Source organism: Nothobranchius furzeri, chromosome 2 (assembly GCF_043380555.1).
Source record: "Nothobranchius furzeri strain GRZ-AD chromosome 2, NfurGRZ-RIMD1, whole genome shotgun sequence".
NCBI classification, from domain to species: domain Eukaryota; kingdom Metazoa; phylum Chordata; class Actinopteri; order Cyprinodontiformes; family Nothobranchiidae; genus Nothobranchius; species Nothobranchius furzeri.
The window spans coordinates 26,292,860-26,581,217 of NC_091742.1; the positions used below are offsets into that span (position 1 = coordinate 26,292,860).

Here is a 288,358-nt window from a genome sequence, read left to right on the forward strand (position 1 = left end):
CTTTTTTAGCATGATGAGATTCTCCTTTGTGGTATATCCTGTTCCTTTGGTGTGAGAGCATCACCTGGTCCCACTGATCCAGCCAGTGACAAAATATTGGGAAGGATCTGAGTATGTAGATTAATAAATCAGCTCCAGGGTAAAGTGAAATGCTTTTTGTCCCACAAAACGGTGCAGAGTGACTTCTGGCAAAGTCTGCAACTTGATCAAATCAGTGAATAGAGCAGAAGTTAAAAGCTAAAGGTTGGTTTCCAAGCTAGCTAACTTTTGTAAATGCCTTTCTATGAGCTCCATTTGCACATGTTACTTCTTCCAACAAGGGAACTGAGGTTGAACTAGTAAAACATTTCCATTGCCACATTTGCCCTTCAATCATTATTCCCGTAACTCGCAGTTGACATCCCCCGTGGCGAAAACGTGATCAGGTGATGTGAGTGCAAAGGGTTGGGAGATAACTGAAGTAACAAACTACTTGGAAACTCTGTGCTGCTCCTCCAGCATATGACAATTAGCAAAGCTCTTTGGCTGTATGCATGCCTCTCTGCACACAATCACCCAGCCATGCTCACCTGTGCTCACAACAACACACACAACAATCAAAGGCCCCCTACAGCCACAGCTCATTCAAAAGCTTCACGTAGACCACAGTCAAGGCACTTGAATTCTCCTGAACCTGACAAGAACAACAAATTCAGGATCCAGGAATTTCAGGACAATGTCTGGAGGAAAAGTCCTAAAAACTGGCAACACAGCACTCTTACTAGATGGAATTCCTTCCATCCATCCACTCACACATCTAGACATCTATCTGTTGTTCAGTGTAGAGTACACATCACTCAGGATGTTTGCCTCCAACATTAAGAACTGACATGTTTTGATTCTGTAGCTTTTGTCAGTCTGACTTTTCTGTAGCTGTATTCAGTTAGCAAACTGCAAAACCTTTTTAACATAATTCTACACACACACACACACACACACACACACACACACACACACACACACACACACACACACACACACACGCATGCATGCAGAAACGCTGTGCATTTCTCTATGCAACTAACTCCAGGAGGCGTACTGATTAGCTAAACAGCAGCTGACGTGTGTTTTTGATGCAGAGGCACGGAGCCTGTGCACAAGATTTACAGCTGACTGTTGATGACGAGAAGCCTTGCTAAGAATTTGCCAAACCAACTTATTGATCAGCGTTGGGTAAAAGAGCTACAATCCTCCAACAATGGAAGGATAGAGTGGAGTCAACAAGTTCTCCACAGTGTGAGACCAAAGTTTGGAGCATTCGTCTATTCTCCACTCAGACACAGACAACCGAGCCCACCTGTTATTGTGTGAGCTAATCTTCATACACTCATGAACACCAACTGTTGCAGCCTCCTTCACGCTGGAGGAACGAGCAGAATTAGAACAACGTGCGGGCTGACTACTCTCTGGCATTTAAGGGTGAATGAAAGTCATCAACAGCTTGGTTAAAGCTGTGACTCGTTGAATGATTGACACAGAATGTAAACTAACTTCTGTTCACTTGAAAACCTTCTCTATGTCAACCTCCGAAGTTCCTCTTAGAACATTTGCTGCAACCACCACGATATGCAACTAGCCATCACAGCCCACATCACAGTCATGGCCCCCGCTCTCCAGCATCATCCCTTTTTCAGGGTAAAGCCTGATTTATACTTCTCCATGAGCTCCGCAATGGAGAAATGCACACGGAGAGTCTGAAAGGTTTTTACATTCAAACTTTTGTTCAGGCGGAGTGTTGCTAAGCAATTCCCCACCAGGAAAACAGAGGGCGTAGTGCTGTTCTGTGGTATCCTGCCCCCATAAACCTCATGCATCCCGTCTACGATAGTGTATTTACTAATGTGTTTACATATTTTGGAGACTTTGTAACACGGACACATTTGTCCTTCATTTTCATCCACCTCTTCACGCGGTCGCCACCTCTAAACCCACATTTCCCATCATCTGTCCATGTTTGCTCCGTACATTGTATTCCTTCACTTACGGGTGAATTTTTTTTTATTATTTTCAGACTTTTTCCGTGATGCATTTTTTCAATCTGTCTGCTGCTAAATATTAGTTTACTTTTGAACGGAGCTACAGCTGTCACGGTCTGAGGTATTTCCCTGCTGTCACTCCCTGTCTTTTGAGTTTCCCTCTGCAGGTGGGCGTGTCTGGAGGTGACCAAGCTGCAGCAGATCTGCTCATCAGCTGGCCAGGGGTATTTAAGCAGCTGGGAGACTCCTACACTTCGCTGGATGATTACTCTACCTGGGTACCTTCTAACAGCCGCTAGTTTATCTTGTTCAAGCTCTTTAAGCCTTTTGAGAATTAGATTGTGTTTTTGGATTTTTAAGAATTTAATGAGTTTTGGATTTTTGCCCTTTGACCTCCTGCTCTTGTTCCCAGACAAACCTACACACTCTCATCTTGGACTGGCAGAACTCTGGAGTCCACACCACCTGGATCTCCAACCCCGCACGTCTCTCAGCCTCTCCCCTGGCCAGAACCACCTCCAGCTGCCCACCTAAACTTCCTGGACCTCCATAAACTCAGCTCCCTCCACGTCTCACTTCTGGATCTCAGTCCCTGCAAGCCACTCAACTTAGACCGGACCACTCCTCCCTCAAACCAGTTCCCTCCTCTCCAGACCGTAAGTCCTCCGCACAAGTCTGACTTCCCGTTCCTTCCGCAAACTGGTTCTAACTCCGATCTGTCCACAGTTTTCCTGCACCAGCCTCCCTGTGCAAGAACTCAGCTTCGTTTACGCTGCTCCCTTGGTTTCCCTTCAATAAATCCTTATTTAAACCTTTTAAACCGTCTCCGATCTGATTCTGTATGTCGTGGGTTAGATCACTTCACCACAACATGACAGAATCATCCAGCCATTCCTCTAACCTCAGTACAGAATCAGTTCCCTCTGTCGTTTCCGCCACCCTAGCTCAGCAGTGATTCACTCCAAGCTCTGTCTGATCAACTCTCCCACACTAACCACACCTTGTTTGAAGTAGGAACGATGGTAAAGGAATTAAGCCACAGACTCACTTCCCCGGAGCAAGCTTCATCCCCCGCTCAGAGTCTGCCCGGACCCGTTCTTCCTGCACCATCCAGTCTGCCCAGCTTCCGGGTCGCTACCTCTCCTCCACCGGAGACGTTTGACGGCAACCGGGAGGTTTGTCGAGGTTTTCTCCTCCAATGCCAGCTGGCTTTCCAGCGATCTCCGGAGTCTTTTTACACCGATGAAATTAAGATCTCCTACATCATCGGTCTTCTGCGAGGTAAGGCACTCCGGTGGGCGGAGGCAAAAAGCCAGAACCCGCACTTCCTTAAGAGTCCGTTGGATGAGTTTCTGGCGGATTTTAAAATGACTTTTGACAAACCTGAGTCAGCGGCTGAAGTGGCCAGACAGATTTGGAGCTTACGTCAAGGGAAGCTCTCAATCGCGGATTTTGCCATAGAGTTTCGGACCCTAGCCGCCACTTCCACTCTCGATGAAGCCTCACTTAAGGGGGCGTTCACCCAGGCTCTTAACGAGCAGCTTCAGGATCAACTCGCTTTCTGCCAGGAACCACCTGATCTCGAGAGCCTCATCGCACTTTGCAGTAGGATGGAGAAAAGACATAAGGCACGCCAAAGAGGTAACAACTTCCCCTTACCTTCTCGTCTTAACTGCCCGCAAAATATGTATCCAGCAGCTCCAGCTCCGCCCCCCAGTGAGCCCATGCAGATTGGTCGAGCTAAATTAACCCAAGAGGAGAGAAACAAGCGCATGAGTTCAGGGGCGTGTTTGTATTGTGGCATGTCTGGGCATTTTGTGGCCAACTGCCCCAAGCAGTTAAACTCCAGGTCCCATCAGTAGCCCCGAGAGTACTGGTGGGAGGTTATCGGTCAGATTCAAACTCTCGGTGTTTGCTGGAATGTTCTCTGTCACATAATCACATTACTCTTCCCTCTCTCGCATTAGTTGACTCTGGCTGTGAATTAAATCTTCTTGACCAACAGCTAGTGGAGCAACTCCTGGTTACCACTTTCCCTCTACAAACACCGTACAGTGTATCCTCTCTGGACGGAGGCTCCCTCACCTCTATCACTCACAAGACTGCACCCATTCGCCTTATGACGTCAGGTAACCACAGTGAAGAACTCACCTTTTTTGTATTTCCTTCCCCTCAGTCTCCTGTGGTCCTGGGTCTTCCCTGGCTTAAGAACCATAACCCCCGTATTAACTGGGTCACAAACCAAGTGGAGATGTGGAGCAATAACTGTCATTTAACCTGTTTGGGACCAGCCCGTTCTAGTTCCGAGCCTCGAGCCCTGAAGACCACACCACCCGACCTCACCGGGGTTCCGCCTGAATATCACGACCTCCAGCAGGTATTTTCTAAACACAAAGCATCCTCATTACCACCTCACCGCCCTTACGATTGTGCTATAGATCTTCTCCCTGCAGCACCTCTTCCCTCTAGCCGTCTCTACAGCATCTCCAAGCCTGAACGTGAAAGTATGGAAAAGTACATCTCCGAGTCCCTGGCATCCGGCATAATTCGGCCTTCCACCTCTCCTCTGGGTGCTGGCTTCTTCTTTGTCTCCAAGAAGGACGGCACCCTGAGGCCTTGCATCGACTACCGTGGTTTAAACCAGATCACAGTGAGAAATAAGTATCCATTACCCTTACTGTCATCCACTTTTGAACCCATACAAGATGCGACCATATTCACTAAGCTGGATCTTAGAAATGCTTACCATCTGGTTCGCATCAGAGAGGGAGATGAGTGGAAGACAGCTTTCAAAACACCAATAGGACATTTTGAGTATTTAGTCATGCCTTTTGGCCTCACGAACGCACCAGCCGTTTTTCAGAACCTGGTTAACACTGTTTTGAGTGACTACCTGAACAAGTTTGTCACAGTATATCTGGACGACATTTTGATTTTTTCGAGGACCCCCGAGGAACACACTGGTCATGTCCGAGCCGTTCTCCAAAGCCTACTCGAATCGGCTCTACGTTAAGGCGGAGAAATGCGAGCTTCATGCCCCATCTGTTAAGTTTCTGGGTTTCGTACTGGAGAGTTGAAGGCTGGGACCTGACCCCGAAAAGGTGCAGGCAGTTAAGGACTGGCCCACTCCTTCCACACGCAAACAGCTACAGAGATTTTTGGGTTTCGCAAATTTCTATCGTCGGTTTATTAAAGGGTACAGCCAGATAGCCGCCACTTTAACACAACTAACCTCAGTAAAGAGGCCTTTCATTTGGGATGCTGAAGCCTCCAGGAGTTTCTGTGACTTAAAGGAGAGGTTCATTCAGGCCCCTATTCTCACCCGTCCAGACCCTGCAAAACGGTTTACACTTGAGGTCGACGCCTCGGACACTGGAGTCGGGGCTGTGCTTTCTCAAACCTCCCCCACAGATCACCGCCTCCATCCCTGCGCCTTCTTCTCACGGCGCCTCTCTCCTGCCGAGAGAAATTACGATGTGGGAGATCGTGAGCTCCTAGCTGTGAAACTCGCCTTGGAGGAGTGGAGGCACTGGCTGGAGGGAGCTGAGCACCCCATTGTGATATGGACGGATCATAAAAATCTCTCCTACCTCAAAGAAGCAAAGAGACTCAACCCACGTCAATCCAGGTGGGCCCTGTTCTTCTCACGTTTTCACTTTATCATTTCCTACAGACCAGGCAACAAGAACATCAAGCCCGACGCTCTCTCACGACAGTTCTCGGTGAATTCGGATCCCGAGCCCACTACCATCATACCACCGGATTGTGTCCTGGGAGCCGTTACCTGGGAGATACGGGATCAGGTGCTCGAGGCTCAAAAGAACTACCCCTGTCCCAATCAGGTACCCAACCGCACCCTGTTTGTTCCTCCTTCCGTCAGGCATAAGGTGATTAACTGGGCCCACACCGCCAAGTTTTCTGTCCACCCTGGTATCAGTCGTACCGTAGCCTTAATCCGGAGGTCTTTCTGGTAGCCAACAATGTTTAAAGACGTCAAGGAGTACGTTTCCGCCTGCCAAACCTGTGCCTGCAACAAGGGGAGTAACCAACCCCCTTTTGGACTATTACATCCGCTACCCATTCCCTCCAGGCCCTGGTCCCATATTGCACTAGACTTTGTCACCGGTCTTCCCCCTTCTCGAGGCTTTACGGTTATTTTGACCATTATCGACCGTTTCTCCAAGGCTTGTCACCTAGTGCCGCTAAAGGCTCTACCTTCTGCCGCTGACACTGCCACTCTGCTTGTTAAGCATGCTTTTAGGCTCCATGGCATCCCTGCGGAGATACTTTCAGACCGCGGTCCTCAGTTTATCTCAAGGGTGTGGAGGGACTTCGCCACCTGCTTAGGAGCTAAGGTGGCGCTAACATCTGGTTTTCATCCGCAGTCAAATGGCCAATGCGAGAGACTAAATCAGGAGGTAGAAGCCATGCTCCGTTGTCTGTGTTCTTCTAGCCCTTCCAGTTGGAGTTCCCACCTTCCTTGGATCGAGTACGCCCATAACGCCCATGTCTCCTCCGCCACTGGACTATCCCCCTTCGAGGCCTCGACAGGTATTCAACCCAGTTTGATCCCTTCTGAATTTCCCACCACAGTTTCCTCCGTTCCTCAGTTCCTGAAGGGGGCCCGACGGGTTTGGGCGGCCACGCAACAGGCCCTACAGAGGACTGCAGAACGCAACCGGCGTCTGGCCGACCGGCTCCAGCTTCCTGCCCCAGACTATGCGCCTGGACAGCGCGTCTGGCTCTCCACCAGGGACATCAGATTAAAGGACCACTGCAAAAAACTTTCCCCCACATTCATCGGTCCCTACACGATTTCTGCTGTCGTCAACCCGTCCTCCGTCCGCTTGGATCTGCCGTCCCACATGAAGATCCACCCCGTTTTTCATGTCTCCCTCCTTAAGCCTGTCATCTCCAGTTCCCTGTGCCCTCCTGTCGACCCTCCGCCTCCTGTGCGTCTCGCTGACGGGGGCCTCGGTTACCGTGTCCAGCGCCTTCTGGATGTGCGACCTTGTGGCGGAGGTTTCCAGTACCTGGTCGAGTGGGAGGGTTATGGCCCGGAACATCGGCAGTGGGTCCCGAGGTCATGGATCGATGACCCCTCTCTCATCCGGGATTTCGAGTTGGCCCGCTCCTCCTCCTCCTCCTCCTCTGCTCGGCCGCCGGGTGGCGTCCCTTGAGGGGGGGGGGGGTACTGTCACGGTCTGAGGTATTTCCCTGCTGTCACTCCCTGTCTTTTGAGTTTCCCTCTGCAGGTGGGCGTGTCTGGAGGTGACCAAGCTGCAGCAGATCTGCTCATCAGCTGGCCAGGGGTATTTAAGCAGCTGGGAGACTCCTACACTTCGCTGGATGATTACTCTACCTGGGTACCTTCTAACAGCCGCTAGTTTATCTTGTTCAAGCTCTTTAAGCCTTTTGAGAATTAGATTGTGTTTTTGGATTTTTAAGAATTTAATGAGTTTTGGATTTTTGCCCTTTGACCTCCTGCTCTTGTTCCCAGACAAACCTACACACTCTCATCTTGGACTGGCAGAACTCTGGAGTCCACACCACCTGGATCTCCAACCCCGCACGTCTCTCAGCCTCTCCCCTGGCCAGAACCACCTCCAGCTGCCCACCTAAACTTCCTGGACCTCCATAAACTCGGCTCCCTCCACGTCTCACTTCTGGATCTCAGTCCCTGCAAGCCACTCAACTTAGACCGGACCACTCCTCCCTCAAACCAGTTCCTTCCTCTCCAGACCGTAAGTCCTCCGCACAAGTCTGACTTCCCGTTCCTTCCGCAAACTGGTTCTAACTCCGATCTGTCCACAGTTTTCCTGCACCAGCCTCCCTGTGCAAGAACTCAGCTTCGTTTACGCTGCTCCTTTGGTTTCCCTTCAATAAATCCTTATTTAAACCTTTTAAACCGTCTCCGATCTGATTCCGTATGTCGTGGGTTAGATCACTTCACCACAACATGACAACAGCGGTGCTGGTGATGAATACACAGGAAATGGCGTCCTGACCAATCACAAGCTTGCATTCTACGTAACTTTTGATGGATGTTTAAAATTTTGGGTGCGTCTCCTTCACCCTCTGTGAGCCCATTGGAGAGCCCTTGCGCCGACGCATAATGGCGTTGCGTGTCTTTGCCCCGACGCAGATGGGGAAGTATAAATCAGACTTAAAGAGCAAGTCACCCCATACCAGAGTCTTAATCCACTCCCACTTCCTGTTTGGAAAATGCTAAAATTGCTGTTGCCTGGCAGACTGAGAGGGCAAGCTAAGACATACACACACAGGGTCAAAACAGCATTGTGACATCATATGGCACCAAGTGACATCATATGGTACCTCTTAGCCAATAGCGATAGCAGATTTAAATTCAAATGCAGTGCTGAGTTTTTGCCTGAAGAGGGTGCAAACGCTGACCGTTTTAGACAGAAAATGTAAATTTTAACTAAGATGCACTAAAGTGCCAAATTATTGGCTACACTTGTCTTCAGCACGATTAGACACTCATTTATATAGTTTATCAGGAAAAACAAGTTGATTTGGGTTGACTTGCTCTTTAAACTGAGCAGGTGAGACACCATCATACTGTCTAAATCAACCACCACTTTTTCTGGGTTCTGATCAGTGTCGACCGAGGTGAGCTGCAGACGTTTGGGATCTATTCGGTGGTTTAACCCCCTCAATCAAACCCTTTAATGCTGAGTGTCAAGCGGGGAGGCCTTGGGTCCAGTTTTGGTCTTTGATACGAGCTGACTGTGGATTTGAACCCACAATCTCCCAGCCTCAGGCCACTGAACAGGTCAATCAACATATTTACATGGATGCTCATTGCTGACTTGTTGATTAATGTGCAGTGTCCTATTTCTAATTAAAATCAATCAATCATCCGATCGATCAACCAATCCAAAAAATTGAACAATCAATTCAACTAGTAATAAAGCGATGCTCAAAACCTCAGAGCTTTACCTTGATATGAAGTCGTTTTGCTTCTTTCTCCATCAACAAATCAAATACTAACTACCCCTGCTACAAATGATCATCGTCTTGGCACAAGAGCCTGCTATAATAAACACAGAGGAGTGTAAACACAGCCAAATTATTTCCATCAGACAAAATGATGTTGGCTGTAAACACATTATGCTCTACTTATGCTCACAAACAATGAAAGCAGTGGTTATCATTTTAAATTTTTTTTTTTAGAAATTTTTGTTTTACATGTACTTCACAAAGTACCCTAATGGCGCAAAGCAGAAAAAAGAAAATAAAAGTGAGAGAGGAGAGGGTGTGATTGATCATTTTAACATCAAAGTAAATATTTGAAAGGTTTTTGTTGCCAATACAGAGCTCGGTCCCTTTTGGATACTGAGACATGTCTCAAAAGGCTGAAGAAGCTTTAAAGGAAGTGTTGCAAACCAGCCACTTTGAACTCCTCGGCCTTTAGAAGTTGTTTTAGAAATTTATAAGCCAAGAAAGTCCATCGTTCTTAAAAGACTATGAAGAACATAAGGCTGCATTTTGGGTCTGAAAAGAGGCGTGTTTTATTTATTTATTGGGGTATTTTTTCAGTGTTTTAATTGTCATTTGTTCCAAAGCACATGTTTGCAGTGGGCGTGAGGTGTTTAAGACAAATCTGTGCCCTCCACAGCTGCAGACAGATTTTTGATATGTCAACGATGGTCAGTCTTGCCTTAGAAGCTCCACAGCAGAGGCCTCCAGTCCTGGGGTTTCATTTATCAAGCTTGCTTACGCATAAAACTGGGTCGGAAAGCTGCGTAAGCAACTTTCCACACAAACTTTGGGTACCAACCCTGGATTCTAGCCTCAGTTCCTGTCTGCCTGAAGTGTGCCATACTTCCAACGTCGCTCGGTTCCTCTGGCCTCCCGCTCTCCACCGCTCGCCTGTCCTGGATCGTACACTTCTACCTGCTACCCCTCTCCACCAGACAATCTACAGCTCAGACCTGACTTGCCTCCCTCTCCTGCTCAAACCCCCGCTCCGTACCGTAAGACTCCTCCACCATTATCCTGCTGTGTTTTCCTGGTTCTCGGTTTACTGTATTCATCTCGTTATCTTTTGTTTTAGAATCGGAGTTAACCCCCCGGCCCAGTTTGGATCAGCGCCCTTCGTTCTCGTTAATTTTCTTTATAATAAAACATTTGTATTTTTACTTACCTCTCTCTCCGTGTGTGATTCTTTCATGTGGGTAAAGAGACTTCAACCCAGCATGACAATTTGAGGCTAGATCCTTTTAGTTGCCTAGGTTGTTTGTGCTGTTAGTAGCGGACTAGAATTTCTATTCCATAACTACCACATATCTAAGGATGAAAAGAATTTCAGGACTATTTATCAGTGGTGTCCACTGGGTCAAGAGTTTTTCTGCCAGTTAATCACCAAACGCTCTCCCCTTCAGGTTAGTCCTGCAGGTTAGAGTTAGGGTTAGGACTCTCAAGGCCAGAGCTGGGGAGCCCTGGATGGCTTTTCATTTTGGAGATGTTCTGCTTGTATATTTTTTCCAAAGCAACCAGCACGCACAGCTGCAGAACCCCATGAGAAAACACCTGTGCAATATGTTAGCCGAAGAAGAAAACCAGGCATGTTCCAATGTTCATGTTCTGCCAAGGCGCCTGTTCTCCGTTTGTTAGCCATTTAGCTAGCTGAGCAAGGAGGTGTCTTGTAGCCTAGCCTTGGTCAAAAATTTCCTAGAATACTACGCAGTATTTTCAAAAGGATGGCGGATCAGAGGCCAGCAGCTACTTTGGGGGGCAAATTTCAAGTTTAAAAGTAAGTTGTAGCTATCAGGTTGATATCTGAAGTGTTTTTTTTTAGATCCAAAGCAGTTGGTTAGTTAGTAGTTGCAGCTTCGGTGGCTAGTAGGTAGTAACTCGCTTACATATTTAATTTAACAAATGTGTACACAATTTTAAAGTAAAATGCTCGTTATATATTTATTTTGAAACTCATACATATAAAATATAACGTTATCTCCCGTGTCACGTAATGCAAGTCTGTTCCATTTAACCGTTTTTCTTTGACCAAGGAAGGACAGTGTCCTCGTAAACAAGGCGCTTGCCTTGCAAGACATCACCTTGCAAGGCAGGCGCCTTGACATTGAGAAACGCCCGGTATCTATTTACCTGAGATTAGGCGGTAAAAATAGACAAATTTCTATTGTTTTAACTTTCTTTTCTGTTTTTGCCAGTAACATATCTGATAAAGCTCATTACTGGTTTAGTTAACCACACCTTGCTAATCTTTAGTTTACTCACCAACAGACCTGGTTAAGCTACTAAACATCACACCTGCTTCTTTTTAAATAGCTACCACATCTGCTTTAACTCATCTCCCTTGTTCGTCTGCCTGTGCGAAAGTGGAGTCCTGCTTTTGATTGGACCTTTGTCAGATCCTTGCATCAGTTTTTCTGACCTCCCTTGGCTCAACATAAGGGACTGTGTGCCCTTGTTGCTTCTGTAAACAAAAGTTACTTTTTTCTTACATCACCTTACCCCTCTTCAGGGGCTTTTCTGCATTACCCAAAACTTCACACGACAGAAACGTCGGCTGAATCAACACCGGTGTTTTTTGTTAGTTTTTTTGTTACTGAAACAGGAAAAAACAACAACACAACAGGCGTTTCTTATTCATCTGGTGAGCAGCTTCAGCAGGAGTTTGATTTACTGCACCCCGCAGTTCAAAATTAACAAAATCTTAATTATTTAAGAAAGGGCTTAATTTTTTACCAGATAACTGTTTTTGTTTTTAAAATGAGTTCCATTTGAACAGACAAGGCTTTTACCATATCATGCAGCCATAAAAATGTAATACCTACTGTTATTTCTGCCCACACCCATCCATCTACTGAATATCATATTTTTAAAAGAAAAATAATGAGCGTTTTCCTCATACTGTATACTTCAAAGAACCCCAAAATGTTCAGATTGTATGTATTACTTGGACTGCAGCACTAATGGTCCTGCAGCTAATAAAATAAGCTCTATACCATGACTGGCACCCAGCCAGAAATAGATATATTTAAATGACAATGATAGAAACTAACTACTCGTATACAGGCCCTCGGGTTTCAGGGTTTGCATGATCACAGCAAAGTTCTGCCAGAAAGAAATGGATTTTCTTAAAAGTACCTTAGACTTTGAATTTCCTGGATCTTCACTGATAGCTTTTGGTCCTTTAATGGTCCTGGAAATGCCGTGTTACCATAGAAACACGTCCGCAGCTCCTTTGTAAAACCTGTTTTGGCCCCGCTTGATTGTGAAAAGGCAGCGCTTGAGTCTGACAAGCAACAGTTGGATCAGTGGCTCTAAAAATACACAAGAATCGTCCCTACAGGAGAAAATAAGAAATCAAATCCAGTTTCAATCCAGTTTCAGTTTCAGTTCACCACCTCTAAACAAAACGCACTAACTAAAGCCAAGAAATTAGGTTTTCTGAGATTTAAGTGTTTAAAAAGCTAGAAAGAGACAAAGAGGGAGAACCAATGGAAGGAGATCCCCCTAGCCCCCCCCCCCCCCCCCCCCCCCCCCCCCCCAACCCCCCGGCTCCCTCTGATGGTCCAAAATAGAGATGAAGAGGGAGGTTGAAAGAGGAGCGGAAAGGGGGGAGAGGACTTGTTTTAAAGAAGCCAACAAGCAAAATACAAGCAAGACAAAGAGAATAAAGTTGAAAATAAAGTTCTACAAGTCTCTTGTGCAGTGTGTCTCAAACATACAGACCTCATTAATCATCATCTAATGATGGCAGCAGCTGGGAGCAGAATAATTAATCAGTGTTTATCCCTGTGAGAGGCACATTTCTGATCTCACCTAATGTAGAGTGCATTAAGACCTTACAGCAAGAACACTTTCATTGATTTAAGTCTTGCTGAGTTTTTAAATGATTTGGCTGATAAAAAAACAAGACATTTATATTTAGTTCCATATCTCATTTCCATAATTTAGGACATCCCTTCTTTTCCTTTAAAATTAACAGCTTTAACTCTTTAAATATCCAACATTGTCCTATAATTTATCATGCAGAAGCTTGTTATACTTTAAGGAACCAGGTTGGTCGGCTAGGGGCCAATCGGAAGAGTAAATAAGTGAATAAATATAGCAAAGCCCTTGTGAGAAGCTTAAATGTTGGTGTTTGTGTGTCTATACGTGAGAGCTGTGGGAAGGAGAAACCTGACCCCCGGTCTTGCCCTGGGAGCCTGCACTGCAGAGGCTATAATTGGAGATACAGACAGCAGCTGGTGTCAACGCTGGACCGGACTGCTTTAGATGTAGGGCGCACTGAGGGGGCTGAAGGACCAAACACACAAACGTAGGCTCTCTGAAACCACACACCTAGACGAAAGAGATTAAGGTGGAATGGAATGGTTTGGGGGTGACGATCGGATTAACTTTGAGCTCTAGATCTTAAATAACTTTATCCCCCGTCCTGCACAACAAATGAGTTCCCTAGAACATCCCATTGAAATTGGTACCAAATTCTTCATCATGAACAGTAAGGACTAACAGGTTAAGACAGCTTATCCTCACCTAAAAGCAGTGTCCACAAAATAAGTCCAAAGCTCCCTGTTGTGTTGATTTGGGCGGATATTTGTTGACTCTGAAGACTGCAGCGGACAATATGACAAATCATTTTATTACTCATCAACCTATCCTGTGGCCACGCTTGTACGGCTTGTACTCACAGATGAGTCATCATGGAAGAGATCATTCCCATCAGGATATAAATGTTTCAATACTGGGAGTCAGTGTTAGATTTGATCTTCACTGGTGCTTCCCTTCATGAATTTCATCACAGGAAAGGGATGCAACATTAACTTTACATTTTAGAAGAACATGGATCACTTTTCCGCAAAGAACAATTTGATGGCATCTCTGGTAACATCTTGAGAAATAATTATGGATAATCTATCCTGTTGTTCATACCCCTGAAAGGCACCTTCACCTGCAGGAAAGCATCCTATTTGTTTCAGTCGCATCTTGCTCATCCTTGTTTTATCCTGGGGCTGAAATTGGAAACACTATTTGAATTACACCTCTAGCCTAGCCTGGGAATGCCTTGGGATCCCATTGGGGGAGCAAGCAGGAGTAGCTAGGGAGTGGATAGTCTGGACTTCCACGCGAACGCATCTGACCCCACATCCCAGACCTGGAAACGCAGAAGATAACAACAAAAACAACATAACATATCATCTAGTGTGGTGTTATATTTTATTGTATAATATCATCACATCGTATCTTATTGTATCACATTGTGCCGTCTTATTGTTTCGTATTACACCGCAATTAGTGCAAAGTGGTACTTGTTGGAGATGCAATAAAAATAATTAGCAAGTTTGTAATGTCACCTTATAAATGTTAATCATACGTAAAATAGTCCAAATTCGTTGGTGTGCTCTCTCTTAAAGGGATACTATGCAACTTTCATATATTTAAATAATTTTCTTGAGCCAGTATGTACTAAAATGACCCTTTCCAGCAGTGAAGCTCAACTGGCGGCCCCCGGGCAACATCCCGCCCACCAGACCTTTCCACCTGGCCCTCCGACCCTTTGGACTCTAACGTCGGCAGTAGCTCAACAGGTTGAGCGGGTTGTCCAGTAATCGGAAGGTTGCAGGTTCGATCCCGGCTCCGTGGGCAAGACACTTAGTCTACCTTGCCTGCTGGTGGTGGTCGGAGGGACCGGTGGCGCCTGTGCTCGGCAGCCTCGCCTCTGTAAGTGCGCCCCAGGGCAGCTGTGGCTACATCGTAGCTGATCACCATCAGTGTGTGAATGTGTGTGTGTGAATGGATGAATGATACACTGTAGTGTAAAGTAGGGGTTGTATCAACTATTCGACTTCACTGCTCTGTAGTGACTTTTTATGCCTTTCATAGTCTAGTTGCGGTCACGTGATAATGACCGACAAGATGCAGTCCTTGGAAAAGACAGCAGGTGACGAGCATCTGCGCGTTGGGAGGCGACGCGCTATGCCAGAGCGTCGGTATCTGACGCCCGCCGTAAAAAGGACATTTGACCGAATTGTTACCCTCTTGCAATTTAACCTTCCCTTCACCCCCATCCTACCCTTAACCAGCTTGCGCATGCAAGGTTCTGATCATTGACGTGCTCCAGACATCTGCGTCCTGAGCACGAACACAGTAACATTATCAAATCAGGTGTCGCCACCTAAAAAACAAAGTTAACGCACGATCGTTCATGCCGGCTCATTTCCTTTTATGTTTTCTGTCTTTTATTTGTGCCTGATGCGTTTCGCTGCTGTGGAGCGGGGCGCATCACCTGTTTTGTCCTCCGGTGACGCACCTCACCGGTGCAACCGGCGCGCACTCCACTGTTTTTGCGGTCGGTAGATCTTTTAGAACTGCGTTCAAAGGTAACTCATAAGGTGGATATATATGAACCCAGGTAGCAGTTTCTCTTTAGGATTGAGAGGAGATGCAGGAAGATAATAAACAGGCAGGACAGAAAAATAGTCAAATAAAAACAAGTTAGTTTTTGTACCTGGTGGTTGCAACAAACAGACACCATTGAAGATAAGAAGTGAACAACAGAAAATGAAATAATTATTTTAATGTTTAGAGCAGCAGGAACTCTGAGAGGCTGCAGGCGCATCAGTGAGTTTGCGGCCGCTGCGCAGGGGGAGGGGGGAGAGGGCTGAAGTAGAAACTACCGTTGTTAAAAGCGACGTGTTTAACTTAGAAAATGTGGGCGCAATTTTAATTGTCAAAAACTCCAGCGAACCAACCAAATCTTCCCCAAGCTGTAAAAAGCAGCAGATGCCGGTGCGTTATACTTGGAAGTCAAATGTGCCCCATAATCATAAAAATAAAAGTAAAATATTAATTTGAAATTAAAAAAGAGATTTACATATGTATATTAGGGCAGCAAAATATATCAGAAATATATCGTTATCGCGATATCAGCATGTGCAATATGCATTTCGCAAAGAACAGATAAATATCAGAATGAATGGTCAGCTCAAATGTTTGATAAACAAACTGCATTCTGTCAATCAATCAGAAGCATGAAGATTTTTTAAAACAAATCAAATAGAGCTCTTCAGCCATTTGGCCAACTGGATGGGCTCCCACAGGTTAGATGCCCACCCCAGAGGTGGACGGCATTTAGTTTCGATGGTTAGCAAACACCTGAGTTGGCTTTGTTCTGCTCTTTCTGCTGATTTTGCTTTTCCCGGGACCCACTGGTTGCCTTTTCATGTTCATTTTCTTTTTCCCTTTCCACACATCTATTGCTTTTCTCGTTTTTATGATTATTTTTTGTCATTTTGTCATTTCTTTGTTTTTGATTATTTTTGTTCCTGAGTTAAGTTTTTATTTATTGCAAGTAATATCGTCATCGCAATATTAGCATAGCATAGCATAGCATAGCATAGCATAGTTTATTTATATAGCACATTTAAAATGCAGCATGGGAGCTGCCCAAAGTGCTGCACAGGCTAAAACAAAACACACCCATTACAAGGAGCTAAAACTAAGGATAAAATCTCAATTAAAAGCAGAGAAAACATGAATAATAAGAACACATTAAAACAATGACACAATAAAACACTAAAACGAGTCACTGTCTAAAAGCCAAAGTGTAAAAGTGGGTCTTTAAACGAGATTTAAAAACCGCCAGAGATGGAGCCTGCCGAACTCCAATGGGCAATGAGTTCCATAGCTTTGGGGCAGCATATTGATCAGTGTTATCGCATATCGCAGGTATTCCTAATATTGTGCAGCCCTAATGTGTACAGGGAGTGCAGAATTATTAGGCAAGTTGTATTTTTGAGGAATAATTTTATTATTGAACAACAACCATGTTCTCAATGAACCCAAAAAAGTCATTAATAGCAAAGCTGAATGTTTTTGGAAGTAGTTTTTAGTTTGTTTTTAGTTTTAGCTATTTTAGAGGGATATCTGTGTGTGCATAAATAAAGCTGCTGTGCCTACTGGCGTACAAACATTTGTACAAAAAAGTACATTTTAACAATGTTGTATGACTGTTTTAGAATATTTGAATTAATTGCATGTGTTCATCTTTATATGTTTGTATATAATTATACAGTTTCCAATGATAGCTTTTTACTGTTGTAGGTCTAATTTCAAAGTTTGTCAGCCCTCTGGGGCACCCTTGTTGTCCCCTTGTGGCCTGGGGACCCCAAGAAGTTGCCTGCCTTGCCTGTCGGCACACAGCGCCTCTGGTTGTTGCTTAAGAGTAAAAATCTTCTACCTAAAACATATTTTGTAAATATATTTAAAAGTTACCAACAGCCAAGTGAGAAAGTGGCTTCGGTGTGTCATGACCCACTTGTGGGATCCTGAGCCCACCTTTGAGAACCACACTGCTCTACAACAAGGATGAAACCTGTGGTGCCGGATGAGGACCTGCAGACAGCTTAAGGGCTCTAACCACACAGACGACAAGGACACTGCGGGTGTTCGTACCACAAGTCATAGGCCTACATCAACCATCTGTCGCTCCATAACCCTACTCTCGGTTACCGTCTGACGTTTTCACCTCCACACTTTTTCTCTCCGTTTGCCACCCTTCTATCCACCTCTAACTGTACATCATCCCGTCACCCTTTGGTCCTTTCAGCCCACTCCTTCCTTTAACTTCCTAGTTTGTCCTTATTTCTGTTCAAACAACTTTTTCTCCTTTGCTTTCCCTCCAACTCATTTATTCCTTTCACAAACTTTCCCTGTCACTTTCTTCTTTCTAACTTTGCCGTACCCCTCTTCCCACACACACACACACACACACACACACACACACACACACACACACACACACACACACACACACACACACACACACACACACACACACACACACACACACACACACACGCACGCACGTACGCACACACACACACACACACCTCTTCTTATTAAATTAGTAATGTCACTGTGCTTCCTCCCAGGAGTCTAGTGTTATTGACTTCATTATGCAAATGTAAACCAGCCCAAAGCCATACTACTGATGGGATCACACACACACACACACACATACACACAGGCACACACACGTGTGCACACAACCATGCACACAGAGACGTTAACGCAAAGGCTCTGGCCAGAAGAGATCCTTGCTGTTTCAGAAAATTATGTCGTCCAGTGGAGTTGATGTGTGTATTAGCAGGGACTCTGCAGAAGCCCCCCCCAAAAGAGCCTGAGGCTTGTGAGATCAGTGAAATAGAATAAAATAGAATAGAATAGATTAGAATAGAGACTGCGCTGCAGCTTCTCTTCGTGTCTGAGATCTAAATTAGACCATTTTTGCACAAAGACGTCTTCAGTTGTTGCTCATTTTATCAAAGATTTATTTTTCATCCAAGCCAGTTTTAACAATTTTATCTGATTGTATTAAATTTCATGTAGAAACCAAACAAGCTAAGCCAACAAACCCTTGTGATTGGCTCATCTGCTCCTAAAACAGTTAATATTTTTTGTCTAAGCTTGGCTGGGACATGCTGTCATCTTCACTGTGATCAGGCGCTTCTCTCTGCAGCCAGGCCTAGTCCACACGTAGCCGGGTTTTTTTTTTAAAACGAATATCCGCCCCTCCAAAAACTTGGATCCACACCACCTCGTTTAAAAAAAAAAACTCTGTCCACGCATACCCAGATAAATACGTTGTTAAGGACATGCCAGACCTGTAGGCGGCAGTACTTCCCCCGTTCTTAACCTCGTCCTTCGTCTGTGGTCTTCCGCAAGGAGCAGTAATTCCGCTTGCAAAAACAAACAAGCAAAGAGCGCTTGGACAATTGATAAAGCGAGCGCAGCTCTGAGGGCATCCATGCTGTCGGCTAGTGTAAACACAGGTCGCACACGTGATGTCAGCATTTTTTTGTCGCGGAAAGTGACGTTGCGGACCTTAAAACTCCGGTTTTGTCCGTCCACACGCAGACACCCAAAACGGAGAAAACGCAGATCTTCACTTTGGCCGGAGTTTTTAAAAAGATCCGTTTTCGTGTGAAAAAACTCCGTTTTCGTGTGGATGACAGGCCAAAACGTAGAAAAATATCTACGTTTTGGCAGATCCCCGGCTACGAGTGGACAGGGCCTAAGTCTGTTTGCAATTTACTCTCATTCTATTCACCAACCTGTTGTCAACAATTTGTCCCACATTTCCCACACTTACTGATTCACACATTAACTCTGCAGCTTACACTAGAAAACTGAGCTTGGCTAAAGAACAGCGGTCTAGTGAGAAGCCTGCTATGCCCTTTTGTGAAATAAGTGTCATTAATTGTTATTTTTAATACTAACCCTTTGATGCATAACGGTCACTACAGTGGACAGGTACTCAAAATAGTTATTTATTTATTTTTGCTATTAAGCACAGCTGCTGAAGACTTTATTGCATCTGAGCCCCTCCATTTGGACTTCAGTAAGTCAAGCCAACATATTTCATGTTCAGAACGCACGATGCCCACTGAGATGGACATGTAATAAATTATTTGTAAATTATCAAAATGTTGCAAAAAATCTTTGTTGAAATTTGTTTCATTCACACCTAAAGATGAATGAAAAATAAATGTTTAAAAAATCATAGTTGAAGATTTCATAATTCATGCATCAAAGGGCTAAACGAAACTCTGTCTAGTGCAACAAGAATATGTTTTAGCTCTCACTATGTGGTCAGAGGACATTATAAATCAGCAAAAACCTCATTCATTTTCAGCTTATCCATAAATTCCTTTCTACTCCTCACCATCTCTTAATTTATCTGCCTTTTTGCTGCATTATCCTCTTTTCTTCTCAAAAATTTTCTAGTTTTGTGTCCTTTCTCTCTTTCTGTCTCTATTAGAGAACTCTCTGAGTTTATTCAGTCTTTTTATTACAACACACACCAGCACACACTGAAAAGTCCTCTGTCTGGACAGTGACCCAAGGGCCAGTACACTGCCTGCCTGTTTTAATTCAACACATAAAGGTGACACAAATGAATTATTGATCTGTGCACCTGAATGTGTTGTTTATTCATTTGGCTCATTTGAAGAAATGATGAAAAATCGCATGCTGAACTCTCTCTGGGAAATTATAGAAAGAAAGCTGGGTGACTTAAACTTATTGGGGACACTGTCTCCTGAAGCTTGAGGTCATCCAATAAGAAAGGACAACCACCGCCCAGGAGGTGGACTGGGACCAAAATTTGGCCCTGGCATTTTTATGAATCGTCGGCCCTCAGTCGGCCCTCCCCATTGGGAGAGCGGTGGGGGTGGGGGTTGTTGCTGCCCGCGGACTTGTCTCTAGGCTGAATGTGAGATCTAATATGGACTGGGACTGTTAAATTACAAGCAGGGCCAGACTGCTGCGACCGGAAGCCCTGGCCTTCCAGATCAGCTCATTCTCTACGGGCGGAGATCAGCGGGATATTGGCTACATGCTAACGCGGTAAAACAACTCCTCGCTCTACCGCGTTTTTCTTGCTAAAAATGCCTGGAAAAACTCTGTTAGCTTCAGGTTACCATGTAGCTAATGTTCTGCAGATCACCAACTGTGGAGTAGAGTCGGCCCAAGCTGGGCAAGCAGCCCACTTGGCTAAAGCTTGGTTTATGCTTGACGCATTCACTTTCCGCGCGGTGATGCGGCTCGCGGATGGAACGCGCTTCACAACCCGCAGCGTTTATGGTTCATGCGGCTCGTCTCTGCGGTGAGCCAATATTCTCCCAAACTGTAGGGGGCAGCATGGAGCTATACGGCATGCATCCAACACTACACCATAGTAGACGTAGAAATTACTGTTTACAACACGGCATTTCAGCATTTTTAACAGAGTTCTCGTCTTTTCCGACAGTGCGAGCTATTTCTCTCCAAGAATTATTAACAACATGTTGATCACGGTGATCTCTGAGAGATGAATCATACAAATGTCTGTAGTTATCAACCTCTGCCATACTAGTTCTTGTCGGTCCGCCATGTTTTTCCGCGTCTGTCCGTCCGCGTGGTTAGAAATTTTCCGAGGTGTGCGTTGCGGAAATTCTGGGCCGTGCGGAGGCGCGGTTGTTAAAATGACGCAACTTTTCCGCGCGGAGTTGTGCGGACCTCGCAGACGCGTCAAGCATAAACCAACCTTAAGCGGCCCGCCGGGATGGTGCCAGAATGCCTGATAGGCCAGTCCATCCCTGCCACCGCCAATGCTGTGGCTCAAGAAGGGACTACCAAACCTCCTTCCTTTCAGGAGGCCAGGCGACCCGGCGGCCATAGCATTGGCATGAGCAAACATAACTCTCCTAGACCTGTCCCCGGACTGGAATATGCAGCGTGACCTTGATCAAAGATTTTTCTTTTCAGGAGAGGTAACAGTAACACATCTCAGGCATGACCTTGTGTTTTGGTCAACGTCTCACGAACTCCACTCCATCCTGGAGTTAATGGCTCCATAGGAAACTGTTGTTGAAGAGGCACACAAGCTTTTTTTTTTTAAATTTATTTATTTCCGGAACTGAGTGCGCTGCTCTGGGTGGCTGCATGTTGGAGTAGCTCTGTTGACTATATGTAAGTTTTGCCTTTTCTTGGACATTTTTTCCTTCTAGTTTCTCAAGAAAAACTGTATTCTTTGGACACTTTACTTTTCTGTTTCTGATGCTGTGAAGCTTGGAGGATTTTTGCTGCTATTTTTTTTAGCTTTTGTCACTTTTTGAGCATTTGTTATGATGCGTAACCATGGCAACAAGCTTTTTATTTTTTTATTTTATTTTTTACCGTGTCCTGTCTGGCTCTGAAGCAAGCAAAATTGATGTCTGAATGCTGGTGACAAGCCTTACAGATTTACTCTCAGGTGGAGCATCAAAGCGTCTGCTTTTAATGTCACGGCTTATACTTAAAACTTTATTGTTATTGTTGTTGAATGCTTTGTAATTCCGACCAGACACGGAGACAGAGGTGAAAGAGAAAGGAAAAGAAAAGGTGTGGGAAGAGGGGGGGGGGGGGGGGGGGGGGGGGGGGGTCCACAAAAATAAACAATGAACAAGAGTCTGCTTCTAGACCTGCAGAACAAAACAAAAAAAAGCAAAAGGACAAAAAAAGGGACACAACAACAATACAACAAGATCTAGCTATCACTGCGTCAACTTGATGAAAAAATATATAATCAACATTGTTTAACTGAAGAATCACAATAATAAATCACTAAGTGCCCACCATAGTCTTAAGACCTGTGTTTAATGTGCCCAAGCCCATACTTTTGAGAGCACCATGTGAGCACCTGTGTGTGTACACGCGCTTGTTTATGTAAGGTTTTTCTATAGGAGCACCCAACAGAGAGTGTGAGGGACCACAGATCCGCCCCCCAAAGATGCGCAGGAGACGGGGGGAGCTCCAAGTCCCAGAGATCCAGGCGCTGCCCCAGAACACAGTAACCCCAAGGAGACTGCAACCAGAAAGGCCCCCGCCCCCCTCGAGAGGCACAGAGGATCGCCCCGGGGGGCCACAACCAGCAGCAACAAGCTGGTTTACAATCGGGAGTGGCTGATTAACATTGGAAAGGCTGAAATAATACCTCAACTGAAGCCACAAATCCTAAATGAGCTAAAACGCAAGAAGCGTGGGTGCAGAGCGGGAGCAAAACGGAGACAGAGAAAGAGGAAATTCAAACCATCTCTTCCATCGATCATAATGGGCAATGTGAGATCACTGGCCAACAAGATGGAGGAACTCCAAGCCCTTTCAAGGACTCAGCCAGAGTTTCGGCAGGTTCGGAACCACTGGAGGAGATAATGCAAAGAAGGATTCTCCAGAGAATCAAGAAAATGATGGACAACCCTGAGCATTCTCTTCACAAGACTGTCCGACAACGGAAGAGTATTCTGAGCTACTACAGCAATCAATTTCCCTCTGGGATTAATAAAGTATTTTTGAATAGAATTTTGAATTTGAGTAAATGAGACCGAAATGTGCTCCAGTAGCAGCACAGGCAGAATCGCACAACTGGTGTACCAAAGTGTTCCCTGGAGAAGTTGGTTGCAGAGGGCTTGTTGCTTTAACCACAACAAGTTGCCTGAACAAAATGGGGATCATAGGACAGGCCTTCCGCCAGGCAGTGGGATCACCGAAAGAGTCAGAAACTGACTGTGGCTAAAAAAGAAAGATGGAACGCAAGACTCCAAGTGTTTCAATCAAGCCTTCCAGAGATGTTGTGAGTCTAAATCAAGGCCCACCTCATGACCCCAAAGAAGTGTGTACCCCTCTCCTACTCAAGAAACCACAGAATCACTTGTGCTGATTTTCAAGGGTTGTAACATCAAGTCCTACAAGCTCTACTAATATAATACAGTACAATATATTAGACTAATAATATCACAATAAATGCACCTACTGCAAATATCTGAGATCTCTATTCTGACAGTAGAGGCGCTCTTGCATAGAGCAGAATCAATGCACACACACACACACACACACACACACACACACACACACGCACACACACACACACACACACACACACACACACACAGCCTACTTTTGTGTTGATGTACACAAACCTGTACAGGCTTTCCACAAACCAAAATTTTTAAGAGGATTAAAATAGATTTCTGATTACTCTTACAGTTGTTGTGTTTAGTAAAGTCACGTTGTCTTTGTAGGAGGTGAATAGAAAGTCAGAGCCATTATCCTAAAAGTACTTTTTTGTTTTTGCCAGTCAAAAAAAATCTCCTTACAGGACTCCTGTGAGAGAATAATGACTGCTCACCTCTCGGTCTTTGTCAAAACAACTTGTGAAAGCACAGCTGGTTGTTGGAAAGCTAACGGGAAACCTGCAGTGCTGTAATTAATTACCTGACTAATGGCTGCAGGAATAGAGAGAGACCTTGTCCCTGGCTGTTGGAAAATGCTTGGAAGCAAATACAATCATTCTTGATGTAAAAATTTCTAGGCTTGATTACTGCAGCTCTCTCTATGCAGGGTTGTGTCAGTCTTCACTGCGCCTCCTACAGGTTGTGCAGAACAGCGTAGCCAGGTTCCTGACTGGGACCAGGAAACGGGACCACATCAGTCCGGTTCTGCCCTCCCTGCACTGGCTTCCGGTTTGCTATCGTTCACACTTCAGACTCCTCGTCTTTGTTTTTAATTTCTTCCAGGGTGGTGCTCCCCCCTATCTGGCCACACTCCTGAACAAACATTCCCCATCACGCGCTCTGCGCTCCTCTGACCAAGTTCTGCTCGTTGTCCCTCGTTCTAGGTGTCGTACTCGCGGGGACCGGGCTTTCTCAGTCCTAGCACCGTTACTCTGGAACCAGTTGCCACCCTCAGTTAGGCTGTCCCCATCTCTGCCAGTCTTTAAGAGTCACCTAAAAACCCACCTCCTCCGCTTGGTGTTCCCTGAACATGTTTGAATTTGTCCCTCTTTTATGTTGATTTTATTTCCCTGTTTTCAGTGGTTCACTTTTTCCCTTGTTTTACACATTTGTCTTCTACTAGAATGTTTCACCTTTTTCGTAATTTGTAATTTGAATTGCTTTTATTTTCTGATTTATTCACTTTATTTAACTTTGTACTGTACCATGTTCAGCGCCTTGGGCTTCCTGACAGGGTTGCGGAAGGCGCTTTATAAATAAAGCTTTGATTGATTGATTGATTGATTGATTGATTGATTGATTGATTGACTGATTAAAATGAATGACAAAACATCTTGATGCAAGCCTGCAGGCCGTGCTGGTTTAACTCATCTAGTTGTTAGACAGATTAAGTGATTTTCAGTTATTCCTAAAAAATAAAGGGTATATCTGGTGACACTGCTGTGGGTTTTATATAACTTATGAACATGTCAGCAAGTCTAACAACCAACTGCGTTTGTTCTTTACTAAATAATTTCACCTGAAAACTCTTGAAGTCATTGACACCATCCCAACAGAAAAGGTCAAACGTCTCTCTGGTAAACAAAAAGGTCCATGGAGGTTCTCTAAAACTGAGAATGCAGGAAAGCTGAGCGTAAATGAAGGAAAAGAAGCCAACCAGATCACTATGAGATCTTCAAAATGCAGCTGCACATTTACAACTCTGAATGAAATAAGGTGAGACAAGCCTTTTTCTACAAATTCAATCATATTAACAATTCCTGTGCTCTGTTTGCTACTGTCGAGAGGCTAACTAATCTCCCAGCACAGCTAGCCCCTGATTTCTTATCCCAAACTGGGTGTAATGAGTTTGCATTCTTTTTCAGTGAGAAAATCCTAAACATCAGATTAGACATTCATCCCTCCTTGTCGACCAACACAACCTGACCGCAGCAAAGGCCACACAGGAACAATCTAGCTAGAACGCCAGCTTTCTGTGTGATTATTGGTAAAACACTAGACGACATAGTAAGACCTTGCGTTCATCATTCTGCTGTCTAGACACCCTGCCAAATAACGCCCTAAGCAGGTTTTAGTTTTCTGAAAGCTGATGTACTAAAAAGTGTTAATTGCTCCTTAATGTTAGGTTTTCTTCCCAAACCCTTAAACTTCTGCTGTGAAGCCTCTTCTAAAGAAAAGCAAACTTGATCCCTTAGTGATGACCAGGGGCGGATTTAGGACTGAAGAAGATCCGGGGCTTAACACACACGCTCGCGTGCGTTAGCGCGTGCGCACACACGTGACACGCACTAGTCAACATCATATATGTCTTGTACCACATAGTTTTTAATCTGAAGCTACATATTAAGCATTTTCAGGGCAGAGTATTGTTCCTGTTAGTGTTTAGTGTGAGATGATAGTAAATATTCCCATTCTTTCTCCATCAACTTTACCAGATAGTAAGCTAACTTTAGGCAAACCAGCAGCACAACAAATATTTTCAAATAAGACTCACAAACCTGAGTCAACACCAGTCTCATCAAAGCTGGGGTTCTGTCGCGGTACTTTTAGTCTAAAAAACGTCCTTATGTCCATCTTCACTCATGCGTTTCAGGCAGAGACTGTAAAAGAAGCCGGCTGCTGAAGGGCTTCTTCTTCAGTGGTGGAGGCTCAGGCAGGCTGTATACAAACTACTGCCAGCTGCTCCCTCTCTGTTAGACTTTGGTACTGCATGTTACTTCCGCGATTTAGATCCGGGGCTTTTCATGAAACATCCGGGGCTCCAGCACAAGTAGCCGGGCCTAACGCCGCCCCTGGTGATGACTAACTACAATCTCTAATCTCCCTTTCACTGAGAAAATGATAAAAAGAAAATAAAACAGTTCAGATGCAGCTGAACAACTTTTTGGAGACAAAAAATCCTCCTGGATGATTTTCAGTCAGGCTTTAAACAACACCACAGCACTGAAACTGCACTGATTACAGTATTAAATTATATGTGTATAAATACAGATTCAGGCAAAACATCTATCCTCAGTGCAGTGTAGCATCCAGAAATGGTCAGTATTTCATCTACAGTTTCACCTCTTCAGTATCCGGTCATAAGGAGACATGAGTCTACATCTGGTGCCTTTAATGTGCTGGACTCTGCTATTCTATCTGCTGAAGTCCAGGCCTCTGCAGCTTTGCACAGGATAACATATTGTCAACAAAACTGTTCCCGTTTCAAGGCCTCAAGCTTCCCCTTATCGCTTCTACAGGATTCCTCCTGCCTCTGAATAAAAGTGAACATTTTCAGCACATATGAGCTAATTAGTCATGAAATGAAATGAGCAATATGGTTAAATGAAATGTTTTGATCACTCTGTGTTTAAATTCATAAGGTTGATTAATCTGTGCATAGATTAATAAGGATGAAATGAAATATCCATCCATCCATCCATCCATTTTCATCCGCTTATACGGAGTCGGGTTGCGGGGCAGTATCCTAAGGTGAGAGGCCCAGACTTCCCTCTCTCCATTCACTTGGGCCAGCTCCTCCGGGGGAATCCCAAGGCGTTCCCTGGCTAGGTTAGAGACACGGTCCCTCCAGCGTGTCCTGGGTCTACCTTTAGGTCTCCTCCCGGTTGGACGTGCCCGGAAAACCTCACCAGGGAGGCGTCCAGGAGGCATCCTGACCAGATGCCCGAGCCTCCTCAACTGGCTCCAATCGATGTGGAGGAGCAGCGGGTCTACTCCGAGTCCCTCCCGAATGACCGAGATTCTCACCCTATCTCTAAGGGAGAGCCCAGCCACTCTTCCGAGAAAACTCATTTCGGCCTCTTGTATCCGCGATCTTGTTCTTTCGGTCACTACCCAAAGCTCATGACCATAGGTGAGGGTAGGAACGTAGATTGACCGGTAAACCGAGAGCTTCGCCTTCTGACTCAGGTCTCTCTTCACCATGACAGACCGGTACAACGCCCACATCACTGCAGATGCAGCACCAGTCCGCCTATCGATCTCACGCTCCAGTTTTCGCTCACTTGTGAACAAGACCCCGAGATACTTAAACTCCTCCACTTGGGGCAGGACCTCATCCCTGACCCGGAGAAGGCATTCTACCTTTTTCCAAATCAAGACCATGGTCTCAGATTTAGAGGAGTTGATTCTCATCACAGCTGCTTCACACTCGGCTGCGAACCACTCCAGAAAAAGCTGAAGATCACATTCTGATGAAGCCAACAGGACCACATCATCTGCAAAAAGCAGAGACCTGATCCTCAGGCCACCAAACTGGATGCCCTCCACACCTTGGCTGTGCCTAGAAATCCTGTCCATAAAGGTTATGAACAGAATCGGTGACAAAGAGCAGCCTTGGCGGAGTCCAACTCTCACTGGGAACGAGCCCGACTTACTGCCGGCAATGCGGACCAAGCTCTGACACCGGTCATACAGGGGCCTAACAGCCCATTCCATTTATTTGATAAAGCACATTTGAAAACAGCATGTGAGCTGACCAAAGTGCTGTACATGGATAACAACATATAAGGTCAAAAGAATAATATAAAAGAATAAAACTGCTAGAGCATAGCACAAAGAACCAAACAAGAGAAGTCAGTAAAATCGGTAAAAGAACAGTGTAAATAAACTTAGATTAAATAGCTAGGCAGTAAAAGCAAGGGAATAAAAGTAAGTCTTTAAGCGACTTAAAAACCCCAATGGAGGGGCTGAGTCTGATATCCAACGGGAGATCATTCCAGAGTTTAGGAGCGCAGACAGAGAAAGCTCGTTCACCACGGGTTTTGCAGCGTAGACGGGGAATCTGGAGTAGGTGTAGGTCACCTGAACGGAGAGTACTGCCCGGCACATAAGGAGTGAGTAACTCGGATATGTAAGGTGGTGCTAAGCCATTCAAGGCCTTAAAAACAAACAATAAAATTAATGCCCGTATCAGAGGGCCTGGTACCCCATACTCCCAGAGAACCCCCCACAGGGTCCCTCGAGGGACGTGGTCAAACACCTTCTCCAAATCCACAAAACACATGTAGACTGGTTGGGCAAATTCCCATGCACTCTCCAGGATCCCCCTAAGGGTATAGAGCTGGTCCAGTGTTCCACGGCCACGACAAAAACCACATTGCTCCTCCTAAATCTGAGGTTCAACAATCCGACGGACCCTCCTCTCCAGAACCCCTGAATAGACCTTACCAGGAAGGCTCAGGAGTGTGATCCCCCTGTAGTTGGAACACACCCTGCAGTCCCCCTTTTTAAATAAGGGGACCATCACCCCGGTCTGCCATTCCAGTGGGACTGCCCCCGATGTCCACGAGGTATTGCAGAGCCGCGTCAGCCAACACAGCCCCACAACATCCAGAGCCTTAAGGAATTCCGGGCGGATCTCACTCACCCCTGGAGCCTTGCCACAGAGGAGCTTTTTAACCACCTCAGTGACCTCAGCACCAGAGATCTGAGAGGCCAAACCAAAGTCCCCGGACACTGCTACCTCACTGAAAGACGTGCCGGTTGGATTGAGGAGGTCTTCGAAGTATTCTGCCCACCAATCCACAACATCCTGAGTAGAGGTCAGCAGCACACCGTCCCCACTAAAGAAAGTGTTGGTAGCGCACTGCAGCTTTTGATATTATGGATCATAACATCCTTCTCGACAGGCTCATAACCTGGATGGGACTTTCTGTCACAGTCCATAGTTGGTGCCAATATTATCTTGAAGGCAGGGGTTACGTATGTTGTCTCTATTGGTGATCACAAATCAAAGCTGATCACCATGACATGTGGGGTCCCCCAAGGATTAATTCTTGGACCACTGCTCTTCAATCTCTACATGCTCCCCCTGGGTCAGGTCATAAACAATAATATTACATATCATGCAGATGACACCCAGATCTACCTAGCTCTATCACCTAGTGATTGTGGTCCTCTAGACTCACTGTTGGTGTTTAGAGCAAATGAATGACTGGATGCAGTCAAACTTCCTCCAGTTAAACAAAGACAAGACTGAAGTTATCGTCTTTAGATCAAGGAAAGATAGGATGGAGGTTATTGCTCAGCTTGGATCCAGAGGATTAAAGACAAAGACTCAGGTTAGATATCTTGTTGTCATTATTGATTCTGGCCTGAGATTCACTGCTGGTCACATTAGGGCTATGACTAGATCAGCGTTTTATCTGCGTGAAATAGCACGACTCAGAAGTCACATCTACAGACAAGACCTAGAGAAACCAATTCATGCATTCGTCTCCATTCATCTCTTCTCAAAAAAGTTGGGAAGAAACTACAGTTTATTCAGAATGCTGTTGCTAGAGTCTTAACAGGAACCAAGAGAAGCGAGCACATCACTCCCGGTCTTAAAGCTCTAGACTGGTTACCAGTAAACTACAGAATCGTGTTCAAAGATCTACTGCTACATTATAAATTACTCAATGGCATGTGGCAAAAAATTTTGTTGGGTCTCTTTGCAGTATATACACCCAGCAGGGCTCTGAGATCCATAGGAAGTAGTCAACTGATAGAACCTCGAGTCAGAACCGAACAGGGAGAAGCTGCTTTCCGCTACTATGCTGCACAAAGATGGAATCAGCTTCCTCGTGACCTCAAATGTACCCCAACTCTAGAAACTTTAAAATCATAATTGAACACTTTCATATATTAATCCGTCTTTGAATAAATGTGTTTTATGCTGCACCTTCTGCACTGTAACGGTTCTCCCTTTAACATTGCCTTTTAATTTTATTTCTTACATCTAATTTTAGATGTGTGTGGCTAGGTGGAGAAACAGGGGCCCAGGTGGGATTTGATCCCCGGACGCCCGGGTGAGAGTCACGCATGCTAACCAGTAAGCCAAAGGGACATCCCCTTGGCCAAGTAGCCAGGGCGCATGATCAATCAGGTCCCTGTGACAGTACGTTCACGCTGTCACACGTGTAATAAAATTTCATCGAATTTTATTTGTGTATTTTAAACTTGATTCTTAAATCTACTGTTTTATGTTGTGATTTCATGATTTTAATGTTTTTCTGTTCTTGATGTTCTTGTACTCGAACAGCACACTGAATGGACTCTGTGTATGAAATGTGCTACTTAAATCGTATTTTATTTATAAAATTATTTATTTTCTCCTGTTTGTATTACTTTGCATCAAATTTGTCTTAAGTAAAAACTTATCTAGCTGCTAACAACGGGTGTTTACATATTAAGTCCTCTTTTTTTGTCTTTTGATTTGCCATCAGCATCAACTCTGTCACCACCTGCTGGTGAGGCACTAAGTTTTGCATCCTAAAACTGTATGCTTTGTGCCTAAATCAAGTTATCAGCCTAATTAATCATGAAACTTCCATCACTGAATAAAAAAATGTCATCCCCAAACATTTCTGGAGAGCTTATGTTATTTAAACGTGCTTGAGATGTTTGTGGCCTTTTGAAAGTACTCCTTTTTGTTTCAATAAAATTATGTGTTGGCTCTATGTGCAAGGAAATTAACTGTACCCTGTTAGAAATAGCAAATATATTGTTTTTAATGATGCGGGAACTCTAATGCCACACTCTTAGCACAGGTTTAGACTCTGATTTCATTTTCTTCAGTCATGAAGAGCACAGTAAAAGTGTGTGGAGGTTTGCAAAAGCTTTTGTGTTGATAAAGACAACAGAATCTAAACAGACAGACAATATAAAATGTTATACATGACGAGTCTTCACCATTTACTTTCTTATTTTTAATTTTAAACGTAAACCAGAAATTACACTTATTTTAAACTAAAATTGGTTTTTGCTGCATTGCCACGACTCAGTCAAGAAAATTAACTCCGTGCTGAAATCCACGAGTCTTTATGATCTAAGATAGTGGTGCTGAGCCAGCTGAAAGCTGTTTTCCTGCTATGTAAGCACATCAAGAGATCAGGAGACATCTTTTAACATGTTGCTGAGTCTGGACCTCAGTCTTTTTATCTCTACCGCTTAATCCGTGGGTCCAAACTGAAGAATTAAATTATAGCAATTTGAAGCTGAAACCACCAGCAGAACAACCAACTCCTCTCAATGTGTGCTTGGTGTACAAAACAAGCCACTCATGCTGGAAATATCTTTGTTTGGAGAACATTTTTGGAGCTAGAAGTTTAGATTCTGTTGTCTTTATCAACACAAAAGCTTTTGCAAACCTTCTGTCATGGTTCACGAGCCGCGGTGAGTGCTCCTCTTCTACTAACTATATATCTTGGAGTTATTTCCCACAGGTGAGGAGCAGAGGGGTCACCAGCTGCGCCGGATTTCCAATCAGGAGTACTGGTAAAAAGGGAGGATGGAGACACCACTCGACACCGGATGATTGCTCCAGTTTAGGTAGCCCCAGCCTCTTGTGTTTGTTTGATCACTAGAACTGGTGATTTGGATTATTAGGATTTATGACCACGGACTGTTCTTTGGATTCGCCTCTGAACCCTGTCTGCTTTGCCCTGTTCAGGAACCATGGACGTAATTTTTTTTTGGGGGGGGGGGGGGGGGGGGACAGGGGGGACATGTCCCCCCCACATTTTCCAAAGTCAAGTTTTGACCCCTGCACTTTTTACCATCCAAAACAATATTACGCTATATTAAATTAACACTGGATGAGCTCTAGGACCAAGCGGAAAACAACCGTTTGTGTTGAAGTCTGTTTCCCATTAGAGCATGCCGTAAAGATACCCCCCCCCCCCGTGTCCCCCCCACTTCTAAAGTGAAAATTACGTCCATGTCAGGAACACTCAACTACTTCCATTACCTTCGCCGCTTGAACCCCGAATCACCAGAACCACGTCCCATTCTCCTCCACCGTACCTGCCTTGGTCCTCTCCGCTTTCTCACCCACCTCGGCCAACGGGTCCTCCACCTGTGCTCACCTCGGCTCACCACCTTCCTCGTCATTCATGGCTTACTGTCTGGACTAACGCCTTACGGCACATCATCCACTGGACTTCCCAGTGCTGCTTTAGTTCCCAGTATAAAATAAAGAACTTTACGTCAACTTACCCAGTGGTGTCGAGTTGATTCTGCATGTCTTGGGTTAAACACCTTCCGCGAGTCATGACACCTCCACCCACTTTTACTGTGCTCTTCATGACTGAAGAACAAGAAATCAGAGTCTAAACCTGTGCAAAGACTGTGGCATTAGAGTTCCTGGATCTATACAAAAACATTTATTACTAAAAATCTCCATTTACTCATTTTTCTGTTTGTCAAAAACTGCAAGTCTCCCAAAAAGATCAATAGAACGTGTGAGATTTAAAAGCTGAGGGTTTTGTACTTTCAGAGATTCGTTAAAAACAGCAGTTGCCGTGTCATCTGTAGCCTGTTATGCCGTACAACTTCGCTGAGCGTCGTGTAGTATACAGGAGAGGCGATTGACACCACATGACTAGCTGCCAATCAGCAATCGTAAACTTGCATGAATTTCTGGCATGTTTGATATTTTGCTCACACTGCAAGCAGCTGTGACCCAAAAAGTGCCAGAACTGCTCACGGCGCATGTGCAAGCATGCGTCAACATGGCTCACCAGCTATTTCCCCTATTATCACACGTCGGTCATTTTTATTTATACACTTTGTTTTCGCACACAATGACAGGGATTGTCAAGAAAGTGTGTTTATGTCAAATAAAAGTGATAAAACATTGATTTACTTTCATTTTTTCGTCGTCCGCATCCAGCAGCCACAAATCCCTGCGTGACCTCGTACAGCACTACCAAGGGACAACAGAGACATCAATAACCAACACGTTCTCACACCCTAAGCGTCGGAAACAAACGCTTGGTCAGCCACCCTCCACGTCAGACCCCAGACGCCAAAAGTGCCCTTTTTCGTTACTTATATGCGAAAAGGGGGTTTTCCCTTTTGTAACTGCAGATCCCAATGCAGCGTAAAACTGACGTGATTAGATATCCGCTGATGCGGCACCGAACCCGCTCGTTTAACCGCACCTAAACCTTAACGTATCACTATTTATAACCTTCCCCTCTCCCTCATCCCAACCTTAACCCTCTTGCTACCTAAAACGTTACTCTCACTGTGATCAAGCATTTGTTTCCCACGCATTCTGACTCTGACAGTCAAGAGTCTGACTGTGAATTTTCGTATTTGCCGCCCAAGGGGAACGTTAGAACATACCATCTGGCAAGGGGGAGGTTACACATACCCTCTACTTTTAACCTCCACCGTGGTAGTTGAAACCTCCGCCTCGCGTTGGCTCGGTCCAAACTCGACCAATCACGAGGCGGCTCCCGCCGTTCACTTCATAGAGCCGGCTTTTAGAGAGATCGAATGTGTGTGTGTGTTCTGAGAGAGTCTGACAGCGCTGACACCTGGCTCAGACAGATAAAATAATAAACACCTACTACTATCTCACTATCTGTAAAGAGGTGTTGCCCGTCCCTGTCTTCTTCTGCTTCTTCCTCCTCTTCTCTCTCTCTCTCTCTCTCTCTCTCTCTCTCTCTCTCTCTCTCTCTCTCTCTCTCTCTCTCTCTCTCTCTCTCTCTCTCTCTCTCTCTCTCTCTCTCTCTCTCTCTCTCTCTCTCTCTCTCTCTCTCTCTCTCTCTCTCTCTCTCTCTCTCTCTCTCTCTCTCTCTCTCTCTCTCTCTCTCTCTCTCTCTCTCTCTCTCTCTCTCTCTCTCTCTCTCTCTCTCTCTCTCTCTCTCTCTCTCAATTGTGGCTTTTTAGAATGTTGCATTTTGTGACTAATCGGAATATTCAATGTATATTTCCTATTTTGGGATGTTTCTGTTATACTATCCAGGTGGTTCAGAACGCCTGTGCTCGGCTTCTGACCAAGTCCTCCAAACACACCCACATCACCCCGCTTCTCCTCCAGCTTCACTGGCTGCCAGTCAACTTCAGGGTTCATTTCAAGATCCTGGTTCTGGTCCATAGGGCCTTACATGGACATGCACCATCTTACATTGGTGATCTTCTTAGTCCCTACACCCCCAGCAGGTCCCTGAGGTCCAGTGATCAAAGCCTACTGGTTGTGCAGCACCAGGCTAAAGGTCAAAGGTGACAGATCCTCTGCTGCTGTGGCCCCCAGACTCTGGACCTCTCTCCCCCTGAGCCTGAGATCAGTGGACTCAGTGGTCTCCTTTAAAAAGCAGCTGAAGACTCACTTGTTCAAGCTGGCTTTTGTATGACCTTCTTCACCTCTCTCTCTTTATTCTGCTCTCCCACCTATTCCACCTTCCTCAGGATCCACTGATTTCCCTCTTTCCTGTTCACTCTCTCTCTTTCTTAACATTTTTTTAATCTCAATTACCGATTTTTGCTCATTTTAAAAATATTTTTAAACATTTTCTAAATGCTTTTTTATATTTTTACATTTTTTGTTTTTGTGAAGCGCCTCGTGATTTTTATCTTGAGAGGCGCTATAGAAATGATATTTTCTTCTTCTTCTTCTTCTATCCAGTGGACGCAGACACAGGGGAGGGCGAATCAGAACACATTTAGGGATTCTTGTAAAACTCACCAAGATGGGACCAGAGAAGGAGAAAAGTAGCAGTAAATCACAATAAAGGAGATGAGAGGAAGGTTGATGGCAATGAGTTGAGTGGAAAAAAACGTCTTAAACATGCTGATGGATGGATGGACGGATGGATGACTAAGTAAGATGATAAATAGAAGAAGGGACTGAAGGATGAATGGGTGGATGCCTTGACGCATGGCCCCCGGGAATCAGCCATTATACATGCAACTGTCACTCAAGATTAGAGGCATAATTAAACTTGTGTGTGTGTGTGTGTGTGTGTGTGTGTGTGTGTGTGTGTGTGTGTGTGTGTGTGTGTGTGTGTGTGGGAGGAACAGACTGACAGAGATTGATGGTGAGGGGAAAGCAGGCCATTATGTTGTGTAGCTAAAGCAGTGATAGCCTCTCCACCTCACTGTCTGTTTAAGCTCCTGGCCATTTTAGAGGTGTGGCACAACCGACCACAGAGCGCACACACACACACACACACACACCCACACATATTGACTCTCCTACTTTTAAATGCTGAATTTGGCTGAACCTTGGACTATTTAAAGGCACTAATACCATCTCTAATTAAGGGCAACGGGGCATGTTGATGAGCCAAACAACTTTTTCTACAATGCTTTTATGTCCAACATCACAGTGAAATAAAACTGGAAAACTCTTTGACATCTTGAAGAGGATCCCCCAAGAAAAAAAAAAACGACACACTTTCACTTCGTCGGGTTTTGAATGTGGTTGAAGGTCGTACCCGTGAGCAGCTGCAAGTCGACCAAAGCTGCATCTTTCTCTGTGAGAGTGAAAGAAGCCCTTGCTCCCCGCAGAGCTGAGCAGCAGCCTCAACAAGTCAGCCAGCAGCAGCCTCAGCAGGGACAAGGTCAGGAGGCATGCCTTCAAAATAAAAGCGATTTTAAAAAACATTCACAAAGGGATGTGCAAGTTCTGGGTCCGCTAACAATAATGGATTCAAATAAAACAGGAAAAAATAACTATGTTCTACAGTGAGTGTCTTGATTCTTCCGTATCCTGCTGGTGCTCACGAGTCACTGTTCTGCATGTTTTGGTTGTTTCTCTGCTCCAACAAATCTGTTTCAACGGTTTAATCACAACAGAGGGCCAGCAAGCTCTGCAGAAACCCTCTAATCATCAACTGATTTAAACCAGGTTTGATAGAGGCAGACAAACCTTTAAATTTTGAAGACACCTGCACACATTTTCACACTAAAGGCTCATTTAAAAGCTGCATCTAACCAACCACTTTTGGGCCCACGTGGGGTGGAACAATAGAAGCAATGGAAACTTCTTAAATTCAAAGGTTTCTCTGCTCTGACACACCAGATTTTAACTGGTGGGTGATTCGCAGGCTCGTGCAGAGCTTGATCACCTGCTGAAGAGGTGATTAAACAGTTGAATCAGGTGTGTTGAAGCAGGGAAACAACTAACACACACTGGACATTGGCTCTTGTGGACCAGGTTTGGAGATCCCTGCAAAAAGACTGACACTTTCTCTCTAGCAATGCATCAGTTCAACTCATCACAAAGCAAAAAGTAAAATAAATATAAATGCAACTGATTCTTTTATTCTCTTAGAATAAAACTTAATAAACATTATTAGAAGTGAAGAGACTTTATGGATCCCACAGGGGGGGAATTCACTTGTTACAGCAACAACACCACTTAAAGAGCGAGTCTTACTCCACCCCCACTTCCTGCAACAAATGCTTTTGCCTGGCAGACCGAGAGGGCGGAGCGGCTAACAAGTACACACACACACACACACACAGGCCTACAATGGCACTGTGACATTATATGGTTCCAGCTGACATCATAGGGTGCCTTTTAGCCAAAAGAGCTCCAGACATCACGTGACTCTCAGAGAGTAGACGCCATGTTGGCAGGCAACAAAGGTAAACAAAAGGAACGGGGTCGGCTTGGATTTTACTCCGTCGGAGTTTACTTCACACTTTAAAAAGGAAGAAATCGTTTTATATAGTCAGAAATTAAATAGACTAAACATCTCCGACCCTTACCGTGCCCCTGGGATACTTTTTTAAAAACGCCAGAAGCTGTCGTAGCGGACCTCTTACCGGATATGAGATGCCCTGACATTTATAATTTATAAAACGAATTAAACAAAAACACAAATAACATATTTACACGTAAGTAGTTTAAATAGAGTGCTGTGCTGTTTGAATGTATAAACTGAACTCCAAGAGAAATCACTAGTTTGATTTTTTTCCGTGAATAATATAAATATGTCAGGCAGGAGCGTCTCAGGATCTGTCTGAGATCCGTCTCGGTGAGACAGATAATAGCAATCCAAAGTGCTTTTTATGTGTGATCTGACAATTGATCAACCATTGCTTAAAAATTAAATACAGCTTAGCCGGTTAATTGCTGTCATCATAAAACACGTAAACGGCAGCACGCAGAACTCACGAGGCAACGTTTTACGTGACGTTTACTTGTTGCTATGAGTAATAAGACAGAAAAAGCCACGCCAAAATAAGTTAAGGAAGCCCACTAAGAATCGTAATAAAAGCATTTAAAATAAATACCATACACAGATGAGGAAACGTGGGTTTAACTACCTGATATGAAGCGGTCGCTGCATAAGCGAAAACCTTTACTCTCGGGATCCCACAGTTTTATTTTAGCCCGGTCACTAGTGCGTTTTATTACAATGATCCAACGTTTGCGGCGTTCCGGATCTTGGGGAATCCTGTAGATGGCTCATTCCTTATGTCGTCCGCGTCTGTTCTGCATCCTGGGGCACAACAGGAATCTACCATATTTCCCGTCTGATTGAGTTTTCTGACAATAACAAATAGTCCAGCTGCGGGCTTCTGCCTGCCAATATGGCGCCGTTTCGATTTGAACTGTTGCATGCCGGGAGAAGTGAGGTCAGCTCCCGGAGCTCTATAGTGATAGCGATTAAATTCAAATGCAGGGCTGAGTTTTACCGGAAAAGGGCGTAACACTGACAGTTTAGGCAGAAAATTTAAATTTTTACTATGATACTCTAAAGTGCCAAATTATTGTCTACACATGTCTACAGCACGATTAGACACTCATTTATATAGTTACCAGCACAAAAGTTGATTTGGGGGTGACTTGCTCTTTAAGAAAACAATAACAGGTACAAGTATAAATACATAGGCATAGCTATATTGTAACCTTCGACCACTAAAAGCCACAAATAAAAAAAGGAAGAACTTGGGTTCTGGAACTATGCAGCATACTGTAAGGAACAGTCATACTATGTAAATCTGGTATTGCAGTTATTGAACACATACTGAGTATTGCATGGATGTTATTGTGTACCAGGATAATGCCGGTAAAGCTTAAAATGAGGAGTTATACTCTTTCTGCAGAGGGGACGAAAGATTTATGGTAGCATTCTGTTTTACATCTGGGATGTCTCGGTCTGCTTCTGAAGGAGCTGTCCATGGCCTCCATAGTGGAACGCAGTAGGTGGGAGGGGACTTTTGAGATGTTTAAACTTCTGTAATCCAGGCCATTCCCCTCAGACATGTGGCCGACAATGGCCAAGTCATCAGAGAGCTTCTGGAGCTGTCAGCTGCTGGTGTTGTAGGTGAAGTCCCGGGAGTAGAAGGTGAAGAGAAAGGGTGAGAGCACCGTACCCTGCGGAGCTCCAGTACTGCACACAACCACCTCAGACATACATTGTGCAGCCTCACATAATGTGGCCTGTTGGTGAGGAAGTTGGTGGCCCATGCGGGCAGACGTTCATCCACTCCTGCACCCCTCATGGTGTTGAAGGCACTTGAGAAGTGGAAGAACACGATTCTGCATTAAATGTAAACATCATGAACAACAGTTTGTTATTTTCTTCGTTCGTTCTTCGTCTTCCTCCGCTTATCCGGGTCCGGGTCGCGGGGGCAGCATCCCAACTAGGGAGCTCCAGGCCGTCCTCTCCCCGGCCTTGTCCACCAGCTCCTCCGGCAGGACCCCAAGGCGTTCCCGGACCAGATTGGAGATGTAACCTCTCCAACGTGTCCTGGGTCGACCCGGGGGCCTTCTGCCGGCAGGACATGCCCGAAACACCTCCCCGGGGAGGCGTCCAGGAGGCATCCTGACCAGATGCCCAAACCACCTCAACTGGCTCCTTTCGATCCGGAGGAGCAGCGGTTCTACTCCGAGTCCCTCCCGAATGTCCGAGCTCCTCACCCTATCTCTAAGGCTGAGCCCGGCCACCCTACGGAGGAAACTCATTTCGGCCGCTTGTATCCGCGATCTCGTTCTTTCGGTCATTACCCAAAGCTCATGACCATAGGTGAGGATTGGGACGTAGATCGACCGGTAAATCGAGAGCCTGGCTTTCTGGCTCAGCTCCCTCTTCCCCACGACAGATCGGCTCAGCGTCCGCATCACTGCAGACGCCGAACCAATCCGCCTGTCGATCTCCCGATCCCTCCTACCCTCACTCGTGAACAAGACCCCGAGATACTTAAACTCCTCCACTTGAGGTAGGACCTCTCCCCCGACCCGGAGGTGGCAAGCCACCCTTTTCCGGTCGAGAACCATGGTCTCAGATTTGGAGGTGCTGATCCTCATCCCAACCGCTTCACATTCGGCCGCGAACCTACCCAGCAAGAGCTGAAGGTCAGAGCTGGATGAAGCTAGGAGGACCACATCATCCGCAAAAAGCAGAGACGAGATTCTCCTGCCACCAAACTCGACACACTCCACACCACGGCTGCGTCTAGAAATTCTGCCCATAAAAGTGATGAACAGAACCGGTGACAAAGGGCAGCCCTGGCGGAGTCCAACCCTCACTGGGAACAGGTCCGACTTAGTACCGGCTATGCGGACCAAACTCACGCTCCTCTGGTAAAGGGACTGAATGGCCCTTAACAGAAAGCCACCCACCCCATACTCCTGGAGCGTCCCCCACAGGGTGCCCCTGGGGACACGGTCATAAGCCTTCTCCAAATCCACAAAACACATGTGGACTGGTTGGGCAAACAGTTTGTTATTTCCTAAATTAAAAGCACTCGCCACACAACTTGACACATTTCAAACACGAACGTGCCTGCTTGACTTAAAAGCACACGCTCAAGTCTTGTTATAACAACAGTAGCCAACTAATGCTAAAAGTGCGGTTCAAAAAAGACAGAACACAACAGCAGTTTCCTGTGTTGAGCACTTTTATTTTGAAATCCGTCACCGGAACAGCGCTGTAGCGGTGTGGTGTTTGACTTGACAGATGGCAGGCGGGAGACGCTCTTCTCAGCTGTCTCCCTCGGTCCGTTGGTCCGTCCCGGTTCCCATTGTCTCCCCTTTTTCCCACTTCTTCAAATCAAGACCGAGACGACCAACTGAAGCAGCCCTGGTGCGGCTCTCTCCGCCTTTTGCGCTTTTGGACACTTCCAAACGACACTCAGCGTTCCCTTCGGGACACGCTCATCATTGTTATTATATTTATTTATTTGTTTATTTAAAAATATCGGTACTGTAGAGATGTTTTGTGTATATTGTGACAGAGGAGGCTGCGAGTGACGCGACCGGTGCGCTGACGGATCTTCTAATGAGCGGCGTTGCGGAGATGAACCGGAGGAAGGGGACTCATTAGCCACACAAGCCGCTGAAAGCATCTTCCAGAGGGCTGTTGACGTCTCCCAGAGCCCTAGCAGCAAATCTAGTCGGCGTCGTCTCCGGATAAGTCACAAGACTCAGTGTTTGAAACTCAAAAGAGGGCGTTTGGCCGGAGGATGCTGCCGCTCCGTGCGCGCTTCTTCCCCTGAGAGTAGGGAGTGCGTCTCGTCTGGGAGACGAGGCAGGGACCACCTTCACCTGTCTTCTTCACCTGACATCAGGCTCCTGTGATCAGATGAACGCACGAGGCGCTTAATCGGATTATTAGGCAAGAAATCTGAACAGATAATATCACCTTCTGTCTGATTTCTTTCCCAGTGTCTACGCGGCTGCTCTGGAGGATTGTGTCCGTTTCAACGCGGTTGAGGATGCGACTAAACGTGGTGATCCCGATTATTAGTCCATTAGGTGATGTCCGGACAAGTGGACCCTGAGTGGACGCGGTTGTGACCTTTTGTCTTTACTAGGAGTGTTTTTCACACCTCAGATCCGATTCGTGCAATCTGAGAGGAGACCTATTTACAGAATATGTCTGGGGATTAATCAAGCTGCAGATAATAACTGCTGGACCCGAACTGACCCCAGATCCCACTTCCCATCTTTGATCCGTGACCTCCATCTATCCAGGGGACCACTTTAGGCTGTTACCATCGGAATGAAGTAGTCACCTCTGATTGCCCTGAGCACCAGAGAGCACTTGCTGTTGGCGAGACAACCCCTCCCTGGGCTGTTTTAGGATTGTGAAAGACAATATTTGGGAGTTATCTGGACTTTTTTGCCCCAGGTGGACCACATAGCAGAGAGAGGAGGAAGGACATCATGGGGTGCTGCAGCGGCAGGTGCACCTTGGCCTTTGTCTGCGGCATGCAGCTGGTAAGTGCTGAGATTACTATTGATTCTGTGAAGATAATGATCGGTCAGGAGAGAGAAAAAGGTTCTTTAAAACTCTTGTAGCTCAGCACACAAACAAGTTGCTGTGGTGAACGATTTCCACATTGATGTGTAGCACAAAAGTTCAGGAGATAATATGTTTCGAAAGGGTCATAATACCAGGTATTATGTTGCTTTAGATGAATAAAATCCACTTTTGAAGGGAGCTGTGGGACTGTACTAGAGATCTGCCGTGACCTTTGATGGATTGAGAAGAGACAGATGAGACACAAACGTATTTTGGCCAGATCAGCGTGAGGTGCAGGGGGCATATGGAGAACAATGCCAGGAAAGGAGGAGACCGACGTAAAGCATCAACAGTTGTAGATCTGTCACTCAGCTTGCTGCTCTTTCTTTCTCCTGTCACCATCTGTGGTGTTGGGAGCTGATACCAGGCTAGACAAAAGGCAGAAAAAGATGCAAAGCCTACAAGTGAGGATTTTTTTTTTCAAAAATCACAAAAAACAGAGGAGAGTCTGTCCCAGAACCCTTAGATAAACCTGAAGCAGTGGTCACGTTTTAGGGGTTTTAGGACAGGATGCTATTTAGACTCTTTAGAGCCGGTGTCAGCTGTAGCACTGCTCCTTGTCCTCTCTGCCACTCAAACTGCAGGCTGCCGTGGAGTCGCCTGACCGTCAAATCAGAAATATTTGGAGGCACATTGTGACCTCTGTGGTCCTCCCTTTACAGCAGAGTGGCTCTTTGACACTGAATTACTAACTGACGCATGCACTTCTTTAAAAATTATGAAAATCAGTCGTTTTGTTTTGAAACTCGACCAGCTTATGGTTGGGGGGGCGTGTGTGGGGGGGGGGGGGCACAGTACGTTTCATGGAAATTTTTTTGTAGCTCAACAGCAACGGTGGCACAGGAGTTAAGTGCTCGCCCCGTAATCAGAGGGTTGCAGGTTCGAGCCCTGCTCAGTCTGTCGCTGTCGTTGTGTCCTTGGGCAAGACACTTAACCCACGTTGCCTGCTGGTGGTGGTCGGAGGGACCGGTGGCGCCAGTGCTCGGCAGCCTCGCCTCTGTCAGTGCGCCCCAGGGCAGCTGTGGCTACATCGTAGCTCATCCCCACCAGTGTGTGAATGTGTGTGTGAATGGGTGAATGACTGATTGTGTTGTAAAGCGCCTTGGGGGGTTCCAGGACTCTAGAAGGCGCTATATCAAATACAGACCATTTACCATTTACACCCGGCGGTTATAAAAGCAACAGCAGAGGAGACTCGTTTAAGGTGCTAAACCACAGAAGAAGAGATGTTTAGACGTTACGGTGGAGCCGTCACATGAGAATGACTTTTGCTGAGGTGAAAGATCCGAGAACATGCCTTCATGGTTCACATTCATTCTAATGTTCTGTCGTTAGTTCAAATTGCTGCTGGAGCGATGTTGAAGCAGGAGCAAGCCAAATATGGCACAGAAGTGCTACGAGCAGGAAGTGCCCCAATTTTGGATTATAAATAGTATTATCAATTATTATTGGGTGGCGGGGTTCAGATGAACGTGTCTATGATCAGATCAAATACTCTTATTTCACATGAAAGAAAATGTAATAAAACAGACAGGAAAACGTTGCTGCTGTTTAGTGAATAATATTTACTCAAATGACTGAAAAACTGCTTTCAAATGTGTGTTCTTTTAGATGCTTTTCAACTTTTTCATATTTTTAAATCTTTTTCCTAAGCCACTATGTGCTAAAATGACCCTTTATCTGGTTAATGAAAGGTTGCTCAGACCCAACTGCCCATGTGGCCAGAATACCACACTTGCAACTTCAGAGTTGGTGGCTGCTACCTGCTGTTGGAGGGAGTAGTGGGGTGGAGTGGAGCTGACATGGTGGAGCTGGAGTCTGTATCTAGCATGTTTACTGCATGTTTTAGATCGTGAACGCAGCTGATTTGTTGGATTTAGTAATTAATTGCTCCTTTAGAAACTAATGAAAACTGGGGAGACATTAAAGTGTTAAAAAACAAACTCACAGCAAGGGGATGAGTTTCATTTTCAGTTTAACTACAGTGAATGCATGACGGACACTAGGGGGTGCTAAAAGCAAGCAAACTACCAAGTATCCCTTTAAAATGTGTCTGTTTTGTTCACAGATAAAGGGATAGTTCCAAAAATTAAAAATAGGCTTTTGTTGGGTGGTTTTGTACAACTAACATCTTATCTGTAGACAGCTCTTTCACTAACCTCAGTTTGGAGAAACAGAGATTAGTTCTGTTCTGTTTTATACATCTTTACACTATTGTCACTTTTGCATCACCTAGATAACTGCCAGAGGTTCCTCTGAGGTTCTTCTGGTCCATATTGACATGGCAGCATCACATAGTTATATCCGCAAAGTTAATATCCTGTTCCACCACATCTCTACATTTCTAGACTGAGATCTGTTGACTGTTGTGGTGTTAAAAGTAGCCAGTTAGAGATCGCCTGAGGTTTGTGACATGGTGGAAGCTGAAAAACGCTACAAAACCATGGACTGATGGTGACCTGGCTTTGTTGCTACTGGACTTGTAAGTAATACTATTGTTTGTCCACTAGTGTGGATCTTTTTGATTCGTGGCTTATTTAGTAAGGCTTGGCTCATGTTAGTGTGTTAGCATTAGCCACAGCAGGCTGCAGCAGGGTTGTTCACAGTAGTTGTAATTCCACTTTCAACCAGTAGGACAGAAGAGCCCTGCTCTGTGCTGCTTTAATAATTGCTCCTTTGGTGCATATGTCAGGCTGAATACTCTGAAGGCTAACGCAGGAAATGAAAGAAACCAAACTAGACAGCTCTCTGAAATGTTTCCATGACGAAAGGACTCTTACACACATTTCTCCATGTGTGTCCAGAAAGTGAGCACACACCTTGACACACTTAGTAATGGAACACTGATGCACAAACCCAAAGAGGAAAGCCGCCGCTGTGGCATTCTGGGCATGGGAAAATAATGTGCTGTATGCGACCTATTGAGACGATGAATTGGACTCTTTTACAGCCCCCACAAATCATTGTGTGTTCAACACAAAAGGGAAAATATTGGAAAATCACCCATAAGTTATTTTGTGCCTGACCTATATGAGAGTCTACGCTTCTAAAAAGCCCCATAGAGCTGTGAAATAGGACATCTCTGAGCACATTTTCATTTGAATAAGAGATGCAGTCGTACTAGTGAACATGTCTACATCTGAATAATGTTGCCACACGCGGTCTGCACGGATGAAACACACCACTGTGCTGTAAATGGCGATGCTGCGTGTTCCGATGGGTGTTATAATGGGAGTGTGTGTGTGTGTGAATGAGATTCTGTCACAGAGATAGTCATTGCGTCTAATGCAGTGGAACTAATGCTACGCCGTAGCAAACAACACGTTTTGCTCTGTTAACTGTTGCAACAGCTAAGCCAGCTGATGCCGCCGCTAGCTGAGCTAGAGGTTGAACACTACTGTACACTACAGCTCGGTTATGCACAGTTAGCCATGTTGCCATTCAGACAGAAGCCTCCACGGCATTTCTTTTCTCTTAAAGGACGCTCACTCCAAGATGTGAAGGTGTTTCCTCCTCTGCTGAAAGCAAAGTTTGTTTATCACAAATTGCGTTTAATTGGTTTGGCTAATAGGCGACTTTGCAGAGAACAGAAAAGAATAATTTCTTCTGCTGTGTCTTAAGTAGTAGAGATGACAGCTTGTGAAACTTAACAGCAAATTTCACCCCGCTTCATTAGTTAGGTTAATTGCAAAGAGCTTTTGCAACCACAGCTGAGCAGAGATCAATGATCCAGGCTTGGAGATAAATCTTCTTCCCAGCTGACACCTCCGTGTGTCAGACACACTCAGTTCAGTCATGGCTGATGCAAAATAAAAGGAATTCATTCATTTGTTCGTGACGTTAGGAGTTACGTATGGCTTCAGTCACTGGCTGGTTTTACGCGGTCCCAGATGGAGTTGGTGTTGTCATCATCACAAGAAAACATTTGCTTTGTTTTGATTTAATTTTGACTGAAAGTCAACCTAAAACGTTAAAATTTATATGCTATTGGAAAAAGGAAATCAATGCTCATTACGGGTGAGTTACCATCACAAAATTAAAGGAAAACAGTTGTTGCTGCTGAAAGCTACGCAGCAGGACTTAAAATAAGAGGCAAAAACAACAGAAGCTGTTGCGTCCTGAGCCTCTTCATCATCAGTGAGTCAAACAGAACATAAATGAGATATTAAACAAAAGCTCAACTCTGTTATGTGGTGAGAAATATGAAATCTAGTGTAAATTTAGGGATGTGAATCTTAGAGCAACTCACGATTTGTAGTGATGTGTCGGTCGCGAACGAACCGGCTCTAAGAGCCGGCTCTTTGAAGTGAACGACGGGAGCCGGCTCGTCATTGGGAGCCGTCCCCTCCCCTCCCCCCTCCCCCCTGCCTTGGTGAAAGCTACAGGTCAACATGTGTAACTGCGTGTCCAGACCGTCCACACAGAGCAGTAGGGGCGGGGAAGAGGAAGGATCAGACTCAGACACACAGCAGAGCACATGCGAGTGGAAGGAGACAAGAGGGAATGAGGAGGAGAAAATAGGCGAGCAAGAGGGAGGGGAGTGCGACAAAGACGGTGAGAAAATGAGCGCCAGCAGTCGGAAAGTGGAGATTTCTTAAAGTGTTCAGTTATTAAATTAATAGAAATGATAAATGTTTGATATATTGCTATTTTTTTACATTAGTAAATTATTTTACATATAGTTTAGCATTATTTTGGTTATAAATGTACTCTACGCAACAGAAAATCTGAGGAGCCACTTAGGAGCCGAAAGAGACGGCTCTTTTTGTGAGCTGAGCCAAAAAAACCGGCTCTCTAATAAGAGCCGGAATTCCCATCACTAACGATTTGATTCGATTCAGAATCGATTCTTGATTTAAATCGATTCATAATCAGTATTAACAAAGAGTGTCAGTTCAAGGATTAACTCCTTTGTTGTACAAGTTAGTTAAAGCTGTGGGAAATTTTTTATTTGACTTTAAGCTGGTCATGATAAAAAAATGCAAATTTACAAGGTAATATAAAGTGATTCTAAAACTGTAAACAGAAACAATCTTTTGACCAAAAGGCAACATTTATTTTTGCTTACCTTGTAAAATATAACAAATCTTTAGTTACCTAACTGTAGCTTTGAAAGTAATACAGTCAAATACTTTTTAAGTATCTGTGGAAACAAGTTTAACATTTGAGTCCTCAACCTGTTTAAAAAAGTGCCTCAGATTTCTTACAAAGGAAAATGTGTTCTCTCATTTATCAATAACTTCAAATAAACACATGAGTAATCCAGAGTACTCACTTATCAACTTAGAAAATTAATATGAGAATATCTCAAATTTCTGAGTATGGAAATAAAATTACATTCAGTCCCCACTTATCAGCAGATTCAAAAATAAATCACCCCAATTTATGGGACCACAAAAGTAAATGGAGGACTAACTCTCCTAACAAAGACCAAAAAAAAAAAAAAAAAAAAAACATACAAAAGTGCATCTCAAACCTGTAACATGCCAAACATTTGAGTTCCTGGAATCGATACTGAACCTTTATAAATAAGAATCCCGATTCAGACTTGAATCGATTTTTTTCAGCACCTCTGTGTAAAATATGGTTAAAGTGTGACACTTTGTCCTTATTCATAATAAAACACTTTGTAGGTGACAAAATGTGGTCTAATGTGTTTCCCAGCTTGAAGAATAGTCATGTTAAATAATAGTGATTTCAATTGTCACCAAAATTATCATAATTATGATTTTTCTTCAAATTCATGCAGCTGTAAATTCCCCAATTATGCAAATTTTGCCCCAAGGCAAAGTTGTATGAAGTAAGAGTGACATCATGTGGTCAAAATTTGTTACTGCAGTCCATGTATCAAAACAAACGAGTCCGCTCTGAGCAACTGTTACCAGTTACGTGTCAGCGCCGGAAGATTCTAGATGAATGAAGACAAGTTGTACACAGTAAGTCGATAAGTAGATAAATACATTTCACTGTAATATCGAGTTGTTGGTAACTGAAAAAAGTAGCTTGAGATGTTTGTAGAGCAGACAGTTTTCGTTCTAATTTACCGTTAGCATTCTTAGCTCAACGATAGCCGCTACCGTTCTTTACCCGATACAAGAATAAAACCCAAAAATGCCCTGCTTTTCACGGGTATTAGAAATAACTTCTGGGCAGCTCCTGTTATTTGCTGCTGCTTTTGCCCAGCTGGTGTTGCATTACAAATGCCGGCACAGAATTGGCAAACCTGCGGGCTCAAATATGATTGACTGTGGAACCAGTAAGTAGAAGAAGAAGAAGTATCATTTCTATAGCGCCTCTCAAGATAAAAATCATGAGGCGCTTGAGTAGCCGGAGGCGGGACACACTGTAAGTGAAGACCATATCTGTCTTTAGCCATTTTTAAATGAGAAAAACTGACAATCCGCCAGCCGGCTGAGAAGGAAATCTATTTCAATGTAACCTTCCTTCCAACATGATTGATACACTAAACTGTTTTGTATTATTTCACTTTAAAATTCTTACTTATTGTACCTTTATCCTAGCCTTGTGTTACAACCCTCACACTTGTGTGTTGAGTAGAAGTAGGATTCTGGCTTGGGGTGTGAGAGGTTCTGGGTTCAAATCCCGGACGAGCCCCCATATGTTACAACCCAGGTGTCTAGGGGGCCTGGGGTAACATGGAGGACGAATGACACAAAGGAAAATTAACAAAGGTTTTATTTACTTTTCTCTTTCTTTTTTGTCTTGCTCTAGAAAAGAAACCACCATGGAACAAAACCCATTTAACCAAAACAGGCTACTCTAAAGAGAGCACAAAATCTCAAAAAGGTAACAGATTACCCCTAAAACTTATTTCTTCTCACTATTCAATATTCAGTATCAAAGCCCTAAGTGGGAGACACTAGACCAGAGGAAAGGCAGCTCTGCACTATTGTCTCCATTGGTGAGGAGCTCCAGCAGGTCCTTTAAGCAATCTGTGGCTGATGAAAACCCGGCTCAGCTGGTGCAGGGAGGAGCAAGGGTGAGCAAACAGGCCACAGTCTGCAGGCATGCTCCTCAGATGCAGCATTAATGAGAACACAAAAATACACAGAAAAAAGCTAGAAACAAGACAAAGAGGATCTAGCCGTTACACTTGCAAGCCATCCTGTATATTTGAATATGTAGTCTGGCCATGACCGATAGGGAGAGCTCAGTCGTAGAACGGAGTTTATGGTTGTCTTTTGAACTATCTCAGCATACTACTGGACAGTGAACAACGTGACGAGACGCTACAGATGTCAGTCAACGGGGCAGTCAGCCATACGTTGTTGAAAAAGACACAAATACATAATTTTTCTAAATAAAGGACTCAAGTTCCTCTCTCTGCTCATGAATTAAAGAGAAGCCCAAGTCTAAATAACCCAAAGTTGATACTAGGGCTGGGCAATCAAATGAAAATGTATCGTTATTGAAATGTATGACTCTTATCGAGATAATTTCTCCCATGTCAATAAATGTGATAGTAAAAAAATGGAAAGATGTGTGTAGGTTGGCAACGTTCGTGTCCCTTTAAGAAGCTGTACCACCTTGAGTTACGTAAAAATGTGACTCAACGTAAAACGTGTGAAATCCCCATGTAGTGGGCACCTTTTGTTTCTGCGCATACCTGTAGTCCATTTATCGTTATCAGGTGAAATCCTCAATATATCGTGATATTGATTTTAGCCTAGCTGATACCATATATAGAAATAGAAATGATATATAAAAATGAGCTATAGAAATGATATTTTCTTTTCTTCTTCTACCAAAGTAATTTCAAGCGAGCCACGTAGTAGTAGAGCCTTCGTAGTTGTTCGGCATCGTCGCATTGTCCTGCCCATCAAACCAATAGAGAGCTGTGATTAGCAAGGCACAAGGCTGTTCGGGCCTGCTGAGGTTCCAGTGCAGCATGGCTAGACCGACATGCAGAACAAAATTATTATTTATTTATTTTAGCTAATGTCTAGATTTCCAGACTACCTTTATCCTGAACTAACTAAGGTCTACAGAACTTTAGCTGTTATCCTGCGCTCGTTGGAACAAAACAGCATGTGTTGCTTTTTGAGATCTTTTAGCCAACAGTGACTACGTTTGCATGCAGCCAATATCCGGGTTATGATCGGGTTAAGGTCGGGATTCGGGTTTCTGAGTTGATCAGAATAACCCGTTTACAAGCATAAATAGAAAGAGTTACCCCTAACTTGCATAACCCGATGTAAATGCGGACGTTGGGGTAGCGTCAGGACGTATGGACTACGTCCAGACTCAATATGCATCATTTCCGGTTCTTCTCGTTCCGGTATCCGTGAAAACAACAACATGTTTCCCAGTTCGGAAGAGATAGCGACCGCGTTTGTTTCCGCTTTAGTTTCCTCGTCACTCCAAAAGTGTGGTGCTGTGCCGCGACTCGCCATGTTGCTCCCAACTTGTTGTTTACTTCCGGTGTTCTGGCGCATACAAGACGTCTCGCTACTCAAAAGACCAAGATTCCTTGCGAACAGAGCATGCGCAGAACACACGCTTTGATGGGGATATCCCGGTATGCGTTTACACGACCAAACATTCGGGTTAGAAAAGGGTTACCCCAGGTGTAGTAACCGGGTTTTTAAAAGCCCGGTTATGAGCATATCCGGGTTTCTGGCGGTGTTTACATGGACCTGCGGAACCGGGTTATTGCGAATATTCGGGTTTTAAAAGTGTTACTGGCTGCATGTAAACGCACTGAGTGTCAAACGTTTTATTCTTTTTCTACAACCTTTGGTTTGTTTGTTTTGCATCAGAATAAGGAACAATATAAATAAACTTTACTTTCCAACTCCAACACCTTCACACTGATGCCTACTCACACACACACACACATGCATGCACACATATAAAAATAAGTGTCACTGGTGACTCATTCTTTGAGGCAGAGGTTGAGGCCGTCTTTGCTATATCAACCCCAACAGCTGCTGTCACAAACACGATGACTCAATCATCCAATAGCGTGACAGATAACAGAACCAACCCCCCGTTGGTGGGTTCATTCAGGCTTGTTCATACGGCTCGTGGGCGTTTAATGTTGATGGCGCTTTAATTACTTTGCCGACATGTACTTTAATTGAACTGGGTAAATAGAGTAAAATTACAGGCTTGTAATTCGGTGTAGTGAGCATCTACGGTGAGATAATTCATAATCTGGCAACAAAAGTAACAGATTATTCATCTTTACAATGTCAGAGCATGTAACCTACTTTGCACCCCGTCACATGGCTGTTTGAAACAGACATGCTCAATTTTACACTGAATGTGTCTCATAAAACATCTACCTAACACACACCATGATTATTCTACACAGGAAACACACACCCAGACACACAAAGTGGCCATGGGCTATCTGGGACATTGTGTTTGTCTGTCTGTGGCGCCACATTCCTGTGACATTTCCACCACTGAGGAGACATAATGAATAATTTACATCTCAGAAGCTGTGACATGAATGCAGAAGCAGCGTCTCTGCGTGTGTGCCGTGTTTTGCACCTGATTGCAAAACGATGATTGTGCAGTCGTCGTAACTCCAAAGTTATGTGTGATGCATTTAGAGAAGGCTTAGCAGAGGTAAACAGAGGATGGGTCTTTCAGGAATAGTTAAGGACGATTTGGGATTACGAGCAGACCTCAATTTCCATCACTGAGAAAATAAATGTTTCCTGTTGATTCTGGTTTATTTACTGAGAATTTGTTTGCAGAAAAGGGATAAGTTGTCAGTTTCACGTTGTTTTTGTACTTTCTGCAGAAGGGTCCTCCCACTCAGCTGGATTCCAGCTCATCTCTTACATCTTTCCTTTAAACACTCAGCCCCAGTTATTTCCCAATCTGCATTCATCTCACACCATTAGGATTTTAAAGCACATCCACTTAAAGTATGGCGTGAGTCTCCAGCTTGGTGGAAACAAGCGTAATCTTTAGACCTCATTCCTCAATGCAGCGAGATAAAAAGGGTTTCCTATCTTTTATGTACGACACTGCTTTCTGCAAAGGCCACACACAATGTGAGCTCTGAGTCTATAGATTTTCTGTCGCATTTTCTTTTTCACTGCTCTAATTTGTCAGCCTCTTTCGCCTCGAGTCTCAATCTTTTTCCACATGCCCACCTTTTTGTGTCTGTGTCTTTCTGGCCATTTTCACGTCTTTATCTCTCTCTCCACCTTGTCTTTCTCTCATGCTTCTTTGGTATGCTCTTACTGTGTTTTTGTTTCTAATTCCATTTTTGGTTCTTTTTAAAACACAGGAAAGGTTTCTCTTTATCTTGCTAACGTTTCGTTCGCCAACAGCAAAACATCCTCAGAGCTGACGCTGATGGTGGCGTCACTTCCTACTCCGTTTATCCGCGGGCAGCAGAGGACGCTGTCGCCCTCCGCTGCCCGCTCTCCCCTCTCCGATGATGCAGTCCCATGTGTTGGATAAAAACTGATATTACTGTTAATAATGTCTTTAATGGTTTGACATATGGAGGTTTTAAACGAAGGTTCATCTATTTCTATTTCTCTGGGAACAGACAGGCTTTTGTAAGCTCTAACAGGGAGGGTTGACCTTGCCCTTGGTACCAGACTTGGTGCTGGTGCTGGTCCCCCTTATCAGTAGGACTCCCTTGAGAAGTCCAGACAGCTCTATTGTTTTAGAAATTGCACCTGGAGTGTCTTCCTGCCTGAGAGTCTGTGAGAACCTCGAATGTTTGTGTGTAAATGTGTGTGCGTTTATCATTTTGTGTGTCTGCTTAGTAAATACTCTTGGAGGATGTCGTCTGACGAGAGTGAACTGTCAGACCTCTGGTGTGGTGTGTATTTCATTCTCCACTTTGCAAAGTCTAAATTGATTTGTTGGTTAATTATCGGTATTGAATTTGATCAGCTGATTAGTATAACCCCTGCGTGTTGAACTTTCCCTAAGGTAATCCTGGATGTAGGGCTGTCGCGGTAACCGCAAAAATGAAATATCGCAATATGAAGAAGCCCACCGCACTGCATCATGGGCCACCGCGATTACTGAACTTGGTTCAACTCAGTGATGCATGTTGAGAAGGATGGCTGCACTGGTATCAAAACGAAACGTTGCTTCGCTCCTGTGGGAGCACTTTGGTTTTCAGTACGTCAGCTGCTGCGCAGCCAGAGTCCTTGGCCGCGACAGAGCTGCCACCAGCGGCAAAATAATAATAATAAACGCTCGGAGACCTGCTGAAGTCCCGGACAAGCACTGCTTCTGCAACCGTCCCGAAGAGAGTTTGAGCCGAGCTGGAGCTCACTCGCTACCTGCAGGAGGAATGCATCCACCCTAAAGAAACCCCCCTGACATGGTGGAGCAACAACCGGGAGAGACTCCCTTTGCTCGCAAGAGTCGCACGTAAGTACGTGTGCGTTAGTGCAACGAGCGCACCATCCGAGAGGGTTTTCAGTGTTGCTGGAAATGTTGCCCCCTCTCTCAGATCCTCTCTCAAACCGTATATGGTTAACATGCTGGTTTTCCTTGTGGGTAACAAGGACGTGACCGAGCTATAAATCACCGTCATTCGTGTGTGTGAAAGTGAAATGATAGTGCGCCCGGTACATGTAATTTTTTATGCTTGATTTTAAACAACTAAACAAAATGGGGACTTGTTTCTTATTTGTTAGATGCTGCAGCCAAATTTGCATTTAAAAGTTTAACCTTCTCCTGAATTTTGTTGTTTTTAAGTTCAGTCGGACTCCGACTGTCGGAGAAACAAACGTTACTGCGATCTGTGTTGTTACTGCCCTTTGATCTGCATTCAGTAAAGTGTTATTAAAGAAGGCACGGCAATTTTTAACCTTTTTTAAATGTGTAAACATTATGTTTAGATAGTACTGCAATTAAAAAAAGGAATGCAATAATATCGCACACTGCAATATTAAGCCACCCTGAATCACCGCAGGGGGAATTCCTCAAACGTGACAGCCCTACCTGGATGGGAGATAAAATTACCTAACACCATGCGCGGTCCAACGTGTAAACTCCATCGTCCCCGTTCATGGTCCCACATCCACGCCTCCTTATCTCGATTGCTTCTTTTATCCATCTTTTGTATTTCTGCTGTTCGGTGTTTATGATCCTTGTGTTGTCCCAGTCCATTACATGGTTTTCTCTTGTGCAGTGATCTGTTACGGCTGACTTCTTTATTGTTCTTTCTGCTTCTTCTTTTGCTGCTCTTGTGTGTTTTCGACTTGTTTCTTTCTCGTGCTCCTTTCTATGTTCTATTGTTCGTGTGTTAAGTTGGCGTCTGGTTTCTCCTACGTATGTTTTATTGCAGAGTTTGCATGGGATTTCGTAAATGACTCCACATTTAAGTCCAGCTGGTATCTTGTCTTTTGGGTGTACTAGTCTGTTTCTAACTGTTGTGTATGGTTTTGTTGGTGTGTTTATGTTGTGTTTTTTCATTGTTGCTCTTATTTTTTCTGTTATACCTTTGATGTATGGTCGGGATATCACTGGTTTTGGTTCTTGTCTTTTTGGGTTTCTGGTTCTTTGCTTTGGTTGTTCTTTTCTTTCTGTTGTTGTTTGTTGTTTTCCTTTGTTGATTGCCCATGTCGGGTATCCGCGGGTCTTTAAAGCGTGTTGTATGTGTTTGTCCTCTTGTTTACGGTCTCGTTCTTCTGTTATCATGTTTGCTCGGTGATATAATGTTCTGATTACTGACATTTTGTGTATGGTGGGGTGTTCTGATGTCCATTATAGATATTGGTCTGTGTGTGTTGGTTTGTTGACTGAGGTCATTCAGATAGCGTTCTGAAGCAGGGAAGTCGTTGTTTTTAACGTTTCCATAAAAACTTTCCTTAAACTAAAGTATCTGTCAGAATGTAATTTTTCATGTCAGACAGAAAAAAACATGAATGATGTTTGGCCTTTTGTCACAAGTTAGCAAAGCCACAAGGGTCGGTCCTCGGGCCAAAACTGTTCATTTTGTTTATTAACGACTTGGTAAACGTATCTAAGACACTCGGTACCATTCTATTTGCAGATGATACAACACTGTTTTACTCAGGATCAAATATTGAGGAGGTGGCTAAAGTGATAAATGATGAACTGATTAAAATTAAAAACTGTTTTGATATAAATAGATTGACACTGAATCTTAACAAAACAAATTTTATACTGTTCAATGATAAAAAGAACAGTGATGTGTCATTGGAAATAGATAGGATTGAAATTCAAAGAGTAAAAGAAACTAAATTTCTTGGAGTTCTTATTGATAAAGACTTGTCATGGAAATCCCGTATTAGTTACATAAAAGGTAAAATTGCCAAATCCTTAGGAGTATTGCATAGAGTCAAGTTTTTACTGACTAATTCTGGTTTGTTGGCATTGTACAATTCACTGATTGTTCCATACGTGACTTATTGTGTAGAAATCTGGGGAGCAACAAACAAAAACTATACACAACCCGTATTTATCTTACAGAAAAGAGCTCTGAGAATCATCAATTATAGTGGCTGTAGAGATGCTTCAAACCCGTTGTTTATTAAATATAATTTACTGAAATTTCATGATTTAAAAGACTGGAAAATCATACAAACCATGTGTAAAGCCAATTTAGGTACTCTGCCAACAAACATTCAGGGGATATTTGAAAAGAGAACTAGTAATTACACGCTGAAGGAAACTGATGTGTTTACAAAACCTAGATTTAGAACAAAAATTAAGGAGTGGAATATATCTGTAAATGGTGTTAAATTATGGAATAACCTTAAAAGGGAAATAAAAAAACTGTGATTTAATATATAAAAAAAAATGTACCAAATTGAGTGTACTAAAGAATTATGAAAATGTAAATTAAATCAATGATCATGATCGCTCTGGAATTTAGAACAGGGAAAAGTTTAAAATGAATCTGTGTGTGTCTGACTAATGGAAACTGTATATAAATAGATTATTTCGTCTGAAAAAGGGGGCAGAAATTATAAGATGTTTTTCTTCATTCTGCTCCTTTTCGTTCAAATTTGATTTTTGTTATGTATTTCTTATTGTTTATATGTTTTATTTGTTTTTATTTTGAATGAAATAAATGAAGAATAAAGGGGAAAAAAAGCTTCCAACAGCAGCTAATACTAAAAACAAAGATGTGCCACATCTCACTAAAGCACCTTTTAAGCCCTTAGAAGCAGAGCCCTTCTCCTCTCGCTGTTTTCTCTGAACACAACTAGGATTTGGTAATCGGCGACATTCATTTGTAAGTCTTCTGTTTATATTGTGCGGTGACATTTGGCTATCAGCATGAGACATCTTGTAAAATGTGTTCGCTCACAGCTGATTGTAAGGTACAAATTCAACTAGCTCGCAACGAGAAACAGTTGTTAAATGTAAAAATGCATATTATGAAGCAAAAGCTTAGAAGCACTAATTATATCTGCTAAATTAAACCCGCAGCGGCAGCTTTCCTACCGGATAATTACGCGTCAATCCACAGTCAGCTTTGCCGAAAGATTCCAGAGCACTGTGCTGTGATACAAATTATTGTAGGTCAGACAACCGATCACCTTTATTCACGCCAACAGATACTTTTAATTATTCATTTGGAACATCTGCTTCCTTTACTTAGAGATGCTCACAGCAAATGAAACTATTTCTCCATTTCCTAGTTCCCAGCATTGATTTTTCCCTTTTGTGGCTTCCTGCACCCACAAACACTTAATTATTTTGCAGTTGCATACTTCTCACACCAAACCAATGCCTAAAGTAACAGTGTCAAATAGCAGGGACGTTGGTGCTAAGAGCTGTACAAACTGCACATCAACAGTGCAGTCGGCTCCATGGACGTAATTTTCACTTTAGAAGTGTGTGTGGGTGGGGGGGGGGGGGGGGGGGGGCACGTGTGTGTGTGTGTGTGTGTGTGTGTGTGTGGGGGGGGGGTCTTTACAGTATGTTCTAATGGGAAACAGGCTTCAACACAAATGGTTGTTTTCTGCTTGGTCCTAGAGCTCAGCCAGTGCCAATTTAATATAAAGTATTGGTAAAAAGTGCAGGGGTGAAAACTTGACTTTGGAGAAAGTGAAGGGGACATGTCCCCCCTGTCCCCCCCCCCCCCCCCCCCCCCCCCCCAAAAAAAATTACGTCCATGGTCGGCTCTATTCTAATTGCAATTTAACTGAAATTGTCAAAAGATTTAACACATTTCACGCATGTAGTCTCTGGAGTAGGGAACAAAGGAACACGAGTTTAGTTAATGGGACAAAATTTAGCAGTTTTTGTGGTGCTGGTGGAAGAAGAAGTCAGCTAGAGATGTCCATCACTAATAGGGATGTGTATTGGTGAAATTCTGGCAATACGATATGCATCACAATACGGGGGAGACGATACGATATACCACGATATATTGCGATACATTCAGCCAGACAATAGTAGCGATTTTTTTAGACTGAATCTATTGTAGGAAATTTCAATAAACTGCCCAAACTGATACTTAACATGTTTATCGTGATGTATCTGAACCATAATAAAGAGATGTACATTTCAATAGTGGAAACAAAACCCTGCACACTGCTGCCAACTAGAAGTCGGCGTTTGAATTGCACCAAAGGAAATGAAAATACACAAATGTTTGCATGTGAATTCTTCCCAAAATTCGATACACAGCTTTTGAATATCGATATAATATTGCAGGAAACAATATCACGATATATTGCCATATCGATATTTTCTTACATCCCTAATCACTAAGCAGCTTCTGTTTCAAGGTGAAGTCTTTAAATCCAGTCAGTGCCTTTAGGTTTGGATAGAGGCCAGCTCTTGAAATAGAAAGTGTTGTAAGGTGTATTTTATGGTTTGACGGCTGCCGTTTGATGACAAAGTGAATTTCAGAGCAGCAGGGGATGAAGCGTTTCTCCCATCATCCTCCCCCAGCGGATGTCTCATGACTCAGATGGTGTAAGTAGACACTTATATCTGTGTTGTCATCTGGGTATTTGAGACATATCCTCTTTTAGGATCATTTATCACTTTGACAACAGAGGAGTGTCCCACTGCCGGCTTATTTTCCAGCTGCATCTAATAATTTTTTATACCCACCTCCTTTATGAACGGTGCAAAGCATCTGCTTATTTCTATTTTATGGAAGAAAAGTTAGAAACGCTGAAAGAAAATTAAATTATAATCAAGCAGAATCCTGAACCAGTTGAGTCGGACTGAAATCAACTTTGAGCGGAGGTCGGATTTTCAGCTGCTATTTAAAGCACACAAGAGCTCGCTTTCTTCACACCCAGAGGAGGGCTGCTCCCCGGTCTGGGACCAGGACAGCCTTCCCGCAATCCTCCTGTGGTTTCAGTTAAGAGCAAAAAATAAATGAAAAAATGCTACAAGTCTGGTCAGAAGAAGAATGAAAAGGAAACGTTTTACAGATTTAAGCTTGGTAACTGAGTGTTCAAGCAGAGATGAAGAGTTTTAAACTTCTGTAATTAAAAAAATCTGATATCAGTCCGGAATGATCTCTGATGGACGTTTTTTTTACTCTATGTAAGTGAATGATAGAGATATAGTCTACAATAGGGGTTGTACGAACTAGTCGACTAGTCGACTTCACGGTTCTGTAGTGACTTTTTATGCCTGTCATCAACTAGTCGCTGTCACGTGATAATGACTGACAAGATGCAGTCCTCGGAAAAGACAGCAGGTGATGAGCCCCTGCGCGTCTGGATCGAGGCGGAAGTGACGCGCTGTGCGGTACTGACACCGGCGGTAAAACGGACATTTAACCAAACTGTGACCTTTTCCCTCTTGCAGTTTAACCTTCCCCTTACCCCCATCCTAATCTTAACCAGTTTGCGCATGCAAAGCTCTGATCGTTGACGCGCTCCAGACATCTGCGTCCTGATCACCGCCAAATCAGGTGTCACCACCTCAAAAACAAATTAAACACGCGATCGTTCATGTCGGCTCATTTCCTTTCATGTTTTCTGTCTGTTATTTGTGCCTGATGCGCTTCGCTGCTGCGGAGCGATGCGCATCACCTGTTGTCCTCCGGTGACGCACCCCCAAGATTCCACTATCTCCGGTCCGCTCCGGCATGAACTTCGCAGTAAAAACGGTCCCGTTGTAGTCGGCCGGCGAGCAGCGGCACTCCGCTGTTTTTGCGGTCGGTAGATCTTTTAGAACTGCAGTTCAAAGGTAACTCATGAGGTGAATATTAATGAACCCAGGTAGCAGTTTTTCTTTAGGATTGAGAGGAGATGCAGGAAGATAATAAACAGACAGGACAGAAAAATAGTCAAATAAAAACAAGTTAGTTTTTGTACCTGCTGTTGCAACAAACAGACACCATTGAAGGTCATCAGAAGTGAGGAACATAAAATGAAATAATTATTTTAATGTTTAGAGCAGCAGGAACTCTGAGAGGCTGCAGGCGCATCAGTGAGTTTGCGGCTGCTGCGCAGGGGGAGGGGGGAGAGGGCTGAAGCAGAAACTACCGTTGTTAAAAGAAATGTGTTAACTTAGAAAATGTGGGCGCAATTTTAATTGTCAAAAACTCCAGCGAACCTACCGACCGACCCCCCGACACCCCCCCCCCCCCCCGCTTCCGGCGTATGACGTCATCAACGACTAGTCGAAGTCGACTCGACTTTTATTACTTGACTGTCGACTTTAAAAAAAAAAGTCGTGCAGGCCCTAGTCTACAAGGGAATGAAGAAACCAATCAGTTCCCAGTTATTATTGAAGCTGTAGGCTTAGTTAAGCCTAACGCAACAGCACACTTAAAGGGATATTTCAGCTTTAAAAAAGATCAGATATAAAGAAGGAAATGCAGCATTTAAACCTTCAACTTTTTTAGATTAACTTTGAAATGTTTAAATGAACACAATCTGTGAAGCAAACAACCACAGATTTCTGTGTGAGCAACCCTATAAAGTGTACCGTAATTTCTGGACTATAGAGTGCACCTCAATATAAGCCGCACCAACAAAAAAAAAAGGTTTTCCACACACACACACGCCGCACTCGAATACAAGCCGCGGCGCAGCAGCCACATGCAGGTCTCCGGCGCCCAGCGCATGTACGGCCATAACGTAAGATAATCAGACAGAAAGACGCTACACGGAGGTTTTTCGTTGTTTTAATTCAACAAAACGAATTTTAAACACGGGTGAACGTGCCTGCAAGTAAAAAAAAAAAAAGCGCTGATAGCGTTCATATTTCTGGATGTTATAAAATAAAAACAGCACTGACACGTTATTACCGTCATTTGCATGTTTAGAAGAAAAGAACAGCGCTGACACAGCATTAATAAGCCCTGGATGATTAGAAAATAAAAACTGCACACAAAACATGCCTGGTTAGTAAATAAAACACACTTGTCTACCAGAAGAAGTCATTCGCTCTCATCTTCCTCTTGCGCACTAAAGCCATTAAAGTCCTCTTCTTCAGTGTCGGAGTTGAACAGCCTCAGAAGAGCTTCGTCACATACCTTTTCTGTGGCGATGTCGGTGTCGCTGTCCGTGTTGCTGTCATCATCCCCGGGTGAAGCTGGCTTGAATGAGTTCTTCCCGCTGCCGTCTCCAGCGCCGAACCATGGATTCATTCATGCCAAGCTTACATGCGGCAGCGCTGTTTCCCTCCTTTACTGCCAGATCCATGGCCTTCAGCTTAAATGCGGCATCATATGAACTCATATGTGTAGTTTCCATGATGAGGGGGTATGGATTTGAAACAAATTCTTCGTCGTGCCGGCTGCTTGCATGTGCTAAATTAAAATGAGCACTTTCTTCCATTTCCACGTTTGACTTCCACCTGTTTCACTTTCTGCTAAAGCGCCCCCTGGTGGCAGGTGAAGGAAAACCTTCAGTAAAGCCGCTCCTCATTATAAGCCACATGGTTCAAAGCGCGGGAAAAAAGTAGCGGCTTATAGTCCAGAAAATACAGTATTGTAAACATATCACAATTTACCACTCAAGTCTAAAATATTATGTTTTGCAGCAATTTTTTTCTTTATGTGATGAAAACACGGCAGCAGAGATGTCTTCCAGAATTTTAGGAACTACAAAGCTACCGAGTTAATAAAATGGAGCTCTGGGAAAGAGTGGTGGAAGCTAGAGTTAGGTCGGAAGCGAGCATTTCTAAACAGCAGAACGGTTTGATGCCAATAGTGTACTACAAATGCAACCTTTGCTTTAAGTTTGCAGAGGGAGAAGAACCGAGAAGGTCAGAAGGATGTGCATATTTGTAGATTTAGGGAACGCGTATGACAGTGCTGAGAGAGTAGCTGCAGTGCATGAGGAAGTCTGGAGTGGCAGAGAAGAGCGTTAAGAGTATCGCAGAACATGTATGAGAGCTGAGCTGCAGCGAGGTGTGCTGCAGGAGTGACAAAGGTGTTCAAGGTGGAGGTGGGACAGCGTCAAGGAGCTGCTCAAAGCCCCTTCTGGTTTGGTTTTGTGATGGACAGACTGACAGATGATGTTAGACGGGAGTCTCTAAGGACTATGATGTTTGCAGATGATATCGTAATCTGCAGTGAACGCAGGGTGGAGGCAGAGGAAAAGCCAGAGAGGTGGAGATATGTACTGAACAACAGAGGAATGAAGATTAGTTGTAGCAAGACAGAATATAAGTGTGAAAATGAGGACACAAGTGGAATGGTGATATTACAGGAAGAAGAAGAAGAAGAAGTAGAGAAGGAATAGGTCCTTAAGTACTAATACAAAACAATGGAGAAGAGGTGAAGACGTGTGTGAAGCAGGTTGGAATGGGAGAGTGTGATGTGGGATTAAAAGGGTTCAGCAAGAATGAAAGCAAAGCTGCAGAAGACCTTGTCTGGTTTAGAGACGGTGTCCATGAGAAGGTTGTAGTGAAGGTTGTAGAGCTGTTGACATTCTCGTTGGGAGTGACACGGCTGGAAAACTCAGGATCGAGTCCACCAGAGGGACATCTAACGTTAGATGTTCTGGAGATAAAGAATGAGAGGCCGGACTGAAATGGTTTGGACATGTCCAGAGGACCGACAATGATGACATGGGTAGAAGGATGCTGAGGCTGGAGCCACCAGGCAGGAGGCTGAGAGGAAGACCAAAAAGGAGATTTATGGATGTGGTGAAAGAGGACATGAAGATATTTGGTGTGAAGTTAGAAGATGCAGAAGACAGGACTAAATGGAGATCGATGATTGGCTATGGTAACACCTTAAGAGACAAACCTAAAGAGAAAATCTTATTTTTTTTATCTCAGTTGGACTGATATAGAATTGAAAATTATATAGTCACAAAAGCCTTAAAATATCTTAATTATACATGAAGATGAGTTAAATCAAATCTATTCTAGCTCAGAGATCAGTATAGTGCGCATGACAAAAGCCCTTCATACTGCTCAGTTGTCGTGAAGTAGCTCTCCGTGTCGCAGGTTGCAGGTGAGTGAAGCGGAGGTGAGGACGCAGGGGAAGTAGCAGGCAGGAAGGTCTTTAAAGGTTTTAATGAGGAGCACACTGGACATGGAAACAATGAATCGACAAGACACACAGAACTGAGAGGGTTTAAATACATGAGGGCTGGGAGCTTGGGTGATTGGACAACGAGAGGCAGGTGGGAGTAATCAGGAGACAAAAGACAGAACAGAGTAGGGAGACAGGACGTGACACTCCACTTCACAAAGGTTGGTGACTCCTGATATAAAGCGATGTAGTGGTTTAAAGTAATGTTTATGTGAATGATGTTTTTTAGATCAGGGTTATTCAAGGATAGCAGTAGTTTGGTCTTGTTCCCTGTTTAGACTAGCCATTAGCTTATCAATCTAATCAGAGAACTAATCTCTAATACTCAAAACTGAGGTACTATCAATCAATCAATCAATCAATCAAAGCTTTATTTATAAAGCGCCTTCCGCAACCCTGTCAGGAAGCCCAAAGCGCTGAACATGGTACAGTTGTAAGTAATTATACTGAATAAATCAACAATAAAAGAAATTCAAATTACAAAATACAAATGACAAAATACAAAATGGAAATAACAAGATAGATGAAACATTCCGGTAAAATACAAATTTGTGAAACACAATTGGATTGAGTGGATGGATCGAGTGAACCAATGAAAACTGTGGAATGGATTCAACATAAAAGAGGGCCAAAATCAAACATGTTCTGGAAACGCCAAGCGGAGGAGGTGTGTTTTTAGGTGACTCTTAAAGACTGGCAGAGAAGGGGACAGCCTAACTGAGGGTGGCAACTGGTTCCAGAGTGACGGTGCTAGGACTGAGAAAGCCCGGTCCCCACGGGTACGACACCTAGACCGAGGGACAGCGAGCAGGCCTTGGTCAGAGGAGCGCAGAGCGCGTGATGGGGAATGTCTGTTCAGGAGAGTGGCCAGATAGGGGGGAGCACCACCCTGGAAGAAATGATAAACAAAGACGAGTATATTGAATTGTGAGCGATAGGAAATCGGAAGCCAGTGCAGGGAGGCCAGAACTGGACTGATGTGGTCCCGTTTCCTGGTCCCAGTCAGGAACCTGGCAGCGCTGTTCTGCACAACCTGTAGGCGACGCAGTGTTGACTGACACAACCCTGCGTAGAGAGAGCTGCAGTAGTCAAGCCGAGAAATAACAAAGGCATGCAGTACCCGCTCCAGGTGGGCTCTCGACAACATAAGCTTGATTTTAGCAAGGCGTCTCAGGTGAAAGAAACTGGACCGGATCACAGAATTGATGTGAGCATCAAATTTAAGTCCTACATCAAGTTTCACCCCCAAACTGGTAACAACTGGTTTTGAGTAGGGAGAAAGAGGGCCAAGATCAGCATAACGATCCACATTCCTGCTGTTGGGGTGAAAAACAATGAGCTCTGTCTTTCCCTCATTCAGATGTAGATAGTTGGAGCTCTTAGCTCTTAGCTCTTACTAAGGTAAGAGCTAACTCTACAGGTAAAGCGTTCCATGTAAAATCAATTTAAAGGTGCAGTGTGTAAGAATATAGTGAGAATTTTACAGAGAAAAAATCACAAAAAAGTCTAATGTTTCAGTCATTTTGGGAGGAAGGTTATACTGAAGCATGTTTCATATCCAGCTGGCTGTGGGGGTTGTCAGTTTTTCTCCTTTCAAAACAAAGGAAGGAGGGGCGTAGCTTCTGTTTACCATCAGTGAGGGCTTCCTGCAAGCTAACACCGCAGCGTCGACAATTGTAATTTGACGACGGCTGGCAAAAAGCTCCAGAGTTGTTTAAAGCGGTTGCAGTAACCAAATTTTACCACAGAATTTCACTGTTACTTCATTTGTACGCAATGCACCTTTAAAAGATCTTAAGCTGCAATTTAACTTCTCATTCCACAGCTGTGTGCCTGAACAAGCAAGATCAGAGAGGTGAACTCACCGATCGTGTTTCTGACAGGCCAAGTCTGGTCTGGAGCCAGCGTCGTTGTTTCTCCACTGCTTCATCCTTCTTGCACAAAGAGCTCTTATGATGGCGCTTCACACATTTGAGTTAATGCTGTTTCCAGCATCATCAGCATCAGCTGCACTGCAGCACCATTGTGCCACTTTCCTTTTTAAGGCCCTTTTTTTTAAAACAAACCACAATTTTCTCTCTTCCAGTTGAAATGACTGTAAAAGCATTTAATGTTTCCCAGAGACCGCGCTGAATTGTGATACCAAATTAACACACGCTGCCAACCTAAAGCAGTCTGTAAAACTCACTGTAAACCCAAAAGTTCAAATAAGCAAATATATTGAGTAGATTAAACTCATAATTTAAAAAATGTTTTTAGAACTCAAATGTGTTGAGCTTGTTCAACCGTTTCCTTGTTTTAAGTACATAGAACTCAAACGTTTTAATTAATCTGAACTATTTATTTTCTTAAGTAAACATAACTTAAATTCTGGCTCCTTCAAAGGCAGTTCGAAATGTGGGTGTTGTGATTGATGAACACCTGGCCTTTAAAGATCATGTTGCCTCTGTTGCTCGTTCATGCCGCTTTGCGCTGTATAACATACGTAAGATCAGACCATACCTAACACAACATGCCACCCAGCTCCTGGTGCAATCTACTGTCATCTCCCGCCTCCATTACTGCAATGCCCTTCTAACTGGTCTTCCAGGCTGTACTGTGAGACCTCTTCAAATGGTCCAGAACGCAGCGGCGCGTCTGGTCTTCAATCAGCCTAAAAGAGCACACGTCACCCCTCTGTTCATTGAGCTCCACTGGCTACCGCTAGCAGCACGCATCAAATACAAATTGCTAACACTAGCATACAAAGTCCGAGATGGTACGGCTCCCATCTACCTGAATCCTCTTGCAAAGGCTTACGTCTCGGCCCGGCCGCTCCGGTCATCACAGGATTGTCGGCTAGCAGTGCCTACACCACGCTCAGGACAATCCAGACTTTTTTCATGCATCGTTCCACAAATGTGGAATGACCTTCCTAACACTGCCAGAACTGCGGCTTCCTTTTCAATTTTCAAGAAACTCCTGAAGACCCTGCTCTTCAGAGAGCATCTTCTTAACTAGCACCCTCCCTGCACCTGTCCCCCCTCTCTACTGTCCACTCCTTGTTCCCTCCTCTCCATGACTGATGTCAAGTTGTTGTTGTTATTGTTGTTGTTAGCCTCAAGGGCAACATGCTGATTATCACTTGTAAGTCACTTTGGACAAAAGCGTCTGCTAAATACATAAACATAAACATAAACATAAGTTAATCAATAAAAGACAACTTAACTTTAATGAGTACTGTTAACCAAAAAACGATTGATTTATTAATTTATGTTTCTATATTATTCCATTCATCTTTACGTCAACCCTAAAGTGTGTCTGATAAACAGACTTGTATATTAGTTAAAATATTTTTGGATTTACAAGAAAAAACACAAACTAGCAAATTTGGTGGATTTCAGGAACAATAAACAACTAGTGGGGGAGGTGCATTATGGGTAGTCATGTTTTCAGTTATTTTGCTCTATTTTGGGGTGTTTATGCATGTTTATTGTGGAGGATTGTTGTTCTCAGTTATTATTTCATTCAGTGTTGCAGATGTGGTGTTACTTTTTGTATCATGTTGGCACCGTAAGTGAGGAGGTTGGTCAAAGTAATGCTGTACGGCTGTGCTGCATTTATGGGTGTGTGAGTCGTGATCTGGTGCTAGTTACTGCCTTCAACTTATTTCGATTAGGGTTTATTAGGTCCATTTAGAGTTCATATAAGTTATATTATTTAAGTTAGTAAAAGCATGTAATAAAGTTCAAATAAAATAAAATATGCAAGTTTAGTTAAATTAAACTTTGTAAGTTGCTTACGTACCAAGTTATAGGTTGGAGTAGTTAAATGCTTTGATTTTATTCAGGTCATATTTTTTAAGTTACGGTAAACTTATAGGTTTTAGATAAGTTAACTTAAAAATGATTAGGTAGTCAGTTTCCTCATAAATTTTGAGTTCAGTGAACTTATTCGGGGTTACAGTGATGTGGCAAAGTGGAATCAGTAAAAAGGGAAATCTTTTTTGTGCCAGTTAGAAAAGCCGACTCAATCTATATTCCTCCGCAGCTCAGTGGAGGCTTTAAATTGATCCCTTACACAGTTGGATTATTTGTTATGTAGTCTGAGTGATCCTGACAAGCATATTGTGCAATCACTTTTACTGTATAGACCTTTGTGTGGTGCGTGGAACAGCACTGACGGCTTTTCTGTTAATGTAAATATTTTTATTACTCAGAACAGATCTGCTGAGTTAAAACAGTCTCCGGTTAGAAAGCAACACAGTTCAAAAACTAATATTTACTGTTGGTTCAAAAGTCAAGAGAGAATATTAAAGAGAGGTTAGTTCTTTAATTTTTATTCTACAAATTAAAATCGTCTTTCGGTAATTGCTTACGTAGGAGTAAAAATCTTAATTATGTTTTGTTTTGTTTTAAATTCAAACTAATCAGATGGATGAAGAATTTCAATGCAATAATTGATAGAAACGTGCAGGTGAGCTACTGATAATAACCCACAGAGAAGGAGCACATTGGGATGCAGAACCTGGTTGGATAGCCGGTCATTTTAAACATATGTCCACCAGAAGACTGGCAAAAACTGCAGAAACAGAGACCTGGAACAGAACCAGGAAGAAGGAACGAGAGCTGGAAGAGCATAACGGATCTGCAGCCAGCTCCATACTGAGGGGGGAGATGATGAATAACAAGGCGAGCTCTCAGCAAACCAAGGATATGAGTCGAACTCACTGAAATACCAGACTCAACAAAATGAAACGAAGTGCAGTGGATATATAAGCTGAATATGGAAACTGCGCAGATATGCAGGATCTTCGTTTAGTTGATATTTTTACATTTATCTTACATTTCCTTTGGCAATAAAAACACATTTTCCCGGGAAAATATGTTTTTGGACTACAACCACAAATTTGTGCAGACCAATCAAAATCTTCTGTGTCAACGTGCTAACTTTACTTTTACGGTTGTGGTACCATAGCTTCCGTAAGTCCTGTGTCCAGCCAGTCATCAGACATCGGCATGTGCAGGACCCAGAGCCGATCTGGCAGCCCGAGCAGATCCGGAACCGTAACAGTTTGACTTCACTTTTGCTTTGATGACAAGCCAAACCCGGCCAGTACCCAGCAACTTCTACAGGGTTAAATATTTTGGCATTAATGTGTTTTTATCAAATTCCCAAATGCTACAAATGCAATGCTGATATATTTGATGTATTTGCATTTGATTATGATATAATAAAAAGTAATTTTGGTCTCATAAAAATTTTTTTAGACCACCAAACACCCTCTTGCACCTTCTGATAACAACTGGTGCCCGCAGCCTCCCAATAATGTGAACCCATCTTAGATTGTGATTCAGCGTGGTAAATAATCACAAGAGACATCCGTGGTTAAGATTTAAGCGTTTGATCATTGTGTGTGTTCATGTTGGATGGAGTGTATTTCCATCTTAGAGTCTGAATTTGCTCTTTAATAAATAAGCTGTAAATGTTATTACTTCACAAAATCAAGACTTTTTAATCTTAGAAACCAGATCTTTTCTAGTTGGTATGCACTGCTATTTATGCACCCACTATTTTGTTTCTTGGAATCTTTTAAAAGAGCGAGCGAGATCTTCTCTAATGCACTTTGAGCTGTTCTTTTATGTTGACTGCACAGAAAGCTTCATGCATATCCAAGCTAAAGAAAGGAATGCTCCATCTCTGAGCTACTTTTGATGGTCTGTGTTGGAAACAAATTGGATGTTTCAGACAAACTACTGTAACTGCAAGTTATTAGAGGCCACTCCTTCTCTGTGCACGCCTTTAAATTGTTAGATGCTTTCCTCTTGAGCTGCAGAGGTTTTTTCTCTTGCTAAAATGCTGGATTCAAGCAACACATGAGCAAATTATGCAAAACATTGCGCGCTTAATGGTAAATCTCAATTCTAGCTGGTAACATTGATCCAGTTTCTCTAGCAAACACTTTGACTTATGCTCTGAAGGAAAAATAAACAGAGAAAGCAAATGGCACTTAACAAAAGTCCCAAGGCTTAAAAGCTTTTCTTTAAGGACAAAACAATTGTGCTTTTGGTCTAGCTAAGGTTGTAATTGAAATGGAGCAGTAGGAAAGTGATGCAACAACGTGAAGGAGAGGACTGGAGTGTGTGATCGCAATAGGGTGTTGACCTGCTGAGATGCATATCGATGGTGCTGGAAGCTGACCTTGTATGACTACTGCAGATAGATTAGCTGCTACTTGGTTTGGTCAAATTCAGCCTCAGTACACACCAAGAGTGTACCAATACAGGTCTATCTTTATCGATCAATCAGTATCGATCTACATTGATACATCGGTCATATTGTGATCGATTCAAACATAAAAATCAATAAAATAAAAATCAATTTTATGTTGAAAATAGCTTTATTTTGAAGTTTTGCTGACATGACACTTTCCACCTGTTGCTGCACATCACCAAATATGAATTTGAGACACAATGGATTGCAATTCGATATTTATCATTACAATACTGTATAGTGATCAATTTAGTGATATACATCGACAAATCATCGTCAACTGTTGCAAATAATGAGTGTAGAGGTTTTGAAGGACTTATTTCCAGGTTTGTGGTAGGCAAACTGCAATACAGAACTAAGCTGAAACAAAGTGGTCAAGCATGGAATGGTCAAAGAAAAGTGGTAAATTGGTGGACGTGGAGAAAATGTGAGAATCTGAAAAAGACAGAAAAATTCAAGTAGTATGGGAGGGTTTTGGGCTTGTTTCACAGTTGTCAAAACATGAGAAATACCACAGTGTGGCTTTGAAAATCATTGTTTTGAAAGGTTTTGGTCCTAAAGTGTGTGGTGTGCAACAATAACAACACACTACAAACAAACCGATTTCACTTAGAATCATGCCCAGGGTTAACGGGAAATCTAACAAAACCTCTTAACATCAACTGTGATTTTGAAGTAAACAAACATGCCAGAAGAGAAGGAAGCATTGATGAGTAATTTGTGGACTACTTTTGATTGACTACACATAACATCCCAAAGGCTGAATGCATCATTCGTCCTCGGAGCTACACAGCTAAGACACTCCTCAAATTATGATCACACCACACATGGCAAGAATATCCAATAAGATTATCTTTAGAGCCATTACGGATTGACGGAAGGAGAGAATCAGGTAAAAAAGTGACATAATTATCTTGATGTTAGAACCAGGCCTTTGTTAGAGGAGCTAGAGGTAAGACTACTTTCTGATACCCTATAGTCGCTCTTAACGCTTCTGATCAATTGAGAATCCTCAGCAGTCCCATCAATGGGTTGTGGGTTTTCCAGTGAAAACACACCTTTGAACTGTATTAGGGTACAGCATTATGCTGATGGCACGATGGCATTATCACCAAAGGATGAGGTTACCATGACCATTCCAGAGCCACATTCATTCCAAAAACTATCCAGAAACATTCCAGATAGCATCACAAAAACATTAAACTCAACATCTGGCACATTCATGGCTTATTTGGTACAATGGAGCTGTCATAATTAGCCCCAAGCAGTATCCTCAAGTTGAACAATAGAGTGAAACAAAAAAGTGCTGAAAGTGTTTATTTCTAATGCATGCATACATTGGTTGGTATTTTTATAGAAGTGAATAAGTAAATTCATTGCTCTGCAAGATATCCTATTGTGCAGTTTTGCAGATGACACTGCTGTTTGGCCATCAACACATAACAGCTCATAATAGCTTCTCTGCTGAGCGCCATCTAACAGAAATGGCGGCGTCCAACACAGCAGCTACGCGTACCAAAACATCAAAAGTTTGGGAGCATTCTAGCCTGGATTCGGCAAATAAAAAGATGACCTGCATTATTTGCAAAGCAGTCCTCGCGTATCACGGCAGCACCTCGGTGATGCATGAACACTTAACGAGAAAGCATGTCGGACGGTTGAATGAAACAGAGTCGACTCGCCTCGGTAAGATTTAAACAACACGAAAGCCAACACGTTTTGTTTTGGATGTACATTTTTTTAACGTGTTTTCGCTTAAAAAAAGAGATTTAATGTTATGCCCGACTGTGCCTGACAAAAGTATTTTAATTTTATTTATGCATTTATGACTGCACTGACTGAGCACTGTGCCTAATTGGTTTTAGACGGCATTTTTATTTACTGTTAGTATGAATTGGCCTATCAGCAGCGAAGTTCAATGTAACATACATTTTCCTTAGAAGTACCCATCTTTCTTGTGTTTACTATCATTTTTCACATAATGAAAGCAATCTCATGCTAAATTTAAGAAAAATTTTATACTTATCCGATTAGTCGACTAATCGTTTCAATAGTCGGTGAATAGTCGACTATTAAAATAGTCGTTAGTTGCAGCCCTAGTGTTCAATGACCAGAAGAAACATTGTTTTTTTTTTTTTTTGGTGTTCTTTAGGAAACCACAAAACAGTGTAACTTTTGCTGTTACAACAGAGGCGCCCCCAGAAAGGTTTTATAGGGGTGGCCATGGGACCAAAGAAAAATCTGAAGTGGCGCACCAGATTGATCCTCGTGGTAACTCTGGGAAAGTTTAGCCTGTAGCGATGCAATAAATGCTCCTTCATTTATTTTCATTAAAACAAACAACATTAATATGACTTATTAAAGAACACTGGCCTTCCCTGGGTGTGGACAGTTTTCTGGACGGAGATTTTGTAGTTTGTAGCGGTGGCCATGGCCACCCCTGGCCACCGCCACTGAACTAAGGAATTTTGCCCAAATCTTTTAGCTTTGAGAGTTTCCGAAGCGACAATTTTAAAGCAGCACCAATGCTGTTCGTTTTTTCTTTCATTCTTCTCTGCCAGTAACACTTCCAGTTTGACAAAACCCAGTTGTTTGTTACATCCAATCAGCATGAGTTAACCACAAGTCTCACCCAGCAACTCTGCTGGGCCTCACTGAGTACACCCCAGGTCAGAAACTCAGTTAGTCCCTGAAAGGGCTCAGAAAGCGGTCCTTTTGGGCTGGGTCGGTGGAATGGAGAAACATCCATACCGTGAAGGTCCGGTAAAATTACCCAGACATTCAGATTATGAAAACAGGCCTTCTCTGGAGTCTTGGATGACTTTGAAGCAGGAGCAGTAAACATCAGGGAAGTTTGGATCATCTGATAGGGCCTTCTGTGATAAGTGACATAATTGATTTATTTAACACAGTCAAACGATCATGAGACATTTAATCACACTCTGACTGATAAATCATCTCTTCAGTTCTGTCCATAATTAAACTGACTCTTTAAACATGAGGCTCGGATAAAATTCCAGCTCCTTCTTTTATTTATAATACTCCTTTGATCCGTCGGATATAGATCTTTCAGTCTCTATTTAAAAAAATAAGCAAACACTAAGTGCATTACCTCAGATTCCTGACATCGGTTAGCTTCTTCATTTTTTTTTTAAGCATGAAAAGCTTCCTTATCTCCAGCGGGTCACATTTTCACTGCTGCCTGCCAAGCTCTTCTGTCACTACTCCAAAAAGCAGCCATTATTTTTGATCTATAAATATATTGCTGGGGCTTTTTGTTCTCTGACACACACACACACACACACACACACACACACACACAAATGAGCAAACACTGTCATGCAAGACACCAACCCATACCCATGTAAACATGCAGATTCGGTCCTGGTGTTGAACTTCTGCTTCCTCACGCTTGGCCCCTGAAGGCAGCAATAAAGACAAGTTTTGTTTCTGTTTTGAGTCCCTTTAAGGACTCAGAAAGAATAAAGTGAAGTATGAGAGCAGAAAGAGCTTGGCGTTACACTTTCATCCTTACCTGTAATAAGTTTTCCCTCTGCTGCTTATCCCTCCTCTCCAGCTCATTTTGCCTCTCTATATGAATTGATGAGGTCATTTTGCCTTAAAGGGACTTTACGGACTTTTGAATTTGTATGCTCGCGATCGCCCCCTCAGGCCAAAAGCGTAACGGCAGCTTCAATAGTAGGCTCGTGCATGAGGCGTGCATGCTGTACGTGCACACTCCTTAACGATAATAACAGCTGAGACAGTCCCGTGTGTGTGTATTTTGTTGCTAATTAGCAGGAAATATCTAGAAGAAAGTTCTACAGAAAGTAGCTAAGGGTCCTCAGAAATGTAGCTAGCTTTGTCACTAGGCGTTAGGAACAGCGACAAAGTGGCACTGCCTCTCTCTCTGCTGCTAAAGCTACGGATAGCAAATGCTACGGGCGATGCCTGAGCGTGAACGCGCATGAAGCAGCCTGCTCGACCCGAGCATGTCTCTTTTTCTGTGATTTTACAGAAAAACAGGCAATCACAGTAAAAATGCCAGGGCTCATTCTACAGGACCAGGGCATTGCAGGAGAATGTATGAAGAAGACATTTATTATTTCTATACATGTTTTGGCTGTCACACTTCCATAATGCCCCTTTAAATAAAGGTTAAATAAAAGAGACAGTGGGTAGTTTTAAAGATAATCTCTGGAAATGTCCATCACAATGTTGTTGAAAATGAATTAAATGATGCTGATGATGATGATTAAATCATGCGTCTTTCTACAGGAGCCTGTGAGGACAAAAATGCATTTACTGATTTGTAACAAACCATTACAAAACTTTCACCATTCATAAACGTTGTTACACATTTGTTTTACTACATTAATTTCTTTTCGTCTATTCTTTATAAAAGGTGGTTGCTGATCATTAGGGAGTCACCGTTGCCACCCCTCATTCTCATCGTGCAGAAAGTCCACCAGTGTGTAACTGCACAGCTCACACCTCTGCACGCTGAGGCAGCAGATTCACCAAAAAACACAAAAACTGGTGAACTGAACGCGCATTAGCACAAAAATAAATATGTCCTCCTAATGCAGCATAATCACTCACCAAGTCTGATGAAAGCAGACCAATATCATTTGGCAATCTGTGGGCCTTTTGCAGGCCTTCGGCGTGATTGATTGAAATAAAGGGAGACGATGCGTAATGCCGACACCGTCAGCTGTCCAATCCCCAGAAAGGATTTTATGATGGATGGCAGGCAGTAGCATTGAGAGCTCTCACACCTCTGTACTGCTCTCTCAGCACTCACGGTGATTACATCTGAGCGTGTGTGTGTGTGTGTGTGCAGAAACGTGAGCGATGAAGCCCAGATGTTTGTGTGCAGGTTTGCACACGTGGAGCTGATTACAGATGTAAACCTCTGCTTGCTCGTATGTATCTCTGTGTGTGGTAAGGTAAAGGTAATGGTGCAGTCTGCATGTGTGTGATTTTGTGATCGTGTGTGCTGCTGTGGAAACCCAAGTGCTAGTAGTAATAATGCAGTAATGAAGAGGGAAAGACGGCATTGGAGCGCAAGATAGGATGTAGCAAAGCCAGACGGATGGAGGGCGAGAGGGATTGGGGAGATGGAAATGTTTTCTTAAGACCAACTTTTGGGAAATGAATGGAAACGGGTGGAGATGCTTGGATAAAAAGATGCAGAGAGGAAGAATAGGAACGGCAGAAGGAAATGCAGAAGAAGATCATCCTGAATTCTGCATTTTTTATTATTTTAACACTTTTACTACCTGCAAAGTTTTGTTCATTTTATTGTGGATTATTTCCATTTCACCTAAAAGTGTTTTAGTCCAACACATCTGTCATGGAAGATCAGATCTGAGCAAACTGTTCTCCACGCGCCGATTTACTTCTGTAGAAAACGTAAACCAGGTCGGGTTTTTGTGTTTGTGACATTTAGGTTCTTTTGCTACAGTAGGACACAGAATAATTTACAGTATATTTTTACAACTGCCCTGCATGATGTATTTGATGTGGCTGCAGGTTGTGCATGTGCAGAATAACGTGAGACGCCATGTTTGAAGCAATGAAACAACCTAATAAACACTTAACGGGTTTCTAAAGTGTCTCTGAGCTGCAACTCTCTGCTGCTTACACACATCATTTAGTTTTCATCGTCGTCGTCGTCTTCCTCCGCTTATCCGGGTCCGGGTCGCGGGGGCAGCATCCCAACTAGGGAGCTCCAGACCATCATCTCCCCGGCCACCTCCACCAGCTCCTCCGGCAGGACCCCAAGGCATTCCCGGACCAGATTGGAGATGTAACCTCTCCAACGTGTCCTGGGTCGACCCGGGGGCCTCCTGCCGGCAGGACATACCCGAAACACCTCCCCAGGGAGGCGTCCAGGAGGCATCCTGACCAGATGCCCAAACCACCTCAACTGACTCCTTTCGATCCGGAGGAGCAGCGGTTCTACTTCGAGTCCCTCCCGAATGTCCGAGCTCCTCATCCTATCTATGTTTATGTTTATTCATTTGGCAGACGCTTTTATCCAAAGCGACTTACAATTTATAACCTATAGGGCATGTTGTGATCTATGGGGGAAACCGGAGTACCCGGAGGAAACCCACGCATGCATGGGGAGAACACGCAACTCCATGCAGAAAGGCAGCAGCCGAGCCGAGTTTCGAACCTGCAACCATCGTGCTGCGAGGCAACTGTGCTAACCCCTGCGCCACCATGCAGCTATCTCTAAGGCTGAGCCCAGCCACCCTACGGAGGAAACTCATTTCGGTCGCTTGTATCCGCGATCTCGTTCTTTCGGTCATTGCCCAAAGCTCATGACCATAGGTGAGGATTGGGACGTAGATCGACCGGTAAATCGAGAGCCTGGCTTTCTGGCTCAGCTCCCTCTTCACCACGACAGATCGGCTCAGCGTCCGCATCACTGCAGACGCCAAACCAATCCGCCTGTCCCGATCCCTCCTACCCTCACTGGTGAACAAGACCCCGAGATACTTAAACTCCTCCACTTGAGGTAGGACCTCTCTCCCGACCCGGAGTTGGCATTCCAGAAATAATTCTTCTTAAAGCTTAAATTATTTGCTCAAACAAGCAGAAACTGAAACTGACTCTAAACAAAGGGCTGCTGCGTTTAGCAGAACAAGATCAAACCCAGACAAAGAATGAGTTATGATTTTTGCCCATGTCGTGACACTTTTGTGCTAAAATATCAAACATGCTCAAGTCATCATCAAGTCAACAGATGCAAGTCGATTCAAGTCGCAAGTCAATGGCGTTCAAGTCCGAGTCAAGTCGTAAGTCTTTATAGATTTTATCAAGTCAAGTCAGAAGTCATTAAAATAATGACTCGAGTCCAAGTCATGTGACTCGAGTCCACACCTCTGGTAAAATGTAAGTTTTATATGGCTGGTAGACAACATCAGCAAGCCGCATCGGGAGCAAATGATGAACTAAACCAGTGGTCCCCAACCTTTTTTGCAATATTTTCACGGACCGGTCTTTAACATGTAGCAGATAAATACAAATTAATATCATATGACCAGCTTAAACACTGTGGTATTTTTTAAATGTAACAATAAATGTGAATCCAATGTGCACTTGTAACCTCATCAGCATGAACACACACTACCATCTACTTAACGGTTATGTTGGTTAAGTTTTAACCAGTTAAGTTACGTTAAGTCTTAACCAACGTTGCATTTCCACTCTCCCTAATGGCCTTGGTTTACGTGGCAATTTAAAAACATGCTTTCAAGGTAAGATTCACCAAAAACATTTATAAAGTGAATGAAAAATACAACTCACCAAGGCTGCATCAATGCTAGCCTTGAGCTTGTTTCTGTGTGACGAGACGGTCCCATCTAGGAGTAATGGGAGATAATGAAACCCGAAGTGTGTTGCTTATGTCCAGTTTATTCCGTAATTTGGTGTTAGTTGCTGTCATTGCAGAAAACCCTGTTTCACCCAGGTAGGATGCTGGAAATAGTAACAGGGTTTTCAATGCTGCTGTGGCGATTTCGGGGTATTCCGCCATGACTTTAATCCAAAAAACTGGCAGAGCCGTCGTCTCAAACATTCTTTTCAGTCCGCCATCATTTGGGATCTCTAGCAGTTGATCTTCTTGCACAGAGAGGCTTGATTCATCTGGTTTGTTGACAAATGGGTTACGAAGCCATTCCTTGGTCATGCGTGGGTCTTTTGTGGTTGGAAAGTAGCGATCAAACTCTTTTAAAATCACAGACAGGTGATCCTGCATCAGCTGGGAGCATGACGGCTCAGGCTCAGTCTCTTCCAACAGTCCTGATAATGTTGGAAACATGTAAAATATCCCCCTATTCATGCGCCGTCCCCACAGATCCGGTTTTGCTTTAAACACAGCTACTTTATCTGCCAACTTGAAGACAGTTGTCATTTTCCCTTGAAGTGACAGATTTAGTTCGTTGAGAGCGCTGAATATGTCGCATAAGTAAGCAAGTTTTGCAACCCATTGCTCATGACTGAAATGCGCTGCCAGCGGTGACTTTTTTTCTGAGAGAAATCTCTGCAGCGGCTCTCGTAATTCAAACACTCTGGTCAGCGATCTCCCTCGGGATAACCATCTTATTTCTGTGTCTGTGCTCTGCGTCTGGGACGTAATTTTGGGGGGGGGGACGGGTGGGACATGTCCCCCCCCACTTTTTCAAAAGGCAGTTTTGGTCCCCTGCACTTTTTTCCGTCCAAAAACAATGTTACGCTCCATTAAATGGATTTGGTTGAGCACTAGGACCGAAACGGAAACCGGTTTACTATTAGACCCACCCAAAAGCTAATCTATTGGCTCTGCTGATACTTGCTAACGTATTATTGGCTGTTGCTGCTGTCACTCAAGTTGTAAACAGTCAGAACGTGCTCACGTTGTTTTGCTAGTTTGGAGCCGCTAGGGAACACCGGTACTGAGTCGCATCGTCAACTAGACGCTGTGTAATATCAGAGCTCAGCTCAGCTTCCATTACATAACATTTGAATAAGTGTTCATTTGTGAGTCTTTGGTAGTTAGGCACAGCCAGGCGGCAGCATGTCAAGAAAACGAAAAGTGGATATAAGAGACTTCTTTCAAAGTCAAAACGTAAGTTGGAACATGTGATACCCCTGCATTAAGCTCAGACTCACCTCCTCCTTCACAAACATACTCAAAACTAACTTTTACAAACTCATCTCCTCCACATAACTGACTCCTCAGACACAATTTATTCATATTATTATAATTATTATTTTTTTATTATTACTATTATCATCATAATTATTATTACTAGTAGTAGTAGTAGTAGAAGTGTAACTTCAAAACTTTTATCATTTAACTTTATTGTAAACTTATCTATTGCAATGTATATGTTCACATTAAAAAGCTCTGAAAAATGAACAGTATCATCATCGTCAACAGATTTTTTAAGCTTAATGTCAAAGATGTACACTTTTCATTAGATTTATCTTATTTTTTCCATTTATTTTTTGTGTGTTGAAATGCAACAACTGTTTAAACACTTTTAAGGGAAAAAACATATTTAATATGTTTTTATACACTCAAATGTTAGGGTGATGATCATGTGTAAAACATTAGTTCAGCATGTCCTCTAACACAGCAAATGAACAAACGGCCAGATCTCATGAGGGACCGTTTATGTATAAATAATTTTTATACTTTTGACTAGGCCTGGGAATGTAACAAATTTTGCTGGACGATATTTTGTCCAACAAATTGTTGATGATAAACGATATTGTCAACATTATCTAGACCAAAATAACCACTAATATAATGTTAATATATCATAATAATGCAAGTACACCCTTTAAAATGCAACAAAGAAACCTTCATTTAACATTGAAATGTCCAGAACCAGAACTTCTAAATGAATAAAAATAACAAACAAAAATTAAATAAAAAAGGAATCTCACTCCCTGTTAGAAAATGTTGCACCAAAAACAATAAAAAAAGACCCAAAACAATAAATACAATAGCCTGTCCATTGTCAACAGACAAAAACTGCACTTCAATAATGATAATAAATAAAAATAATAATAGAGTTGTACATTTTTTTAACTTTGATATATATATATACATATATATATATATATATATATACATATATATATATATATATATATATATATATATATAGAGAGAGAGAGAGAGAGAGAGAGAGAGAGAGAGAGAGAGAGAGAGAGAGAGAGAGAGAGAGAGAGAGAGAGAGGATGGAAAAATTATTGAGATGGGCACATGACGTGTCAAGGGGTCTTTACATAACACCTCCCACCCCAAATCCGCACAAGCCTGCTGTGTCCCCCCCACTTCTGAAATCAAAATTTCGTCCCTGCTCTGCGTCCATCTCCTCACAAAGCTGCTCGAACAGGCGCGAGTTAAGGGCATGTGCTTTGATGTGGTTAATAACTTTAACAACATCATTCAATACACAGCTAAGTTCTGGTGGCATTTTTCGGCTAGCCAACGTTTCCTTGTGAATGACGCAATGTGTAAACTCGCATTCAGGGGCAACTTCTTTAATCCGAGCAGTTGAACCAGACAGCCGTCCGGTCATGGCGGCAGCGCCGTCTGTGCAAATGCCGACACAATAGGACCATTTCAGTTTTCCCGATACATAATCATCCAGTGACTTGAACAGTTCTTCGCCTGTGGTTTTTGTCGGCAACGATAGTGCACATAACATATCCTCATGCAGGTCCTCCTGATACAGATATCGAACATAAAAAAGTAGAATTGCTTTGTTTTCAATATCTGTAGATTCATCTACCTGGAGTGCATACCACGGTGATGCATTAATCCTCTCCAACAGTTGTGAATTAATGTCATCTGCTATTTCCTCAATGCGTCGAGTGACGGTGCTGGCTGAAAGAGGCACCTGTGCTATTTTTTTTACGGAAGCTTTTCCGGGAAGTTCACGACAAATGTCTTTAGTGGCAGGGAGGGTCAAATCTTCACCAATAGTGAAAGGCTTTTTAGCCTTAGCAATTCGGTTAGCCACCAAGTATGATGCTTTTAATGCACTTACGTTTGTTGATGTGGTGGCTCTAAGTAATTTCCCTTGTCCTTCTTGCTCATGTTTTTTTCTCTCAAAATACTCCAAAGGCTTGCCTTTTAATGCTGGGTGTTTGGTCTCCAAGTGGCGAAGCAGTTTTGAAGGCTTCATTGCCTCATTAGAGAGCTGTTTGCCACATATAACACAGAGCGGGCTTGGAGCCTGGCAATCACCTACCGCGATGAATCCATATTTCAAGTAGGACTCCTGGTATTGTCTGTTAAATACAGCTTTCTTCTTTTTGGGAGTCATAGTCTCCTCTTCTTTTGTCTCTTCACTGGGCCTTTTCCCCTTCACAAAGAAACTCTCAAGAGATGCTTGTTTTTTACTCATTTTACTAGTGTCAGTGACTTTACAGCAGTCCTCATACTAAGCAAGCATAAAGCGACAGTGGAGAGGAAAACTCCCTTTTAACAGGAAGAAACCTCCAGAGGATCCTGGCTCAGTATAAGCAGCCATCCTCCACGACTCACTGGGGATGGAGAAGACAGAGCAGACACACACACACACACACACACACACACACACACACACACACACACGCGCGCGCACACACACACCTACACAAAGACAAGTAATGTGTCTATGGTTACATTGTGATTTCTTAGTAAATATTCTATTTGGTGAGAGATAAACTTTATAGTATTTATCCTAGTGGATCTATAATTAAACGGATAAACTAGTAGTAGCACATCCAACGTCAAAGAGAGTAAAAAGTTATTATCAGGAGAGGGAGAATGTTTAAGTGGTTAGCAGCAGTGTGCTAGACGATGGCCCCCTCCATGAGGCCACCACAGCTCAGCAGAACATCGTTGTAGCTTCTTCTGGGGAGAAAAACACTTAGAGAGAAAATAAAGTTAACAGCTGAAATAGCAGGAAATAATACAGTTAAAGAGCAAATTGTAGAAGAAAGTAGTAGAGTGTGAAAAGTGGTCAGTGTGTCCTCCAGCAGTCTAAGCCTATAGCAGCATAACTACAGAGTGGACTGATGGCAGATGTAAAACAGGCGTGTGAAGAGCAGAGGAACACCTGGAGCTGAGGAAATCACAGAAAGAGAAAACAGAAAAACAAATCAAATTTCAAGAGATTTAAAAAAGATGCTTTTCCTTAATGAAATCCCCAAAACATCTAATGTTTAAATGGGCCGAGATTCTACTCAGCCCACGACTTTATTAACTAATTATGCCAAATCATGACTAAAATGATGATCATCTATTACAATAAATAAATCTGTTTTTGTTTCTCCATCTAAAATCCTAATGAAAGTGTTATTTACGGTAACTTTTTAAACAGATTTGTGTGGGGACAGGATTGACCCCCAGCAGCATGTCCTCCACAGATGGAGAGCCTATGGATCCCGTTTTAGCATAAGTGGCTTAAGTTCAACCTGCTCGTGGGTGTTTCTGTGAAAGTAAACACAAACAAGCGTTCTTGTCTGCATTCGTGCTTCTGGCTGCTCTCCGCTGACAGTGAACGGGCAGAATGAGCAGCTTGGCCTTGGTGACAGCAGTAAAATAAAATGCAACCACATTTTCTGCTTCGTAACGATGAGCTGGAGGAAATAAAGCGCCAGGTGTGGCGTGGCTCAAGCACAATGAAGCTGATTTAAATACGGCGACAGCAGCGGCCGGTGGCTCGTTGTTGGCCGGGACACTGCAGGTTCTATTCATGTCTCTTATACAAGCGTGGACACAAAGTTAATTTAGTTTTGGACCTGACCCAGACACACTAAAACACACTCGACTCATTGTCTTCTCACTGTTTTTAAAACTTCTCTGGAGACAGTTTACGTGCTCAGGAGACACATTTTATCTCACAATCTGCTCGTGTGAGGACAGACGTCCACGACCGGCAGCGATGTGGTCGGTCTCGCCCGCCTGCTGTGTGATGATACAGAGATGGAGAGGCCAGTATCTCCTCACCAATCTGTGTGTGCACTTTTAATGCTTCCCAGCCCGCTGGGTGTCCATCTGTGGGTTTATCTGGTGTCATTTCCACATCTCCCCCTCACACACTTGCAATACAAAACACACTCGCTGTGTGTGCCAATGCTTTTGCTTCAGCATGAGCTAAAAAAAACATTAAACATCAGGGATGTGTATTGTTGAAATTCTGGCGATACGATACATATCACGATACAGGGGAGACTATACGATATATCACGATATATTGCGATACATTCAGTCAGACCCATGCTTTCGTTCTTTTTTAAACACAGAAACAGTTTTGTTTACCTGTTTGTAGCTACGGTTTCGCCGACAGCTGCCGGCTTCTTCAGGCTGACGCTGATGGTGGCGCGTCACTTCCTTCTCCGTTTATCTGCGGGCAGCAGAGGACGTTGTCGCCCTCTACTGCCCGCTCTCCCCTCTCCGACGATGCAGTCCCATGCGTGGTCCAGCGTGTAAACTCCGTCGTCCCTGTTCATGGTCCCACATCCACGTCTCCTTATCTCTATTGCTTCCTTGATCCATCTTTTGTATTTTTGTTGTTCAGTGGTTATGATCCGTGTGCTGTCCCAGTCCATTTTAGGGGAGAGCGGGCAGTAGAGGGCGACAACGTCCTCTGCTGCCCGCAGATAAACGGAGAAGGAAGTGACGCGCCACCATCAGCGTCAGCCTGAAGAAGCCGGCATCTGTCGGCGAAACCGTAGCTACAAACAGGTAAACAAAACTGTTTCTGTGTTTAAAAAAGAACGAAAGCATGGATTTACAAAGACACAGCAAGAACACACCTAAGATATTCAGTCAGACGTTACAAGCAATTTTTTTAACCAAATTTATTGTAAGAATGTTCAATAAACAGTCCAAACTGATACGTGACATGTTTAACATGAGGTATCTGAACCATGATGGAGGGATTTACATTTCAATGGTGGAAACAAAACCCGTTGCACACTGCTGCCAACTAGCGGGTGGCGATTGAATTGCACAAAACGAAAAGAAAATACACAAATGTTTGTATGTAAATTCTTTCAAGAATTAGACACAGGGCTTTTGAATATTGATGTAATAATCTCAGGAAAAAAATATCACGATATATTGCCATATCGATATTTCCGATACACGGCTTTTGAATATTGATCACTTATATAGATCCGTTACATAAATGTGTGAGGGGAGGGGGGGGGGGGATTAAAGGAACAAAATATTAACCCAGTATGTGCTTGTATGTGTATATATGTATGTATATAGATCTGTAACTTAATGCTTCTTTCTGTGTAAATTGTTTTCTTTTTCTATTTTTTTCTCAAATTCATGGGTTGAGATTTTGTCGGCCAACAGGTCCAGGAACTATATTGTTCAATTTCCTTAAGAATCATATGATTATTTCATTTGTATTAATGCTATTTTAGTTAAAAGGGGCAGACAACATAAGTTTTTCTTCTTTCTGTCCCCTTTTTCATTTTGGCTTGCAGCAATTTAGTTCTGATTGTATTTTTATTTTAATGTCAATAAATGAAAATAAAAGATTTAAAAAAAAGAGTCATTTTGGCACACACTGGCTCAGGAAAATTATTTTTATTTATTTTTTTTTAAAATAATATTGCTGTAAAAAATATCACGATATATTGCCATATCGATATTTCCGATACACGGCTTTTGAATATCGATATAATATTGCTGGAAAAAATATCATGATATATTGCCATATCGATATTTTCTTACATCCCTATTAAACATGCAGACATGAACACACACACACGTGCTCTTAACACGCCAGAGCCCCAGAGCATGATGGTGCTACTTCTTCATTTTGTCATGCAGCCAGTTGAACTGCAAACACACACACGCACACACACACACACACGTTTTAGTCTCATGAAAGCACTGCCTGCATAGATGGGCCATTAAGATATAATAGTGTATGAATGGAAAAACCATTGGTGGGTTTATAATTTGTTTACAGGTTGACTGAAGGGGAGAGATGCTGCTTCCATGTGGGTGTCTTGAATTGAGACACGAACACCGATTACGAGAAGGATGGAAAGGTGGGGAGAGGAGGAGGAGATAGTAGGAAAGAGGGGAAGGAGATAGTCGAGAAGGAGGAGGAGATGAAAGTGAAAGGTGGAAGGGAAGAATGGAGAAGAGGTGATGGAGGATGGAAAGAAAATGGTGAGCTGCAGGAATGGCAAAGAAGGATGGAGACGGGAATCAGCACAGGAAGCAATAAAAGAAGGAGAAACAAGAATTTGTTGAAATTCTTCAAATGGCTTTACGTAACTACAGGGATGCTGTTGCCTGTAAATCTGTGTCAAGTCACAAAATCTATTAGAAACATTTGAATGATACTTCAAAAATGATGCAATTTGGGAAATTTGACTCTTTGATTTATCTCCTGACTCTGATCTGTATCCTCCAGGCTCTGCTTTGTTTTCCATAAAATTTGTCAAAACTCATCCAGTTTAGATCAAAGCAAACGGAGCAGAAGTTGCTTCAAATCCAAGCTTTTCATTTGGCGTTTCTGTGATAACGACAGCGTGTCTCTAGTCCTGTCCGATCAGAGCTAAAGGTGTCCTGATGGGAGGACAGAAAGGAATGCGGCGAGTCAAACGCCTGGGCGAGGGCTTTGATCAGCTACGGTAAACGCCATAATTTTATCCAGTTGAAGGGTCAGATCATGAAGAAGGGGTGGGGACAAGGAAGGATGGTAAATGGCTATCGAGAGCGTCTGCTGCAACCTTCATCACTAACGACACATTCAGCTCACTGTCAGCACACACACTCAGGGACGCACGCATGTCCGTGTTCCAGGCAGGATAATCACATCTGATTGATGGTCCGACAGGGACATGCCCTCCAGCTGTGTCTGTCTGCATCCATGTTGTCTGGCTTTTGTTTAGTAACATGTTCTTAACTTGGTGCATTCAGATTTTGGTGGTTGTTTTAACATTCAGATGTCAACGCTATAAAAAAAAACCTCAAAGCTTCTGTACTTTGGGACGAGGACACGCTTTCCTCTCCAGGTTCTGCTCCAGGTCACATTTTCTATAAGCCACTAAAGCTTTTCCATCATAAGCTACACATCATTTGTGTTTGATGTGGATCAGGACTTCGCTATGCTTATGGAAACCCACGTGGTCTATTAGAATATGCAGCACATTTGGTGATCCTCCTCCAAGGCGACCATGATGCTGCTATGCTTCCCAAATGGGTTCTACTGCATCCTCACCTTGGTTTACCCACCAGCAGTGAATTCCCACCACAGTTATGTTCATGTTTGTGTCGTGGCATGACTCTTTCAGACAGGATGAAGTCACAAACTACAAGATCACAACACACTAGAACAACGCTGATGGTGTGTTGAGGTCATAGCCTTGGCAAGAGGCTGCATTCACTCAAATTCTTGATGAGAAAGCTAAACCGTCTGCACAAATCAGGAAGCCTGTACATGCTAGCATGAAAACAGACAACATTTAATATTTTATTTCATGCATTCACAAAAGCATCATAAACTTGCACAGTTGTGTGTTAGTGGGGTCCTCCTGGTGAGAAATCAGAGAGCAGCTGCAAAGGTACTTTTCTAAATGTCTTGAAACATTTGTAGGACTTGTACATTTCTGAGCTCTTGGGATGCAAGTCTCTCAGAGTTTTCAGGGTTGTTGCAGGAATCTCGACACTGTCTCAAACTCTTGTTTATTTGTTTCAGACGTTGTAAAAAAGCCTTTATTATCATCGCACAGTTGAAAATGCAACAAAACGTCAGGTCGGATTGGCTGAGCTGAAGCGTAGCGGAGGTTGCTTGTAGCGTGGCTGTGTGACCCAGACGCGGAGTGGCTAGCGTTAGGTTGAACAGAGCACCAAGCTTTGATCTAGGAATGGCGACGCAGCGCTCAGATAGGGCCGAGGCTGAGCGGCGGTTCCGAATAATTAGGGAAGTTGTCTTACCGGTGGTAGGCAGCGAGGAAAGATCTCTTCCCTGGTTTGATGGTGGATGATACTGAGAACTATGGCGATTTTTAGCCGTTTTTGCCGTTTTTAGGGTCCGTTTCTGATTGGATTGCTCGATCATTTTTCGCACGATCGTCTCAAAAATTGTGTAAAATTGCTCAGAAGAGATGGGCGAACAAAATGAGACAAGGATTCTGAGTTTTCGTATATGATGAATGGGCGGGGCCAGGCCTCAAAGTTTGACTACTCCCCAAAAAAATTTAAATTGCTATAACTTCATATCTGAATGGAATAGAGTTACCAAACGACGTATGTCTAATACGATGACTGAGTGACAACTCAGCGGTGGCACTTCCCTAAATAGAGTTGACGTGATGACATTGCCGAGCCGCGCCGGCGATGGGAATGCTGGGATGTGTAGTGCTCCGCCCGCGAGGAGGAGGAGTTCGTGACACAAAATCGTAGTTCCTCAAAGAGCAACGAGCCGCTAAAGAATTAATATAAAGCTTTTTTACAGTGAGAAAGAATCTAACCTTCTAGAATATAAACATAAAAAATAAACCAGCTAAGACAGGGTGGCTAAATTGTGTCGTGCAGATTTGCATGAAATTTTCACAACAGTTTCGAAGCTGTTGCAATTTGTCTCAAACTAGTTGCAACAATTTCAGCCCAGTTGCTTTTTCTGGCAAAATGTATGCATCAAAATGTGTTTTATCGAGTGCAAAGGGAACAAAACAACAATGTCACTGTTGGCAAGTTTCAGTAAGACCTTTATCATAAAAGAGAGCAACGTCCAGCTGAGAAAGACAAAAGAGCATTGGCAAAAATAAATAAAGACAGAGGGGTGGACAGAGAGGGAACAACTCTGGAAATACCAAACTGATTAGCTGCTGTTTCTGACATTTAAATGTCACGTTTACAAAAAGAAATGTTTCCAAGGAATATTAATCATTTTTGCTTAATTTGCAAGGACATATTAGCTACATGGGGCCCTTCCTTTGAGTAGCTAAATGTGCATTAATAGATATGAAAGAAAAAGAAACTAAAAGGACACATAAGCACGGCTATTTTTGCAAGGTTGTTTCAGTGGAGAATGGAAACACTGTCAGTGTTGTCTCTTAACTCTCTGGAGGCAGGCGTTGCAGATTTGCAACGTTAAAACTAGGTCTGAAACGATTCCTCGAGTACCTCGAATAATTTGAGTACGAAAAAGCCTCGAGTCAAATTCTCTGCCTCGATGATTCGTTTATTTCATGTTTAATTAACTCATGGCTTTGCAAACGCCCGGGGTCATGTTTCACCCGGACCGAAATAAGTGACGCACATACGCACTGCACTGAACGCAAACGCGAGTAGCGAATGTAACTTAACTTTCTCTTAAGCCATGGCGGACAACGTGGACCCCGGTGGAGTGTGAAAAAGACAGGAAATGTCAAAGGTGTGGGACCATTTTTCACGTCGTAAGGCGGAAAACGTAGTCCAGTGTAAAAACTGTAAAATGGATGTAGCCTACCACACCACCACATCCTCGGTGCTGCAGCATCTGACCAGGAAGCATCCACATGTAAATGTCACTTCTGCAAGCAGACTCGGAGGTCCGCTATATATTCTGCGGACACTGTGCGACTTTTTCGTTTGTAGCGCTCAGTTTCAGCTCACACCGTGCATCTGGCAGCAACACGTCGGACCTAAAAATGTGCTAAAAATAGCAGTTTTTAATCAACACGTCAGACTTATTATGTGTTGTTATTGACGTCAGTTGGCCCTCGTGATTGCTGCAGGAGGACATGGGTATTTATGAGTGGCGGAGGAAAACAAAAGAAAGTAAATAAATGTTGTGTGATCAGTATAATTTGACATGACCAGGGCAAACATGCTTTCTCGGCAATCCTTCTTAGTGTGAGAAAAAAAAGTGTAGAAATTAAAACGGACGTGTGTTAATAGGGAAATAGCTGGCGAGCCATGTTTGCGCATGCGCCGTGAGCGGTTCTGGTGCTGTTTGGGCCGCAGCCGCTCGCTGTGCTACTTCAACAGTTATCCGACTAGTTTTTGTCAGGCTAGTAGATTCTCACACGAGGGGAAAATCGGCTCAGGTTGTTTACTTACTGTGAAGTGAAGTTGAAGTGCTGAAGTTTTGAAAACTAATTTTGAATAAAACTTGAATAACTGGCAACAGCGTGCTCATTTTAAGAGGTCTTTCATATTTTATAACATGCTATTTGATATACTGGTTTACAAACACAAAAGGGTCATTTATTAGAGTACTCGATTCATCGATAAAAGATTCGATAGAGTACTCGATTACAAAAATATTTGATAGCTGCAGCCCTAGTTAAAACCTACCTACCTGGTTACCCCACATATGCATTTCATGAGCATTTTTTAAACTCAGAAGTACCCCTGAAGGACTTAGTTGTTCGTCCTTTCATCAAAACTTATTTTGAGCCTGAGAGGGTTAAATTAATGGTGCGAAAGTGGTGCAGCCCATTGAGTTAATGGGTGAAATCACGCTGAAACATCTGCACCTTACTGCTGGGCTGAGGCAGCTTCTCAACATGTGGCACGGTGGTGTCTTTTATTCATCTGAGGTGAACAAGAACATTTATGTACCTGAAACACTGTGTCGCTTCAAGAGTAAAAGTGACCCCAAAAAGGAAGGAATTCCCTCCGTGGTAGCGGTGATTATGTTACGGAGACAAGATTTGCACTTGAACGTTCCTGGGTTGTTTCAGGAACTGCAGCTTATTATAGCAAATTAGGTGAGGAAATGGATTTTGCCTTGGGGCCAGTCAGTTCCTTATCATGTCTCTCAGTGGACTGTTAAAGCTGGAGTATGAAGATGAGTGACCATAATGACAGCCTGCGAGTGCTTCTCCTCGGCACGTCTTCATTAACACGCTGCTGTCTTTATTCATCTTGGTGGTTCCTCGTGACACACCGGGGTACTTACGGGATGTTGCTAACTGGCTAACACTGCCTCCAACCTCTCTGTCCATCTGTTGACTGCCTCGGCAGCCAGAAAAGTAAAAAAACCAACATTATGGCAGGCGAACATACGTGCGAAACTAATAAACTAAATTTATCTGTGAAGTAGTGTGCCTTTTAAAGTAAACGATGGTCTTCCTTTACAAGTAAAAGGAGGAACTTCTGTTTTCTTTTAATTTATTCTTTATTGAAATGTGCTCACAACCAAACAGAAGGGGTCAAAATTAGAGCGGCTTTAAAGGGCAAGTCAGAGTAAATGTCTTATGCCGGGGTTTTATTGGCTCTCCAGGGCTGGAGCTGTTTCATAACCCATTAAGGCTAAAGAGAAATTTTAAATGCTTCACATTTAGGCAATTAGCATTTCCTAAAAACATGACACAAAACAATTCTTAGCAAGGAATAATCAGTCATCCAATAACCTTTGTTTCATTTGGCTCTAGGCAATACAAATGTCATAATTTAGGTTCTATATGAAAACTCCTGGAGAATCCTGGATTATTTAGAGAATACGCCACAATCAAGTTACATCATCATGAAATAAAGTTATTCTTTGAAAACATGGGTACAAACATGTTAAAATATTGGTTTTTATTGTGGTGTCGGTACAGGATCTGCTCGGGGTCCTTCGACTGCCGATGACATCAAAGTACGGCAAACCCACTCGGACAAAATACACTACACATCTTTATACTGTTGGAAAGAATTTAGCAGTTTCGTTATTAAAATAATGTTTCTTACGACGTAAGTTTGTGTTTATAATGGTATTTGTAAAATAAAACACTGTATTGTATTCATAATGTTGAACTCCTCTTTGAGCACATCCCTTGAAGGATCATAGGTATTAGCAGCACCTGTGAAATTGTATTTGCAGGAAAGAAGTGTGTCCCGTTTATTGAAGTATTTTGTGTTTAGAGTTTTTGACGTCTTGTCCATGCGTAGTTCAGTTACGCTCACAGCTGCTAGCCAAAACTCTGGAGTTAAACGTTTTCTGGCTTTACTAAAATACCTGTCTGTACCTATTTGATTGATGGTAGTTTTACTTTCTATTAGACTCCAAATGTAATCAATTGGCACGTTTCTAATTCATAATATGTAAGAATGTAATCGGTGATATTAGCATTAGCATTCCTATGGGTTTTTCCATGTATATTAGCATTGCGCTAACCACTCGTTGCCAAATTGCAGCCTTTGCGATTAGAAAATCTCCTTTTGTCACATCGCAATTTAATTGCATATGCAGTTAATCGTTCAGCCCTAATATACATGCGGCTCTATGCTAAAAGTGTATTTTCATAGAGGTAATGATGGATTTCTTTGTAAAAGTTGTCCATCTTTCTAACTGAAAAATTTGCCTGGACTAACGTAACGTGATAACAACTTAACTTGATTACGTAACTTCCGTAAGGTTCATGTTCAGCCAATCAACTACTTTGACGTCATCGGCAGTCGAAGGACCCCGAGCCGATCTTGTACCCGTGCAGATCCTGTACCGACACCGGCATTATTTAAAACGTTGTGTATTTGTGCTAGAAGGTGAAACACACCAACTTCTTTTTAACTGGCCGGTCTACTGGTTTTAGTTGTATTAAAACATGCACTGATTGAAGTGGGAAATAAAAAATAGCTACTAAAAAAATAAATATTACAATACTGAGGCATTTTTACATAATTACTAGGGGTCCACCGATTGCAGTTTTTGGACGATCACCGATCAAAACCTGACTTGCCGATAATGATTTTGTCTTAACTTAAAGCAGATTATATCATTGTTTCAACTTCCTTTTATAGAGAAAACCAATATGAATACTCATGAAATAATACCAGTCTCATCTGGACATGAGGTAAAGTTCTCAAATATAAACATATTTAGCATTGCTGTTTGAACTACAAAATCATATTTGTTCCTTTAGACTTTCATTTTTTTAATTTAGAAAACAAAACTTTTAGACCTGTTTTGTCACAATTGTCCAAACAACGATTGTCTAGCAATGATTTGCTTTAACATTAACTATGGGTGCACCGATTGCAGTTTTTGGCTGATCACCGATCTTGAAGAAAAAAAAACGAGATCGGGGCCGATAGATCGGTGCAGCCCTAATAATTACCACATATTAATAAGATTTTTAAGTAAAATGTTGTAAAAAGAAAGTATTAAAAAACACTTGTGCCCCAATTTAAAAACGTTCAAAATATAACAATTTTATTGTACTTTGTTACTGGTATTGAATTTAAAAGTTATGATGGTGGCTGAATAACAAGTTATTTTAGTTTGCACACAGGCCCAACTCTACCCAAGTTGTGAGTTGAAGCCAAAACTAAAAGATTGCCCTCTAGTGTTTGGCTGCAGTGTAGGCAAATGGAACATTTTCCTGTCTGAAAAAGAAAAAAATGCACCTCAGATATTTTTATGTAACCCTTCCCTTGCTGCTGTATTTTCAAATACACATAATAATAACAATAATGCATTGAACTTATATAGTGCTTTTCTAGACCCCCAAAGATGCTTTCACACACTCTCACATTCACACACTGCTAGTGATGGTAAGCTACTTGTAGCCACAGCTGCCCTGGGGAGGTCTGACAGAGGCGAGGCTGCCATTTGGCGCCGTCGGCCCCTCTGACCACTAACATGGCTAATGAGCTTAGTTTGGTCCTCTGTAATTTATCCACCAGATCTGATCTATGGGTCTTTTTTGTGGTAATCAACTCGAGGCTTGTAGTGTTATTATATTACCAAGAAGTTTAAGAAATAAAATCAGCTGTATTTACATGCTGCAGGATGGTAAAGCTTACCAAAGAGAAGGGGCAAACTCTCCCTGCCGAAGTGAAGCAAACGCGGAAGTGACAAAAGATGCCGTTCCCCCCTCATCCAATAGGGGCTGGCTCCAGAAAGGAGCAGGTTCCTGTCAATACTTTTACAGCCCGGTACAACTTTTATGTTCAAACGGTCAAGTTCATCATCATGGCTTCTGCGACTGGGTGAATATTTTTGTAACTTATTTAGATGTAATTAAAGCTTGAAATTATGAATAATTTCCTAGTGTTTGACAGGTGTCCAATGAGCCATTAGCGCTAGTGCTAGCGCAAGCAGCTTGTCGTCCTGCTTTCTCCAGGGAAGGTTTCAATCTTCAGCCTCACATTAAAAGTCTTACAGCCTATCGGGGTAGCTCTGGCGTGGTTTTCTGGCTAAAAGCGCAGCAACCTCTGTTAGCTTCGGTTAGCTCGTAGCTACATTGGCTGAGAGTTTGATGGGTCTTCATCATCAGCCTCCACCCCCTCAGCTCCATTTTTCTTTTTTCCAGTAGTGACGAGATGAATGATGCAGCCAAGATGGTGATGGTGGGAACCGCCCATTGGGCTTCCATTCAGCTCTTCAGAAACCCATGGGTAACGGCGCGGAGGGTCATTAGTTAAAATGCACAAAAGAGTCAAACGCCAGAATATTATTAATAATAAACAATTCTAAAAACAATCTTCAGAATAAAAAAAACTTTCTGAGTATTTGCGTCTTTGTTTAAACAGATTTTTTTCTTACGCCTTAAGTTATACGAGCAGAAAATCCAAGTCTAAAGTTAATTCAAGTGGGAATTTCAGAGGGAGTTTTGTGCAGACTATCTAAGTCTGTAAAGGACTGAGGAAATTATGGCTATTACAGATATGACTGAACAGTTCTGATGACAGTGAGCGGGCCTGGATGGGGAAATTGGATATTTAATGGAGAGATTTTCACCTGTGATCTTCATTGTGTCTTTCCATCAGCATTCTTCTTTTGTCTCGCTCTCCACTCCTCCACCGACGTTTGCTCTGGACTTCTCCCTTCTGTTCCCCTCTTCATTTCGCCCCTTTTATCTGGCTGTCCCACCTTCCCCAGCTGCGTTGCTGTTTCTCCCAGAGTAGCCTAAGTAGCCTCAAATGATCCCTAATAGCCTCCAATGGAGATGAATTGATCCCTGTGCAGAACAGATCAATAGGGGATTGCTTTTGCTGTACACAGTGGTATAATGTGCAGGCAGGCGGGCTTTAATTAAGTTAACAGTAAACTACCAGCGGTGGAGTTTCATTAGGGGGGTAAAAGTTTGTGAGAACAGGAAGCAGGAAAATTTGTTTTGGTGTGAAAGAAGATGGAAAAAGGGACTTTCTGTTTATTTGTTGAGACTCATTAGTATAAACTTCTTCTGTCTGCTTTTCTGTGATCCTTGTGCTACTTTCTCCAACCATCTACTGGACCATTCCCATCTGTACCGGGTCGGCCCGGGCCGGGTAGCGTAGGTTGTTTACATATCTGGGTGGCCTGGTATTTTTCCGGGCCAACCAAGGCTCATTCTCAGCCCTCTTCTCGAGGGGGTCTGCTTCAGGCCGACCAGGGCCAACACACCCACTGCTGACAGCAAATTCACACCTTCCATTAGAGCAAGCCTCTGATTGGTGGGTAGAATCAGCCCACATGGGCTATAAGCCTGGTTTATGTTACTCTGTCAGCTCCGCAAGGGACAGACACGCACGGATTGACGGAAGCGTTTTGCTCTCATACTTCTCCGTCTCCTGGGGAGTGTTACAAAGCTATTCCCCGGCAGGACAGCAGAGGTCGTAGCGCTGTTCTATGGTATCCTGTCATGTATCGGTCCAAGATCGTGTGTTTATATTGTGTTTTTTGTGTATATAAGAGACTTTTAACACGGACATATTTGTCTCTCATTCTCCCACCGCTTCATGCGCTCCCCACCTCTAAACCCACGTTTCCTGTCATTTCCGTCCACAAATAAAACGCTTGCTGCACATCTTTTCACTCCTCCAGTCACGGGAGAACTAAACGTTCATATTTTTAGAGTTTTTTCGCGAGGTATTCTTCAAGCTTCTCCGTGTCTGCCGCTAGTTAAACTCGGCTCTACGTACGGAGTCGATCCCACTTTTTTAAACATCCGTCGAACGAGACGGATTACGCAAGCTTGTGATTGGTCAGGATGCCACTGTTGTTTACAGCGCCGCCATTCTCTCTCTCTCTCTCTCTCTCTCTCTCTCTCTCTCTCTCTCTCTCTTTTCCCTCCCTCCGCCGTCTTATTATAATGGCTGGAAGGAGGGGAATTTGATCAGCAGTTTTCAAAGGTCACGCCGGCAGGCTTAAGCCAAAGAGCCAAGGGAGTGGACGAGGGCAAGATGAGACCGAAGGAGGAGAGGAAAAAGGGTGGAAAGCAGGGAGAGGTGAGAATGCGTGGAAGAAGGGAAGAGAATACAGATTGGAGACCGAGACAATGGAAGTGATGGGAAGGATGGGGAATCGGTGTGGTAATGGAGGGAAGAAGGGAGGAGGCAGATGAGGTAATTTGCTGTTTTATGACACAAGCGATCTGGTAGCAGATGAGCGCAAATTAAATATGTAAGAGAGGAAATGAAGGAGCGCGGGAGGGGCGAGGGAGGGAGAGGAAATGACGAGAGTGAAGGAAGAGTGGTCAGGTAAGGAATGGGGAGACATTGAAGCACATTCAATTCTTTCTCTTCCTGGTTTGGCCTCATCCTCATCAGTAACAGACGGACCTTAATCACCTCTTGATCCCATCATGCCCTCTCATCAGCGCTCCCCTCTGGATCCTTTCTCTGTTTTATTTTTGCCTCTTTTTCAGTTTGAAATAAAAGACACTTTCATCCTTCTGCCGGGTCTCGCAACGGTCTCTGTCTGCAGCGATAGCGTCTCTTTGATATCGTCCTATCATTCATAATCAAATGGAGTTAAACCTTCCCCACAATCTCCTCCTGCTGCCCCTTTCATCAGCCGATTATCTACTCCCGAGGTCTGTGGGTAAAGGCAGAAAGCGTTCGCCTCAAATGAAACACAAACCCACATGATGGTGTTTTATTCCATGTGTTTATTTTTAGATCTGCTCTGGGTTAGCTCTGTTAGCTCACAGCAGATGGGTTTGAGCTGGTGGGGGATTTCTAGGTGAACAACTGACCAGTAATGAACAGATTTGATCTCGATCACTGTCTGACGATGTGCCAGTGATAAAACTGCACTAACTAGAAGCAGCCACGCTAACATTTTAGCCATGCAAAGACCTTCACTGTAAAACCAGAGGACAGAGCTCACTGTTAGTTCTGGGGATTTGGTTCAGTAGTGAGAGGTACGTTGAGGATCGTCTCATTTGTATGGTTTCATGTTTTACGACGAGCGCTCTTCTTCCTCGATGCTAACAGAAGGTTTCCTTGGTGCTGCTGGCTCAAACTGAAGAAGAGAGATGCGCATTTAGCAAAAAAATTCAATGTGCAGCATTTGAATTTGAGGCTTGAAGGACACGAAAAACAGAACACACACACAGGCACGAACATGCACACACACACATGCATGCACACATGCGTGCATGCACATACGCACTCAAGCGAGCTTGCACACACACACACACACACACGTCAGTTGTTTGCTAGTGCTATAAACTACTCTTATCTTTCTTCAAGTAGAACATTTTTGAAGGACCTTACCATCCATCTATCTATCTATCCATCTATCTATCTATCTATCTATCTATCTATCTATCTATCTATCTATCTATCTATCTATCTATCTATCTATCTATCATCCATCCATCCATCCATCCATCCATCCATCCATCCATCCATCCATCCATCCATCCATCCATCCATCCATCCATCCATCCATCCATCCATCCATCCATCCATCCATCCATCCATCCATCCATCCATCCATCCATCCATCCATCCATCCATCCATCCATCCATCCATCCATCCATCCAGTAAATGGCCTGTATTTGAAATAGCGCCTTCTAGAGTCCTGGAACTAGCTGATTCTTCATATTAAATAAAGCACCCAAAATTACTTAAAGTATGTTTTTCTATTTTTCTTAAACCAGTCACCTCATGCAAAAGTAAAAAAGTCAGAAAAAAAATGCAGATTTACAAATACATGCCATTGTAATATGTGTGGGGGTGAGTATTGGTGGCTTTTCACACTCAGTGGATTCATAAATAAATTAGTTATTATTTACATTTACAGTGGCAAGGAGGCTCCAACCAACCCTCACCTATGGTCACGAGAGCAGAACCATGACTGAAAAAGCATGATGACTGTAAGGTGGCGCATGGTGGTGGCGCATGGTGGCGCAGTGGTTAGCACTGTTGCCTCGCAGCACGAAGGTTGCAGATTCGAAACTCGGCTGCGGCCTTTCTGCGTGGAGTTGCGTGTTCACCCCGTGGGTTTCCTCCGGGTTCTCCGGTTTCCCCCGCAGATCACAACATGCCCTATAGGTTATAAATTGTAAGTCGCTTTAGATAAAAGTGTCTGCTAAATGAATAAACATAAAGATAAATGTAAGGGGCGTCATCTGTAGCACCAACGGTCAGGACCTCTGGAGAAGAACCACCGGCCCCATGCAGTGAAAGATGCCAGCAGTGGAGAACATTTCACCAGAATGGATAATTCTGTTCTTAAAAAATAATCCTACAATTGCACGTAATTTAAAACAGCCTTGGGTTTTAAATCCAATACAAGCACCTCCTACAAAAACCCAAGACTCCAAATTAATTCACTTCAATGAAAACCTCTATTTAAGCCACAGCAATTAAAACCTCCCTCTGTTTCAGTTTAAAAGCAGTTTTCTGCTCTTTAAAGTTAAGCTCTGACTACATTTTTCTTTAGACATCTAATCAGAAGTTGGCTTACATCTCCTGTAGCTCTCAGAGACTTCATCTGCACAGCTGACGGTGTCATTATCGTCTTCTGCCTACTCAGACCTTTACTTAGCAACAGCTGCTCAAACGCGCAGATGATGGTCGTCGCTGTAGTTCGCTGAGAACTTGTCAATTAATCAGTTTCCCTCCTGTTTTTGCTCAGTAAAAACACACTTCATTAAATAAATTGCAGCTCTGGCCATTAAAACGTTCCAGACGTAAGTTGTGCAACTAGCAAATTAGCTCTCTTTCTAAAACTTTTGGCAGCCATATCTGTTTATTTTTCAGAAAATGCAAGTTATTTACACCATACAAAACATCACTTTATTGCACGTCGGTGCTTTAGTCAGTTTAAGTGGTGAGTTTGACAAGAGTCAGTCTGCGCCAACAGAACAGTAGGTGGAACAAACACTCGTGATCCCTTAAGGGGTTTTGAGTTGGCATCTCAGCTTCTGCAGATTGAACTCTACTCGTCATAAATATCCACTAAACTCTTACAACTTCCCAGCATCATCCTTTGTTGGGTTTTTGCAAACAGGGGGGGTAATTTGAACCTCAACACCAGTGCCGTCTCTCTTTCTGCAGCTTCAAAGCTTGTCACATCAGATCCCACAGGACGTGGCTAGGCAGCTTGAAGCTCCACCAGAACTCTGCAGAATCTTTCATCAGCTGCATATACATCACAAAAGTGCCTCATCTGCAAACATATTTGCTGCTTGACACTATCACCTCCGTGCATATCTTATAGTCAAAGTTACTAAAAAAAAAAACGGGGAGATTTCACACTTCCCACAGCTTGGTCTGCTGCTTGATTGGTGTAAAAGGTGCTAGCAGAGACGAGGTGTTGATGCATGTTTGGTCTTTTGTCTGTCAGGAGAACTGGGGGACTCGTTTACAAAGACAGCTGATGTTGGTTATTCTGCAGCTGAGCCTTGTAATGAGAACTTTATGTGAAAAGACGAGTGTGGCCCACAGGAACAGATGGTCTCGGTTTGAATGGCGCTGTTATGGGGTTCTGCGTGAGCCTGGTTTTGAGCAGCGTGCAGCAGCAAAACCCTGATCAGTTTCCTCTCTTTATCCCCGCCCATCAAACCCTCCACTGCACTTGTGTTTGTGTGGTTTACAAATGTTTTGGGGGGCTGGGGAGAGAGCTTAAACGTGCATCCCCAGCTGATGCAAAGACTGTTTATACTATCGGTGATGAAAGAAGGGGGCCCCCAGGCACCTCTGTAATGGGCGGAGAGGCCTCGGAGTTTTTGTAATGGCCTCTGTATGGATGAGTGTGCACACTTGTGAAAGGGAGCGCACAATTGCAGCACTAAATAATTGCCAATAGAAGGACACACTTCCACATAATACAATGACGTCAGTGCACAAAGAAACGGGGAGGCACATAAAGAAGAACAATGTCTTCCACTCCTCTCTCTCTCTCTCTCTCTCTCTCACACACACACACACACACACACACTGGTGCCAGCTGGACCCAGCGTGTCCAAAACAGCAGGTGCTGTCAAGTGCAAGCACAACAGACCTCCCTTGACATGAAAACACACACACACACACACGGTTAGATGCTCATGTGTCGCTATAACACACAATCATTCACACGCCTTTGTTGACTCTTTACATTCACTGAATTAAAACGAGCATCTGATTGTTGCGTGTTATGTCTCCGTATTTAGATTAAAGTGTTTTGGTGTAGATTTAACACATGGCCTCACCTCAGGACACTCCATTCTCAGCCAGCGGGGTTTACGTGCACACACGTGACGAGAGCTGAGGAAACGGAATGAAGACGGCAATTTCTGTTGTTTTTTGGATCAAAGTTCTAATGAGTTCAAAAATATTTTGGGAATTTTTTTATGTCTTTTATTTTGTTTGAATGCACATTTTCCGTCTCTCGTCTTCCTTTATCCTGTCTCACTCTCCGTCTCGCTCTCTCTGTCTGTGTGTGTTAATAAATTTAGCAACACCACATCATTCGCTGCACTGACTTCATTAACTCTCACAGCATGAGGCTCCAGTGACGGAAGGATAAAAAGCCCAAACACGCACACACACACACACACACACACACACACACACACACACACACACACACACACACACACACACACACACGCGCACACACACACACACACACACGGCAACGCATGTATAACTGATTACAGTTTACTTCATCACACTAGCGTATCTGTGATTCACTATATATTCTGATTAGACTTCTCTCCAGCTCTTTAGAGTTCAGCGTGGTGGCATTGATTCGTTTTGATCCTAAGAAACTCGATGAGCAATATTGCTAATGGGGTGGTCGGTAATGTTTGCAGCAGAACAAGCGTTAGAGAAACTTCCATGGAACAAAAAGAAGGAAGTGAATGTTCAGTCTAGTTGCCTTGGGGAGTGGATGCTCCTGCTTGATGCTGAGAAGGTCTCAGAGTAGGCCAGGTGTGAGTCTCCATTTCACTGGGCCATTTCAGGGACCAACCAAGTACATGCATGGGGATTTTTACTTAAAAAAGGCCCCTTTTAGTGACTGGGTGGGGCTTTTGTTAAGCTCATGCTGATTGGTTGTCAATCCGTTGGAAAGGAAGTTGCAGACGTCACTAAAAATCCAATATTTGTAAAACTGAAGTTGCTGGTGAAGCAAAATGGAACAAAAAGAAGATAAGCGGAGTTCTTACAGCTTTAAAATAGCAGTTTCTGAACCCCCAATGCAGAAAAAAGCGTTAGAAATTCCCCCATAAAGCCGTAATGTATGCTGCTTTGTGGTCACTTCTGGTCTTTAAACACCGCTTTTTGCATCACACAAATGCTCTCCCGTTCCTATCAATAGATTAAGTTAGAGCGTACTTTGACTAAAAAAAACTTTTAAAAATTATGAATGTCAGTGGGCACCTTTTGGAGCTGATCAGTGACATCACTCACTGCCAAAACAGCCACAATACGCCGATGTATTAGCAAGTCCTAAAAGGGCCGATGTCGTATGGAGACACAACAGCTGAGAGGATCGAGCCGTCGTATTTCCCCCATCACCTTAACTCCTCCCAGAAATTTCTCGGAATTCCTGGAAACGCAGCAATCGTCGAAGAATCAGAAATGGCAGGAGGGCTCAGTGATGTTAACTAACGATTACAGATCAGAAAAGAGAGTTCACAAACACAGACTATTGTTTAACCAGGGATGTGTATTTTTGAAATTCTGGCGAAACGATACGATCACGATACAGGGGAGACGATACGATATATCACGATATATTGCGATACATTCAGTCAGACGTTACAAGCTATTTTTTTTTACAGAATTTATTGTAAGAATGTTCAATAAACAGTCCAAACTGATACGTAACATGTTTAACATGAGGTATCTGAACCATGATGGAGGGATTTACATTTCAATGGTGGAAACAAAACCTGTTGCACACTGCTGCCAACTAGCGGGTGGCGATTGAAGTGAACAAAACGAAAAGAAAATACACACACATTTGCATGTAAATTCTTTCAAGAATTAGATACACAGCTTTTGAAAATCGATGTAATTATCGCAGGAAAAAATATCACGATATATTGCCATATCGATATTTCCGATACATGGCTTTTGAATATCGTTATAATATTGCTGGGAAAATATCACGATATATTGCCATATCGATATTTTCTTACATCCCTATGTTTAACACTGCATCTATAGGCTCATGCATGCCCTCCTGCTCAGGACACCTTTGTAAAAGAGATCCTTGTTAAATAAATAAAAACAGTAATATTAATAAAAACTTATCAAATTTGTTTGTGGAGATTATGAGACAAACTGTGATCCATCACAGATTTGCCCCCCCCCCCCCCCCCCCCAAAAAAAAATAATTATCTTCACCTTCCGGGGGGGGGGGGGGGGGGGGGGGGCTTAGATGGATGCTTTGAAAGCTTCCATAAGGGTTAAAACTCCTATAGCAGCAGTGAAAATAATAATATGTACATACGTTTTTATTTGAATTATGCGTCTATACACATCTTTCAGCCCCATTAAATGAAAACAGAAATGGTGGGATCATGTGAAAACAAGAAGTGTGTAAGTGTGTGTTTCAGCTGCATGAAACTCTCCTTGATGGTGTGTTTAGATGTGATTTAATGAACAGTAAATGCGTGAGAAGAGGACCACAGATTTTTCATTTTTAGAGCAGTCAGAAACTTTAATGGTTGATCTGATTATCTGAGTGTGTTGTTATTCCTCTGGCTTGTGTCACATGACTTGGGCTGGAGCCAGACTCGATAAAATTAAACTCGATTGTTGACTTGGGTCTGTTGACTTGAAAGACTTGAGTTTTTTGACAGAGTGATCACAACATCAACTAGGAAGTGCACTGTCATCATTCACACTCATTAGTTTTGCTTTTGGTTCTACTAAATGGACACTAGGGGGTGCTAAAAGCAAGCCAAAACTGCCTAGCTTCCCTTTGAGTCAACTTGCGTTTGTTGTTTTTCTGTCCAATAAATGCACAGATTTAAAAATAACTTTTAGTTTTCTAACTTATAAAAATTGAATTGCAAAGCTGGTCAGATGACTTGTTCGTGATTGACTTAAACCTCTGCTGTGGTGCTTTTTTATGACCCAACACAAAGGAAACAGTGTAAACAGATTTTTAGAGTGGTTTTCTTTTAAGAAAAGGTTATATATAGTTATTATATTTCCTGTTGCAAAAAGCTCTTTGAACAACCTCAGTTTGGAGAAAAATAGATTCTAACAGTTTAAAGAGCTAGCAGCTAAGAGGTAGCCTGGCCTGCCAGACTCCTCCTCTTTCTTCTAAAGATGTTTGTGCTGTCACCAGACTCCATTTTTACTACAGCTAAAAAAAACTACTGCGTCACGGACGTCACACACAGCGATGCTCAGTTTCTCATAAACAACGAAGACAGCGGTGGAGTTCACTGCGACTCTTTCCTCTGTTCTAAATGACCCAAATGTCTTTACAACCACAAGTAGAAGCGCTAAAAGCATTCCTTAAAAAAATAAAAGATGTTTGCGCCGTTGCCAGACACTATTTTTTTTACTACAACTAGAAAACTACAGCGTCGTGCGGTACAGTCAGGATTTCCGTCTTTTTTCTGATTGACCATTTTTGAGCTGCCTAGTCCCGCCCCTCAAGTGCCTCTCTGCCTGTGAGTTACCAGATTCCTTCTCTGTGCAGAATTAAACTGAGGATGAGTGTGGCAGGCCAGGCTAGCTAAGGCCTAGTCCACACGTAGCCGGGTTTTTTTTTAAACGAATATCCGCCCCTCCAAAAACTTGCATCCACACCACCTCGTTTTAAAACACAACTCTGTCCACACGTACCCGGATAAATACGTTGTTAAGGACATGCCAGACCTGTAGGCGGCAGTACTTCCCCCGTTCTTAACCTCGTCCTTCGTCTGTGGTCTTCCGCAAGGAGCAGTAATTCCTCTTGCAAAAACAAACAAGCAAAAAGCGCTTGGACAATTGATAAAGCGAGCGCAGCTCTGAGGGCATCCATGATGCCGGCTAGTGTAAACACAGGTCGCACACGTGATGTCAGCATTTTTTTTGTCGCGGAAAGTGACGTTGCGGACCTTAAAACTCCGGTTTTGTCTGTCCACACGCAGACACCCAAAACGGAGAAAACGCAGATCTTCACTTTGGCCGGAGTTTTTAAAAAGATCCGTTTTCGTGTGAAAAAACTCCGTTTTCGTGTGGACGACAGGCCAAAACGTAGAAAAATATCTACGTTTTGGCAGATCCCCGGCTACGTGTGGACAGGGCCTAAGAGGGGCCAACAGACCCAAGCAGATTTCTGTGTTCTTAATCTTTAAAATGTTAAAGCAGTTCATCTGAAAGTATTTTGCAGAATCAGCATCGTGTTTATTTAAGCAGCAATGTATTAATTATGCAGCAGAACAGAGAACCAGAATTTCTACGCTAGCTGCTGTTTGAGCTTGTGAAAAACACAGGCTCCTTGCCAACAATCATGTGAAATGTAAATGTAAATTGACAGAAAAAAAAATGTTTTTGAAAATGCTAATTTATTGACCTATTTCTACAGTTTGTCAGATTTCACTATCATTTGAAGTAGGCCGAATGTTTTATTGTCACTCGGGGTTCTTGCAGGTCCTCTTTTTGCATTTGATCAGAGCGCATTATTTTCTCAGTTACTTTGTCTATCAAAAGCAAATCTTATTTATGTTTGATATAAGCAGCACATTAAAGAACAGCGAGAAATCACAAACTTTGAGGTTAACCATGATTATTGAGTCATTTTCTGTCAGCTCCCTCGCTGGATCAGATTTCCTGCCGTGTCTGCTTTAGCTGCCATCATGTAGATTAGACTCGTATCAGCTTGATACGGCATCCACTCACTGCGAAGTGCTGAAGTGTTTTCTTGTCGTGACAACCCACGGTTATCAAACGCTTTACGGAAAACAGCTTTGTCTTGTATTTTTCGTTCCACTAATCTCATCATTTTGTTTCCCCCCTCAGGTCAGTGTGTTGGAGCGTCAGGTGATAGATTTCTTGGGCTACCAGTGGGCTCCCATCCTGACCAACTTCCTACACATCATCATCGTCATCCTTGGGCTGTTTGGCACGATTCAGTTCAGGCCAAAATATGTTACCGGAGTGAGTTTTACACACTTACTCTCATTTGACACAGTTATTTTTAATGTGTGTGATTGTGTGTTTGCCAGTGTTGAAAACATAGGAACTAGCTTTAGCAACTTCTCAGACTCTCCTAGCATCCGCAAGAATTATAGATTCACCCATGCACCAATATTCACCATGACTTGCTTAATCTGTGGCAAATCTGAATCCATCCATCCATCCATCCATTTTCTGAACCCGCTTTGTCCACGTAGGGTCACGGGGGGAGCTGGTGCCTATCTCCAGCGGTCAATGGGCAATCAGGCGGGGTATACCCTGGACAGAGAGCCAGTCCATCGCAGGGCCAAAGCTGAATCTCAAAGCCTAATTAATAAATTTAAAAGTCAAATTCACTCACTTTTTCAATAAATCTGCAGTGGTCTCTAGTATCAATGAATGCCTTTTGAGTTGGTCTTTGTGGAAAAAAAAGCTCTGGCGCTCCTGTTTCAGGAAGTAGGAGTTCGTTGGAGAAGTGGGGGCTGGAAAACGTCTTGCTTCTGATTGTCTAACAGCAACATGACTCTTCTACTTTGTTTGCTCTTTTTTCTTAGAGAAGAAAAAAATGCTAATTAGATGTTTTTTTCTCCACAAATACCACAAGCCTGAACATGTTCCACCATGTTGTGGAGTTGCTAGTGCTAATATGTTAGCTTTTACTAGCAGAGACGCGCTCTGCTCTCTCCTGGCTGCAAAATCAAGACAGACCCCCCCGGTCGCACCCCAAGGTGGGCGAGGCCATGAATGCTAATTTTCCCTGTGACGTAGAAGACACTGGCTCTGGAATAAACGTGAACCACAATTTTTTTTTAGATTACCGCTATTCTTAATTTAGCCGCAATTCAGTTTAAGTCACTCAGACTAGCCTTCAGCTTATTAATCTCTATTTTTCCAAGCTGAGGTTGTTAAAAACTGTCTACACCAGCTACGATACTGGGTGTTTCTCAATGTCAAGGCGCCTGGCCTTGCAAAGCGACGTCTTGCGAGGCCAGGCGCCTTGTTTACGAGGACACTGTCCGTCCTTGGTCAAAGAAAATGGCTAAATGGAACAGACTAGCATCACGTAACCGCGGCTTTCACGGCACTCACGTAACGTCACGTGACACGGGAGACAACATTATATTTTATACGTATAAGTTTCAATGTAAATATATAACGAGCCTTTTACTTTTTAAATTGTGTATAAATTTGTTAAATTAAATATATAAGTGAGTTACTACCTGCTAGCCACCGAAGCTGTAACTACTAAGCAACTAACCAATCACAGATACCTTCTTTGGATCTAAAAAAAACATTTGAAATTAATTTTCTTTTTTTTAAACTTGAAATTTGCCCCCAAAGTAGCTGCCGGCTTCTGATCCGCCATCCTTTTGAAAATACCGCGGTGTATTCTGGGTAATTTTTGACCAAGGCTAGGCTACAAGACACTCCCCGTGTATCCTTGCTCAGCTAGCTAAACGGCTAGCAAACGGAGAACACACGCCTCGGTAGAACATGAACATTGGAACACGTCTTGGCGGTTACTGATGACGTATCACCTAGGCAACCAGGGCGGGGCCAAGACATCGAGGCGAGGTTCCTTGAGATTGAGAAACACCAACTGGCATCTCATCACATTTTCACCAAACCCCCCCTTCAAAACACCTCTTAAGGTATGAGTGAAACTTGAGTCACGGTTCATTCTCAGTCCTGAGAGATCTCGTCTAAGACGGCTCTTTTATTCACGCGTACAAACAATCTCAAGCGAGGGGATTCAGACAATAAAAGCTGAATAAACATACACACAAACACACGAAGCGCTGCTATCTATTGTCTCTCCCTGTCTGATTTGATTCAGAAGATTGGTTACACCCTGCACTGTTGTTTTTCTTTCTCTGCATCTTAACATCTAAAGTGAAGCCTCCCTCTGTCTTTTTCCCCCTTTTTCCAGAGGCAAGACAAGAACACAAATTCTCTTTCTTTTTAATTCTTCAACAAAAGGCTTGTCAAATCTTGTTCCTGTCTGACTTTCTTTCCCCTGTCTGCCTTTCTGTCTGTCTGCAGTACGCAGCCTGGCTGGTCGTGTGGATGACCTGGAATGTTTTCATCATTTGTTTTTACCTGGAGGTTGGAGATCTGTCCAGAGTAAGGAAACACCATTTTTTACATCCTTGTCAGGTCGTCTTCTGTTCATGTCTGGAATGAATACCAATCTCCCTGCACAAAAACTAAAACTAGAGCGATTACGGCGCTGATGCATGTGGGGCTTTCTGGAGGAAAGCAGTTTCTCCATCGCCTCATTTACACTTTGATTCTAAGAGTTTCACATTCAAGACGGAGGAAGCAAGTGATGGATAAATCCCACGAAAAGGCCAAAAGCACTCGTGCATTGATCCTTCTAACAAGTATTGCCTTTTAGCCTCATATGTCTCACCACGATGTGCTTCAGACCTCATTTGTTGTCCGAACGCTCTTATGAGCTGCACTCTTTTAATATGGATAATCATCAGTACAGGCGTGCTATCGCCGGTCCAGTCTGGATTATTATGCAGAGTTTAAATAAACAGTATTCTCCTTTCTAAGTAGTGCTTTTGAAAATCTGCATTCCCCAGTCGCGTAGCCCCAAAAAATACTGTACTTTTAAAAGATGTTTATCTGTGAGCTGAGGAGCAACAGGGATTGGGAAATAATGAGATTTGAATTATTTAATGTTTTTGGTCTTCAGTAGGAGTTGAGTGCTTGATAGTCTTTGATGGTTTCAGAGTACACACAACTCAGGATAATTAAATTACAAAAATTTATGTTAATTTATAACAATGAGTTTATAAAATAAATTAAACTGACGCTTGTCACACTGTAAGAAAGGACATGTTGAATTAACCATCATACAGGTGTGTTTTTGTGAATAATTTGGGCTACGCTAATGCAATTTGTCTTTTTTTTTACAGGATGTGTATTTTGGGGGAATTACCAAAATAACTTTTTTAAATTCCCTTACTACATTTAATATAATGCTAAAATTATTTTATAACATTCCTGCGCCTTAGTCATATTTTTGCACCATGTAAATCTATTATTATTATTATTATTATTATTATTATTATTATTATTATTATTATTATTATTATTATTATTATTATCCATCCATTTTCAGCCACTTATCCGAGGTCGGGTTGTGGGGGCAGGGAGGCTCAGACTTCCCTCTTCCCAGCCACTTGGGCCAGCTCCTCCAGGGGAATTCCAAGGTGTTCCCCGACCAGCTCAGTAAGGTAGTCCCTCTAGCGCAGGGGTGTCAAATTCCGGTCCTCGAGGGCCGGTATCCTGCATCTTTTTGCTGTTTCCCTGTTCCCACACAGTTGATTCCCAGTGCAGCAGCTCATCAAGATCCCAAGGCGTTCCCTGGCCAGGTGAGAGACATGGTCCCTCCAGCGTGTCCTGGGTCTATCTTTAAGTCTCCTCCCAGTTGGACGTGCCCGGAAAACCTCATCAGGGAGGCGTCCAGGAGGAATCCTTACCAGATGCCCGAGCCACCTCAACTGGCTCCTCTCGATGTGGAGGAGCAGCGGGTCTGCTCCGAGCCCCTCCCAAATGACCGAGTTTCTCACCTTATCTCTAAGGGAGAGCCCAGCCACTCTTCGGAGAAAACTCATTTCGGCCACTTGTATCCGCGATCTCATTCTTTCGGTCACTACCCAAAGCTCATGACCATAGGTGAGGGTATGAACATAGATCGACCGGTAAATCAAGAGCTTCGCCTTGTGACTCAGCTCTCTCCACCACGACAGACCGGTACAACGCCCGCATCACTGCAGATGCAGCACCAATCCGCCTATCGATCTCATGCTCCAGTTTTCCCTCACTCGTGAACAAGACCCTGAGAGACTTAAATTCCTCCACTTGGGGCAGCACCTCATCCCTGACCCAGAGAAGGCATTCTACCCTTTTCCAAATCAAGACCATGGTCTCAGATTTAGAGGAGCTGATTCTCATCCCAGCTGCTTCACACTCAGCTGCGAACCGCTCCAGCGAAAGCTGAAGATCATGTTCTGATGAAGCCAACAGGACCACATCATCTGCAAAAAGCAGAGACCTGATCCTCCAGCCACCAAAACGGATGCCCTCCACACCTTGGCTGCACCTAGAAATCCTGTCCATAAAGGTTACAAACAGAATCTTTGACAAAGGGCAGCCTTGGTGGAGTCCAACTCTCACTGGGAACGAGCCCGACTTACTGCCGGCAATGCAGACCAAGCTCTGACACCGGTCATACACAGACCTAACAGCCCGTATCAGAGGGCCTGGTACCCCATACTCCCGGAGTACCCCCCACAGGGCCCCCCGAGGGATGCGGTCAAACGCCTTCTCCAAATCCACAAAACACATGTAGACTGGTTGGGCAATTTCCCACGCACCCTCCAGGATCCCCCTAAGGATATAGAGCTGGTCCAGTGTTCCACGGCCAGGACAAAAACCACATTGCTCCTCCTGAATCTGAGGTTCAACAATCCGACAGACCCTCCTCTCCAGAACCCCTGAATAGACCTTACCAGGAAGGCTCAGGAGTGTGATCCCCCTGTAGATGGAACACACCCTGCGGTCCTCCTTTTTAAATAAGGGGACCACCACCCCGGTCTGACAGTCCAGTGGGACTGCCCCTGATGCCGCGTCAGCCAACACAGCCCCACAACATCAAGAGCCTTAAGGAACTCCGGGCGGATCTCATCCACCCCTGGAGCCTTGCCACAGGAGAGCTTTTTAACCACCTCAGTGACCTAAGCACCAGAGATTTGAGAGGCCAACCCAAAGTCCCCAGGTTCTGCTTCCTCACTGGAAGACGTGTCAGTGGGATTGAGGAGGTCTTCGAAGTATTCTGCCCACCGATCCACAACGTCCTGAGTAGAGGTCAGCAGCACACCTTCCCCACTATAGATAGTGTTGGTAGTGTACTGCTCTCACCACCAGGTAGTGGTCAGTTGACAGCTCCGCCCCTCTCTTTACCCGAATGTCCAAGACATGCGGCCGCAGGTCAGATGAAACAACAACAAAGTTGATCATCGAGCTGCGGCCTAAGGTATCCTGGTGCCAAAAGCACATATGGACACCTTTTATGTCAGAATATGGTGTTCATTATGGACAATCCATGACTGGCACAGAAGTCCAATAACAAAACACCACTCGAATTCAGATCAGGGGGCCGTTCTTCCCAACCACACCTCTCCAGGTCTCACTGTTGTTGCCCACGTAAGCGTTAAAGTCCCCCAGCAGAACGAGGGAGTCACCGGAAGGAGCACTTTCCAGCACCCCCTCCAAGGTCTCCAAAAAGGTCTCTCTAATTTCCCTCTGGGATTAATAAAGTATCTTTGATTTGATTGATTAATTGGTCAGAGTTGTAGTTTGGTGCATAAGCACAGACCACAGTCAGAACCCGTCCCCCCACATGTAGGCGGAGGGAGGCTACCCTCTCATTCACTGGGGTAAACCCCAACTTACAGGCACAAAGATGGGGGGCAACTAGTATGCCCACCCCTGCTCTGCACCTCTCAGTGGGAGCAACTCCAGAGTGGTAGAAAGTCCAACCCCTCTCAAGGAAACTGGTTCCAGAGCCAGAGACATGCATTGAGGTGAGTCCGACTATATAGTCGGAACCTCTCAACCCCACACACCAACTCAGGCTCCTTCCCCACCAGAGAGGTGACATTCCATGTGCCAAGAGCCAGCTTCTGTAGCCGAGGATCAGATCGCCAAGGTCCCCGCCCTCGACTATCACCCGTCACACACTGCACCCGACCCCTTTGGCCCCTCCCACGAATGATGAGTCCATGGGAAGGGGGAGCCACGTTTCCTCTTCGGGCTGTACCCGGCCGGGCTCCATGGGTGAAAGCCCGGCCAACAGGCGTTCGTCAATGTGCTCCACCTCCAGGTCTGGCTCCTGGGTCCCTCGCCCGGTGACCCACGTCCGGGCGAGGGAACACGGTTTCCATTTATATAATTCATCATAAGAGGTCTTCGGGCTGCTCTTTGTCTGATATCTCCCCTAGTTACCGGTCGGTAACAAGACGGCGCCTGCACTTGGCTGAGCCGCGGTCACCAGACACTTTTTCAAACTTTTCTCCACTAACCTCCTCTCTTCCACCTTGCTCCTGTCTGCGATCCTCTTCAGTAGTGTCCCTGCTACTATCTCCTATGATCGCCAGACTCTTTTTTTTCCTTCCGTTCGTTCACAATCGCCCAAGATGCATCGAGGACGTACCTCCGTTTGTTTATCTGAGTGGCGCACTGGCCCGGAGCCAAACAACGATCCTAACCAGGACGCCTCCAGCGATGTTTACCCTGTCCCGGGAAAACGTCGGAGGAAAAGAGGTAAACAAGCAGGAATCCAGGTGAGAATAAGACTTCTCTTAAAGCGTGGTTTATCTAGTAAACATCGGCGTGATCTTCTAGCTTCTTTTCCTTTGTTTGGCGACTTGAGCTTCACTTCCGCTGTCCCGCCAGGCCGCGTTGAGGCGCGGTTTCTCCGTCCCAAGTTTTTTAAGGTCGGCTTATCCTCATTCCTCAGTGGTTTCTCCTGTTCCCTCCATAAGTGGTTTTTATAAACACCGTGGATCTAACCCTGCTAATTAATGTCTACTAATTCCAGCTGTTTCTGTAGTTTCTGATTCCTCCACCTCACTCAGCATGGCTCTATGAAATACCCGCTCTGTTAACAATAAGGCCTTCCTGCTCAATGATCTAATTCTCTCTAAAAACCTGGATTTTCTGTTTCTGACTGAAGTTTGGCAGCAAACATCTGATTATTCTGGTCTGATTGAACTCTGCCCGAGTGATTATTCTTTTCTTAGCCAGCCCCGGGGTTCTGGTCATGGTGGAGGCCTAGCTGTTGTTTTTAGAGACCATCTTCCATGTAGCTCTACAACCTCTGGTCACTTTGCTTCCTTTGAACTGCTGCTGATTAAAGTCGGGCATAAGGACCCGTTCTGCTGTGCTGTGGTCTATCGTCCACCTGGTCCAAACAGTTCTTTCCTTCAGGAGTTTAGTGACTTTCTATCCTCCACTGTGAAGCTGTCCAGACTGGTGATTGTTGGTGACTTCAACATCCACGTTGATGATCCCTCTGATCACTTTGCCAGGAAATTCTCCAGCCTTATGGACTCCTTCATCTTTACCCAGCATGTTTCTGGCCCCACACACACCAAGGGCACACTCTAGACCTTGTTTTTACCCTGAGTCTAAATGCTGACAGTGTTTGTCCTGAGGATGTTTATATTTCAGATCACCATTGCATTTTCTTTAACTCGTCAGTTTCTGCATCCCCACCTCCTGCTCGCCGTATGGTTAGTTCTCATTTTCTTAATGAGAGCACAGCTAGAAATTTTTTTGCTGCTTTTGATCCACCCTGTTCTTCTGATAATGACCCAGATTCCTTAACTTCTCAGTTTAACAAGCACTGCCTCTCCATTCTGGACAACATCTGTCCTGTCAGAACCAGATCAGTTCCTGCAGTGAACCCTACTCCCTGGTTTAATGACAGCCTTCGCAGCCTAAAGCGCCAATGCAGAAAAATTGAGCGCTTGTGGTAGAAAACCCATCTCCACGTCCATCTGCTGCACCTAAAGGATCTTCTGACATCCTTTAGCTCTTCAGTCAGAGATGCTAAGGTTTCCTATTTTTCCAACCTGGTGTCCCAGAGCAAAGGGAACCCCAAGGTGCTGTTTAACACCATCAGCAGCATCGTCTCTCCTGCCACTCCTACAGCCTCCATCCACTCTGTTGCAGACTGTGAGAACTTTCTGTCTTTCTTTGTGGACAAAGTCACTAAGGTTAGCTCTAGCATCTCTCCTTCAGCCTTATCGCTGCCTCTCCTGACTCCAACCAGGCCCATCATCCTAGATAGCTTTGCTCCTGTTTCTTTGCCTGAGTTAACCAAACTAGTTAACTCTATGAAGACCTCTGCATGCCCCCTCCGCATCTTACCCTCATCTTTGTTTAAAAGTGCTTTTCAGTCCATTGGTCCCAGCGTGCTCTCTATAATTAATGCTTCTCTGGTCTCTGGTCAGGTCCCTGCTTACTTTAAGAATGCTGTAATCCACCCACTTCTTAAGAAAACGAGTCTCGACCCCTCTCTCCATAGCAGCTTCAGACCCATCTCTAAACTTCTGTTCATCTCCAAGATCTTGGAAAAGGTTATGGCTTGATGAACATAACATCTATGATAGCTTCCATTCAGGTTTTCGTGGAGCTAATTCTACTGAAACAGCTCTTCTTAGGGTCTCTAATGACCTTCTGACTCACAGTGATGCAGGGGACTGTTCTGTTCTGGTCCTGCTGGACCTGACTGCAACATTTGACACTGTTGACCATCACCTGCTACTGGAGAGGCTGAGAGACTGGGTAGGCCTATCAGGATCTGCTCTGGAGTGGTTCTTTTATCTTTCTGAGTGCTCCTTTTCTGTGGCCGTCTCCAAGTTTAGGTCCTCCGCCACCTCCCTTTACTTATGGTGTCCCACACGGTTCTGTGCTGGGGCCTCTGCTCTTCCTCCTCTATCTGCTTCCTCTTCAGCACATCCTGAGCTCCTTCAAAGGAATCTCCTACCATCATTATGCAGATGACATCCAACTGTACATCTCCTTTAAGCCCCATGAGATGTCTAAGCTGCAGCTGTTACACACCTGCTTAGACTCTATCAAAACCTGGATGTCTGGGAGCTTTCTTCAGCTGAATGAAGATAAGACTGAGATCCTCATCTGTGCCTCAGACAAGCTGGTTCCCAAAGTCAGAGACTCTTGGTCAGCTTGCTTCTCACACCAAACCTTCTGTCAGGAATCTTGGCATGACCTTTGACCCAGCTCTCACCCTGCATTCTCATGTCAGTTCTCTTGTTCGCTCTTCCTTCTTCCATCTCAAGAACATTGCTAAGCTGAGTCCTATTCTGTCCCGCTCTGAACTTGAGACAGTTCTCCACACCTTCATCTCCTCACACTTAGACTACTGTAACTCTCTTTTCACGTGTCTGAGCAGAACCTCCCTAAACTGTCTACAGGTGGTTCATAATGCCTGTGCTCGGCTTCTGACCAAGTCCTCCAAACACACCCACATCACCCCGCGTCTCCTCCAGCTTCACTGGCTGCCAGTCAACTTCAGGGTTCATTTCAAGATCCTTGTTCTGGTCTAAAGGGCCTTACATGGACAAGCACCATCTTACATTGGTGATCTTCTTAGTCCCTACATCCCCAGCAGGTCCCTGAGGTCCAGTGATCAAAGCCTACTGGATGTGCAGCGCACCAGGCTAAAGACCAAAGGTGACAGATCATCTGCTGCTGTGGCCCCCAGACTCTGGTCCTCTCCCCCCCTGAGTCTGAGATCAGTGGACTCAGTGGTCTCCTTTAAAAAGCAGCTGAAGGCTCACTTGTTCAAAGTGGCTTTTGTATGACCTTCTTCACCTCTCTCTCTTTATTCTGCTCTCCCCACCTATTCCACCTTCCTCAGGATCCACTGATTTCCCTCTTCCCTGTTCACTTTCTCTCTTTCTTAACATTTTTTAATCATAATTGTCTATTTTTGCTCATTTTAAATATATTTTTAACCATTTTCTAAATTATTTTTTTATATTTTTACATTTTTTGTTTTTGTGAAGCGCCTCGTGATTTTTATCTTGAGAGGCACTATAGAAATGATATCTTCTTCTTCTTCTAGGACCTAGGTGTATAAAATGCATAATTTTAAATCTTTAGAGCTCTAGAGATTGTCAACTTTTTTTTGTTCCAGAATTTGATCTAAAGGTGTCCAAACCTTTGCACAGCTGATGTTAGGCAACTCTTTTCAGAAGCCTCGCTTCTCTGCGATTACATTTTCTTTCATTTTAAATAAATATGATCAACTGTTACAATTGATTAAAGCCAATCAGGCCCTCCGTATAGAGCAGAAATCAGCTGATTGTGCTTGATTACACCGCTCTGTGTGAGGCGAATTTTTCCCACCACAATTTGCTGTGATTTACTCGTTCTGCTGAGCGGTTATATAACGCGTCTCCTGTTGGTTTGTTAAATCGCATCAAATTGCAGTCACCACAAACACACATTATCTTATTACTCGCTGCAACACTTCTCCCATCTTTCCAATCACCATTATCTTTTGTCAGAGTGTTTGAGTTTGAGTAAACAGCGCAGGAGTGTTTTATTTCTCTGTCAGCCCCTGCTCTCTTAAGGTTCCTGATTTAGTTCAATACACTCATACCCGCTTTGATTTCCTTTCACACCCACGCTCTTTGAGCCTTGTAAAGTTTAGTTACTATCCAGACGATAGCTAAAAGTTTTACAGCGAGTCCTCCACCTTTTGTCTGTGCTTCATTGATCTCTGGTTTCAGTGGCATTTACAGCTTCCACTGTCCCCGCTGGCCAGCTGTCATAAAACCCACCTCGCCTTTGTGGACAGACAGCCGCTGCTCGGGTTAGACTTTTAATCACAACAGAAGTAGAAGTCCAGTCTTCTAGTCTAGATAGAGCCTTCCTGTACAGTAAAAACATGGTGGCTTATCAGCTAAGATACCAGAAAACCTCATTTAAAAGGCTTTATCTCCCCCGACAAGAATCTACACATCTGGCTTTTAATAACCACAAAGCAGCCCGTTAATTAGCAACGCATTTATCAATTACCTTCTGACCAATTAGAGAGAAGTGTAATGAATCAAGAGGGTAAATTTTCACCATTGAATTGACGCAGCGTAACCTTTCATACACGCCAGAGCTGCAAAGTCAAGGTCACGCCAGCTGGAGTATCCAGACGCACAAATCAACGTTTTGCTCACTTATTGTTCTTCAACGCAGACATAACCTCACTCGGAATAAAAGTGAACCCACACGAATTCTACAAGGCTTAACAACTTATAAGTTAATTAATCATATGGTTGAATGAACAAGATGTTTAAATGAAATGTTTGAATAATCTGTGCTTAAATCAATGAAGTTGAAATGATCATTATGTGTTTGATTTAACACGTTAATCATTATCTACACTCATACACATCTTCATAAGAATAAGCCTTTTTTTATGACCAGAGCAGTTTCCATGCGTCTCACTCAAGGGCTCATCAACCTTGACCCAGTTAGTGAAGGAGCGGCCCGGTCCCTCTGCCCGCCCTGACTGTGTCCACCAGCTGTTACAAAGACTGAGATTCACATCCATCTTCTCCAGCTCCTCGCTGTGTTTACTGACCTGAGGGGCTAACACCACAGCGCTGCACGCGTTACACACATTTTGGATATTGTCAGGATTCTTTTTCTTCTCTCCAATCAATACAATCCAATCAATATCAAAGAAAATCAGAAAATACCAGAAAATATTAGATTTCTGCTGAAATTTGCTTCACATAACATTTGCTGTTTTAGGTCATTAATATTAAAATTGTGGTTATTTTATTCTAAATTGACCGAATGTCTCTTTTAGCTAAACAAACTGAATATTATGATCCATATAACATACTAACATATTTTAAATGATTAATTATGAAAATAACTGAAACCCTAAAGCCAGGACTTGTAAACTAAGCTGCATTCTCCCTTTTATTTGAAGTCACTCAAACATTAATCACAAACAGGTTTTATCCAATGAGGACCAGCGTATTTAGACACTTCCACTCACATCATAAATGATGTCAGTGTGCTTGTACAGGACTCTTCGACTTAACGGGATTTCACCCAACCAGTAATGAGAGATTTAGCTAGTCACAGTTTGTGCCATGGCGCAGTTCATCCAATCAGCGCGAATCTGTAATGCACCAAACATGGGTGTGTCTGCAGAACTAGAAAACTGCCTTCCTGCAGTCATCGTGATCTCTAAAACTAACAATGCTAGGTTTATAAAAGTCTCACATCACAAGGTTGACTAGTTTTGCTAAATTAAGGTATATGTGATGTAAACATTAAACTCAATAATGTTGGTGAAATCACATGAACACCAGAGCTGCCATATTTGGTCATACTCCCTGAACAAGTCAAGTGTATGTATTTAGGTAAAACATTGTTTATTTTTTTAACATAATCTTCAAATTGATGGTAAAAATTAGGGCTGTCAAACAATTAAAACAATTAACTAATTAATCACACAATTTTCTGTAATTAATTGCGATTAATCACAATTTATCTGATCATTTGCCTGGCTGCTCTTACACTTTTTTCCAACTTTATATTTCTCAGTGAAAAAATAAGTTGTCACACACTCCATGGAAACTTTCAGAGAATCCACAAATAGTGGCTTTCAAATGGTCTTGTTACTTTTTGCAAGTTTAGAAAAGCAGCAGATGAGACAGCATGTCTGATAATTTAGTTTTTCATCTGATAATATTAGAACATGTCAGTGATACTCCTGGACAGGGTATGGATTACACAGAGGCTTCTGGGGAGCCCAGTTATAGGGGTAGGGGGTGTTCTGTTTGGCCTTGGCCCCCAAAATGCCTTGAAACGGCCCTGGGTGTGTGACTGAGTTTTGAATGTGATCTGAATTGTATCAAATGTATAAATACTACATGTGTATAACTTGTTGTTTTATACAGGTAAAAACGTGTAGTGGGGATAAATCTACCTACATTTTACTTTTCAACACTTTGTTTTGTTTTCTTGTTTTTATTTAACTATTTTCCTGTCCTGTCTGTCTCTCATCTTCCTGCATCTCCTCTAAACTCTCCAGAAAAACTGCTGCCTGGATTCTTACTTTTTCACCTCATCAGTTACTTCTGAGCAGATCAAAGGGATCTCCTGACTGCAAAGCGGAGAGCGCGTTTCGATGCTGCGTCAGTGAGGTGAAATCACCGCAGCACAGGTGACGAGCTCCGCAGTAGCAGAGCGCTTCAGGCACAAATAAGTCAGAAAGTAGAGAAGCGGACATGAACGATCGTGTGATCGTGGATCCATGCTAGCAAGATAGCATGCTAGCAAGATAGCATGCTAGCAAGCTTTCCCTCCTTCTCTTTTTCCTGATGCTGCTGCTTCTTATCATTTCCATCAGGTCAGACACCTGCACAGCACAATGCTGTGCCCTCGTTCAGAGCCGCTCATGAGTTTGAGATGTCGGATTACGTAAAATTAAAAAAACTGCGTTAATAACGTTAATTTTTTTAACGCGTTAAACATTTCACATTAATTAACTAAATTAACGTGTTATTTTTCACAGCACTAGTAAAAATAATAACAAAACTTAAAATGTGAATGTATTTGCAGTTTTAATGAAGATTTCGATTAAAAAAAACAGAGGGGGACATCTATTTCCCCGGCCAGTCTCACCATCTGATATTCTGGAGGAAAATAAATGTTTTGAAAACTGTTTAATAAAAGAAAACGTTTATTATATACCTCAGTAACACCCTGGGATGGAAGTTTAAGTTTGAAATGAGTTGAATGAGTGTTCTGTAAAGGGTTATATAACTGGATGTCTATCATTCCATTAAAGCTTTAATTTTTGGTTTTATTTTAACTCTGTCCTATGTGTCCTCTCTCTTCACTTGCCAGTACTATGTTTACAACAATTTACTGGTATACCGTTTAACATATAATGACCAATGTGTTTATTTGTTTATTTATTTATTCGTTTATTTAGCCAGTGTGAGTCCATTTGTGAGCAGAGTTTCAACTAAAATGCTGTTTAGGAACGACCAAATTCAAAGAACTTTTAGAGACATAAATATTTTGCAGAAAATAAACATTACAACTAAAATATAAACAAACTAAATGTTTCAGCTGGCTAAATAGATTGCTGCCGACCCCACAGAGAATCGAACCAGCATCAGCTGAGGGGAAAGCAAAACTTAGTTCAGACGATCTTGCCCCTGGACTACCAGAACCCATTTGACAGTCTTGCATGCTGTTTTACGCCACTTTTGTTGGAGCGGCTGTGGGCAGATATTCGCTAAAAGAAACCTTTTCATTTCGAGATATATTCAGACTTTGTCATGTAGCAAGTTATATATATCTTGTTTAATTGAAGCATAGAACATAGAATTAACGACTGTAAACTAGTAACAGCCGTAATTCATGTGGGTCAGGTTAGTTTGCGATAAAGTTGAAAAACAATAACGGAAGTCAGTGGGCTAGGCTGAGTTTGCGTGAATGGGCGGGGCTGACTCTGGTGCAGCTCCACCTTATGGTGCAGCTCCGCCTTTGTAGGTCTGCAGCGAGCACCCTCTCGGAAAGAGTGCAGGTTCGTATGCCTCTCCCAGTTGTCCGTTGAGGACGTCGAAGATGTGTGGATATTTGGCCTGATGATCACTGGATTTCTCCTGATTGGAGTGGGAAGATATCTGGTTTTCTGGAAATTTGGGAAGACGGGAGCGATTGGAGAGCGACCTGCACCCACGGAAAGCACCGTCCGTGTGGAGACCTCACAGACTGGGACGTTACTCGAGGTGAATCGTAAGCTGGACAATGTTCTAGCTGCGTTACCGGTATTAGTGCGCAAAATGGATGTCATCTTGGAGAGGGTCACCGGATGGTGTGGAGATGTTTAAAACCTGAATTGGCTTCACTGGAGGACTTGAATGATCAGTTACAGACTTCAAGGCAGAGAGGAAAATTATCTCTGCCTGACCCAAACAAAGTCTTGTTATCCGAATCTGACGCCATGGCAGCCTTGTGATGCCAACAACAAACCACCCCCACGAAGGACTGCAGACAGATGCTGTGACTCAAACCCCCCCGCCCCCGCCTTCGGATTGGTGGACTTCAGCCTGGGGAGGTCATCAACCTGCAGGAGTAAATGTGCTCTGTGCTCCTCCCAAGATCTCCCTCCCACCTGTGGCTACAGTGGCTGAGCGCCATACAGGGCTGCTCTCGCTGGGGAAACAGGATCCCCCCCCCCAATCCGAGTCTCATGTTGTGAACTGTGATGTTTGTGCTTATATGTTTGAGGCGGGTTTTTTTTTTTTTTTTTTTGCATAGTAAAGCTACGCCCTGCCGGGAGTAACTCTGGTATGCCTTTTTTTCCCTCCCCCAACTTATTCTCATGTTATCCTTTTCTCTCTCTATTGAGGTAGCGCGACTCGGGTTGCGAATGACCACAGTCACCAATTCTTGTCATGTGTCTTGCCCAGTATGTCTGATCTCTGAATTTTGTACTGAAACTCTAATTTCCCTCTGGGACAAATAAAGCCTTCTGGTTCTATTTCTGATATCTCCATCCCTCCCTGCACCTCACCCTCTTCATCCTCACATAATTCACTCCTCTCTGTCTTCTCGCCCCATAATCAAGTCTTTTTTTATGCCAAAGCGTCACATGAATTTGTCCTCCACACCTCCTTCATCTCGCTCTTATTTCCTTTAGTCAGGACTTGACAAACAGGAAGCATGTCCCTGTCAGAAAGGCACCCCTCCCCTTTATGGTCACTATCAGTCCATAACGTGGAGCTTTATGTGATCTGCATCATTTGATTACTTCGTTCACTCAGGCCATTACTTTGGGGTCACGACATGAAACCGATTGTGACATTCTCCATTTTTCTTCATTACAGAAATCTGTCAATCTGTTAATAAGACACAATGAAGCTGCTTTGATTTATCGGTAACTGTTGGATTAGCGCTGCAGCTTTGATGTGATTTTCAGTGAAGGGTGTTTTATCCATGAATATCCAGTTCCTGCAGTGCACCTTTAACACATCAACAATCAGACTGTAGGAAGCCGATCTACATTTGCATTAACATTCATTAGCATTACATAACCGTAGAAAATGACTTAAGCGCAAGAAATCAGTTTATTTATATCCATTTTGTTGTCCTTTTTTAAAGATTCTCCTCACAGACTTAAGTGAATAATTCCTTATATATTCTCCATCTTTTGTTTCTAAACAAGAAACAAAAAAAATGTATGCATTAATGTTTTCTGACACTTCCTGTGGAGTGGGAAGTAAACCTCCAGACAGTCAAAGACAAGAGAAGCTGAAATATGTCAGTATTTGTCGGCTTAGTGTAAAATCCTAAAGTCAGGAGAGCTGATGGACAGAAACTGGAGGAACACTCCGTTCCTCATCATGACTGGAACAATAATAAAGAGGGTTCGATGAGACAGGGTGACACTGAGTTAGCGGGGCAGCTTCTGGAGAACATCAAGATGTGTCACTGATGCTGCCTCAGAGGTAACTTTCTTCTAATTATAGAAACATTGTAGGATTTGGTCTTTTACTTTGGAAATTATTTCACTTTACAGCTCAAAAAAATCAGACTTTTTACACTGTGACTACTTTGTGCAGTAATGAGCAATCCAACCTATAACATTTTAAATATATACCGCTGTTCACATGTCCACAATCTGGTTTATCACCTGACTTGGGCCAAACAATGAGCCACTATCTGTTTATAGATGTTCCCATGCGTTAACAAAACCGATTCAGATGGTTAAACTTCTTTCTGAGAAATCCTTCGAGTTCTGCAAAGACACATCTGTTTAAATCAGATGTTTTCAAGCAAAAATCTCAACGATGGAAGACAGTGGTGCTCAACTGACTGCAATTTCCACCTCTAGCCTAGCTTCAAGTGTCTCAATGACTCTTAAATCAAAGTAATAGTTGGTAAAATATGCTATAACTTGTGATTTTCCTTTATTGGTTTTGCTAAAGCGGATGCAATATGGTCAACTTTTTAGTTTGCATCAACCATTAGCTCACTCCTGTCCAATCCTGGAATGCTACATGTGTGCTCCAACTCTCTTCTTTGTAATTTCCCTCTCATCCAACAAAGAGCATTGGCAGTATCTATGGTTAGCATTAGCTGTACCTCGGGCTAGTTTTAGCAGTGCTTGGGCTAGCTCTGCAGTTAGCGTTACCACCACCGATATTTACAAATTGCTGACGTTGTAGTGGGTTGGGACATGCGAATTCAAGGTTTAAAATGCATTAAACCAGCTTTTCTCTGAACAAATGGTTTCTCTGTGACTATTACAACATCACTAATTAACACAGGAAAGCAGGTTGGAGACAGGAAGACTTTTGGTATGCTACATTGGACACCTCCAAGCTGCCTATATGCAACAACAACAAGGCAAATGCCATTTTTAATTGAAGGACCCCTTTAAGACTCTGGTATGGTGATGGATGTTTGCTAGACCTTTAATAATTTCTGCTTCCAACTTGATCACTCAAATGACACTTTTCCACATTGTCATTTCAAATTCACGACGACACAATCCAAGGTTTGAACCGAACCCACGTTGATGCTTCACATCTGTTTAACTCTTCACTCAGATCTGACAAATGAACTGCTTTAGATGATTGGATCTTCTGACTTTTTCTGTTTAGCTTTTATCAACTTTCAGCGTTTGAAGGAACTTTTCTATCTAATGTGTATCTTTGCCTTGCACGAGGTCCCTGTGGAGCCCCAGAGGCAAGATAAGGTGTACACCCTGTCTTGACAGTAATTTGAGTTTAGGCTTGAGATTCATACCCCCATATCAGTCTGTCACACTCCCATCCTCCCTGTCACTTGCGACAGCGCTATCTCATATAGCAGCAATGCCATAAAATTAATCTTTAAAAAGATTTCTGTTGTGGCATCCCATCCCTGACACATTTGGAGAGGAGTCCGTGAAGGTAGAGCTACTGTCACTGGGTTGCCAACACACACACATACACACACACAGAGTCAGAAATTCACATCAGTTAGCTATCTCACACATACTGTACATGCACACTCCCAGACAGTTAACTGTCACTAGTCCACTATGTCAAATAAGAGATGTAGCCACCTTCTGGGCATCAGATGGCACAAACACATGGATACAGTCAGACACACACCCACTCAGCTGTCAATCATTTACCAAGGGGGTGGGCCGGGGGAACAGGAGGGGTGTTACACATGTTTTTTATGGCACACTGCGTGAGTGAAAATGTGCTTCAGAGAAGCTGTTATTCATAAGTCTATGGAAACATCAGAACATAAAGGATGAAACCTCCAAATGAATGCATCCAGATTCTGATATTGAGCTATTATACTGGTCCAGGATCAGAACACATGAGCAAAGGGAATATTGAAAAAGGAAGACAAGCAAAGTGAGGAGGAACCGCGGCCAGACTGAGAGGTTTAGACAGGTTAGTGCACATGTGTCAGACACAAGGCCCGCGGAGCATTTTTATGTTGCCCGCGAGATAAATATATAAAAGACTACAACTCCCATGATGCTTTACAGCGTTAGCGCAGAGCCAAAGTGCCCCCTCCTTTGTGTTTTTTCCAGCGTCTGCTGCCGGCGTCTGCAGCTCCGCTGTCTCGGACAAACTACACTAAAAGACTGATTCACATCAAACTTAACAGTGATAACTTAACAGTGATAACTTAACAGTGATAACTTAATGATAACTTAACAGTGATAAAACAGAAATGTTACTTGTCGGCACTAAATCTTACTATCCAAAATCCACAGCTTTACACTTCCTGTCGACAACTCCTTAGTTTCCCCCTCCCCTCTGGTCAAGAGTCTGGGTGTCATCCTCGACTCCTCACTATCCTTCCAGTCCCACATAAACAATATTACCCGGTCTGCCTACTTCCATCTACGTAACATTAACTGCCTACGGCCCTCCCTCACTACTCACTCGGTTGCCATCCTTGTCCACAGCCTCATCACTTCCCGTATTGACTACTGCAACTCTCTCCTCTTCGGCCTTCCTCACAAATCCCTCCATAAACTCCAACTTCTCCAGAACTCGGCAGCCCGCATCATTACTAGAACTCCCTCCTTCCACCACATCACCCCTGTTCTTCAGCAGCTCCACTGGCTCCCCGTCACTTCCAGAATCCAATTCAAAATTCTGCTATATACATTCAGAGCCATCCATAACCTAGCTCCCCGTACCTCTCAGACCTCCTTCATCCCTCAACCTCCACCCGTTTCCTCAGGTCCTCCTCCTCCATCCACCTCTGTCCCACCTCTCCGTCTGGTCACTAAGGGGAGCAGGGCCTTCAGTCGCTCTGCTCCCTAGCTCTGGAACTCACTCTCTCCTGACCTCCATAACTATGACTACGTTTACATGCAGCCAATATCCGGGTTATGATCGGGTTAAGGTCGGTATTCGGGTTTCTGAGTTGATCAGAATAACCCGTTTACAAGCATAAATAGAAAGAGTTACCCCTAACTTGCATAACCCGATTTAAACGCGGACGTTGGGGTAGCGTCAGGACGTATGGACTACGTCCAGACGCAATATGCGTCATTTCCGGTTCTTCTTTTTCCGGTATCCGTGAAAACAACAACATGTTTCCCAGTTCGGAAGAGATAGCGACCGCGTTTGTTTGCGCTTTAGTTTCCTCGTCACTCCAAAAGTGTGGTGCTGTGCCGCGACTCGGCATGTTGCTCCCAACTTGTTGTTTACTTCCGGTGTTCTGGCGCATACAAGACGTCTCGCTACTCACAAGACCAAGATTCCTTGCGAACAGAGCATGCGCAGAACACACGCTTTGATGGGGATATCCCGATATGCGTTTACACGACCAAACATTCGGGTTAGAAAATGGTTACCCCAGGTGTAGTAACCGGGTTTTAAAACCCGGTTATGAGCATATCCGGGTTTTTGGCGGTGTTTACAAGGACCTGCGGAACCGGGTTATTGTGAATATTCGGGTTTTAAAAGGGTTACTGGCTGCATGTAAACGCAGTGATTGACTCCCTCACTCTCTTTAAAACCAGACTTAAACCCCACCTGTTCCGTCTATCATTCCAATAGTTACTCTCTTTGCTCCAATCTGTCTGTTTGTTTTATGCTGTTCTATCTTTTATTGTTGTGTATTTTATCTCTGTCTGTAAAGTATCTTGGAGTGTTTAGAAAGGCACTGTTGAAATAAAATGTATTATTATTAAACACTCCGCGCCGAGTTTACTCAGCTATTTGCCGACGTTGAAGACCAGAAACGGAGATTCTAGCCGCTCAGTAATGTGTTCACGACTGAAAAAGAAAGTTTTCCAACTAACTTCCAGACAGAGCTGATATAACTCCAGCGAGCAGCGACACGCTCAAATCAGCATGACTCTGTGGCTGCTGTAGTTTTTATTTTTCCTCCCCGACACACAACAACGTGGTCAAGCTGCTCAGACGCTCTCCATTTAGTTTATTTTGTTGTTGGCCCGTGAGAAAAGATTTAACCTACAGTAAACAGGAAGTGGAAAGGCTGCAGATAGATTAATAGAATAGAAAATCCCTTTATTGTTCCTCAGTGGGGAAAGCTAGACGTCACAGCAGCGATGACACTTATTATAGGAGAAAAAAGGGAGAATAAAAAATAAGAAAAATGAATAAACAAGAAAACATAAATCCTGAATAGATTTTTAAAATGCTGAATATACCACAAGTAATGAATACCACTGATGCGTTTTATTTAAAATTGACTCGCTCGTGTGTAATTTGGTTATTCCACAGTCAGTGTTAATGCAAAAATAAGTTTGTTTCCAAATTAAAAGGTTCAAAATTGCATATATGTTGATAATGAAAATGTGCAAATTTGCCGTCACTTTTTCAAAAAATATTAAGTTTGGCCCGCGACTCCGTCCCAGAGTCTCATTTCGGCCCCGTGTGAGTTTGAGTTTGACACCCCTGGGTTAGGGCAAGATAAGTGTTACTGAAGTTCTGGGATGAAGTCTCGGGTGAATCTGTTGCTTTTAAGACAAAAGAAAAGAAGAAAAGACAACTGGGGCTGAAGGAAGTTTAGAAAAAAGGTACAAGTTTAAAGTTTGTTTTAAAAAACTCTAATGAGAATGGGATTTTGTCTCCGTGCAGGGGGAAACTAGAATTCAATCACATCAGCATTAACAGAAATTCTCAGAGCTTTTTCTTCTTCTGCTTGTGAAATTGTAGCAGAAATATGACACTAAATCAAACTGCAAACCACCCAATTTGTCCTTTCAGGAAAGTACGAAAAACAGATCACCGTGACCGGTTTGCATGCTAATAGCAGCTTAATTTTGCTCCCCGCAGTATTCCTTCAGCTCTGCCGATGGAGGAGATGAATGAGAGGGTCCCACACATTTAATCACGGGCGTTCTAGTTAAAACATCCACCCCGATTCACTGAGTTAATCCATCAGCTTCGACGCTGTTTGATCAATGGATGCATTTGTTGAAGTCATGGCATGAAATTGCCTTTTTTTCTTTTATCCATCAACACTTCTCTAGTGGGACCTTTCTACTAGCTAATTTCTATCTTTGAAGCCCTGAGCTATTACCAGCTGGTGATGGGATTTGATTCGTCATCGTTACTAAAAGTCGGTTCGTGTGCACCGACAACCGTTTGTTTTAGACCAAAGAAGCTGCAACACATGATGAGTTGCAATCAAATGCATGTTGTGACATCATTCCTTCATTATTCAGAATATTTTGCAGTCACTTTTCTTGACCATGATGATGCTGAAATGCTCTTTTTGGTGCATCTCAACATTTTGTACGCTAAATCTGCAGATAATTGGATTTAAATCTAAGGAATAAAACTAATCTATGTTATTTTTATTGACGTGTCACATGAAAACAGAGATTATTCTAGTGTTTAAAGGCCCACTCTCATGAAATCGTGTTTTTTGCTGTTTTTAACATGTTCTTGAGGATTTGTCTTATGCTACGGGACATATATAAAGAAATTTCAGCTTAGAATGGGATTTCTGAGTAGCTCTGCATTCAAATTGCTGTGAATCAGTAGCAGACAAAAAACTTCAGTCTAAAACTTACCGGCTTTGTTGCATCAAAAAGCCACTGAGCGGACCACAAACTCCACTACTAGAGAACAAGATGGATATTCATCAGTTTTCTACTGGGTAGCTCAACTATGCAGGGGACCTGGGTTCCAATCCAGGCTGGGCCATATGAGGTACTGGCTTAGATGTCAGTTATAACTAATACGCAGGGTCCGAAATTAACACTCGCCACTCGCCAAATGCGAGTAAATTGCTCCATTTGGCGAGTAAATTTTTGAGCTCTACCTGCCACGTGGCGAGTAAATGTTTGCACCAAATGAGTTATGTTTATCAGTCATCTTCCACGGATTTCTGATACTCCTCCCGCCTGCACGCAACGTACACAAACGTACGCGAAACACGAACGCCGCATCCAACGTGATATTCACCTATCCCATTCAATCAGTTTATCAAGTTAGCAGTTAGCTTCGTGTTAAAACTAGCAGTGAAATGTGGCGGTTTTTAACTGGAGTCAGCCAGCCTTCCAAAAGAAAACTCGTCGAACTGGAAGAAAAACCAGCAGGACCAGTGGCAACCAGAAGATTTTGTGAAAAGTGGCGAACTGGAGATGGCGGAGTCGTGAGACAATGGCTACATTATGATGGCCACGTAGCGTTGCTGCCTTTCACAGACAACTGTCCCTCGGCATTCTTCAAATATCCAAAAAATGCCCGTACTTCCAACTTTGTCTTCTTTGAGGGATAATAAATGTCCCGAGTGCTGCCGTCTCCTCTTTTGGCCATTATTTCAGCTTTAGCTTAAAGAAAGTTTTGGTCGTAAACAACAAAGTGCGCATATGCCGCCGGCCACTTCAGCAGATGATACGGTGGCTGGTAAGGGTCACCGCGCCTACACCGCGGCCACGGTAATCCACCGAGATAATTTTTTTTAAACAAGACGGTTATTATTGTTGTCAACTTTTTTACCGGGGTTTACTGCTACACCGGTTACCGTGACAACCCTAGCCCTGACACACTTTCAGATATTCTCATGGTGCAGCTGTGTTCTCCAGATATCAAGGACTATGACCCAAATGAGGCTGTAATGCTTTGGCACAAAGACGGTGTCAGAAGCAGGAGGCCAGACTTCATGGACAGAGAAAACAAGGAGTCTGACTAGATTTCAATGAAAGAGTTCATAAAAACATCTCTAAAAATAAATAAATAGTAAAAATGACAAAAGAGTTGTTTTTCTTGTTAATTAATGTTTTAATTATTTTGTCACTCTGTTTGGAATCAACATAATATAGAATAACATGCTTTAGGTGGATCTAAATCATTTAGAATTTTGGCCGGTAAAAAATATGCTTGGCCCGTAGATTTTCATCATCTACCGGCCAACTTGGCCGGTGAGTAAAAATTTTTATTTCGGACCCTGCTAATACGTATTACTGTGTGTACTGTATTATTGTACCGTAATAAGATGCCCACCGATGGTCATTAAATGTCCAAATGGAAAATGGAAAGACGTTGAATTCACGTCCAGATTAGACATCTGTTGAACTTTCATTTTGGAACAATTTGACGGGACATATATGTTATAAATATTTGTATATATTTAAATCTATATTCTGGAAGGGACTGATGTGTTAAAACAATGTAAAGCAGAGGTCACAACAGAGTGCTACAGCACCTGGCGCGCCTCCTCCCCCTGAACAGTACTGCACCATGTGTGGTTTGGGGCTCGGTCCTGGGGGGAGGGCGGAGCCGGGCTCCGAGTAGGCCGCACAGCCGTGGGAAACACGAGTTCGTTTTACGCAATTCTCACACAACTCCAGGAGATTCTGCTTCCGCTGAGCAGGCAGCCAGCAGACAACTTCAAAATGCAACGCTGAAAGATTTCTTCACGTTGGTTTAGAAAGTTTGACCGAGCTCGCTCACACACAAGCCGGTCAGAGAGGACAAAGCAGCGCCATGCAGCGGCGTGGAGGAGAGAATCTGCCACTGAGAATCTAAGCTACAAAAAGTAATCGTCTATTTTTTTTACCCAGAATGAACAAACACATTCCTGATTGTTGCTTAGAAGTAACCCACCTGCTCTGTCTGCTGCTCTGAGCTCTTCCTTTACTCCACCTGTTTGAGTCTCTCCTCCAAACTAAATTGAAGAAATCTAGCCCAGCCTGGGTTCGAACCCCCCGCATGTAAGTCGGGTGCTTTACCAGCGTGCCCTTGTCCTCCACACCATCAGCTCCGCCCACAACCCTGAGGCGAATTTTTAATGAGCTACTGCCACCACATGGAACTAAGTACAAGAAAACAGCATATGTTTTATGATCTTGGCTAAAATCGGCATAACTTTAAAGACCGCTGTGACTTATTTGAAGCAGCTAGAAAAGATTGGAACAGTTCACCTCGGGAGAATATGTCACTAAGGATGTTGACAATGATTTTTTCACTAGATTTCCTCACTGGTTTCTTTACATGGACCTTTTCTAGTCAAGTCACATGACCTCAGATATTAATTATATTTCTTTCGTTCAAGCCAGATAAACATTTCATGAAACCTAATCTGATGCACGAGCTTCACTATGTGAACTAAACTGAGAAACTTCCACATCTCTGTAAAGTCTAGACATTTTGAGTTTATGAATTGTATTCATTGATGTTGACTTATGTTTGGTAAAATTAGGATAACTTTAGCATCTTGTGGGTTTTTTTTGCATAGCAAAGCTGCCCTCCCTATGGAGGGTAACACTGCAGTGCCATTTTTCTCCCTCCACCTGAACCAATCCTCATGTAAACCCCTCTTATCTCTATTAAGGTAGCGCGACTCAGGGTTGCGAATGACCACAGTCACCAATTCTTATCATGTGTCTGATCTCTGAATTGTGTGTACTGAAACTCTAATTTCCCTCTGGGATTAATAAAGTATCTTTGATTTGATTTGATTGATTTATGGGTTCATATAGTCATACAGCTACCAGCTGAGGACCGTGACTCATCAGAAGTTGATACGTTGACTCAACCCATTAAAATCTCTTCAAACCAAAGAAAATCTGCTGAACGATTTAAGTGTCATTAACAGGTTGACAGATAGCATTTCTGCAACCTCTGTCCTTCGTGAAAATGGGATTTCCCTGCAGCGCTTTTAATTGCTCCAGCCTTTTCAAGGATCAAAGAGATCAGAACAGTTATGTTGAGGCGTTTTATTAAAAATGGTAATGGGTTTGCTATGGCTAAGGCCAGGGTTAATATCTGGAGCAGACCTCATCTCCACGCACCCTCCAGCTCATAAACAATTCCCAAACACCCCCAACCAATCTGACAGCAGCAAAAGTGCTTGGAACATTATGGGCTAAGGCCTCGTCTAACACCCATGGGAAATTATTGAAAACCGATGTAGTGAGATGCACCGTGACTGATTGTGTTGAAATGACACAGACGACGCATGGAGAGGGACGGCAGACGGAGAGAGCATGATCAAAAAAGAGCAGCAAATAGAGATAAAGCTTCACTTAAACAGGATCAAAAATTGACTTTGGACAAAACAGAATTAGATTTAGCCTCTTTTTTAAACATTTAGACAGACGCTCAGCTCTTGGTAGGTCTGTGTCAGACCATCACGTTTTATTGTGTATTTTAATCCTCTGTTTTATGTTACATTGCTGTGCTTCTTCCTCTGATTAAATGTCACTCTTGTTTTACTTGTGAAAGCTGGCATCTCACTAAGCTGCCAGGGATCGCAGCTACACAGACACAACACTTGTTTTAGGTGGAATCAGACCGAAGTGCACTGTAAAATCTGGTTAGTTACCCTTATTTGAAACAAAGCATGCAAACCAACTGCACTTAAAATAACAAGTTCATGGTAATGTGCTGGATCTGCTAATACTCACAAAGTAAAATGTACTTAAATGCTAATTCCTATAACTAAGACAAAGTAGTAGTAATTGTAAATGTTCTTAATGGTGTTGAACTTAAATTTTTAAGTAGCAGTAAAACGTCGGCACATTTCTTAGTACTTTGTACTGGTTTGTCTTAGCTATATTAACTCATTCACTGCCAGCCGTTTCCTGATCGCTAACGGCCTTCGCTGCCAGCATTTCTCACCGTTTTTACTGTTTTTTTTAAGAGTCACAGAACGTTGCGCGCTAGCATGATGTCGATGCCAAAACAACCAAAACAAAGAGGAGACTCACCTCTTACATCAGGAAGAAGCCGCGTGCTTCAAGCGTTATCCGTTCTTTCATAATCCGTTGTCGAATTGTGATCGGCAGACGCTTTTCCGGTTCGCGCCTCACTTTTTTTACAGGAACGTCCCAAAACTATCTCCTAACACATGGATGTGTTGCTGCCTGATCATGTGATCTGTGAGTTATGCGGATGAAGATCGGCTTCAGGGCTGAGATGTTTGTTCTCTCAGCGCGGGGGCTCGTTCCGATGCTCAAACAGTAAAAAAAAAATGCAAATGACGACATTATCGTCATTGGCAGTGAATGAGTTAACTTGCATTTAAGTGCATTTTACTTTGTATGCATTAGTAGCTCCAACACGAACTTACATACACCTGTGTTTTTATTATTTTAAGTGTAATTCTAACAAAGCTTTTGCAACAAGTTTCACATATTGTCTAATTACAGGGGACATTTGCATGTTACAATTTTGCAATAAAATGTCATATGTTCTATTTCTACTTCAAAGTCTTCTGTCTTTTCATGTTTTTCAACACTTTCTGGGGGGTATCTTTCTCTGTTTATATTCACACCATGATATAAGTATATGGTTAAGCATTAAATTCAATAGTGTCAAAGCTTTATTTCACAGTAAGGGAAGTATGCAAAAATACAATGAAAAATGTAAATATAAACTGTAAGGTAATGTAAACTACGTAGGGTGTTGTTTATGCACATATTTGTGCACATTGTGTAGCTGGTATACTAGCTGCAGTCAGTTATGTACAGGTATACGGATTGCGTAAATAATCCCAGTACCAACTCAACTCAAATCAGTCTTTACTTATACAGGTATAGCTCCTCACAAACATGAATCATGTCACCAATGTGCTGTACAGAAATAGAATAAAAACAGATCAAATCAACGCACAGATTATAAAGTAAGATCATTTACCGTATTTTCTGGACTATAAGCCGCTAATTTTTTCCCACGCTTTGAACCATGCGGCTTATAATGAGGAGCGGCTTTACTGAAGGTTTTCCTTCACCTGCCACTAGGGGGCGCTTTAGCAGAAAGTGAAACAGGTGGAAGTCAAACGTGGAAATCGAAGAAAGTGCTCATTTTAATTTAGCACATGCAAGCAGCCGGCACGACGAAGAATCTGTTTCAAATCCATACCCCCTCATCATGGTAACTACACGTATGAGTTCATATGATGCCGCATTTAAGTTGAAGGCCATCGATCTGGCAGTGAAGGAGGGAAACAGCGCTGCCGCACGTAAGCTTGGCATGAATGAATCCATGGTTCGGCGCTGGAGACGGCAGCGGGAAGAACTCATTCAAGCCAGCTTCACCCCGGGATGATGACAGCAACACGGACATCGCCACAGAAAAGGTATGTGACGAAGCTCTTCTGAGGCTGTTCAACTCCGACACTAAAGAAGAGGACTTTAATGGCTTTAGTGCACAAGAGGAAGATGAGAGCGAATGACTTCTTCTGGTAGACAAGTGTGTTTTATTTACTAACCAGGCATGTTTTGTGTGCAGTTGTTATTTTCTAACCATCCAGGGCTTATTAATGCTGTGTCAGCGCTGTTCTTCTCTTCTAAACATGCAAATTACCGGTAATAACGTGTCAGTGCTGTTTTTATTTTATAACCATCCAGAAATATGAATGCTATCAGTGCTGTTTTCTTTTCTACACTTGCAGGCACGTTCACCCGTGTTTAAAATTCATTTTGTTGAATTAAAACAACAACAAAAAACCTTCGTGTAGCGTCTTTCTGTCTGATTATCTTATGTTATGGTCGTACATGCGCTGTGCGCCGGAGACCCGCATGTGGCTGCTGTGCCGCGGCTTGTATTTGAGTGCGGTGTGTGTGTAGAAAGCCTTTTTTTTTTTTGTTGGTGCGGCTTATATTGAGGTGCGCTCTATAGTCCGGAAATTACGGTACATAATTGCAACAGCAAACCCACAGAGGTAAAAGCTAGTTTAAAACATTTGTCTTCAGCCTCGCTTCATAAATCGCCACGGATGTGAAAGGTCTAACAGAGAAGGGAAGCTCGTTCCAAAGTTTTGGATGGTTTTTGCTCGCTTCAGCATTCTGAACAAGCTGCAGATTAAAAAAGTAAACATGTTAACAGCCAGACAGCATGTCAAAGTGAAAATAGTGTCTATGAATAAACATAATATAAAATGACCTCATTAGCTCTGAGAACTTGAATCCATCCTGTAATGTTTTATATGGATGAAATCCAACAACCTGTTTGTTAAATCCACACCTGCCTTGATTGCTCCTCAGCTCTTCATCATTCGAGTGTTTCTTTTTTAAAACACAGATTCCACCTTGGATGACTGCATCATCACAGCTCCTTTGAGCAGATGACGACTACTCACGGAAGTGCTTGTCATTCCTGCAGACGTCGCCTCAGATTTCTTTTTTCCACTTATCTGCTCCTAGGCCACATTTTATGTTTATTTTTGACCGTGACATTGAATAGATGAGCAAACTCCACGCTGGTTACATACGTTCTCTAAGAGTGAATTAAACTTTAAAAATGGATCCCTTCCATCTTCATGAACATCCTAAACTTGGCGCCGGATGGGCCACATTTACACTGTAAGAAAGGAGATGTTGAATTCAATTAGCCACGGTATGTCGACTGGTTCCACTAAACCTAGTAGCTGAAATGTAAAAAGGAATATGCATTGACTTTTGCATAACAACATATAACAATGCATATTACTCTTTATACTTAATTTGATTAAGTAAATTCAACTTTTTTTCTTGGTGTACAGTGATCCCTCGCTACTTCGCGGTTCGTTTATCGCGGATTCACGACTTCGCGGATTTTTTTGGAGCCTTATTCAAGGGAAATTCGCCGATTTGCGGTATTTTTCACTGATTCGTGGCATTTTTCTATGCGAAATATCAATAAATTCCTGTTTTTTTCATCAATTTCATCATAAAATGCACTTTTTGTAATAAAACTATAAAAAAATCAAGTAAGAAATTTTTTTACTTGAGTTTTACCCACAAAAAGAGAATGTGATCATCCGATAATTCAATATAGTACTGTATGTCAGACTGGTCGGCTGGATTCGGGAGTTGAGCTTGTAGGGAGCGTGGTTTCACAGACGCGGAAGTGATAGCGTCGGTGAAACGCCGGCTCACGATTTAATCCAGGAAACCCCCGAGCGTTCGAGCGTCATCGAAGTGACACGGAAATACCGGGCTTTCCAGAAGTAAGTAAGATAACTTACTATGAGCTGATAGTTCGTGGGATTGATTGGTAGGTTGGAAACTCTGATCATGAATCTGAAGAAACGATGACTGAGTGGTGAGCTGGAAAGGCGACTTCCGTTTATAGCCGCGGTTTGTGATGTAGGTGCGACGTGGAGGGAATCCCCGCGAGGGGCATGCTGGGAGTTTTGGTCCATAGTGGAGGCCGGCTAGCTGGAAGAGGCTGGTCTGGGAACTTGGGTTCTGACACTGTACTGTAAATATGGTGTCCCTACTTCGCAGATTTTCACCTATCGCGGCCAGGTCTGAAACGCATCTACCGCGGTAAACGAGGGATTAGTGTACAACCGTGTTCCAGTAGCACACACAGTGAGTTCCTGCTGGAACATCATCAAAGGAAATGCTTTTCTCCAACTAAAAAGTCAGAGAATGAGTTTTTGTCATTAATTTGTTGTTATTTGAATTGTTGAACCAGCTTCCCCGATTGCAGGTATCATTAAAATGACCTCCCGTCTCCCCTGTTGACTATCAGGCAATCAGATAATAGACCTTTCAGAGAGGTCTTTTTTTCTCCCCTTCATTCTTTTACCTCTTGGGAGTGGAAGACAAAGGAAAATGCGGAGGTGGGAAATTGAGGGGAAATTGAGAGAGCAGGAGACAGGGAGAGAGAAGGCCAGAGGCATGAGGAAGGGAGAGGAGAGGAGAGGTGAAGAGGAAGGCAGGGGAAAAAAACAGATGTGGCTTATTGAAGCGGCTCTGGCCCACAGTCAGAGACAAAGACCTGAGAGCACCAGTGCACGATCCTAACAGGAAATTATAGACGGTGTGTAGTTATTGAGTGTGAGGGAAAAGAGATGATTGGAAAAGAGTCAGTGATGGTGCTTAGTAGGAAACTCACAAAAACATAAGCAGAAGTCCATGTTGCAAACCAAACAGCCCATTCATCACCGGGCAGATTAATATTTCATTATTTTATTTCCAAGCTATGGGTTCATCCTCTTAGTGGGTTAAATGCAGCATCGCAATATAAAATTCCACCAAATGCAATCAATATGTCACTGCCAGTACACAGCTGCAATTGCATTTGTTTGTATTCCACTATTGAGTAAGGAGTAATTTGAGCTTTGTCTCTAAATCTTCTGTGTACACTACATCTTGTTATATTAGGAGTATTTGGGGATTTGCAACAATAAGCTTAGTCTGCAGTGTGCTTCTGTTTTTTCACAGTTATACTATCTCCTGTTGAGATCCTGTAACAGAGAAGCTCAAAATAAACACTGTATATAGAGTGAAATATTAGATACTCCCAGGCTGGAAGGCATTGATTATGCAGTTGAGATAAGAGAGATAGCGAATATTTGATGTTTTTTTGCATATTTACCTATTTGAAGTAATATCTACTACTGAAGATTTTTTATGCACCAATTAGTGACATAACTCAAAATTGTAATATTTTTTAGAAACAAACGTTAGGGTTGAGCAAAGTAAAAAACAAGTAAGTATATTTACAAGAGCAATTCACAATAATGCTATTGTATATAGCATTATTATATATAATATATATATTATGTATAATATGTATCCATATATATATATATCCATATATATATATATATATATATATATATATATATATATATATATATATATATATATATATATATATATATATATGGGGGGCTCGAGCTCAAGTGCTACATTTTGCTTTTTTTGTTTAATCTAGATGATCTTAGCAACAGATGATTCCAAGACCACACACGAGATGAAATGAGACAGATTTAGTTTTATCTCATGGGAAGCTTATGCTAAATGTGGCAAATTATATCGGTTAATTTTTTAATGTATTATTTAATAATCAGAACACCAAACTCCATTACCTCTTCTGAGCAGCATATTAACACCTATTAAACATACAAGCCATATGAGTTGTTTTTAATCTCTTACTGGTTTTTGCATTTACTATACTAAACTATTTGTATATTGTCTACTGCTTCACATGAAAAAAAAAACGATTTTCTGGTTAAAAACCATTTGCTGCCATATTCTACAAGTGGTTTAGCACAGCTAAACGAAAAGCAGCATAGCTGAGTTCTGCTAGATTACACTTTTTAATCCCATTTTCATTACCCTCAGAAACTGAGGGAGCATGGCAGAATTAGCAGCACGGCATCCTGCCTCATGTTAATGACATTCTCCCAAATTCAGCTTTAAGCAGTGGATTACATTTGTTTGCATGCTTGTGTGTGGCTTTTAAAGAGGCTCATTAGAGAAGCACTGATGGATGATACCTTAGTGAAATAATTACCATCCCTTTCCAGGGCCCCTTTTAAAAGAGAGAGAAGAGTGGGAAAAAAACAGGAGGCAGAAGTGGGAGAGTTGTGAGAGTGAGGAATATAAAAATAGGGGCTGGGAGATATGGAGCCAGGCCGTGACAGACAGAAGGAGAGTGATGGCAAAAGACAAACCAAGAGAGGAATTTAAAGAGATTTCACTCATTAAAAAGAGGAGCAAAAGAAGGGGAGATGGCATTAATCAGAGCTCTGTGCTAATGAGGCATTTACTCATTATGCCGAAATAGAGAGAGGCCGAGGAAGAAAAGGAGGAGGTGGGGGAGGACGAACGATGGGCTGCAAAGTAAATTAATAGAAAGAAGACAAGGGGAAATAAAGAGGTTTTGGAGGGAGATGAAAGAGTCAAGAGTGTTTGAGGTGGAGGATTAAACAGATGTGAAGAATGGAAACAAAATGTGGCTTCATGCTGATCAAGAACAGATTTTCTATTGAAGTTTAAATATATCATTAGATTAAATAACAATAAGTGGTAAAATGACTAACCTTAATCCTTTCTTTCATGCTTTTTCTCCCGATAAAAAAGAACAAGAAAATCTAACTTTGATGTTTCTAGTTTTAGTGTCTCTTGTTCCTTTAAAAAGTATTTTTATTAAGTTAATAGAAATAATGGAATATGACAAAGTACAAGTACTTCATTTCTGCACTAGCTTTCCAATTTTTCTGTATCTATACTTTACTTAAAGCTAGGAATGGGTACAGTAATCTGTACTTTACTTAAAGCTAGGGATGGGTACAGTAATCTGTACTTTACTTAAAGCTAGGGATGGGTACAGTAATCTGTACTTTACTTAAAGCTAGGAATGGGTACAGTAATCTGTACTTTACATAAAGCTAGGAATGGGTACAGTAATCTGTACTTTACTTAAAGCTAGGGGTGGGTACAGTAATCTGCACTTTACTTAAAGCTAGGGATGGGTACCGTAATCTGTACTTTACTTAAAGCTAGGGATGGGTACCGTAATCTGCACTTTACTTAAAGCAAGGGAGGGGTACCGTAATCTGTACTTTACTTAAAGCTAGGGATGGGTACCGTAATCTGTACTTTATTTAAAGCTAGGGATGGGTACCGTAATCTGTACTTTACTTAAAGCAAGGGAGGGGTACCGTAATCTGTACTTTATTTAAAGCTAGGGATGGGTACCGTAATCTGTACTTTACTTAAAGCAAGGGATGGGTACCGTAATCTGTACTTTATTTAAAGCTAGGGATGGGTACCGTAATCTGTACTTTACTTAAAGCAAGGGAGGGGTACCGTAATCTGTACTTTACTTAAAGCTAGGGATGGGTACCGTAATCTGTACTTTACATAAAGCTAGGGATGGGTACCGTAATCTGTACTTTACTTAAAGCTAGGGATGGGTACCGTAATCTGTACTTTACTTAAAGCAAGGGAGGGGTACCGTAATCTGTACTTTATTTAAAGCTAGGGATGGGTACAGTAATCTGTACTTTACTTAAAGCTAGGAATGGGTACAGTAATCTGTACTTTACTTAACGCTAGGGATGGGTACCGTAATCTGTACTTTATTTAAAGCAAGGGAGGGGTACCGTAATCTGTACTTTACTTAAAGCTAGGGATGGGTACCGTAATCTGTACTTTATTTAAAGCTAGGGATGGGTACCGTAATCTGTACTTTACTTAAAGCAAGGGAGGGGTACCGTAATCTGTACTTTATTTAAAGCTAGGGATGGGTACCGTAATCTGTACTTTACTTAAAGCAAGGGATGGGTACCGTAATCTGTACTTTATTTAAAGCTAGGGATGGGTACCGTAATCTGTACTTTACTTAAAGCAAGGGAGGGGTACCGTAATCTGTACTTTACTTAAAGCTAGGGATGGGTACCGTAATCTGTACTTTACATAAAGCTAGGGATGGGTACCGTAATCTGTACTTTACTTAAAGCTAGGGATGGGTACCGTAATCTGTACTTTACTTAAAGCAAGGGAGGGGTACCGTAATCTGTACTTTATTTAAAGCTAGGGATGGGTACAGTAATCTGTACTTTACTTAAAGCTAGGAATGGGTACAGTAATCTGTACTTTACTTAACGCTAGGGATGGGTACCGTAATCTGTACTTTATTTAAAGCAAGGGAGGGGTACCGTAATCTGTACTTTACTTAAAGCTAGGGATGGGTACCGTAATCTGTACTTTACTTAAAGCTAGGGATGGGTACAATAATCTGTACTTTACTTAAAGCTAGGGATGGGTACCGTAATCTGTACTTTATTTAAAGCTAGGGATGGGTACAGTAATCTGTACTTTACTTAAAGCTAGGAATGGGTAATGTAATCTGTACTTTACTTAAAGCTAGGGATGGGTACCGTAATCTGTACTTTACTTAAAGCTAGGGATGGGTACTGTAATCTGTACTTTACTTAAAGCTAGGGATGGGTACCGTAATCTGTACTTTACTTAAAGCTAGGGATGGGTACCGTAATCTGTACTTTACTTAAAGCTAGGGATGGGAACCGTAATCTGTACTTTACTTAAAGCTAGGGATGGGTACCGTAATCTGTACTTTTCTAAGGTACTGACCAAATCCCTTGGTACTGATTCATGTGGTATGAAACAGTGCCTTGTTTCAGTACCATAGAGTCTGGTACCTTATGTCATCAGTCGTTGTATTCCAGCTGTAAATAGCAGCATGGTAGAAAGAACGTGCTCTAAAGTTTTGGTCCACTTCACCAAATGCGATGACTGACTGGAGGATGATGACAACACTGAAAATGTTCTCAGTGGGTTATCATCATCTTAATCTGCTCCAGCAGGTAAATAAACTGTTTAAGTTAATGTTAGCTTGATACAGGGAAACAGGTGGCTAAGGTAACAAGGGGCAGGTGAGTTCAATCAACACTAATAAGGGAGACGAACCATCAGAGACACAACACTATAGGAGCGGCTCCTGACATTTTCATCATATATAAATAAATACTTATTTTAAAGACTTTCTTCACCATAACAAATGTTTCCAACTCTGAATAAGTCTAGGTACGCTTGGAAAAGCACAAACTCTGTGATTGACATCTGTGCGTAATTAAACGTTATGTTAAAAGTAAACTAGGTCAGGTATGGTGTCAGCAGCACGTATCACACACTGCTGCAAACCCACCCTCTTGGGCCGCCAGACAACACCTCCTTGTGGTGCATTTTTAAACAGGAAATGTGGGTGGTGTAAGACTGGTAGGGGGTGACTTGCTCTTTCAGCAAATTTAACATTTCATTTCTTAGTGTTTAAGTCTGTGTTTGCACAGCTGCCCCTGGAATAATATACGTTTCCCCTTGTTCAATGAATTCCTTAATATGTGCATTATTTAAGCCAATCATAACTGATTCATTGTGTGTCTTTAAGGCTTTTAGAGTTGAACTGAACAAATGAGGTGGTGAGCGAGTGCACTGCTCAGTACCTGCAGGGGAAAATGCTGTAATTTAATAAAATAAATGAGAGGTCAACCTGCTCTTAATACTTGCAACTTGTCGCTCAACAAACGGTGCAGCTAAAAAGTGGTCACTTTAAACGGTAAGTGTTAAATCTGGACCTGTTCTTGGTGTAAAGGAGAGTTGATTGAAGCCAAGTGGTGAATTGATTTGAAGGCATGAAAAAAGCAATGAAAAGCTGAGAAAATTAGACTTGTAAAGTTCTCATGACTTCATGGAAATGGTTTTAGTGTTATAGAAGTAATTAAACCTGAGTCAGAGTGGTCATTTGCTCTAGTATCATTAAATCCACAGATTGTTTTATCTTTTCTCTGTAGAAATAAACAAAATCTTGTAGTGCTGTCTAAAACCAAGTACGTTTCTGATCCTTAAGCACCTTTTTTCTTTCTCCTTAAGCTTAAACACCAACATTTTCTCTCTGTTTACCATCTTCTCTTTATGTATTTCATCTGCATGGTTCAGATGTAATCCAAGCAATCCCGCATTGGTGGACTTTTATGTTTCTTTTTAGCTCTGCTCGCCACTTCCTGGTTCTGTGAAAGCTTGTTCGAAACTTGCTGCGACAGTCAGCGTTGTCTGTCCTCTGTCTGGGAGTGTAATTCAACTCACCCTCCATCATCCGTGTGTCTCTCTGCCTCTCCAGGACTCTGACCTTGTCCTGACATTCAACCTGTCCATGCATCGCTCCTGGTGGATGGAGAACGGCCCCGGGTGCAGGGTGACTCCCATCACCCCTCCTCCCTCCTGGGCACCCGAGGACCACCGGTATATATCTATATCTGGCTGTCTGATGGACTTCCAGTTCATAGAGGTGGCTCATTCTTCACTGCAGATACTCCTGGCTGTGAGTATTAACCGCACTGGAGCGTCACACTTAACTACGTGTGTTTGATCGATGTGGATATGTCTGGTTAGCAGAAATACAGCAATTTTAAGAAGTTTGTATTAGTCTCAGCTTTTAAAATTTAATAGATCCACAGGAGCAGAGTTTGGTGAATATGCTAAAGTAGCTATGTCTTTTGACAGCATGGCTTCCGATTGGATGATACAATTTTTTGAAAGCCAGGATGTCAGAGCCCCGCCTGTAACTTAACCTTTGGCCTGACGAGTGTCACATGTAACTTCTCCAGTCTTTTGTGGTAGTGTTGGCATCTAAAAAGCAGTCTAGACAGTGATTAGGTAAATATAGACCTAACTTATCATCTGAATATATGTGCTATAGGTCACAGCTAACCTATTAGCTTGCTGTGGTCCATGGACATTGATTTTTTAAGGATTTACAAATAATTTTTTCTGTTGCAACCAGAGATTCTGGTTGAATATTTACCTATAAACCTATTAAACTCAGGATGCTTGATTTAATGACTCTAAATTAGGGGCTGCATGACTTAATTTTTTTTTAAGTCGACTGTCAAGTAATGAAAATCGAATCGACTTCGACTAGTCGTTCATGACGTCGTGCACCTGAAGCGGCTAAAACTGATGATGGGTGACCAAGCGTCTTTTTACGACGCATGGGGGGTTGGGGGGTTGGTTGGTTCGCTGGAGTTTTTAACAATTGAAATTGCGCCCACATTTTCTAAGTTTAACACATCTCTTTTAACAACGGTAGTTTCTGCATCTTGCTTCAGCCCTCTCCCCCTCCCCGTTATCACGTCCCCGGCTCTAGGAGAGATGAGGACAGGGAAGTAATAAAATTTCTGTGTGGGTGAAATGATAACAAAGCGCTGTGTCGCTAAAACAGAGGATTTTATTACAAAAGGAATATTTACAAAAAGGAGTTATATACAAAAGGGGAGAAAGGAAAATGCCACCCCAGAAGGGGGTGGTGATTAAACAACCAAGAATATGAAGAGCTTTCCTGATAAGCAGGAAAGCTCAGGGAGAGCCAAAGTCACTGTCCAAAACCGGTCCGAAGTCAAAGTACCAAAAGGTCTAATCCTAAATCCAAATCCAAATAAGTCAGAACACCACAGATGAATGAGAGCAATACTAAGTTAGAGCACACGAGGAGAAGAGAGCAGCAAAAACTCTTCCGAGCCTTCACTACCCTGGACCTTCTCAAAAACTGTGGGCAGGAGAGCAGCCTTCAACAGCTGCCCATGATTGCCCAATTACATACAGCTGAGACAGGTGAGGCAGAAGCCACCGAGGCCATCTTGTGGCCAAAAAGGGGCAGGGCACGTAACACCCTGCTTCAGCCCTCTCCCCCTCCCCCTGCGCAGCGGCCGCAAACTCACTGATGCGTCTGCAGCCTCTCGGAGTTGCTGCTGCTCTAAACATTAAAATAATTATTTCATTTTATGTTCCTCACTTCTGATTACCTTCAGTGGTGTCTGTTTGTTGCAACCAGCAGGTACAAAAATTAACTTGTTTTTATTTGACTATTTTTCTGTCCTGTCTGTTTATTGTCTTCCTGCATCTCCTCTCAATCCTAAAGAAAAACTGCTACCTGGGTTCATATATATTCACCTCATGAGTTACCTTTGAACTGCAGTTCTAAAAGATCTACCGACCGCAAAAACAGCGGAGTGCTCGCCGGCTGCACCTGTGAGGTGCATCACCGGAGGACAAAACAGGTGATGTGCGCCGCTCCGCAGCAGCGAAACGCATCAGGCACAAATAAAAGACAGAAAACATAAAAGGAAATGAGCCGACATGAACGATCGCATGTTAAATTAGTTTTTGAGGTGGCGACACCTGATTTGATAACGTTACTGTGGCCGTGCTCAGGACGCAGATGTCTGGAGCGTGTCAGCGATCAGAGTTTTGCATACGCAAGCCAGTTAAGGTTTGGATGGGGGTGAGGGGAAGCTTAAATTGCAAGAGGGTAAAGGTCACAATTCGGTAAAATGTCCGTTTTACGGCGGATGTCAGTACCGACGCTCTGGCACAGCGCGTCGCCTCCCGACGTTCAGGGGCTCGTCACCTGTTGTCTTTTCCGAGGACTGCATCTTGTCGGTCATTATCACGTGACCGCGACTAGTCTATGAAAGGCATAACAAGTCACTACAGAGCAGTGAAGTCGACTAGTCGACTAGTTGATACAACCCCTACTCTGAATACCGTCTGTTATCTTCAAACATCTTGTGTTTAACTTTGAAAAGAAACTTTTTATAATCTTTGAGGGCCATTCCACCAGCAGTTTGCTCTCTACTCCTAAAAATAACAAATGTTGTTTTCATCCTGCAGACTTTATTTATTGCATAATGATTCATTCAGCACACAGGAGGTGCTGAACTATTTCTTAACGTGAACGATCAAATGCATAAAATACCTAATATAATCATTTAGCTGGAAGACACTAGTGCAGTTTATGCATTGGATTTAGTTCACTGACATATTTTCAACGCACTTTTTAAAATTTCAAGTTAATTTCACGTGATAAATTCCTTTTTGCTAATAACAAAACATAATATTTATATGATTTTACTCAGTCGCGTATAAAAGGATATTTGACCTACGATGAAGCTCAGCACGGTCCAGGTCCAGCTTAAACCGAGATCAAGTCCAAAGCTTTTTTTTAATGTAATTATAATTAAACAGACAAGGGGGTTTCAAAAAATGATTCCATGTAAATCTTTACTTCTCAGATGTTTCTTGTTAGTTTTCTTTAAAGACATGGACCTCGGTGCCCCCGAGTCTCGTCTGATCATTTCTAGGAATGTGTTGCTGTAAAATAAAGACATACATTTCTCTGCTGTGGTGTAGCTGATGATCTACACAGTTACGTTCTCTGGTACTTTAAGTTTACGGCATTCTTAACTGCATTACAGCCACACAGCTTCGTTTGTCTCCTGTAAATTTGTGGATAATTGTTCTTTTTTGACTAAATAAAAGCACTCGGGCTCCATTGAGTTTATAACTTCGTCCTCTTGTTACCATAAAAGCTGCTTCATATCCATATTCATTGTTGTTTCTTCTTCTAGCACGCACAGAGAACAGTCGCTTCTGCTTTGCTTCCTTATCTGCTTTTTCCCAAGGCTCTTTTTGTCCCGTCTGCCTACAGAGCGCTTCTCTGCATTTCCTCTGGAAATCACTATTTTTCTGAAATGGATTTAATTAATTGGTCATTCAACTTGATTGATAAGATTTTTTCTACGATGAGAACGGAGGAGGGGGCTCGCGCTTGTCCTCACGGGACACATGCAGCGGGATATATGTTCGATTCCTGGAAGAAGTTGAATATCATCTGTCTCTCTCAGCTGTCCATTGAGGACGGCGAAGATGTGTGGATATTTGGCCTGATGATCACTGGATTTCTTCTGACTGGAGTGGGAGGATATCTGGTTGTCTGAAAAATTGGGATGACGGGAGCGATTGGAGGGCGTCCCGCACCCATGGACGGCACCGTCCGGGCGGAGACTTCACAGACTGGGACGTTACTCGAGGTGAATCGCAAGCTGGACAATGTCTTAGCTGCGTTACCGGTGTTAGTGCGCAAAATGGATGTCATCTCGGAGAGGGTCACTGGACGGTGTGGAGATGTTTAATCACCGAATTGGCTTCACTGAAGGACTTGAATGATCAATACAGACTTTAAGGCAGAGAGGAAAATTATCTGCCTGACCCAAACAAAGTCCTGTTATCCAATCTGACGCCATAAGCAGCCTTGGAGTTGCGTGCAAAAAACCCCACGATGGAAGGAATGCAGACAAATGCTGTGAAAACCCTACCTACCCCCCCCCCCCCCCCCCCCCCCCCCCCCGCCGCCTTCAGATTGTGGTCTCTGCATCGAGGTAATCAAGATGGAGGCACTCACTGTGCTCTGTGCTTTCCCGTGACCTCCCACCCACCTGTGGATTCAGTTGGCCGAGCGCCACACAGGCAGCTCCCGCTAGGAAACCAGGGTCCCAGCCCCTCCCCCCACCTACCGGGTCTCACGTTGTGAACTGTGACGTTCGTGCTTATATGTAGAGGTGGTTTTTTTTTGGCATAGTAGAGCTACACCCTGCCGGTGTAACTCTGTTAATGCCTTTTCTCCCTCCCCCGAACTCTCCTCATGTACTCCCCTCTTCATCTATTGAAATGAGCGCCGTCATGGCTGCTCTCGTGGTCTGCCTGTATCTGTCCTGTCTATGTGTGTGTGTAATCTTGGTCAGGCTGTACTGTGGAGTCAAGTTCCTATGCTCTGGATCGCTGGAGCGCTGGCAATAAAATTCATTCTGATTCTGATTCTGATTCAGATAGTCTCCTTATTCCTGTTATTTTTCTAATGTTTAATTGTTGCCTAACCCAATTCTTCTCACCCTTCCCAGCATTTCTACCCTTCTGCACTGTCAAACTGTGGTAATTAGTTGGATCAGAGCACGTATCGGAGAGAGGGAGAGCCTCACACTTTTCATCTCATCCTCACAAACAGACGGGAGCCGACACCATAAACATTCTTTAATGTGACTGCGTGTGCCATCGCATCAACAGATAGAGGGATTGTTTTTTCTTTCTGCATCTTTATCCCCTCTATGTTCCCTCTCATCACGCGCTTACTGTGTCTCTCTGTCAGCCGATAGTGGTACTTATATTGTGGCTGAGTGCCATGCTAACAAACAGCTTTACTACTGTCTCTCTGTAATTGGTGTGTTGAAACACTGTCATGCTCCCTGAGCACAAAACTCAGCGGTGTGATGGTCCAGAGGCTGACTGGCTGCTCGTTTCAGGTTCAGCACTAAGTGAGGAGTTGTTTTCACCGGGATGCACCAAAAACGGGATAAAGCTGACAGTTTTACGGCTTCCTGATTAGCTACCTGACTTCCTGGTACTTGGCAGGGATATGAAAAAGGTTGTTCGCGATTGCAAGATCTTGTGGACAGAGTGAGGTTAGGGTTAGGGTTTTATTTTGTTTATTTTTTACAGAGCATGGTTTTGTTTGGGCTGGTGGTCTTTAGGGTTTGTGACGGTGTCGGTGCAGGATCGGCTCGGGGTCCTTCGACTGCCGATGACGTCAAAGTAGTTGATTGGCTGAACACGAAGCTTACGGAAGTGACGTTATCACGTTATGATTTTGATTGGTCAGAACAAATTTGCGGTCGTAGTCTTAGCGGTTGTAGTCCTGTAGTCCAAAAATCAACACTTTTTGGAGAAAATATGTTTGAATTTCTAAAGGAAATGTAAAATATAAGAAAATAAACGGTGACCCTCAAAAGCTCTTGATGTTGATGAAATGGGGCAAAATAAAATTTAAGAACTTTATTGAAAGACACCAAGCAATATTTTGAGTCAAAGAATGTATTTAGATAACAACTAAGGAAATATACAGACGAACTCCACATGAATACAAACAAATGTGGCTTCACATATAAGAACTCTTCTATTGTTTGTCAGTCCGATGTTGGTTTTATGCAGTTTCACATTCTTTACAAAACAAAGATAATATGGTGTTTTATTAACAAATTACAATCATAAAGAAAACATTTAGGTGTTAACAAACAAGAATTTATTAACAAAACTGCTGATGTCTTTCCAAAACGTACGTGTGAAAGCGGAGTAGAGTTGCAATGATGTGACGTCATCGTCAGTCGAAGGACCCCGAGCCGATCCTTTTTTTTTTTTTTTTTTTTTTTTTTTTACCGTGTCCTGTCTGGCTGTGAAGCAAGCAGAACTGATGTCTGAATGCTGGTAACAAGCCTTACAGATTTATTCTCAGGTGGAGCATCAAAGCATCTGCTTTTAATGTCACGCCTGATACTTAAAACTTTATTGTTATTGTTTTTGAATGCTTTGTAATTCCGACCAGACACGGAGACAGAGGTGAAAGAGAAAGGAAAAGAAAAGGTGGGGAGAGAGAGGGGGGGGGGGGGGTCCACAAAAATAAACAATGAACAAGAGTCTGCTTCTAGACCTGCAGAAAAAGACAAAAAAAAAGCAAAAGGACGAAAAAAAAGGGACACAACAACAATAGAACAAGACCAAGCTATCACTGCATCGACTTGATGAAAAAATATATAATCAACATTGCTTAACTGAAGAATCACGATAATAAATCACAGTGCATTAAGTGCCCACCATAGTCTTAAGACCTGTGTTGAACGTGCCCAAGCCCATACTTACGAGAGCACCATGTGAGCACCTGTGTGTGTACACGCGCTTGTTTATGTAAGGTTTCTCTATAGGAGCGTCCAATAGAGAGTGTGAGGGACCACAGATCCGCCCCCCAAAGATGCGCAGGAGACGGGGGGAGCTCCAAGTCCCAGAGATCCAGGTGCTGCCCCAGAACACAGGAACCCCAAGGAGACTGCAACCAGGAAGGCCCCCGCCCCCCTCGAGAGGCACAGAGGATCGCCCCGGGGGGCCACAACCAACAGCCGGCAGAGCACCTGGAGCCGATCCTGCACCGACACCGGACTAGTTTGTGTCTAACTGCCTGACTGGCTGGCTGATTTTCCCTGTAGCTTTCTGGGGTTTCTATCATGTTCTCCACCACTCGCTGCACACCAAATATTCTAAATTATTCCTACTTCAACAAAAATCTCAGAATAGTCGTCTCAAGTGAAAAACATTTATTTATTTATTTATTTATTGTTTCAAGGCTTGTTTTTTTTTCTGTTGGGGCTTTTATATTTTATAAATTTCTTAATTTACTTACAAGCTGATTGTCATGTTTTACAGTAAAATAGGATGTTTGTTTCAATAACAGAATACATTTTATAATTTTTTCAATTTATTTTGTTAATATAGGCTCATAAAGATTAGAGTGTTGGCAGTTTTTAGGAGAATGTGGGCCATCGCTTTAAAACTGGAGCACACTGGAGATGTCTTTAATCACAGTTTTGTTTTTCCCCACCTGTGATTTAGCTGCTAATGGCACCGTTAAGGTTATAATTAAATTACATTTCATTAAGAAAAGGAAAAAGAAAGAAACACCGAAGCCGAGGCTCGGCGCTGTAGAAATTGCAGTGATTAACCAAAGTGAAGGAGCTAATCAGTGGCGTTGCCTACTGTTGTTTGGAGTTTAGAGGAAAGCAGTTGGTCCTGCACAGCCGGGTTAGCTGCTCTGTGAAAGATTACAGGTTTGTGGGATGGAAATGATCATTAACTGATTTGCATATTAAACACTCTGCAAGGTGACAGAGAGGAGGTGTGGCCGTTTAAGCAAGGAAAGCAAATACCAACACCCTCTTTTTAACATTTAGTGCCCTAGTTGAGTCTGTCTCCAGCAACTGCAGCTTATTAAAACTCTTTTTAAGCTTGAAAGGGAACGTGTATTTAAAGGAGCATAATATTATCTGATTGGTTTTACTTGCTACTGTTTTATCGCTAATTTCTTTTAAGTTGGCCATAGTGCTACATGGATTTAAAGCGTCCAGATGGTGTATCAGGATTAGTACCTTCATCAAAACCTGTCACAGCCAGTCCAATACATGTCTACTGCCCTCTGGTGGAGGATACAACATGTGCTAATGTTATTTCTTTATTGCTGTTACCCATGCATCAGTGGCGCAAAACAGCAGCGGAACGGTTTACTCGCGAACTTTAAAGCAGCCTTTTTTATAACGGGAGAGTCTTGGCGGCGACACCTTTTCAGTTTTCAAGAAACTCCTGAAGACCCTGCTCTTCAGAGAGCATCTTCTTAACTAGCACCTTCCCTGCACCCGTCCCCCTCTCTACTGTCCACTCCTTTGTTCTCTCCTCTCCATGATTGATGTCAAGTTGTTGTTATTGTTGTTGTTAGCCTCAAGGGCAACATGCCGATTATCACTTGTAAGTCACTTTGGACAAAAGCGTCTGCTAAATACATAAACATAAACCTTTCTGTGCTCTTTGCTGGACTTGCGATATCACAAGATCCCCCGAGACTTCAGGTCATGGTTTGTTTATGCAATCTGCCATTAAATCAAAAAGAAGGGAATCAAGTTTTATATCGTTGTTTGATATCATATTTGATGTTGTTCCTCTCGACTGCCAGGATTAAAGCCATGAAAAACACACTGGTACACTTCTGGAACATTGCTGTGAGTAAATCAGTCGTTGGGTCACACGTAAGCTTCATTTTGCATTGCTGGAGTACTTTTATTTTGAAAATTAACAGGGATTTTACACTGAAACAGTGTGTAATATCCTGTCTAGCCCTATATTAACTGTGGAAATGGACTTGTCCCAGAAGTGGCTCGCAGCAAAAATAGAACCCAATCCTATCGTTAGCAGCACAGCGTGGCATGCCACTTCTGGGAAGCGCCTGGAAATTGCCGCGTTGCTGCTGGTTTGAAATACTCCATAGACTATAATGGATTCTATTTGAAACAGTGCCGTTCCACTGCTGATGCTATTTGTGTGAACCAGGATTAGTTTGTTACATATTTACACAACAAAATAATACAGATTATTATCATTACTGCTTTTTTTATTATTACTATTATTATTATTAGACAATATCTTGTTTGATTCACAAGCATTTTTTTATTACTGACTCATTTCAGACCTTAGGACATTAAAATACAGTTTACTTTTTAAATATTTTGATTTACTAATGGAGGATTTGTTTTTGCTATACACTTAGCAATGGTGAGTTCATGAGTTCACAGACTGAGAAAAAAAAAAAGATTGCTGACTGGCAATGGTGCCTTTAGGCCTTCTCCCGGTTGGACATCTCCACATCGAGAGGAGCCGGTAGAGGTGGCTCGGGCATCTAGTTAGAACGCCTCCCTGGTGAGGTTTTCTGGGCATGTCCAACCGAGAGAAGACCTAAAGGAAGACCCAGGACACGTTGGAGAGATTATGTCTCACGACTGGCCAGGGAATGCCTTAAGCTTGGTTTATGCTTGACGCATTTACTTTCCGCTTGGTGATGCGGCTCGCGGATGGAACGCGCTTCACAACGCGCAGCGTTTATGGTTCATGCGGCTTGTCTCTGTGGTGAGCCAATATTCTCCCAAACTGTAGGGGGCAGCATGGAGCTCTACAGCATGCATCCAACACTACACCATAGTAGAAGTAAAAATTACTGTTTACAACATGGCATTCCAGCATTTTTAACAGCGTCCTTGTCTTTTCCGACAGTGCGAGCTATTTCTCTCCAAGAATTATTAACAACATGTTGATCACGGTGATCTCTGAGAGCTGAATCATACAAATGTCTGTATTTACGAACCTCTGCCATACTAGTTCTTGCCAGTCCGCCATGTTTTTCCGTGACCGACCGTCTGCGTGGTTAGAAAATTTCCTAGACGCGCGGTGCAGAAAGTTTGGGCCGTGCGGAGGCCAGGTGGAGGGGCGTGGCTGTTAAAATGACGCAATTTTGCCACGCGGAGCCGTGCGAACCTCGCATAAACCAAGCTTTAGGAATCCCCTGGAGGAGAGGGCCCAAGTGGCTGGAGTGAGGAAAATCTGGACCTCCCTGCTTAGGTTACTGCCCCACACGACCTGGCCCCGAATAAGCGGCCGAAAATGGATGGGTGGCAATGGTGCATTAATGAACAGGACCAAAAAAAATGTGATTTTTCATTTTCAGTCTAGAAACACAGTTGAATGTTATTTAATGACCTCCAAACGTTTGTATTTATTTATTTTATGATTTGTTACGGCCCCGGTAAGTTTCCTCTGCCTTCAGCACCTTGGACAGTGCCTTTAAGCTGCCACTCTCCTCTCCGCTGTTCCAGTTTCCATTTCAGCACCATGGAGAGAGGCATAAACCAGCCGATGCACCTGCTGCAAAAAATGTGTAATTTGACTGCTTACGCCTTTAAAAGGCTGAGCTTTGTAGCCGTTCAGGTAAATCCTGTTTTTCCCTTGGCTGTGGCTTGTGTGTCCTTAGAAGAGCTTAGTGTTAGAGAACTTATAGTAGTAAGACTGTTTAGTTTAATGTTGTCGTTAAGACAACTTGAAGAGCGTGTAGTTTTTTTTAGATTTAGTTTCCCTTTAGAGTTTGACCCCATTTTCCACCTGTGAGCGAGTAGCTCTTCAGTTCTGGTGTTTATGTCTATTTTAGTTTTCTTAGACTTTCCTGTTTTAGTGTAGAAGAGGTCCTTTAGTTTAGAGCCTTTCAGTTTAGTTACTCACTTAAAGCAGGTTCATTTAAACGAGTATTTGGACTTCTTTAATCAGATTGTATTCTGAAGACAATTAAAATGCATTCAGCAACTCAAAGCAACATTGTTTTCAAATGAAAAAGCTTCATATGATGTGGAAAAAATAATCCAGTTTGTATTCAAGGCTGTGGCAGACTGGCCTCCAGGAGCGCCGCTGAGCTCGCCTTCTCTTGGACTGTCGACAGAGAATTTAAGGACTGACTTCCTTTGAGGGAAAGGATTCCTGATTCGGAGTTTACAATTGTTACTGAAATGCGTCATGTTTTTTTTTCATGACTAGCATCAAATAGCTAACAAGACATTTTCATCACATATCATTTTAACCCTTTGATGCATGAATTATGAAATCTTCAACCATGATTTTTTAACAATTTTTTTCATTCATCTTCAGGTGTGAATGAAACCAATTTCAGCAAATATTTTTTGTAAAATTTTATAATTTACAAATAATTTATTACATGTCCACCTCAGTGGACAGCGTGCATTCTTGGCATGAAATATGTTGGCTTGGCTTACTGAAGTCCAAATGGAGGGGCTCAAATGCAATAAAGTCTTCAACAGCTGTGCTTAATAGCAAAAACAAATAAATAACTATTTTGAGTACCTGTCCACTGTAGTGACCGTTATGCATCAAAGGGTTAAGGGACCTGGGCAGGAATATGGAAACAAAACGCTAGCTTGAGTTTAGCCGAGTGTCATCAGCACGTGAACAGATTTCATCCATTAGATGTTGACACCTTCATCATATCTGTGGGAGGTAAACAGCTGTAATGGAGTATTTCCTTGCAAATGAATGCAGCCTCCATCACAGAGAAATGTCTTCAACGCAAAGTGAGATTAGAAATGATCAGCTGCCACATTAAAACCCATGACAGGTGAGGGGAACTCCATGGATTATCTCGCTACTGCAGCATGTGACAAGGAGTGGGATGTGTTAAGCAGCTGAAACGAGACGGTTAGATTACAGCTCTGCAGGTCTTCCTTGGTTTTTCTGGTCTGCTGTTGTTAAGAAGAGGCGATCTAATGAAAGAGGGGTCACTGCTAATTGAGCAACACTTTTGTCTTTGGGGAGAAAAGGTTGATACGGGACATGTGACCTGACAGAAGATCAGAGGAAAAGAGCTTAATCTAGTCAGGTGACATAGTCCATGTTGGCCTCACCTTGGATCCTTTGTTGTTGTCTTCATGTTAATATTAGCAAGTTGGCTAAGGGTTAAAAGGCATGTGTGTGCTGTCCTGCAACCACAAAAGTTTGAGAGAATTAAACCGGCATCAGTTGTTGGCATGGACGTAATTTTCACTTTAGAAGTGGGGGGGGGGGGACACGGGGGGGGGGGGGGGGTATCTTTACAGGCTTCAACACAAACGGTTGCTTTCCGCTAGGTCCTAGAGCTCAACCATTGTCAATTTAATATAGTGTAATATTGTTTTTGGATGGTAAAAAGTACAGGGGTCAAAACTTGACTTTGGAAAAAGTGGGGGGGACATGTCCCCCCTGTCCCCCCCCCCCCCCCCCCCCCCCCCCCCAAAATTACGTCCATGGTTGTTGGTGTTAACTAAGAGGAGAAGTGGGGTTAGGGTTAATCCTAAGCCTACACAATGTTCTGCCAGGGTTCATGAATATGTGAAAACGAAGAGAAATCAACGGCTGCAACAATTATAAATGCAACCCCAGCTTTCTATCAGATGCATAACGTTGCGTCTGCAAAGCATAATCCGTAGCGAATAGCCGCCGTTATCGTTCATGGGTATGTCTCAACCGGCCAACTTTAAGAGTCTTAATAAAAAAACTTTTATCTTGTTCCGTTTTGAGCTGATGTAGGTCAGAAATCATCTGCAGAACAGCAAAAAAGAGCCAAACATAATATTTATTGGATTGTTGGTGTCAGCATCATAACTGTAACTGATAAACACCGAAGATTAAACTCTAACTCTAATATTAAGAACGCCGGGAGACGAAACAGGAAGTAGGACAGAGCTCATTGGGGATCTAAATTACCTTGTGATGTTGGGAAAATGCGGGCCATATATTAACCTCTGGGTGTTATTATTATTTTTTTAAGTACAACAATGACAACGCCGTCAGCAATTTCTACCGAAGTTGTTTTGGTAACATGCAGCCTCACCTTCCTCACCGCTGGAGGCCAAACGGTGCCACTGGGTTGCTGCTCCGTAGATGACCTCCCCTAGCATCTGTCCCTATTTTCTAAAGGTCTCATCCCACGGCACAAGCCCTGAACCCTTTAGAGCGCCGGCTATGCAGAACACGGTGTCGACTTTCCTCCCTTACTGAACACCAGCTGTTTGACATTCAACTAATTTCTCCCTTTGCTGCTTTCAAAGCTGCCAGGTGCTCTCAGTGTCTCTGCCAAGTGAGCATTTGGGACTTGATTATTGTTGGAAAGAATGATGATTCAGTAATCTTCTTGAGCTTAATGGGGTCTCTTTGCCAACATTGAAGATGTACCGCAGCTCTACGTCTTTATGGGAATCTCGAACAATTTCTCCAAAGTATCATCTGTGAGGCTTTGATGAGAGACTGGAAATAAGCAAATATCCTGACAGCAGTTACACCATCTTTACGTCGGTTGCTAACCATCCCTAATTTATATTAGAGAAAGTCACATGTCTGTTTTGTGTAGAGTAGTTAGTGTCGGCCTTTGTCTGGTCCTAGTCTATTGTCAGTATGAGTGCAGAGACAACTGAACACTTTAAGGATGCACTTCCATCACAAAACCATTTTGCACCTGTCAATGTCAATTGTTGTCATCATTGACCTGCTTTTTTGGGTCCAGGTCGCGGAGCCAGGAGCCCTAGCAAGGAAGCTCAGACTCTCCTCTCTGCAGGCGTTCCAAGGAAGTCCCAGCCCAGCCTGGAGATAAACCTCCTCCATGCTCACTGGGGTTCAGTCCTGGGTTATCCTACTGGGAGGGCATGCCTGAAACCCCAGGAGGTGTCTAAGGGTTACGCCTGGTTTATGTTTCTCTGTCAGCTCCACAAAGGACAGACACGCACGGATTGACGGAAGCGTTTTGCTCTCATACGTCTCCGTCTCCTGGGGAGTGTTGCAAAGCAATTCCCCGGCAGGACAACAGAGGGCGTAGCGCTGTTCTATGGTATCCTGTCATGTACCGGTCCAAGATCGTGTTTATATTGTGTGTTTTGTGTATATAAGAGACTTTTAACACGGACAAATTTGTCTCTCATTCTCCCACCGCTTCATGCGCTCCCCACCTCTAAACCCACGTTTCCTGTCATTTCCGTCCACAAATAAAACGCTTGCTGCGCATCTTTTCAATCCTCCAGTCACGGGAGGATGAAACGTTCATATTTTTAGTTTTTTCACGAGGTATTCTTCAAGCTTCTTCGTGTCTGCCGCTAGTTATGCTCGGCTCTCTTTGCAATGGCGGCGCTACAAACAACAGCGGCGTCCTGACCAATCACAAGCTTGCGTAATCCGTCTCGTTCGACGGATGTTTAAAAACGTGGGCTCGACTCCGTACGTACTTGCGTGCCTGCCGGAGCCCTACGCAAGGACGGATAATGGCGTTGCGTGTCTCCGCACTGACACAGACGGAGAAGCATAAATCAGGCTTTACAATCCAAAACTACCTCAACTGGATCCTCTTGAAGTGAAGGAGCAGCATCTCTACTCCAAGCCCCTCCCGGGTGTTCATGCTCCTCCTAATCGCTAACACATTTGGTGCCGTTGTGGGTCCAAAGCAGTGGAACATAGTAGAGCTACATCAAGCATTTGTGTTTAACCCAGACTGAGTCACAGTGTTAATCAGGACTTACCAACAAGCACACTGCATCTGTTTTCCCAGGTAGTGTCATCGACACATTTCATTTTATTTCATTACTCCTAATGCAGACTAATCTGGTATTAATGCAAGATGAGAGCCACAAAATAGCTGTGAGTGAATTTCTAGACTAAGATTGAAACCATGGCGGTGAATAACTGTCTGTGTCACAGAGACAAATTGGGAAGACCTTGTGGGAGTGGAGGGTGTGACCGCGGTGCAGGAAGCCTGTTTTCCCGTCGTTGTTGCACACGTGAGTTGAGAACATTCTGTTCGAGCTCTGAGTGGAAAAACGTTGCTGGCAGCTAATGCAGAAATGGAAGAGCGAGTTACAGTTCATCACCTGTATCGTGACCCCAGGGTAACACCTCCAGTTGGATAACTATGTTTTCTGTTCACCATGGCAACAAGAATTTGCTCCGCAGTACTTTTAGGATCAAAGGGGACATCAGCCTGGGATTGAGTGTTAGTATAAAATCTAGTAAAAATGGGAAGTAGATCAAGTTAATGCTCGTCTCGCTGATCAGGGGCATTGGTCCTAAGATCAGGCTGAAGTGGTGATATATCCATTTTCACTCATCACACTGAACTGTTTTCAGAGTTTCTGCTGTAACTAGGTAACCTTAACTCAGACGGGAAAAACAGAAGGAATCGGCTGATTTCTGAGAAATGAGAGCAGCTTAATGCGTCCATATGGACAGAAACAGAAACTAGTAACAGAAGCTGGAAAGGGGGGTGCCAATTAAAAATAGGTAAAATGTCAAGTTGTAGGACATTTTGAGCAGGAATTGAACTAAATAAAAAAAGTAGCTGATGTATTGATGTTATGTTAGAGTTGCATTATTATTTGCAGGCTTCCTGGAAAGAAGAAATTCAACGTTAACACAACTCTAAATACCTTAACCTCTTGAAAACGAGCACCTGCAGGAATAAGACATGCTTAATATTCACCAATATGTGCAAACTGCACACATGCATAATGGGAAGAGGCTCATCTGACCGACTGAGAAAACACTTTCTACCTAAACAACAACCAATGCCAACAATAAGCCACTTAATGAAAAACTACGTCAAAAAACATTTAATACGCATTATTGAGAAAAACACAATGGTGATGCAACATGATCCTATCCATCAGTTTGGAGCAGTGATGGCTCCAGAAATGTTTTTCTGCAGGTGCTATGAAGGAAAAGGGTGGCTGGCCAACTCCGGGTCAGGAGAGAGGTCCTACCTCAAGTGGAGGAGTTTAAGTATCTCGGGGTCTTGTTCACGAGTGAGGGTAGGAGGGATCGGGACATCGACAGGCGGATTGGTTCGGCGTCTGCAGTGATGCGGACGCTGAGCCGATCTGTCGTGGTGAAGAGGGAGCTGAGCCAGAAAGCCAGGCTCTCGATTTACCGGTCGATCTATGTCCCAATCCTCACCTATGGTCATGAGCTTTGGGTAATGACCGAAAGAACGAGATCGCGGATACAAGCGGCCCAAATGAGTTTCCTCCGTAGGGTGGCCGGGCTCAGCCTTAGAGATAGGGTGAGGAGCTCGGACATTCGGGAGGGACTCGGAGTAGAACCGCTGCTCCTCCGGATCGAAAGGAGTCAGTTGAGGTGGTTTGGGCATCTGGTCAGGATGCCTCCTGGACGCCTCCCTGGGGAGGTGTTTCGGGCACGTCCTGCCGGCAGGAGGCCCCCGGGTCGACCCAGGACACGTTGGAGAGGTTCTATCTCCAATCTGGTCCGGGAACGCCTTGGGGTCCTGCCGGAGGAGCTGGTGGAGGTGGCCGGGGAGAGGACGGTCTGGAGCTCCCTAGTTGGGATGCTGCCCCCGCGACCCGGACCCGGATAAGCGAGGAAGACGACAACGATGAAGGAAGTGGTCATGCGTACCTATTGTTCTCTAAGACACCTTCAACACTAGCAGATACACATGCGTGCACAACACCTCAACAACATCTGAAACAATCACTAATATACATCATAAACATATGAACAATCACTGACTTTTCCATGAAATCATAAACACATACAGCCACACAGAAAACCATCTATAGTGTTGCAAGGTTAGCTAACGTTAGCATTAGCATTTCCAGCGGCAAAACCCTGGCCTGCTGCGGCGGTTGAGGATTGACTCTCTTCATCCAGATCCGTCGGTTTTTGTGGGTCTGAGATCACTTCCAAACATTCATTCGTTTCTGACTGAACCCGTGGAAATGTGGGCAACAAAAACCGATCCATCTTACCACGAGCTCTACCTTTCACTCGTTCGCAGGTGGAAAATGAGGTCAAAGGTTAACGTCAATTTCCTGTTTTGGTTTAAGTTTTTACTATCTATATGATAATTTACTGATTATTTTTGTTTTGTATGTTAAATATTATCACATCCACACGTTAAATTAAAACTAAATTGTAAAATATATATATATATCTAATATTTACTTGGGGGTGCAATGACTAATCCAGGGGTAGCTATAGCGCCCCCTAGCGCCCCCTGGCACCGCCACTGGTTTGGAGGATTATTTGAATGAATTTCGATTGGAGTTTTAGTCATTTATGTTTGGGTTTTATTGAAGGGATTTTGCTCCCTTAAATTACAAATGCACATTTACTTTTGATCAAACTGAACCCCAAACTTAACTTTTTAACATTATTTGTGTTCTGCTAACTCAAACAAAAATGGCATATTTAGGCCTAGTTGTGAAAGTCAGCCCTTTCAGAGGTTTGCTAGGGTGTTAGCATTTTAAAACCATTTGCTAAGTGCATCACATCACTGATCAATGGCAAAAGACATCCATGAACATTTATAACAAAGGACGCCATATTTTACACCACTGAGGGGACCTGGGAGAACAGCCATGTAACATAAATAGTGTTTTTTTACGGACCTCTGTAGGAGACCACAAACCGGTGTAAATTATGACATCGTTGAAGGATTTTTGCCACATATTTCAGCATTGAGAGTTTAGAAACAGGGCTGTGCAGTGGTGCAGTGGTTAGAGCTGTTGCCTTGTAGCAAGAAGGTCCTGGGTTCGCTTCCCGACCTGGGATCTTTCTGCATGGAGTTTCCATGTTCTCCCTGTGCATGCGTGGGTTCTCTCCGGGTACTCCGGCTTCCTCCCACAGTCCAAAAACATGACTGTTGGGTTAACTGTCCTGTCTAAATTGTCCTTAGGTGTGTGTGTGTGTGTGTGTGTGTGTGTGTGTGTGTGTGTGTGTGTGTGTGTGTGTGTGTGTGTGTGTGTGTGTGTGTGTGCGCATGATTGTTTGTCCTGTGTATCTCTGTGTTGCCCTGCGATGGACTGGCTCTCTGTCCAGGGTGTACCCCGCCTGATTGCCCGTTGACCGCTGGAGATAGGCACCAGCCCCCCCCCTGCTTATTTTGTACCTTCCATTCCGCTTCGCCAGCAAACCTTTTAAGTTTACAAATGTTGGCTGATTGGCAGCGTTTGCTAATGTCATTTGCCACTGAGTTATAACCAATCAGAATGAGTTAGAGACAAGCCCCTCCACGCTACTCTACTGGGGTATTTCTGAGTACAAGCTCCAGTTCAGGTACTCGCATGGTCCGTGTAATCGAGACGTGCAAAGTCCAGTAAAATTACCCGTATGTGTTAGTGGAAACAAACGGTGGTCAGAACTAATCTCTTTATCTCCTAACTGAGGCCCTGTCCACACGTAGCCGGGGATCTGCCAAAACGTAGATATTTTTCTACGTTTTGGCCTGTCATCCACACGAAAACTGAGTTTTTTCACACGAAAACGGATCTTTTTAAAAACTCCGGCCAAAGTGAAGATCTGCGTTTTCTCCGTTTTGGGTGTCTGCGTGTGGACAGACAAAACCGGAGTTTTAAGGTCCGCAACGTCACTTTCCACGACAAAAAAAATGCTGACATCACGTGTGCGACCTGTGTTTACACTAGCCGACAGCATGGATGCCCTCAGAGCTGCACTCGCTTTATCAATTGTCCAAGCGCTTTTTGCTTGTTTGTTTTTGCAAGCGGAATTACTGCTCCTTGCGGAAGACCACAGACGAAGGACGAGGTTAAGAACGGGGGAAGTACTGCCGCCTACAGGTCTGGCATGTCCTTAACAACGTATTTATCCGGGTACGTGTGGACAGAGTTTGTTTTTAAACGAGGTGGTGTGGATGCAAGTTTTTGGAGGGGTGGATATTCGTTTTTAAAGAAACCTGGCTACATGTGGACTAGGCCTAGATGTAGTTCAAAGGGCTTTTTTACAACAGATACAGAAAATAATTTTTATAATCTTTCCAAAGAACCTCACTTCACTTTACTGCTGTGCTGAGATATAATCAGATTTACAGCAAACAGGATATTATGTTTACATGTAGCAACCAGGATTGAGAAATATTAACAGGATATTGATGTGCAGAGCGCAATGCTCTGTCAGAGCTGATCAAAGGTACCGTTCTGCAGGCATGATGCTCTGCGCCACGGCCAGTCACGCTAACAAAACTGCACCCTGGAGTCATCTTTAAGAGTCAATGAGCCTGGAGAAGACAGAACAGGCTCTGGATCATCTTTTAATTCCCGTTATGACTTTGTGATGTTTAAAGTCTCCTTCAGATGAGCGACAATTAAAACGGAAAGCGTTCAGATGGGGACTGGCACCAAACACCATCATCTCAATCTTTTAAATGATAGATTTGATGCATCCAGTAAAGATGGCCAACGTCTAAATTTGCTCTGATTTTAGCCAAAAACGTGAGCAAATTCCCTAAAACGCTTTTGTTCCTGTGGTTTTCTGGAACAGAGGAAAAAAGAGGAGAAGGAAAAGCTCAGGATGTAAAGGTAAAAGACAAAAAGGAAGAGGAGCAGGAAGCCAGGAGGAAAGCGTGTGTAAAGGAGGAGCTTTGGGAGCTAAACGTTATTCAGACTAAATGAGGTCAAGACCTTGAGATATCCGCTGAATCCCAAACAGGAATTTCTTGCAATCGTAGCTCGCTGAGGTGTTTGTGTGTTTCGTCTGTGTAAATAGAATACCAGCCAGGTCAATGTCATCCTCCGCCCCCACCCGTGCACTTAAAGGTTGATTTGAGCTGTGAATCCTCTTTTATGGAGGGGGAACGCCTCACGTGAACCCACAAGTGCTCCTCGGGTTTTTCCTCACACGTTTCTCTTCCCTCCTGGAAAGACCCAAGGGCATGAGGTCACTAAAAACGCCAACTTTGCACTTCCTTCATCCTCGCCACAATCAGCCACATCCCACCAGTTGCCTAGGAAACGGGCAGCCAATGAGAGTGCGTTTCAGAGAACTAAGGGGTTTTGGTTCATTTAGGATGCTGTGTCATCACATGCAAACACTTTTTGAGCGCATCAACGAACCGAACCGCAGTTTAACACCAGATCATTTGGTTTTTCTCTGATCTATGTGCTTCAAATTCCAATATCTAAACCGTGGTGCGAGTGAACGTTTCACAAACAAAGCTGTAACACTTCATACAAAAACACCAAAAGAATAAGTGCAGCATTTCCACCGTTTATGATCGTCCTTGACAAACATGAGTGAGATAAGCGACGACTTGATGGGACGCGTTCTCCGTAGTTTCAAAATGAACTCGGCCAAGAAAATCTGGACTGACCTTGTTGTTGGGGATGTAATGCTGCGTGTGTGTGTGTGTGTGTGTGTGTGTGTGTGTGTGTGTGTGTGTGTGTGTGTGTGTGTGTGTGTGTGTGTGTGTGTGTGTGTGTGTGTGTGTGTGCTCTATTTTAAAGCAGCAACGTCTCGCTGCTGTTCTGCTCCACTTACACCAACACCTGTTTCCTCCATTTTTATTAGCAACTTTTCTGTTTGTCTCTGCCTTTTGCCTCATTTTTGTTCTCTCTCTCTCTCTCTCTCTCTCTCTCTCTCTCTCTCTCTCTCTCTCTCTCTCTCTCTCTCTCTCTCTCTCTCTCTCTCTCTCTCTCTCTCTCTCTCTCTCTCTCTCTCTCTCTCTCTCTCTCTCTCTCTCTCTCTCTCTCTCTCTCTCTCTCTCTCTCTCTCTCTCTCTCTCTCTCTCTCTCTCTCTCTCTCTCTCTCTCTCTCTCTCTCTCTCTCTATTTCTGTGACAAAGACTGATCTTTGTTTATATTTTGCTTTTCTCCCCTTCTCTAGTTGGTGGGATTCATCTATGCCTGTTATGTGGTCAAGCTCATTTCTGAAGAAGAAGACAGCTGTAAGCACACACACACACACACACACACGCGCGCACGCGCGCACACACACGCACACACAAAGATGAGAATGACCAGCTGTCTATTCCCAGTTTTACGTTCATGGAATATTTGTCACAGAATTTAATCTGTAATCTGAGGTGATTTGATTTGTATTGTTCAAATTTTTCTCTGGTCCTTTTTCCACGTCTGCAGCTGTGCATGCAGGATGCTCAGTTAAACTGTTAAAGCTCAATAGAAAATTTGCTTAAATTGTTGTTTTTCGTGTCTCTTAAGAACATTCTAACTTAAGTACATTGTGGAGATTTAAAAAAAAAATTTTTTTTTGAAAACATGGTCCTCTAGCATTAATCTAAAAACCTCTAAAAGCAACCATTGGACCGTTTGGTTGTCACTCTTGTTGAACTTTCGCACTTCCCTGGGTCCTCTATTGTGGTCTTCGGGCACTCGAAGAGTACAGTTGCTTCTCTTCTTTCCTCTATTGCCAGGGAGCTAGTCCTGTCTGTCTACAGCAGGGCCGTGCAGAGACCTTTGAAGGGGCGGGTGCTCAAAGTAAAAAAAAAGGGCACATATAGAGCGTGTTGGAAACAAACGCTTGGTCACCCTGCGTCAGTTTTAGCCACTTCGGGTGTGAGAATGTGTTAGATTGAAGTGGGAGGGCTTCTGGCATTTCAGAAAATTGGGAAGTCGGATGCAATTGGAGTGCCACCCGAACCCACATTAAGTCTTAGCCATGTGTAGGGATGGGAACCGAACTTGGTACTTTTTAAGGCACCGACCGAATTCCATAGTACCGACTGAGTACCAGTTCACGTCATATGAAACCGAGCCTTGCTTCGGTACTCATGCCGGGCGCCAGCGCAAGAGAGTATTGTTGTTAGTCACTGTGGCGAGCTGTAAACAAAGCAGCATGGCAGAGAGGAATTCTTCTGAAGTTTGGGTCCACTTCACTGAATGGGATGGGTAACTGGGTGATGATGAAACCAGCAACAACGATCTAAGTGAGGCATCATCATCTTAATCTGCTCTGGTATGTAAATAAAATGTTTAAGATAAAGTTAGCTTGGAATGTTAGCTTCCGTTCAGCTAATGGTGTGTTCGCTTTCCCCTTAGAACTCCGAAATTCCGACTAGAAGAAAGCGAACACGCTCTAAAGTTTGGCTTCACTTCACTAAATGCGACGGACTATTGGATGATAATGAAACCAGAGACAGTGATTCAAGTGTGAGTCATCTTAATCTGCTTCAGCGGCAAAATTAGCTGTTTACGATAACGTTAGCTTGATAGTTTAGTTTTTGTTTACGTAGCTAATGGTGTGTTCGCTTTCTCCTTGGAAATTACAACTCCTGAATAGGAAAAATAAACAGATTGAAAATGAACAGCAAAAGGAATGAAGATACAGAGTAAATTTAGTTCACAGCAAGTTTGTCCAGAGGGGAAAGGAGAGGAAAAGGAGTACATGGAGCTGGGTATTAACTTTTGTATCATTTAGAAACAGTTGTTAAAAGTTTTCATAACACTACGATGACAAAATACAAACAGTTGTATGTTATTTATCATGATATTTATTAAATAAGGTTATATATTGGGACAATAATATGTTTTTAATTTAAAAAGTGATTAAAATAATTATTAAACACTCAAAAGTATCAAAAATTTGTACCGTGAAGTACCGGTATCGATTAGTAGGTACTGGGAATTGGTGCTATATTGATTCTAATGTCAAAGATACCCATCGCTAGCCGGGTGGAGAGTGCTCACACTCGGATGCTACTCGAGGTGAACCGCAAGCCAGAGGTTCTAGCTGCGATGTCGGTGTTAGCGCACAAAATGGATGTGATTTGGGAGAAAGTCACTGCACGGTATGGGCAAGTTTAATGCTCAACTATTAGATTTACTGAGGGACTGAAGACCAGTTTAAGAACTGAAAGGCAGAGATGAAATTATCTCTGTCTGCCCCAAAACAATTCTCATCTGAATCTGGTGCCCTAACAGCCTTGAGCCTCCTTTACAATGTTCATTTTGTCCCCTTTTCAAATATTAAACGAGGATATTTTTGCTTCGGACACAGGTAACTAGAAACACCTTCATGTCTGAAGCAAGAAGAACCTCGTTTAATAAAGCCTTGAGCCTATTTGAAGACAGATGCTGTGTCTTGTTTTTGTTATTGTATGTCAGATCTTGGACGGCTTGTTCCAAAACTGTCACCTTGTTGTACTGAGGCGCTGGAACTATGACAAATAAAGCTTCTTGTATCATTCATTACACACTCAAGTATTTACTACCACCGGTGTAGCGGTGGAAGCAGCTGACATGAGAATCAGCTCCTCTAAATCTGAGACCACGGTCTTGATTCGGAAAAGGGCAGAATGCCTTCTCCGGGTCAGGGATGAGGTCCTGCCCCAAGTGGAGGAGTTTAAGTCTCTCGGGGTCTTGTTCACGAGTGAGGGAAAGATGGAGCGTGAGATCGATAGGCGGATTGGTGCTGCATCTGCAGTGATGCGGGCGTTGTACCGGTCTGTCATGGTGAAGAGAGAGCTGAGTCAGAAGGCGAAGCTCTCGATTTACCGGTCGATCTACGTTCCTACCCTCACCTATGGTCATGAGCTTTGGGTAGTGACCGAAAGAACGAGATCACGGATACAAGCGGCTGGAATGAGTTTTCTCCACAGAGTGGCTGGGCTCTCCCTTAGAGATAGGGTGAGGAGCTCGGTCATCGGGGAGGGGCTCGGAGTAGACCCGCTGCTCCTCCACATCGAGAGGAGCCAGTTGAGGTGGCTCGGGCATCTGGTCAGGATGCCTCCTGGACGCCTCCCTGGTGAGGTTTTCCAGGCACGTCCAACCAGGAGGAGACCTAAAGGTAGACCCAGGACACGGTGGAGGGACTATGTCTCTCACCTGACCAGGGAACGCCTTGGGATTCCCCCGGTGGAGCTGGCCCAAGTGGCTGGGGAGAGGGAAGTCTGGGCCTCTCGCCTTAGGCTACTGCCCCCGCGACCCGACTCCGGATAAGCGGATGAAAATGGATGGATGGATGGATGGATGGATGGATGGATGGATGGATGGTGTGATAGGTTCTCTGCTCAATAACATCAAAGAAGGAGAAACAGCCGGCTGCTACCACTTCAACTTTAGGACAAACTACCAGAGTTCCAAAAGGAAAAGCACCGTTTGAAGTCACAGACAACAAAAAATGTTTGGACCTAGAAAACAGCGACTGGTGTTTAGTGCTATCTCGTTTTCTCTGGGAATGAGTTTTTGGTTCCAGTGTAAGGAGAACCAAGGAAGATACCCAAGAGGAGGAGTGAATGTTCCGTGACTGTGTTTGTGTTTAAAACTTAGGTTGTTTCGCTATAACAGCTTTAACAATTTTGACATCCTTTGAAATGGAATGCAGCTCATGCTGATACTAAATCAAAATGTTTCCTAAGAAACAGGCTTATCATGAGCTGACAGCAATACTCTTGGACTAGCTGTTCATTAGTCCTGTAGAATGTGGAAAAGATATTTATCCAAACTGAGGCTGTTCAGTAAGATGGTAGTTCGAAAACTCAGTTAAAAAGATGATAAATCTCTTTAAGTCATCATATAAGTGCATCTGAATATAATTGAAAGTGTCTAAGGAAAGTTTATTTACTTCAACTCATCACTGTTCTGGTGGCTCGCCACAAAAATATGTCCATTTTTAAAGAGACTGGCCCTCAAAACTTTTGTCCCATCAGGTTAGTGTTGACTCTAATTCCTCACTGAGAGTTAACGCTGATTGTGCCGAGTAATGATCACGGAATAATGATTTAAAATTGGTTTGTAAAAAGCTAAAATTTTTACTGGGTCCAAAATGTCCTGGAAAATTAAGGCTCAGTTTACAGCATAAAGAGTACACCTCTGAAATGAGTTAAACTAACTCAATTATGTTTGATTTTCATCTAAACGCACAATTGCCTGTAATGTGCAGCTTCTTTTATTTTCCCAAAATAGAGTTCCTAAGTCTACCCTAACACCTGCCTGGTCAAATGAATACAATCTTGCAAATGGCCCCATCTCTTGGAAATAACAATGGGAAGTTTAAATTGGTGCTTTTTTGTTAGAATCTTTTGATACAAGAGTTGTGTTTGCACATATTCACTAAGTTCACATTCTGAAAGCTACAGATCCGTTCAGAGTAAAATAATAAAATAATTAAAGAAAAAATGAAATAGAAAAAGTAGAGCAGAGCAGGGGCGGATTTAGGACTGAAGAAGATCCGGGGCTTAACACACACGTGACACGCCCTAGTCAACAACATCATATATATTTGACTTGTACCACATAATTTTTAATCTGAAGCTACATATTAAGCATTTTCAGGGCAGAGTATTGTTCCTGTTAGTGTTTAGTGTGAGATGATAGTGAATATTCCCTTTCTTTCTCCAACAACTTTACCTGATAGTAAGCTAACTTTAGGCAAACCAGCAGCACAACAAATATTTTCAAATAAGACTCACAAACCTGAGTCAACACCAGTCTCATCAAAGCTGGGGTTCTGTCGTTGTACTTTTGGTCTAAAAAAACGTCCTTATGTCCATCTTCACTCATGCGTTTCAGGCAGAGAGTGTAGAAGAAGGGCTTCTTCTTCAGTGGTGGAGGCTCAGGCAGGCTGTATACAAACTACTGCCAGCTGCTCCCTCTCTGTTGGACTTTGGTACTGCATGTTACTTCCACGTTTTAGAGCCGGGGCCTTCATGAAACATCCGGGGCTTGAGCCCAAGTAGCCAGGCCTAACGCCACCCCTGGAGCAGAGCAAGTTGCTCCCAGTGTTAACCAGGTTTCTAACTCTTACAAGTTCATTGTGCAACACACACTCTGTTTCTTGTTACCACACCAACCTGAGCAAATCTCACACCCAAAAAAAAAAAATGAAATAAGGAGCGATTTCTGCTCAGAGTAGTGTCTGAGGCCTTCAGGTTTAGCTCCTGTCTGCACCTGAAGAGGAGAGAAGGTGCTCTTTATGTTCGTTTAGCAAACGTGAATCTGTTGGTTACAGATGTTTGTGGGAGACGGAAACACCAGTGAGGTGGATCACAGGAGCGTCCTCGGCGTGTGAGAGCAGAGGACGTTTTACACAGATGGTACAACTGTGATAACTGCATTAGTGTTTCATAACTATTAATTATCCCGGACACGGCGATGAGGAGTGTCAGGATCTAACACTGTGCATTTACTCACACAGGGTTCAAGAACGACGTCAAATTCTTTGTTACACAACGACAGGGCAATAATAAAGGAGAAGGTTCATTTGACCCTGATCAGATGCTCATTTTACATTTTGATCAAATAATCTCAGATTTAAATTTAACCCAAAACAATTATATCCCTATAACTTGATTTTTACTAGACATAAACAGAGATCATTTCATTTACTGCCAACATGGCCGACTGCTGAGGTCTGCCAGATTGGCCTCACACACCACTTCCTTATTTCCACAAGAGGGATTCCCATGGACCTGGTCCATAATGTGACAATGTGTGTGTGTGTGTGTGTGTGTGTGTGTGTGTGTGTGTGTGTGTGTGTGTGTGTGTGTGTGTGTGTGTGTGTGGCTAATAAGTTAGGACAATTTGCAAACAAACTAAAACACATCTATCCATCATCAGAACCTGCTTTGTCCATGTAGGGTTGCCGGGGGGGGGGGGGGGGGGGGGGGGGGGGCTGGTGCCTATCTCCAGCGGTCAATGGGCAATCAGGTGGGGTACACCCTGGACAGAGAGCCAGTCCATCGCAGAGACACACAGGACAAACAATCATGCACACACTCACGACTAAGGACAATTTAGACAGACCTATTAATGTTTTTGGACTGTGGGAGGAAGCCGGAATAGCCGGAGAGAACCCGCGCATGCACAGGGAGAACATGCAAACTCCATGCAGAAAGATCCCAGACCGGGAAGCGAACCCAGGACCTTCTTGCTGCAAGGCAACAGCTCTAACCACTGCTCCACTGCGCAGCCCAATTAAAACACAATTAAGACAATTTGTCATGAATCTACAGCAAGAAAATGTGCACAAAATCCAATCAAGTATGCACATTTCTCAGATTATTTTGCAATGTAGACACAAGTGTTTTAAGTGTCATTCCAACAAAAAAAACACATATTTTCTTGCCATTTTGTATTGCTTTTTAGTCAGAGAGAGTCTGGGTTTGATTCCCTTCTTTGACAGCATTCATTGCTTTATTCTTGCTGCTCTTAGCTACCCGTAGATGCCAATTTCACATCTAAATTTGATTTAGCCTTTTTCTAAAAACAAACTTTAGAAAGGGATGAAGAGAACTGAGGAGGTTTTTACTTTAATTAAAGTGGATGATGTCCTCCAATCAGCACCACTAAGCTTCAGAATCAAGGGGGATGTTAAAATGTTCTTCACTCATTTAATTAAAAAACATTTCATAAAAAAATGTGCATAAAAGCAATTATTGAAACACAACAAGCTCATTTTAGATACAGTGGGACAAAAAAGTATTTAGTCAGCCACCGATTGTGCAAGTTCTCCCACTTAAAATGATGACTGAGGTCAGTAATTTACATCATAGGTACACTTCAACTGTGAGAGACAGAATGTGAAAAAAAATCCATGAATTCACATGGCAGGATTTTTAAAGAATTTATTTGTAAATCAGGGTGGAAAATAAGTATTTGGTCACTTCAAACAAGGAAAATCTCTGGCTCTCACAGACCTGTAACGTCTTCTTTAAGAAGCTTTTCTGTCCTCCACTCGTTACCTGTATTAATGGCACCTGTTTGAACTCATTATCTGTACAAAAGACACCTGTCCATAGCCTCAAACAGTCAGACTCCAAACTCCACTATGGCCAAGACCAAAGAGCTTTCGAAGGACACCAGGAAAAGAATTGTAGACCTGCACCAGACTGGGAAGAGTGAATCTACAATAGGCAAGCAGCTTGGTGTGAAAAAATCAACTGTGGGAGCAATTATCAGAAAATGGAAGACATACAAGACCACTGATAATCTCCCTCGATCTGGGGCTCCACGCAAGATCTCATCCCGTGGGGTCAAAATGATCATGAGAACGGTGAGCAAGAATCCCAGAACCACACGGGGGGACCTGGTGAATGACCTGCAGAGAGCTGGGACCACAGTAACAAAGGTCACCATCAGTAACACACTACAACGGCAGGGAATCAAATCCTGCAGTGCCAGACGTGTTCCGCTGCTGAAGCCAGTGCATGTCCAGGCCCGTCTGAAGTTTGCCAGAGAGCACATGGATGATACAGCAGAGGACTGGGAGAATGTCATGTTGTCAGATGAAACCAAAGTAGAACTTTTTGGTATAAACTCAACTCGTCGTGTTTGGAGGAAGAAGAATACTGAGTTGCATCCCAAGAACACCATACCTACTGTGAAGCATGGGGGTGGGAACATCATGCTTTGGGGCTGTTTTTCTGCTAAGGGGACAGGACGACTGATTCGTGTTAAGGACAGAATGAATGGGGCCATGTATCGTGAGATTCTGAGCCAAAACCTCCTTCCATCAGTGAGAGCTTTGAAGATGAAACGTGGCTGGGTCTTCCAACACGACAATGATCCCAAACACACCGCCCGGGCAACAAAGGAGTGGCTCCGTAAGAAGCATTTGTACGTCCTGGAGTGGCCTAGCCAGTCTCCAGACCTCAACCCCATAGAAAATCTGTGGAGGGAGTTGAAAGTCTGTGTTGCTCGGCGACAGCCCCAAAACATCACTGCTCTCGAGAAGATCTGCATGGAGGAATGGGCCAAAATACCAGCTACTGTGTCTGCAACCTGGTAAAGACCTGTAGTAATCATTTGACCTCTGTTATTGCCAACAAAGGTTATGTTACAAAGTACTGAGTTGAATTTTTGTTATTGACCAAATACTTATTTTCCACCCTGATTTACAGATAAATTCTTTAAAAATCCTGCCATGTGAATTCATGGATTTTTTTTCACATTCTGTCTCTCACAGTTGAAGTGTACCTATGATGTAAATTACTGACCTCTGTCATCATTTTAAGTGGGCGAACTTGCACAGTCGGTGGCTGACTAAATACTTTTTTCCCCCACTGAATTTATTGTGAAAGATGAGAGTCTCTCACCACCATTTACATTTATAGTAGCCTGACATCTGTATAGAGACGCATCATTTTATCCGTATTTATCAATACATGCAGTCTTCAGGAAAGTGCAAATGGCAGATGATCAACAATGGCGCGTTAGTATTTTGATCATCTGGACTAACGGCCTTTATCCTGTTAAAATGACTGAAAATGAGTCAAAGGGACAAGTTCATTTTGAGACGGCCATGTTTTTTAAATGCAGTGTGCGTCCGTGAGCATTAACATGAATGAGCCCATTAACCTGAGGACATCAGCTCTTTTCTTCAGTTAAAGTTGACGCTGCCGTTCCTCCACAAGATCAATACCCAGGCGTGTCTTATTCAGCGCCGGGCCGAGGATGCTGTTTGCTAAACGCATAAATATTGATGGGTAATGAATGCAAACGGGATGGGAGGGAGAGAGAGTGCAGGTTTTCCTACCGCTCTTTCTGCCCACAGCTGACTGGACATCAACATCGACTTAATGACTTTTATGGAGGAAAGTAAGAGCTGCAGATCAGGGCTGAGACGCTCTTTGTGTGACCAAATCAAAGATAAATATCAAATCACGACATTACTGGAATTTCACTACTTTAATGCCACTTTAACAGTTTAATTGAATTTTATCTCTCTTTTAATTAGCCCGTTAATGGCAGTAAACCAAATATTCCACGTAGTTTATTGCCTCCATGTCTGAATAATTTATGTCTAACAGTTGTTAGTATTTGGCCTTTCCTTAATTGTTGTGTTTTCGCCTTTGGCTATCAGTGCTGCAAACTTCTGCTTATTATGCACCCCAGAAGAGCGACTATTGGAGCTGAGAAGCGGTCTTCGATAAGACGGAGGTGCAGAAAATATGCTGTGTACTTTTTTCTGAGTATTTTAGTGTTTAGTGATGCAGAACAATGCTGCTTAAAATATGCATTTATTCAATTATTCCTTATTTTTTTTATTATTTATGAAAGTGTTGTGGGGGGGAAACCAAGTTGTCCAATCCGTTTAGTTTTAAAAGTTTCACTTGTCTGATTAAAACCTCACCTGGACGACGATGGTGGATTCAAATCTACTGAAATATTTTATTTATCACAAAACTAAGTCTTTGATTTTTTTACAAGAGACAGTGGGTGATAATGTTTTTGCATGTGTGTTCAATTGCATAATTGCATAATCTCATGAACCTATGGAGGGGTTTATTGAAACAGAAAGTAATGATTGGATGGACGTCTACAAACGATTAACCCATGATGGCCGTCTTTACTTTAAGTTGCTTTATTTAAAAGATAGCAGGCTCATATTTGATATCTTTGTCACACAGGGAGTCATTTCTAACACATTCCAACATTTACCACTAATTAATGGTTTTTTCTGTTAGCAAAACATTTCTAAAACCCCTAACTAAACTTTAAAGAGCAAGTTACCACCAAATCAACTTTTTTTTGCTGATCAGCTGTATAAAAGATAGTGATGTAGATGTGCAGTCATTATTTCAGAGCATACTGTATACATGTTCTGCCTAAAACAGCCAGTATGGCGCCTTCTTCGCGTAAAAATTCTGCACAACTTTTATTTTTGAAGCAGCCATTGCTATTTGTTAAGCGGTCGTATGTTGCGTTAGCCGCTACCATGTAATAAGGCTGCACTGCCGCTGTGGGCTATAAGAGTAGCTACACCTTCGTAGCAGGTTGGAGTTGGAATAGCAAACAAGTGTTTACGTCGCCTTGACTAACTCACGAGCCATTGGTTCAAAATTATACGAATCAGGGTCACTTGCATTCCTCCCTTTTCTCTCTTTCCTCCAGTAAAAGAGGTGGAGACAAATCCCCCCCCCTCCCACCCCCCCACCCCCTCAAACGACTGCTCCGAGACAAAGAAGCTGTGTCACTGCCACAGCGCAGCCCTCTCGGTTCGCTAGGCATCTTTCAAGCTATAAATGTGGGTGGAGTAAGACTCTGGGGTTGGGGGACAACTTACTCTTTAAGGAAACCCAAATAAATGATCTAGTAAATTATCCAGATAAAGATGGCCACCACTACCTGACCCTAAAAACTTCTTCATCTCAGACAGATACTCAGCTTAAGTGTTTTGTTGTAGTAGTCATAAAATGATCATTGTTTGTCAACAATAGATGATCTTAGTTAAAAATGTTGGAAAGAAAGATGGCAGTGAATATGCATTACCTCGTTTTTTGTTTAGAAACATTTAATTTAGCAACATTTTCACAGTCTAAAACATCACCAGTGTCAAGTCTACTGACTTTAATCCATCTAAATTTAGGCAAACAAACAACAAGCATAATTTCAGAATAATACAATAGTCAACTTAAATTTTTCAGCCACTATTTTGGTTTAATTAGTTTTTAAATGGTCACAGACACCACTGGCCTGCCACAAATACATGCACTACATTTCTCAGGAATAATTTGGGGGATTTGCCGTAATCTTCTTGTTGCTGAGCCTGAAGTCCTCAAAGTCTGTGGGAAAAAAAGTCTGAGCGGTAATGCAATCTGGAAGAATAAACACTAATCAGGCAGCTTTGTGGGGAAATGTGCCTCGGGTGAAAAAGCTAATGCTCACTAAGAACTGATGAAGACTTGGAATGGCTGAGAAAGCTAATTACTCTGATAATTATTGTGTACGTGTGTGTGTGCGTGCGTGCGTGCGTGTGTGTGTGCAGGTGATCTTTACAGTTATTTTTTATTTTACTCTCAAAGCAAATCAGATGTGTGATTCTTATCAATCATGCAAGTAAACAAAACAACACCTGGACATATAGACGTTTACAACTGAAGTCATATTCAGATGAAGTGTTACGCATACGGAGGACAATAAAGCATAGTAAATATGTTTTATTATCATTTTAACAATAATTTAAAGTATTTCAGTACAAAAAAATTTATCTTTTTATTTACTTACAGGTCGTATAAATTGTTTGTTTTTCATATTTTAGGAAGTATTGCGTAATTCCAGACCTTATGAATAGCATTTCTGGAATATATAATGGACCTTAAAAGATTGACAGGTTCAAAGGCTCCATTCTGTCTAATGTTTAGAGGATAGAGCACAGAAGAAACTCTGCAGAGACAATGTGACTGCAGCATGAATCAGCAGGAAAGCTTTATGGGCTCGACACACGGGAGGCGACATCGCCTCTCCTCCTTTCATTTTCAATGAGACATGCGCGACAAAGCGATAATCGCGGGTCTCCCTCCTACCAAGCGAAACGCGAAAAACGTGCGTGTGAAATTTTGCGCTCGTGCACGTGTCGTGCACAGGCGACCCAGCGACGCGATCCCAGAAAGTTGAAACATTTTCAACTTTTCATCGCTGTCGCTCGGACGAGGACCAATCAACGGAGGTTTCATTCACTGACCAATGAGCGGACAGGATGCTCCGTACACCTCCGAGCAAACATGGAGGAGAGTTGATTATTATTATGTTTTATAGTAAAATCAGAAGTAAGATTTCACATAACTCTAGCAGCACCTTGTGAAACATCATATCTACCGCTTTATTAACTCTGAACCACTTAAATAACCTTAATTCCCTCCAACCTGACACAGCCAAACAAAACAACGGAAGTTTCGATTTCACCACGGAACAGAACGCGTAGACGGCTCTGCCGCTGGCACGGGTCGCCTCCCGTGTGTCAGGTAATAAAAGCGACAGCGACAAATTTCGCTGATCGCGGCCGTTTGTCGCCTCCCGTGTGTCGAGCCCATTAAAGTTGGTTTATGCTTGACTCGTCCGCGAGGTCGGCACGGCTCTGCGCGGCAAAGTTGCGTCATTTTGCATCATTTTAACAACCACGCCCCTCCACCGCGTCTCCGCACGGCCCAAGATTTCCGCAACGCGCACCTCGGAAAATTTCTAACCGGACGGACGGACACGGAAAACCATGGCGGACTGGCAAGAACTAGTATGGCAGAGGTTGGTAAATACAGACATTTGTATGATTCAGCTCTCAGAGATCACCGTGATCAACATGTTAATAATTCTTGGAGAGAAATAACTCGCACTGTCGGAAAAGACGAGGACGCTGTTAAAATGCTGAAATGCCATGTTGTAAACAACAGTAATTTCTACTTCTACTACGGTGTAGTGTTGGATGCATGCTGTAGAGCTCCATGCTGCCCCCTACAGTTTGGGAGAATATTGGCTCACCGCAGAGACGAGCCGCACGAACCATAAACGCTGCGAGTTGTGAAGCGCGTTCCATCCGCGAGCCGCATCACCTCGCGGAAAGTGAATGCGTCAAGCATAAACCAAGCTTCACTGTCTACAATGAAACACTCTCCTACATAAAGGCTCCAGAAAGAGAAGGAACATAGCCAGCATGAGAGAGGTTCGGCGGCGTCGGCGTGAAGAGCCAAATTCAGCTGAATATTCTTTTGTCATAACGTTGTCCTGAAACATGTCCCACCATCTTTCTTATGAGTGTTTTGCTGTCCCAAGGAATGTGTCTCAAGGCCCCGCTCACACCGGATGACTATTGCTCCATGCATGAAGAAATCAACCAGAACTTGAATGGTTTTTGCAAAGTCTTCAGGCTTCATAGGTTCCTCATAACACTTGACTGACCATGATAGGGCCTTGATTTTCTTTTGAGCGTGCACAAAACCAATAGAGGTGCAGCAGACTATAGGAGATCTGGGTGGATCCGTTAGCCCGGCTCCCACCTCCGCGTTAGCTTTGGGTTAGCCAGGGTTAGCTTCAGGTTAGCTCGTAGCTAGTTCGCCTGGGTGTCGTCACTCGATCCCAGCCTTACAGCCCCACCCTCAGCTCCTCCTCTCTTCCCTTTTATGGAATTGTCTGGGCTGGACGGAGCCTGTGACACGGTCAAAATGGCGGTGGTGGCCACCTCCCATTATAGACAAAAAACGTGTTATTGGAGCCTATGGAATCGTTTTGTCCAGTATGTACAGTCTATGGTGGAGACAAGTGGCAGAGTAACAGTGGCATGCATAACAAACACATGGTGTGTGACTACACTCTAAAAAATAAAACATTGAAATTAAGTAACCATAATTTGTTGATGGGTTCCTCTAAACCTACTTGCTTAACTCATTCACTGCCAGCCGTTTCCTGATCGCTAACGGCCTTCGCTGCCAGCATTTCTCACTGTTTTTACTGTTTTTTTAAGAGTCACAGAACGTTGCGCGCTAGCATGATGTCGATGCCAAAACAAGGAGGAGACTCACCTCTTACATCAGGAAGAAGCCGTGTGTTCCCTTCCTAAGCATTAATGTACTGCGGGATAATTCTTGGTCTCACTCCTAAAAATAGATTTAGATTTGCATCACACGTTTGTTTTAATACAACTGAGCAGAAACTTTCACTGGAAGCGGTTTTATGCTTCAACTCTGATTAGCAGCAAGAGAAGCAGTAGAGGTGGTGGCTCAGGAACAGGATGTACCAGTAAGGCTTCTGTAGGTGGGAGAAGACTAATGCAGTGATTCATCCGTGGTGGGAAGTTCCCAAATGTTAGCATCAATACAGGCTTCCACTAATTAACTGTGTTTGTGTGTGTGTGTGTGTGTCTGTTCGTGCCTGTATGTTTGTGTGCAGTTGACTTTATAGGTGGATTTGACTCCTATGGTTACCAAGGCCCTCAAAAGACTTCCCACCTTCAGCTACAGCCCATGTATATGTAAGTATATTTACATCCTGTTTGTTTCCATCCACCATTGCCTTGTTTAAATGCGTCCACCGTCATCCACATCAGTAAAAGTGAAGAACACTGGTTCTCTTGATGTAATATTCAAGGTCTTATTTTGAAAAAGCTCATGCACAAAGACCAAGCTTACCTCTGCGACAACCATGGACGTAATTTGGGGGGGGGGGGGGGGGGACATGTCCCCCCCACTTTTTCCAAAGTCAAGTTTTGACCCCTGCACTTTTTACCATCCAAAAACAATATTACGCTATATTAAATTGACACTGGTTGAGCTCTAGGACCAAGCCCCCCCCCACCCACACACACACACACACACACACACACACACCCCATCCCCCCCCCCCCACACACACACACACACACAAACTTCTAAAGTGAAAATTACGTCCATGGTGACAACATCAGCAGCAGCAGAAGCAAACCTCCAGCAGAATAACAGGATCCATCCAAGTATTATGCACGAACCCCTCGAGTATGGCAACAACAAGCCGGAGACTCTGCCCTGGCTTTCAGACTCTACAGAATCTAATCCAATCAGACATTTGATGGATGTGGTGGAACAAGCTTGATCCATGGAGGGAATCAGACCTGGTAACCTAAATTAATCACTGACAGCCTCCCAGTTTTTCATCCGCCTGACACCCCAAGAGGTTCTTTATCATGCTTTTACAGTAGAGCTGTTTAAGAGCAAATTAGGTTTAAAGTTTAGAGCTGATCAGTGTGAAAAAGGTCTTGAGAAACTTTGGAATAAAGGCTAAATCTCATTTCCAGGTACCCTTAGCTTTATTGTTCCCACGGCTCTTCATCTCGATGACTAGTGTTTAATAGTGAGAGGCATCCATCATTCATTTTATGCAACCGTGCTGAGCTCCACTCCATGCATCCTTTAGATGCAAATGGTGATTTATTTGATTTTATTTGCTACCATGTTGCAAAAGTGTCTTTTGAAAGGCGTCAATATCCCATCACTTCCTGTCACAAGCATGTGGTTGATGGAGAATCAAAGTTTACCAATGCTGCTGAGAAAACCGACACGTAGTCATTATTTAAAGTGGATTTGTCTCATTGAGAAGCTGATTTTCATAATTAGCTTTCATCCTGCCCCATCAGACCCAAAAGTCGGATTATTGTTGGAAAACGAGGGTTTTTGATGTTGAACCTTTAGTTTTTGTGTTTTTGTTCCAGAGTCGAGCTGATGTGAAACTCACACGGTGGAATTCAGTTTTCATTAAGACCCTTGGCTGTTTGTGGACCAAAGAGCCAATCAGATGTCCCAAAAATGCACCTGGGTCCAGGCTTGCACATCACCCGCACCAATCTCAGTGTCTGAGTTTGTCCTGCGGGAAGCAGTACAGATAAAGCTACAGCCATGGCGCAAACAGCCAGATGAAATAATGGTGATTCCGCTGATGTGCAGCAGACAGATTATCAATAGCAGTTCGTATTAGACGAGAACCGGAGCGAATTAGAGGGGAGATGCAGAGGCACAGAGATGGAAACTGTGATCGAGATGGCTGATGGAGCAAAAGAAGGCAGTGAAAGGGAGGAACGAAGTGATGGATGATACATAGAGCTAAACAAAGGAGAAAGGCAATAAAGGACTATTCTGTAGTTTTATATGTCCCCTGTGGAAGCCATAACCCGGATCATAAATCATCCACCCCCTAAATAATGGCTGCCAACACAAACACGCCACAGCTGTAGTGTAAATACACACGGTCAGCAATCAACACATAGACGAAGTATCTGTGTTGATGGCTTTGGCTCATAAACACACACACTCACACACACACAAATCATCAATATGCTATCATTGTTCCCCAGCCGCTGTCCCTCTGAGTTTGGTGTTTATTGGTTCTGACCAGAGGGAGCAATAAACTACAACCTGCCATCTCCAAGGAATTTTCTTTCACATAAAACAAACAAAATAAAAAAGCACAAAAGGCAGAAATCCCCCCCCCCCCCCCCCCCCCAATTAGCCCATCATTAACATCTACTTCAATGTTAATCGATTGTGTGAAGATATACAGAAGTTAAAATAGATATTTCTGGCTGTAAAATCTGTTTGCATGTTTCATTTCCATCTTCTTTTGCAATAACATGATTGTTATGGTGGTTTCTAAAAAAATAAAAATAGAAAAAGACTTAAAAATATTGAAGGTTTTGAGGCACTTAGAACCAGAACACATCATCTAAACAACACTCCCATCATTTTCTATTACAACCTTGAACGCCACCGTGTGATGCCCAGAAACACGTCTCCACACTGGCCTGTTTTCAACAGCTGCTGCTGTTTAAAAATAAATAAATAAATCTTAGTTTTGCTTGCTCCATTGCTTGGACTGGACATAAGAAGCTTTCTCTTTGCTCTGTAGCAGCACACTTTGTGTCAAGAAATGTAACAAGTATATTATTATGAGTGTGAAGCGGCTGGGAAGAGAATCGGCTCCTCTAAATCCGAGACCATGGTCTTAAGTAGGAAAAGGGTAGAATGCCTTCTCCGGGTCAGGGACGAGGTCCAGCCTCAAGTGGAGGAGTTTAAGTATCTTTGGGTCTTGTTCACAAGTGAAGGAAAACTGGAGCGCTGAGATCGATAGGTGGATTGGTGCTGTGTCTGCGGTGATGCGGGCGTTGTACCGGTCTGTCGCGGTGAAGAGAGGGCCTTTGAACGTGGCATCGTTGTTGGTGCTAGATGGACTGTTGTGAGTATCTCAGAAAGGTCTGGGATTGTCACGTACAACCATCTCTAGCGTTTAAAGGGAATGGTCCTAAAAAGGGAAAACATCCAGTGAGCGGCAGTTCTGTTGGCAAATAAGCCTTGTTGATACCAGAGGCCAGAGGAGAATGACCAGACTGGTTCGAGCTGAAACTCAAATAACCACTCATTACAACTAAGGTATGCAGAGGAGCATCTCTGAACAAACAACATGTCAAACCCAGGGGCGTGTCCAGGGAGTGGCCTGGGGTAGCACATGCCACCCTTGGAATCTGATTTGCCACCCCAGGTGCCAACACACTAATTTAATTTTAAATAGGCTTTTCATTGTCCACAAAAGGCTTGGGGGTAAAACAAAAATAAAGCATAACCATTGGTGCCACCCATGCACAAAGCTGTGCCTCACCTGGGCCACCCCATTTTAAAAGATCTGGACACGCCACTGGTCAAACCTTGAGGCAGGTGGGCTACAGGAGCGGAAGACCACACTCCTGTCAACTAAGAACAGGAAACTGAGGCTGCAATGCCAACAGGCTCATCGAAATTGGACAATGGAGGGTTGGAAAAATGTTGCCTTGTCTGATGAGTCTCGATTTCTGGTGCGACATTCGGAAGGTAGGTTCAGAATTTGGCGTCAACATGAAAGCATGGATCCATCCTGCATTGTGTCAACGGTTCAGGCTGGTGGTGGCGGTGGTGTAATGCTGTGGGGGACATTTTCTTGGCACACTGTGGGCCCCTTAGAAATAGTTGATCATCGTTGCAACACCACAGCCTACCTGAGTTTTGTTGCTGACCATGTCCATCCCTTCATGACTACATTGTACCCATCTTCTACTTCCAGCAGGATAGTGCACCATGTCCTAAAGCTCCAATCATCTCAGACTGGTTTCTTGAGCATGTCAATGAGTTCACTGTACTCAAATAGCCTTCACAGCCACCAGATCTCAATCCAACAGAGCACCTTTGGGATGTGGTGGAACGGGAGATTTGCATCAAGGATGTGCAGCCGACAGAACTGCAGCAACTGCATGATGATATCATGTCAATATGAACCAAAGTCTCTGATGAAGGTTTCCAGTACCTTGTTAAATCTACTGAATCTGTGCCATGAAGGATTGAGGCAGTTCTGAAGGCAAAAAGGAGACCAAACTAGTACTAGCAGGGTGTACCCAATAAAGTGGCCAGTGAGTCTATGTATTCTGATATATGGTTATTTTTTATTTTTGAGAGAGAGAGAGAGAAAGACAGCAGAAGCCGAGTGTTCCCATAAGAGTCTTAAGATGTCTCTGGAGTGTTTTTATCTCAGAAAACACACAAGACAAGTGCTTCTGTAGTTCCCTTCAAGCCATTTCATGCTATTAGGTTTTATTTGTCAGAGAGAATTACTAAATTAAAGATGAGAGCGAACAAAATGAGCTGTGTAGGCTTTCAGCAAACACCTCTTCACCTTCAGTTTAACTGAAAATATCTCCTCAGTGTGTGATGTCATCTAAGACTTGGAATGTTTTCATCTTGGCAGCTGGACTTGCCTTAAAATGATGAATCTGCAGTTTTGTTGGCTGGATTTTAGGCATAAAATCAAATGAAAATAGTAAAAAAAAAAAGTTCTTTTATTAATGATTGTCTTCTTTTCTTCCACAGGTCAAAATAAACAACTAAGCTACTCTGGAGGAGCCGCCTCAGCAACGATCACGGCTTAAAGCCCTGCTGTTACAACACACCGACCCTCTTTTATCACACTGAGACAAGCAGACGGACAACAGAAGACACTGCAGAAACACCCCAAAATGCCTGATCAGATTGCTTCCCCTTGGCTCTATTTGACTGCCATTGGCTTTCCTGGTGAAACACTGACACCGTGTGGCAGAAAGAAGTAACAGCAGGACGTGTGAGGATATGTTGTTCTTTTACACTTACTTTCATTTTTCTGCGCTAAGAAGGAAACCAAAGGGATGCAACTGCTTGATGATGAGTTTCCTTTGGCTTTCTGTGGGATTTTATATTCCTGACATGGAAAATGTTCACACTGGGCCCAGTTTCTGGACTTAGTGAGGAGTTTTATGCTAATTCGTCTCACCAAAGACTGAAAACATCCACGCAGAGCTTCACCCCCTCCACGTTCAAGGCTGAAGTGATTCAGCTTTCTTTGGGACTTTTTGCTCTCGGTGCCTGGCGGACAAGACTGCCGATCAAAGAATGTTAGACATCTCTTTTCTAAGACCTACTTTTAGTTTTGGTGCATCTGGGATGTGCTCTCTGCTTCTTCGTTTGATGAATGTTAACGTGTCCTCGTAAACGTGCACGTGGGCAAGAAGCAGACCGCGTGAGCTCAAAACTGATCCATCTCTGTCCTTCTCAAAATGTGAATCCTAACGATGTTTACGACAGAAATTCTGTCCACAGGACAGACGGACTGGACACGAGGATGAGATGCAGCGAGATCTGGATTTGTCCGTCTTAATTTTTTGTCTTCCACTTGAGACACACCCACGTAGAGGTAGACAGAAACACAGCATTTCCCATCCTGTTCAGTCACGCCCTTCATTAGGCGAGTGTTGATCTTTGTACTTTTTATTTTAAAAGGTAGAATTTTTAAAAATAACTGAACAAAAGCAGCTTCGATGCGCTGCTGATGGAAAAGACAATCAGAATCAGAGCAGCTTAAGGCTTTGTGTTAATATCCTGACACAAAAATGTCTAAACAGGTCTTTATTTAAACGCTGATCCCTCTGTGTACGAACACAGGAGGCTTAGCAGCTCCCAAATTTTAGTCAAAAGTGCCAACTGATACACTTCATCACCCTGTTTAACCCTATTTGGGACCAAAAACACACAAAGATCACTCTCTGTGTGAGACGTTGTTGACTATGTTTGGGGAAATCTGACTTAATGTGCTTTTGTGTCGCGTTCACTGGACCAAAAGTCTGAGGCCTTCTCTTTTCGCTGAGGAGCACACATCAGGAGGTGGGCGTTCTCTCGTAAAGACCACCACATGGTTACCGCCCACAAGACCGCCTCTATTCTGCAGTCCTCTTCAGCAGTTTATCCGTTTTGTAACAAAACTCTGTAGTCGTAGTCCCAGGAGTTGCTCGGAGACGGCGTTCTGTGTTTGCATGAGGTGTTTCCAAACTGGTGCATATTTAATCTCATGCTGCGTGTGACTAACTGGCTTCTTCGAGAGAGAACAAAAAAACAAAAAAATACAGGACTGTTTAGTTTCTTGGATGCTCCTCGGTTCTCTTCAGAATCCTAAATGTGAACTTTGTGGAGTTTTTTTCTATAAATAAGAGTCTGAAGTGTCTGCAAGGAGATGAATAGCTGTAAAAAGGAACGTAACTTTAGACGTTTTTTACTCACTTGTGGCCGTGTTTACTGTTTTTTCTAGTTGACTAATCATGTATGATGTTGTGTATAAGTGGGACTACTATGTTTAATTTCTTCTAACTGTACAGAGTATTTCAAATGAGTGAATATGTGAAGGAAAAAAAACTTAGTTGCACTATAGTCTGTTTTTCTTTTATCCACTTTTCAGTTTGAGCAGACAAATTCACTTTCAGCACATTAGTAAGGCCTGAATTCTCATTCATCTTTGCATATCATCACAAGTACATACTTGTTATTGTATAATTAAAATAGCTGGTTAAAAGATGAGTTATATTAAAAGTCTAACTGACGATGGTGAAAATCAGGAAGCAGTTTTGGTACACCCCCTCAGAACTGACAGCAAATTTGTTTATTTATTTATTTATTTATTCACCTTTAAAGTAGTTTGCGGAATGGTTTCACTTTAAATGCGTAAACTTTATTGATCACCCAGCTCCAACCATCACAGCCTCGGTTTGTTCTGGCTCAACAACCCTCAGAGTCCAAAAGGTGCATAAAAGTATGATGTGACCGACATGTGTGTCAGTAAATGTGTGCGCGCGCGTGTGTGTGTATGTGTGTGTGTGCAAAGCTTAGTTTTCTGTGTGATGGCAAACTGTGAAACATAACTAACCCCAGAACATGTGAAATATATCAACATCTATTTAAACTGGAAGCGACTGGGAATTATTCAACTGCAATATTCTAAATAATATTTTTTATTATAAAAGAAAAATCATGAGAACATACATAACTCGTTGTTCAATTCAAGAAATGAGTGTGACCGCAAAAGCTTTGCCTTTGTGACAATTTAAACAGCTGAACAAAGATAATTAGCACCTGGAAGTGATGCTCCCCTTGTGGTGGCAGGAGGGTATTGCAACTTCTTTTATTACAAGCAGCAAGGTACATAACATATTTTTTAATAAACAAAAATATAAACATTATTAGATGTGGCTCTGGTCCCAAAAATATATATAAACAAAACCAAATAACATATTTGTTTCTGTTTACATATTAGCTAGCTAGCATTAGTATTCTATTCAATTCAAAATACTTTATTAATCACAGAGGGAAATTGATTGCTGTAGTAGCTCAGAATAATAATAATAATCAAGTCATCAAAGAGTTGTTGTATATTACAATGGCTGTTGGCAGGAAGGATCTCCAGTAGCGGTCAGTGTTGCAGCCAAACTGAAGAAGCCTCTGACTGAAGACACTCTTCTGTTGTCGGACAGTCTTGTGAAGAGAATGCTCAGGGTTGTCCATCATTTTCTTCATTCTCTGGAGAATCCTTCTTTGCATTATCTCCTCCAGCGGTTCCCGAGTCGTCCCCAGAACAGAACCAGCCTTTGCTATTAGGCTGTTGAGCCTTTTCAGGTCCCTGCTTCTGATGCTGCTACCCCAACAGACGATGGCTGAAGAGATTACACTCTCAACAACAGACTTGTAGAAGATCTGCAGCATCTTGCTACAGACATTGAAGGACCTAAGCATCCTCAAGAAGTGCAGTCTGCTGTGTCCCTTCTTGTAAACGGCTTGGCTGTTCTTTCTCCAGTCCAGTCTGTTGTCCAGGTGAACTCCAAGGTATTTGTATTCCTCAACCACCTCCACTTCTTCTCCCAAGATGGAAACAGTGTTTGACTCCACCCTGTTTCTTCTGAAGTCTAAAATCATCTCCTTTGTTTTGTTCACGTTCAAGGTCAGATGATTGTTTCCACACCATGCCACAAAGCGCTCCACCAGCTCTCTGTACTCAGCTTCCTGTCCATCTCTGATACACCCGACAACTGCAGAGTCATCTGAGTATTTCTGTAGATGACAGGTCTCTGATTTGTACTGGAAGTCTGAGGTGTACAGGGTGAAAAGGAATGGTGAGAGTACAGTCCCCTGTGGTGCTCCAATGTTACTGATCGCCTGGTCTGATGTGCAGTTCTTCAGCCTCACAAACTGTGGTCTGTTTGTCAGGTAGTCTTTAATCCAGGCGACAGTTGAGGTCCCCACCTGTGTCTTTTGGAGTCTTCCTGGAACCTTCTCCTGGGCCAGGCTGAGGTTGAAGAGGTGCTGCAGAATTCCACAGAGCTGCTCTGCACAGGCCTTCAGTACTCTGTGGCTGACACCATCTGGACCTGCAGCCTTGTTCCTGTTCAGTCTCTCCAGCTGCCTCTTCACCTGACTTCTAGAGACAGATAGGTGGGAGGGGGAGGTAAATGGGGCAGCAGCATCTCCTGACTTGGTTGAAGATGGATTTATAGAACTAGAAGAGTCCATGACTGCGTTAGAGGACAAAAGAGCTGGCGTGTGACAGGAAAATGTTGGATCAGAGGAGGATGGGATGTCTGATTGGCTGGGGACAGGCGAGGAGGATGCTGGGTTTGTTCCTGAACTGAACCTATTGAAGAACTTGTTCAGTTCATTGGCTGTGTCCAGGCTGTCATGTGTGCAATCCTTCCTGTGCTTGAAGCCTGTGATCTTCTTCATCCCTGACCAGACATCTCTGATATTGTTCCTCTGTAGTTTGTTCTCCAGCTTCTTCCTGTATGCCTCCTTGCTGTCTCTGAGCTTGATCTTTACTTGCTTCTTTATACTCCTCAATAATTCCCTGTCTCCCTCCTTGAAGGCTTGTTTTTCCTCATTTAGCAGATTCTTCAGTTCACTGGTGATCCAGGGTTTGTTATTAGCGAAGCATCTCACTGTTCTGGTGGGTATGATATTGTCCACACAGAAGTGTATATAGTCAGTGACACATCCAGTCATGGCACTGATGTCCTCTTCATATCCTTGGCAGAGAATCATCCAATCTGTGGTCTCAAAACAACCCTGCAGTGCTTCTTCAGCATCCTGTGACCATTTTCTCACAGTTCTTCTTGTCACAGGTTGCCTCTGAACAAGTGGTTTATTTTCTGAGCAGAGAAAAACAAGATTGTGATCTGATTGTCCTAGAGGAGGTCTTGTTTTGGACATGTATGCATTCTTTCTATTTGCATAACACAAATCCAATGTCTTGTTTTCTCTGGTGGAGCAGCTGACTGTTGAAATGTTGGAAGTGTAGCGAGCAAGGCATGATTAAAATCACCAGATATTGCCACAAATGCATTGGGGTGCTGGGTTTGTAGCTTAGCGACAACGGAACTGATGGCATCACATGCATTTTCAGCAATGGCTGAAGGAGGAATATAAACGGTTGCCAAGACAACACTGGTGAACTCTCTTGGCAAATAATATGGGCGACAACTTACTACCAAGAGTTCAACATCTGGGCTGCAGAGACGACATTTCACTGAAACATGACCTGGATGGCACCATCTGTTGTTGACAAGCACTGCCACTCCACCTCCTTTTCTTTTCCCGGTCCTCTTCAGATCTCTGTCTGCTCGTACAGTCAGGAATCCTGGCAGAGAGACGCTGGAATCGGGGATATGGTCCTGCAGCCACGTCTCAGTGAAACACATAACACTGCACTGCTGATACTCTGGCTGAGTCCTTGAAAGGGCTTGGAGTTCCTCCATCTTGTTTGCCAGTGATCTCACATTGCCCATTAAGATCCATGGAAGAGATGGTTTGAATTTCCTCTTTCTCTGTCTCCGTTTAGCTCCTGCTCTGCATCCATGCTTCTTGCGTTTTAGTTCATTTGGGATTTGTGGCTTCAGTTGAGGTATTATTTCAGCCTTCCCAATGTTAATCAGCTGCTCCCGGTTGTAAACCAGCTTGTTGCTGTGGTTATGAATCATAACAAATACTCAAAAAGTGAAAAAATAGCAGTAAAAATCCTCTAAGCTTCACAGCACCAGAACAGAAAAGTAAAAGGTCCACAAAAATACAGTTTTTCTTAAGATGCTAGAAGAACGAAATGTCCAAAAAAGGCAAAACTTACATGTAGTTAACAGAGCTACTCCAACATGCAGCCACCCAGAGCAGCGCGAGTATTGCAGTGCAGCTAGCGACAACAGGTAGTTTGAAAAGTACCAGATAAAAATGTCTTCATAAATAAATCAACAATTTGTGAAATTGTTATTTAATGGTTTTTATCCAACTTTCTGTATAATAATTAACCTTTAAAATTACTAAATGCAAGAGAGTAATGTTAAAGTTACTGCCAAAAGTAAAATAAACGCCCCCAGTGGCTCCACATGTTGCCCGTTTTGTCTTGCATTGTTAACGTTTCAAAATATTTATTTCTGTCATATGATCAGTTATATTTTGACGCTACACGTGTAGCTGAATATCACCCAAAATAAACATTTTTCTGTGATTTGGCCTGTCATTCACAAGAAAGTGAAGATAAACTGCATCAAGAAATATACTTCAAAAAAGTTTGACCAAAGTGGAAATATGTGAATTCTCCAATGTCAGCATTTGCTTGAGAACATAAATAACCGGAGTTTTTAGTTTTATGACTTCCCGCAATAAAAATGTTCTAACATCACAAACGACTTGTGTTTACAGTCGCTTGTCTGTACAAGCTCAATAAAGTATACTTATTATGTAGCTCATTGAATTGCATCTGTGTATGAAACGTGCTAAATAAATGAAGCTACCTTGCCTACGTAGAAGACTACAGGCAAAAGACTGTATGTGCAGGGAAGGGTTTTTAACAGAAGCGCTGACGATTTGGGGAACTACTGCCACCTACAGGCTTGGCATGAATGTGCTTCACAATGTACTAGATTTTATACTGGAAAACAAGATGTGTACCCATTTCGTAGATGGACAGTGGAGGTAATTCAATTACAAAACCTGGCTGTGTGTGTTCATGACCTTAATCATTTGATGCTTAAACTACACCATGGTTGTGTGTAGGTGTGCAAGCAGGATTTTCAGCAGACTGACTCAAAAAATATATTACATCAGCACCTGCGAATGGGATGTTTTGGCTTCCCTTTTTGCGTCGGTCACCTTATTTGCTAATGTGTGGTAACCATTTAAGCAGATAATTATTGCAAATTGTGATATTCAGTTTCATTATTGGAGTTGCTGAGAATATTTGTTCACTACTCGCCACTATGATGAATGCCCCTCTAGCATAAACTAAACACACACATTGGTAGAAATTAGTAGAATAAATTTTGTTAAAATTTTTTGCACAGCCACCTTTAAAAAAGTCGATATCCCAGATAGAGCAATTACCTAATTATCAATGTTTGGATGGAAATGTGCCAATGTCCAGAAGTTCAGTGACTCTGGGATTTAGTTATCTTTTCACAGTTTGCCACGGACTATAACCGTGTATGGTAACTCTCTTCTTGTAATGGTACCCCCTAAAAAAAAGTTACTGTACATAAAACCTGGGATTAAATTGGAATTTGGAGAAGGAAGGTCTGCTGTGTTTTTTTTTCTTAATTCTCTCATTTATTTCCAAACAACATTCAAAACCTCATCCACTGCGTTTCTCCATCTCGCCCCTCAGTCGGCGACAGCCAGGAAGTGCTGCTGCGTTGCAAGATGAGGAGGATCACTGATGTTCTCACATCTTCATCTGAGGTCAAATAAATGCCCAGGTTACTCAGAGTAATTTTAAAAGGCAAAACGCTCTCCCAGTCAAGACTAAGGCTGTACTACTGAGGAAGACACCTCCTCTTTAGGCATTGACTTTCAGACAGAATGAAGCCTCAGTTAAGACTTAAAATATTCATTTCCATCCTGCTGCACTCTGTCCTCGCTGTTTGACCTATTTTATGCAGGATGGACTCAGCATTTTTACATGACAAGCTTGTTGTCAGGTTGATAAAACCAACTGGGCACAGCCAAAGCATATTTATTATAGAACTGACTGACTCCTCCGGCTCTTGAAGGGTGCAGATGCCTTTTTCCTCCTCTCCTCCATATCTTATCCTCAAGGCCCTTGTCTGTCTCTGTGTGCTGGGTGCACGGCTGCTTATGCATTTTTCTGGAAGCTGAAATTCACTTAAATGGATCTCGTCAGCTGGTCTCTCAACGCGATTGATAAATTTTTTTCAACGATGAGAACGGGAGAAGGGGCTTCCGGATGCCCCGCCGGTACAGACCCAGTTGGACACATCATGGAATCCTGGAAACAGTGGAACTTGATGTGTTTATCTCAGCTGTCGGTGGAGGACTCTGAAGACGTGTGCATATTGGTGGTGTCAGGGCCAGATTAACACTTTGTTGTACCCTGGGCAACAATATTCAAGGGCCCCATCATCACGACCCAAGGATCACCATAATATGGTCACATACAGAATATTTTACTGTAATATGCAGTAAATATACTCAATGCTTGAATGCCTGACATCACGTAACCCGCTCAGGGTAACCTTTGACCCACCTTGTGTGGACTGACCAATGAGGAGAGGGTCTTAACTTGAGGCCCTCTCTTCATTGGTCAGTCTGCATGAGACTGACTCTCAACTGACGTTCAGAGTCATAGGCAGTGAAGCGTCTCTGTGCAGCGCAAAAGCCCGGGTGGACAGTTTGTTTAATATAAAGTGATCATATTTCCATTTCCAAACAAGAGGACAGGGGATCTGTGCCTATGACGTCACACTATGGCAACGCCACACAAACCACGCTGGGACCCATTTTTTTGTAAGAACTAAATTAATATCAGATTCTGCCAATTAAAGGGCTCTAAAACAATTCATATGCAAATATTTAGCATATGTATTGCAATATCTCATTTTTCTGCTTTAGTGCTGCAACAAGGTTTTATTAATAATAAATTATTATACCTTTTGTTTTACTACAGCATCGGTACGCTTCCTGTGCACAGATTATTAAGGATGCTTGTTTCAGCTGTGAGATTAGACGATAGGATCAATGAAAAAATAAGTTGTCCCACACTCCATGGAAACTTTCAGAGAATCCACAAATAGTGGCTTTCAAATGGTTTTGTTACTTTTTGCAAGTTTAGAAAAGAAGCAGATGAGACAGCATGTCTGATAATTTAGTTTTTCATCTGATAATATTAGAACATGTCAGTAATGTCTGAGGGGCTTTTATAAACACTGTATAAATAACACTCCTGGAGAGGGTAACAATTACACAGAGGTTTCTGGGGAGCCCAGTTATGGGGTGGGGGTGGGGGTGGGTGGTCATTTTGCCTTGGCCCCCAAAATGTCTTGAAACGGCCCTGGGTGTGTGACTGAGTGTTGAAGGTGATCTGAATTGTATCAGATGTATAAATATTACATGTGTGTAACTTGTTGTTTTATACAGGTAAAAACGTGTAGTGGAGATAAATCTACCTACATTTTACTTTTCCACACTTAGTTATGTTTTCTTGTTTTTATTTAACTATTTTCCTGTCCTGTCCGTCTCTCATCTTCCTGCGTCTCCTCTAAACTCTCCAGAAAAAACTGCTGCCAGGATTCTTACTTTTTCACCTCATCAGTTACTTTTGAGCAGATCAAAGGGATCTCCTGACCGCAAAGCGGAGTGCGCCTTTCGATGCCGCGTCAGTGAGGTGAAATCACCGCACCACCGCGCAGCACAGGTGATGAGCTGCGCAGCAGCAGAGCGCTTCAGGCACAAATAAGACAGAAAATAGATAATATGTGCAGACATGAACGATCGTGTGCTAATTATAGTTTTTTGGTTGCGCCACTTTGAGAATGGACCGTGCGCTGGAAGCAGCTGCCTGGAGCGCTGCGCAAGAACGCGCTGTGCCGCTCTCTGTGCTCTCTGCTCAGAAGAGTCCATAAATGATGTAATATAGATAGAAAACTTGTTTCCGGCTCCCCTGGATGTGTAAGATATACAGCTCCCCCATAATTCGATCCCTGCTCCTGGATGAAAAGCTGGACATTTTCATCAATACGACCGCGGACCCCCAGTCCGGACGCCCGGACAGAGAGTGAAAAGTGGACATGTCCGGGGAAAACCGGACATACGGTTACCCTAGTTTAATATAATGTGGGAGATTACAGACATGCCTACAGTATTTTGCTCGTGCGCTTGCTGCCCTGGGCCTCTTAGAGTTCGTGGGCCCTGGGCAATTGCCCAGTTGCCCATATGGTTAATCCGGCCTTGGGTGGTGTTGGTGTCAGGTTTCCTGCTCATTGACCTTGGAGGCTGCCTGGCTTACCGGAAAATGAACGAGCTGTCGAGGAATATTGGCCTGATCCCGGAGCTCAGAGATGGTTTGCACCGTGCTGTGAATTCACAGACTCACATAATTGTCTAGATGAATCGTAAGCTTGGGACTTTGGCGGAGATTCATTCTTTGGCACAAGGATGGATGCCATCAAGGAGAGAGTGGACGAATCAGCACGGATTGAGATAGATTAATGTCCATTATTGGGATTCTGAGAGGTTGAGGACCAACAAACTGTAAAACAGGAGGATTATCTCTGTCTGGCCCCAAAACAATTGCTAACCGGAATCTGGTACCCTTGAGCCTGCAAGGCTACAACAAAAACTCCCCCCTCAGAAGAAATGTGGAATGTGCTGTCGCCACGGCAACTCAACTCTGTCTCTTATCCCAGAGCAGAGCTGCCCTCCTGGTGGAGGGTAACTCTGAAGTGCCTTTTTTCCCTCCACCTGAACCAATCCTCATGTACCCCTCTTATCTCTATTAAGGTAGCGCGACTCAGGATTGCGAATGACCACAGTCACCAATTCTTGTCATGTGTCTTGCCCATGTATGTCTGATCTCTGAATTGTGTGTACTGAAACTCTAATTTCCCTCTGGGATTAATAAAGTATCTTTGATTGACATATAGCTAGAAATATATCTCATAGGCTGATTCTTTAAAGGTGTTCCACAATGACAACGTGTCAATTCTAGCTGCTTTGATTGCACACAGCGCGCCAGTGTTTGTTTGTCTGATGAAATCAGATAAACGCCCCTTAAGTTAAGATGGGATTTTCTAGAGATGAAAACACAGAGGGCGATGCAACTGATGTGCAACATTTACATGCAACAACCTCATGTGATATGTTCCGCTTGTGTTTGTGAGATTTTATCTCTTTGTCTTTAGTTTTTATATGTTTTTGGCTATTACATTGGATCTCATTTCTGCTAAAAAGATTTAAAAATGATTGTACTGGTGTGAAACTTCAAAGTCTCATTGCAAGATTAAAAAGCCCATAAGCCGTGGAGACTGCTACTGTGTGCATATCTTGTCAGTGATAACAAGCTAGTCAAAGTGCACCATATGTAGGACTGCAAGAAAATCCAAAAGTACACACATTTTTTGCTAATTCTTATTGGCTAACCCTAAAATCAGTTGGACTATTCTTGTTTTGATTTTTCGTTTTTGTGTCTGTTAAATATGTGACACTGCTATGCAGCATGAGGAAATTAAATAAATGATAAGGTTAAATTATAATCCAAACTGTCCTAACTCTGTGGGTAAGTCTGAAGTAGTATGATATTTAGGCTAAAAGCTGAGGAGTCAAGCTGACCTTATCCCATCATCATGAGCCTTGTACAGTCAGGGTCCCACTGATAAGAGTGTCTCAAGTCAGAAATGTAAACACCAGATATTTCCAAATCAGGGAAACTGTTCAAAATCCATGTGAATGTACCGAGGTGAGAAAAAAAACTTTCAGAATTCAGCCTACGTACTTTCTTGACTCTTAATGATCAAATTAAGTAGTAGAGTTTTAAGCCACTTCTCGTTTCTATATATTTTTCTCCTCTAAGCAGCCAGACTCTCTTGGAATCTTTTAAATGATCGCAATTAAAAATTCGCCAGTATTTGATTATTTTCAGAACATTTTCAACATGTATCTTTGATTTATGAATCGTTCAAGTAAACAAAAACAATAAAACATTTTTACATATCATTCCATTGACCTACATAACTTTACTTTAGACGTTTTCTTGATAAACAGTAAGTTTAATAAAATGCTTTTAATTATGTGCTGTATATAGAAAAAAACAAATCTAAACCACCATAATACTTGAAAAAATATGTATATATAACTGGAAAAGTATTAAAACAGCAATAAAGACGACAGAAAAAATGGCGTTTTTACCTTCAAAACCAAATTAAACTAACTGGTCTTGCCTTGTTTGACTCTTTAACACCAGCTTATCAATCTTTATACCATCATGTTTAGAGGATATTTGTGTTTAAATGTGAGTATTTTATAGAATTGGGCATTGTAGGTATTTTTAGAGCAAATGAGTGGTGTCCAAGATCTGTTTGTACACCCCACCGCTAGGCTTCTCTTTAGCCTATCTATTATCTCCACCGTCATCTCTATCTATTTAGCTCCCCGTTGTGCTTACGTCACAGCCCGGAAGCAGGGAGCTGCTTTGTTTTGGTAGTAGGAGTTGGAGAGAACAGACAGACAAGAAGGCAGAGGTCCGCGCGGAGCACACCCTTTCACTAAATGGGGAGAGCTACACCGGGGATGGAAGATGAAGGACCGATAGCCGACGACTTTAAGATGCCGAGTTTTATCAGTAACTTTGAAGAAGGCAGGCTGAAATCGTTCCGCAACCTGCACACGGAAACTTCCTTCACCGACGGTAAAGTTGGAGATTTGAACCGGGGCGTCATCCGATCCAGTTCTCGGCTGTCGCTCGACGGAAGCGACGGGATCGCGAGGCAGAGGAGCGGCGAGGAAGAGAAGGATGCGGAGGGCAACATCAACAACAACTGCAACGGCGGCGATGGAGGAAGAGCGAGACGGAGGGCGAGCGCTGTCGAGCTTCTGAGGATACATTTCGGGGATTCAAAGTCACCATCCTTTCATTTGAGTACAAAAAGTCGGATGCAGTTTGGAGCCGAACACGGAACCGACGAAGGAAGCGGTAAAAACGGCCCGAAGGGCGGAAATGGAGCAGAATGTAGCGAGTGTTTGAAGTCGGACGCAGAAACGGGAGGGCCGGGAACTAAAAACGAGCCAACCTTGAGTGAGTTGGCGACTTCAAGCGTTCAGGGAGTAGAGAAACTACCTGTCACTGACGAGCGTCATCATAAAGAGGACGATAATGGCAACTCGACTTTGGGTGACTCTTTTCGTCTAAAAAAAGAACACGTCTTCTGCACTGTTTACTGCATCGCCAACGACAGCCTCCGATCAGACGCCGAGATCACAGACGGGGTCACATCAGAAGCAGCAGAAAATGAGTCGGGTGAGGTGGAGAGTTCCGAGCTGGAGCTGTTCTCGCTGGGCGACCTGGTGGACCCGATGGGGCACGCTTCAGACCGCCAGCACAGGGAGCAGTCCGATGATGAGAGTGACGCGTGCTGCCGGGTGTGCCTGGAGGAGAAAACCATCGCCTCCCTGCCCTGCTGCAGGAGGACCGCGTGCGCCGACTGTTTAAAACTCTACGTCAGCACCCAGGTTGGTGAGAATTGGGTTGGAGTCGACTTGGGGATGGAAGTTGAACGTTCAGTATCCGGTAGACGCGTTTTTAGGAGTTACTTGTCTACGAAACATTAATCAACCTTTTCTGCGTCATATTTGGCAACATGGTGCGACATTTCTGGGAACTTCATGATTCACCAGGAACTGACGCAACATTCTCTAAATACTTAAGAAAATATCTAGAACGCATGGGCGTAATTTGGGGGGGGGGGGGGCATGTCCCCCCCACTTTTTCCAAAGTCAAGGTTTGACCCCTGCACTTTTTACCATCCAAAAACAATATTACGCTATATTAAATTGACACTGGTTAAGCTCTAGGTCCAAGCGGAAGACAACCGTTTGTATTGAAGCCTGTTTCACATTAGAACATATTGTAAAGATCCCCCCCGTGTCCCCCCCCCCCCCACTTCTAAAGTGATAACTACATCCATGCTAGAACAAGTCTCTCATCGTGTTTCTACTACCACACAAGCAAAGAGAAAAGATTTATGAAATGTTAACTAAAATTAGCCCAACACCTGAAGGTGTCTTTGCCTTGTGATAATTTTTTTTGTGAATCTGGGTCAAGAGGCTCACATATTTCTTATAAGATACACTGGTGTCTGCACAGCTTCCTCTAATTTAGGTTACAACAAGGAAATAACTTCCAGGGATTTTTGCCTGGTTAATTTGGTAAGCTATAGCATAAATAAATAAAGTATGATGCAAGCAGATTAATTCGGCCTTTTTGTGTGGAACAGCCTTGTTTATCTCTTGCTATCACAATTCCAGTTTTAATAAACATGCACGCTACTTCCCAAGTCATCCGGAGGAGAAAGTAGCAGATTTTCCACTAATCTGCTTAAATCTGTGTAGATAAACTGTGTTATCAGTTTATTTAGAGAACATTTTATCTGCTGCTGTAATAAGTCATGAATAATTATCCAGTCAAAGCAAAAAGCTAACTGATAAGCACACTGAAAATGAACAGGGTCGTGCAAGTCAAGCTGTGATGGTGGATTTTTTTTTTTTTTTACAGTTAATGCACCACAGACTGATTTTAGCACGCAGACTTGGTGTTAACCCAAGTGTTACGTCAGTACATTGTCCCAAATAGGGCTGCAGACTAGACTCTACGAGTTTAATACTTGGTAGCTTCAGGCATTCAGTGTTGATCCTTCATTTTTTTTTCTCAGCCTCTTTAAATCAAAGTTATATTTTGAAGGTTAATAAAGGGTTTACGTTAAGCAATAGAACTGTCAAACTGACATCGTTTACTGCTACATGACCCTTTGGATTGTGATTTTATTTCTTTCTTTCCCCCTTTCTCTGCAGTTTATCACATTTCTACATATAAAGGGACAAAAGGGCACATTTAGAGGGTTCCAGTGCACATATAAAGTATCCTTCTGGGTACTTGACCCCAAATGAAGAAAAATCAAAGTTTATTTGGCGCTTTAAAACAACAACTTGCTCTTAGCTGACAGGAGCGGCACCCGGTGTGGTCTTCAGCTGCTGTAGCCCATCTGCCTCAAGGTTCGACGTGTTGTGCGTTCAGAGATGCTCTTCTGCATACCTCGATTGTAACAGCTGGTTATTTGAGTTACTGTTGCTTTTCTATCAGCTGGAACCAGTCTGGCCATTCTCCTCTGACTTCTGACATCAACAAGACATTTTTGTCCACAGAACTGCCGCTCACTGGATCTTTTCCCTTTTTCGGACCGTTCTCTGTAAACCCTAGAGATGGGTTGTAACAATCCAGAAGGTCAGCAGTTTCTGATATACTTAGACCAGCCCGTCCGGAACCAACAATCACGCCACGTTCAAAGTCACTTGGACCACCTTTCTTCCCCATTCTGAAGCTCGGTTAGAACTGCAGCAGATCGTCTTGACCATGTCAACATACCTAAATGCATTGAGTTACCACTATGTGATTGGCTAATTAGTCATCTCTGTTAATAAGCAAGGGCTCCCCGATGTGCACACAAGGACAGACGAAGCAGAACCAAGCCCTCACAATGCGGCTCAAAAATTGAGCCCAACCCGGAAGTACCAAAAATTGCAGTTCCACCCTCGTCCACTAGGGGCTGGTGTCAGAAGCGAGCAAATCCTCATTGACTCCCATGTTAAAAATACCAATTTCACAGCAGAAATAAACATGTTTACAGCCTGGTACCAGAACATGTTTTTGGTTTAAATGATCTAGTTTACACTCATGACAACTCTGAGGGGGGTGAACTTTTTTCTCACTCTTCTGTTTAAGTGTATTAAAAGCCTAAAATTCTGTATAATTAATTAGCATCAGACCCACGTGACCACAGAGCTAGCTCCGTGGAAAGGCCTCAGTAGAGCCTCGGCCTCGCCTTAAAACTGTTCCGGCATTTAGAGTCTCTGTGTTTGTGTATTCTTGTTTGGATATTATTTGTGCAATTGTTGGACAAAATGACTTGCTGTGGCATTAGTTGCACTAATAGAGCATCCAAGGAGTCTCCACTTCATTTTTTTCGGTAAGTAAAATTATATTTATATATTTTAGGTCACTGCCGAGCAGAGCTTAGATTTTAACATGTACTGTTTAACCATGAAATTTAAATGTAATAGGGTAAAACCCAGTGCATTTAACATAATGCTGCACTTTAGAAAATGGGTTGAAATATAACATGTTGGTGGAGCTGGGTTCCCACTATCTGTATGGTCCCCTCCCCGCAGCTCGGCGCATCTCTGATCGCCGCGGTGCCTGTCTGCTGCGCGGGCTGCCGGCTTGTGGAGCTCTCGGAGACCTCTGTGTTCCACCCGGTTTTACCCAGCGGTCAGCCCGGCGTATCTCTGACTCAGAAGCTCTGGTGTTGTGCACAGTTAACTCCGGTTGTAGCTAGGTTGCTACCTCCATTAGCTTAGCTCACACCTCCGCGTTAGCTTCAGGTTAGCTTGTAGCTAGTTCGACCGGGTGTCGTCAGTTGATCCCAGCCTTACAGCCACACCCTCAGCTCCACCTCTCTTCCCTTTTGTGGAATTGTCTGGGCTTGACGGAACTCGTGACACGGTCAAAATGGCGGTGGTGGGCACCTCCCATTTAGCCTCAAAAACGTGTTATTGGAGACTATGGAAAACCATTGTCCATATATGTATGTATGTCGATGAGCAGAACCCAGTTTTTTAAAATATATGTCAAATGCAACGGAGAACGTCTGTGATTAATTAATTGGCGCAACAAAATCCCATGGTATTTTCCAGTTTGAGGCCACTCCGTTTAAAGGTGTAGTTCACTGAAAAGCATTTTTTTAATGATTATTTCTGTTGCGGTGAGTATGTCACATTCATTGTCCAGTAGCATGTGGAGATCATTTGAAAGACAACAGTAGAACCCGCCCCACAACCGAGAGCCGTCAATGGAGCATAGCCAGACTAAATAATACATTTATTTAGTCTGGCTTGCCAGGCTATATAATCAGAGGCTGCGGTGGTACCATCCTGGCCATGCGCCAGCACGTGCATACTCTGCATTCAACTGCATCACCCTTTTGAAGGCAAAATATTATAAAAGTCTCAATAACATGCATTCAATTGGTGTTTAGTTCCATTTTTCGCCATCTGATATTTACAGTTAAAAATTCTTTTAAATATTTGACCTACTTTTCAGTAACATTTTAGGTTTGTATTAATAACACTCATCTTAGTCAAAATAACACATACATATATCCAGTAAAATATAATGCATTTCATTAACATGCATTCGTATTGGAAATGGTAATAACATTTAATTTCTGCTGTATAACTTATTATTTTATACAGGTAAAAACGTGTAGTGGAGAGAAATACCTACATTTGACTTTCAAGCTTTGTTTTCTTGTTTTTATTTAACTATTTTCCTGTCCTGTCTGTCTCTCATCTTCCTGCATCTCCCCTAAACTCTCTAGAAAATCTGCTGCCTGGATTCTTACTTTTTCACCTCATCGGTGACTTTTGAACAGATCAAAAGGATCTCCTGACCGCAAAGCAGAGTGCACGTTTCGATGCTGCGTCAGTGAGGTGAAATCACCGCAGCGCACGATGAGCGGAGCGCATCAGGAACGATTAAAAGACCGAGTACCAGAGGATTTAAACAGATATGAACGATCATGTGTTAATAATAATGTTTTGTTGCTCCACCTTGAGAATGTATCGTGCGCCGGACGCAGCAGGTGCACCAACGATCGGAGCTCTGCGTCCTCTCCCCGCTACGCTTGCCCATAAATATTGTAATATAGGTAGAAACTGGATCTTTCCCTGAAAGATCTCTAGCCCCCATAACTCGATCCCTGGTCCTGGATGAAAAACCGGACATTTTGATCAATGTAGGACCCCCCCCCCCCCCGACCCGGACAGAGAGTGAAAAGTGGACATGTCTGGGGAAAGAGGACTTATGGTCAGCCTACCATTGCACCAACCATAGATATGTACCAACTAGCAAGAAAAGCGATCTTTGATCTTCTTTTCCTGCAGTGGTTTTAGCGCTTTTCGGTGCACCGCTGCTGATACAGCGCCCCTATAGTGGCTCAATGCTGCAACTGCAGTTAAAATAACATCCATATAACTGGGGGCAGAGTGAAATCAGGCTGGGGCGGCACAAAAATACCTAGAGGCGGCCGCCACGCAAATTTGAACGCAGGAAAACCCTGAAAATGGTCTCCTACACCGATCTCCTGCATTAGCTTCTGATAGAAAATAGACGGTGAAACTCTAGGATTTGAAAAGCCTGACAGATCCACGTCACAATGTCACTTAACGTTTATAGACTCGGCCGTCATGACTATGTTTATTTATTTGGCAGACCTTTTTATCCAAAGCGATGTGTAATTTTTAACCGATGGGGCATGTTGTGATCTGTGGGGGAAACCGGAGTACCAGGAGGAAACCCACGCATGCATGGGGAGAACACGCAACTCCACGCAGAAAGGCCACAGCCGAGGTTAGAACCTGCAACAGGGGTGGACATTAACTTCAAAACCAACCGGCCCCGCAGGTCAGCTGCCAAATCGAGTCAAATATCCCATCCCTGTGGTGGCGCCATCTTCCTGCGTGCTTGTGTGTTTCTAGCGTGGTTCCACTCCGTCTTTTATAGTGAACTCATAGTTCACGTGACTAGAGCGTGCAGGTTCACGTGCGCAAAATGAAAACGGCGGCTTCCTACAGGGCGCGGCCATGATGTAGGTGAAAGCCGGTGTGTAAATGACAAGCAAGGCTTGGGCGCCACCCGGGCGGTAAGTCGTCAAGTATTTACCGCCCAACGAGAAAATTTAGCGCCACTGGCACTCGGGCGCTTTAAAGGTCCACCCCTGTGCAACCTTCTTGCTGAAAGGCAACAACTGTGCCACCATGCAATGACTAGAGATGAGAAAGACAGATGTTAGTTTAGCGTCCAGTAAACGTCAGAGAACGCCTTCAGGTTCAGAAAACTTTATTGGTCCCAAAGGACAATTTACTTGTAGCATACCATAAAAACAAGAAACAATTCAGGGAGTGCAGAATTAGTAGGCAAGTTGTATTTTTGAGGAATAATTTTATTATTGAACAACAACCATGTTCTCAATGAACCCAAAAAACTCATTAATATCATGGTTACACCGTGATTGCTTAGTAAATATTCTATTTGGCGAGAGATAAACTTTATTGTATTTATCCTAGTGAATCTATAATTAAACGGGTAAGCTAATAGTAGCACATCCAACGTCAAAGAGAGTAAAAAGTTATTATCAGGAGAGGGAGAATGTTTAAGTGATTAGCAGCAGTGTGCTAGACGATGGCCCCCTCCATGAGGCCACCACAGCTCAGCAGAACATCGTTGTAGCTTCTTCTGGGGAGAAAAACACTTAGAGAGAAAATAAAGTTAACAGCTGAAATAGCAGGAAATAATACAGTTAAAGAGCAAATTGTAGAAGAAAGTAGTAGTGTGTGGAAAGTGGTCAGTGTATCCTCCAGAAGTCTAAGCCTATAGCAGCATAACTACAGAGATAACTCTGGATAACCTAGCCTTTTAGATGGAGGCATGTTGGAGGCAGGGCAAGGGAGAGCCATCTTTACCGACTGTACACTCCACCTCCCTCTACTCCCCCACTGATTTCCCTCTTTCCTATTCACTCTCTCTCTTTCTTAACATTTTTTTAATCACAATTGTCTATTTTTGCTCATTTTAAATATATTTTTAATCATTTTCTAAATGCTTTTTTATATTTTTTTGTTTTTGTGAAGCGCCTCGTGAGTTTTATCTTGAGAGGCGCTATAGAAATGATATTTTCTTCTTCTTCTTCTTCACGTGCCACTGAAGAAACAGGGTGGAACATCCTCAGAACCAACATGGGGATTTATTGCAGGGCCGCGTTACAATGATGTACATAATCACAGATTAAATTACTTGTTTAGATATTGTTGGACAAAGAGTAGGGAGCTGGAGAGTACGGCAGAAAAAGAATGTAGAAAAAAAAGACCTGAGGAGGGAAAAAAGCACACGAAGTGCTTTATTTTTGGATGAAACTCACAGGTAATGCAGCATGTCCATGTAGTGCTTGAGTTGTCTGAATGATTCAAACAGATTATGTATTAGTGCACTTTAAAGCAAATGTTGAGATTAGAAGATTGCATGAACAAGTCGTGGAGAAGCTGCACTTAATGGAAGTGACTGCACTCGGGGTGTGTGTGTGTGTGTGTCTTTTGATGCACATTAGCTTCCACCCTCTGCTCTGCGTCCTTCCACTCATCCAGCTTTGCAATCCTTCTGTTCTGTGGTGAATTATTCACCAGGTCCCACCGGCGAAGTGAGAATTTTCAGCATGTAGATTTTAGGGATGCACCGATGGATCGGCATTTGATCCCAATCGGCCGATAGCGCCCCTATCGGTTTTGATCAGAGTTTTCAAAATAGATCAAAGCAGACCGATCAGCCAGACCAATTTAGATTAGGTCCTTTATTCCCAGATTATGTAGTTTGTAGCACTCATTATAATGTTGTAGAAAATTTCTGGCCAATCCACGTGATCGGTATCGGTGATCAGCATTCTTTGATATCGGTATCGGTGATCGGCAGCAAAAAACCTAATCGGTGCATCCCTAGTAGGGATGGGTACCGAATTCGGTACTTTTTAAGGTACCGACCGAATTCCACAGTACCGACCGAGCACTGATTCACGTCGTTTCAAACGGTGCCTCGTTTCGGTACCCGTCCTTCATAATGAGAACTTGCCTAGACAGCTGCGCATGCGCAAGAGCGTTATGTCATCGGTCGCTGCGAGCCAGTTGTAAACAGAGCAGCATGGTAGAAAGAACGCACGCTAAAGCTTGGGTCCACTTCACTAAATGTGATGGGTAACTGGGTGATGATGAAACCAGCGACAGACAGCGATCTAAGTGAGACATCCTCATCTTAATCTGCTCCGGTAGGTAAATAAAATGTTTAAGATAACGTTAGCTTGATATGTTAGCTTCCGTTTCGCTAATGGTGCGTTCGCTTTCTCCTCGGAAATTCTAACTTCCCAGTAGGAAAAATCAAAAGAAAAAGGACGGCAAAAGGAATGAAGATACACAGTAAATTTAGTTCACAGTAAAGATGTTTGCTTCAGTTTAATTATCAGCTTATAAAACTACAAGGACGATGTTAATAAAAACAGTTGTATGTTATTTATCGTGATATTGATCAAATATTGTTATATATTGAGAAAAATATATGTAATTATTAAGGAGAATTAAAATAATAAACACTCAAAAGTATCTAAAATTGGTACCGTTAAGTACCGGTATCGATTCGTAGGTACCGGGAATTAGTACCGAATCGATTCAAATGTCAAAGGTACCCATCCCTAATCCCTAGTAGATTTGGCGCGTACCAGAAAAACATACAACTGCTCAACATACACACTCGGACTCTTTTGAATAGCTAAAGTAGCAGAAAATACTTGACATATTTGACCTGTAACAAACAAAAATACCCATGTTAAAAATGCTAACACACTGTTTTCCTTTCGTTTTTCAGTTGAAGCCGGGTAAAGTTGTCATCCGCTGTCCGATCTTCGGGTGTAGGGGTACTCTGGAGGAGGGATTGGTGATTTCACTTTTGACCAGCGAAGAAGTGGCGAAGTACCACTACTTTGTGGAGTTGAGTCAGCTGGATTCGAGCACAAAACCCTGCCCCCAGTGCAGCCATTTCACGTCTCTGAAGACACTCGACCAGAACAACTCTGAGCACAAATACAAGGTAGGATCACGCACCTTGCATTCCTCCTGAATCTCATTTGTATGACCACATATCAGCAGCAGCTTCGATATCTTAAATTTGCTAAAATGTGATCGGATCACAAAGGATTATTATCTCAAATACGCTCCAACTAGGGTTGTCACGGTGTGAAAATGTAAGCTCACGGTTATTGTGACCAAAATTATCACGGTTTTTGGGATTATCGCGGTATTTTTTTAAACGTGTTAACATTTTCAGACAAATAAATGAACCCTGTATATCAGGAAATATTGTCCTCGGTTTGTGTCTAAATTTTGCCTAAAATGTGTTATTTTGTAATTATGTTGTTTATTTGTTTACATTTTTTCCCTTTAGTCTTTAAAATGCCAATATTTGCCCATAACTTCTTATTTTATGTCTGTTTGATGTCATCATTTTAAAAATATTAGACCAGATGATACTCAGTACTCAAGTAGCCTTCTAATCAGATACTACTTGAGTAATAAACCCTATATCAGGAAAATATTGTCCTCGGTTTGTGTCCTTCCAGTGAGCTTTGCAGATGTGGGAAAATGTCATCAGGCAGTAATCGTTGTTAAATTCATAATTATTCTCGGAGAGAGACCAACTCTTATCTGCCCCTGGGAGCCCCGTAATGCATAGCGTCATTTCAACATGGCGGTGTCCGCGACGCGGTTTATATGCAGGTAGCGGCGCTGCGGCTGCTTTATATAGCGACTCGTTGCATTCTCCCTCAACCCAAATCCTCGGATCACGCATTTTAGCTAAAACGCTAACGTTAGCTTGCCTTGCGTTGACTGTAGAGTTGTGGGTGATGGTCACGCAGATGTGTCATGAGATTTGAAGCGTTGCTGCCTTTCACAGACACTTTTTCTGCACGTGCTGCAAACAGGATAGCCGTCTTCTATCAACTGTCCCTCGGCATTCTTCAAATATCCAAAAGATGCCCGTACTTCCCACTTTGTCTTCTTTGAGGGATAATAAATGTCCTGAGTGCTGCCGTCTCCTCCTTTGGCCATTATTTCGGCTTTAGCTTCAAGAAAGTTTTGGTTGTAAACAACAAAGTGCGCATGTGCCGCCGGCAACTTCAGCAGATGATACGGTGGCTGGTAAGGGTCACCGCGCCTACACCGCAGCCACGGTAAACCCACCGAGATAATAGTTTTTTTTAAAAACAAGACGGTTTTTATTATTGTCAACTTTTTTACCGGGGTATACCGTTACACCGGTTACCGTGACAACCCTAGCTCCAACTGTAAGGAAACTAAAACATAAAACAGTTTGTTTCTTTAACAATTTGTTTCCGATGACTTGTATGCGTTTTAGTGTGTGTGTCTGGTTTAGAGGAGTAAACATGCATTGCACACACGTCTTTTGTCCCTGCTGTAGATCCAGTGTAGCAGTTGCCAGTTTGTGTGGTGCTTTAGATGCCACGCGCCCTGGCATGATGGGCTGAAATGTCGCGACTACAGGAAAGCAGACAAGCTGCTGCGAACCTGGGCGAGCGTCATCGAGCACGGACAGAGGAACGCTCAGAAATGTCCACAGTGCAAGGTGAGAAATCGACTTTTCTTTACCTGTTTTTAAGGAGTTCTGAATTCCTTGTCCAGTGTCCAGTTGTGTCTGTAAATGGCAACGCGATTTGATTGATGGGTGGTGGAGCGGGTGCAGATAAGTGAATCATTGAAGGTTAAGAAGCATGAAAGCTGCTAGGGATGATGGATGGAGTGTGGAGGAGAGCGGCTGCATGTTGAACAGCAGGGTAGTGATGTGTAGATGGTGCTTATAGTGAAATAATTATTGTTTCTGCTGCTGGTGGCCTCACTGACCCAGGTTCATGTCAGGATCCGATCTCACTGACCTGATAAAAACAGGAGACAACATAAAGCAATGGAAGCTGTTTTCCTCCAACACCAAATGCTGTCTCTCTCTTGTTCTCGTCGCTTTGAGTCTTTGAATCTTTTCCCTTGAAGCCTGTAGAGAAGATTGTGCCAGAGTGTGTGAAGCCAACAAATTGGTGTCATGCTGTGTTCAGCTGAAGAAAAGTCTGACTAGCTTGATGTACAATTTACAGGAAGATTGCTCACTCACTGCTGCATCAGCTGTGTAATGCGTGTGCTGCTGCACGGATAGAGCTGTACCCGTGTGTTTTTTCTGTGTGTGTGTATACATTCTTCAGATTTCCCTCCTGAGTTCACAGAGAACCACCAATCGCAAGAAATCTGATTTTCAAATCAGACATACGGACCTGCTGATTCTGGTGAGGGCAGATTCTGATCTGAAAACAACTCCCAGTAATTAATAATAATAATAATAATAATAATAATAATAATACATTTTATTTAAAAGCGCCTTTCAGGACACCCAAGGTCACTTGACAGAAAACACGTAATAAAATACAATAAAACAATAATAAAACCCAAACAAGAAAAAAAACTGAGAGAAACAGTTCAATAAAATCAGAGGTCATAGGCAGATTTAAACATATGTGTTTTGAGTTTTGTTTTGAAGAGGGTAAAACTGTCGATGTTCCTGATGTCTGGGGGAGTGAGTTCCAGAGACGAGGAGCAGAGCGGCTGAAAGTTCTGCTCCCCATGGTAGCGAGACGGGCAGAAGGAACCGCAAGATGAATGGAAGAAGATCTGAGAGAACGGGATGGGGTGTGAATACTTATAAGGTCTGAGATGTATGGAGGAGAGAGGTTGTGGATTGCTTAGAAGGTATGGAGGAGAATTTTGAAGATGGACCTGAGTTTAACTGGGAGCCAGTGAAGCTGCTGGAGAACCGGGGTGATGTGGTGAAAGGAAGGGGTTCTGGTGATAGAAAAATTGGAAAATAAAAGAACACCAGACAAAGAGAACAAGTCAAATAGAATATCAGGGAGTTTATGCAAAGAATTGTATTGGTGAAATTCTGGCGATACGTATCACCATACAGGCGAGACGATAGGGTATATTGCGATATACTGTGATACATTCAGCCAGACAATTCTAGCAATTTTATAGACTGAATTCATTGAAGGAAAATTCAATAAACAGTCCAAACTGATATTTAGCATGTTTAACATGAGATATCTGAACCATAATAGAGGGATTTACATTTCAGTTTCTAAGTTTTTAAATGTGAAAAAGCACAAACAGGAAGTCTTATTTTGATAGCTGCTAGCTACTAGAAAGTGAAATATTGCAATTTTGCGTGGACAAGAACTTCACGTGAGGGCTGTTTTCTCCCTTGTTTTCAACGTGGAAGCCAACTTGAACCAAGTGTGTATCTAATGAATTATAGCTTCTTGAAAAAGGTGTAAAGAAGCTCTCTCTGACTCCGTGACGAGATTCAAACAGCCCACTAGATGGCTGCGTTTTACCGTTATGAGCTATCTCATCATTTCATTTTATGCGTAGCCCCTTCTGCAACCGACGCGGACGCCCAAGGCGCCGAACTCAACAAATAAAATATAAAGCCATCAAATAAAATGTAACAATTAAGAGAGAAGTAACAACAGACAATAAATACATAGAATACAGCAAAAGAATAAGAGTCCGGGGCAACGAAACCAAGAAGTCTAATCCTGGAATGCCTTGACATAAAAGTGGGTCTTCAGGCGAGCCTTAAAAGTTCTCACTGACTCACCACCAAAGGCAACCGGTCTCAAAGTATAGGCGTTAACACCAAAAACGCACGGTCCCCCCGTGATCTGCACGTGGTACGTGGAACCATCATCAGCTCCATGTTGGCCGAGCGAAGGGGCACGTCTATGCAAAGGCTGACAAGATACGCTCGAGCCGTTCTTCGTAAGGCCTTGTATGCCAGTACCAAGACCTTAAATGTTGCCCTGTATTGTGTTGGCAGCCAGTGAAGGGATGCCAACACAGGGGTGATAAAGTCCCTGTGCCTAGTCCGTATCACAAACCTAGCGGCTAAAATTTGTACTAGCTGCAAGCGTGCCACCACGCCCTGACTCAGGCTGGCACACAGTGCATTGCAGTAGCCTAGCTTTGAAAGAATAAAAGCATGGGTGACAGGCTCTAGATGTACTCTGGACAGCAGGGGCTTAATTCTGGCCAATCAGCACAAGTTAAAAAAAAAGCTTATTCATTATTACAATATATTAAACACATTATTGCAAAAGCTTTCTGGTTAAAACGACTTTTATATGTCATTATCACAAGAAAGTTTCTTGTTAAAACGAGATTCAGATCGCATTCCCATGTGATATTGCTCCTGTATTTTTTCCCCCCACTGACTCTATAATACATATAGTAATCACTAAGTAATATACTTCCATAGTAGCTCCCTAAACCTGTGCATTTAAGGTAGGGATGCAACGATAATACTTTTTCCCAGCTGATATGATACCGATGCTTGGATCTGAGTACTCGCCGATACCGATTACCGATACTTCGACCACAAAAAAAAAATGCAATGATTTGGAATACAGATTTTATTTTCTTCTCTGCTTTCAACAGGAAAATACTGTGAGGTAGATAAAAATAAAAATATATGAATAAAAATCATCACAAAACGAAAATATTAGGTGAACAGAAACGACAAGTTACAGTGAAGCCATTTTCAAGCAACTGCATTGGTATCGGTTCCTGGTATCTGTTCATTTTTATCGATACCGATACTGGTATCGATATCTGTATTGGTGCATCCCTAATTTAAGGCCGTACTACGCAACATTTCATATTTTTAATCGTTTTCTTGAGCCAGTATGAACTAAAATGAACCTTTACAGAGTTAATGAAATACCACATTTGCAACTTCAGACTGGCAGTCGCCACCTGTTGGACTTAAAGAAAGATTACGCTGACATACCTGGTGCTGCAGTCTCCTTCCAGCTCATTTTCTGCACGGTTTAGATTATTAGCACAGCTGATTTGTTTAATTTAGTGACTATTAATTTCTGTAGACATTAATGAAGGCTGGGGAGACATTTCAGCAGTTAGATTAAGGTGTTAAAAAGACGAACGCACAGCGAGGAGATACGTTTCTTTTTCAGTTCAACCACAGTTAATAGCTGACACTAGGGGGTGCCAAAAGCAAGCAAAACTGCCAAATATGCCTTTAAAAGCATGAAAGCATAAATCTGTTAATTTTATACTAAGTACACTGAAATATTAATCCAAAAAATGTCTATTATTAAACTATTAAATATTTACATTTTATTTTGTCTGCAATCAAATAATAGATCTGTTGGCAGAAGGGGAAACATGACCAGTTTCACCAGATAAACGTTCATCAATCAAACTAGTATCGTTCTGATTCTGTTCACCTTGAGATCAATCAGATAATTTCTGATTCATTGTGTTGATTTATTTATTTTTATTAATTACTGCAGCAAATCCTCAAAATCATCACAGAATTTCTCTTTCTCTCCTCTATCTTTAGATCCATATTCAGCGTATAGATGGCTGTGATCACATGACCTGCACACAGTGTAACACCAACTTCTGTTACCGCTGTGGGGAGCGTTACAGGCACCTGAGGTTTGAATCTCCTTCTCTCTTCCCTCTAAATCTGCCATTTGAGACTTTTGGACGTCTCTGATTTGATTTGTCTTCAGGTTTTTCGGGGACCACACATCCAACCTCAGCGTGTTTGGCTGCAAGTATCGTTACCTCCCCGACAAACCTCACCTCCGTAGGCTAGTTCGAGGTTCTGTCTGTGGTGAGTTGTTTTGTTTTAAACACTGATGTGTTTTTATGTGAGGCAAACAGACTGTGGTGCTAAAAGTTTACGTATCATGACGAAAGTTTATTTTCTGCACGTCCCACAAGTGAACAAATGATTAAAACACATATAATATTAATTAAATTTTAGATTATATTATTAAAATTTCTAAAAATAAATGGAGCAAAAAAAACTTTCTTCTCCTTTTCTCTTAATCTGCTTTGTTTTCTGTGATTTTTTTCTTCTTCCACGATTCAGACTCACTAAACAAGGCTGCTCTGCATCACCCAGCTGAGGGTCACGGTGATGGTAGCAGCAGTGAAAATAGATTTAGATGTTACGTAACACCACCAGTAGCTCTGTGAGTCTGCACCAAACAGAACATGTTACAAAACGATGATGTTTAGCAGGGATGTGTATTTCTGAAATTTTGGCGATACGATACATATCACGATACAGGGGAGACGATACGATATATCACGATATATTGCGATACATTCAGTCAGACGTTACAAGCAATTTTTTTTTACTGAATTTATTGTAAGAATGTTCAATAAACAGTCCAAACTGATACGTAACATGTTTAACATGAGGTATCTGAACCATGATGGAGGGTTTTACATTTCAGTGGTGGAAACAAAACCCGTTGCACACTGCTGCCAACTAGCGGGTGGCGATTGAATTGCACAAAACGAAAAGAAAATACACAAATGTTTGCATGTGAATTCTTTCAAGAATTAGATACACGGCTTTTGAATATCGATGTAATAATCGCAGGAAAAAATATCACAATATATTGCCATATCGATATTTCCGATACACGGCTTTTGAATATCGATATAATATTGCTGGGGAAAAAATCACGAGATATTGCCATATCGATATTTTCTTACATAATCACGATATATTGCCATATCGATGTTTTCTCACATCCCTAACGTTTAGCACATTTAGATCTTTAACATTTATGAATCAGAATATGGGGGTGGGGCCGTTCTGAGGAAATTCTCACATTGTCTGATGTTAGAAATCCACGCATGTGCTTGAGAAAATGTCTCGTTTTCCATCAATTCATGAGGATAAAACCGGAATATATTCACTGATGTTTGAACGTCTTGAAACGATAAAACAAGTAAAACCTTAAAGTGACGGTGTGTATTTTTTTGTGTATTAGGGTCAAAAAGCCCTGGGGAGTGCAAACTTTAGCAAAATGACAAGCAAATCAGACTCCCTTTCATCACTGGCAACAAGTGAAGAGGTGCACGCGTAAAACAACAACATTTAAGAATGGTGAAAGTTTTGTAAGTTTGTTACAAATCAGTAAATGCATTTTGTCCTCATGGGCTCCCGTAGAAGGAAACATGGCGTCTAATATGGCATTGCCCAGAGACTTAGACCCACTCCTGTGTATTTTAGACCTGATTTTGATGGCTGTGTGTTACAAAGCCGCCAACATTTTTCAAGAACTGGGCATCATTTAATTCATTTTCAACAACAGTTTGATGGATATTTCCAGAAATGAATGGTGAAAACTACACGTAGTCTCTTTAAGGAACCCTGATTATGAAGACAAGTTTCTCCAAAGATGTTACAAAGAATCTCCGCTACATGAAAACAGTTATAGACTCCAAAAATGTTTTTTATTCACACAGTCTTAGCTGTTTTCAAACAATTTTTAAGGTTAGGGGCCAGTCGTGTTTTTGAGCGTGCGAGGCATTGTAGGATGATGATGCAAATATTTATATTTTTATTTATCGAATCAATCAAATTGTATTTACTGTATATAGCGCCTTCTACTGGCTTTGCGGGAGCCCAAGGCACTGGATGCAACATACCACAAAAATAAAAACAGACAAATAACAGGACAAAGGTTAAAAGGGGTTAAAAACAGAATAAATTACATAAAAGCCAAATGATAAACACGAGTCTTCCGGATGACTTTTAAAACCCTCAATGCAAAATAATTTTTAATGAATTTCACCCTACATCTTTTCTGTTTCAGGTTCTTCTTCGTATTTACATTTATAATACTGTCTGAACTTTGACCTGGCCTCTCTAAAATACCAGATATATTCAGATGGTGACGAGCTTTCCTGACCCAGGTGAACTGGACTTGTTCAGATTGAACATTTTTCCAACAGAGCAGCTTTGAATTAAAGAAACTTTGTCTTATTCGTAATTAATAATCTACAGATATCGGATCTATGATGCTGTATGGTTCCAGGAAGCTGGACTCCTGACTTATCCGTTTTCCTCCTCTCACCATGGAAGCCGTGGTTAGTTAGATCAGCATGGCGCCTGCCACCCAGGAGCTGATTTGTCCCTTAACAAGAGCCATTTCCCGCTCTAGGCTCTGGTGGCACCTGACATTTAGCATTTTAATGAACGCCACGTTTCTGCAGGTGGAGGCGATCGTCTCCTGCTTTTCTAACCCTTGTTGTGTCCACGCAGCCTCCAAGGTGCTGATAGCTCCAGTGGTCCTTCTGCTGGTCATAGTGCTGGGAGCTCTCGCTCTGGTGATAGGTAACACAGCCACACACGAGTCATCAACACTGAAGTGCTACATGTCTTACCTGAGCCTCAGATACCGAATATCTCCTCTCACCTTCTGCAGATGCGTCTTTTTGTGTTTCCTGTAAAAAAAATCGTTCTTAGTTTAGAAAATGCAAAAGCTGCTGATGCAGACGATGACCCTCTGGGTCACTGACCTTTCTTAGATTAGCATTTGGATCATCATCCATCTGCAGACTTTGTGCTGAGTCATTTTCCACCTATCGAGTTGTTGGTGCTTCAGTTGGACTGTAATTAGAGCGAATCTCTTTCCTGTGTTTGTAAATCAGGCTGATGATCCTCTGAACACTAATATGATGTGATGGACGATTCACATCGACTTTAATCGAGTTAGCGATGTGCAGCAGACTCTCCTTTTCAGCTCGGTTCATTTCTCATGGGACAAATCTGCTTTTCTATGGAATATCCAGATTAAATCTCTATAATCTAGACCAGTGGTTCCCAACCTTTTTCCCAAGGGACCCCGTTTTTTACCAGTAAAATGTTTGACGACCCCCCCCCCCCCATTCTCTCTTCCAGTACAAACATTATTAAGAAACGATAAAATTGTTCAAGCACATTTTAGTATGCTTTGATTCAACAGTAATAGTAGGCTCCAGTACAGAACAAAGTCATTAACAAAACCAAACAGAGCATAATGTGCTTGACAGTTTGTATTACTTTTCTGAACACATTGTTTCTTGTAAACACTGATAAATCAATCATTCCTTTCAATAAACGTTTGACACACAAAAAAATACACTGAGCAAAATGTGCTTAAATGTGTATATTACTGTTTATACTAGATTATTTACTGTAAAGGCTGTGATTGATCAACCAGTCCTATCTTTAATGAACTTTTGACACTTGAAAATAAAACAGTGAGCTGAGCAAAATGTTCCTAAAAGTGTGTTACTCTTTCTGTACTAATTATTTCCTGTCTTAATATCAGTAAACTCTTCACTCATGAAAAAAAATGTGAGCAAACTGTAGGCTATAAACAAGTAATAAATGAAGTTTTAACCCCTTAAAGTGGAGAGGTCCTGGCGACCCACTGAGAGGCTTTGGCGCCCCCTTGTGGGGGTCGGGACCCCGAGGTTAGGAACCACTGCTCTAGACTAAGAGCAAAATGAAAGGATCACTTGCTTCCAAAATCTGCAAATGTTTGAGAATGTAATGTTAATTACTTAAAGGATGGGTCTTTTCACCTCTCCTAATGATTCCTTTCTTTTCCGTAGGTTTGGTTGCGTTTCCGGTCTACTACGCGTGCAAGAGGAGAAAGAAGCAGCAGCAGCAGCACACCCAAGGCTCTGGACGGTGGATCTGACCTCCTCCGACTCCAGAACCACGCTCACTCAGCGAAAAAAGACGACACCCACGTCTCCTCAGGGACGCCCCATGCCAGCCCGAGAAAACTCCTCAGAGGGTCGGAGACTGTGTAGACACACCTTTGATGTTTGCACATTATGACGTAGTTTATTTATTCTGCATGGGACCGCTTTAGGGCACAGAGCGCTTTAGTGAGAGGCTGAAAGACGGGAAAAGATCGGACTTTGATTTTATTAAGCTGAACATTGAAGCAGCCGTGTCGAGTGGCGCTCGTCGCTTTGAGGAGTTTTTGATTTGCTTTAAGTTCTCCGTCAGCTAAAGCACACTCCTGCTAGCCAACACTTGATGTAGACTCTTTCTCATTTCTGATTTGTCACGTTTATTGACAGAACCAAACTGCGGGTTTATTTTAGCTCTTTAGGAGGCATCAGTAAGTAAGTAAGAGTTTATTTATAGAGCGCCTTTCGCAGATATGAATCACAAAGCGCTGTACAACATGAGTAAAATTAGGGCAAATACCTCAAACTGATAACAACAGATCTTAAAAAACAATAGCAGTGACAACAATAGTAAACAAAATCAGGAGTAAAAACAAAGTCAAGGCGTGAACAAAGACAATCAGAATCAGAAAAGGTTTATTGCCATTGTTAGTGAACAAACGATTCACAAACTAGGAACTTGCTTCGGTACTAACGTGCTACATATGACATGAATAATATAATAAAAAAATAGAATAAAGTAGAATAAAATATAATAAACTAGCATAAAACTTTGCTATAAAAAATGGCAGGTAAAGGTAATATGGCCGATAACGTGACGTTATGTCAAGTACCGAAGACGGGCATGGTTGTGTGTTTATAAGCTGTTCACAAGTCTAACGGCAGATGGAAAGAAGCTGTTCTTATGGCGAGAGGTTCTGGTCTGGATGGACCGTAACCTCCTGCCTGAGGGAAGCGGCTCAAAAAGTCTGTGACCCGGGTGAGAAGGGTCAGCTGCTATCCGACCTGCACGCCCCCGAGTTCTGGAGACGTACAGGTCCTGGAGAGATGGAAGGCTGCAGCCAATCACCTTCTCAGCAGAGCGCACAATGCGCTGCAGTCTGTGTTTGTCCCTCACTGTGGCTCCAGCGTACCACACAGCGATGGAGGAGGTGAGGATGGACTCAATGATGGCCGTGTAAAACTGACCATCATCTGGGTCGGCAGCTTGGCCTTTTTCAACTGCCGCAGAAAGTACATCCTCTGCTGGGCCTTTTTGATCTGGGAGCTGATGGATGACTCCCACCTAAGGTCATGTGTGATGGTGGTTCCGAGGAAGCGGAAGGAGTCCACAGTGGTGACGGGGGTGTCCGTCAGGACGAGGGGGAGAGACAAAGCCATCTTTCTGAATATTTAGCAGGGGAGGACCGCCTGGATGAAAATGTGAGTTTTTAAATGTTTTTTGAAGACCTCTACAGTTTTGGAGGCAGACTGTTCCAAAGTCTGGGTGCAATAGTCTGAAAGGCCCTGTCCCCTTTGGTTTTCAGTGTGGTTCGAGGAACAGCCAGGAGGTTTTCAGATGTGGATCTAAGGTTCCGAGAGGTGGTGTGTGGGGATAAAAGCTCAGATAGGTAGCTTGGAGCCTGGTTGTTAAGAGCTCTATAGGTCAGGACTAAAACTTTAAACTGTATTCTATATTCTACCGGGAGCCAGTGCAGGGACTGTAAACCTGGAGTGATGTGAGCTCGTCTGCTGGATTTGGTTAGGAGTCTGGCTGCTGCATTTTGGATGGCTTGAAGGCGTGAGAGGGAGGTTTTGCTGAGACCAGTAAAAAGAGCGTTACAGTAGTCTAAGCGTGATGACACAAAGGCATGGATGATTTTTTCCAGATCTGCAGTAGAAACCAGTTTACGGACTTTTGAAATGTTTCTCAGGTGAAAGAAACAAGAGCGGGAGATGGTTTTGACGTGTGAGTCTAAACTTAAAGCTGGATCAAAAATAACTCCTAGGTTTCTAATGTTGGCCTTGGCTGATGGGCAAAAGGAGGCAATTTCCTGCTCGATTTTTGGCTGAAGTTCCGGGGGTGCAGCGATCAGGGTCTCTGTCTTGTTAGCGTTGAGAACAAGAAAGTTGCTGGACAGCCAGTTACTGATCTGGGTCAGGCAGAGTACAAGGGTGGCCAGCCTGTCCAACTGGTGTGGCATAAAGGACATATAGAGCTGAATATCGTCAGCGTAGATGTGGTAGGAGATGTCTGGGAAAGACTGAATGATGCCAGCTAGGGGAAGAATATAAAGCGTGAATAGTAGAGGCCCTAGAACTAAACCTTGTGGGACCCCGCAGGTTAAGAGAGGCGGTGTCTGATGAAAAGGTTTCTGACTTCACTGCAAATGTTCTGTTGGCATCGATCTGCACTGGTTAGACGCTGATGCAAACGGCTTTAAAGGTGCTTTAGTTGCTACGGAAACAGACAGTAATCACAAGGCCTCGTGGGTGGAAAATATCAGACCTATAAAGGAACAATTCTCCCTTTTGTGGTTATTGTTGGTGCTGGAAGAATTTGGCGTTCGACGCCACATTTATAAAACAAGCCATAACGGAGAAATGAATTGATTTCTCATCCTGCTGAAGGAGACTCGGGTCTTGTTTGTTGAAAGTTTCCACTGAAATGTGAGACACTCTGGAGAAACTCATCTGAAAAGGGCGCGCGACACCCGACACTAACCTGAATCTCAGATTTTTGATAGAAGGTTTGAAAACTGGGTGTGTGCCCGGAGTCGACGGTGACACGTGGGTTTCAAAAACAAACACACACGTAGAGATTAAACTGGGAGACACCAAAATAAAATGGCTTAATTAGCTAAAACCACCTGTTGTTTTGGGTTTTTGCTCTTCTCGGTTCCCGTCTACCTCTGTAGTCTCGTTCTTTGTTGTTCACATGTTGTTCAGGCTCCACCCACATGCGGTGTCATCAGAAGGTAAAGCGAAAGCTGCTGTGCCAAAATAAAATGCTTTTAGAACTCATTTCTTTCTATGGCTGCTGCAGGCTAAGCCGAGCTTAACAAACACTTTTACATAGATGTTAACGTCAGTTTAACTTTACTTACTTTAAATTATTTGAGATAAATAGGAATTAGGCAAAAATGGTTTCGGCAGCTGAACAAAAAAAAAATTGGCATCGGCCCTCAAAATCAAAATCAGTGCATCTCTTATTAATTCTGTCTTATTTTATTTGCAGTTTGGTCTCCAACCAGTTTTCTCGCATTGCGAGTTTCAGACTCCGCTAATCTAATTAAAAAATTAATGGTATTTTTTTAACGACCTTGCAACTTTGGAGACATTTTGAAAATGTTCTCCGTTTGTCCCAAACATTCACATCCCAGGGAGACTCCGTCTCCACGGTGACACAAGAAGAAGAGCACATTTGGAGCTCGGCCAGCAAGAGATTTTCTAAAGGTCACCGCCTGGCGTCTGTCCTCCTCTCACCCTGCTTTTCTTCCCGTTTTAATTCTTTATATTTTACCAACTGAGTAATTTGGTGATATTTGTGGGCGCTGCGCTGAGCTTCACATGTTCCTTCAAAATGCTAGATTTCCCAATCAGCCACGTGTTTGTTTTTTATGTTGATCCTACCGATCTGCTTGTGTTTCAGCGCTCGTGCGCTACAGGTTTACGTTTCAGTTAAGAGGTATAGAAAACCAGATCTGCGCTGACAAGATGATACGTTTGCGGTTAAATCTGAGCTACCAATCAAGCTTCATCCCGAGGAACCAAAACACCTGGAAATGAACCCCAAAGTGTCCAAAACAAAGACGTTGATTCTGTGGCTCTGCGGTGTTCTGACCGCGTTTGAGCCCTCTCTCAGGGGATTAGAACCCAAAGCCCTTCCTCGACGAGCTGTGCCAAAGGAATTGCTGAACACAGATGGGGACACGCTTCCTGATGCAGATGCCAGCTGCTGCCTAGCAACCGTGTGAAATTCCAGGAAGAGAGTGAGAGCTGCAGACAAAAGCGCGTGGCCAGCTCTGACCGCGTTTCCTGGTCTGAACCCAGCTGGGTTGTGGAAAACTGCTCAGCGGTCAAACCTGGGATTTGGGAGTTGCTTAAAAGTAGTTCAGTGGTTGCACATTTTTAACTCGGCAACGCTGTCATGTTTAATGACTACTTTTTATTGAGATGTTTCAAATGTTTTAACTGAAGTTGTCCTTATTGGAGTCAAATGACTATCAGGGTTAATGACTCAGGACCTCGCCCATGGCTGAAACTGGTCTGAGTCATCTGCTGCCATAAAACTAATCCAGTAACCAAATGACTTCCTGCTGCCATGCACGTCTGGAATCATTAATTAAAAAAAATAATTATGCAAATGAATCAGGCAATGATTTTCCCCTTTCTGACGAATGTTTGTTTCTATGACAACCCCGGTGATATCAGCATAACCGGTGCCTTCACTGCGACTACAGATCAGATTACCAACCTGTGGTTCGGCGAACGTTTCAGTGCTCATGAGAGGGGCTCAGCCTCTCACCGACCAGCCTTCATCAAAGAAAGCCATCAGCTGATTTGATTTAAAAAGCCAAAAATGAGAGAAAACTGTACAGAACTACTGTTAAGTGTGTCTGAGGACAGAAGCGCGTTCAGGTTTTACGTCTTGAGAGTCCAGAATGTAAACTGCACCCTTAAAGATAAAATGCTTATTAATTTGCACATGTGAACGTGTCACTTTACTTTGGCTCAACACTCATGAGCCGTGCCTCGAGGATCAGACGGGATTCAGGAAACTACACCGAGGGCTGTGCCTTACAGCAGAGGATGATAGCGAGTTATGGAGAATATAGCAGCTTTAGTTCTATTTAGAAATAAAGAAGACTGGATTTATCAGCACCTCGTGGTGGACTTTCACTCTTTTGATGGGCAAAATTGTTGAAAAAACCTGTATGTGCATAATTTACTAACTTGTTTCCAAGTCTCTTACTGAGAAACGTTCAACCTTGCACCAAATAAAGTTTTCTTTAAGCTGCTGCCGCTGTCAGAAATACATGCAAATGTTACGGATGGACACAAACACTGTTTTGTTTGAGAGAGTCTGGAGGAAAATAAATGGAATTAATGCTAATTGTGTCCGACTTGTGTTTAATTCAACTGTGATTTAATGTTTCTGCCAGTAGGGGCCATTATTGCACCACAGGAAGCAACCATTTGTTTGAATGGTAGAGCCAAACCGTCATCATAATGACCAAATGCCTATCATAATATCTTCCCTTCAACAACATGGAACAGAGTTTATAAACTTTTATGATCGAAAGAGACATTAATTTTTCATTCTAAATATAATTTAGACAGATCTGTAAGATTTACATTTTCAGACTTTGCATTTTTAAATGTTAATTTAAAAACAAACTATTTAAATTCTAGAAAATTCATATGTCCAGTACAAAGCTATCAATAAAAATATTTCATTAGAAACCAATAAAACGAGAAGCTGCTTTCTAATAAAGAGTTATTTAAATAGATTCATCGTGGTGTTTTGGTTACTTTAGACAATGCCCTTTACTATGTGCAAAGCTTTTATTAAAATCAAGTCATTTCTAATCTCCTCTCAAATAGAAAACTTGCAGTATGTTACTAAAGAGTCGCATATTGCAAAAAAATAAGGTGTTGCTTTTAATCTAGAGTTTTGCCTCATATCTGTCAAAAATGATGGATTAGTAATAAAATTTTACTATGACAGAACGTTACACAAAGTAGTGAGCATTCACTGCAATCTAAACATATTTTAATGAAAACTCGAGCAATTCTTAGTTGTTTTAAATTATGAAATGTTTGTGGAAATAGTAACAGATTTGTCACTAATTTCTTTCCTGATTTCACGCAGTCATATCATGCTGCATTTACTGCTAAAACGTTTTTCTAGAATATGTTTAAACTTCTCTTATGTAATAATTTACATAGCCCTATAAAATGGTTTCTTGTCATTTTTGTTGGTCAATTTATATTGTTTTTGTGTGGCTTCCTGTGGTGGTGTAACTGGTATATAAACTTAAAATCTCACATTTACCTACAAAATAATTAGGAGAGAATTAACCTAATGCTTTAGAATGTGGAAATCGTGCAATAAATAATTATAAAGTCAAAACAAATTTACACAAATGCAATTAAATTCCATATAATGCGTGTAAACTGCTCAATCAAAACTAAAATAAAATATAATTTTTATGTTATACATTTTAAAATATTCTATATATTCTTTAAAGTCAAAATATTATCCTGTTTCCCACTGTCAAAAGCCTTCCTCCAGGTGGTCATAATGTAATGGCTGTTGTCTCTGGACGCGAATTTGTAAAAATCTCAAACACGCGATCCTATTGGCTGCCATCCCAAGCTCCACCCACGAGTTTGCCGGGCGCGTGACATCTACAGAACCCCTCCTCCTCCGTCGGCGTGTTATTGATCTCAGCTAGCGGTGCTGCTGCTGCCGGGCGTCCCTGAAGGTTACCTGGAGAGTTCACTTGAGTGTCGCTGATGGAAACCAGACCACAACAAGGTGAGTGCGCGTCAGCCTCCGTTAATAATCACGACACTATTCAAATAAAGTTGAAATAACGTGACTTTTGTTAACTGTACGTGTGATAATAACCTCACTGGTTTGTTTACTGACCGTTAGAAACACAAATAATTATGTCGGCAGCCTCGGGGTGACCGCGTTTTGTTTTTGTCATCTGTAAAGGTTTAATTTGACCGGTTTAATCTGGACGAACAAACGGGGACAACGGCGTTGAAAGTTAGACGCAGTTGTAGAGTTCTCTCTATCTATTCTGCTATTTGCATCCTGTATTTCCACTTCCGGTTGGATAGAAATGCCCCTAAAAGTGCGTGCCCTTTGTGTTTTTAACGCCGAAGTTGTGTGTATATTGTTTTTTACTTACTAAATGTTATTTAGCCGTGCTTATCTCTGTCTGGGGCCATGTTTACACATCTGATCACCGTTACACGTGAGCGCTCAGCGGGATAAAGGCGTGTTTATCCTGGTTTGGAACCGCATTCCAGGACTAAATGGGCAGCTTTCAGCTAACCGGAAGCAAAGGAGGCTGTGACAGTGAAGTTAGAGCAAAAGACTCTTTATTGCTAGAAGATGATGTGGACTTACTCCGGGAACACTCCCTTCCAAAATGGGTTAGTTGTTGTTTATGAAATAATTAAAACCCGAGCCCGTCTGAATTTTAAAGAGCAAGTCACCCCCTACCAGAGTCTAACTCCACTCTCACTTCATGTTTGAAAATGCAACAAATGCTGTTGCCTGGCAGACCGAGAGGGCGGAGCTGCTAACAAATACACACACACAGGCTCACGCCAGCATTGTGACATCATAATGTACCAGTTAACATCATAGCATACCTCTTAGCCAATAGCGGTGGCAGATTTAAATTCAAATACAGTGCAGAGTTTTTGCCTGACGACGGCACAACACTGCCAGTTTTAGGCAGAATATTTAAATTTGAACTAAGATGCACTGAGGTACCACATTACTGACGACACGTGTCTGCAGCATGATTAGACACTCGTTTATTTAGTTTATCAGCAAAAAAAAAGTTTATTTGGGGGTGACTTGCTCTTTAAAGGTTTAGCTGTTGTGTGTTGTACAGCTTCAACTTCTGGTCCAGCTTTAATTGATTTTCTCTTTCCAGCCTTATGACCGTCTTCAGCCCTCTGATTTAGCTTGTCCTCATGACCACTGGGCCAAATTGTAGTCTTGTGACCAAAGGTATTCACATCAATGAAAACGATAGTGAACAGTGAAGAAGAGAGGGGTTGTTCTGTGATTAAACATTTAAGCCGGGCTCGTGAAGCTGATCACCAGTTGGACGTTTTTGGTGCGTACGTCTACGTTTTTGTTTAAATTCACAGTAAAATTCAGTGATTTTTGTTTTACTTCCATAAATACAATCTGCTTACAAGTTCATATGTGGAACTAGAAAGAAGAGATTGTGAGTAAACCAGTTTTTATGCTAGTCTGTTGCTTCCTGTTGCGTCAGAGCGTGGCGTAATGAGATTTCATCAGCAGCCTGAGAACAACTCAGATTTTCTATCTTCATTCTTCTTTTTTTAAATCTTCCGCTTGTTTCCTATCTGCAAGATCAGATGGCAGGAATCAAGTATGTCCTGTTTGTTGTTCAGTGAAATGCCAGCTCTCTCGTCCCTGTGCAAACACAAAGTGCAGCGAAACACACCTCTCTGCGTCAGGCATGGCTGGAGCAGATGCAGGAGCTACCACATTTCTCAGTTTGTGTGTAAATAACTGCATTCTTGTTTTGCTTGTTTCCTCTCAAACGGCTGCCTTGCTGTGCTGCAGAGTTATACTCTAGTGTTCTGAGTGACGCGGTGGTGGACTGGGGCATGATGGGCCCCGGGGAGGAATGGGTTAACTCAGCCACACATGAGGGAGAGCTGGGTAAGAAGATCTCGACTCTCCCGGTGAAATGAAACAAATCTACACTGAAGCACAGAAATGCGTCACTGATCCAGCTGAGAGGTCTGCTTCAGAAGCCGCTTCTGTGCGATTCAGTGTTGACCTAGCAAACAATCAGGAGGAGTGTGAGCGTGCACTGAGTGAGGAAGTTAACAAAATGGAAGACAATGAGACAGTCATGAGTGTTTTGAAGGGAGTGGGAACTCGCAGAGCCTTCATTTACTGACGTGGCTTTTGTGAAACTGAAGAAAATCAATTAAATTTGTCAAAGGAAGCTGCATTTCGAGGTTATTCTAACAATCGTTCTGCACTAGTTCTCGTTGGGCCTTTATCTGATAAGATTAGATGTTTTCTTCCACAAATATAATCTAATTTTGTACGTGGCAATGTAGAGAAACAATCAAGTTAGTCGTTTTAGTCATATCTGGAAAGCTGAGTGTCAGTAATGGAAGGCGCGGTGTGATCAGTTAGCTCTCTGACTCCCAGCCAGGGGCGGATTTAGGACTGAAGAAGATCTGGGGCTTAACACATGCACGTACGTGCGCGCACACACGTGACACGCACTAGTCAACAACATCATACATGTCTTGTACCACATCATTTTTAAGCTACATATTAACCATAATCAGGACGGAGTATTGTTCCTGTTAGTGTTTAGTGTGAGATGATAGTAAATATTCCCTTTCTTTCTCCAACAACTTTACCTGATAAGCTAACTTTAGGCAAACCAGCAGCACAACAAATATTTTCAAATAAGACTCACAAACCTGAGTCAGCACCAGTCTCATCAAAGCTGGGGTTCTGTCGCCGTACTTTTGGTCTAAAAAACGTCCTTATGTCCATCTTAACTCATGCGTTTCAGGCAGAGAGTGTAGAAGAAGCCGGCTGCTGAAGGGCTTCTTCTTCAGTGGTGGAGGCTCAGGCAGGCTGTGTACAAACTACTGCCAGCTGCTCCCTCTCTGTTGGACTTTGGTACTGCATGTTACTTCCATGATTTAGATCCGGGGCTTTTCATTAAACATCCGGGGCTTCAGCCCAAGTAGCCGGGCCTAACGCCGCCCCTGCTCCCAGCTACCACCACATGCAGTTTTAGCTCAATCTAACTGAGGCGTAGTCCACACGTAGCCGGGGTTTTTTTTTTAACGAATATCCGCCCCTCCAAAAACTTGCATCCACACCACCTCGTTTTAAAAAGTAACTCTGTCCCCACGTACCCGGATAAATACATTGTTAAGGACATGCCAGACCTGTAGGCGGCAGTACTTCCCCCGTTCTTAACCTCGTCCTTCGTCTGTGGTCTTCGGCAAGGAGCAGTAATTCCGCTTGCAAAAACAAACAAGCACAATGCGCTTGGACAATTGATAAAGCGAGCGCAGCTCTGAGGGCATCCATGCTGTCGGCTAGTGTAAACACAGGTCGCACACGTGATGTCAGCATTTTTTTGTCGCGGAAAGTGACGTTGCGGACCTTAAAACTCCAGTTTTGTCCGTCCACACGCAGACACCCAAAACGGAGAAAACGCAGATCTTCACTTTGGCCGGAGTTTTTAAAAAGATCCGTTTTCGTGTGAAAAAACTCCGTTTTCGTGTGGATGACAGGCCAAAACGTAGAAAAATATCTACGTTTTGGCAGATCCCCGGCTACGTGTGGACAGGGCCTTAGGCGTGTGCGGTTAATCAGTTGTAAACCTCCAGTGTTTACTTTCTGAGCCTTTCACTAAATATGTTAATTACTTCATGAAAGCTACAAACAAATGGGTCATCTGGCAGATCATTGCACCTGTTATTACATTCCTTTCCACAAAAAAAAGAAGAGTTTTCCATTTTTAATGTACTATGATCAGGTTTTCCTGATGTGAGTTAATTGCTGTGTGGAGTTCAGGTGCGTCCAGAGCCAGGTGAGCAGGCCCAACCTGGCCTTGAGTGTCAGCAGTGATGGAATTAGACTAAAGGGTTTACAGTAGAGGCCAGGGATGTGTATTGTTGAAATTCTGGCGATACAATACATATCACGATACAGGGGAGACGATACGATATATTGCGATACATTCAGTCAGACGTTACAAGCTATTTTTTTACTGAATTTATTGTAAGAATGTTCAATAAACAGTCCAAACTGATACGTAACATGTTTAACATGAGGTATCTGAACCATGATGGAGGGATTTACATTTCAGCGGTGGAAACAAAACCCGTTGCACACTGCTGCCAACTAGCGGGTGGCGATTGAATTGCACAAAACGAAAAGAAAATACACAAATGTTTGCATGTAAATTCTTTCAAGAATTAGATACACGGCTTTTGAATATCGATGTAATAATCGCAGGAAAAAATATCACGATATATTGCCATATCGATATTTTCTTACATCCCTAGTAGAGGCAAAGTGGACCTTTTTAATCTCGTACAAAAATCACATTAATTCCATTCTTACACACGCTCAGTAGTTCACGTGTGAATATCTGAGACCGACTGGAGAATTGTTGGAGATTGAGGGGGGAGGAAGAGGACCGAAATTGAAATTTTTTTGGGGGAAAAAAGGAGATGGAGAGATTGTGTATTGATGAGGTAGAATAGAGAGAGAAGGGGATGTAGGGTGTGAGAAGGACAGGTGAGGATAAAGAGAGATATTTGCATCTATTCAGGTCCACCAGTACTGGTCTTGGGAGCTGATACCAGTTTACATCTCAAGGATCTTCAGTAAGACAGTTTTTACAAATCTGGATACAAAAACGTCCACATAGAAGATGTTAATGTTAGTGAAAACGGTCCCTAAGCAGTGGTGAGTTCATCGTGTACGCAGACGAAAACAAGTCCGATTTTTGGCTAATCAGATTAAATCGACCACACTGAAGTTTATTCATAATAATCATTATTTGTTCAGGTTTGAATAAGTTTTACTCCTTTGGTCGAGAATCAGTCCCAAGGAGGTCGCATGAGGACGATTTGACTCCAATGGTCCAAAACGGGGAAACCCTGTCCGATGGGGCTAAGAGCTCGTCACGAGAGGACGATTGTTGGACCCACACATCCGTGTCCCACTGTGACAACTGGGACATGTCCACCACCTGGGATTTGCAGCTGGACAGTTCAGGTGAAAAGGGACGTAGACTAGACTTGAGTTTAGAGAGTAGATTAACTTCAGCCTTGGTTAATGTCAGAAAGTTCAAACCTCCAACTAGAAGGTTCCAGCTCTCCCCTCTGACTGTTTTTATTCAACCTTCTCGTGTCTGAGTAAACGGGAACAAATACTTGATGTACTTGACATGAAAGCCTCCGTGTGAGCTGCAGGGGTTAAAGAGTCTCATTGTCCTCCTGCTGTTAGCAGAAATAACCCGTTACTAAAAGAAAGTAAACCTCAGCTGTCGTGTGTGTGTGTGTGTGTGTGTGTGTGTGTGTTCTGGCTGCTTTAAATGCTGCTGGGCAACTTGTAACCTTTGATTTTAAAGCCATGGGGTCTCATTTATAAAATGTTGCGTAGAATCCTTACTAAAACTGTACTTAAGCTCGTCAGGTCAGTATTCTGCGCTTCAGACTGTGTGTGTGTATGTGTGTGGGTGGGGGTGGGGGTGGGGGGGGCATGTTCTGTGTGCGCACAAAGCGGTACAAGTGATGATGCTGCAGGAATTCATAATTTTATCCTCCTCGGCAGCAGCACTGCAGGTGCTCTCCATGTCCAACATGTGCGTAAGCCAGGTCCTTAGTTAACTTAAAGCTGCGCACATTTTTCCGCTAAGTTTTCTTTCATAAATCCCAAAGTTCGCGTGGAAAGTTGCCTACGCAGCTTTCCAGCCCCGTTTTGTGCGTAAGCTAGCTTTATAAATGAGGCCCCTGGTCAGTCGGTAGGTTTGTTGTCCCATCTGTGGATCAGTGTTTCTGACCTCATGTCTCCTCATATGTCTTCTAATGCTGCCTCATGAAGACAGAGGACACCTCACTGCAGGTACGCTAGCTTTTGTTTCTTAACATCTTGCTAAAATGGTGCAGATCCATGATTTCAAACTGCAATTTTTGTCACTTCCTGGTTGATTTCAGGTCAGGTTCCCCCCTTGGATTGTACCGACTTGGTGGATAAACATGTTTAATAATTGTGATTTCACATAACCAGAGATTAGGACTACACGATATTAGGAAAACCTGCGATAGGCGATAACAGTGATTAATATTGCGATGATGATATTACTTGCGATACATAAAATTTTAATTCAGGAACAAAAATAATCAAAAACAAGCAAATAAAATATGACTAAAAAATCATATAAATGACAAAAGCAAAAGACGTGAGGAAAGGGAAAGAGAAAATGAACAAGAAAAGGCAATCAGTGGATCCCGGGAAAAGCAGAATCGGCAAAAAGAGCAGAACAAAGCTAACTCAGGTGTTGGCTAACCATCCAAATTAAGTGTCGGGGGCGGGCATGTAATGTATAAGAACCCAGCCAAATGGGTAAAGCTTTGTTTGATTTATTTATTTTTTTATTTATTAAAAAAAATCATGCTTCCGTTTGACAGGATGCATTATGCGTGGCAAACATTTGAGCTGACTAGGGCTGCACGATATTAGGAAAACCTGCAATATTCGATAACATTGATTAATATTGCGATGACAATATTACTTGCGATAAATAAAAACTTAACCCAGGAACAAAAATGATCAAAAATAAAAAATCATCAAAATGAGAAAAGCTAAAGGGAAGGAAAGGGAAAAAGAAAATGAACAAGAAAAGGCAATCCGTGGATCCCGGGAAAAGCAGATTCAGCAAAAAGAGCAGAACTAAGCTAACTCAGGTGTTTGCCAACATCTAAATGAAGTGCCATCCACATTCGGGGGCGGGCATCTAAGCTATGAGAACCCACCCATTTGGCCAAATGGGTGAAGAGCTCTATTTATTTGTTAAAAAAAACATAATTCTTCCGTCTGATTGACAGAATGCGTTATGTGTAGCAAACATTTGAGCTGACCATTCGTTGCGATATTTATCTGTTCTTTGCGATATGCATATTGTGCGTGCTGATATCGCGATAACGATATATTTGCGATATATTGTGCCGCCCTACCAGAGATCATGATTTTCTTACATACTGGAGTTGCACTGGATAGTGATAATACTCCCAGAATGCACGTGTGCTTAACAGTGGTGTCATTTTAACATTTATTTAAAATGTTTTACTCTAAACATCAATCTCGTATCGCGTATTTGAGTTGAAAAGCAAAGAGTTGTTGTGTCAGACAGCAGTGTTTGTCAGCAGAGTCAAAGCAAGATAATCCATACTAGTTAAGCCAGATTAACATCCATGCAGCAGCCAGGGGTTGCATAACTACCAGAGACAGAGACGTGGACACGGACACGGTGTTGGACAGTTTACAGTCAACAAAGAAGTGGGAGTACTTCCTCTCTGACACATGATACAGCAGACACCGACCCGGGGATGGGGTCGGGTTACAGTCATTGTTTCAGCAGATGAGTTTAAAGAAATGAAGTTAGAAAAATTGGAAGTGAGTCGAGTTCCTCTTCCAATAAAGTGGAAGAACATCTAAATGTCTGCTCACTTTTTACATTTCTGTTTTCCTGTATGTGTGTGTGTGCGTGCGTGCGTGTGTGTGCGTGTGTGTGTGTGTCAAACTAGGTTTTCTGGACTCTGAGCCGCTGAAGGAGGCCGATGAAGATTTGGTGTCCGAAGTCAATCTGAACAACTCTGTCATGACGGAGGAGGAGAGGGAGGAAATTCAGCAAGACCTGCTTAAGGTAAACGCACGTACACACAAAAAACTTTGTTTTGTTCTGGTTTCCAATGAGCTTTATGTCTGTGTGCGCTCAGCTGGAGGAGGAGATCAGCACGCTAAAGCAGGTTTTGGCGTCCAAAGAGAGGCAGCACGCGGAGCTGAAACAGAAACTGGGCATCTCCGCGTTCAGCGAGTTCAGGAACAACTTCAACAGAGGCTGGCAGGACATGCAGAGCTCCACGGCGTAAGTTCACCAGTAAACCGAAGACCCAGGCTAGGTGGCGCTGGTTGGACGGTGCTGCAGCCTTGTCCAGCTGAATCAAACGTACGCCATGAACAAATAATCGCACAAATAAAACCGGTGGTTTTATTGGACTCGGGCTGAAGCCCAAAGAGCCATGTGACTGAAGCCGACCATAAACCTGATTTTAAAACCATCCCTTTAGGCGGTCGTCATGGCGCTGATGTGTTCACTGTAAACGTCAGTTTCACCCGAAAGAGAAACCTTTTGTTTTTGCTACTTCTCTTCCAAAGATGCTGACCAAATATAACTCTGCCCCCCGTTTATAAAATAGGAAGAAGTCCAATATTCTGCTAAATGATTCATTCATTAAAATAATTTGAGTCCTCCAGTCTGCAGATAAACAACCGGGTCGGCCAATCAGAGCCGAGCTTTGTCTCGGAGACAGAGAAGAGCTCTCCAACAGCCTCTTTTCCTCATCCAGTTACAATTTATGCCGAGGATCGTCTTACACGGCCTCCATCCTCATCTATAATGAACCAGCGTGACCGCAGGAGAGCAGGCTCTGAGGTGAAGCCGACGTCTGATTGGTTAAAGTTACTGTATCTGATCCAGATGTCAATACCCCCCCCCCCCAAATGATCAAATGTATCAGACCGAGTCACAAAAGTGTAAACAAGGTCACGTTGGTCCGTGTAGATAAGTGCCGTTTGTACGAAGATGTAGTTTTGATTGAAGGAACTTTTGTCTTTGTCAGATACAAGAAGACGTCCGAGACGCTGTCCACAGCTGGACAGAGAACATCAGCTGTCTTCAACAACCTCGGCTCCGCCATCACCAGGAAGTTTGGAGACATGAGGTGAAAAATAAAAGATCGCACATGAATCCAAACCGGTCCTGTCAGACAGAAGCCAGAAATGAAACGTGATGATTTTAATAGAAAACAATTTGAATAGAAGTGAAATTAATGTGAGGTAATTAAAAAAATAAATAAACCCTCATCCTTCGAAGGATCTTTCATGGCGGTTAAAACGAAGAGTCGGAGTACCCGGCCCGGAGGGTTACCGGGGTCCCACCCTGGAGCCAGGCCTGGGGTTGGGGCCCGTGAGCGAGCGCCTGGTGGCCGGGCTTTCGCCCATGGGGCCCGGCCAGGCCCAGCCCGAACCGGATACATGGGCTCGTCCAACTGTGGACCCACCACCCGCAGGAGGAACATGAAGGGTCCGGTGCAATGCGAATCGGGTGGCAGACCGAGGCGGGAGCCTTGGCGGTCCAATCCCCGGACAAGAAAACTAGTTTTTGGGACATGGAACGTCACCTCGCTGGCGGGGAAGGAGCCGGAGCTTGTGGCAGAGGTTGAGCGGTACCGGCTTGATATAGTCGGACTCACCTCGACACATTGCATTGGCTCTGGAACCCGAGACCTGGAGAGGGGTTGGACACTCTACTTTGCTGGAGTTGCTCCGGGTGAGAGGCGGAGGGCTGGGGTTGGCTTTTTGTTAGCCCCGAGACTCTCTGCCTGTGTGTTGGGGTTTACCCCGGGGGACAAGAGGGTAGCTTCCTTGCGCCTTCGAGTCGGGGAACGGGTCCTGACTGTTGTTTGTGCTTATGGGCCAAATATCAGTTCAGAGTACCCACCCTTTTTGGAGTCCCTGGGACGAGTGCTAGATAGTGCTCCATCAGGGGACTCCATTGTCCTGCTGGGGGACTTCAACGCTCACGTGGGCAATGACAGCTTGACCTGGAGGGGTGTGATTGGGAGGAACGGCCCACCTAATCTGAACTCGAGCGGTGTTTTGTTATTGGACTTCTGTGCAAGCCGCAGTTTGGCCATAACGAACACCATGTTCGAACATAAGGATGCCCACCGGTACACTTGGTACCAGGGCAGCCTAGGTCACAGGTCGATGATAGATTTTGTAGTCGTATCATCTGACCTGCGGCCGTATGTTTTGGACACCCGAGTGAAGAGAGGGGCGGAGCTGTCAACTGATCACCACCTGGTGGTGAGTTGGATCAGATGGCAGGGGAAGATGCCGCGTAGACCTGGCAGACCCAAACGCATAGTGAGGGTCTGCTGGGAACGCCTGGCAGAAGAACCTGTCAAGACGGTCTTTACCTCCGGCAGAGCTTTGACCACGTCCCGAGAGCAGTGGGGGACATTGAGTCCGAGTGGGCCTTGTTCCACTCTGCGATTGTCGAGGCGGCTGTTGCTAGCTGTGGTCGTAAGGTGGCCGGTGCCAGTCGTGGTGGCAACCCCCGTACCCGCTGGTGGACACCAGAGGTTCGGGGAGCCGTCAGGCTGAAGAAGGAGGCCTACAGGGCGTGGCTGGTCTGTGGGTCTCCGGAGGCAGCAGACAGGTACCGGATAGCCAAGCGGGGTGCAGCAGTGGCAATTGCCGAGGCAAAATCTCGGGCGTGGGAGGAGTTTGGTGAGGCCATGGAGAAAGACTATCGATCGGCTCCAAAGAGGTTCTGACAAACTGTCCAGCGCCTCAGGAGAGGAAGGCAGCAACTCGCTCACACTGTTTACAGTGGGGATGGGGAGCTGCTGACGTCAACTGAGGCTATAGTCGGACGGTGGAAGGAATACTTTGAGGAGCTCCTCAATCCCACCAATACGCATTCCGAGGAGGAACCAGAGCTGGGAGGCCTGGGGATGGACTGTCCGATCTCGGGGGCAGAAGTTGCTGAGGTAGTCAAACAACTACACAGCGGCGGAGCCCCGGGGGCGGATGAGGTTCGTCCTGGGTATCTCAAGGCTATGGATGTTGTAGGGCTGTCATGGTTGACACGTCTCTACAACATTGCGTGGTCATCGGGGGCAGTTCCTAGGGAGTGGCAGACCGGGGTGGTGGTCCCCATCTTTAAGAAGGGTGACCTGAGGGTGTGTTCCAACTATAGGGGGATCACACTCCTCAGCCTCCCTGGAAAGGTCTACGCCAAGGTACTGGAGAGGAGGGTCCGATCGATAGTTGAATCTCAGATAGAGGAGGAGCAATGTGGTTTTCGTCCTGGCCGTGGAACTGTGGACCAGCTCTATACCCTTGCAAGGGTGATGGAGGGGGCATGGGAGTTTGCCCAAGCAATCCACATGTGCTTTGTGGATTTGGAGAAGGCTTATGACCGTGTCCCCAGGGGCATCCTGTGGGGGACGCTCCAGGAGTATGGGGTGGGTGGCTTTCTGTTAAGGGCCATTCAGTCCCTTTACCAGAGGAGCGTGAGTTTGGTCCGCATAGCCGGTAGTAAGTCGGACCTGTTCCCAGTGAGGGTTGGACTCCGCCAGGGCTGCCCTTTGTCACCGGTTCTGTTCATCACTTTTATGGACAGAATTTCTAGACGCAGCCGTGGTGTGGAGTGTGTCGAGTTTGGTCAATCAATCAATCAATCAAATTTTATTTCTAAAGCGCTTTTCAAATAAAGTGTTATTCAAAGTGCTTTACAAAATGACCCCAGATTCCCATAACAGGTTAAAAAACATTAACAAACATATGCAATCACACGCGCACACACACACAGACTCACACACACACACGAGTAAAAATTATATTAGGCTGAGTCCAGATGAGCCAAGTATGGTAACGCAAGGAAACGCCATCAGAGGAGCCGTCTGCCCCGGCAGCATCAGGTCTTCCACACTAAGTCAGGGCGCTCAGTGGAGGGGGAGCATAGACCCCCACCTATAGAGCGCCCAGGAAGCTACAGTCGACCACCGCTCCCGGGGCAGAGGGCCCCCACAGAGGAAACACTGGATTAAAATGAGTAAAAATATAATAAAAGAGCTAATATAAATGACAACAATTAGAAAATAAGTAATAAATAAAATCATAGACAGTAAAATAATAATTTAAATAATTAAACTGTGCTAAAATATAATCATATATAACATGCAAAGCAAGTAATAAAATATAATCATGTAAAACGAGAAATAAAACTGTAGTAAATATTTAGATAAAAGCTAACCTAAAAAGATGGGTCTTGAGTCTTGACTTAAAAACATGAACGTTCTCTGCGGCCCTGAGGTCCTCTGGCAGCTCGTTCCAGAGGCGAGGGCCATAACACTGGAAGGACGCCTCGCCGTGAGTGTGTGTCCTGACTTTAGGGATGACCAGGAGATGCCTGCCAGAGGAGCGCAGAGTCCGCGAGGGTTCATATTGTAAAAGCAGTTCTGATAGATAAGAAGGCCCAAGACCATTAAGACACTTAAAAACCATTAGAAGAACCTTAAAATTGATCCTGAAACATACGGGGAGCCAATGCAATGATTCTAAAACTGGTGTCATGTGCTCCCGCCTCCTGGTCTTCATCAGGACACGTGCTGCCGAATTTTGTAAAATTTGTAAGCCTGAGATGCTCTTTTTGGGAAGACCAGAAAGCAGGGCATTGCAGTAGTCTATCCTACTGGTGATAAAAGCATGCATCAACGTCTCCGTATTGGCCTGAGAGAGAATGGGGCGGACTCTGGCGATGTTCTTTAGATGATAAAAACCTATTTTTGTGATATTTTTAATGTGTGGGATAAAAGTCAGCTCAGAGTCAAAAATCACACCCAGGTTCTTCACTTGTTCAGATGGATTAAAAGACAGAGATTGTAATTTCGGTAAAAGCTTCTCTCTCTGGGCCTCAGGACCAATGACTAAAACTTCAGTTTTGTCCTGGTTGAGCTGGAGAAAGTTCTCTGCCATCCAGGATTCGATGTCTAAAATACAGTTAAAAAGTGCATCCATTGACTGAGAGTCATCCGGAGACACGGAGATGTACAACTGTGTATCATCAGCATAACTGTGAAAGTTGACCCTGTGTCTCCTGATGACACTGCCAAGAGGGAGCATATAAAGTTTAAAAAGCACTGGGCCTAAAATTAAACCCTGGGGCACACCACATGTAATCCCATGGAACCTAGAGGAACAGGTATCCAAACTCACCATGAAAGTCCTGTCTGTGAGGTAGGATGGTGGCAGGAGAATCTCGTCTCTGCTTTTTGCGGATGATGTGGTCCTCCTAGCTTCATCCAGCTCTGACCTTCAGCTCTTGCTGGGTAGGTTCGCGGCCGAATGTGAAGCGGCTGGGATGAGGATCAGCACCTCCAAATCTGAGACCATGGTTCTCGACCGGAAAAGGGTGGCTTGCCACCTCCGGGTCGGGGGAGAGGTCCTACCTCAAGTGGAGGAGTTTAAGTATCTCTGGGTCTTGTTCACGAGTGAGGGTAGGAGGGATCGGGAGATCGACAGGCGGATCGGTTCGGCGTCTGCAGTGATGCGGACGCTGAGCCGATCTGTCGTGGGGAAGAGGGAGCTGAGCCAGAAAGCCAGGCTCTCGATTTACCGGTCGATCTACGTCCCAATCCTCACCTATGGTCATGAGCTTTGGGTAATGACCGAAAGAACGAGATCGCGGATACAAGCGGCCGAAATGAGTTTCCTCCGTAGGGTGGCCGGGCTCAGCCTTAGAGATGGGGTGAGGAGCTCGGACATTCGGGAGGGACTCGGAGTAGAACCGCTGCTCCTCCGGATCGAAAGGAGCCAGTTGAGGTGGTTTGGGCATCTGGTCAGGATGCCTCCTGGACGCCTCCCCGGGGAGGTGTTTCGGGCATGTCCTGCCGGCAGAAGGCCCCCGGGTCGACCCAGGACACGTTGGAGAGGTTACATCTCCAATCTGGTCCGGGAACGCCTTGGGGTCCTGCCAGAGGAGCTGGTGGACAAGGCCGGGGAGAGGACGGCCTGGAGCTCCCTAGTTGGGATGCTGCCCCCGCGACCCGGACCCGGATAAGCGGAGGAAGACGACGACGACGAATAAACCCTCATGGTTCTTCTGCCTGCTTGGATTAGATAATCTGGTGTTTTACTAATCAGGAAAGTCTTTTTATCTTCATACTTGTCGTTTCTTCGTGGGTTCAAAGAAACCTTGTTGCTAGGTAAAATAACTTAAGGGTCATTTTACTGAATAACTGGAAATGAAATGTGTCCAGCTGTCATCTGAAGACCTCAAAAACAACTCCTTATAATTTACAGTGATTTATTTATTCATTTTTTTTACTTTATCAGGACCTCCTAATCTAATAATCTAAACCAGATTGGCTTGATTAGCCCTCCCGAACTTCCTCACTTATTCGTAGTTTCTTTATATATTTTATGTTTTTTCTGATCGCACTAAGATGCGTCGTAGTAATGCAGGCTTTAGTTCAGGCAAGCGTGGGATTATGTAATCCAGCGTTAAGCTGCTTTCTGAGGGCGCTGAAAGGCTCGTGGCAAAGCAAAGCCCATCTCCTTTGTCTGCAACAGATCTGTGTGACGGCTTTGTGCTGCACGGGACAGTGTTGTGTGTGTGTGTGTGTGTGTGTGGGGGGGGGGGGGGTCATAACAGACAGAAAGATGTATTTGTAACATCAGTTAATAACAATAATCTGCAGGATGATTAGGAGAAATGTCAAATCAGTGTTTAAATGGTAAAAAAAATATTTTTTTGTCATTAAACGGATGAAACGACCCGACTGATTAAAGCCATTGCTGTATTCTAGCGTGGCTGGTCTAGAGTTACTGTTCCCGCGCAGGTACGTGCAACGGTTTGGTCTCTGGAAGCATGTCTGTAGTTTTCACCTGCATGAGTCTGCAGAGCTTTTTCATCTGGACTGGTTCAGAGTAGGGCTGGGCGATATAGAAAAATAGGTATTAGTAATTATTGAAAAAAATATTTTTAAAATTGTAGAAAATTTATTTTGATTTTTGGTATTTTTATTTTTTCTCCTCTTCTCGCTGCGACGTCTTGCTGCCTCGTGCTCTGTTTTGGTTTGAGAGGGGAGAGCCTGGTGACCTAGCGTGCCCGAGTCTGGGGTTTTGATTGGTTAGGAGTAAGTAGTGAGTCTAGTATGCTGCTTCCTGATAGGTTAGAATGACAAAAGGAAACGTGTTTATCGAAGTTTTATCCATACATTTTTTTTTCAATTGCACCACATGTCTATCAGTAGATACATTAAACTAGTGAATTATCGTCCAGCCCTGGTTCAGAGTTAAGGATCATTAAAAAAGATGAATTGTGTAAAAACACAGAAATTATTACTGTTATTATCAAGCTTTTACTATCCGTGTGTTTTGTCTTCCATCAAGCGTCTAATGTCTTTCGTGTGTGTGTGTGTGTGTGTGTGTGTGTGTGTGTGTGTGTGTGTGTGTGTGTGTGTGTGTGTGTGTGTGTGTGTGCGTGTGCGTGCACTTGTCTTTATGGGTTTGTGTGGACCAACCCCTGACGGGAGACCAACATTGTGTGGACATTCACCATTTCACCATTGTGTGGACATTTACCCAGTCCACACAACCAAACTCCTAGAGGAAGCTTCCTTTGTCCCACCTAGAGTTAAACATAATTTTTGCACCATTCTGGCTATAGTGGAAGTCAGGGTCCACACAAACAACTCAGAAAACGTAGTCCACACAAACCCATAAAAACACGCGTGTGTGTGGACTGCTTTTATTTTATAAACACTCAAATTATTGAATCATTATTCCAATAATGTAGAAAAAATCTAAATCTTCCACCTTTTCCTTTGTTACAATCTGTGTGTGTGTGTGTGTGTGTGTGTGTGTGTGTGTGTGTGTGTGTGTGTGTGTGTGTGTGTGTGTGTGTGTGTGTGTGTGTGTGTGTGTGTGTGTGTGTGTGTGTGTTTTAACATTGTAACTAAACTCTTCTCCATTTCCCTCTCTGCCTCCAAAGATCCAACTCAATCGGGTAAGAGTCCGTTAGATCTAACCGAGTCCGAGCTCAAACGCAGCATTTTCTGATACAACAGACGTTTTCTGCTTTGAAAATTTTGTATTTTTTTTAAATAAAAATTTTCCCCAAAATCAAATCCTCGCTCTACTTGTTGATGTTGCTCTCGTGTGATCTTTGCTAATCCGTGGCTCCTCTCCCATCATGCTCTCTGGGAGCAGCTACTCTGTCAGACACTCTATGAGCATGCCTGCGATGAGGTAACAACACTGTTTTTGATGTTCCCTTTGACCCTGACTTAGCTGCTCTGCTTCCTCTTTAGTGTTAATAAATGGTTTCAGATTATCTGGAGAGCTGTTAAAATGCCACAAGGCTGTTGTTTTCAGCATTTTAAAGAGTTGAATTGTGTTTTTTACGACAGAAACTCTTCCAGCTTCAAGTCTTTTGAGGAGAAAGTTGAAAGCACAGTTTCCACGATCAAGGTGAGTTCTTGTTTTCTGCAGAAAGACGTCACTTTGTTTCTGTTTTAAAACCATCTTAAACGCACAGCAAATCCCACGTTGTAGTGATCGCATGCCTTCTGGTGCTTTGCATTTATTTCTTACTCCAGACTAAAGTTGGTGGTCCGGGGCCTGGAGGAAGCTTCGAAGACGTCCTCTCGTCTGCAGCGAACGCCAGCTCTCAGGACACGCCCACCAACAACCTGACGAACCGCCCAGAGGGGCCGTGTTAGAGGCGCACCCCTGGGCAGGACTGTCAATTTCAATCCCACGGCAGCCTGTTGTGTGATCTCCACATTCTGACTGAACTGGTGCATGATACTTTTATTTGATAACCTTTGTTAAAAGTCCCCCCACCCCACCCCCACCCCACACACACTTTCAGGTATTTCCCTTCAGTTTCTGCTTTTATTTTGAAAGCTCCAGACAGCTTAAGCAACACTAAACAGCCGATGAGCCGTTAATCTGGGGTTTTGGTGGAATCCAGTAAAGATGAATATTATCTGAGCTTCTTCTCCATTACGCCACAAACACTGAAGTCGAGCAGCTTGAAACTAAAACCGTCTGAAAGTCCAATCTCAGGTTTGTGTGGCGTCTGGGAGGAAACATGACAGCTGGGATTCCTTAGAACTGAGCAGAAAAAGACCCGTGTGGAGTAAAGAGTGCATTTATAACATTAATTTTGACCTATTTCCGTTAATCCCCCACATTGATTTATAAAAGGTTCCTGGTGCGGAGTCTAAGCTGCACTACACAACTTATAAATGTCGACATGAATCACGTTTTTGATTTATCACTAATTGTGTTTTGAAACTGGAAGAAATCAACTTTTCTAAATAGATCCTGAAGTTTTTCTTGTATAATTATAACACCTGTGTGACTTAGCCATCTAACCACTTCCTGTTGAATGTAATCTGTGTTTTATGGCCTTGTGTCTCACTTTAGACTTCCTTCCAGAGCAGATTTCCATTGTATTTATTAAACACCTTTTCAGTGCTGATGAAGGAACAGTTCATCAAGTCTTAAATACAGCAAAAAAAAAACTGAAGTCACGTGTTCCGTTTTTGGAAAATACAAATTTTATCTCATTTACAGAAGAATATTAAAGTCTTTTTTTTTATTCTTCTACAAAGTTTGCTTTTCTGCCACTTTCATAAACATTAAAACCGACGCATAAATAACTGTTCAAGCACAAACATCGACTGTGTGAGCCTGCTGGAAATCTGAGAAAATATGCAATGAAATTTTACACAAGAAAACTTAAAACTTCTGTAACTAAAAAGGTTTGTTTTGTTCTGCAGTTTGATGGGAAATTCACTCGTCTTAGAAGGAAATAAATGCAACGTTTTACAGTTTCCCCTTTTGTTATAATGAACTCTGATGTGGAACCTACCAGGTAATAAATGTAAATCACAAACACAAATGCATCTGAAATGTGCAATAAAGCTCGATGTAGAAAAACCGGAGGTGGAGGAGTGTTTTGTTTTGTAGAAACACAAAATCATCACAGAGAATATCAAATCTAACATTAAGCTCTGCAGGAGGCTGTGTCTGATATTCCATGTTGTTGTTCTTTTATAAAACACAGAAACGGTTTTGTTACCTGTTGTTGACGCTACGTTTCGCCGACGGCTGCCGGCTTCTTCAGGCTGACGCTGATGGTGGCGCGTCACTTCCTTCTCCATTTATCTGCGGGCAGCAGAGGACGCTGTCGCCCTCTACTGCCCGCTCTCCCCTCTCCGACGATGCAGTCCCATGCGCGGTCGGTCCAGCGTGTAAACTCCATCGTCCCTGTTCACGGTCCCACATCCACGTCTCCTTATCTCGATTGCTTCCTTGATCCATCTTTTGTATTTTTGTTGAAACGGAGAAGGAAGTGACGCGCCACCATCAGCGTCAGCCTGAAGAAGCCGGCAGCCGTCGCCGAAACTGTAGCGTCAACAACAGGTAACAAAACCGTTTCTGTGTTTTATTAAATAACGACAACATGGAATTAGAAATAACGCACAGCAAGAGCACACCTAAGCTGTGTCTGATATGTTGGGTTTCAGGTCCATCCGACAGCATTCAGATCCTGAAGCGTCGGTCTGCGATTCCTCTTGCTTCCCGAAGCCGTCGGCATTCACTGCGTCACTTCCTCTTTGTTCGTTTAAACAGTCGACCAACTGCAGCACGTCCCTGTGCTGAAAACGACCTGAAAAGTTGTCTGAAGTTACCCACAGGTAGCATAATTAAAGCACTAACAGAACAACTAGCTGGAGGAGACGCACCTTTGGTGGAGTCAAAGAACTCCTGCAGTCTTCCAGGAGTTCCTTCCAGCTCTTCGTACTCGTGAGCCTGCAGGATCATCTCCAGCAGGTCGAACTGTTTCACCAGCCTGGCTTCTGGACTGCTTTGATGTTCGTATTCCTGTGTGTGACACAAATTTGGCTCAACGTCCTTTTATTCCCATCTGAATGGATAAATAAAAGCAGCGCACCTCCCACAGAGCATATATTTCTTGTTTGAGGCCTTCTGGTAGAAGTCTTGTCAGATGCTCCATTGCTTCCTGAAAAAAACAAACATTTACAAACATTTAATTGATGTCCTTATTAATAAAACGTAGAGGTTGGATGCTGCAGCTTGTGTACCTTCTCTCTCCTGTGTTTCTCTTCTTTACTGACATTATCTGACGGAGCGATGTCTCCCACAATGCACTCTGCCATATCGTGGACGAGAGCCAGCTTTATGCACCTGGGGATAGACGTGTTGTGAGACATATCCTAGCAGGTAAAGAACTCTTCCCTTTGATTGGATTCCTACCCACCTGTCTTTATTTACTGAGGGATCGGTGATGGTCAGAGACATCATGGCCATGCGGTACATGTGGTCTGAAACACTCTCTGGGTTCTTCACCTTCCTGTACACCCAGCCGGTCCGTGGAACTCTCTGAAGGTCACATTAGAACAAGCATCAGCACTAAATCTAAACCGAGATCATTATGATTTTATGACTTTGTTTAATTTTGTTTTGATCTATGTGAAGCACTTTGTGACTCTATGTCTGTGATAAGTGCTATATTAATAAAATGCACTTGCTAAATATCTTATCAAATAATCACATATGACTATTAATTCTAGTAATTCGGCTAATCCCTGCACATAATCTGTGATAACTAGTTAAATGTCCTTATTTGATTATGCACAAATTGCTTTTTTAAAGCAAATCGTGCTTAATATTTACACAATGGTGTTTGTCTTAATAACTTTAAGGCATTTATTTAGAAAGCAATTTTGCTGAAATTCAATTAACTGAGCACTAAAATAACTAGCTTTGTAGAAAAACTTTAATAATTGAAATACGTAAGTTATTTCCCAGGCTTGTGGGTCGAACAAAGGTTTCTTAGTGAGATGCTTGTTTAGTTAAAAACAAAAATGTTACGAGTAGAATCGACAGAGTGAATTTTAGTAATAAAGGGACCAAAATTCTACAACCGTAGCCCAAGTTTAAGGAAAATTCTTACTTTGAGTTGTCCAATAAGTTTCATAAACCGCAGCATGTTTTTCATGCCGGCTGATGTATCCACGGTGGCCGCCATATTTGCTTGTTGACCCGGATGTGAAGCAGCATAAACAACGCCATGAAAAATAAAAACTATTTTAATAATCTGTTTTGTCCCTCAATTTAATTTAAATTTACAGCAATTTCTGTGTTTTATGCTTTTAAAAATATAAGAGACGTTTGAAAATATTTTATATTATTCTCATTTTGGCCTAAATAAACAAATCAGAAACGGTAGGTGGCGCCAGCAGGACAAAACCAACCCATGAAGAAGAAAATAACCCCGGATGTTAGAGGAGCGGGAGATTAAACAATACAAACAACACCGTTAAGACTTTTTAGCGTTTGCTTCATTCTGAACAACAGCCGAAATGTTGAAAAAGCCACCGAAATTGCAACATACCATTAAATCGAAAGCGAAAGGACGCATAAAGATGAGGCCCGCGTCGATAGCGATGGTAGGCGGACACGCGTGTTAATTGTTCTAATTTGTGCACCTTTAGCGTTAGCTTTGCGTCGCCATTCTCTCTGTGGCAGAAATATGGTTGAAGTTAATTTGTTTTCTTGATAGGCTGAACTTTTGACACTGGTGTTCCTGAGCAGCCTGGCTGAAGAGGCAGCGGCCAAAGCGTTTGAGGAGAAATCTTCCACGATAAAAGCTCATCATGTTAAAGCGGTGTCTAAGGTAACAGACCACATCCACTGTAACAATAAATGCCCTTTTAACGCGACAAATATTTCTTAGATAGTCTCAACTTTAAAGAAACATTTTTACTGGACGTGGATTAGAAATTGCAGACTGGTGGTAAGCCATTAGTAGAAACAAGTTACATGGAAATAACAGTAATACTCGTAAAACACATAAAATAAAACCACCTGATATTTGTGTGCATTTCTAATGAGGTAATCTTATTAAATGTAAAGTAAAATAGGCTTTGTACTGACATTTGATTGTCTGAGTCGCTTTTGTGGAACCAGAATCACAAAGCTTAGATTGTGGCTAAAAATGTTGGAACCAGGTGACTCATCAGTCTTATTTCTCACCAGGTGTTTTGACCTGGACATAAGGAGACAGCTGTTTTAATGGGGCTGTCTTCCGTTTCTTCAGCTACACATGCAGATTTTTCTGTAAACAACAGTCGCAATGAAAATTTATTTATTATGAAGTTAGCAATAAAAGTCCTAGCTGGTGTTTTTCTTTCTCCCATATATTTCCATACAGCAATCTTAAGCTTCCTTTCTTTACTCTAATTACAACGACTTTTGTTGTTTCCAAGCTATGTAACATATAGCGGGGTCTGATATCTCATGTAAAGTTTTCACAACGATCAGATGTTTTGTGTTAATTTTACTTATTTAAAATGAGCTAACAAAAAGAACCGTGCTATGCAGCTAACAACAGAAACACGTCATGATGTTAAACTGTACTGTACTTGTGTACTTTCTGCAGCAAGTAGCTCAGGAGGTAGAGCGGGTTGTCCAGTAATCAGAAAGTTGCAGGTTCGATCCTGCTGGTGTGTCCTTGGGCAAGACACTCAACCCGCCTTTACTGCTGGTGGCGGTCGAAGGGACCGGTGGCGCCAGTGCTCGGCAGCCTCGCCTCTGTCAGTGTGCCCCAGGGCAGCTGTGGCTACATCGTAGCTCATCCTCACCAGTGTGTGAATGGATGAATGACTGATTGTGTTGCGAAGTGCCTGAGGTGCTGTAGAACCCTAAACCCTGCTTGGGGATCATCAGATTATGAGAACTCTTACAGCAGCTTTGTAATGTTTAGTCATCCGAGCATGTATTAAGGTTTTATCAGCTGTGAGTTAGTTGTACCTAATGAGTAGTGTTGGAGCCATTTTTATTTTTATTATTTATAATTTAGTCAAAAATGTTGTTTTTGAGTTGAAGTCCCATTAGTTCATCACACACTGGTGAAATTCATCTCCACATTTCGCACATTCCCTTAGGACGCAGTGAGCTGCAGCAGCATTTTTTACACAAATATAAGGACTGGTTAGGGACTGGCATTTTTTTTTTTTTACTTTATTGTTTTGTTTTCTTTTTTGGAGACATGAGGGGAAAATTTGGGGGGTTTTTGGACATCAGACTTCTTTTTCCTGTGGACAAAATTTTGCCACAGTGCAGTAGTGGCTTGGGGAACCTCCAGCTGAACCTGGCTCAGTAAGAGCTGCCGTCCGTCGTGATTTATCAATGTTTACTTACTTACTTTATTCAAATGCAGCCATTACAGTGAAAATTTGGAAGTGCATATTTGATTCTAGACTACTTATAGGATTTTATTATTTTCTGTCTTTGTAGAAAGTTCTGAAAAAGGCACGAGGATGAAGACAACCAGGACCATTGCTCAAATTGCAGTTTTTATTCCATTTCAGTTTTTTCCTCTACATTTATACATTTTTTACTGGTTTTAGTTCATTTCTTTGAAACAGTCTGTACCTGTGTTTTTTTTTATTTCTATTAAACCTCTGAAATCTTTCCACTGTCTTTTATTTTGAAAATCTCAGCTTCGCTGCTTTAATGAACCCACAACAAATCCTTCTCTAATCAAAACAACCTGTTCAAATAGTTGTAAAAGGTAAAAATACAGATTTATTTATTTATTAAATGGGAATTGTTTAGTGAAGTCTGAGCTATTTGTGGACTTATGGTAAATGGCCTGTATTTCATATAGCACCTTCTAGAGTCCTGGAACCCCCCAAGGCGCTTTACAACACAACCAGTCATTCACGCATTCACACACACATTCACACACCGGTGGGGATGAGCTACAATGTAGCCACAGCTGCCCTGGGGCGCACTGACAGAGGCGAGGCTGCCGTACACTGGCACCGCCGGTCCCTCCGACCACCACCAGCAGGCAACGTGGGTTAAGTGTCTTGCCCAAGGACACAGCGACAGACTGAGCGGGGCTCGAACCTGCAACCTTCCGATTACGAGGCGTCGTCCACTCATCAGTCATGCTTCTCTCTGCCACAGCAGAACATTCCTTATCACCATACCTGGAGACAGGTACCGAAGGGGCGACGGTGGCACAGGAGTTAAGTGCTCGCCCCGTAATCGGAAGGTTGCAGGTTCGAGCCCCGCTCAGTCTGTCATTTTGTCCTTGGGCAAGGCACTTAACCCACGTTGCCTGCTGGTGGTGGTCGGAGGGACCGGTGGCGCCAGTGTACGGCAGCCTCGCCTCTGTCGGTGCGCCCCAGGGCAGCTGTGGCTACATCGTAGCTCATCACCATCAGTGTGTGAATGTGTGTGTGAATGACTGATTGTGTTGTAAAGCGCCTTGGGGGGTTCCAGGACTCTAGAGGGAGCTATATCAAATACAGGCCATTTAACATTTACATTTCTGTCCAAAACAAGTCGATTTTTTGTTTTTGTTTTATTTTTCTGTTTTACTGCAAATCTGTGATATTCCATCATGGAATCAGTTTTTGTGCTTTTATTTGAGTCTCTTGTTTAACTAGAGCATAGATTTGAGTAAACTGAGTAAGTTGAGGTCTAGTTTGAGTGTTTCTGAGAGGAGAGCGATAACACATCTCCTATCCATCTGGTTTATATCGCCTCCAAAATCCCACTTCACTTTTCCTCAACCCTCTTCTGCTTTTTTTGTCGTTCCCGTTTGTCTCTTATTCCTTCCTGGCCGTTGAAGCATCCTTCGCCTGGTCTAGAATCTGATCTGGCACTCCGGTGAGCCTCGCCTCGTCAGGTTTATGTTCCCCGTCGGATTTAAGAAGGTGGGGGTTCGGGAGCCTTCCACACTTCTCCGTCTGCGATTCACATATTTTAGTAACGGAGTCTCCAAGTATCTGATAACACATCTGCGTGCGTTTTATCTCCTGCCTTCTGCAGCGGGGTGAAGCGTCGGCGGAGGGAAACGTTTTCACGCCCCCTCTGCGCGCCTCAGACGCCGGCTGCAAATTTACTACGCAGGTTGATGGATGGTGCTGCTCCGCTGCAGTTGGCCGGACTTCCAGGGGCTCCACTTTGGTGTTATTTTATTATCTCCCCCTCAAGGTTTGCTCTTGTTCTTGAGGGACTTCTGACTCCTCCGTGTACGTGCGTGCTGCTTACACTTGTAGATTCCACCCTGAAAACCGTCCAGCTCCTCCGTTCCGATGCGTCCCTCTTAAATCAAATCCTCCCCGAGGTAAATCTGCTCCAGAGCTGAAGTCTCCTGCTTGTTCCTCCGGAGAAGCTAAGAAGAACAACATTTCTCTACGCTTCATAACAAAGAACACATGTGCTCCGGGATGTAAAAATGTGCTTTTATGCAGCATCTTATCAGTGTAAAGTCGATCTGACAGGGCCTAAATACCTGAACATGCTTTATAACCACATTATAGCCAAACAGATGATGCTGTGAGGGCCGACGGAAGAGAACAAAGCATTCTGAGAGGGCCTCCGCATGACGACAGCATGTGAGTCTGTTTTGAGAAAATGGGACCAGAGAGTTCCTGAAACAAGCGATAAGCCACACCGGGATGCCAAACAACAAACCCTGGAGGACAGAATCCTCGGCTGACTTCCAGCAGGCTCTTGTGGGAATTTTAGGTTTGTTTCCAGCAGCTCCGCCGCTCAGATGTAGATTTCTGGTCGGACCGTAGTCAAATCATTCGGTAGATTTGGGTTTTCTTTTCCCGAACCCAAACACAAGACGGGAGGTCTTTGAAATGATAATTCATTTGATCCAGATGAAATTTGACTTGTTTGTTGGCTGAATCTTAATTTTTGTTCCAGTCAGCACGAAAATGCTTTTTTCTGCTTCGTTTATTAAACCTAAATTATGATGAACTTTTAGATTTTTATGAGATTCTTTAAGAAATGAGCCAGGATCAGAATAACAAAATAAAACTTTTCCAGATGTGTCTAAAGTTTTACATTGTCAGCTTCGGGATTAGATTTTATAACTTTATTGTGTCCGTGTCAGCTGAAAAATCCCAGATTAAACCACAACGCTGTCGTTTTTGACCTGGTTAGGGTTGTCTTGGTTAATCTCAGATTTACGGACAATTCGGATATTCTGTAGGATTATTTTGTAAACATATTTAGTAAATATTACCATCAGTTATCTAACCCACTCTGAGCAACCTCAGTTTAGAGAAATAGAGATCAGCTCTGATTCAGTGCATCTGAAGACTATGCTAATCCAGCTGAATTATTAGGAAGATCTAGCAGCTAATCTACTACAAAGAACCACATAGTCCATGTAAACAACCATATTTATGCTTGTGTAAATATTCATGAAGTAAAACGCTATGAAACTTTTGGGATTAGGGCAGATTGGAACTGGTCCAACTCGGTTTTGTCAGAGCTCATCACCGGAGCTTCAATTCTTGGATTAGAATAATGGAAGTTTTTGCTTCTTAAATAGAGATGATGTCTAATTTTCATCCATTTTTGTTAACATTTGTGTTCTCTGTGACAGAATCTTTAGAAAAACCAAAGACGTGAACATATCTGGTACGTGTGAGGGATTGGAGTAAATATTTCCATCAGTTAGCTCGTTATTTAGGAAAATCGGGAATATCCGTGTCAGCTTTATAGGAAGAGGCCGTGTGGATACGATGCTGGATCAGAAGGAGGGTTTGGAAGGAGGGTGGGAGCGTAAAAAAAATCTGAGCGGACCCAAACTTTGCATTGGATCGAGGCTGCCGCTATCATATGATGTTCCTGCTCTGTTTGCGTTCCCCATGGCGCTCAAGTGATCTCCTGGAATGCTCCTGGGATTTTTTCCTCAAGAAAACATCACCTCGCTCCGCTGCTGGAATCTTTACATGAGTCCGTTTGAATGTGAGGCGCCGCAGCCGCTCTTTGAAATGTATATTATGGGATTTGGAGTGTGAAGCAGGGAGGGGGAGTGTGTTGTCTGGATGAACGCGGCTCTGAAGGTGAAGGAAAATGCGGATGCGGTCGCTAATTTGGATTCTGCACCTAATGAACCTTTCAAGCTGCCAAGGTGGCACGGGTGCTCTGAGATGGAAACGTAAGTGTCCTCCACATTTACAGCTACTCCTGAAATGTGATTTATCTTTGTTTTTAAGGACGGAGCAGACGGGGAGTACATATGGAGACAATAAGAGCACAGTTCAGCTTACAGGGAACAATGTGGTCATAGATTTCCACTGGATTTACCCACTTGCACTCAGGAATTTTATAGCCGAGATCCCAGTTTGTGAGACCAAACTTTGCGTGGAGCTGCAGAGTAGTTTACACCAGCAGTGTGTTGGCAGCACTGCTCCCTCGCAGCAAGAGGGGTTGCAGGTTCAACACCCAGCTGCAGCCGTTCTCCCACGCACGTGTGTGTTTTCTCCAGCTGCTCCCGTTTCTTCCCGCAGACCAAAAACATGCGTGTCCGCTTAATTGGAGATTGAATTGATTGTGTGAGTATTTGTTTGACTCTACGTGTCCCTATGATGGACTGGAGACCTGTCCAAGGTGTCTCCCACCTTTAGTGGCCGCTGCAGATTGACTCCAGCTACTCGGGAAGAAGCGGTTTAGGAAAATAAATGAAAAAAATAGATAAACATAGACATTTGTATTTGCGTAGTCTTCGTTTTTTTTTTAATGTTTTTAAACCAAGACCCCTTCATGCACAGAGATGAATAAATGTGAGACCCTTGGTTTTTAGGAAGCTCCTCTGTGAGCAGCGACTGTCAGGCAGGATGTGCAACCTGCTCTGCTCTGAACGGCTGCCTGTCCTGCAAACCTCGCTTCTTCTTCCACCTGGAGCTGGACGGGATCCGGCAGAGGGGGACGTGTCTGTCGTCATGTCCTCGAGGTTACTTCGGCGCGCGCTCGCCGCTCATCAGCACCTGTACCAGTATGTAGATAAAAGCTTTTAAATACGGTGCAAAATTCTGTGAAAAAGCATTTCTTGTGTTTGTTTTGTTTTTATTTTGCTGCTTGTCCCGTTTAAATGTTTCAGATCATCAAACAAGTTTTCCTGTCAGACAACGATAACCTGAGTAAATACAGGGTATCCGTGGATCCTTAAAAAGTCTTAAATTAGCTTTTCCAAATTTAAGGCCCTAAAAATCCTTAAAAATGACAAATAATCCTTAAATACAGTTTCCAAAGGTCTTAAATTACCAAAGACCCAATAAACAAGATTATTTTATTTCTATAACATTTTTGTGATTTTCTAGTTGGTGTTCAGCTTTTTTTGGTGTACGATGTTGCCGTAAGCGGAACCGTACACATTCAGTCGGTTGTGAAAGGGGGCTACTTTTAGATGAGCACATTAGCTGGTTAAGCTAGCGGGAGCTTGCGCCATGGGGAAGTGGAAGTTTAATCAACACATTCTCACACCCAAGTCGTCAAAATATGACGCATATGACCAAGCCTCAATATATGACGATTCGGGATGCCCCAGCGCGTCAGGAGACGACGATCAGGGACAAACTGGTGACGGGAGCGTCCCAGAGCGTCGGTATCCGACGCTGGTGCTGAGACGGACATTAGAACTACTTAACCTTCCCCTCACCCCAATCCTAACCTTAAGGTCACAGTTTATGGACCTTCAGGTTAGGATTGGGGTGAGGGGAAGGTTAAATAGTCGAATAATGCCCGTGTGACCGCGCGCGTCAAACAGTGACACCAGCGGAGCCACGTGTCCCAGAGTGTCCCTGATCTTCGTCTCCTGACGCGCTTGGGCGTCCCGAATCATCATGAGGCTTGGTCACACGCGTCATATTTTGACGCCTTGGGTGTGAGAATGTGTTGGTTTAATGGTAACTGGATGGCTAATCCCACGTTCGCGACGTGGTTAGCACCGGTTCCTGGAAATTATAGCTTAAACTTAATTTTAAAAATGGCTTAAATTTGGTCAAAGTGGCCTTAAAAAGGTCTTAAAAAGTCTTAAATTTGGCTCCCTTAAACCTGCAGATACCCTGAAATACAAACGTGGTTTAGAGAAATGATCCAAACCAACCTGGCCCTGTATGAAAACCAAATATTTGTCCCCTTTGATCAATCTTGATGATTTATAATTGAACCCATTTTTGCAAAGGTGAGTTCAGTTCCACCGGCCACTTCCTGCCCCAGAGGATAAAAAGAAATAATAATAAGAAGAAAATAACATTTCTATAGCGCCTCTCAAGATAAAAATCATGAGGCGCTTCACAAAAACAAAAAAAGTAAAAATATAAAAAGCATATAGAAAATGTTTAAAAATATATTTAAAATGAGCAATAATAGGCACTCCTGCCTCTTCTAGAGCCTGTCTGACAACATGTAGCTAAAAGGTCTCAAAAAACAACACATCATGTTCCGTTCTAAAGAAAAGCAAATAAAAAAAACAGCATTACTTAAGGTCAGAGTTCACGATTTACTAATGAGAAAGAGACAAGGAGGGCAAGAATAGCGCCTATTGGAGAGTTCCTAAAATCAGCTGACTCCATGGATGATCACCTGGACCAGGGGTAAGCAACTCTGGTCCCAGAGAGCCACCGTCCCGCATGTTTTAGAGGTTTCTCTGCTTCAGCACCTGATTTTAATCAGCATGTGATTAACAGGATGTGGATGGGGATCGGCATTTTCTTTGTCTTGCTCTAATAAAAATACTTCTCAGAGTGCCTCGGATCACCTGTTTTTCTTCCCCGTACACATCCTACGATTAATCGCATCCTGAAGAGCACCTGAAATTTGCATATATATAAATTAGTTTTTTACAAACCCCACAGATGTGCTCACTTCCACCTGTATGTGATTAACAGGCTTCTGCAGAGCTGCTGAACAGGTGAATCACCGGTGTCGAAGCAGGTAACCTAACTATAACACGCCGGTCCTTAAGAACCGCCAGTTCTTTAGGACCCGGGTTGCCCTACCCTTGGCCTAAACGTTTAGAAGAGTATTCTGTAGGCTGATGAGACAAAAGTGGGATTTTCTGGGAGGTGTGTGTCCTGTTCCATCAGATATTGATCATTTCAGAGGAGAACATAAACACGCCAGCAGTGAAGCACGGTGGCAGTAGTGTGATGGTCGGGGGCTGCTTTGCTGCTTCTGCGCCTGAGCCATTTGTTGTAATTGATGGAACCACGAATTCTATAAAAAAAATCCTGAAGGAAAATCTGACCTTAAATAAGAAATTATGCATGTTTTATTTATTTATTTATTTTTGAAATCCATAAAAATGATAGTCTAACCCAGTACTGTAATGTAATGTAGGCCGGGTTCACCAACCTGGTGCCTGCGGGCACCATGGCGCCCCCCAGGAACAATATAAGCTGCCCACTGGCCTTTTCTCTAAATAGCACAAGTCTACAAACAAAATACGCCTCTGCTGCCATATTTTTAACCACAAATGCGTTAATATAGATTTAAAAACTACAATATTCTTTAAAAACAATAAATTGTGTTCATTATACATGAAGAGTAGTCAAACTGACCTATTTGAGTTTAAAGGTCAGTATTGCATCAACCTGGTAGTCCTTTTTATTTGCGAGGATTTGAAGATAAGATAACCTTTATTAGTCTCACAAGTGGGAAATTTGTTTAGTTTACAGCAAAGTAAAAGTAAAAGTTATGCAGCAGAGGGAGAAAACACTAAAATACAATAAGTTTGATCGTAATGAGATAAAATAAACTCAATACAATAGATAAGTTATACCTTAAGAATGGGGTAAAAAATAATAACCATACTATATACAGCTTAGAAATGCAGAGTACACTTCATCCAACAGATTTGTTGTAGAGTCTGACAGCAGTGGGGAGGAAAGACCTCCAGAATCTCTCTGTCCCACACCTTGGGTGCCGCAGTCTCCCACTAAAGGAGCTGCTCATAGCTGTCAGTCACCTGCATGGGATGGGAGATATTATCCAACATGGATGACAGTTTAGCTGTCATTCTCCTGCCACTCACCACCTCCACAGGGTCCAGGGGGCATCCTAGAACAGAACTGGCCCTGCGGATCAGTCTGTTCAGCCTCTTCCTATCCCCCGCAGAGATGCTGCTGCCCCAGCAGACCACACCATAAAAGATGGCCGAGGCCACCACAGAGTCATAAAAGGTCTTCAGGAGAGGGCCCACAACTCCAAATGACCTCGGTCTCCGTAGTAGGTGCAGCCTACTCTGCCTTTTTCTGTACAGGGCATCTGAATTATGAGTCCTGTCCAGTTTATTGTTCAGATGGACCCCAAGGTACCTGTAACTGTCCACAGTCTCAATGTCCATGCCCTGTATGCTCAGTGGTTGAAGCGAGGAATGCTTATGCCTACGAAAGTCTACCACCAGCTCCTTAGTTTTGCTGGCATTAATCATTGAACACTTTATATATAAAATATCTTCCTTTTCTGGCATGAATTGCTTTATTTATCACCAAAGTTAACGAGTGATGTGAAATAAGTGCACGATCCCCGGCAGCAATAGATTGTGAGAAAACGGCTAAATGCGTTGTGGCCACTCTGTGCTGACTAAGGTTCCTTCCCATTGGCCTGCAGAGTGCAAGGCAGACTGTGCCTCCTGCTTCAGCGAAAACTTCTGCACTCGTTGTCATCCGGGCCGTTTCCTGCTCCGAGGCAAGTGCGAAAGCAGCTGTCCAAACGGGCTGACGGCAAACACGGCGCTGAGAGAATGCACGGGTAAGATGCTAGGCCACAGCAGCAGCGTAACGGATTCACGGAGATGATTTTCTACTGTTTTCTTCCCGTGTGTCAGAGTGTCCTGCAGGCTGTGAGCAGTGTGTGAGGAGGAACATGTGCACAAGGTGCAGGGCAGACTTATACCACCTCCATGGCCAGTGCCATCACACCTGCCCCAACAACTTTGAGCCGTATGTGCAGCTGATGCAGTGCGTCCCTCGGAGTGAGAAAAGCTTCCTCTTTGACGTATTTTTTTTCTTCAACCAGTATTTTCTTCCCTCATTGTTGACCGTCTCCTCAAGTTCACTGTCAGGTTGGACAATGGACAAGTTGGGGTCCTTGTGTTCGGAAAAGGAGCACGGCTGTTCACAGGAGGGGGGAGGAAGCCCGCACTAGACGAGTCCTCCGTACCCCGAGCGTCTTTGGTGACCCCTGTCCTCGTCTGTCAGAGATCAGGAAGTGTGGAAACACAAAGAGACAGAGAACTAGGTTGTCGTGAACGTTGGCCCTTTTCTTGCACAAAAGTATCGTCGAGCTATTTTTAAAACGTGTGTCAGCCTGTCGGTTTTCATTGAGTTTTGCAGCTAATCTAACAGATTATCTTATGCAACCAGTCAAGGATGTTTAAGTTCGCTTTTTTCTGCAAAGTTTGGCCTCATCTGAATCTAAAGTGTTACAACGGCTTTCATTGTTTTTATTTTTAAATCATTTATTTTGTTCATTTTATATCTCACTGCAATGTTTGAGGTGTTCAAATGCAAACTTTTGATTTATCACAGTTAGATAAATCTCAAACCCTTATAATTTGCCACTTGTCTTTACAAATAATATTTTTAAGATTTATGTTTCTAGCTAAAAGTAGCAAATTGTCCCGCTACAAGATGTTTGCTTGAAGATGTTTACAATCTATACATTTGTAAATCTGTAAATCCTTTTTGAACGCACTTCTATTAGGTTTGCTCTGGGAAAGGGATCCAATTTCTTATACTTTTAATCAAGTCGGTTTGTTGTGATTATTTGTGATAAAATAATGTGAATAAAACTAACAAGATCACGAACATGACTGTTTTTTTTTTCTTGGCTGACCCGAATAACACAATTTTTAAATTAAACAACTATATTTAGACCATAAGGTGGTGCTTTGTGCGCAGGCGCAGCAGAACCATATATGCGTTGGTATGGGCTCAATGCAGCAACACTGAGGTCATTCCTGGGTTTATATGTCGCTCCAAGCGTTCAAATAACATCCCAACCGGGTCATTTCGTAGGATTTAATTCGTAATAACCCAAATGACCACATACATATAAATATATCCGTTTGAACGTCAGCAGAGGACGCTTTAAGAGGCTTCATCCCAGGTGAGTAAAAAGCTAAATAGCTACGTGCTAGCACACCGATAGCTAACAGGCTAACTAAATGATACCAGGTCTGCGATTTTCACGTTGGCAAGGGTATTGTTTGTATCGGCGAACTCTATATGGTTGCGTTATTTATCAAAACAAATGAAAATATCACGACCGTAAATATTTTTCAAATACGTAAGCTAAACCAAAACTCGCTAGTTAGCTAACGTTAGCATACCTCCAAGCTAGGCTAGATAGATGAGTCAGTTCTGTCAATAGCCTTTATGTACCATCAGTTTTGATAAGTTAAAGACAAATTACAAATAAGTTGGTTATATCACTATAAATAAGCCCTCTCCATTAAAGTAAAATAGATTTTACAAATGGATTGACCATTTCTAGACCGTGTCCGAGGCCGTTACCAGAAGTGTAAACATACAATGTGAGGAGAGTAACGCATCTTAAACTGCGGACTTCCTAAACTTGTATATCCCCCCCCCCCCCCCCCCATTGTATTATTTATTTCGGTTTGTCAAAATCGTAAATTGGCATTGATCATTTTTCTGTGTGGTTAGTTTGTCTGCAGACCCGGATTAAAGCTGCGTTAGACACTTCTGAAGTTTTTGAATGCCCAGTCATCAGAAATGTACGGTTATCTAAAACACGTGATCCATGTTTTCATTCCGTCATGTACTCTGCTTTTTGTCGACTTTCATTTAAAACTTTACCCAGGCCCACAAACCTAAACTTAATAATAATTATTGTTGCTGTTATTAATAGCAGCTTACTCACTTTTACTTAGTTTGTCAGGGAGAAAGGAGGAGGACAAACCTACGGGACACACAAAACGAGTAAGCCACAACAAATGAACATACACACCTGAACCATGACGGAATTTGACTCTCCATGCTGTAAATATGAGCAGGTTTACCGTACATGTTCATGACTTTACGGTAGGGCTGACATTTCTAACCGGATTTGATGCAACAGTTCTGTTTCTTTGCAGCATGGCAGGTTTTGGAGAAGTGGACTTTCCAGTGAATGCTCCCTCCAAGCTGAAAGAGGAAGCAGGAGAAGGCTCCACCACTACCTCCACCCCAGAATGTGCCATCTGCCTGCAGAGCTGCGTCCATCCCGTTTGCCTGCCCTGCTCCCACGTCTTCTGCTTCCTGTGTGTGAAAGGAGCCTCCTGGCACAGCAAGCGCTGTGCTCTCTGCCGACAGGAAATCCCTGAGGACTTCCTGGAGCGACCCGTTCTGCTTTCTCCAGAAGAACTTAAAGCTGCAGCAGCGGGACTGAGCCAAAGTGGGACAGAGTCTCATGGAGACTACGCTTGGTACTACGAAGGACGCAATGGCTGGTGGCAGTATGATGAGAGGACCAGTAGAGAACTGGAGGATGCCTTTGTGAAAGGCAGGAAGAGCACAGAGATGCTAATCGCAGGGTTTCTTTATGTGGCAGACTTGGATAACATGGTGCAGTATCGCAGGAATGAGCATGGCCGCAGGCGCAAGATAAAGAGGGACGGTGTGGACATCCCTAAGAAAGGTGTGGCTGGGTTGAGGTTAGAGCCTGAACCTGTTCCCACACCCGCTGTAGCAGCTGCTGCGCCAGAGCGGGTAAGCTCAGCTGATGGTTCAGACTCCTCAGGTCAGTCTCAGTCCTCATCATTCGGGATCATGGTGTCTGTTCCCCCCGTCAGACCTCAAACACTCCTTGGTCGTCATCTCAACAGTCCTCTCACTCCGTCACCTTCTACCCTGGAACAGTCTTTATCTCAGCTTTTAATCAGCCAGCCAGAGGAGGAGGAGGAGGTCGACGGAGAGGATGAGCTGCAGGTGTACGAGTCTGCATCTGGAAGCAGTGAGAGCGAAGAAGAGGAGTCTGACCAAAGAAGAGGAGAATCAACACAAACTAGACTCAGACAAAGGCCACTCAGAGACAATCAGCCAACCAGGATTCCACCGAGAGGCCAACCTTCCAGCTCTGCTCAGGGTCTTCGCTCTCGCAGTCCTGATGGACAGTGTACTGTGACAGAGGTCTAACGGGACTTCTGGGGCTTTCATCAGTTCAGCAAAAAAGTTTAAACACCGGTTATGCATTTAAAGGCCCCGTGAAAGGAGTGATACTTGTGTGTTGTGACATTTATCTACTCTGATGTGCCAAATGCTTTTTTTTTTAATGTAACACCAGAATCAAAGATTTTAGCTCAACGTACAGATAGATCAAAAGGTTGTGACTTTTCTTTGGTTTCTGCTCTTCTAACGTGGATGTCTGGGATGTTCAGAAGTAAACTCTCACCTTTGCTGTCCTCCCAACTGAGTTTGTTTTTCATTTAGATCAGAATAACATAAAATGACAGCGCTGAAGTGATTCAAGGACTTGAACGTGGCTGTTTTTCCTCGCAAGACAAAACAAGTTGAGCCAGAAACATGTTTGACAATGAGGTTATTTATCTTTCTGCTTAAGTTCGGTGCAATCTGATTACAGACACTAAAAAATATCGTATAAACGTGTAAGCGAACAGCTGGGTTAATAACGCTTAAAGGGGCAGTATGTCATTTTTGGCAACGGTTCTCTTAAGTTTAGCCCTCTATGTAGTCCATTTAATTTTTTGTACCCACCTTTTATTTTCTGTTTAATTTTTCATAAATCATAAAGTTATCTAAAAATCTCAACAAAAGCAGCATTGTTCATGGCTCTATAAATGAGTGAGGCAGCAACAGATCTTGTGCTTTAAAGGCTTAAATTCATGACTTCACTATGAGTCGGTAAGAATGTAAATAACTGCTTTAAAAGGATTTATTGATTTTCTCATTAACACTTTCATTTGTCATCTTTAACCTCCTTTTTGATCAAAGGAGAAAAATCCTGAATGTAGCACCTTAAACTGAGAAGGTAAGTTGCTGATTAATATTATTTAAGGCAAATCAGAATGTATTTAGAATAAACTGGTGTGTATTTATGCGTACAAGAGCCGAGGGACCTTGTTTCCCCCCTTTAGCGTACTAGCCTCGTTTTAATCATGAAAACGTTTGTGCTGTTGTGAACAACGCTGGGTACTGAAAGCTACTGGCAGATCCACTGGAAAGTATTTGTTTATATGTGCAGGGAGATTTGGACTTCTATATTTTGAAAGAGTACTCTTCACGGGACCACTATCAAAGCAGCGGCATTGACATGGACTTGGATGAGCCCCGGTTGTTCTGTTCCCTTTTGTTCTCCATCTGCTATCGTTTTTACTGTCACTTTTTGTAGTTTTTCTTTTCTTTATTGGGAATAACGTTTTTTCTTTTGTGGTGTTGAGCTATTAGTCTTATCAATGATTAAAAATTACATGGTTATTATTCTCTAATTTGAGGGAAGATGGTGCTTTTTTATGAAGTGTCCTGAATCAAGTGAAAGGGCAGTGTACACTAAATACTGTTTCTTTCAATTTACTCAAGAAAATTAAGTCAACATTTTCCACACAAATTTGGTAAGTTTGATCAACTCACTAGTATTTTGAATTGGGAAAACGTAATTATTTTTCTACACTAAAACCTTTCATCTGTTATTTTTTTAACATAAACAAAATAATTGGAACCTGCATCATTAAAAGTTGTATTTAAAATGAAAATTAAAAGTATGCCTAGTCACCTATTCAATATTTAAACTTTCTTCTGAACCAACATTTTTTTTTATTACTCCTTGAACCGTCCCCTTATCGTGGTGGAGGAGTTAGAGTGCCCTAATGATCCTAGGAGCTTTGTTGTCTGGGGCACTTTGTGCCCCTGGTAGGGTCTCCCATGACAAATTGGTCCTAGGTGAAGGGTGAGAAGAACAGTTCAGAGGATCTTTCATGGATTTAAAATCAAAGAGTCAGAGTACCCAGCCCGGATGGTTACCGGGGTCCCACCCTGGAGCCAGGCCTGGGGTTGGGGCGTGTGAGCGAGCGCCTAGTGGCCGGGCTTTTGCCCATGGGGCCGGGCCCAGCCCGAACCAGATACATGGGCTCATCCAACTGTGGACCCACCACCTGCTTGAGGAACATGAAGGGTCCGGTGCAGTGTGGATCGGGTGGCAGACCGAGGCGGGAGCCTTGGCGGTCCGATCCCCGGACAAGAAAACTGGTTTTTGGGACATGGAACGTCACCTCTTTGGCGGGGAAGGAGCAGGAGCTTGTGGCAGAGGTTGAGCGGTACCGGCTAGATATAGTCGGACTCACCTCGACACACATTGGCTCTGGAACCCAAGTCCTTAGGGGTTGGACACTCCTTTGCTGGAGTTGCTCCGGGTGAGAGGCGGAGGGCTGGGGTTGGCTTTTTGTTAGCCCCAAGACTCTCTGCCTGTGTGTTGGGGTTTACCCCGGGGGACAAGAGGGTAGCTTCCTTGCGCCTTCGGGTCGGGGAACGGGTCCTGACTGTTGTTTGTGCTTATGGGCCAAATATCATTTCAGAGTACCCACCCTTTTTGGAGTCCCTGGGACGAGTGCTAGATAGTGCTCCATCAGGGGACTCCATTGTCCTGCTGGGGGACTTCAATGCTCACGTGGGCAATGACAGCTTGACCTGGAGGGGTGTGATTGGGAGGAACGGCCAGCCTGGTCTGAACTCGAGTGGTGTTTAGTTATTTGACTTCTGTGCAAGCCACAGTTTGGCCATAACGAACACCATGTTCGAACATAAGGATGCCCATCGGTACACTTGGTACCAGGGCAGCCTAGGTCACAGGTCGATGATAGATTTTGTAGTCGTATCATCTGACCTGCGGCCGTATGTTTTGGACACCCGAGTGAAGAGAGGAGCGGAGCTGTCAATTGATCACCACCTGGTGGTGAGTTGGATCAGATGGCAGGGGAAGATGCCGCGTAGACCTGGCAGACCCAAACGCATAGTGAGGGTCTGCTGGGAACGCCTGGCAGAAGAACCTGTCAAGACGGTCTTTACCTCCGGCAGAGCTTTGACCGCGTCCCGAGAGAAGTGGGGGACATTGACTCCGAGTGGGCCTTGTTCCACTCTGCGATTGTCGAGGCGGCTGTTGCTAGCTGTGGTCGTAAGGTGGCCGGTGCCAGTCGTGGTGGCAACCCCCGTACCCGCTGGTGGACACCAGAGGTTCGGGGAGCCGTCAGACTGAAGAAGGAGGCCTACAGGGCGTGGCTGGTCTGTGGATCTCCGGAGGCAGCCGACAGGTACCGGATAGCCAAGCGGGGTGCAGCAGTGGCTGTTGCCGAGGCAAAATCTCGGGTGTGGGAGGAGTTTGGTGAGGCCATGGAGAAAGACTATCGATCGGCTCCAAAGAGGTTCTGGCAAACAGTCCGGGGCCTCAGGAGAGGGAGGCAGCAACTCGCTCACACTGTTTACAGTGGGGATGGGGAGCTGCTGACGTCAACTGGGGCTATAGTCGGACGGTGGAAGGAGAAAAAAGCTCCGGTGTGCCTGTTTTTGTGTGATGTCAGTCAGAAGAGAACGTAGCTTTAGACGGCAGGATTTGGAGTCTTACTTCCTGATATTTGGACATCCTGCCCCTGATTGGTTAACAGCAATGCAACTCCACCACTGACTCTGTTTGCTTTGCAACATTGAAGTTTTATCTCCACAAATACCACAAGCCTGAAGGAGTTCTGTTTAGCGGAGTCGCTAATGCTAACAGTTAGTTTCTACTAGTCAAGATGTTCTCTGCTGTTTCCTGGACGTTAAATCAACGACAGCCCTCCTCGTCGATATTCAAGATGGGTGGGTCCACAAATGTTGAGTGACAGTGTGACGTAGATCCGTCATAATGTTATAATCCTAGCATTTCACCGTCTATTTTCTGTCAGAAGCTAATGCAGGAGATCGGTGTAGAAGACTATTTTCATGTTCAGCCTGCACGAAAAACAAAGAGTGACTGATCATTTTCAAAAATAAGTAAAGAATCGTTTCTCAGTAACCTTTACAGACATACACTTAATTTGGGATTACTGCAATAAATTTAAATGAACTGTGTTAGACATAAAATCACAAATCGTGCACTCGTTTAAAAACATCACTCATCATTTTGATAACGACATCAATCATTAAAAACCCTTTAAATGAAAATATGAACATAGTAAAAATTTCAACCTAAAATTACCCGAACATCCTCATGTCAAGTTAAGATAACAGGGTTTATATTTTGTCTTTTAGTGAATACATTTTAAAACAGGTGTTCCTCTGTAGTCCACAGGGTGCAGCTGTTGCTCATTTATGAAATCCTCTGTAATTTGGTCTTTTGCAGGCTCCACTTGATGGAAACCCCTTGAGAAAGATGCTAAAAGAGGCAAACTGTGATCTTTTACATAGTTTCACTGCAAACCCAATTTGAATTTAGCTTTTCTTGCTGAAAAAGTTGACAAACGTTCGACAGAAATCCAAAACCCCACGACAGGTTCCTCTGATCTGTCTTCCAGTAATTTTCAACACTAAAGATACGATCAGTAAAATCCACGTGGGATTTTCAAAAGAAAATGCCAGAGTTTCTGAACCATGAGCAGAACTTTCAAGAAACACCCTGCTAATCCACAATCTCTGTGTGGAAACGCTTTGATGCATTTGAATTTTAAACCAGCAGCAGCAAAGCTGCAGCGTTTGCCAAGTGTGTGTGTGAGTGTGTGCGGAGTCGGATTGTGACTTGAATCAGAATCGCTGTTAAACGGCTCGGATTCTGGCCGGCTGAGCTGCGTGTTGCGCATATTGGGCTAGCACGATGACCAGATGTTCCTGTTTCAGCGCCAGAGCTGTCATTTACACCAGCAGCTTGTAAAAGATGCTGTTGTCATGGATGCCAGTCATTTTTTTACCAACTTTTAATATTTTTACATTTCATCAGGAATTAGCCAACTTACTGCAGACTGGCCAATTTTGATGTAAGAAATTAGCAATTAGACCAGTGTGGGTTTTTCTATCGCCGACGCCCATATGGTGGTCACAGTCAGGTGATGGCCAACATGTGCTGCCGACTTCTGGGGCCAATTTTCTTGGCCGACATCGAGATATTTACTGCTTTATTCGCATGATAAATAGTCACCAATAACAACAGTGAATGCTCCACTTTTCTGGAACCCATGGACGTAATTTTGGGGGGGGGACAGGGGGGACATGTCCCCCCCCCCCCCCCCCATTTTCCAAATTCAAGTTTTGACCCCTGCACTTTTTACCATCCAAAAACAATATTACACTATACTAAATTGACACTGGTTGAGCTCTAGGACCAAGCGGAAAACAACCATTTGTGTTGAAGCCTGTTTCCCATTAGAGCATACTGTAAAGACCCCCACCCCCCACCCCCACCCACCCACTTCTAAAGTGAAAATTACGTCCATGCTGGAACCTGAATGCTGAATTTACATTTGAACTTTGTGCACTGCACAGTATTAAGCAGATGTTGTTCAGGCATGTAAATATACATCTATATGAAATAAATACAAATTTAGAGTCTAAATTAAAAAAAATCTAACGGAAAATGTACCGTAAGCGGAAAATGAAACTCTCTGCGTGTCATCCACTCAGGTTGCTGCAGACGCAGGAGAGCTGTAGCACTGAAATTATAGGTACGAAAAACCAAAAGCTAACATTTCGACAACTCAAGTGTCTTAGAGTTCACATAAAAAAATAAATAATTATTAGCAATATTATAACTATAAATGCCACCTTTAGTGTTTTCGATTTAGCATCAGAGCAACAAGCCGATCATTTCTTAGACTTGATTTTCAGACTTCCTACCAGGATGTCCGCAGATATGCCTGACTTTAAATCATCTCTGCTAAAGAAGGATATTGTCTGATGCTGACATAAATTATAAATATCGGCCCGGTTTATCAGCTGACCAAATGATCAGTCTAACTATTAGAAATTAAACAATCTCTTCCAGATTTAGTTTTCAGGTAATAAGGAGAAAACAAATCGTATTATTTGCTTTTGCCCATCATTTGTTGCACGGGTATATAGTTTTCTCCCTTTATGACTGAGGGTTTGGTATATATAATGTAGGGTGTGTCCCAGAATGCTACAGATACACATGACATAGAAACAGAGACTTTATTTAGAAAGAACATGCGTGGAGGAGCATTTGGTGGTGGTGGATGTATAGGAACAAGAGACAAATCTATGTTTCATGATGAATAGCAGCGCTGGTCGCTGGAGTAGTTCTCTGTGCACGTGTGTATGTATGTGTGTGTGTGTGTGTGTACTAAAACTTTGTTGCATATTGTGAAGATAAACTTGGCATCTAGACCGGCCAGACAGACAGACTGAGTGGAGACAGTGCTACTATATGTTTGGAGACACATGGCCGTCCTTTAAATACGTGCACCGTATCTCTGTTAAACACCTCTTCCCACCAGAGAAAATGCGCACCCTGTCTCCAATACTTCCACAAATAGTCCCATCTCACTCACGTCTTTCACCACCCTCAGACGCGTAGCTGAGCATTGTTGACATGTGGGTTATTTATGAGCCTTTTTTGCTCAGCAAGGTGGAGATTCTTGTTTCTTTAAAAAGTGTAAATGCTGATAAAACTGACTGCATTCAACAAAAAGTGAGTGCACAGGTCTCCTTTGGGACCTCGTCTCACAACTCTGCATGTTATGTCTCTACATTTTGTAAAGAAATTCACAGACAAGATACTTTTATTACTGTGTCTCACGGTTGCAGGAGCCGCGAATGACTTCACTCCTACTGTAACTCTCATCGACCCAACAGCATTAGAGCCTATCGAGTGACATGCTTCCTAATCCTGGTGCTACTGAACCATTTATATCAGCAGCGTATCACATTATTAGTAGGATGACGTCTAAAATCATAAAGCAGAGGGCAAGCTCCGTTTCTAAATACAGTACAACATGATGGAATGGTTTATTTTTACTTTGCAGTCCGCGTACTATTCAGTGAATACCTTAAAGGGAATTGGGTCGTTTTGATGTGTTTCTGTTGTAATTAGCTTCCTGAGTGGCCTCCATCCAGAGAAACGGTGCTCACGTTCCACAGCACTGATCAGCTAAAGGCTAATTAGATGCTAGAGTAATGGTTTATAAAACATTGTTGCACAAACCACATCCACTGGACGGCAGCACGTAAAGTAATAGACGCATTTTACCCGTCTCCTACTGGAAGTGTTTCAGACGTGAAATGGCAGCAGAAGTGTTCCACATAGCTCAGGGTATCCGCGGGTCCTTAAAATGTCTTAAAAAGTCTTAAATTTGCTTTTCCAAATTTAAGGTCTTAAAAATCCTTAAAAATGACAAATAATCCTTAAATACTGTTTCCAAAGGTCTTAAATGACCAAAGACCCAAGAAACAAGATTATTTTATTTCTATGAAATTTTCATGAATTTCTAGTTGGTGTTCAGCTTTTTTGTGTATGATGTTGCCGTAAGCGGAACCGTACACATTCAGTTGTTTGTGAAAGGGGGCTATTTTTAGATGAGCACATTAGCTGGTTAAGCTAGTGGGAGCTCGCGCCATGGGGAAGTGCAAGTTTAATGGTAACTGGATGGCTAATCCCACGTTCGCGATGTGGTTAGCACCGGTTCCAGGCAATAGCTGGAAATTATAGCTTAAATTTGGTCAAAGTGGCCTTAAAAAGGTCTTAAAAAGTCTTAAATTTGGCTCCCTTAAACCAGCAGATACCCTGATAGCTGGTCCTGTGAGGTCACAACATCACATGAGAATTGCCAGACTAAGTGAGATTTCGCCAGTTCACGTGATAATAAGTAAGGGGAAGGACGGCAGCGTGTATCCAAAAAAGTCTGTGGTTTATTTTCGGTCCTGTTAACTACAAAGGTTTCACAAGTAACTTCTTATATATATTTTTACTAGTTAAGCAACTGGAAATCTGCCCATGGCTTTTATTTTGAAAGTTTCCAGATGTTTTACATGGCTTTCGTGTTTTACTTCTCTGGCTAGATCTGAGCTGTTGAGCTCGACGCGTTCCGGAAGTGTCGCACATCAAAAATTGACACGAAGCGTACATTTTGTGGAGCGATGCGTCACGGCGCTTCTGGGACGCCTCTAAAACATGACGCTTCGCAGGCAGTTGAATCGTACCCATCCACAGTAATGACGGCTAGTTGGTGCCCACTGTGCTTCGCGGATGTTACGTGACGCAAATGCGTCCGGTGTAAAGGCCTGGAAAAATCTGGAGCCTTTTTTTAGGTGGCAGCTGACGTGAAAGAGGCGTGTAATGAAATAGAGGCGTCTACCCGTGAGCCCACTTCAAACCAGGAGCATTTAAGATGCAAAATGGGAGCGAAAGTGTTCCACGCAGGTGGTCCCGCTAGGTTAAAAAAAATCCCGAGAGAATTGCCAGATCCCGCGTGATTTCGTAAGTTAAGGAGAAAGACGGCTGCATGTATCCAAAAAGGTCTGTAGTTTATTTTCTGTTCTGTTTACATCGGCTAAGGTGTTTCATTGTAAATGGCGTACATTTATTTGCACGTGACTTTTATTTTGAAAGTTTTGGGATGTTTTACACTGCTTTTATGTTTGACTTCCTGTCTGGCCCAGTCTAATCTGCTGAGTTTGACATGTTTTGGAAACACAACACATCAAAAATAGACTTGATGCAGACGGAGAAGTATGAATCAGGGTTTAGTCTGAAATAAACTGTTGTGAACTCGATTTCTCCAAACAGAGGCTGTTCAGGAAGCCATCTATAAGGAGTATTAAAATGTATTTTTCAATTTTAACACAGAACCCCATAATAAAAAAAACAAAACCATTTATTTTACAACAATAATTTTTTAAAACACTAAGGTTCAAAAACTTTTTTGAGTGTTAGATTTTTGTGTATATCCCTCTTTATTTTGAATCAAACCTACTGTAGGCTTCACTCTTCAGTTTACCTCCATCTTTGTCCGACCACAATAAACTCAACAAGCTGTGGGCAGTTAGCTGGAAAAAAAATCTTTATTTTTCATGTCTGAACAAAAGAAGCAGAAGTACTTATTTGCAAATAGAAGAAATTTACAACAAATATGCTGTTGTGATTAAGGACAAACGAAAGATGAGTGGGAAATTATTGTTAAAATAATACAGGAACCCTTCAGTTCTTAAGTACAGAGAACTTATGGGGCAGCTGAAAACGTTTGCATTACCTGCTGCTTATGTAACACGAGTAGATTTTTTTTATTTGGAGTCTTGTTAATGTCAAAAAATGCTTTTTTTGGCTTGTTTATCACTTTGGAATCACCTTAACAGACCTCAGCATCAAGAGAGCATGCTCTGTGTGTGTGTGTGCGTGTGTGAGAGTGTGTTACTTGAGGAAAACAAGGTCACATGGATGGGCCAGAGGCCATGGGAGCATGTAGTTGCTCCCAGCTGACCACTTGACAGAAGCCAAATTAAAATTTGTCATTTGTCACAAGATAAATAGAACTCTATGGTCACCTCTGCCGAGCAACACCGGCTAATCCCACGATAGCATGCCGCTCTTGTTTTGAAACACGACCCGCGGGGCTCACCTTTCAAAGTGGGGATATTTAGGCCCCGATCTATTTTAATCAGGCGCTCTGGAATCCTCAGAGCTCCATGTTGTTCCTAACGATTCTGACCGTTGCAGTGCAACAGTCGTCGTGTGGCATTTGAGACTGCCAATTCAGTGGACGGATGCAAGCACACTGACAGTTTGGACAGGTGGACGAAGACAGAGAGGGCCCTGAGACATTTTGTACCTGATAGAATAAGTGGGTGAAAGACTGAAGTGTAGAGTGGAGGCATTTATACGTTCATCCACCCACGCAGAAGTATGACCTGTAATTTCATCATTTAAGTACCCATGTTATGTGTGCTGCAGGCTCAAGGAAACAAGACCATTGCGCTGAGATCACGCTCCGGTTCATAAAAGTTGAAGTCATGCAAACATCAGTTTTCATTCAGGTTTCAGTGAGAGAAAATATTATCCCACCAAAGAGAGGCTTGGAAAAAGCGCCTGTAAAACGGCTCAGTTTAAGGTCACCTGGACCGCTTCGTGTTTAACCTCCGAAGCATCACCGGCTGGGTGGTCCTGTCACACGACGATTCAACATTTCTGTGAGATGTCCACAGATACACACTCACATAAAAGAGACATTTGACCGTCTATTCTGAGTGTGTTGCTGTAGCAACTGATGCATTCTGAGGACATGGGTGTGGACTCCTCAGCCCAGCTCTGGTGACCGGCAGTTAACGATGCTGGAGATGAGTGTGGGATCAGGGATGGAAGAATGTAGGGGGAACAAATTGTTTATTTCTCTTTTTATTAGAAAAAAGGTCCAACACTACTACACTTATCCCAAAATGCACCCACCACACACCGCTTTGTTAGTTTGGATCAAATTGGCAGCATTTAATAATAATATTAAATACATTTTATTTAAAAGCACCTTTCAGAACACCCAAGGTCACTTGACAGAAAATACTTAATAAAATACAATAAAACAATAATAAAACCCAAACAAGAAAAAACAAAGAGAGAAACAGTTCAATAAAATCAGAGGTCATAGGCAGATTTAAACACATGTGCTTTGAGTTTTGATTGGAAAAGGGTAAAACTGTTGATGTTCCTGATGACTGGGGTAAGTGAGTTCCAGAGTCGAGGAGCAGAGCGGCTGAAAGCTCTGCTCCCCATGGTAGCGAGACGGGCAGAAGGAACCGCAAGATGGATGGAAAAAGAAGATCTGAGAGAACGGGATGGGGTGTGAATACTTATAAGGTCTGAGATATATGGAGGAGAGAGGTTATGGATGGCTTTGAAGGTATGGAGGAGAATTTTGAAGATGGACCTGAATTTAACTGGGAGCCAGTGAAGCTGCTGGAGAACCGGGGTGATGTGGTGAAAGGAAGGGGTTCTGGTGATAATACGGGCTGCTGAATTCTGGACCAGTTGCAGTTTATGAAGGAGTTTGTTGGGGAGACCATAAAGAAGTGAATTGCAATAATCGAGACGGGAGGTGACGAGGCTGTGGACGAGAATGGCGGCAGTGTGAGGGGTAAGGAAGGGGCAGAGACGGTTTATGGAACGTAGATGGAAGTATGCTGACTGAATTAAGTTATTAATGTGAGCTTGAAAAGAAAGTGAGCTGTCGAGGATGACACCCAGACTCTTGACCTGAGGGGAGGGGGAGACTATGGCGCTGTCAATAGTTAAAGAAAAGCTGTCAGATTTTGAGGTGGAGGATTTAGTGCCAACTAGAAGAAGTTCAGTTTTATTGCCGTTGAGTTTGAGGAAATTAGAGGTGAACCATGATTTGATTTCTGAGAGGCAGAGTGTAAGGGAGGATGGTGGGAGAGTTGAGTTGGGCTTACTGGAAATGTCGAGCTGGGTGTCATCTGCAAAGCAGTGAAACTGGATATTGAATTTGCGGAAGATTTTGCCGATAGGGAGGAGATATACTATGAAGAGGAGGGGCCCCAGGACAGAGTCCTGGGGCACACCTGAGTTGACTGGGGAGGGTTCTGAGGAAAAGGAATTTAACTGGATGAACTGAGTGCGGCCAGTAAGGTAAGATTGAAACCAGCGGAGGGGGGTGTGAGTGATGCCTATGGAAGAGAGTCTATTGAGGAGGATAGGATGAGAAATGGTGTCAAAGGCCGCACTCAGATCGAGGAGAATGAGTATAGAGATTAAACCAGAATCAGCAGCAATGAGTAGGTCGTTAGTGATCTTGATGAGAGCTGTTTCTGTGCTGTGGTGGGGACGGAAGCCAGACTGAAACTGTTCATAAAGGTTATTGCGGGTGAGATGGGAATGGAGCTGAGATGCAATAGTTTTCTCTAGGAATTTTAAAGGAATATTTTGGTGTTTATTTCTGTCCAAAACCTCTGAATAATTATCATCTTACTCATTCCAGATTCTGCTGAGCCGTTCCTAGAATTTCCAGCATATCCCTGGTGCAGTGATAATGAACTCCTTTGGCATCTTATCAGTAGCTGGACGTTCCCAGAGCATCTCCCAAGTTCTGGACCCTAAAAAAAAGCTGCTTTTTATTTTCTTTCAAAATGGTCCAAACAAGCCAAAAGAAAAAAATGTGAAGAATCAAGTTGGAATGCTGTGCCACCTGGATGAACTGATGCTGTTCCAGACATCATGACTGAACAGGCACATCAAAACCTCCATCTCTGGGTCCAGCTCCATGTGGAATTTCTGCAAACGCAGATTGCCTTTTCCTTAATCGGTCAATGCAAGCAGGGAGCCGCGGACAGCCAGGAATAGTTCAAAAACAGGGGAAACCAGCTCCAAACGTCTTCTAAATGTTTTTTAAAAATTCCCCAAAGACGATTACTTCAAGTTATTGACTTATGCCTAGTCCACACGTAGCCGGGGTTTTTGAAAACGAATATCCGCCCCTCCAAAAACTTGCATCCACACCACCGCGTTTTAAAAAAAACTCTGTCCACACGTACCCGGATAAATACGTTGTTAAGGACATGCCAGACCTGTAGGCGGCAGTACTTCCCCCGTTCTTAACCTCGTCCTTCGTCTGTGGTCTTCTGCAAGGAGCAGTAATTCCGCTTGCAAAAACAAACAAGCAGAAAGCGCTTGGACAATTGATAAAGCGAGCGCAGCTCTGAGGGCTTCCATGCTGCCGGCTAGTGTAAACACAGGTCGCACACGTGATGTAAGCTTTTTTTTGTCGCGGAAAGTGACGTTGCGGACCTTAAAACTCCGGTTTTGTCCGTCCACACACAGACACCCAAAACGGAGAAAACGCAGATCTTCACTTTGGCCGAAGTTTTTAAAAAGATCCGTTTTCGTGTGAAAAAACTCTGTTTTCGTGTGGATGACAGGCCAAAACGTAGAAAAATATCTACGTTTTGGCAGATCCCCGGCTACGTGTGGACAGGGCCTTAATCATATGTGTCTGTCTTGCGTCAACATTTAGGCTTTTATTTTGGTAAATAAAAAAAGGAAGAAACTTAGTGAACAAATAAAAACCAAAAAAAAAATCAATTTCTTAGGAATCAAATTAGGTACTTGGTTTGAACTTTTTCTCATTAGATGGTTGTTTTTACATTAAAGGACTTGCAAAAAAAACATTCATGCATTTTCATAAAACAAAAATAAAGCACCTTTATATACGTGAGGTGATAACTAAAAATGAAGTTTGGGGATTTTGATCAAAATGGCAAGTTAAATGCAACCAAACCCAACGTGATGGGCACCATAGTTGCCTAAAGCAGGGGTTTCTGTTAGCGGATGTGGACGTTGATTCCTTTAAGAATATCTCTGTTCCATCCAGTGTCCCAATCTGTTACTTTGCTATCAGACTCACAAGTGAACGAGGTCTATTCCTGTCACACAGCATCTGTGCTTCCGTAACGATAATGTTACCCACCAATCATGCAAGTTCCAGTTAGATATATGAGTATTTTTATTTTTGATTGGTACGATTAGATTTAAAGGCAGAACATCAGTCCCATTGGGGTTCAAGTCTTTACTCCTGTGGCTTTCCTCAAATGCTCATTAGCATTCAGAAGGTCCGATCTGCATTTTTCTCTAAAATTTGAGTCCAGATCACAAGGTATAATCAAAAAGTTATTACTGAATTTTTTGTGCTACTAAAGTTCAATATGTTTTTAATCATATTGATGTCTAAGCTGGTTTGATGAAAATGTTTTTCTAGTGGTGCCACGCCCCCCTCTGGAGGTCAGAGTGGGTGTGTCAGCATGTCCTGCTGACGTCAGTGAAGCCATGGCTACGCTTCAGCTGTCCGCTCTTGTTGTACACTCCCCTTCCTCATGAATAGCCTGTCCAGAAGAGGACACGTTGTGCCAAGCTCTGCCACGCTGTGTCAAGACTGGTCGGATTGTTTTGAGTCAAAGAAGAAGGGACCAGGGGAACGAGAGTGTGGAGGAGGGAAACTGATTTTTTCTAAGCTGTTCAGTTGATCGTCCGTATACGGGAGAGTTTACTTAGCAGGGGTCCTGGTGAGGGGGACGGTACCAACAAGACACCTCGTTAAAATACCACAATCCGAAACTGGAAGCTTGATTTTGAGGACTTGTTATGAAAAATAAAAATGCGCAATGGTAGTGGAAGAAATATCTGCTAATTGAGAAAACACGAAGTTTAGAAAGCATTAAAGGGGAAATCAAGCATGTTTTTATTGGTGGGCAGAAATGACAGCAGGTTAGGAATAAGAAAATTGTATGAGGAGACAAGAGAAGTAACACAAACCTCCTCCCTTCATGCTCTTTATTTATACCCTAAAGACAGCGGGCTAAGATTTCTGGCACCAAAACACACGTCACGCTTACTATTTTAATCTGAAGTGCCACATAGCACCAACACGTTGGATGACAGGACGGAGGCATTGTGGGACCAACAGACTTCCGCACATCCACCCGCGCTCTCTTTACGTGACTTTACGCACTTTAACTACTTCTGCAAGGTTATGAATATATCACACACGCGCATGTCTTTTCTTGCTTATTTATTTTTGGTGCTTACGCTTGCACGTGACTGATAGTAAGTATAAATGTGTGTGTTGGTGAGCTGAGGAGCATGTGAATGCGCAATCCCTCTCTTTACAGAGCAAAGGTGTCAAGGAGGCCAAAGGTTGTTGATTTAGTCTTAGGAGGCGCGAAACGCAGCATGAAATGTGATCTCCGTTAATGAAGGACACTGGGTACTTCCTGTATGAAGACTCTATTATCACTGTAGCTAAAGATTGGTAAATGCGGTGCTTAAAGGGGTTCTAGAGTTAAACACCTTGTTGTTGAATAAAAGCAACTTAGGGTGTCAAAATTACCAAAAAGTTTGTGCCAACTCCAACCTGCTTCCCAATGCAACTTAAGAATTTTATAATGGCCACTGAGACACTGTCCGTTCTGAGAAAGGTTACAAGGTTCAAGGAGCTCGACTTGCCATTTTTGCAGGAAAACGTTACATTTCCTGGCAGTTAAGAACTGCAGAGTCTCCTGGTCAATAACAAAATCTAAATATTGAAAAGCTGCGATAAAATAGACACACACCCTTCAATTTGCATGTCCCAATCAAGTCCCCTTAATACTGGTATGAAAGTGAACCCAACCCGGAAGTGACAGAAATTGCAGTTCCACCCTCGTCCACTAGGGGCTGGTGGCAGCAGCGAGCAAATCCTCATTGACTCCCATGTTAAAAATACCAATTTCACAGCAGAAATAAACATGTTTACAGCCTGGTACCAAAACATGTTTTTTGTTTAAATGATCTAGTTTACACTCATGACAACTCTGAGGGGGGTGAATTTTTTTGTCACTCTTCTGTTTAAGTGTATTAAAAGCCTAAAATTCTGAATAATTAATGAGCATCAGACCCACGTGACTGCAGAGCTAGCTAAGGCGAAAGGCCTCAGTCTGAGCCTCGGCCTTGCCTGAAAACTTCCGCGATTTTCAGTCTCTCAACTTAGACCATTAGTTGTAGCGTTTGTGCGTTCTTTTTGGATATTATTTGTGCAATTGTTGGACAAAATGACTTGCTGTGGCATTAATTGCACTAATAGAGCGCCCAAGGTGTCTCCACTTCATTTTTTTGGTAAGTAAAATTATATTTATGTATTTTAGGTCACTGCCGCTCTTGCACTGGCTGAGCTTAGATTTTATCATGTGCTGTTTAACCATGAAATTTAAATGTAATAGGGTAAAACCCAGTGCATTTAACATAATGCTGCACTTTAGAAAATGGGTTGAAATATGACATGTTGGTGTAGCTGGGTTCCCACTATCGGTATGGTCCCCTCCCCGCAGCTCGGCACATCTCTGATCGCCGCAGTGCCTGTCTGCTGCGCGGGCTGCCGGCGTGTGGAGCTCTTGGATGGAAACCGATGTTTTCCACCCAGTTCTCCCCAGCGGCAGCTTTGCACATCTCTGATCGCAGCAGCGCTTGTCTGCTGCACAGCTGCTGGCTAGTGGAGCTCTCGGGAGACCTCTGTGTTCCAGCCGGTTTTACCCAGCGGTCAGCCCGGCGTATCTCTGACTCAGAAGCTCTGGTGTTGTGCACAGTTAACTCCGGTTGTAGCTAGGTTGCTACCTCCATTAGCTTAGCTCCCACCTCTGCGTTAGCTTTGGGTTAGCTTGTAGCTACATCACTTCAGTTCGGCCGGGTGTCGTCAGTTGATCCCAGCCTTACAGCCCCACCCTCAGCTCCACCCCTCTTCCCTTTTTTGGAATTGTCTGGGCTTGACGGAACCTGTGACACGGTCAAAATGGCGGTGGTGGCCACCTCCCATTTTGGCACAAAAACTTATTATTGGAGCCTATGGACATGAATTGTCCAGTATATATGTCGATGGTCCCAACCCACTTGAACATCGGTAATATATAAATGTTGGTGACGGTAAGGTAAACTATCAAAAAATGGTAGCCTGAGCTACTGCTAACGCTTGCCAAAGCTGCAGTTAATGCTAGCCTGAGCTGCTGCTAACACTAAACTGGGTTAAAGCTAATCTGAGCTACTTCTAACACTAGACCGGGCTGCTGCTAATGCTAGCAAGAGCTACTACTAACACTAGACTGAGCTACCACTAATGCTAACCTGTGCTACTGCTGACACTAGACCGGGTTGCTGCTAATGCTAGCTTGAGCTATTACTAACACTAGCCTGTGCTACTGCTAACAGTAGACTGGGCTGCGGCTAACACTTGCCCAAGGTACTACTAATGCTATCCTGAGCTACTGCTAACGTTTGCCAAAGCTGCAGTTAATGCTAACCTGTGCTACTGCTGACACTAGACCGGGTTGCCGCTAATGCTAGCTTGAGCTATTACTAACACTAGCCTGTGCTACTGCTAACAGTAGACTGGGCTGTGGCTAACACTTGCCCAAGGTACTGCTAATGCTATCCTGAGCTACTGCTAATGCTAGCCTGAGCTACCACTAATACTAGACTGAACTACTGCTAACACTAGACTAGCCTGCTGCTAATACTAGCCTGAGTTACTGCTAATGTCCTTTGTCTTACAAAGGGAAAACAATTGCAGCTCTGCCATTGAGGAGAATTTTAAAAAGCTCTGCGCTAATGGTCTTACACCCATCCAACATCTCTTTACAGACAGAGCGCTGTGACTGGCCCTGCCTACACCTAGCCAAGCCAATGGTTGACCTGCTGAGGCTACAATGAAGCTAGACCAACCTGCAGAGCAAAATCTTTTTCTATGGTTTTTCTAGGCAAAGATCCTGGGCCATTTTTTCTGCCACACTTCATATGCTATAGAGGCTTCAAAAAGTTTCCAACTGTAAAAAGAAGTTCTTCTTGGTCCATGCTTTCGTTCTTTTTTTAAACACAGAAATAGTTTTGTTTACCTGTTTGTAGCTACGGTTTCGCCGACAGCTGCCGGCTTCTTCAGGCTGACGCTGATGGTGGCGCGTCACTTCCTTCTCCGTTTATCTGCGGGCAGCAGAGGACGTTGTCGCCCTCTACTGCCCGCTCTCCCCTCTCCGACGATGCAGTCCCATGTGTGGTCCAGCGTGTAAACTCCGTCGTCCCTGTTCATGGTCCCACATCCACGTCTCCTTATCTCTATTGCTTCCTTGATCCATCTTTTGTATTTTTGTTGTTCAGTGGTTATGATCCGTGTGCTGTCCCAGTCCATTATATGGTTTTCTCTTAAGCAATGATCTGTTACGGCTGACTTTTTTATTGTACTTTCTGCTTCTTCTTTTGCTGCTCTTGTGTGTTTACGATTTGCCTCTTTCTCGCACTCCTTTCTGTGTTCTATTGTCCGTGTATTGAGTTGGCGTCCGGTTTCTCCTATGTATGTGTTATTGCATATTTTGCATGGGATTTCGTAGATGACTCCACATTTTTGTCCAGCTGATATTTTGTCTTTTGGGTGTACTAATCTGTTTCTAACTGTTGTGTATGGCTTTGTTGGTGTGTTTATGTTGTGTTTTTTCATTGTTGCTCTTATTTTTTCCGTTATGCCTCTGATGTATGGTAGGGTTATCACTGGTTTTGGTTCTTGTCTTTCTGGGTTTCTGGTTCTTTTTTTGGGTTGTTCTTTGCTTTCTGTTTTTGTTTGTTGTTTTCCTTTGTTTATTGCCCATGTCGGGTATCTGCAGGTCTTTAAAGCGTGTTGTATGTGTTTGTCCTCTTGTTTACGGTCTCTCTCTTCTGTTATTATGTTTGCTCGGTGATATAATGTTCTGATTACTGACATTTTGTGTATGGTGGGGTGTTCTGATGTCCATAATAGATATTGGTCTGTGTGTGTTGGTTTCCTGTATGTGTTTATGTTTAGGGTCCCGTCGGTCTGCCTGGTGATTTTCATGTCCATAAATGCTATGCTGCCTTCTGTTTCTAACTCATAAATGAATTTTATGTTGCCCGTGTCGTCAATATTGTTTAAGTGTTGTGTTAGTGTTTCTGTTTGACCTTTTGGTATGATTTCCAGTATGTCGTCTACGTAGCGTTTCCATAGTTTTATTTTGCAGTTTGGGGGGGCGGTGGCTATGGCTTTTTGTTCCAGGTCTTCCATGAAAAACTCGCACAGGGTGGCTGATAACGGGTTACCCATGGCGAAGCCTTCCAGTTGTTTGTATATTGTGTTGTCGTATGTGAAGTAAGTGGAGTTAGCTACCAGTCCTATCAGTTGTGCTATGTCATCTGCTGTGAGGTTTGTCCTTTTATGTAAAGTTTTGTCTTGTCTGATTCTGTTAACTACTATGTCTATGGTTTTTTGGGTTGGTGTTTTTGTGAACAGAGATGTGACGTCATGTGAGATGAGTATGTCGTTGTCTTCTATTGTAATTTCCTTTAGTTCTTTTGCCAATTCTATGCTATTTTTGCAGTGTTGGTCTGTATTTCCTAATAACGGGCTGATGATTCTGCTGATATCTTTTGCCATGTTGTATGTTGGTGTACCTATGCTGTCAACTATTGGTCTAAGTGGGGTGTTTTGTTTATGTATTTTTGGTGTTCCATATATTCTTGGTGTTATGTTTGCTGTGGGAATCCAGTGTTTGTACATTTTTTCTGTTATTTTGCCTTTTTCGTGCAGTGGCTTCAGTAATTTTTTCATGTTTTTCTTAATGTTTTCTGTTGGATCTTTTTTAAGTATTTCATATGTATTTTTGTCTTCTAGCATCTGTTTCATCTGTTGTTTATATTTTTCTCTGTCCATAACTACTGTGGTTCTTCCTTTATCTGCCGGTAGAATAATTATCTGTTCAGTAGTATCGGGCAGTAGAGGGCGACAACGTCCTCTGCTGCCCGCAGATAAACGGAGAAGGAAGTGACGCGCCACCATCAGCGTCAGCCTGAAGAAGCCGGCAGCTGTCGGCGAAACCGTAGCTACAAACAGGTAAACAAAACTATTTCTGTGTTTAAAAAAAGAACGAAAGCATGGATTTACAAAGACACAGCAAGAACACACCTAAGAAGTTCTTCTTGGACCCATTTAAGAGAAGTAATGTAGAACTTTATATCAGCATTTCTCAACTAGCTTGCCCTATTAAGGTTTGTGCCCAAACAATTCTTCAATTGCAATCAGCTATGAAACACTCAAGCCCCCACAGCTGTGGCATACAGGGATCTACTGGTGTCAGATATTGATAGGCTGCACATGCAATCAATCAGTATTGTAAGTCGTGAGCCTTCATAAATGTAACAAGATAATGCAATGCTGAGTCAGTCTTCACGGTTGAGCACAGTCATATTTATTACCAAGAAAAATACATTAAAGGCATATTAAAGTCTTTAGTCACAGTCATTAATTGAACGGCTTGAATACATTTGGACAACAAAACACACACTTTGATTTTGCAGGTTGCCTCAGCAAGTAGTTCCAGTTTGAGTTTTGTGGCAATATGGTGGCTGAGAAGATTGAACGCATGCACCCTTGATGCATGGCTGCATGCTAAATTCACAATACACAAAAAAAAACTACTGATTTAATACAAAAAAGCATAATAAGTGAATAAGGGTGAGAAACAACAAAGAAATAATGTGTGTTGGCACAGAGAAGCTTAAGAGCTACAGCAGCACTGGAGAATGTTGTGTATGAATACATCGCCGTGAGCACTTTCGTTGCAGCACTGTCAGAGCACGTTCAACAGAAATGCTATTTACAGTTTGAGAGAATGGGAAATGGGAAGTGTTCACATGATGACAGTCTCTGTCTGGAAAGGATAGGAAACAAGAGGTTGGTGCTTGAGAGCGGGGCTGTAGCTGCGTGTCAGAGGGCGGTAGATGGGGCCTGACGGGGAGGTGATTCTAGCCGTAGGGGTGCAGCCGGCCCATCTGGAAGGCGGCCGTTGGTTGGCAGGGCGTGCAGGTCGAGAAAAACTCTTCCTCGGTCTGGTTGGAGACAACTCTGCAGGGTTTACCTGGTAAAAAATAAAAATAAAACGTCGGTGAGAATCAGAACAGCTGAATGACTGGAGGTAAACACAGAGGAACACCATGCTTACATGCTGTAGCTCTTGTTTGTAAGCTGCGTGTTCCCTGCTAGGACTCGAGCTGTACTCGTGTTGAATCTCCAGCATGTCCAGCAATTCAATAAGTCCTTCGTCCCTCACGTGCACACAACCCGGCAGCTCCTGTCCCCTCTGAATCCTCGGAGACCCAGAGGTAAAGTTTGGGGGCCTGTAGTCCCCTTTGGGCTCCACCTGTTGGACTGTAGGCTTCCTAGTTTTCTCTGCTTGACCCGATCCTCCGTCTCTGTCCACCCCACTGTTAGCCCTGGGTCGGATATTTGGGCTCCCTGACACCTGAAGCCTCCTCTGGACCTGCTGAGGAGCCTGGAACCCTTTAGAGCCGCTGTAGCCTCCCCTCTGATCCTTGTGTCTACAGTCCAATCCCAAAGCCCATTCTTGGCTGGGATCTTTCTCTGCTGTCAGCACACCACAATCTCCTTGGCATTTCTGGATGGCCATGCGCACAGGCGCCTTGCTGGCTCCTCCAGTGGCTCCCAGGGCCCGGCGCTGACAGCCAGGAGTGGAACACTTTGCCTCCAGTCCCTGATGGGTCACCACCCCTGATTCTGTAAGCGTTTTACCCTCATTCTCCTGAAGCATGGCTCCAAACTTCTTGAGGACAGAGGGGCTGGTGCACTTCCGGTCTCCAAGGACTCCTTGACTGAAGGACTTTCTGTCCACAGGAGACTCAGTGGCTGTGGTGGGGAACTGCAAGCGTGCCTGTTCAGCACTAGCATCCCTTTGTCCAACAGGGGGCTTGGACTGGTTAGATGAGCTCTCTCTGCAGGGGGCACTCTTCATGTGAGACACTCGGTTCTTCCTGTTTTCAGTTTCTTCAAAAGTGCCAGAGTAATGCTCTTGGCCAAGCCTGGTTTAGGACAGAAAATTCATCAGAACAATACAGAACTGCAGGAGTGACTGCTATTCATTTAGATAATAAACTGTTCTCATGTTACGTCCCAAGTCTTTTCCGTTCTAACATCGGTGGGTGATCTATACCAGTAAGTCGAGTCCTTAGGGGTCACAATGTGTGTGCAAGAATTTGGTGATACGATATAACGCGAGGATTTTTTTCACTTTTAAAGACTGGATTTAATTGTAAAATTCAAGCCGAGACACGTCGCGAGATCTCACTGTTCCATCACAACAAAGGCCGCTGCTCCTCCGCATCGAGCGGAGCCAGCTGAGGCGGTTTGGGCATCTAGTCAGGATGCTGCCTGGACACCTTCTGGGGTGGCAGGACACGGTGGAGAATGTACATCTCCAATCTGGCCCGTGAACACCTTGGGGACCTGGCTGGGAAGAGGGCTGTCTCGAATGCCCTGTTTGAGATGCTACCACTGCGAGCCGGATAAGCGTAGGAAAATAAACAAATTCTTAATATAACTTCTGTTTTCAAAATCAGTTTTTTTTTCCAAATTAAACATCTATTTAAACTTTAAAGCTTGTTTTAAACAGCAATCTGGCCAAGAATAAGCATTTCTCACCTATTATTACCAGATCTTCTGCTCTCATCCTGGCAGGCAGACATGTCCTGGTTCACCTTAACTGTGTCACTGAAGTGCTGGAAAAAAAACGGAGTATCACTGATGAACCCTTAATAGAAACCAGATTCTGACATAGCAGCACAGGTGAAAGTGTTCAGACGAGCTCAAAGCCACTGTCTCCCGTGTGGACTGAGAATGCGTTGGTTTTCGTCTCAGACGCTCAGGCAGGTGTCAAGAAACGGCAAGAGTGGAGCTAGAGAGTGAAACTAACTCCTATCTGGTGACTTCTCTGTGTAAGCAGACTTCAGGGAACTGTAATCAATATGTTCCTGCCAGAACCGCAGCTTTTACTCATGTCCTGTCGGCCTATCTAGTTTCTTCATTCGTGCAAATACCAACAGAGTGAGGCACAAGGAGGGAAAATGCCTCTACCCACCACGTGACGAGTTCCGTTGTTCTTCCTGCTCGTTTTCTTCCCGTTCTCAAAATAGTCCTGCAGCAAGTCTCCGATCTCCGAAACCCCGCTGGAGCAGCAGTAGCTGTAGGCACCCTGGCGACTCACAGGGTAGCTGCACCCGTTGGGGCCACAGTGATGTACGATGATATCTCCAGGGCGATTCCCACCGTGGCGGCTAGGCCCAAAAAGGCCGTCACTGTGATGCCGTAGCCCACACTCCAATGGGCTGCCATTTTTCTGGTTGTCACCAGTGACATCGTTCACCCCTCTGCGAGCCTGAACTTCGCTGTACAGCTTGAAAACAAGAGAACATTTTCAAATATTTGCTCTTTTGATAAGATATCTAATAAGAAAAGCAAACTTGGAACTACACCAAAATGACTGCATCTAAGTTTTAATTATCATCAGCACGCATTATTCCATTTTGCACCGGCATATGTTCCTAAACCTTCGATACCTCTTGTAGGATCCACTTTCAGGCCATGTGTGTGTGTGTGTGTGTGTGTGTGTGTGTGTGTGTGTGTGTGTGTGTGTGTGTGTGTGTGTGTGTGTGTGTGTGTGTCTCCAGCCTGCCAGTCAGCACATCACGGTTTAATTAGCTTGTTAACATTTGTCTGCACCACTGCTCCAACAAGGCCAAGCGCTTGAGTCTGTATCCGTGAGCTAACGGTTTATTTATGATGTTGCACACACCCACTTTACACCAATAAGCACTCACAAAGGAGCGCTGAAGCTCCCCCCTGGAGAAGGAGCAACTGAGAAATAGTGACTTGTTTTCTGTTATTTTGCTAAAATAAGTTAATATGTGTAATAAAATGAAATGTCTGCAAATGTTTCACCATTTTTTATTAGCTACGCTTTAATTTTTCTGTCACCTCTTCTATTTTCCTCTGGATATCCTGCAGCTGATCCTCCCACTCCTGCATCTCAGAGTCAAAGTTGTCCATCAGTTCTGGTCCCCATCCCCGGCCGCTGCGTTCCAGCCCAAGCTGCAGATCGATGGCTGCCATGACGCAGGCCGTTCACTGCCCAGAGGCCTTTTCAAATAAAAAGTTACGACTTTTTCCTGTTTTGCTCTCCGGTTAGAGGTTGGTGTCTGGGCAGCACGATGGTGGACAACAGGATTGGTTGCCTGGAAACAAGCAAAAGAAAGATGTGTTAATTGCACACACACACGACCTTTTACACCTGCCAGACTGAATCTGGTGTTGGTGACCCAAATATCTGACCCTGATTGTGCAACATAATGTCAATAAGCACCATTGCCTTCAATTAGATAGGAAATCTTGTTTGTTGTTATTTTAATCTCAATACATTTAAGTTTATCTTCATATTACTCTACTTGGAAAAACAATACTAATTTAAACTAGCAATGAGAGGTTCAACAACTTGAAACGTTTAAAAATATAAGTAAACAGAAACGTCTGCAAGCATGAAGCCACTGAACATGGACGTAATTTTGGGGGGGACAGGGGGGACATGTCCCCCCCACTTTTTCCAAAGTTAAGTTTTGACCCCTGCACTTTTTACCATCCAAAAACAATATTACGCTATATTAAAGTGACACTGGCTGAGCTCTAGGACCAAGCAGAAAACAACCGTTTGTGTTTGAAGCCCGTTTCCCATTAGAGCATACTGTAAAGATACCGTACCATACCCCCCCCCCCCCCACACACACACACACCCCAGTGTCTCCTCCCCCCCACACACACACTTCTTAAGTGAAAATTATGTCCATGCCACTGAAGCAGAGGTTCAGCCACTAAAACGAATAAACAGCATCATATAAATGTTAAAATATTGCAAAACCATGTCAAACTTAATGAATACAAACGCAGCTATCACCCAGTTAGCGTACAGATTCAGGGCCCTGCTGTTATTTTCTGCTGCGTCACATCTGTGGTGCGTTCAAATGCCCTACTCAGATCCGCAAACACAGCTCTATCCCACTAATAGCCACCGATGTTCAGCTAAAGGCAGGTAATGAACTCATCGGGGAGCTTTGTTGATGTATTTAATAAGAATTGCGTCAAAAGTGCCCGAACGTAACCCCCCCCCCACCCCCCCCACCCACGTGCGATGCGAGACTGGTGATATTTAAATTGACGTGCATTTAACCAAGATGCTGCTCACGCAGGTAAAAGCACCAAAAAGCCTACATAAACAACTCATTTAACGAATACATGATTACAATTAAGTTTTGTAAATTAGAATATTAATCATGATAAATGTCTATTTTTTTAAAGTCCCATATAAGCAGGAAAATAACCGCTAATTTTCTTCAACTCTTACCTGAACCTTCGCTCTCCAGTAAATATCCTACACCCTCCTCTGCTGCCTATCTCCCAACACTTTCACTTCCCAGGCTCGTCCCTTGGCTTTCTCCCCCCCGGTTGTGTTACATAAAGCACCGTGGGCTCGGTTTTAAAGGGCCGTGCCCCCCTTTTCCCTCCCTTTCCCTTCCTTGGAAGATAAGACCGGAGCTTTTAGCTAAAAGGGTAAACATCTTCTGTTCCAGCCGGGGTCCCCTGGCTTTATACCACACCTCCTCTCAAAGCGCGCGCCGTCCGAGCCCGGATCAAATATCATAATGTCAAATTTATTCCAGCGTTTAAAATCTCGATGGGACGACTGTCGTCACCGGCATCCTGGATATAGTTACCAGAGAGAGGGAAAGTGTTTACATAGCTGTTTCAGCTGCTGCGTCCTCTCGGCCAATCAGCGTCCCTGTTGCTACCCTGCTTTTAGGATGCCGGGGCAGATTTCGCCTTGTGACCATGCCCCCGCCGCAAATCATTTACCCAGAGGGTGCCAAACGGCTGTAGGAGGCATGGTGAGTAATAACGTGTCACGGTCAATAATATCTTTATTGAAGACAGCCACGAAGAGGAGACTGCCGGGTGGACGCCTGGCCTGGTTGGCATATTTTTTTAAAGACATACTTTAAATTATTTTCATTCTGAATGCAGTTTATGGCTCAGCTGCCACAGTTTTTATAAGCCTTTTTGTTGCATATGTTGAAGGATTAGAAATCCCATTTTAAACCGTGCAACATCCCGGATCAACTTTAACCTGGACTCGGGAGTCGGGAATGACTTCTGCAGCCAGCTGCTCATCTATTTCACCATCGAACACATTAATCAGCTCGAATCAGAAGCACTGTGGGGAATTTTAAGAGGCCCCGACAACAAGATCCAACATTTGGCACATGTTGATTCAAATTCTTTCCAGTCGGAAGCCCCTTGGATTGTCATTCCTCCACCTGTTGTGTTCCTTGCTAAATGGTAAATCCTTCATGAGTTTAAGGGGACGACACAAACAAACTTTGTCCTTAGTTTACCTTTCGGCCCTTAAGAGGATGCATCAAGTGTTGTTCTGGAAAACAAAGAGGAAGTCGAGGCTATAACAGGGTATCCGCGGGTCCTTAAAAAGTCTTAAAAAGTCTTAAATTTGCTTTTCCAAATTTAAGACCTTGAAAATCCTTAAAAATTACAAAAAATCCTTAAATACAGTTTTCAAAGGTCTTAAATTACCAAAGGTCCAATAAACAAGATTCTTTTATTTCTATAAGATTTTCGTGAATTTCTAGTTAGTGTTCAGCATTTTTTGTGTACGATATTGGCGTAAGCGGAACCGTACACATTCGGTTGGTTGTGAAAGGGGACTATTTTTAGATGAGCACATTAGCTGGTTAAGCTAGTGGGAGCGTGCGCCATGGGGAAGTGCAAGTTTAATGGTAACTGGATGGCTAATCCCACGTTCGTGACGTGGTTAGCACCGGCTCCAGGCAATAGCTGGAAATTATAGCTTAAATTACATTTTAAAAATAGCTTAAATTTGGTCAAAGTGGCCTTAAAAAAGGTCTTAAAAAGTCTTAAATGTGGCTCCCTTACACCTGCAGATACCCTGTATAATATAAAATATTTAGAGTGACGAGGTTAAACCAGGACATAAAGGGGGATTAAAAGAACACTGTGGTTTTCTCTGACTGACTTTCCTTTGAGGCTTTACACTGGGGCGACGGTGGCACAGGAGTTAAGTGCTCGCCCCGTAACGGAAGGTTGCAGGTTCGAGCCCCGCTCAGTCTGTCGCTGTCGTTGTGTCCTTGGGCAAGACACTTAACCCACGTTGCCTGCTGGTGGTGGTCGGAGGGACCGGCGGCACCAGTGCTCGGCAGCCTCGCCTCTGTCAGTGCGCCCCAGGGCAGCTGTGGCTACATCGTAGCTCATCCCCACCAGTGTGTGAATGACTGATTGTGTTGTAAAGCGCCTTGGGGGGTTTCAAGAACTCTAGAAGGCGCTATATCAAATACAGGCCATTTACCATTGTTGCTGGGCTCATTTCCCCCGTCTCATTTCTACATGATCCACAAGCTCTCTTTATTAAGTTGGCTAGAACATGTTCACACATTTTAGTTTAAAGAAATTAATTATTTCTTTCTTTCTCTTTATATTGTAGGGCTTTATTATTATTTATTATGGGGTCATGTTTGGCCATTTGTCAGGGCTCCTGTGTCCTGAGGACGTTTATATTTCTGATCACCATTGCATTTTCTTTAACTCACCTCCTGCTCGCCGTATGGTTAGTTCTCGTTTTTCTTAATGAGAGCACAGCTAGCAATTTTTCTGCTGCTTTTGATCCACCCTGTTGTTCTGATAACAACCCAGATTCCTTAACTTCTCAGTTTAACAAGCACTGCCTCTCCATTCTGGACAACATCTGTCCTGTCAGAACCAGATCAGTTCCTGCAGTGAACCCTACTCCCTGGTTTAATGACAGCCTTCGCAGCCTGAAGAGCCAATGCAGAAAAACTGAGCGTTTATTGAAGAAAACCCATCTCCACGTCCATCTGCTGCACTTAAAGGATCTTCTGACATCCTTTAACTCTGCAGTCAGAGACGCTAGGGTTTCCTATTTCTCCAACCTGGTGTCCCAGAGCAAAGGGAACCCCAAGGTGCTGTTTAACACCATCAGCAGCATCGTCTCTCCTGCCTCTCCTACAGCCTCCATCCACTCTGTTGCAGACTGTGAGAACTTTCTGTCTTTCTTTGTGGACAAAGTCAATAAGGTTAGATCTAGCATCTCTCCTTCAGCCTTATCGCCGCCTCTCCCGACTCCAACCAGGCCCATCATCCTAGATAGCTTTGCTCCTGTTTCTTTGCCTGAGTTAACCAAACTAGTTAACTCTATGAAGACCTCTGCATGCCCCCTCCGCATCTTACCCTCATCTTTGTTTAAAAGTGCTTTTCAGTCCATCGGCCCCAGCGTGCTCTCTATAATGAATGCTTCTCTGGTCTCTGGTCAGGTCCCTGCTTACTTTAAGAACGCTGTAATCCACCCGCTTCTTAAAAAACCGAGTCTCGACCCCTCTCTCCATAGCAGCTTCAGACCCATCTCTAAACTTCCGTTCATCTCCAAGATCTTGGAAAAGGTTGTGGCTAAACAACTCACAGCTGCTCTTGATGAACATAACATCTATGATTGCTTCCAGTCAGGTTTTCGTAGAGCTCATTCTACTGAAACAGCTCTTCTTAGGGTCTCTAATGACCTTCTGGCTCACAGTGATGCAGGGGACTGTTCTGTTCTGGTCCTGCTGGACCTGACTGCAGCCTTTGACACTGTTGTGTCAGATGTATAAATATTACATGTGTATAACTTATTGTTTTATACAGGTAAAAACGTGTAGTGGAGATAAATCTACCTACATTTGACTTTTCAACACTTTGTTTTGTTTTCTTGTTTTTATTTATCTATTTTCCTGTCCTGTCTGTCTCTCATCTTCCTGCATCTCCTCTAAACTCTCCAGAAAATCTGCTGCCTGGATTCTCACTTTTTCACCTCATCAGTTACTTCTGAGCAGATCAAAGGGATCTCCTGACCACAAAGCGGAGAGCGCGTTTCGATGCTGCGTCAGTGAGGTGAAATCACCGCAGCACAGGTGACGAGCTCCGCAGTAGCAGAGCGCTTCAGGCACAGATAAGACAGAAAGCAGAGAACATGTGCGGACACGAACGATCGTGTGTTAATTATAGTTTTTTGGTTGCGCCACTTTGAGAATGGACCGTGCGCTGGACGCAGCAGCCTGGAGCGCTGCGCAACAACGAGCATCGCTCTGTGCTCTCTGCTCAGAAGAGTCCATGAATAATATAGGTAGAAAACTTTTTTCCGGCTGCCCTGGATGTGTAGGATCCCCACAATTCGATCCCTGCTCCTGGATGAAAAACCGAACATTTTCATCAATACAAGAACCCCCCGGACGCCCTGGACAGAGAGCGAAAAGTGGACATGTCCGGGGAAAAGAGGACGTACGGTCACCCTAGTTTAATATAAAGCGGAGATTACAGATACAGTATTTTTGCTGCCTTGCTGCCCTGGGCCTGGGCCCTTTATAGTTCGTGGGCAACTGGGGAATTGCCCAGTTGCCCATATGGTTAATCCGGCCTTGACTCAACTGTGTTAAGTCAGCCCTATGAGGTGGGAAATGTCGCTAACAGGGAAGCTGTGATTATCACTCCTTGTCAAGTGCAACAAGCAAATGGACACTAGTCTGACCACAAGGCAACAGGCTTAGATGATATCTCAGCAGAACATCTGAAGTTTGCAAGCCCAAGGACTGCTGTATTCCTTGCAATGTGTTTCTCTGGGTTCACGACCCATTCTTTCTCCCAGCAATGCTGGTTTTCAGCAGCTGCTGAACATGTGCTCTGATTATGGGACGAAGTACAATGTGCAGTATAATGCAAAAAACGAGTGTTGAGCCGATTTGATGGACTAAAAGAGACAGAGATCTTTGTTTCCCAGACTTTTATTTGGGTGGCAAGAACATAAGCGTCAGTGACAAAACTAAATTTTTGGGTCACATCATCACAGATCAGCTTAGTGATAACAATGACATTTAGCGACAATGTTGAGTCCGTACGCCCAAGCCAATATTTTGGTCAGATTTCATGTGTGCTAATCCACCTCTTCAGAAACGAGTGTACACCTCTGTATGCTGCGCCCATGTGGTGCAAGTATGAGAGAGCCAGCTTGCAGAAGCTTAAAGATCCGTCCAAGCGCTAATGAGGAATTTGATGTACGTGTCATGAGTCGGGGTGAGTACTCCCGTCGCACGTTCCATCTTTGAGTTGTTTTTCAGGAGAGGGAGGCGCCCAGGTGCTTCTGGTTAGCAATCAACAACACTGGCTTCTTAAGGAGTTGGAGAACACGCCTCGACGCGGGATGATTACTACTACCCGGTAGAGTCCAGCCTCATAGTGCTTTGTTTTCTTGAGCCTCTAGAGCAGGGGGGTCAAACTCAGTTTTGCTCAGGGGCCACATTGAGGAAAATCTGGTCCCAAGTGGGCCAGGCCAGTAAAATTAAAGTATGTATAAGTTAAAAACGGCTTCAGATTGTTTTCTTTGTTTTAATACGATCAACATAAAACAAGGCTGGAGCCTGAGGACAGTGTCTATACAGTTTAAGCACAACATCACTATTAATAATAAAACACCTGAAGTGTATTTGAAAATGTGAAATACAAAACAAAAAACCCAGACTACAGTAATCCCTCGTTTATCGCGGTAGATGCGTTCCAGACCTGGCCGCGATAGGTGAAAATACGCGAAGTACGGACTCCCAGCATGCCCCTCGCAGGGATTCCTTCCACGTTGCACCTACGTCACAAACCGCGGCTATAAACGGAAGTCGCCTTTCCAGCTCACCACTCAGTCATCGTTTCTTCAGATTCATGATCAGAGTTTCCAACCTACCGATCAATCCAACGAACTATCAGCTCATAGTAAGTTATCTTACTTACTTCTGGAAAGCCCGGCATTTCCGTGTCACTTCGTTGACGCTCGAACGCTCGGGGGTTTCCTAGATCAGCCGGCGTTTCACCGACGCTATCACTTCCGCGTCTGTGAAACCACGCTCCCTACAAGTTCAGCTCCCGAATCCAGCCGACCAGTCTGACATACAGTACTATATTGAATTATCGTATGATCACATTCTCTTTTTGTGGGTAAAACTCAAGAAAAAAATTTTTTTTACTTGGTTTTTTATAGTTTTATTACAAAAAGTGCATTTTATGATGAAATTGATGAAAATAAACAGGAATTTCTTGACATTTCGCATAGAAAAATACCGCGAATCGGCGACTTTCCCTTGAATAAGGCTCCAAAAAAAATCCGCGAAGTCGTGAATCCGCGATAAACGAACCGCGAAGTAGCGAGGGATCACTGTATTCCTCAGCAATTCATATAACTGATTCGCAGATCACATGGCTATACCAGTTTCATGCATGTCTTTGACTCCTGATACCTGACATCTTTTAGCTTTCACCAGCAGTTTAATTGAAAAACGAGAGCTTATTTTCAGTCTGAAAATAAGGTTTACGCAATCATCTCACGGGCCGGATTTAAACTGTGTGCGGGCCTGATCCGGCCCGCGGGCCGTACGTTTGACACCCCTGCTCTAGAGCTTTTTCTGGATTTATATGCTTTGTGCTTTTTTAAGCTCACGCCTGCTTCAGGAATTTTTGGAGAATCTCTGTTGAAGGAACCCTTTGGATTCTCTAAACTTGTCAGGATACTCACCGCCTCTACATGACCTTCTGGACGCAGCTCCCCAGTGTTCCCCATCTCTCCAGTCGCTCCACTCCTCTGCTTCCCACACGCTCCCTCTCCTGGATCGACTCACCTCGACTCACCCAACTCTCGACCCGCCCCTCCCTATTCCTCCTCATCTCCTTTGCCCAACGCCGAGTACGGACTTTACCCCATCCGCTGGATGCTCCAGTGCGCTTTTTGTTCCCGTTTATTAATAAATTCCTTATTTTGATCATCATTCCTGCGAGTGTGTTGATTCTGCACGTCCTGGGTTAAACTCCTTCCCCAGACCATGTCGGAACGGTTTTATCCTGCGTTTGAAAAACTCTGAGAACAGACTTTTCCAGATGCTGGTTGATCCCAGTCACCCGTGTGGAGACATCGGTATTCATGTCTTCTATACATTTTTGAACACCCGTAAATCCTCTAATACAGGCCCGGGCCTGTATTAGAGGATTTACGGTAGTTTTTAATTTTTGTATAGTTTTTGTGTTTTTTAATGTGGACTTTCAGTCTAATAATAAAGCTGATGATGATGATGATGATGATGATGAAGAAAGCCCAGTAAAACTCACCTTCTGACGTGGGCGGTGCTGATGCTGATGTGTTATGATAATGTTGACTCCAGTAGTTCAAGCCAAAATTGTTTGTGACATTGGCAGGTGCTGAGCTGTTTCCTCTGTGCTTTTGGTTACCTTGGCAAAAAATGATGCGGGATTTGAACAAAACAATAAAAAAAAAAACAAAGAAAGACAGCGCAAAAAAAACGAACGAGAGATGTTGTAAACTATGGGGGGGGGGGGGGGGGCTGACATCACAGAACAAAGAAGAGAGTAAAAAGAAAGACTAGTTTAAAGATGGTGGCGTAAGAGAGGGATGAGAATAAGACGAGTATGAGGATGAGCAAAATGATGGGCTGGAACATCTGGGGGGGGGGGGGGGGGGATATGAGCGGCAAAATGAGAAACAGGTGAGAAACAGGTGAGAGGAGGAAGAAGACACAGAATTAACGCATTTAGACCTTTTTATGCTATTGTGAAACGTTAACATCGATGGTTTTGTTCTTACCGAGAGCGGCTCCTCTGCCTCCCTGTCCTCCAGCCTCGGCACCTCCAGCCTGTCAATAAAAGCTTGCAGTTCTTTCCGGAAAGCCTTCATCTGGGCGTTGATGCGGTACAGCAGCTCGTGTTCTCTGATCCTACTCCCATCACCCTCCCCGCCTTCCTCTCCTCCCCTCCCAAACATCAAGTCGCCATTAGAAACGTAGACCCTGGCCTCTGAGATGATGGTGGCCGTGTCGGCGATCAGGCGGTCGATGGTTCGCACCAGCCTCTCTGCTTCCGCGCGGATGTCAACCATTTGCTGCCTGTCGCGCAGGCTGCAGCGTCCGCCGGGCAAGAAGCGAGCCAGAGCTGAAGAGGCAGAGCCCTCGGGCCCGGTGGGGGTGTAGAGGCCCCGTGTGGGCGTCATGCATCGGCTGCTTCCGTTGTTGTTCCTCACCTCGTCCGAGTCGCTTTCCCCTCCCACGGGGCCCTCGCGTTTGCGGTGAGGCGGGATCAGGCGGGAGGAGGTGGAGTCCTCGTCGCTCTCACGTCGACCGCTCGTGGCGCCTCCGGCATCGCTCTCTGCGTCGCTGTCCCGCGGGCTAGGTCGCAGAGAGAGATGGGTGGCCAGATCATAGCGCTGCATGTTGGAGAGGAGGACACGGTTCTCGTACTGCAGCTGCATTACCTGGTCAGAAAAGACGGAGGCAACGTTGAGGTAATACCATATATGACCAGTAGGTGGCAGTATATGGAGACACTAGACACATATGGTGGCTTATGTGCAAATATACCATCAACACCTACAACCACGTAACAGCTTTTGAACATTTCTCAAATGACGCACTCGTTAGATGAACATGTAAAGGTCATATAACAGCAATAACTCCATTTTCCACACCTTTCCGCTGAGATCATTAATCTGGAGCCTGGCAGCTTTCAGCTCCTCCTGCAGACCTTCGTTTTTGACTCCATCCATCGCTGCAGCTCCCCCACCGTGCCTGGCCCCGCCCTCGTGGGTACCGGCCTTGAAGCGCAGTTTGTTCAGCTCCGTCGTCACCTTCTTGTTTTGGTCCTCAGCGTCGGCCAGGTTTCTCCTCAGGAGCTCTGCCTCATCCTCCACCAGCTGCAGCTGCTGCCGGAGCTCCGTTAGGTCGTCCCCCAGGCCTCGCCCCGCGCCCGACCCACTCGTGGCACCACACCCGGAGTTTCCAGCACCCTCCCCTTCACCTCGTAGGTCGTCCAGCTCGGCTCTCAGCCCACGATTCTCCACCTGTTTGAAGATACAGCAAGAAAGGTAAAACTCACATAAACTTCCTGTCTAGAGTCCTTTCAACGCCTGCTCTCACCTCAAGCTCAACTATCTTCCTCCCAAGAATGTTTGCCTCCTCTTCCACCAGTCGAAGGCGCAGCTTCAGTTCTGACTCGCGGGTAGTGGGTGGCCCCCCAGCCTCCCCTTTAGGATGAGTGCTGTCTAGTTCTCCGTAGAAGGACCGATACTTCTGCAACTCCTGCTCCAGACGGTCCTTCTCCTTGTCGATCTTGGCCGTCTTCTTCCTCATGAGGACAGCCTCCTCCTTGATGAGCGCTAGCTGGCACTTCAGGTCTTCGTTCTCCTCCTGGAACACAGCGAGGACGTTCACTTCAGTCGAAAAACGCAGAAGTTAGTCCTGTCGTTTAAACGCCAGTTTCTGGGATAAGACCGCTTGATGCAAAGGCTTAAGATTAGCCTGAAGACTTAGATGTTGCATAGGGATCATGGACGTAATTTTCACTTTAGAAGTGGGGGGGACACAGGGTGGGAGTGGGGGGGGGGGGCATATCTTTACAGTATGCTCTAATGGGAACAGGCTTCAACACAAACGGTTGTTTTCCGCTTGGTCCTAGAGCTCAACCAGTGTCAATTTAATATAGCGTAATATTGTTTTTGGAAAAAGTGGGGGGGACATGTCCCCCTGTCCCCCCAAAAAAAATTACGTCCATGATAGGGATGGAAGAAATTCTTGAAAATGGACCCAAATGATCCACCTGAGAACTACTTTTAAACGTTTTTGTAACTTACTAAGGATCCCTCCTCACCTCAGTAGCAGTCTGCGCTGGCTTCTTGTCCGTCTTCTGGATGTCTTTGCTTCCTCTTCTTTTTTGAGACTGAGAATTAAAAAAAAATAAACAGTTTATTTTAAGCTTATTGCTTTTTTGTACAGATTTATTCAATTTTTCTTTTTTTTTGTCCCACTTAAACTCTTCAGATGAGAAAATATTATTTGAAAACTGCATTTTGTTATTTCTCTGGTTGTTTTTGTCTTATGACATTTAGATTCTGAAGAATTGTTTCCGATGCTTCCAGGAGCAGTGTGTGTGTGTGTGTGTGTGTGTGTGTGTGTGTGTGTGTGTGTGTGTGTGTGTGTGTGTGTGTGTGTGTGTTACCTCTTTGGTTTTTTCTAACTCATTCTGCAGAGCTTGTTTGGTCACTTCCACCTCTATGAGTTTCTGTCGCAGTTTTTCGTTCTCCTCTTCGGTTTTTGTGCGCTTTTCTTCCACTTTCTCCAGCTCGTGGTGCAGCCTCACAGACACATCCTTTGCCACCTGCAACACATGTACATCTTAACAAAAACAACAAAAATGAAGATTTGTTTCCATGCTTCAATCCTCTCCCGCCTGTACCTTCAGGTCCTGTTCAAGACTCCTGAGCAACTCTTCATCAATTTCTCCCGTCTGGGCGTAACGCAGCCTCTTCCTCTCCGCCTTGCGCAGTCGATACTGCAGGATCCGGCAGTTTTTATTGGCTCGCTCCAGCTCACGCCTCATCTCCTGCAGCTGACAGGTGTCTTCCTCGTAGAAAGTGTCTCGCATCTCCTCCATCTCGGTCCTCATCTCTTCGATTTCACACTAGTTGGATCGTAGTAAACAGTCTCAGTCATGGGTGTGATTTAGTGTAAAACTGCAAAGTTCTTTCAAATATCTCCAACTAATTTTAATGTTTGATCTATTTGGTGACTTAATGATTGATCCAGTGGATCAATTACAGACTGATCAATAACCAGCTTATCATCATTGTTTACAGGCGTTGTTCTGAAGCGACATAGAGGATGCTCTACAGACAAATCAGTTCACGTTTGCTTGCTCGTCTCTGAGTTATGGCTGCAGACATCAGAAAACAGGGCATAGACCAGCAAGTTTCAAATTTAAAGGCATTTATATGGTAAATAAAACAGGCTGGACTTTATTTTGAATAATTCCTAGCTGGTGATGTATAGTTATGTAAATATAAACCTTGAGCTCATCATTCTCCTCCAGCAGCCTCTCTATCTCCTCCTCCAGGGCCTGGTCCTGCTGTGTCACGGACGCCGCCTCCGCAGCTTCCTCTGCCGGGTCTGGTCCTCTCCGAGCGGCCCGCGCATCCATCACGTTTTCCATCTGCATCGTCGCACCGCTCCTCTTCACGTCTTTTCAGCAGGTGAAAGCGGATCACCTCAGTCTGTAAGCATCCTTCAAAAAAAACCAACCCAGGCCCGCTCCGTGCAGCACACGGGCGCGGCGCGTCTTCCACAAAGCTCCTCCTCCTCCTCCTTCCTCGCTTGCCTGCTCTCCAAGGCAGCAAACGCTAGTCGGAGTTACCTTTACAGTAGCAAAAACCCGGCGCTGATAGGTCTACTCGGACAGCATCCGCCCTGTTCGATGTGATGAGCTCAGCTTCAGCACCACCTGGGAGAACAGCTGCGCCGCCACGCCTCTCGGGCTCCCCCTCTCTCACGGCAGCCTCACCCCGATGTTTCTGCTTCCTTCTACCCAGAAAGGAGAGCACAATCGGCCAGAGAGCGTGGAGGCCTGTTCGGTAGCTTCTTCCTGGTCTGTAGCCGGAGAGGGAGCCCGGTGCCACCTCCTCCGCCTCCCTATCTCTGATCGGTTGTTGATTACGGCTCAGCAGCGCCCCCGGCGGCCGGACTCAAGTTTACACCACTGACAAAAACTTCAAATCTGGACTGTTTCCTAACCGTTTGTGCCTATAAATGATCAGTTCGGGGGAAAAAATATTTTACTTGACTTCTTGGCACATTTGACTCACAAAAAGGGATGGAGATTTCACATGCCATAGACACTAGCCGCTAGATGTCACTATTTTCTTTTCCCGGCAACTCGCTCACACTGTGTACAGTGGGGATGGGGAGCTGCTGACGTCAACTGGGGCTATAGTCGGACGGTGGAAGGAATACTTTGACGAGCTCCTCAATCCCATCTATGCGCATTCCGAGGAGGAACCAGAGCCGGGGATGGACTGTCCAATCTCGGGGGCAGAAGTTGCTGAGGTAGTCAAACAACTACACAGCGGCGGAGCCCCCGGGGGCGGATGAGGTTCGTCCTGGGTATCACGAGGCTATGGATGTTGTAGGGCTGCCGTTGTTGACACGTCTCTGCAACATTGCGTGGTCATCGGGGGCAGATGCTGTGGAGTGGCAGAACGGGGTGGTGGTCCCCATCTTTAAGAAGGGTGACCTGAGGGTGTGTTCCAACTATAGGGGGATCTCACTCCTCAGCATCCCTGGAAATATCCACTCCAAGGTACTGGAGAGGAGGGTCCGATCGATAGTTGAATCTCAGATTGAGGAGGAGCAATGTGGTTTTCGTCCTGGCCGTGGAACTGTGGACCAGCTCTATACCCTTGCAAGGGTGATGGAGGGGGCATGGGAGTTTGCCCAACCAATCCACATGTGCTTTGTGGATTTGGAGAAGGCTTATGACCGTGTCCCCAGGGGCACCCTGTGGGGGACGCTCCAGGAGTATGGGGTGGGTGGCTTTCTGTTAAGGCCCGTTCAGTCCTTTTACCAGAGGAGCGTGAGTTTGGTCCGCATAGCCGGTAGTAAGTCGGACCTGTTCCCGGTGAGGGTTGGACTCCGCCAGGGCTGCCCTTTGTCACCGGTTCTGTTCATCACTTTTATGGACAGAATTTCTAGGCGCAGCCGTGGTGTGAACCCCGGAGCTCCTGGATGCAGCACAGGAACAACAGAACAAAAAGTCAGAAACAACATTTATATAAACATTAAAGTCCTTATCTGGAAGGTTGAATGGAAGATGTGTGAAACAAGCTTTCGGGTCACCTGAGTCCCAATCCAGTAGGACTTCTATAGCCTTGATGTCTCCGTGGAAGACTTCCTTTGACTCCATGTCTGTGACTGACTTTATCAGCTGGTTCAGGATCATCATGAAACTCTGTTTTTACTTGTTTCACTTAGTTTGGACTCACTCCTTTAATTGTAGTCAATGGGAGCCAGGGGCGCCGTAAAGGGGGGGAAAGGTTAGGACGAGTCTAAGGGCCCAAGGCTGCCAGGGGGCCCAAAAAAGTTTCAAACTTTAATTTAAAAACATATTTTTTTTAAACCATAAGTGCTTTACTTTGCAGTATTTTTTCTAATTGAAGACATTAAACAAACAATCTTTTTGTCTCAATCAAATGTAAATGAATTCAGAGGTTTCTATTTTGACAAGTTCATTTGAACATCGAAATAAGCAAGAATGCTTGTAGACATGCACAATTAAGCAAAACTGAAACACTAATATGAAGTATATGTATATATATATATATATATATATAGACATATCTATCTATCTATCTATCTACCTATCTATCTATCTATCTATCTATCTATCTATCTATCTATATCTATATATATATATATATATATATATATATATATATATATATATATATATATATCTATATATATATATATATATATATATATATATATATATATATATATATATATATATATATATAATCTTCTTTTTTTCCTATTTTTTTTCTCCCTTTGCATCTGGGAAGGGGGAGCCACAGCGCCCCTTATGGAGGAGCCGCCAGGGGGCCCAACTTGATATTTTTTCATGGGGCCCAACATATCTAGCAGCCCCCCTGATGGGAGCCATTTCATTGCTTGTGTCCCTCTAAATCTTCTCTGTCCCAATCAGTCGATCTGACTTGTGGCACTCATAAAGATCTAGGAAGTGGACAGGTCTGCCTACGATGAGCATCAGCTCCTCATCTAAGATGCACCGTTCCCTGGAAGTGGAATACCTGCTGACGTTAGCGTCAGGATAACACCCAGGACAGCCTTGCCCATGTTCCCGTTGCACATCCACAGAACGGAAATACGCTTGCAATGCTAGCTGGCTCCGGCGTAGAGGTTGGCTTCTTTGAGGATTTTTGTCATGAATGTTTTCCAAGCAATGCACACTAACCACTCTTGACTGTGATTTTTGTAATAAAAGTGTTCATTTATTTTAATTTGAGCTATCGCTGGGATTTGATCTGGTGTTTTAAATCAGCATAATAGGCATGATTTATGTTTTAATTCGCATTTAAGTTGTTTTTATAAGGTCTTTTTGCTAGTCAAGCCCTGTTACACCACTATAGGGTCTGGGTTGTGCAAGCTTTCCCGTCGCCTTTGCTTCTATAAATATTTAAGTTTGCGTAGAAAGGGACTTTACATCAATCCTCATACCAAGCAAGCATAAAGCGACAGTGGAGAGGAAAACTCCCTTTTAACAGGAAGAAACCTCCAGAGAATCCTGGCTCAGTATAAGCAGCCATCCTCCACGACTCCTTGGGGATCGAGAAGACAGAGCACACACACACCTTATATAGGAAACATTATTTCTGATTGGCTTAATGAACTGACCTGAATTGGAATGTTTATTATGTGAAGTGCCTTGAGACGACTCTCGTCGTGATTTGGCGCTTTATAAATAAACTTGAATTGAAATTGAATTGACATGTGCAGCTTTCAGATCCTGTTTTGTGCCTAAGCGAGCTTTATAAATGAGCCCCCAGAGCTGCGGCAGCCACTGTGTTGACTTCTGTTTCGTATTTTACCTCTTGGGATCCACACAGAATGGAATTTTCGTCCAGCAGGGGGCGCTCTCTGCGAATAAAACCTCAGCGAATGCCCCTGGAGTTAAGCTGCTCCTCAAGCTGGAAGCTCAGTAAAACGCTGACTGTTTCCACTCGGTTAGTCATTTAACAGCTAATGAGATGAGTGAGTGACGGGTCAGGCTTGTGGAGGTTTATCCTCTGCAGACTGGCTCTTCACCCTGTTGCATATTTTGGTCTGCAGACTGTCAGCAAACTCAACGCTTTACGCCTCATTGGAGCTGGCCACATTACTGAGGATGAGTGGAAAGCAGCATGCTTATCAGATCTTTGAGTTTACATGAATGCTGATAAGTTAACGAATCGATCTCAGATTTTCACACTAGACGCTTGTTTTCTGAAGGGTTCTGGTTATTCCCAGAGCAGCGGGGGGGGGGGGGGGGGGGGGGGGGGGGTTGGCAGGTTATTGCGACCGACCTGTGCTAAAAGCATTGACCCTTCTGCTGACCCTTCTGCAATCCTCTTATTCCTTGGCTTAGATTCTTCTGCGTCCTCAAAGAGGACAAACGGGCTTCCTCACACTAGTGTCATTCACATCTACACCCCTGGGACTCCCTCTGCCCTTATTCTGGAGAGATGGTTGGAGAGACAGTGTTGCTGAGTACGATAAGAAGTGTCAAAAGATCTGGGTTTAACAGATTTAATAACTACAGATATGTTTTGTTACGTCTAACTGAATAAATATTCGATCCTGACAGGAAACTAGAACAGATGGAAATTTGTTTAAAAAACACACGTTTCAGACGAGGCTCGGGAGATCTGAATATCACACACATGAAATCAAAGCACATTAAATGCCACTGATGTCTTGTTAGAACCTGGGGTTAGACAGGTGCACACTGCTTGCAGATTAGCGGTGGCTTCTCTGACAGTGACCTGCTTTCCTGGGTAACTCCTGGAGTGACGCGGGAATAAGCTCTTTTCAAGCTAAAGCCAATTTGTGCTCAAAGATTAGGGGAGATCTGCCTGAACAGGCTGAAGACACAGCCTTCCTCCAGCTCTCTGCACACACAGTCCTGCAGATCCAGGAACGAAAGAAAGAAAGAAAGAAAGAAAGAAAGAAAGAAAGAACGAAAGAAAGAAAGAAAGAACAGGGTATCTGCAGGTCCTTAAAAAGTCTTAAATTTGCTTTTCCAAATTTAAGGCCTTAAAAACCCTTAAAAATGACTAATAATCCTTGAATAGTTTCCAAAGGTCTTAAATTACCAAAGACCCAATAAACAAGATTCTTGTATTTCTATAAAATTTTTGTGAATTTCTAGTTAGTTCAGTATTTTTTGTGTACGATACTGGCGTAAGCGGAACCGTACACATTCGGTTGGTTGTGAAAGGGGGCTATTTTTAGATGAGCATGCTAGTGGGAGCTTGCGCCATGGGGAAGTGCAACATTAATGGTAACTGGATGGCTAATCCCACGTTCACGACGTGGCTAGCACCGGTTCCAGGCATTAGCTGGAAATTATAGCTTAAATTTAATTTAAAAAAATAGCTTAAATTTGGTCAAAGTGGCCTTGAAAAAGGTCTTAAAAAGTCTTAAATTTGGCTCCCTTAAACCTGCAGATACCCTGAAGAAAGAAAGAAAGAAAGAAAGAAAGAAAGAAAGAAAGAAAGAAAGAGTCACAAAATGAGAGGAATGTGGCAACGTTCCTTTGGGATGAAGTTTGGAATGAGTTGCAGATTGAGGGTAGCGTTGATGTAGCTGGCTACAAAAATTATTTGAATTATAAGTGCAGCTAGGAAATAGTGTTTTTTTTAATGAGACCATAAAAATCAGCTACTCAAGTGTCAGAAATCGTCATTATGAGTTTTTAAAGCAATCAGAATGAGATAAAATACCTTTGAAAGTTGAGTTTATGAACATTAAGGTCATCATCGCACTTTTAAAGTTATTACTGTGAAATTTGCAAAGATCTATGGTTGCAAATTACACATTTGAAAGCCATAAAAGGCATAACACTGACTTTAACACCCACAAAAGGACTTTTTGCTTATAATTCTGACTTTAAATCCCATTTGTGACGAGCCATGTGGTAATATTATTCCAGAGAGAAATATTAGCTTCCAAAAAATGACCTCCAAGAATAAAGCTGTTTATTTGTTTGTAAGAGGCAGTGAGATAAGCTGGGGTTTTTTTTTCCGTTTTTGATTCTTGCACTTTAGCTAAAAAAGAGGTAACTTTCACAAAAATATGTTTTTACAACGATAAACACATTTGTGAATATTAAATGGGGAAATGGGTTTGAAATGATGTTTTTAGGTTACAGTGAACACAGAGATGATAGCTTGTTATTCTGTTAATGCAGCAACAGTTGAAAGCAGCAAAGAAATGCACAATCCACGACATGTTTGATTGTCAGAGGCTGCAAGCGACTGCAAACAAGTTAAATACAGCAAATGGCAAGTGTGAAAATTCTGAATTATAGCCATTTTAACTAATCTAAGAGTCTGTAAACAAAAAAAACCCTCTGCATACCTCCAAACATCACTGTTTCCCTGTTTGAAACTTTAAATATCACTGTTAAATAAACTAGCATGTTTAAGACTATTCAAGCTCTCAGATAAATCAGCATTGGAGGCCCAACTGCAAAAGTTGGAGGTGAATTTTGGTGATAAATGCAGAGCGGGTTTCTGGTCCTTTAATATTTTTGGTCCTAACAGAATCCAACACACAGCTGGACAGGAGAGCACAGAGCCTACGTAATCAGCATTTAACTTGTCTTCATTTAAAGTAAAAACGTGTCATGGAAACAACACAACTCTCTTCCATTTAAAACCAAAACTCATGACAGACACACCCACAAACACACACAGCTACATCCCAAGTTGGTCCCAAATCACATCCATCTACGTTAGAGGTGATTCTTCTGGTT

At 43.4% G+C, this 288,358-nt stretch overlaps 12 protein-coding genes across 25 annotated transcripts in view; 8 read left to right on the forward strand and 4 right to left on the reverse strand.

Moving 5' to 3' along the window:
- The window catches only part of LOC107378014 (triadin), a 28,576-nt gene extending 16,053 nt beyond the window's left edge, over positions 1–12,523 (reverse strand). For 2 of the 4 annotated variants that reach the window (XM_015948012.3, XM_015948011.3), the window contains exon 1: positions 12,153–12,386. The gene's annotated coding sequence lies outside the window, so the exon portion shown is untranslated. Of the gene's footprint in view, positions 1–12,152 lie in introns of all 4 variants that reach the window. The other 2 variants (XM_015948010.3, XM_015948009.3) reach the window with 2 other exon arrangements.
- LOC139061951 (uncharacterized) lies at positions 1,606–3,061 on the forward strand. The gene is made up of 4 exons (XM_070541903.1): positions 1,606–1,731; positions 1,797–2,025; positions 2,170–2,293; positions 2,428–3,061. Exons 1-4 carry the CDS (start codon positions 1,606–1,608, stop codon positions 2,888–2,890), a joined length of 942 nt encoding a protein of 313 aa, XP_070398004.1. The 3' UTR covers positions 2,891–3,061.
- Positions 12,524–41,063: 28,540 nt separating the features above from the next.
- On the forward strand, positions 41,064–175,919 carry nkain2 (sodium/potassium transporting ATPase interacting 2). Its single transcript, XM_070548874.1, has 7 exons — positions 41,064–41,273; positions 101,686–101,823; positions 103,885–103,965; positions 137,292–137,492; positions 157,580–157,640; positions 171,310–171,391; positions 175,779–175,919. Exons 1-7 carry the CDS (start codon positions 41,220–41,222, stop codon positions 175,786–175,788), a joined length of 627 nt encoding a protein of 208 aa, XP_070404975.1. The 5' UTR covers positions 41,064–41,219; the 3' UTR covers positions 175,789–175,919.
- Positions 175,920–187,663: 11,744 nt separating this feature from the next.
- rnf217 (ring finger protein 217) lies at positions 187,664–206,737 on the forward strand. Its single transcript, XM_054748321.2, has 7 exons — positions 187,664–188,762; positions 196,768–196,989; positions 198,379–198,543; positions 202,381–202,478; positions 202,556–202,659; positions 205,114–205,185; positions 206,451–206,737. Exons 1-7 carry the CDS (start codon positions 187,803–187,805, stop codon positions 206,537–206,539), a joined length of 1,710 nt encoding a protein of 569 aa, XP_054604296.2. The 5' UTR covers positions 187,664–187,802; the 3' UTR covers positions 206,540–206,737.
- A 6,178-nt stretch (positions 206,738–212,915) lies between these two features.
- tpd52l1 (tpd52 like 1) lies at positions 212,916–229,590 on the forward strand. Of its 8 annotated transcripts, XM_054748332.2 has the most exons (11): positions 212,932–213,063; positions 214,870–214,968; positions 217,870–218,079; positions 218,908–218,928; positions 220,611–220,729; positions 220,803–220,951; positions 221,706–221,807; positions 228,653–228,667; positions 228,871–228,909; positions 229,071–229,131; positions 229,260–229,590. In XM_054748332.2, the coding sequence occupies exons 1-11, from the start codon at positions 213,042–213,044 to the stop codon at positions 229,380–229,382; spliced, it is 960 nt and encodes a 319-aa protein (XP_054604307.2). In that variant the 5' UTR covers positions 212,932–213,041; the 3' UTR covers positions 229,383–229,590. The 8 variants fall into 8 exon arrangements, with proteins under 8 accessions (XP_070404974.1, XP_015803507.3, XP_054604307.2 ...); XM_070548869.1 differs by lacking the exon at positions 217,870–218,079 and having other exon boundaries at positions 212,935–213,063; XM_070548872.1 differs by lacking the exons at positions 214,870–214,968; positions 217,870–218,079 and having other exon boundaries at positions 212,940–213,063.
- A 1,438-nt stretch (positions 229,591–231,028) lies between these two features.
- On the reverse strand, positions 231,029–232,736 carry hddc2 (HD domain containing 2). The gene is made up of 6 exons (XM_015948022.3): positions 232,652–232,736; positions 231,956–232,077; positions 231,780–231,882; positions 231,629–231,697; positions 231,420–231,558; positions 231,029–231,343 (listed from the first exon to the last, which is right to left on the reverse strand). The coding sequence occupies exons 1-6, from the start codon at positions 232,724–232,726 to the stop codon at positions 231,171–231,173; spliced, it is 681 nt and encodes a 226-aa protein (XP_015803508.3). The 5' UTR covers positions 232,727–232,736; the 3' UTR covers positions 231,029–231,170.
- A 215-nt stretch (positions 232,737–232,951) lies between these two features.
- cenpw (centromere protein W) lies at positions 232,952–235,173 on the forward strand. Its single transcript, XM_015948023.3, has 3 exons — positions 232,952–233,147; positions 233,261–233,374; positions 234,997–235,173. Exons 1-3 carry the CDS (start codon positions 233,061–233,063, stop codon positions 235,021–235,023), a joined length of 228 nt encoding a protein of 75 aa, XP_015803509.3. The 5' UTR covers positions 232,952–233,060; the 3' UTR covers positions 235,024–235,173.
- A 710-nt stretch (positions 235,174–235,883) lies between these two features.
- On the forward strand, positions 235,884–244,329 carry LOC107378022 (R-spondin-3). The gene is made up of 5 exons (XM_015948026.3): positions 235,884–238,678; positions 239,324–239,515; positions 243,133–243,273; positions 243,350–243,496; positions 243,576–244,329. Exons 1-5 carry the CDS (start codon positions 238,594–238,596, stop codon positions 243,770–243,772), a joined length of 762 nt encoding a protein of 253 aa, XP_015803512.3. The 5' UTR covers positions 235,884–238,593; the 3' UTR covers positions 243,773–244,329.
- A 91-nt stretch (positions 244,330–244,420) lies between these two features.
- On the forward strand, positions 244,421–247,972 carry LOC107378020 (E3 ubiquitin-protein ligase rnf146). Of its 2 annotated transcripts, XM_015948025.3 has the most exons (3): positions 244,421–244,632; positions 245,420–245,468; positions 245,624–247,972. In XM_015948025.3, the coding sequence occupies exon 3, from the start codon at positions 245,625–245,627 to the stop codon at positions 246,660–246,662; it is 1,038 nt and encodes a 345-aa protein (XP_015803511.3). In that variant the 5' UTR covers positions 244,421–244,632; positions 245,420–245,468; position 245,624; the 3' UTR covers positions 246,663–247,972. The 2 variants fall into 2 exon arrangements, with proteins under 2 accessions (XP_015803511.3, XP_015803510.3); XM_015948024.3 differs by lacking the exon at positions 245,420–245,468.
- Positions 247,973–266,205: 18,233 nt separating this feature from the next.
- Positions 266,206–282,167, reverse strand: LOC107378025 (microtubule cross-linking factor 3). Of its 3 annotated transcripts, XM_054748317.2 has the most exons (9): positions 281,837–282,167; positions 281,228–281,452; positions 280,991–281,149; positions 280,643–280,711; positions 279,913–280,182; positions 279,465–279,836; positions 278,589–279,251; positions 278,096–278,445; positions 269,941–270,063 (listed from the first exon to the last, which is right to left on the reverse strand). In XM_054748317.2, exons 1-8 carry the CDS (start codon positions 281,984–281,986, stop codon positions 278,335–278,337), a joined length of 2,019 nt encoding a protein of 672 aa, XP_054604292.1. In that variant the 5' UTR covers positions 281,987–282,167; the 3' UTR covers positions 269,941–270,063; positions 278,096–278,334. The 3 variants fall into 3 exon arrangements, with proteins under 3 accessions (XP_054604295.2, XP_054604294.2, XP_054604292.1); XM_054748320.2 differs by lacking the exons at positions 278,589–279,251; positions 279,465–279,836; positions 279,913–280,182; ... (2 more) ...; positions 281,228–281,452; positions 281,837–282,167 and adding exons at positions 266,206–266,897; positions 266,982–267,855; positions 268,475–268,551; positions 268,911–269,225 and having other exon boundaries at positions 269,807–270,063; positions 278,096–278,318; XM_054748319.2 differs by lacking the exons at positions 278,096–278,445; positions 278,589–279,251; positions 279,465–279,836; ... (3 more) ...; positions 281,228–281,452; positions 281,837–282,167 and adding exons at positions 266,206–266,897; positions 266,982–267,855; positions 268,475–268,551; positions 268,911–269,225; positions 271,224–271,423 and having other exon boundaries at positions 269,807–270,063.
- On the forward strand, positions 271,681–278,326 carry LOC139066364 (uncharacterized). Its single transcript, XM_070548875.1, has 2 exons — positions 271,681–276,169; positions 277,500–278,326. The coding sequence occupies exon 1, from the start codon at positions 273,409–273,411 to the stop codon at positions 274,567–274,569; it is 1,161 nt and encodes a 386-aa protein (XP_070404976.1). The 5' UTR covers positions 271,681–273,408; the 3' UTR covers positions 274,570–276,169; positions 277,500–278,326.
- Positions 282,168–287,557: 5,390 nt separating the features above from the next.
- Positions 287,558–288,358, reverse strand: part of elovl4b (ELOVL fatty acid elongase 4b) — an 8,156-nt gene continuing 7,355 nt past the window's right edge. The window contains exon 7 of the mRNA XM_015948030.3: positions 287,558–288,358. This exon is cut by the window's right edge and continues 365 nt beyond it. The gene's annotated coding sequence lies outside the window, so the exon portion shown is untranslated.

Coding starts and splice junctions, on each gene's coding strand:
- LOC139061951 (XM_070541903.1), top strand. CDS start 1,606: ATGCAACTAGCCATCACAGCCCACATCACAGTCATGGCCCCCGCTCTC. Junction 1,732..1,796: donor TGGAGAAATGCACACGGAGA/GTCTGAAAGGTT, acceptor ATTCCCCACCAG/GAAAACAGAGGGCGTAGTGC. Junction 2,294..2,427: donor TGGATGATTACTCTACCTGG/GTACCTTCTAAC, acceptor TCTTGTTCCCAG/ACAAACCTACACACTCTCAT.
- nkain2 (XM_070548874.1), top strand. CDS start 41,220: ATGGGGTGCTGCAGCGGCAGGTGCACCTTGGCCTTTGTCTGCGGCATG. Junction 41,274..101,685: donor TTGTCTGCGGCATGCAGCTG/GTAAGTGCTGAG, acceptor TTCCCCCCTCAG/GTCAGTGTGTTGGAGCGTCA. Junction 157,641..171,309: donor TTCTGAAGAAGAAGACAGCT/GTAAGCACACAC, acceptor GTTTGTGTGCAG/TTGACTTTATAGGTGGATTT.
- rnf217 (XM_054748321.2), top strand. CDS start 187,803: ATGGGGAGAGCTACACCGGGGATGGAAGATGAAGGACCGATAGCCGAC. Junction 198,544..202,380: donor AGAAATGTCCACAGTGCAAG/GTGAGAAATCGA, acceptor CTCTATCTTTAG/ATCCATATTCAGCGTATAGA. Junction 205,186..206,450: donor AGCTCTCGCTCTGGTGATAG/GTAACACAGCCA, acceptor TCTTTTCCGTAG/GTTTGGTTGCGTTTCCGGTC.
- tpd52l1 (XM_054748332.2), top strand. CDS start 213,042: ATGGAAACCAGACCACAACAAG. Junction 213,064..214,869: donor GGAAACCAGACCACAACAAG/GTGAGTGCGCGT, acceptor GCTGTGCTGCAG/AGTTATACTCTAGTGTTCTG. Junction 228,910..229,070: donor ATGAGCATGCCTGCGATGAG/GTAACAACACTG, acceptor TTTTTACGACAG/AAACTCTTCCAGCTTCAAGT.
- hddc2 (XM_015948022.3), bottom strand. CDS start 232,726: ATGGCGGCCACCGTGGATACATCAGCCGGCATGAAAAACATGCTGCGG. Junction 231,559..231,628: donor AAATATATGCTCTGTGGGAG/GTGCGCTGCTTT, acceptor TGTCACACACAG/GAATACGAACATCAAAGCAG. Junction 231,344..231,419: donor GTTCTTTGACTCCACCAAAG/GTGCGTCTCCTC, acceptor ACAACTTTTCAG/GTCGTTTTCAGCACAGGGAC.
- cenpw (XM_015948023.3), top strand. CDS start 233,061: ATGTTGAAAAAGCCACCGAAATTGCAACATACCATTAAATCGAAAGCG. Junction 233,148..233,260: donor GGCCCGCGTCGATAGCGATG/GTAGGCGGACAC, acceptor TTTTCTTGATAG/GCTGAACTTTTGACACTGGT. Junction 233,375..234,996: donor ATGTTAAAGCGGTGTCTAAG/GTAACAGACCAC, acceptor CTGTCTTTGTAG/AAAGTTCTGAAAAAGGCACG.
- LOC107378022 (XM_015948026.3), top strand. CDS start 238,594: ATGCGGATGCGGTCGCTAATTTGGATTCTGCACCTAATGAACCTTTCA. Junction 243,274..243,349: donor GGCGCTGAGAGAATGCACGG/GTAAGATGCTAG, acceptor CCCGTGTGTCAG/AGTGTCCTGCAGGCTGTGAG. Junction 243,497..243,575: donor GATGCAGTGCGTCCCTCGGA/GTGAGAAAAGCT, acceptor CGTCTCCTCAAG/TTCACTGTCAGGTTGGACAA.
- LOC107378020 (XM_015948025.3), top strand. CDS start 245,625: ATGGCAGGTTTTGGAGAAGTGGACTTTCCAGTGAATGCTCCCTCCAAG.
- LOC139066364 (XM_070548875.1), top strand. CDS start 273,409: ATGGGGTCATGTTTGGCCATTTGTCAGGGCTCCTGTGTCCTGAGGACG.
- LOC107378025 (XM_054748317.2), bottom strand. CDS start 281,986: ATGCAGATGGAAAACGTGATGGATGCGCGGGCCGCTCGGAGAGGACCA. Junction 281,150..281,227: donor GTCTTGAACAGGACCTGAAG/GTACAGGCGGGA, acceptor CATGTGTTGCAG/GTGGCAAAGGATGTGTCTGT. Junction 279,252..279,464: donor TTAATGATCTCAGCGGAAAG/GTGTGGAAAATG, acceptor TTTTCTGACCAG/GTAATGCAGCTGCAGTACGA.